This window comes from Stegodyphus dumicola, chromosome 1, assembly GCF_044657685.1.
Source record: "Stegodyphus dumicola isolate Sdum_Otavi_A_Nest chromosome 1, ASM4465768v1".
NCBI lineage: Eukaryota > Metazoa > Arthropoda > Arachnida > Araneae > Eresidae > Stegodyphus > Stegodyphus dumicola.
In genome coordinates, this window is record NC_140768.1 from 94,553,183 (window position 1) to 94,793,204 (window position 240,022).

At 33.0% G+C, this 240,022-nt stretch overlaps 1 protein-coding gene and 1 non-coding gene across 3 annotated transcripts; both read left to right on the forward strand.

Moving 5' to 3' along the window:
- Window positions 1–29,485: 29,485 nt before the first annotated feature.
- On the forward strand, window positions 29,486–233,957 carry LOC118193548 (kinesin heavy chain-like). Of its 2 annotated transcripts, XM_085817867.1 has the most exons (27): window positions 29,486–30,010; window positions 126,376–126,463; window positions 139,286–139,359; window positions 146,288–146,392; window positions 152,745–152,793; window positions 152,888–152,943; window positions 160,041–160,128; window positions 160,664–160,788; window positions 163,762–163,866; window positions 165,450–165,598; window positions 168,116–168,264; window positions 174,285–174,547; window positions 178,830–179,036; window positions 181,949–182,098; window positions 184,128–184,223; window positions 184,572–184,667; window positions 184,871–184,988; window positions 193,737–193,911; window positions 201,556–201,657; window positions 201,766–201,826; window positions 201,944–202,123; window positions 206,260–206,396; window positions 209,343–209,422; window positions 212,031–212,118; window positions 218,729–218,771; window positions 228,252–228,311; window positions 231,325–233,957. In XM_085817867.1, the coding sequence occupies exons 1-25, from the start codon at window positions 29,867–29,869 to the stop codon at window positions 218,745–218,747; spliced, it is 2,904 nt and encodes a 967-aa protein (XP_085673993.1). In that variant the 5' UTR covers window positions 29,486–29,866; the 3' UTR covers window positions 218,748–218,771; window positions 228,252–228,311; window positions 231,325–233,957. The 2 variants fall into 2 exon arrangements, with proteins under 2 accessions (XP_085673993.1, XP_085673996.1); XM_085817870.1 differs by lacking the exon at window positions 218,729–218,771.
- Window positions 73,836–73,908, forward strand: TRNAT-CGU (transfer RNA threonine (anticodon CGU)). The gene has a single exon. It is a non-coding gene; the product is annotated as a tRNA-Thr (tRNA).
- Window positions 233,958–240,022: the final 6,065 nt, after the last annotated feature.

The window sequence follows — 240,022 nt, forward strand, 5'->3', positions numbered from 1 at the left end:
GTCCACTATTACATAAAACACACAACAGCGAATCAGCTAGTCCAATGCAAAATAAATGATTCTATAGACAGTTATGTCCCGTCAATAGTCTAAAAGATGCAATCGCAACTGTTCGCGGGTGGTCAGAAACAAAAGCTGGGTTTGATGAGAGAACACTCCAAGGCTTGCCCTCATTAGCCCGAGTGGCAAAATCTCTAAAAGTCTTTTTAATATGTTAACGATATCAGAAGCTTAATATAATGGAGGCTTGCACTCGTTTTTGGCTTTTGGAGAACCGTAGCCCCCTTTTTCGCAAGCATATCAGCCATCTCATTCCCATAAATACCGCAGTGTGAAGGTACCCATTGAAAAGATATCTTGTGGGAAAGTTCTTTTATAACTTCCTCACACTGATGAACGCATGTGTTCTTACATATTTTTGCTACAATGATTTCATTATCTACTACGTAATGCTATGAATAAAGAAGAAGTCATGTTTCTTTTCTAGTAATGGTACCTATATTGGTACTAATATTTTATAGCAGCTTGGATTAGTGTTGTTTTCACTCAGAGCCGAATTAAGAGCTTTAAAGGCCCTAAGCCTCTTTACACAAATCATGACGAGACAGAGCATTCGCAAGAGATATGAGACACAAAGCACAACAACAGCACAATGTAGAAAATGAGGAAAAGCGCTTTATTAGGCAAAACCAGTACAACAACTGCTAGGCAAAGAATACGATTTCTGAAGAGGTGTTCAGCGTTGTCTATTCATAGTAATACATGTCGAACACCTACGCCACAAACATTGTCGGAAATTTAAAAAAAAACTTGAAGTTTCATTGATAATAGCACCATCAATGGCGATTCATACCATTAGGCCCATGTAAGGAGCAACAAATGGCTTTGAAGGAGAAGCAACCACCTTATACAGTCTCTTTAAAGGTTCCCTACACAAAGAAAGCGGTGATTCATAAATCAGAAAGCCCTATATGCTGACCCGGAATACTGGCGTATAGCGCCAATTAACCATTTCCGGTTCTGCTTTCTTAATATGGATCATAACGATGTTCCCTACATCGCCTCAAAGTTTGCATGCGGAATTTTGAGACACCCTGAGTAAATATGCATATTTACGTTAGTACATATTTTGTTATTACGTACAGAATGAGCAAAAAGGTATTGTTGAGGATTTCTTCTTGAATAATATACAGCTTATGGCCCTTTCAGTAATCGTGCTCATTAAAGATGATGAATGAAGCAATCTAATCAATCAAATGGGTATAATTACTTTTCATCAATCACAAGTGCACGTTTTACGTACTTTGGGTGTTTGCTTACAATAGGCGACGAAGAGGCACATTACATATTGGCTGAACAAAGGCAAGAGTAAGCAAAGCGAATATAGTAATATTGATGTAAGATTAAGAATGATGGATGTACTTAATAAAGGTAATATTCTTAATAAAGGTACATATTATCGCTGTATTGCTATGGGTTAATAAAAAATTTCAATTTAATTATAATATAATGCAAAATGTTCTGTTTCGCTTTAAGTAAGTGCACCTGTTGATTTTTCGATGATAATCCTATGTGCTGTATCTGACTTCGAATCTAAAATTTTCTGAAGAACACAAAAACCTTGTCTAAAACTTAAAGGTTTATTTAACTGGAACTTCAACACTGATGAAAACTTAACATCACAAACAAAAACTTAACATCTTGGGTGGAAAAACTTCAAAGTGCTTTAAAGTAACAGCTATGCCGGCACGGTGAAGAACACTTTCCTTTAAAAGACAGAATCCATCTAGCCCTTTCGGCGTATATCTCCATTTCGCTGAGTTCAGACATCCGCTCCTACGTGTTTTGGACTTAAACAGCCAGGCTGGAACTGGAATAGTACTGGATCAGGACCGGAACTGGACTGGAAAAAGACGGGAACCGGAACAGGACTGGATCCGCAAAAAGACGGGAACCGGAACAGGGCGGAAACCGGAATCTCTCATCCCCTGGCTTCTCCCCGGGCAGGTCTCTTCTGGCTCGAACTAAAAGGAACTGCGGTGCCACTAAGGAAAGCACCTCCTTTTATTGCCGGCGGTTGCCGTTACTACAGGCGACTTATGCAAATATTTAACATCCTTCCACCTAAGGGGAAAAAAAAAAAAAGAAAAAAAAGTGAACTTTCACATCAAAGTAAAACAATGCCAAAGAGCCTTAATATGCCAGTCTATCCGGCGGAGTTACAGTTCTACCGGATCGTGTTACAGGCCTGACAGATTTATCATCTATGTTGAGTTTAAGTTCAGACAAAGAATCTTGTTTTTCATTCTGCAGCTTCACGGGTACATCATTTTGCGCTACCTCTAAAGGATACAGAGTTCGAACTGCTCTAAGCAAAATTCCATTTCGGGTCTTTACTCTTGCAAGTCGATTTATTCCATCAGGTCCTGGAAGTAGTTCTATGACACGACCAAGTTGCCAAAAAAGTCTTTTGTCACTACTACCGATCAAAACAATATCATCTAATTTAATAGTAACTTTCCTTTCAGCTCTTTTATGTGAAACCTTGAGAATTCCCAAATATTCTTTACGAAATCTATTTTTAAATACTTCTCGTACAGTTTGAATATACTGAAATCTTCTCTGTAAATTACTTGATTTAATACCGTATTTTATATCCCGCAAACTACTAGTTCTAATTTCTTTTAAAAAGTCGGCAGGAGTTAAAGCTTTAAATTCAGGATCGGAAGGAATTACTGTCAACGGTCGGTCATTAAGAATCGCTTCACAGTCACACAGTATCGTGTACATTTCTTCATAATTTAGACAAGCATGTTTAAGAACTTTTTTAAGGACTTGCTTCATCATTCCGATCAGACGTTCCCACCAACCACCCCACCATGGAGCACCAGGGGGAATAAATTTCCATGTTATCCGCTCATTGGCTGCCTGCCGATTAATTTGTTCAAAATCTATTAATTTAAATGCATTTGAAGCTCCTACAAAATTAGTTCCATTATCACTGTACACAGTTGTGGGTTTACCTCTTCGTGACACGAACCGATGAAAAGCCTGAAGAAACACTTCTGTAGATAGAGAAGTCAGCAACTCCAAATGGACCGCTCTATAAACGGCGCATGTAAAAACACAAATCCATGCCTTTTCTTTGTTTCTCAACAATAAAGGACCACAAAGGTCTATACCCGTTACTTGAAATACTGCTGAATCATTTACTCGCTCTATTGGCGGTGGGGCTGATATGTGGTCAACAGGTGCAGCAGAATATCTCTTGCAAGTAATGCATTTACTCAAAACAGAACGCACCGTTCTTCTGCCAGATAACAACCAAAACCTTTCCCTTAAGGTATTCAGTATATATTGTACACCTGCATGTCCTTTCTTTTTATGTTCTTCCATAATTAAATTCCTAACTAATGGATGTTCTCCTGGTAATATTATAGGTGTTCTAAACTCTAACGTGTCATCTCTTCGAAACGCACCAGTTTTAATTCTTAGAATTCCCGCATCATAAAATGGACTAAGAGTTCGTAAGCGTGCGTCTTCTATATCCTGAAACGATTCCGATTGAATCAAGCGAATAACAACCTTTTCTGAAAAATCAATTTCATCAACAGTGAGTTCACCTTTCCTTTTTTTCTTACTTCTGCAATTAAAGAAAAATCGTTGAATCCAACCAACAACTCTAACTGTTTTTCGATAGCTAGAAAATCGCTCACTCAAACTAAACCTTTCAGTAGACACTAGAGATGAAACCACTGCCTTTTTTTTCTCGCTGGCTATTTCCGCTTCATCAGTTATAAATTCGACACTCGGCCAATTTTCTTGCGATTTTAAAAGCCAGCTCGGACCCTCCCACCATTTTGACCGGGAGAGTTGGCGAACTGAACACCCTCTACTTGGAAGATCTGCAGGGTTAAGGTGACCAGGTATATGCCTCCAATCCTCCACACGTGTCAAAAGTCTTATTTCCTGTGCTCTATTTTCTACAAATGTCCCCCATTGTTCTTCCCTTTTTATCCATGCAAGGACAGTAGTTGAATCTGTCCAGAAAAATATACTTCTGGCCTCAAAGTCTTTTAGAACGTCTGCAGCAAGACGAGATGCAATAGTTGCTGCTAACAATTCTAATCTTACAATAGTAGTTTCCTTTTTACCACAAGGGGAAACTCTAGACCTAGCCTGAAGCAAGTGGACTTTAACTGATTCAGGTTCTTCTACACGAATAAAAACTACTGCCGCATACGCTGCTTGACTGGCGTCACAAAAAACATGGATTGAACACTGTTTTGGCTGATATCGTATCCACCTTGGAATTTTAATGCTTTTCAAAAGAGAAATGTCTTTTACCCATTTCAAAAATTTACTTTTAATTTCGGTGTTAACTTCTTCGTCCCATTTTACTTTTGTTTCCCATGTACGCTGTAATAACATCTTAGGTAATACAAGGACTGGACATGTTATACCGATGGGATCAAATACTTTATGGGCTATTGCCAAAATACTTCTTTTCGTAACTTTCTCGAAACAAAGATTTTGTAAATTAGCAACATTTATTTGAAGAGTATCGCCTTGTCTTTCCCATAACAAACCTAATACATTCGCAATAGATTCTGTTTCTAAACTACAGTCGGTATATTCCCAACCCCGTAATTCAAATTTTCGTTCTGCCATAATATCTGAAGATACTTTCATGAAGCGCTGTAATTCATCTTCACTTCCAACACTTGTTACACAGTTATCAACATAGAAACTATTCATTAATTTAACAATAATGTTGGAAGAATATTTTACATCTGCATCATTTTTCTCCAAAATTGAATTTAGGTGATATTGAATAACAGCTCCAAGTAAAAATGGACTACTGGTTACACCAAATACGACTCGACAATGACGAAAATGCTTCAAGCCATCTTCACCCTTTATCCAAAGAAATCGGAGGAAGTTTCTGTCACTAAAATTCATGCCAATTTGTAGAAAGGCCTTACGAATATCAGAAATCACCCCTATTTTTTCTTGGCGAAATCTATTTAAGATTGTAGGAATAAATGAAATAAGGTTTAATCCCTTTTCAAGACAATCGTTGAGACTCGGAGAACCCTTTACTTTAGACGAAGCGTCAAATACTGGCCGTAACTTCGTAGTACTATGTTCCTTAACAACATGTCTATGTGGCAAATAATGATGGGGTAAATCTAATTCATTTACGGGTACTTCCTCTATTATGCCCTCTTTGAGCCATTCTTGGAATATATTTTCATACTCTTGGCGAAGTTTATCTATTTCAAGTTGCCTAATCGTACCGTTCAACCTTTTAAGCGATAACTCAAAGTTATCCGACAGGGGAGGGTGCCCTTCCAACCAAGGCAAAGACACTAAAAAGCGGTCATCTTCTATTTTGACAGTATCAAGAAAATGTTGCCTGGTAGCCTCATACAATTCCAATTTAGTCTTTTGTTCGGATGGGTCCGTAATACCAAGCGAGTCGAGGGCCCATAAATCAGAAATACAAGCCTCTTTATTCAACATTGAAGTAACTAAGAATGTTGAACCTTCACTATTCAACTCCCCGGTTTTTCCCATAACCGTCCATCCTAACTTTGTTTCAATAGCTACAAGACCGTTTGAAATTTGTTTACGATTCCCCGTTAATAATCGTCCTGCAACATCGGCTCCTATTAAAATTTCTATAGGTCCTTCTAAACGATCTGTTAAACTTATTCCACAGTCGGCAAGCTCTTTAAGCCATATTCCTCGTCCAATAGAAGGTATACTATTACAAATAACAGGCTGACTCAACGCATCAAAATTACAACTGTACGAGCCAGACATATTAGATAAATGAATTTTGTAAACTTTATGTTCACACAAACTGGTCGTTGTACCGCCAAATAATGCGTGGCTAAGGTATTCCTTTACCGTATACCTGTAACCCATATCTTGAGCTGCGCTTTGCAGAATATATGACCTTTGAGAACCAGTATCAATTATAGCTCGAGCCGAACGAGATTTTTTATCCCCTTTAATTATTACTCTTATTGTTTGCAGCAAAACTTTAGGAGACGTTGAAGAAATGTTGGCGAGTGTTTCAGCCTGATTTGGAGGCTGTTCCGTTGCCCTTGTCTCACTCATTTGTGAATGGCCCTTACATAGAAAAATATGATGCCTTTTGCCGCATGTAAAACAAACTGTTTTTAATCTACACCTCCTGACAGAATGTCCAGATTTCAGACACAGATAACAAGAGCGTGTCCTTTGGACCAAAACTTCTCTTTCTGACAACGATAAGTTACGCGCCTGAAAACATTCCGCAGAACCATGATTTATACCGGAACAAAATATGCAGCCTTTTCTAGCTTCATTTGAAGAAGTAAACAGTTCAGCTGCCGTAGGTTTTAAGCGAGGTTCTCTTATCTTTAAACCCGAATTCCCTTTCTTATTACCGTGAGCCAATCGATCGAAAACATTGAAAGATTTAGCTGCTAAAGAAATTCTTTCCTCACTTTCAACTTCACCGTGCAAGAAACATAAAAGGCGCTCAAGGTCAGATTCCCTTTCTCTTAACTGGGCGTTTTCGCCGGTTAAACTTTCTGATCCTTTACGCGAAAACCTAAGTCTCTCCCACGTTTTTAAGACTTCATTCGGCAATGTTGATTCTACCAATGGATATAATATCGCGCAATATTTGCCTCTATTTATTCCCAATATCTCCAAGGCTCTTAGATTAGATTCGAGTTCATCGTATAGTTTCCGCAAAGAGTGTGTACCTTGTTTTTGAATAACAAGGGTTAGCAAATCACGAATATAAATCTCCGTTAGTAATTCTTTGTTACCAAAACGCGTCTGCAATGCTTTGATTGCGCTCATGTAACTATCGCCAGTTGGCGGAATGCTTTTAACTATTTCCTCTGCAGGAGAATTCTTCTCCATAGCCTGTGCTAAATAAGCAAATTTATCATTATTATCTAATGTAGAATCTTTATCAATCTTTTGGAATTGCCCCTAAAATCCTAGCCATTTCTTCACGTTGCCGTCAAAGATAGGCAATTTAATCTTCGGATAATGTAACATTTTATTCTGAACAAAGGACGGATCAATTACAGTTACATTCGGGGTTCCAGAAGTAAGATCTTTTACTTTACTTTCCAGAAGTCTCCACCTATCAAAATATAATTCAGATTCATCCATTTCCTTAATAAGTAAAGTCTCATCTGTAATTTCTTTAAACATTAATTCTCGTATTTTCATTTCAGTATCAAACAAAACTTTAGCTTTCTCGGAAATAACTTTCATTTTAATTAATTTTTCTTCCTGATTAAATTTAGTTTCTTCATTGTCAAATTCATTACAAGCTTTACTGAATAGTCTTCTATATTGAGTTCTTGCTAATTTTAAAGCTTCCATGATTCAAAAATAAAAAAGTCGCTTACCTTGCAGACAATATCCTGTCGCTTGATGCCAAATGTTGATTTTTCGATGATAATCCTATGTGCTGTATCTGACTTCGAATCTAAAATTTTCTGAAGAACACAAAAACCTTGTCTAAAACTTAAAGGTTTATTTAACTGGAACTTCAACACTGATGAAAACTTAACATCACAAACAAAAACTTAACATCTTGGGTGGAAAAACTTCAAAGTGCTTTAAAGTAACAGCTATGCCGGCACGGTGAAGAACACTTTCCTTTAAAAGACAGAATCCATCTAGCCCTTTCGGCGTATATCTCCATTTCGCTGAGTTCAGACATCCGCTCCTACGTGTTTTGGACTTAAACAGCCAGGCTGGAACTGGAATAGTACTGGATCAGGACCGGAACTGGACTGGAACAAGACGGGAACCGGAACAGGACTGGATCCGCAACAAGACGGGAACCGGAACAGGGCGGAAACCGGAATCTCTCATCCCCTGGCTTCTCCCCGGGCAGGTCTCTTCTGGCTCAAACTAAAAGGAACTGCGGTGCCACTAAGGAAAGCACCTCCTTTTATTGCCGGCGGTTGCCGTTACTACAGGCGACTTATGCAAATATTTAACAGCACCACTTCGTCTATCCTTTTGTAATACAGCGTACTTGTGTCATACAACAATTATAGATAGCTATTAAATTTCAAGCCTTCCCCTTTAGAAAGATTCAGTATATAAGTACTTTAATTTGATGATAATGATGATTTTTAAAATAGAAGAGGAAATGACAAAATTGACAATATTTTAGAGACTATTTCAAATTAAAGATAGAATTTCACCTTACTATTCATTTTCGTGGAAAACGACTGTGCAGTGCCTGGAATCTTCTGCACTTACTTTTAAAATTAGAAAAGAAAACAAATTATTGAAGACTCCTCAATTATTAGTTGTCTCCCCAATTATTAAATATCATGCTTTCCAATCAGAACAGTACACTTCGATCTTTTAGTGAAATGATTTTTTTTAACCAAATTTATGAGAATCTAGAACTGGGCGGTGGCGTTATGTTCTGATTGATACAGTTATATATATAACACATTTTCTGATCTGAAGGGTGTTTTCCTTCTTCAGCAATTACCTGTTCCTTAAATAAGAAGCATTTCTCATCATACTCAGCTAAACGACTACTTTAAAAAGTCTGATTTAAAGTTCATTCTTTGGGTGACTGTTTTAAATAATTAATATGTTGTCTATCCTTTTGTAATACAGCGTATGTAATTTAGGACCAAATATGAGACACCTAATTATCTTGAATTAGCCTTCATAACCATTAACGAAGTGTATATACTGAATAATAATTTACAGAGAGAGATTATGCAGGTTCCTTTCGAACAGAAGTTTTAACTTTATGCGTAATGTTGTAGGGTTTATATTTATTTTAACTAACATTTATTTCAAGTTTAAACTATCTTTCCTGTCAAGCCTTACTTTCTCTTGGAACTGCCAATGCCAGAGTATGTAAATTTTAGTAGAACGCGCAAGGAATCAAATTATCAGCGGAAGTATTCTGAGTTAAATAGAAAGGAAACGAGTTCGAAGGTGTGCTTTCTTGCTTCACGAGGTGGCTAGTTAGAAATTGAAGAACCACGCGTTTCGGCCTGTGTGCTTGCCTCGGCAAATTGTTAATCTTTCAACGTAATATTCAGAGTTTGCTGAATTATCAGCGGTATTGTAAAACGCGGTGAGGTTAGTTACGTTTAGAGAGCCTCGTAGGTAGTCACTTGTTATTATTCATTTTTAGTTTCTTATTTTTATTTTACCGTCGGCGTAGTTTGTGAGCGTCAACAGCACGCATCTGTAATTTCTAAAGTTGAATAAAAAGGGATTTAAACCCTTCGCAAGACTTTGTGTACTTTCCAGTAATTAGCAGTCACCACTATTGTTGCGTGCAGGTTGGAAGCGCGCAACATTACATTGGCGCCCGAACACTTGTCGAACTGAAATGGCCGAAAACTGGATGGAAGCTGCTGGACAACAACAAGAAATGGCAAGACAATTGGAAGGATTTGGATACCTGGTCCAGACGATGAGAGCGTCAATCAAGCCAAACATCAATTTCGATGGAAAAAATTGGGTGGCGATATTTCTAGAAAGCCTCGACAATCACTTTCAGCTCTAACCTGTGCCTGAAAGACAAAAAGTTGCCATCGCCACATCTGCACTAAGAGGACAGGCCGCGCTGTGGCGGAAGAATATAGGCAAATTTTTATTAGGGGAAATCGGAGGCCACACATATACATTTGAAAATTTCAAAAAATCGTTATTGAAGACCTTCCCCATAGTGAAAGACCGAGCAAGGCTAGAAGTCGAACTATATAGTTTTTATCAAAGGAATATAGAAGAGTTGACGGACTTTATTTTGCGAAAAATTAAGCTGACGGATATGCTGTATGGGAAGAAACCCGACGCGGAGATTATTGAAATAATCTTACCAAGATTGTTACCTGCTGTTCAAGACTACTTCGAAATTAGAAACCCAAGCACATTGCAGGAGCTCTTCGAATTGGCGGTCAAGTTTCAAAACCGCAGAATAGCGGAAAAAGCTAGAGGGGCATCCTATTCTCCAAGTATCCGAAGGCAATCTTCAAATGAGCAGACCAGAAATGCAAACCGCTCTTATGGGGGAAAGAGCTATCAAGCTAACTCATCGAACCTCGAAGGTCAAGGCCCAAAAAGGAAATTTGAAAACAAACGTCCGCGTACCCAGAAGGCAGAAGTTGAAAGGAAAGCTTTAGACGAGTAGAGGGGCCTGTGAAAGCGAGGGTCCAGACCCCGGAAGTTTTAAAAAAAAACCTCAAAAAGACATTTAAATACGGTCATCGTAAAGAACTCACATCTACTAATTATACAAGTCCTGGTTGGCGATGTACCAGTAGACGCCCTCATCGATACAGGAGCAGAAGGTAATTTTATAAGTGAGACATTTTTCAAGAAGAATTTTTATAGGTTACGATTATTTAAAAACAAAAACACAGAAATTATAGCGTCGCAAGGAAAAACCTGTCAATGCATCGGGAAGTTATCATTAAACATACAGGTAAAAGCTGAAAGCCTCAAAGTATTAATTTTTGTAGTAAAACATTTGCAAAATCCACTTATTTTAGGTATGGAGTTTTTAAGGGCAGCGAGGGCCAAATTGAATTTTCAGGACAGTTCTATTGTGCTGGAGATGGACCAGAGGGTGGTGGAACCAGTGGAACAACCGCAAGTTGACCTTAGCCATTTGAATGACCATGAAAGTCAATCCATCCAGCAAGTGGTGAGTACTTTTTCAAACTTGCTTTCAGAAAGGCCTGGTAGCTGTCAAATAGTTAAGCATCAGATACAGTTAACTGCCGACAAACCTTGTAGGACTAAACCTTATCGCTATGATAAACAGAAAGACCTAATAATAGAAGAACATATTCAGGAAATGTTAAAGAACAAAATAATAACGCCCATAAATAGTGAGTACGCGAGTCCAGTCGTACTATGTAGGAAAAAGAACGAGTTTCCTCCTTCGGATAAAAGGGCTTGGAGGTTTGCTATCGAATACAGAAAACTGAATAGTATTACTAAATTCCCAGTTTATCCTTTGCCGGTTATAGAGGAAATTATTAGAAAGATTAAATCTACTAGATACATGACTACGTTGGACTTAACGTCTGGCTAGTATGAAATAGCTATGAGACCCGAAGACATACATAAAACCGCGTTTATAACAAAATCGGGCACATATTCATTTTTACGCATGCCCTTTGGGTTGTGTGGGGCCCCATCAACATTCCAGAGAGATATGGACATTGTTCTAAAGCCTGTCCTAGGAAAATCGACTTTAATTTATCTAGATGATATAATTATAACGAGTAGTACGTTGGAACCCCATATTAAAGACTTAGAAGAAGATTTTAAATTATTAAAAGAGGCCGGTCTTACAATTAACGCCTCAAAATGCAAGTTCGCAACTAAAGAACTTAAATATCTGGGTTATAAAATTTCGCAAAAGGGTATAGAAACTCAAGATTCAAAAATAAAAGCAATCAAGAATTTCCCACCTCCCAACACCGCCAAGAAACTTTTTTCTTTCCTTGGGTTATGTTCTTATTATCGGTCATTCATAAAAGATTTCGCTAATATTGTTGAACCGCTGTTAGTAATTAAAAGAAAGAAAAGTAAATTCACGTGGACAGCGGAAGCAAATACCGCATTTTAAAGATTAAAAGAAGCGCTCATCAGTGCCCCTGTTTTGAAATTCCCGGAGGGGGACGAAAACCTGGAAATTGCAGCAGATGCGTCGGACTATGCTGTGGGTGCGGTTCTTATGCAAAATAGCCATCCTTTGGCATTTTTTAGTAAAACGTTGAACCCTACACAAAGGAATTATACAGCTACAGAGAGAGAAACATTAGCCGTATTAATGGCTGTACACAAATTTCGAGTTTATTTCGGCAAAGCGCCAGTAACAGTCTTTTCGGTTCATGCGGCTGTTGGTAGACTTTACTCGGGGAAAAACCTAACGTCCAGGTTAATACGATGGGCTTTAAAACTCCAAGAATATAATATCACAATAAAATATAAACCGGGTAAGGAAAACAATGTAGCTGACGCACTTTATTGTATAAAACTGGACGATGAAGGAAATGAACTTAAATGCGCTGTGTTGACTTCAAAAATTTTAGATTCTAGAGAAACAATTACTGCTGAATTGAAAGCTGATCCTGAATTTGGAAGTAGCTATGCATATTTGAAAGACCCCGAAAGCTTTGAACCCACAGATATCGATGCGATAAGAAATAGCAGAAAACTATGAAATCATAGATAATTTATTATTTTATATGAGACAACAAACGAAAATCTCGAGTACAAACCAGTCATCCCAGCCTCGCTTCGATTAAGCATTTTGAAGGAATTACACGACGCGAAAACTGCGGGTCATTTAGGGGTCAGAAAGACTTTAAAAAGGGTACGCGAGGCGGTATATTTCCCGCAACTATACAAAATAGTAACTGCGTATGTCAGGTCCTGCAATCAATGTCAGTTAATAAATGATATTAATTACAGCCCGGACGGGTACTTAAATAGCATTCGCGCTACATTTCCGAATGAAATTTTAGGCATAGATCTTCTTGGTCCTTTCCCCCAGAGTGAGGTAAATAAAAATCGTTTTCTTTTAGTAATTGTAGATCATTTTTCAAAATGGACAGAAATTGTTCCAGTTAAACGCGCGTCAGCCAAAACAGTCGCAGATGCATTCTTACACAGATACATTTTAAAATACGGTGCACCGATAAAAGTCATTAGCGATAACGGTAAACAATTCATTAGTCAAATATTTGAAAACATATGCACTGGACTTGGCATACGCCATATCAAGCACACATCACACATCACAAGCGCTGGGATGGCTACATAAATGAATTAGCTTATGCTTTAAGAACGGCACATCATGATACTACGGGAAAAACTCCAGCAGAATTATTTTTAGGCAGAAAGTTAATTACGCCTTTAGATAAATTATTCTTTGTGCAACAAAGAGAGCAGGAGTTTAAACAAAAAGATGTGCAAAAACTTATTGACCAGACGATTAAAAGCTCGGATACGGCAAGAAATAGGCAAAAAGTACATTATGATAAAAAACGCCGTGAAGCAGATTTTAAAGTTGGGGATAAAGTGTTGAAGCGGAAATTTTCTTTATCAAGTGCCCCAGACAATTTTACTGCAAAGTTAGCTCCAAAATTTGAAGGCCCCTATGTAATTCAGGAAATCAAAGGAGTCGTATTGTACCTTAAGAACGAGAGAGGCGAAATCTGTAAAGCAAGTCCCGACCAGGTGAAAAATATTATAATCAAAATGATTTTGAAATCCTTAAAAGTTTCTTGCAGGACTCAAGCGTAAAAGAAGTAAAAGGTCCAGAAATGACGTCACCCGATCCACCACCCAAGAATCAGAGAACTGAAGAGAAACCTAGCCCTTCTACAACCATGCGACGGTACCGAAAAGAAGAATCGAAAACTTTCAGACACCAGCATTTAAGAAAAACGAGAAAGCAAAGCCGCCGCATAAAGAAACCTTGGTAAAGAGGAAAACACCACTTAAAACGTATCGCAGTAGAAATTATACATCACGGAGAACGCTCCCAGGGCCAGAGAGTCAGGTGCAAACAAGGCCGACGGTTCCGAAAATAAAAAGACAGCAGGACGAACGAAAAGACCAACACCAACAGAAAAAATTCAAGCATGACTCCAGACCGAAGGACGCCAAGACCAGCCGTCCAGGGGAAAAACGAAAAAGACAGCAACCCGACGACTACTACTCCAAGAGGCCAGCATGCAGAGGACGAAAAAGAAAAATTAACGTGTACGACACTCGGTGGTCATTGAGGAGAAGACTGACGTCCATGAAACCTATAACGTGGGAGCAGTTCTGCCAGAAAAGAATGACGGAGTTCCAATCATCGAAAACTCAAAGATAAGTTAAAATCTTCTATAATTTTTTTTTCTTTTGTTCCGAAATGTTATGCGTAAATACGAAGTTCTATGTTTTGACGGAAATCTATGTGTCTCGGTTGAGACTTAGTTTTGTTTTACTTTATTTAGCTAAGGCAAAAATATTATTTTCTTTAAGTATAAAATCTAAGAACAAGCAGTTTCTGTTGGTCGAAAGACTAATTCTGTTATGTTAAAGCCAAAATTTGGCCGAAGCTAAAAATAACTTCGTATTCTTGTATTAATAAGAACTTTATTTTCAGTGCCGCCAGCTTGGCGAAGAATGAGTAAAGTAAAAATTTATTTTTCTCTTATTCATTTTATGGTAAATTGTAAAAATCATATGTGTTAGAATTTTGTAAATATACGTAAATACTTTAAAGTTATGTAAAAGTAGAATTTAGTCTAGAAGCATAAAATTTTAGATGCTAAAAGTAAATGCTCAAAAGCAATGAATTCAAATTTAAGTATTAAACTGTAGATAAAATCATGCTTTAGAGCGAAAGCCTGCATGTCTAAAGATGAATGAGGGGGAAGTTAGAATGAATGTGCTTTGTAGGGTTCTCCACCTACGCTTGAATTTTAAGAATGTTAAAGTAGCTCATCGAGTTGTAGAATGTCGAGTAAGGTGTGTCTATTTGGTCGTGGAATTCTAACAAATCATTGTGGTTAGGGGAAGTGTTGCAATACTAAAACACGAATATTCCCGTTTGACACCACACATGGTGGAGAGCCAGGCTAAAGTTAAATTAATGTTTGAATACTTGAATGATTGTGAATTAAGCAGTAACTAAGGAAAATAAATCGTTTAAAAACAAAAATTTATTCAGTGTCAAGAAAGTGTAAATTATAATGTACTTAGAAAGGTACTGATACTTATTCCTTCCAGATGCTGGAAGGAAAAGAACAAGATTGATTACTGAAGTCCAGGAAAAGTTGCTGTAAGAAGAGAGATTGAAATAAGTATACACAGAAATTTATTATACCTTTTGTGAGATAAGATTTTTTTATGTAAACGAGGTTCTTAAAATTTAGTTCAGAATTGTAGAAACTTTTCAACAGGTCGTTTGTAGGACCTGCTTCCAAGTTTTCCAAATTCTGGCAGCGGCAAATGTAAGTTTTATATTTATTTTAACTAACATTTATTTTAAGTTTAAACTATCTTTCCTGTCAAGCCTTACTTTCCCCTGGAACTGCCAATGCCAGAGTATGTAAATTTTAGTAGAACGTGCAAGGATTCAAATTATCAGCGGAAGTATTCTGAGTTAAATAGAAAGGAAACGAGTTCGAAGGTGTGCTTTCTTGCTTCACGAGTGTGGAGGTGGCTAGTTAGAAATTGAAGAACCACGCGTTTCGGCCTGTGTGCTTGCCTCGGCAAATTGTTAATCTTTCAACGTAATATTCAGAGTTTGCTGAATTATCAGCGGTATTGTAAAACGCGGTGAGGTTAGTTACGTTTAGAGAGCCTCGTAGTTAGTTACTTGTTAGTATCTCTTTTTAGTTTCTTATTTTTATTTTACCGCCGGGTCGGCGTAGTTTGTGAGCGTCAAGAGCACGCATTTGTAACTTCTAAAGTTGAATAAAAAGGGACTTAAACCCTTCTCAAGACTCTGTCTAATTTCCAATTTCCAATTTCACCACTTTGTTGCGTGCAGGTTGGAAGCGCGCAACTTTACAATGTGACCAACGATAGCATTTTAACTCTGAAAATATATTAATACAAAAATAACAATTAGAACAGAAACATAGCTTATTTAATATGGATTTTTGTCTTCTGATGTTCCATAAGATCTCTAATTTTAACTTCTGATCCTTTCAGTGCCGCCTAGGCGGTGTGATGGTTAGGGGAACCTACTGCGATACCAAAGAGCGAGCCTTCAAATCCCGAAGAAGGCATGGATGTTTGTAAATGTATAGCGTCTTTTCGGCCTGGTTTGCACGGTTGTTGCCGAAATATCGCGCCTATGCTCGATTTGCCCGGCTCAAGAAAATAAAGCCCAGAGGGCACATGACATTAATCTTCATGACAATTAGATAAGGTCAGAGGTGGTAATAGGGGGCGACCATGAGTCGCAAAGCCTTTCAGAGGCAAGAGCAACGAGAAACGCACGATTCAGGAGCTGTGAGGATACTGTGCTGTATGTTTGTGTTGTTGCATAAATTAAATTACAGAAGAAACACATCAGACAAATAATTCAAAAGATATTAAATGTAATACAATGGTGAAAATAAAAGTATAAATGATACATCTATTTACAATAATGATACATAAGATACTGAAATTATGAAATTAATCAAATACAAAATTACAATAAGAATACAATAGAAAAAATAAAATATAATTGCATATGTACACTGCAAAAAAAAAAAAAAAATGGAACATTTCTATATCTCCCGTTCTACTGGGCCGATTGACAAAATTCAAATTGCGTTCATCATGTCTCGAAAGCGAGACCTAGGATATATATTAGATTTATATATAGCACTATTCTAACATAGGTATTTTGACACAAAATCGGACTTTTTCTAAAATAATATACCAATTTTTTTACATATTTCGATTCTACGACTCAAATTACGCCTAAATATGAAATTTTGTAAAATTTGGAGCGAAGTTTACAGAGAAATGCACAAATTTATGTTTGCACTTTTTTCCCAGTTTGCGCCAAGAATAGTTCACTTGGCAAACTTCTTAATATATGGCAACCTAGTTTCCTTTCCCGTGAGAGGAAAAAAAGTCGCAATCGTGCCTTTTTTTCCAAATAATATTCTTTATATTATATTTTTAATTATAACTGTTATTATTTTAACTAATTTTCCTTTTTCGAATTTCATTTTAATTGTTTAAGTTGCATGGTTTTTTTCGAATAACTGTTTTAAAAATTTCTATTTACCTATTCGAACTGCGTAAATAAAGGTGCAGAGTGTATTTTTTTTTTTTTTTTTTTTTTTTTTTCAAATAGTATTCTTTATATATTTTTTGTCATAGTTATTATTTTAAGTAATTTTTAAATTTTTATACTTTTATTTTAATTGTTTGTGTTGCATAGTCTCTTCAGATAATTGTTTTAAAATTTTCTATCTATTCATTCGAACTGAGCATTTTAAATATATTTATTAATATAAATTTTCCAGGATTTTATTTTATTTAATTGAATTGCGTTTCTTTCGGAAGAACACTTTGTGTCCCAGACTACCATGCATCTGAAAACTGAATATATTAAAAGAGAAAACACAGTAAAGCACAGTTAACACGCCTTTCAATGTTCCGTTCAGAAAAGATATATAAATGAGAAAGATGTATAACCGACAATTTAACTTAGGATGACTTGCATATATTGCTTTAAATAGCTGTAGAGACATTAGGTATTTTTTAGAAGCAAAGGAGATGAAAACTTAGCAACGCCTTCGCCGGAAATCGAACCGCGGACCTTTTAATTACGCGCTGAGTGTGCTGACCACTACACCACGAAAGGTCGCTAAGAAGGCGGGAGAAATATTTTATATACCTTTAACATTCTCTCATTGCTTTACACAATTTTATCATTCTACATTAAGTTTCTTAAAATATTATTCATATTTTAGTTAAATATTTTATTTTTAAAATCGCAAGAATCAAATATTATAAGATTAAGAAGTTTTAAATTTTAAAAAAACACTAAATTATATGCAAAAATTTATTTTTTTCTTCTTAATGGCTTGCTCTGTTTCTTCAGGCATTCTGCAAGTATATTAAAAAGCATCCAACTTTTCGAAACATCTCCGTATTTCTGACATTCATTTTAAATAAAGTTATCGCCTTCCATTTCATAAAGACCCACAAACGACCGAGCGGCAAAGTTGCTGAACACTGGTAGTTCGCTCCGGGGTTCGAATCCCGGCGACCGAGCTGGCTCCATGGGCGTTTTCGTGGTTTTTCTCATTGTAACGTGTATGCCAGCTGGTTTCCCTTAGAATGTTCTTCACGAAGGCATCTTTCCTTTTAGGCAGATAGCCCTGCTTTGCCATAATTTAATAATCCAATTCAATCCATTTCATCAGTAGTGGGTCAGAGCCTTTATCAGTCTTTAATGGCTAAGCATTTTGAAGGCATGAGATGAAAGGAAAGACTAGTTTCATCAAGAAGGAAAGCGTCTTTAGATGATACCCATATACGTTTTAGAGATATTAGGATTTTTGGAAGCAGGAGACATAAAAAAATGAGCAATGCCCTCGCCGGGAATTGAACTACGACTTCTCGAATACGCGCCGAGCGTGCAGACCCCTACACTACGAAGGCACACTAGAAGGCGGGAGAAATACCTTATATACTCCCCTCCTAAAGGGCGATTGGGGATTAGGAGACCCAGTCGCCAAATTCCGATGGTGAAGAATCATCATTCACCACCTTTTAATTCGGGCACCACTGTAGAGACATTAGGTTTTGGGGGGGGGAAGTAGAGGAAATGAAAAATGAGCCATGCCCTTGCTGGAAATGGAACCGCGGACCTCTCGAATACGCACCAAGCATGCAGACCACTACACCACGAATGCAAGCTAAGAAGGCGGGGGCGGGAATTATCCAGTCACGTTATAATACTTTATAACGTCATATCCTGAATCTTCAAATAATTCGACTGAGAAATTAAGGATGTTCCGTTTACGATACGATATGATGTTCTATGATGTAATTTAAATTTGTACAACCATATAGTCGCAAACCAGTCGCTCTTCAATTTAATCTGCAATGATGTGGTTTTTGCTTTTCTGTTAGCACTAACTCAGTTGCTGCTATTTGCTGGTATGCACGTCCAAGTGTTTTCTCTTTGAACACCCAACTTCTTTGATGTAGATACCCCTTTAAAGTTTTGCTTCGCCCCCCCCCCAATTTCTTTCATTACTTCTACATTTTATTTTCAGTGCTGACACAAGAAAATTAAGATTTTTCGATTGTTACACGTCCAAAAATTTTGTATTCCTATCAATTTTTTTAAAATATCAGTTGCATTAAATGCAAATTTAAAGCAAAGTCCAAACAGCTTTTCATATAGTATTAATAAATATTTATTACGCATCATTGAAGGAAAAAAATTCATATAATTAATCCTTTTTAAAAATTTATTTGAAATTTAAGGTTAAAAATTGCTGTGGCAATTCAATGTAACAAAATCCATAAACCACATTTGGCGTTATTATCGCTCAAAAAAAAAAAAAAAAAAAAAAAGATGCCAAATGTCAAAACGCGAAAATATGTAAATTCCTGTATATCTTAGAAAATTTTGAATAAAAAAGTCTAATTTTTTGCAGATATGTTTAAAACTACACCTACTTTAAGATGATGGTAAAAATTTTATAGGTTATAATTCAAAAATGTTTTCGAAAAATTTATAAAAATTATTTAGAAATAGAAATTTTAAAAACAAAACACAAAAAATGAGTGAATTTGTTTTTGAATGAACCTAAATTTCGAAATGTGAAAAGAAAAATCAAAACGTTTAATAAAAAAAGAGATATTAATAAATATATGCCAAATTCAATTAACATTGAGGAGCTAAAATTTTGAGAGCTAATTTTTTAAAAAGTACTTGTACGATTTTTACAAAACTTGGCACTCTAGCATAATTTGAGTCGTAGAATCGAAATATGTAAAAAAGGAAAAAAAAAAAAAAAAAAAAAAAAAAAAAAAATGGGTAATTTATTTCAGAAAAAGTCCGATTTTGTGTCAAAATACCTATGTTAGAATGGTGCTATATATAAATTTAATATATATCCTACGTCGCGCTTTCGAGACATGAAGAACGCAATTTGAATTTTGTCAATCGGCCCAGTAGAACAGTAGATATAGAACTGTCCCCCTTTTTTTTTTAGTCCAAAGGGATTTGAATCCCGAAGGACTATTAGTTTCGTTTTGGCATTTTGCTTCGGACTCATAAATGTCGGTTCACTTTTCAAACTGTTGCCACAAAATGTTAGAGTCCTGCATTATATTTGAAGAAATTAAATAATGAAAAATCTGCATAAATGTATGTATATTTCTCGTATTGTGATAAAACAACGGTACATAGAGTCATCGAATTGTGAATAACGTAATCCTCCAACGAATATGAGCATGTGGAAGACCAAATTTGAAATTTGAAATTTGTTTTATGATCGATTTCCTATTTTTTAAAACTTTGACGAATTTTTGATTAACAAACTCAAGGATTTCAAAGCGAGCAATGGCAACGTTGTGCAGAAAAAACATTTTTATCTCCAGCGCGTGAGTCTCTGTATCGGAAATTCTAAAGATAGCTCGTTTTAAAACTATTTTGCGATATTGCTGTTGCACTGGATCTTAACAACACAGCCATGCACAGACAACATTATCTCAGCCATGCCATCGGAGGTCTGTCTCTATATCATGCGAATTGCGAAAAGGAAGAGCCCTGGAGTAGACGGGGTCACAAATGAGATGATCAAACACTTCCCTGTCAAGATAATACTCTACTTCACTAAGTTAGTGAATATCATACTACGATGGCAGTACTTCCCAACTTGTTGGAAAACTGCCAAGATTGTCCCTCTGCTTAAGCCCAACAAGCCTGCGACTGCTCCTGAGAGTTACCGACCAATCAGTTTGCTAAGCTCAATTAGGAAAATCGTGGAAGCAGTTATCCTACATAGACTAAACATCTTCCTGGATGAGATCCTCATACCCTATCAGTTTGGGTTCAGGCGTAAGCACTCGACAACGCATCAACTCTACAGAGTTGTTGAGTTAATAAGCAGTGGGATGCAACAACATCGTGTCACTGGTGGACTTTTCTTAGATGTCGCCAAAGCCTTCGATAAAGTATGGCTGGATGCCCTCATATACAAATTACACAACCTGGGACTCCCAGGCTACATCACAAACATAATTAAATCCTACCTAACCGGTAGACACTTTGTCGTTCATGTTTCTGGTTTATTATCCACAAACCGGCCTATACGGGCTGGTGTTCCACAGGGATCCCTTCTGGGCCCTACCCTATTCAATATTTACGTGAACGACATCCCCACTACACACAACACAACACTAGGCCATGTATGCAGACGACACAGCGATCCTAACGCAAAGTGCATTTGTTAGTTCAGCAATACAACAGCTACAACACCACATCCATTCGCTAGAGACTTGGCTGACCAAATGGAATATCAAAGTGAATGTCGACAAGACACATGCCATACTGTTTACTACTAAGAAGAATTTCCCGACTCATCTGCAAATGTATGGTGTGGACATTCCCTGGGTCAAGCAGGTCCCTTATCTTGGGGTGATCCTCAGTAAATCTCTTACATGGAACCCACACGTTACACATATTCTCAGGAAGTTTCGAGCTAGTAAAGCTTCACTCTTCCCCTTAATTGCTCGAAACAGTGTTCTATCTATTGATAATAAGTTGCTCATTTACAAAACCATGTTGAGTCCAATTCTTAGTTATGCATGCCCCGTCTGGGCATACTCGTGCAAAAGTTTGAGAAGGCAGTTACAAGCTGCCCAAAACGGGGTATTGCGTATGATATGTAATGCCCCCTGGTACATTCGAAATAGCCAAATTCGTAAAGAGTTAAGAATAGAGGATCTTTTTGATTTTTATTGCCGCCTATCTAGGGCATTTTATGATAAACAGGAACTTCTGGACAATCCTGTGGTTGTTAACTATTGCTATGATACTAGGGACCCCAATTTCAGTAAACGCCCAAGGGCGATCCTAAATGTTAGTAATGTGTAATTTTGTATATGTGTTATGCAAATTGTTGCTCAGATTCTTTATTGTATATTGTTATTTTTTCTTGCTTTTTGTTTTTACTAGTGGCACTAAGGCGTCGCACTTAGTATTTTGTTTCTCTTGTGTGTACATGTATTCTTCTGTGAAATAGTTGTTAAAAAATAGTTAATTATGTATGGATTAGTAATTAGGTACTTAAGGAAAAAAATTTGTATTTAACTATTAGCAATTATGAATTTAAACTCTTGCTCATTTAATTATTTAGCACATTCAGTTATATTTCTCATAATTCGAAACTTTTATCATGTTATTCGATGAGAGGTAGGGCTATGGCGCCCAGGCACCCTGGTGGTTAAGCACCGCAGTTCAACATCTGTATGGTTGAAGTGCGAGGAACATGATATTTAATAAAGAAAGGTAACACACAAAATGTTAAAAAACGCCCCTTTGGACGTAATTTAAAATCTGAAACATTTCAGATTTTTTATTTTATTTTATTTTATTTATTTATTTATTTTTTTTTTTTTTTGAGAAGTGTACACGAACTACATACAATCAGCGAGGCAGGTTATGTTGGAAAATTCAAGTCCCGAGTGAGGTGGTCGCAAGCGGTCTAATCATAGAAACTTCCTCGAGAATAAAGTAATTTAATACATTTAGGTCAACCATATGACTACAATCCTGTGCTTTCTTGAAGAAGTTTACATTAGCTTTATGCAGATACTTTTCTACAGTGCCTAATTTTAAGTCTCTATGCAGCGTCTGATTTAAAACGTAGTAGTGGGCACTTGTGATCATTCTCAGTAGTTTGTTCTGTGTTACCTGAAGTTTGTTTAAATCTTTCTTTTGAACTGAGGCCCAAGCGGGAGACGCATAGGCAAAGCTGGGTCGTATCATGGAGATGAAAATGTCCAATGGAAATTAGAGCTGTATTTATGCCCTAAGTAAGTGGCGCTTCTGACGACTGGCACTACTGTATCGAAAAGTTTCAGTTGAGTAGTCAGAGGAGCGTTCATTTTATTCCTCTTGAAAATTATAAGTTTAGACTTGTCGCATTTATTGCTATCTTCCACTTGGAGAATCAGAGCTAGAGCTTCGGTACAAGTCTTTGCAGTTTGGCAATGGCAAAATTTGGCGATTCAGACTTGACAGCGAAGGCTGTGTCCTCTGCATAGCACCCCATAAAACAGTTCTGATCTAAGTGTTCTGCTGGTAGATCAGCCACATAAAACAAATACAACACGGATCCAAGTATAGATCCCTGTAGGACGCCGGCCACCACGTGCTTATTATCAGAAATATCTTTGCCTATTTGAATACAGAAAGTCCTGTTGGAGAGAAAGAAATGAATGATCTGAATTAGTTCACTACTGAACTTTAAGTTAATCAGTTTGTAGATAAGTCCTTCATGCCAGACGCGGTCGAATGCTTTCGCCACGTCCAGCATGAGTATGGCAACATATGTCTTGTACAAGGCACTGCCTATGAATTCATTTAAACGTACCAGCTGTTTTGTGGTAGAAAGAGCTGTACGAAATCCGAACTGCTCTAGTGGAAGCTTGTCAAGATGTGGCTGTATCCGGGTAAGGATGATTCGTTCTAATATCTTGCCCATACTGGGAAGCAGGCTGATTGACCTGTACCCTTCTGGCTTTGTCAGATCTTTTCCCGGCTTGAGGAGTACAATCATTTTGGCAGTCTTCCAGATCCGCGGAAAGTAACTGTTGTAGAGGCATGCATTTAAAATGCCCGTATACCGATTGATAATGTTAATAGGCAGCCATTTCAGTGCAACATTATTCGCATTGTCAAGCCCAGGGGCTTTTTTATTTCTGAGTTTCTTGATTATATTTAAGACTTCTTGAGGCGAAGTGAGATCAAGACGGTTATGCATGGTGTTTTTATTAAACCAGTCGGAGACTGTGGAGCTGACTTCAGTCCAAAACTCATGATTGCATGGTGAAGTGTTCGGGAAGAATTGCTTTTCAAAGTGCTCGGCAAGAATGTTACTCTTGTCAATATCAGTAAGAGCAATGCTGATTTTCATAAATAGGAAATAGGCTTATTAATTGTGGACTTATTCTTTAGGCGTTTTACAAAAGACCAAAAGAAGTTACCAGTCTCGTTAAAACTCTCTATCCTTTCATCCCACAGCTCTTTGCGGTGCTTAGTAATCTGTTTTTAATATCTATATTTAGTCTGTACATACTTTTCTTGGTGTTAGGGTCACAGGTAAGGTAAAATATTTTTCTGAGCTTATTTCTGTCTTTTATAAGATTTTTGATCTTGCTTGGTAACTTACCAGTGATTTGATGTCAAGGGAGTTTTCTGGTGGCGTTGTTGTAGGCATATTGAATATCTGTGGTAAGTTGATTAACTTTCTGAAGCCGGCTGGTACAGCAGTTGTACTGTACCAGGAGAATGACTTTCCCAGACGCCGGCATTGGTACAACTACTGCCGTACCATCCATGCCCTCCCCATTTTAAAGAATCGCCTATCTGTAGATCTCGGGGTGGTCCATTGTCGTTACTCAGAGTAGCCGCTGGCTACGCATTATTTCCCTCTTCTTATCAGTTTGGCTACATTTTGGCAAAAACCGCAGGTTTCGTCTCGCGCCAATATACTTCAAAATCAAATAGAGGCCATCTCTTTCTCAATCTGTCTCATAATTATAATGCTAATTTTTTTAGTACTGACTTTTGCTATGATTAAAACGTCAGCGATTTTGCACGCTCTTTAAGCTTACCATATTTAATGTTTTTTAATCATAACAAATAAGAAGAGATTAATATTTTACATTTAATGCCCTTCTAGAAAATATTTAAAACCGCTTTTATCGTTTACTTCCTTTTCATAATTATGAATAATAAGATTTTATTTTGACATTTTTTTGTGGAGTGCATAAAACCCTTAAGAACTGTTAACTCTTTCAAAGTGCTTCTATTATGTAGGCAATTTTGTCTGATTTATCAAGAGATAAATAAGAGACAATTGTATGCATAATAGTTTTTGTGATTTTCGTTCATTCAGTGATTGCTTTCAATGGTTTTCCTTGATTGTAAATTAAATAAAATCAATTTATCTTTAGACCCTCTTTTAGGATGAGATCTGCCAAAAAGTATTTAAATATCAGTAAAGCTCACGTTACTTCTAAATTGAATCAAAACATCAGTTACATTGTATAAAATTTCGGCCACTTTTATTTACTGAAATTCTTATACTCCTCAAGAGATAAAGGGAATTCAGACAAGTTAATAAAAAAATATCTTTAAAAAAGGTTGTTATTTTGTCTGTAATAAGGTGTATGTCAACTTACTATTAAATGTATGAAATTAGGATTGGATTACGGAAAGGCACGCGAACGCTATCTGCTTAAGGGGATGGGTGCTTTCGTGTAAACCTTTTTAAGAGAAAATTGCTCGCATTTACGTTCCTAGTGGAAAACTCCACATGTAATCAATCCGTTCTTCGGGTTTGATAGTATTAATTTTGTTCGCTTACTGAATTACATCAAAGAACACAACAATTACCTGTATAAGAGGAGTTATGCCTCCGCGGAGGACTTTCTAAGAGAAGCTGGCTTGCATTTACGTTACACAAAAACCGTGAATCTAACTATTTAGCCGGGATTCAAACCCGAGCGAGCTACAAGTGTTCAGCCACCTTTACCGCTCTACTGAAAAGCCTGTAAAAATATTGATAAAGGAAAAGTATTGAAATAACCGGTTTAATTTACTAACCTATATTTCTCAATCGACAGTCATAAATTACGCATACGAGGGGGATTATTTGTGAATAAATAAACTGTATTGCACTTTTCTCCACTATTTCATATTACAATGGAATTATTGCATTTCAAAGTTATTTCTCATGAATTAATTTTGCTCCGTTCATGATTTTTGATATTTTCAAAGAGAAAATTCCGCACTTTAAATTAAAAAAAAAAATACACGAGAAGATACTTTATGCAAAATTTTGCGTAAACGGTTTTCTTAATTTTGCTTTGAAAATATTCCAGGGTAATCGTTTTCATTACTGGAAGATATATGAAAAAAAGATTTACTACATTGTGCCAACATCCAGTATGTCGTTATTCTTTTGAAAACGTGAAAGATTACTCTTTCTAAAATAAATTAGAAAATGTATTATGTGCAAATAGAATATTCGTTGAAAATGAAATAGACTTCAACCTTTGGATATAACGATGGTTTTAGACGAAATTTCTACCTATGAAAAGAAATTGACGTATAATTAATTCTTCATGAACATTTAAAACTGTTCTCAAAATTCTTTTGATGATTGCATGTATAGGTCACGGATTTTTTTTCTCTGCTAACATAAACAAACAATTTTACAAAGAAAAATTCTCGTTAAAGATATACCTTCTTTGCCTGATAGTCCAATGTAATATTTGTTAAAGTTAAATGATTAAACGTAACCAATGTATCTCGGATTTTGATTTTTATATTATAATAACAAAATTATCGAAAAAAGCAGATTTAAATCTCTGTTATTGTTATGTAAAGCTTTATTATTGCTGTAAGTTCATCTCAAAATCTAATTGTATTGAATCTCATTCTAATCATTTAATGTTAATAAATATTATTTATTAATATTTAAATTAGCCATTACCATTATTTTATTAATCAAAATATGTTATTAAAAATCGCATTCCAGCCTGCAAACTTACAAATCTAGCCCGCATTTACTATATTTTGTTAAATTTTGTTCTCGCTTTCTAATTTCTAATACGAAAATACGCGAATATAAATGAAGAGTGAAAACAAAGTTAAGAAATTCACAAATTATTTACGAGATTGATTAGAAACAGTGAGTAAAATATAAACATTACATACATTTTGTTCTAAATAAATTGTGCACTGGATATGCATCCAGTACTGCATATTTATTTACGCACTATTTATTTAGAACTTCATTTAAATGAAAGCAAAATAATCATCGAAAAAATTGCAAATCTAGCAACCCTTCTACTATGGGACGTAAGCGTCCGACAAACATGTAAATTTTACTTCATCCATGGAGGGGGACTAACGAGTTTTCTCATTAGTAAAATGTCAAAGAGGGGGCAAAACTGTTTCGGATCGCGCCAGGCTGAAGGCTATATTATGAGAATTTCGGCCTGGTTTTAGAAGGTTAACTGCAGAGTCAATATCGTCCGGATTTCGTAAGCTTTGATTATTGCTGTGACAAAGAATTTCGTGGAAAAGTTTCCAACTTGTTGTGTTGATCATATCTTCCAGAACATCTTTATGCATGCCTAAGGTCGCGGGGCAGTGATCAGAGTTAAGGTCTTGATGTACTTCGAAATTGAAGGAGAAGGAAGTAGTTGATAAGAAGACATCAAGAATGTCGCCTATTCGTGGGTTCTGAGGCAGATAGGTATATTCACTTGGCACGTGAAAATAGACCGGATGATTTTTGATAAATTCAGCTAATTTCATGCCGTTTTTATTTGTTCTTCTACAGCACCATTCCTGACTTTTGGCGTTCAAGTCTCCGGCGAGTATAACTTGTTTATTAGTATCCAGAATCTTGGCAAGGTAATTGATAGCTAACATATTACTCGGCGGATTATACATGGCATTGAAATAGACATTTCCGTAGTGCGGAAGGAGAATAGATGCAGTGAGAAGTTCATGTCTATTATAACGCTCATCAGCTATCATGCAACATTGTAGAGAATTTCGAACATAAATGGCGACCTCCTCCCACCTCGGTGACTTAGACGATCGCATCTGTAAGATTTAAAGTTCGGAATCGTCATCCTTATACTTGGAGTGGCAAAAGTTTCAGCTATCATCTCCACGTCAATGTCATGATTCATAAGGAAGTCTGCAAGTTCCGGAATCTTGTAATGAATGCCTCGTGCATTCCATGTCATAATGGTAATGGGAGCGCTGGTTGGTCTAAATTGTCCCATTATCAGTAGTGGATGAAGATTTCAATTCTTGATTTGTCTGTTTAATTTCTTTGACCGGCCGAGATATCTGAAAACCAGCATTTTTGATAACAAAAACAAGTTCCGCTAAGATCTTTTCGGCATGGACGCACTCTAAATATATGGCGAGTTGAAAATTCTCTTGTGTGGTTTGGTGGTAGGGGAGAGGGATGGGAGGCCCTCGGACCACCCCGGGGTGGTCCGAGGGCCCTCTTAAAATTGGGGTGGAAGTAGAAGTCCCACCTTCTTGAGGCTCTGGCAACTGTTCGTCCATGAAATACATGGACAAGACAATAACAAATGCTTTCAGTAACTGAATAACCTATTTGTCACCGGTGAGGGGTTTATGGAGGGGAGACTTACCTCACTTGATATTTTGGACAACACTAACCTAAGATACACTACATGCCTATAATTTTTTAATTAATTACTGCCTTCTTAGAATGTGTATTCCTTGCAATGACAACTTTGTTTTAATGTAGATTTAGTGCTATAACTCGATCTCAGTCATGAAGAATGATAATTCCGATCATATGAAGAACCATCAGTTTTGTTAGTATTAAAAAAGAATGTATTTTAATAATTTCATTGGTGCATATTTTGTACTTCCGAATTTATATATTTTGTATAGTACTTGCGAACGATTATAAAAGAATGAGAAATTTGTATAAGGAGATATTATACTCTATTCTCTTTTGTTTCTAGTTTTCAGGTTAGTTTATACAGGTATGGAAAGTCACGCAAAGGCTATCTGCCTAGTGGGAGAGATGCTTTTGTGGAGGACTTTCTAAGGGAAGGTGGCTCGTATTCACCTAACATAAGAGAAAAACCGTAAAGAACATCCATGCAGCTAACCCATTCACCTGCGATCGAACTCCCAATATCCAGCGGTCTCGGCTACTCATGGGACTGTTAGTTTTCAGACTATTTTCTGAGTACAGTATTTGCAATACACACACAGAATAAAATAGCTTTTTCTAAAACATTTTTGTTGCAGAAGCAAGAGTTGAAGTTGCAAAATACTTTCTCTATATTTGTAGCATCTGATATGCAACATAGTATCTATTTCGCGAAGCAATATCCACACTTGGTTTAGCTGCAGGAATAACAAGCGGTATACTATGGGTAAATGATGCCCCCTTCCCGAAGATATGCTCGTTAGAAGCATCTGTCTGTTGGCTGATAATTAACACTTAGTCTTGATTTTATTGTAATATTGCTCTTTGTTCCACCCAATCTACTACAGCAATATTAATCCTCCCACATACTAAGCCTTGAATAACATTTTTTGTGGATGCCATGCTCAGTGAATACATGAGAAAATTTAATTATTTAATGATAATTTCAGAATGGATTAAGCATATTTTAATTCACAATAATAAAAGAAGACATTAGGGTTACAACATCAAAGGGTTACATAATCATTTATTTACAAAATTTTCGTTTCAATTATGAATCAGAGAAATTACCTCCGAGACTCAAAGTGAATGCTATATAGCAAGTGTTCCGAAAAGGAAAAGTGAATAAAAGACTGTCACTTGAACAAAATCAAATCTATTTATTTGCGGTACTGGTGAAGAGCAGATTTGGCTCAGACGCTGCGTACGATTCGCAATTTTTTACATATTTGAAAATAAAGGTAACAAGAACATTAGTTGCACTTTATTTAGAACTTAAAACATGATGCTTCTTCAGTGCTTCAGTACATGATGCTTCTTCATAAAACATGATGCTTAAAACATGATGCTTATTGATTTGAAAATATATAATACCTCTATAACATTTGTTTCATTATTAAAAGTGACACATGATAAAGAAAGAATGAATGCTATTTAAAGTTTATCTCAGAAACTGCATTATCTCGTGTTCATGACCGTAATACTCTTCTCCGAAAAATGGCTGACTTTCGTGATTAGGCTTTGTTGATGAGTAATTTAAATCTCCCTAATTTCCAAGTTTTTTGTTGTAGTACTTGCACATAAACCATCATTTGTCATTTGTAGTGTTATCACATCAAATCGGAAGTATTCAGAGTGTTCACTGTACATATCCATTGCTGAACTAGCAAAACAGAAAACATAGGTGTCTCGTATGTCTAGTTTATGATAAAAAATCTCGGTTCCAAATTACTCAAGTAACAAGTTTAAATGCATTTGACAGCTAGTTTCGTGGATCGTGAATCCAGCCGATAATTTATAAATTATAATTTAGAGAGATCTTTTTTTTATTGGATTTGTGAAATAAAATATTCGAAATGAATTTGCCACACGAACCTCCGGCTGAAGACAGTATTAAAGTCGTATGTCGATTTCGGCCTTTAAATGACGCCGAAGAAAAAGCTGGAAGTAAATTTATCGCAAAATTTCCTCCAGGTACAGAAGAATGTCTTTCTTTAACGGTAAGTTTTTATTTATTTATGTAATAATTTTGTAAAATCAGAATAATTAAAAATCTTAAATACAGATCTGTTGACTGAAAGTTTAATAAATATATAATTGTTGTATTTTGGTGACTTATTTTTACGTTACCTGTTTTGATGCAGCTTAAAAAGTACGAATATTTTTCAATTTATTCGTAAACATTTTGTTAAATTTTTTCTGTATAGTTTATGTAATTTTACTCGATAATTACTGTGTCCTATATTAAAGAATATTTATCAGTGTAGTATTTTACTCCGTTTCTTGTTGATATTTTAGCGCTAATTATAATAGCAAAAGTGGGAGCATTATAAATATTATATAAATGAAACTTCCTCATGAAACTGATAATACAAATTCCCTTTATTTGTGTCTTAACATACACATGAAGGTTTAATGTATTTTAATAAACTGTTTCAAATTAATTGTATGCATACATTTGAATTATAAATTCTAAAGCAGCAATTTGTGCCCTAATTTTCTGCAAGATGATATGACACTTGTAAACTGTTTATAACATCAATATTTAGTAAGTGTTTTTTAATCTGTAGAATTTTTTGAGATTGTACAAGAATTTGAAGCAATAAAATATAATTCTAACTTACTAATTATATATACCTAAGCCACCAATTGATAAGCTTGCCTATTTACCATATATTGAACACAAATTGAATGTTTTTTTTTTTTTTTTTTTCAATTTACAAATATGATTTTTGGTAGTCTTCTGTTATCGGGACTGGATTCAGAAATGTATGCAAATATGGATGTATGTCTACATGCGTGCATATATATGTGTATATATGTTACTGTGAAAGAACGAAATTGGAGAATGTCGACTTTCACCGGAGAATGTCAACATTCACCAGATATGTAGGTGAAAGATCGAATATTGCATTACATTCTTGTACATTCAGACCCTCACTGGTGTATGTCGACAATCAGAGATATGCTCTGGTGTAGGTCGAAAAGAGAGGAGTATATGTATGTACATGCTGTCATTGAAAAAGGAAGTGTTCCGCAAATAAATTCAGTTGGCCTCTTGTGCAATTCAAAGTGTCATAATAGTTTAAGTTGTTGCAATAAATAAGATTTAAATCACATAATTTAGTAACTTTTTAACTTCTATTATTTTCCTTTCTCATTTTGAATGTACTGTGTATTTCAAGTTCTTATATTCTTATTTTAAGGCTGAAGTGTGTTTTTTCGCGACTAAATTACGGAGAAGAAAATATAATATTATTAGACCATTAGTACATGGTGAATGTCAACATTTACCGGTGTAAGTCAGAAATAAGAGTATTTAGAAACTATTTCGGACATACACCAAACGACTATGTGAATGTTGACATTCCCTGGTGAAAGTCGACATTCTCCAGATTTCGGTGTTTCACTGTAACATATACACACATACATATGACATACATACATTTCTGAATCCAGTCCCGATAACAGAAGAGTACCTTTAAATTTAGGTATTTAACATACAAGTCCTTTCTTTCTTAATGCGTGTTAGAAATCCATGACAGTGATTGTGTATTTTTTTTATTGAAATGTATGATGTATAAAGATTTATTTCAGCAGTTATCTGTTAAAATTGGTACATCAAAATATTGTCTTGAGTTTTAATTAGATTGAATCTTAACAAGAGTCTGGTGGTGTTTTTATTTAATACAGTCAAAAGTCGTTAATTCGGACACCCATAATCCGGACATCAAAGCTACAAACTTTAGAGGGAAACGACGCGGCGCACAATGAATTGGAAGTTGATCTGTCGGCACTATCCTTATCTTCGGGGCATTTAGGCAGGGCATGTTTTTATTTTATTTGGCTTATAATTCCTTACTAAATGTAGTATTTCATCTCGATGTACTCCATCTTTGATATGATTTAAATCAAGTTCCTCGTCATTATAATTTGCTTCTGATACTGAAGAAAGTGACGCAGAGGTTATTGAAAACGAAAAAATTTTGATTCACAAATTAGTCGGTATTCTCGACTCAGCAATTATAGGACTTGAACAGCGGAACTTTGTAGCTAAACAAGAAAGAAATTATTTCTGTTTAATAGAATTAAAGAGAAAGTATTATCACATGAAACGAAGCAACTTAAACAACTTACATTGAAAGAAATATTTAATAAAGTAAACAAATAAATATTAAGCTTTTTCTTTTTGTAAATTTTGATACCCTTTAGATCATAATTGTTCTTTATTTCGTAAATTACGGTTTCATATTTTTAATTTTGTAATTTCTGCAGGCCATCTTACCAGATTTAAATTGACGATCTATAATCCCGAAAAATCGATAATCCAAAATCGCCACAGGGTTCGTACAGTCCTTAAGAGTCCTTAGATTTTTTGGAATCGATTTTTGGTCTTTAAAAGTCTTTAATTTTGCCCAAACTCAGCAAAAGGTCCTTAATTTTAATCATCTGAAATTTCTGTCTGTTTTTATGACTGCCATTTTGAGTGTGAATTAGCATGTTGGGGGATTATTTTTGGCGATTCACTGACATATATGGTTATCATTTGAATGGGTTATAATTTGTTTCTATTTTTAATATAAATGATGGAATACTCGAGTTTCTAAGCAAGAGGTGAAACATAAGCATTTTGAAATTCATTTTTTTTTTTTTAATAAAGAGCTTTTAAACAACATTTTGCTTTTGGGGATGTGAATTCTTTTATTAAATGATTCTAAATTTGGCAACTTGTCAATATTTTGGCGATTTCAAGATCAGTTTCTATAGAAAATTTTTAATTCCGAGATCTGAGACATTTTCGACGATTTTTTTTAAAACATCATAACACTGATAAATTTTATTAAAATAATGGTAATATATTGTATATTACCATTATATATAAGTATATTTAAAAAGTAACATTAAAATAAAACATTTTTAATTTTCTCTGTCATATTATAAAGTTTCATTTTGGCAACTTATTATACAATATTTTGAATCTGAAAAATAAACAAAGTATAATGCTTTAAAGCACAATTTACGAAACAGCTCTTAGCAAAAGCAAAATCAGCTATGTAATTAATTAAAAATATCTTTTCAATTTTTTCATAGTAAGAGTTTTGGCTAAAGTGCAGAATCGCCCACTTATTTATTTTTTGCTTTCTACAAGGGTAAGAAGAATTAGATTTTTGTTAATATTCTTTGACCTTTTTAAGTGAAAATATTCCGATGTGTACATGGATTAAGTCAAGGAAGTGCACAATGCCATTTTTGTGCAGCTCTGGGATATTTTTTTAAGTGAAAATAGGTCGATGTTTACATGGGTAATTCTTAATGTGCAATTCTTAAAAACGCGCCAAGCAGTGGGCGATTCTGCACTTTCCCCGGAGTTCTTCCCATGTAATTGTCTCAGAATATTCAAAATTCTCAGAATATGCATCAGTTTTCTCTATAAAATAGTTACTGAGCCAGATTAAATTAAAATTAAATTGTATAATCTTTGACCACTACTCAACATTTTTAGTTTGAATTTGACTGTTCTTGTTTAATTACGTCACCGTGAGCTGTAATTGATTTTGTTATCATCAGAACATGCGTTTATGTTTTTAGTTCTTTTTAAATAAAAAGATTATTTAACCCTTTGTCTGATATTGTAGTTACTTTCAGACATAGCGATAATATGCTTCTATGCTTCACGTCTGTCAGGGATTTTGGACTATTTAACTTTTACCAGATCAAGTAAACTCTCATAGGTACATTGTGGAGAGGTTGACAAGTTAGGGGAGATAAACTATGCAGAAACTAGCGAGAGCATTGGTTTGCACATTGAGACAAATCTCTAATTCTTAGAAAAAATGCTTAAAGAGAAGGAAATCGATATAAACTAGCCAAAATGATTGGGAAGGCTTCAAATTAAAATGGCGAAAACCTTCAAATTAAAATGACGAAATTAAAATATTTTGTTGAGTGTTGTTGTTACAACAACACTCAACAACTCTACAAAACATAAATGTTTTGTAGCTTTTAATGTGTAATTATCCTATCATTTAAGAATCAATGTCATAAATTACACATATTTTAAACTGTGAAATTTTATTAGATTTTGATTTTAATAGGGCTTTTTTTAACAAATATTGTTAAAAAATAAAATTTAATAGTGGCCATGTAAATCCATAATGACTAAGGTTGTCAAACTACCTAATTTAATTGTTTATAACTAACTGCTTACCTTTAAAAATTATCTCTACATATCAAAGCGAGTTATTGCCTTTCATTAATCCTTACCGTGGTCACAAGATAAAACACAAAATTGTAAAAATTCATGTAAAACTTATTCTTTGCATCTAGTGAGACCTGAAATAATACAAAACAACTTATCACCTATGGTGTTTTAGTGGAACCTTAAAGTATATTAACTGGGTTACAATCCTTGAACTCTACAAGAAGCTATGGCACAAACTGCGTCAGACAGAGCCCAACTAACTTTCAAAACTTGCCAACCATGCCTACATCAGGCTTTTCAGGTTTTTTCTAATCAGCAGGTCTCTCTCTAGACAAGCAGCAGCGGTAACAACATTCAGTCTTTTGTTATTAATCATGCTGGTTATGATCTTACTTCTCATTTGAACCTATGGCATTTGACATAAAATCTACCTGCTATTTACTAAACCTCAAAACTGACTAAGTATGTGAGAAAATGAGACATAAGAGAAATCAACATAAAGCTGACTGTTAGTAAAACGTAAATGTCACTTATCTTCTTTCAAATATGTCCAACTATTGTAAGTGCAAAATATTTAATACTACTTGATAAATTGCTTAACGTTTATTTTATTCTCAAACTTATTAGTAATTATGTTAATTAATTCATGTTTAGTAATAATGAATACTACTTAGGATTTTATTTTTGGGAAGGTATTACAAAAGTGAAATTCAGGCATAGATAATATTTTTAATTGAAATTTATTCAGTTCCCATTTGCTCATAGGTCCTTAATTTTTTCATTAATGGTCCTTAAAAGTCCTTAAAAGTACTTAATTTCTGTGTGCAGAAATGTGTACGAACCCTGGCCCAAGTTCCGACGAGTCCGGATTAACGACTTTTGACTGTATATTGTTTACCAGCTACATGCATAACATTGTTTACTAATTGTTACTAAAAATTATAAAAATATTGTGTATAACATTAAGTAACAAACTTAGCAGTAGTTTTTTACAAAATTGAAAAATACGTTTTGATTATCCACACATATAGTAAAACGTTGCAAACTCCTTTCCGACTTTGGAGAGCATCTGCAAACTTGTTTACTTTGGAGAGAAATGTTTCTTTGGGTATTTGTCTCAGCAGCACATCCAATGCCACCTATTTTTTTTTAACATTCATTTTCCATGCGACTTATTTACACTTTTACATTTGGTTTTTTGTACTTTTTTCTTCCCATGTACATAGTGATCTGTTTTTGTTGAAAAAAAGAAAAAAATCAGAAAATTACATTAATTCAATATCCTGTACATTCTTGGAACCAAAATCACGAAATGAGAAGGAAGTGGCACGGTTTTTAAGTGAGCCACATTATAACCACATTATGCATACTGAAAGCTAAGTACAGTATTTTGCCAAAGATGTCATCTGCAGAATGTTCTAAGATAAAATGCTGAAATGTTCGTAGAAATGATCATTGCACTGGCAAAAATATCTAGAGAAGTCAGCTGGAGAGGATAGTACACACTTAAATACTTTTTGATGACATTTTAGGTTGTGACATCAATATTTTTGGTACTATTCGGTTTTGAGGGCCGTAAAAAATCGCCAAACTATTATTGATGCCAGTGCTGCCAAAAATAATTGCGGCAACCCTAGCGCAAGAAAGGGAGTATAATAGTAACTAACTATCTAAGATTGATGTTTTAATTTAGATGAAAGGTTAGTTTCATATAATACATTTTTATTATTATAATTTATATAAAAAAGGCTAAACAGGACTGAATAGAAGCATATGAGTAAATAACTATTTCACATCATTATTATAATTTATATAAAAATTGCTAAACATAACTGAATGGATGCCTGCATCGCTATTTCGCTACCGAGTTATCGCTAAAGCATAATTTCGTCTCGTTGGTTGTTCAAACATAATTTTCTATAATGAATGATGCCTTTTCTTTGAAAAAAAATTAGGTAAAGTGCAGAATCGCCCACTTATTTGTTTGCCATCTTTTACAAGGATTAAAAACAATTAGATTTTTGTCAATTTTCTTTTGCTTTTTAAGTGAAAATAGGTCGATGTGTACATAGATAATGTCAAGGTTGTGCGCAGTGCCCTTTTTGTGCAATTCTGGGATTTTTTTTTTCAAGTGAAAATGGGTCAATATGTGCATGGATACCGAGTATGTGCAATTCTTAAAAACGCGTCAAGCAGTGGGTGATTCTGCACTTTACCCAAAATTCTATCGCAGACTTTTCGTCATTGGCAATTCCTAAATTTTTAAATCCATAGGATATCAAAAAAGGATTTAAAATCTAAGAAGGATTTAAAAATTAAACTAGTATTTCAATGGCGTCTTAAGAAGTAAACTATATACAGTCAAAAGTCGTTAATCCGGACCTCAAAGCTAAAATCTTTCTGCGCATGCGCCGCATTGACGCATGCGCATAGGCATTTTACTCGTGCGCGCAAGACATTTACGACTGCGCATATGCGTCTGCGCAAGTGCAGAATACATTTTCGCGTGCGCGTTTAATATATAACGGACGGTATAAGCTAAAATTATCTAATTATCTATTTCAGTTAATGTTGATGATTGCGTTGTTCTTTAATCTTTGAATTGGATCCGGCTTATTATTTTTTGCAGACTGTAAGAGCAATTTTCTAAAAGTAAGCTTGAACTTTCGATTATGTCAAATAGAATTTCCGATGCTGGAGCTCCCAAAGGATCTAGAAAACCGTGGGCCCGCAATGAACTGGAAGTTGATTTGTCAACACTATCGTTATCTTCAGGGCAGATGTTTTTAGTTTATTCGGCTTATAATTCCTTACTAAATGTAGTATTTAATTTCGATGTATTCCGTCTTTGATATGATTTAAATCAAATTCCTCGTCATTATAAATATCAGGAATAAAATCAAATAGTTTTCTGGTTGCAATTTTCTAATTTCGGCTATGCGTAAGGTATGCTTTACGCATCCGCGCGTTGAAAGAAATGTTTAATAAAGTAAACAAATAAATATTAGGCTTCTTTTTTGGTAAATTTTGATACCCTTTAGATCATAATTGCTCATTATTTTATAAATTACGGTTTCATATTTTTAATTTTATAATTTCTGCATGCCATCTTACCAGATTTAAACTGATGATCTATAATCTGGAAAAATCGATAATCCGAAATCGCCGAAGTCCCGACGAGTCCGGATTAAAGACTTTTGACTGTACTAAACTTACGCAATCTGAAATGAGCGAGTACGCTAGATTTGGTGTGCTGTTACATGGGCGCGTTTGCTAAATTCGGCGCTTTTGCGCATACATTTTTACTGCAATTTTTTTACAGTCCTCAAAACGGAATAGTACCATATTTTTTTTTTTTTTTTTTTTTCTTTTTTTGTAATATAGTGTGCTACCATCAGTAATTTTTTTTGGCTGTTCAGTGGGGTTGCAAATAATGAGAAAGCACTGAAAATTTCTTTTTATTAGATAAAATCATGTTAAAGAGAGAATACATTTGATAGCTATATATATATGTAAATGACAAAGTATCACTCGATAGTAGTTGGTGGCATTTTGTAATAAGATTTAGGGAAAAAATATATTTCAGGATACCTTTTGGCGAAAATTGCCAATTTTTTGGGTGCCATTCTTGTTTACGTGCAACACCCTTCCAATTAAAAGAGCAGCCAAAACATAACAAAATTATAATCTCAATAAACTGCACTTTAAATCAAAATAAAACAAGGAAATAACATAAAAATGGAAATACATGTTATCTAATCTGCACAGTATAAAAAGGAAAGGTCAAAGTATATTTATGATACCCCTTAACATAAACTTGGCGATTTTTGACGATACATCTATACAGAGTTTGTGCAATTCTTTGGCTTGAGTAGCGGCGTTTTTTGCGCAAAAAATCACTGCTACACAAAGCCAAAATAACTAGACAACAAATTGCACAAACTCGTTATCCATGAACACATCAACCTATTTTCACTTAAAAAAACATCAGAAAATTGCACAAACTAGGTTTTGCGCACTCCCTTTACTTTGTCCATGTACACATCAAACTATATTCACTTAAAAAGTCAAAGGAGCAGCTGACAAAAAAATATATAATCTCAATAAACTACATTTTAAATCAAACAATGAAATAACATAAAAAAGGAAATTCATCTTTGCATTACACAAAGGAAATATTTACTTACCTTGTTTATGAATTAACACATCTTCAGTCAAACAAAATTCCTTAACAGCATCCAAAAACTTCCTAAAATTATCTGAACTAGAATCTGTATACTGGCATGGCCACAAAAATTCACAAAGTAAGAGTCAAATATCCTCCTTAGCTCTGTATCGTCTGACCATATGAATTTCCTTCCTACAAGTAGGACTCTTAATAATGGCTACTAAGTAAACCTTCATTTACACATCAGTCAAGTAATGCTCTTTTCCCCTTTCTGTTCAAATCATACAGAAACTTCAAATTAATCTTACCACATACAGGCATTTTACCATGTAAACCATAAAACAAGCTACATACTTCCTAACCCACACACACACGCCACAAGCCCTTACAAATTTATCCCAATCATGCAACCGATTACGTCATAATAGAGTTTCCCTACCATTCAACTACTCAGGCTACCATAAATGAAACAACTTCGCAATAATACAAGGGGTGCCCTTCTCTCTACTCTAACCACAAATTTAAAAAAAAAAAAAAAAAGAGAGAGAGCTTATGTACAAGTTGTGATCAAAATTCTGATTGCAAATACTCGAAGATTTATGAAGATACTGTGAAAATAAGTTTTCAGTAATAGTTAAAACTAATGTGATTAAGTGAACCTCTTTACAGATTACTTTTTATGTACATGACTGAATAATAATGGGGTTCAATGATAGAAACACTTAAGTTTTTAAAAATTAATTAGAGATGGAGTGAAAGAAGGGAGGAAAGAACTTGTCTTGACCTTGGGCTTAATTTCTAAGATTAGAAATGCCAGAAACTTACAAAAGGCCATCAATAGAAAAGAAGCTACATAAATATATATAATTAATAAAGAAAATTTAAATTAATAAAAAGTATAAAAAGTGTCTGTGAGAGTTTTGATTTTAGTGATCACCTAAAAGTGCTTTTTTAATATTTAATATGATTTATCAGTAGATGGTCGAGTTGGAAAAGCAAAATATTTTATAGGCTCTTATGTGAATATTTATTTAGACTAACATGAGAACATTTTATACTTCTGTATTTAAAAAGTGAAAAATAGTAATATAATTATATAAAAATATTTGTTTTCAATTAAATGTATTATGAATTAAATGCATTTTTATTGAAGTCAATCAGATTAGTAAAAAAGTAATTTTCTTAAGAATTGCATCTATAGATTTTAAATAGTTTAGTTTGTTAATTAATAACAGACAGATAAATGTGAAAGAATAATATCCTATGTTTTTCCAAATGGCAGCAGACTTGAATGAAAAGTGAAACAATGCAAAATCATATTTCCAGATTAAGCCTGTGTTCAGACAAAGGTGTTGTCATGATAAGATTTTGTGGTTTATGGCGGTGGTCTCAGACTCAAATTGCATGTGGACCACATACTTGACCTGAAAATAGTTGGGAGGAAAATTTTTTTTAACAAAATTTGAAATAACTGATTAAATTTTAACTTACTTTCAAATTTTACTTACTGAACATATACAGTCAAAAGTTTTTAATCCGGACGTCCATAATCCGGAATGATCTATAATCCGGACCTCAAAGCTACAAACATTCTGCCATGCGTCAACGCATAATGCGTTAATGCATGCGCATATGTTAATGCATGCATAAATATCTTTATTATATGCAGCTTAAGTGTCTGTTTGTCACCGAAAGTTTGTTTCCTTGCGTAACTGTACTAGCCAATGAGGTGAAGTTGCCACGGCACAGGTTGCCGTTTCAATTGAGACGCAGACAATTTCCTGTAAAACTTGCCTTTGCTATGATCATCAATAAGTCTCAGGGCCAAACGCTTAAGTGTGTTGGCATTTTTTTACCTGAGCCTGCATTTGGACACAGTCAACTTTATGTTGCCTGTTCAAGAGTTTGTGAAAGAACGGACGTAAAATTAAAAATGATAGATTTATAATATAAAAATAAAAAATATAGATCTTTGACATGTCAATTAACGTTTCATTATTTAAATCACCTCTATTGATTGAGCTAGGAGTGGCTCTTAAGAAATGTACCGCCAGTGGTTTTCTTCATTGCGCTCTACTCTAAGCAATTAAGCAAGTAGAAGGGGAAAACCCCGTGGGGCAGTAAGCAAAGGGGCGTCCTCACCGCCTGCCCTGGGTAATTCAGTTTAAATTTACAGACACCTTTGCACAAATCATTTTAATTACAATTTATAATATCTAGAACAGCAGTCATTTCGTATGACCGCTGGGCTTTCTAGTATACATATAAAATGATAAATCCAACTGATGTTTGCACCATTTAATGGACGACTGCTCATATGCCCAAAAGTAAATAAATCTTAAAGCTTTTAAAAATTCAATATGGCTATTCAAACACCAAATTTTTGTTGACAGTTTTTGACATTGCATTTTCTTCATTTGAAAGAAGTTGGAAAATGTTGATATCCATTGGGAAACCCTGTGAAGTTACCACCTGATAAATCAAGTTTGAATCATTGCAAATAAAAATTTGAATTCTTTTAGCATTAAAATGAGATTTAAGTAAATTTAAAAATAATTTTCTCTCACAAAATTTTAAAAATGTTGCTGATCCTGAGAAATTATTAAAAAAGAAATTTTGAGAATGAGTTGGTTAACTGTCATGTGCATTATTATTAGCAGGCTAGTTAAAAATTTTTTATGTTAAAATTGAGAAACTCTTTCATTATTGAAATGCTTGACATATCTCTTTACATGTCCAAATAGTTTTTTGAAGATTACCCTCTTATAGCAATTTCTTGGTTACAAGTGAATGCATTTCCAGTTATAAACAGGTTTTTGTATCTCATTTGCTAATATAAATAACTAGCGGGCAAGCCCGCCAGCTGAGCGGGCTGAAGCCCGCTATGTATTGCTCGTGTGTAAAAGAGTTCCCGTGTTAAATTTCCCCGGTATACGAAAGTTGGACCGAAATACCAGTGTTCACCGGTTTTACCCGGGCTGCACCAATTAATTCACGTATGTATAGAGAAGATACTGCATATACGTTACACATGCGTAAAATTACGAAAACAACTTGCACACAGCCCGCTTGCCGAAAGTTTGAACGAACTACCAGTGTCTAGCGGTTTTGGGTGGGCTGCACCCGCTTTATTAAATTATTCATCCAGAATATACTGCATACACGACACACATGCGGAAACTCACGAAAACTCCCATAGAGCCAGCCCGTTGGCCTTTATTTGAAAATGTCCAGTGTTCAGCGATTTTACCCGGGCTGCGCCCGCTTTATTCGCGTATGCATCCAAAAGATGCTGCATACACGTTACACATGCGGAAAATCATGAAACATACATGGAGGCAGCCCGTTCGCCGAAATTCGAAAGTTGGATCGAACTACCAGTGATCAGCAGATTTGCGCGGGCTTCGCCCGCTCTATTCTCGTATGCATCCAGAAGATACTGCATACACGATACACGTGCGTGAAATCACGAAAATACCCATACAGACAGCTCTTTAACGGCTATTCGAAAGTTGAACCGAACTACCAGTGTTCAGCGGTTTTGAGCGGGCTGCGCCCGCTTAATTCACATATGTGTCCAGAAGATACACATGCGTTAAATCACGAAAGTACGCATGTAGCCAGCCCGCTCGCTGGAATTCGAAGGATGAACCTAACTACCAGTGTTCAGCGCGGACTGCGCCCGCTTTATTCGCATATAAGTCCAGAAAATACTGCATACACGATAAACATACCTAAAATCACGAAAATACTAATGCAGTCAGCCAGATCGCCTTTATTCGAAAGCTGGACCGAACTACCAGTGTTCAGCGGTTTGCGCGGGCTGCGCCCGCTTTATTTACTTATGCATTCACAATATACTGCATACACATTACACATACTCAAAATTACGAAAACACTTATGGAGCCAACCCGTTTGCCGGGATTCGAAATTTGGACTGGACTACCAGTGTTCAGCGATTTTACTGCTCAGGCTTTTTGCCAAGTGTAACCGCAAAAATTTTCGGGTTTAATATTCAAACAGTAGATTCGTTATTAAAACTCCTTTTAATAAACTTCAACATAATCACATACAAAAGTGCATCAATATATATATAAATGTAATTAATCAACCATAATTATTTATATTAAGAAAACTTTCCATATACCATGTTCAAGCAACAGAAATTCAATTTAAATCCCTAAACGAAAAATAAAAATTAGTCAGAATTTAAATAAATAGTTTATTCATATTTTATTTATTTTTTTGCAATTAAAATTTCTTAATTAAAAATAAATTTAATATTAGCTTTAAGCGAACAGAAACATTTGTTACCAAAAATACGACAGTATATATATTAATGAATTTATATATAATAACAAAAGCAGTGAATGATTACGTAGCTCAGTAACACAAATGAGGACGCTGATTTAAGCTATTAGAAATATTAATTTGTATTATTCAAAGTTGCTTTTCTTATTCAGATCCAAAAATCACAAATTGTTCGAAAAATGCACAAAAAATAGTATCTCAACAACTAACAGTCCGATCGGCTCGAAATTTACAATCTTATAATTGCCAGATTTTGAAAAGAGGTTTGGTCTCTGTTCCAGAGAGATTGGCAAATTAGAAGATTAATTGTGAAATATTGACTGTAAGTGAAGTCTAACAATTATCTCTGATTTCTTGGTGTGATATTTTAAATGATTTATATTTATCTGTACTTTTAAAAAAATGAAGAACCTACACGTTCGTGCATACATTAATACATACTTGTTTGCATGCATGCTTTGTTTGTCGCATTGCAAAAAAGCAGCACTTAGAGCCACCACACGTGTCGTCCTCAACCCGAACATGTGCTTCGCAAAGCCCGGATTTTTAGTTTCGAATTTCTTTATTTTGTGTGAATTTAAGGAACTTTTGATTAAAAAAATGGTTTAAATGCTTTGTGTTGCCACTTTACAAAGCATAAGGTATTTATGTATTAAATTTAATCAGAAAACTCAGGTTATCTAAAAGAAATATGTTGCCACTTTACAAAATGCAATGCCAAAGGGGCAATTTGTCCAGAAGGACTATTAATTTCGTTTTGGCATTTTGCATGGATTCACAATGAACATTGATTCACTTTTCAAATTGTTGCTGCCAAATATGAAAGGCCTGTATTACCTTTAAAGAAATTAAATAATGCAGAATCTCTATTGTGATGAAACAATGCTACCTAGGGCCATCAAAATTTGAATAACATACATTTCCTCTCGAATATGGGCAACTGGAAGTCTGAATTTGGAATTTGTTTTATTATCTAGTATTTCATGTTTTGTAAAACTTTAACGAAATTTTGATTAACAAACTCAACGATTTCAAAGCGAACAGTGGCCACACTGAACAGGGGGTGGAAATGATCTCCAGCGCGCAAGATTTTGTATCAGAAAGTCTAAAGATATGCTCATTTTAAAATTATTTTGCGATATTGTTGTTTTGAATTTTATGGTTTAAGTGCGAAGAACATGATATTTATAAATAAAAGTAACACGCTAAACGTTAAAAAAAAGTCCCTTTGGGTGTAATGTAAAATCTGAAAGCTTTCATATTTTTGAATGTAATGTAGTGCATTGTGGGAAAACTGTGGCACATGGAGCCACCAAATTTTCAACACGCATATTGTTCCACCTGAAAATGTGCACTTCAAAGTCCGAATTTCGAATTTATTTCTTCATTTGTTTCATATTTTCTGCAAATTTAAGAAACTTTTGTTTAAAAACAAAACGATATAAAATCTTTGTTACCATTGCGAAAAGCATAAAATATTTATGTTTCAAATTTAATGAGGAAAAGTCAGCGATATAAAAGATGTGTGTTGCCACTTGGCAAAATGCAAAATATTTGTCTTTCGAATTTGATAAATAAACTCGACCAATAAACTCAGCGATCTGAAAGAAATGTGCCACCGCCGGAACTAAAATATGTTTATCTTCCACTCGGTACTGTGTTGTCGCTTAGCAAAGCTTAGAGTAGTATTTAATTTTTCTTTCAAATTTATTTTGTTATAATTAAACTAAGCGATTTAAAAGCAATAAAGGCATATTCATTTCAGTTATTATTAATTATTAGCTGGTTCCATGAAATTACATTAACTGTATATTCATTAAAAAAAGTATTTAGGCGGCTGGTCGAGCAAGAGGCTAGTGTAAAAATTTAAAACACTAGTTTGTTTTCTGTAAAAAAAAATGTGTGCTTCTTTTAGATGTCAGAATTACGCTTATTTTTAATCCAAATGACCTCCGGCTTTGATATCATTTCTTCTTCCTTTCCCCTCGTCCACTTCCTCCCCTGCCACCTGCAAAATTCGACACGCGCCTCATGAAATACCGTGCTTCAGTTGATTTTGGCATCGCAATTCGTTCTGTAGACCTTGCTTGCCTTCAGAGTCTTTCAGAAACGGGAGAACGTCTGGATTTACACCTGTCTTTACGAAAGCAGTCACGGTTCGCTAAGCATCAAATTGTTTTTGTTTGACTTTTTATTATTATTATTATTATTAATGGTAAAGAAAAAATATGACTGGTGTGATGCTGCATCCACTTTTTTGGAATAGCTGAGTTGAACTGGGCAGTTTTTTTTTTTTTTTTTTGAAAGATTTGCATGGGTGTTCATGCAGTCTTTCCTTTTTTTTATACAGCTTGTTGATTGTTGTATACTTTTATTCAAACAGTATTTATTTCTTGAAGTTATTCAGGAAGATTCTTCTGAGGCATTTTGCAGAAACAATAATTATAAGCGAGAAATTGTCAACATACTACATTATCGCCACCTGTTATCATGAGATTTTTTTAAATCAGATTGTGTTCATGTAATATCGTTGATTAATTTCTCTTTAAGAAAGTAAGGATTTTTTCCCTTGTAATTTTTTTATACGCAGCTTGTTATTGTATTTTTATTCTAAATATCATCTGTGTAATGTTTAGAATAACAGCGATTTTAACGAGTTTAAATAATGTGGTATCGATCTCCCCCCCTTTTTTTGCTGTTTGTTTTTTACATACATTATTAAAGGCAGAGCTAAAATCCGAATATCTACGTCATTAATTGTGTGCTTAAGAAGCAACCCAACTAAAGTTGTCTATTTAAACTAGCAGATCATTAGTCACAGTTACATAATATACGCATCTTACAATATTTAACAATCCCTTCCGTATGTGTGTGTTTATTTTGTGTATATCTTTTCCACTTTCGTACAATGGTTGTACCTGTTGGACAGGGGCTATTAATAATTTCGTTAATTAACAAAACTATCAAGTGCCATTTTTCGAAAATACCTTTTATTTTCTTCAAAAAAGCAGTTTTTTTAAAGAAAACTTAAGAAATTTTTCTAAGAAAAGGGGGGATAAGGTTACTTTTTAATTTTTTTAGTTCAGAGCTGTTCTACCTCTTCATGAGCTTCCTCTCTTGGGAGACTTTTTTTAGGGGGGCATCTAAATTATCTCCCCCCAAAGTATATTTTGGTCTGAATACAAAAGAACCCTAAATTGCTTTATTTATGTTGGATGTAATGATTGTTTTGTAAATATAGATGTACTGGGTGGCCATTATTAAACTGACAGTGCTCACAGTGTTCTGTAGTGCGATCTATTTGTGAGAATGATGCCACATTTTGTAGGAAGATTAAACAAGACGAACGATTCCGCGAAAAAACAAATTAGTTCAAAAGTCACCGCTTGGGGAATATTTGGCGCTGTGTAATAGAAAATAGAGTGTTAACAAATGCAAATCAATATGGAAATTACCTTTTATTTTGCATTCAAATGAGGTTCAATGTGGCTGCCATTGTTGTGGACCACATATTGCATTCTGTGCACAGTATGCACAACAGCAGAAAGTAACATGTCTGCAGGAATCGCCTGTACAGTCAGTGATATGTTATCCTTCAACGTAGCCAGGTCCTGGACCACTCCTTGATAGACCTTGGACTTAAGGTAACCCCATAGGCAGAAGTCACATGGGGTAAGATCAGGCGACCGAGGTGGCCATGCAGTTGGAAAGTAGCGGTTAATGACTCTTTCTGTTGTGAATTTCTGTCGTAGCATCTATTGCACCCATACAGCAACATGTGGAGGGGCTCCATCTTGCATGAAAATGATTTCTCCCAGGCATTGTCTTTACTGAAATGCCGGAATGACAAAGCTGTTCAACATGTGGCGATATATCTCTCCGATAACAGAACAGGTTTCCGGTCCTCTCGGGGTAATGTTCTCATCGAAGAATGGAGCTACGATAAATTCCGCTGTGAACCCAACCGATACCAAAGAGTTACCTTTGGTGAATGTAAGGGAATTGCTGTGACTGCATGTGGTGATTTGTCATCCCAAATTCGGCAGTTCTGGGTATTCACAGTTCCATTCAGGTAAAAGTGGGTCTCATCTCCCCATAAGATTTTCCACGGCCAAGCATCATCCACCTCTATTCTGGCAAGAAAGGTGAGAGCAAAAGTCAGTCGCTTATCATGGTCGGGGTACAGTAATTCCTGTACATGGCTGATCTTGTACGAATAGAAGTTGATAATCTTTCGTAAGATTTTCCATACCGCACTGTAAGGCATATCCATATTCCGGGCTACTCTACGAGCGCTAGAGGTGGCAGCAATATTGTCTTGTCCTCTGTCGACAATCGCCGTGGCCACTGTTTCGATTGTATCCTGTGGTACAGGTTTTCGTTCTCTGCCTGACTGAACCTTCAGAGAACCTGTTTTCTCAAATGTTGCAACCATTGCTTTTAGCCCATTAACTGACACGGGACCGTTACCTTTATGCATTTTTTTGTGCGTTCTAAAAGCACGAAGAGTGACTGATGCGTTGCACTGGTTGAGGTAAAAGAATCTGACCAGTAACGCACACTTGACTAACGAAGGAGACATTGCACTTAAACTTTCAATCCGATTGATTCGAAACATAACACATTGCCTTTTAAAACCCAAGCAGCTGGCACTGTGCAAATGAATGTAACATGAAATTTGAATAAAGAACTTCTTCTTCTGCTCAGTGTACGTGATATTGCAGATCACGAGACTTTATCGGTGTTTATGTAGATTTTACGCTTTTTTAAAAGTGTTGCCATATTGCACTTGAACTAAATCAGAAAATGTGCATAATTAAAGGTAATTATATTCCATATTAATTTGCATTTGTTAACACTCTATTTTCTATTACACAGTGCCAAATATTCCCCTAGCGGTGACTTTTGGAACTAATTTGTTTCTTCGCGGAATCCTTCGTCCCCCATCTTGTTTAATCTTCCTACAAAATGTGGCGTCGTTCTCGCAAATAGATCGCGTTACAGAACACTGTGAGCACTGTCAGTTTAATTATGGCCACCTGGTATCTAACGCCTTGTGTGATTTTTTGTTGTTTGTATCATACCCTTGTGTGGTGTTTGATTGTGATTTTAAAAGTAGTATGTGTTTCAGTTCCAATGGCAATCTTGCTCATCATTGGCCAGCTAAATCTTTTAAAAACTGTTAGTTCCATCCTGGTGAAAAGGTTTAGGACATTCCCACTCAAACCGAAATCAGGAATACTTCTGCGCAAAAAATTTATTAATGGATGGGTAATTGTAGTTTAGTCTGTAACGTGCATACGCATGCACCAGTTTACCTTATAAATTCCTCCACGGAGGCATCCCTCCCCTTAGGCAGATAGCCCTCAGTCACTTTGTCATAATTAAATAAACCAAACACAACTATTCATAGTTTGTGTAATTTAGTGGCACTTAATCACAAAATCATGTGTCTTTATTATTTATCATTCTGAAAAACTGGAATAGTAACTTTAGCAAAATATTAGAGTGCTTGAATGTATAAACATAAATTTTAATAACATATGTTATGTATGCACTGATGTTTATGTATGTAAATAATAATATATGCCTAAAATTTGTCTGGTATGTATTGATAATTTCTTTTGATGCTTTATCCTGGCTTCAGACTGGCAGCAAAATGCAGGCATGCCTAAAAACTTTTTGTATCTGTTATTTACTTAAACTGATTTTCCTTTTCGTCATGAAACTAAAATTTGTTTTATTTATTTATTTATATTTTTATTATGAGTCAGTTAATCTCTTGTATTCAAAACACAAATCATCAATTATAATCTTCAATTTTTGGTTGTATGTTCTCATTTATATTCAAGTTTTGAGATGAATAAAAATGGAGTTTTTAATTACTTTTGACTCTTTTGTGCATCTTTCCTTTTTTCCGATTCTTACAGGATTCGGTTTGGTAGTCATTATAGTCCAAATGTGCTTTGAGTGTTTTGTTGAGCTTCTTGAACTTTATATGAGCTCTTTGTATTCATTGAATTTGTGGTTCCACTCTTGTGCAGGACAGCTTACTGTACACTTTTCCTAATAGTGTTTCACATTTTTCCTGAAACATTTATGTTATGCAGCAACTTATATAAAAAGGATGAATGCATTGTCTGAATCTGGCTTCTGGGCAGTTGTCTTCAGATTTTCATCGATGAGTTTTCATCTGCTTTTATTGATGAATTGACCCACCAGTGCCTGAGTGGTAAAGTTGCTGAATATTGGTAGTTTGACCCGGGTTCGAATCCGGGCTGGGTGCGTGGGAACTTTTGTAATTTCCTCCATGTGTAATGTGAATATCAGTGAGTTTTCCTTAAAAAGTTCTCCATGAAGACATCTCTTCCAATTAGGTAAATAGCCCTTGAATTGCCTTGTTGTTGTCTTGTACATATTACATGGAATAATGGTTGTCAGAGCCTACTTGAAAGAGAGGTTGGACTCCTATTTTTCAACCCCAATTTTGAGGGAGAGCATCTGGGGGGGGATTCGAGGGTCTTCCACACCTCTCCCCTTCCACCAATCCACATGAGAGGACTTTTGGCTCGCCACACATTTGGAGTGCCACCATGCTGTACCAACACTATACATTTACAAATATCCATGTCTTCTTTGGGATTCGAACCCAGGCCCTTCGGTACTGTAGTAGGCTTCCCTAACCACTATATCATCTGGGCAGCCTTGAATTGCCTTCTCTTAACCTTTTCACGCCGGCGCACCTTCATTTAAGACACTCGTGCGGGACGGAAGGAAATCGAAGGCAGTCACCATACAGGATGTAGGTTTTGCATCACTAAGCCTAATTTAAAAAAAAAAAAAAAAAATCAGAAAAAAAAGTTTCGCTTCTAGCATCGTACTTTTTGGTATCATTTTAGATTATTACTTGAGCTCTTATACATGTTAAAATTAGCACTTAATAACGTTTTTTTTTTTTTTTTATTTTTTTTTTATTTTTTTATTTTACTTAAAGTGTACTTAAAAAATTGCTTATCTTGTAAAATAATTTTCGGAAGCTCTATTCAAATTATTCCAAAGTTTTAATTGATAAAATCCATCAATAAAGTTTAAAATTAATAAAGCAACACAATAAAGACTATTTACTGTAAGAAATAACAAAATTTAAAATGAAGACGAGTGTGGTAAATCTCGAAGCACAGAGAAGTATCACTTTCTAACTCTTAGAAAAAGTATCACTTTTTAACTCTTTAGAAAAGGAATCAGTACGCTCATTTGCATTAGTAAATGGTTGACTAACCATACGTGGGTATTCTTCCTCTGATAAATAGCGCCTTTCCGCCATAATAGGCTGGAGGTGAGGCTTTCCTAAATAAAAAGAGAAGAAACGGAAATATATCTGAAGGCAATGCAAAACGTAAAAGAACTCCGCGCAGTAACCCTAAAAGACCGTAAAAAAAAGAAATTGGATATAAATCAGACACGAGAATGTTGTTTTCATTAGCACTCAGCGATTTAAAGAGCCCACCTCTGTTTACGCTTTCCCTCCCCCTGCCCTCCCAACAGCTGATGAGTAAAATACCAAAGTCAAACAGAATATATCAAACTCAAGGTCAGGAACCTAAAACTGTGTTCATTTCAAAAGTAATGGACATAGGATGCCATCTAGTGACCTTCAGAAAAACGTTCCACCATAAAATGAGTATACGCATCGCATCACCCGTCCTCTGAATGTAATCTCTAGTGATGCATGGATGGGACGCCCGGCTGTAAGAGACATTCTTAGGGAATGTGTATATGGGACGCCCGTCCTGAAAGAGTTAATCAATTAGTTTTCATCTTTCCTGTCAGCCTTCCATAGGGCCCCTCACTTAAAATTCTAAAATTAATCCTAGACAAGATTGTGCTTGTTTCAGATATTAATCTTGAAGCTTTTTCAAGTGCATTTGCGGTTATGAACTGTAAATTTTTTAAGCTGCTATTTATGTTTATGTGAATAAAACAGATATGTAGATAGACAGATAAAGAGATGAGATTTAAAAACAACTTTTCTTATTTTTCAAGGTTTGAAAAATAGTTGATATTTATAAGCTTTATAGCTCTATTTTGTACCCCCTCCCCCCAAAAGGCTAATCATTATGTGCTGTCAACGGAATTCAACAGCCGACTGATTCTGATATTTTTGTCGAATGCCATTTAATTGATGATTCATTATTGCCTGAAAGATACCAAACTATTTAGTGATTTTCTTTATCACATAACTTTCAAAAAATGTATTTGTGAACAGTTAAAATATTTAAATATTTTATTATCTGTTTAAGATTTAATAAGTACAAACAATATTTTATTATTCACACAAGATTAATATTTTAACACAATAAATATATTGTTATTAAAACTTTTTGTGCAAAATATTAAAAATTTGGGTATTCCCCTGTTAAAGCGGCAACCAACAAACTTAATTGCCTAATTTTTATTCTAAAAATTTTAAATGTCTCCAAAGGCTTATGCTTTGTTACTTTAACAAGGAAATACTGAATTTTGTATTATTTAAGTGTATTTTTCTTCATTACCTAGAGCGCAATTCTCTCTGATTAAAAGTTTGTATAAAATGCTTGGTAAAGTTTGATGCTTTTCTCAGCATTTTTGCAGTCACAATAATTTTGGAATTCTGTTTTCTTAGTCTTTTAATACAGTCCTGCTGCTTGCTAATACAAACTGAAGTATTAGAAAAAGGGTACTTGTCAGTTTCACCGGTGATGTAAGCACAATACAACCATGGACTGTATAAGAAATAGACTAACCCAAATGGGTTTTCTCTCTCGTCTGAGGCGTTCCCGGCTGCCACCTTGATCACATCCGGAGGAGTAGGGACGACTTGCAGAAATTTAACAGCGGTTGCCTATTGCAGCGTGTATAATTGTCAAGAGAAAGCTGGTTGTAGTGCCTCATATTGCAAATTAGAATTTCTACATATTTTTATTTTTGAAATTGAGATTGATTTAAAAAAATTTAGCATATTTATCAAGCATAATTAACGTTCCAAATAATTATAAAGCTATTGCATGCTTTCAGGCTGGATTTTTTTTTAGTTTTTCCTATGCTGTAAGAAAATTCGTAACTACTTCTTTTAGAAAATAATATTTTAAATCTGAACTAATAGAAAATTTCATACAAGCAATTTTCTTTTGCAGTTTTTATGCTTTTTATTGGTGTAAACAAGTAAAAAAAATACTAAAATATTTAAAAACGAATTTTTGAAAGTTTTGTTTAAAATTCTAAATTGTGCTGCTTTTTTAAAATTATAGATGAGTATTATAGCACAATTTCTATAAAGGAATTTTTTTTCAATTATATTTCATAATAAATCACAGTGATAAACACTTTTGACTCCTTAAAAATTTTTATACATTTAATTCTAATATTAAAATTGTATTTAACCGTAATAATTAATTTTGCTTGTATTTTATATTGATTATTTTTTAAAATTTATTTTTAGTTCTGCATCAGATTTTTTTTATTTACTGTTAATTTAATGGCGGTAGCCTAGAAAGGCTGTTAGTTTTGAAGCGGCATTTTGCACTGTTTTACTATAAATGTCCGTGTCCCCTTGCAAATTGTTGTTACCAAATATTATTGCCCTGTATTATATTTAAAGAAATTAAATAATGAAGAATCTGCATGAATACATATATGTTTCTCGCACTGTGACTAAAACAACAGTATCTAGAGCCACCAAATTTTGAATAATGTAATCCTCCACTCGAACATGGGCATCTGGACGGCCTAATTTCAAATTCGTTTCAATCTATTTCATATTTTGTAAAACTTTAACGAATTTTTGATTAACAAACTCTTCGAGTTCAGAGCAAGCACAGTACGGAAAATAACAGTTTTATCTCCAGTGCAGAAATTCTATATATATGCTGTTTTCAAATGTATGTGGTTTACAGGTGACGAACATGATATGGCGACGAACGTGAGTACAGGTAACACACAAAACGTTAAAAAAAGGTTCCTTTTGGGCATAATATAAAATGAGTGCTTCTAGATTTTATTTTACCTTTTTTTCCCCCCTTCATTACACTCAGAAAATTTTACGCTCCGAATTTTATAAATTTCTAAAATATTCCCTTTTAATGTTAATAAGTTAATGATGATACAATCAAATAAATGATTGTTTTGTAATGTTATTATAGTTTTGAAAATCACTACCTGAAAATGGTCATTAAATTTAAAAAATAAATTATCAGATCTTGTTGAATTTTACCTTATTTATTTCAAAGCATCACATACTATCAATCTTATTTAATTTTACGTTATTTGTATGCAAAATTAAGTTCATAAATTTTGTGCCTAGAGTTTTTACCGTTTTACCAAAGTAAAGATGTTTGTACAAGAATTACGCGTGAAAAATATGCGCGAAATGCAGTAAAAAGTGCTCTAATGAGATATATTAAATCCTATTTGGAAAAAACTGTGGCTTTCATAATCTCATCACTATACAACATATTACATTTAATAATTAAAAACAGTTTTGTGATACTAACGCCATAGGTTTTAGTGTTAAAGTAAACCAGATCGTCCCTACTCTTTCTTGCCGACGCGCACCCCGCCCACTGGGTTAGTCTATCTCTTATAAGGTCCATGAATACAACACTCCCCCTCCCCCCAAAAGCATTTCAACGGTGGATAGTAGGATCCCATAACTTTGAAAATAATCTGCTGCTTGCTGTTCTGTAGGAGGCAGGTCCCAAATGCAGTCATTTCCTTACAACTGTGAGAAAAGATACAGTAATAACAGTTAATTTATATCCTTGATCATAAAAAAGTGGCTTATCAAGAATACACCGGGTTACAACAAACGATAGTGCAGATGTTATCAGTTTACGCTTATCCATAATTGGCTGTAGAAAAATCGTGCTTGGTGATGGTTTCACTGTCGTCGGGATAATACGTTAGTACCGAACTGACCTTATTTTAAAAAGTAAAAATTCCTATTAAAAAAAGCTGTAATTTATTTTTTAGGTGGCATCAGTAATAACATCTAATATAGTATCAAATACGGGTACAGATGCACCAGATCCACCGTCAGTCAAATTCGGCGATATTTGTCATGCATGGTAACCATGCGTTTTTTTGGGAGATTTTTGTTTCATATATGGCAACCTATTTAATCAGTGTAGGTGTTTCTGTATCTGACCTTTTTTATTCAGTTGCGTGTCTCACGTGGAATTTATTTGCTGAATCGGCTGTTTGTGTTATTTGGATGTATTTGCACCATTTTGATTGTTTATTTATTGCTTTATTCTATTATGGCTGGAATATCAGTGAAAGATGTTGTTGAGAGATATCAATCCCGTATTTTGAATGACATTATATCCCGAAAGTCTTTTTCATTTCCCCTTCCCCATTTTTGAAATAGGGTTTAAGATGTGAGAAGTGTGAATCTGAAATGAAACAAAAGAAGAAAAATAATGTTTTAAAGGGATTATGTATGGGTGGGTAGAAAAATTTTGAATGAGAAAGTGGTAGTCAAATGTATCTGAGGTTTGGGTTTTGGTTTACTTCCAGCAAACAAATAGAGATTTTTATTTTGACTTCTGAAATTTTAAATTACAGAAAGATGACCGTAATAGCGAAGGAATCGCACAAGGTTTAGTTCACATACTTTGTGCGATTGACGTTAATTTATTAATAAAACCATTTTGGATGATATTTGTAATACTGCTGAGATAATACGGGGTAAGGATAAGGAATTGAAATTGACAAATCTAATTCGGAAAAAGAGAGTATCACTGAGGGCATCCTGTTGAGGAGGAATGGATATTTGGAGTTGTTGGGAAAGGGGTTTTGGTAGATTGATTTTAGCGGCTAGAAATAAGGAAATGCTTATGGACTGTATAAAGGTGTATGTTGAGTTAGGAAATGACAAATAGAATGATAGCTGGAAATCATTCCATCATTTCATAAGAGCTTATGGATTTAAAATATTTGTATGCTAATCCTAGTATTCATTTTATTGGTCCTGATTTTGGATAATACAACAAAACAAAAAAAAAAGTACTCAGAGGCATGTCAAAAGTTCTTTGTCTAATTATAATCGTCAATTTCAGTTTCTTATATATAGCACATGTTTTACCATCACTTTGTGGAAATAGGACATGATCCACTTAATAAATTCGTGAAATAGTTAGAGAAATTAACTGGAAGGAGCTTAAAATTTGTGCTAAGAACGCAGAATAAAGTTTTATAATTTTGTATGGTTATTTTTATTTCTGCTGTGCTTTTTGTCAAAAATAATTATTTTACATTTTTACTAACTTTTTAACACCTGCTTTCCCTTTTTCGAACGGTAAGTACACTTGCTTTTACATTGTTTTAATTATATAAATTTTTTGTTTACATTTCACATTCTAACATGTTTGTGGAAGCGCAGTTTTCCACCAAAAGTGTTTGGGGATTTTGTACAGCCGGTGCGTCTGTCACATCTGTTTCCAAGTACGTTATTACAGCCTGTATATTGTCGTTATGTGAACTCAGCTGGTTACGAATTAGAATGTTGTACTACCTTGTTTTTTATTTCAGTACTTTGCCTATGAGCCCGAATCAACAAAGTTCTAAATGCCTTTCACACTGCATCTCCGTATGGCTTTCACATGATGCATAGCTTCATTTCATCCCCATTTCAGGTTGAGAGTAAAATTCCTCTTTAGAAAAATGTAACAGCTTCATTTTCACTTGACCGTACATTCAAAATGTCACCATTTTGAATATATGATTTTTGGGTTGTGCGTATTTGTGTTTCACAACCTTGAAAGACAGGTTAATCTTAGGAAAAATCTTAATTCAGATGTAAAGTTCGTGATAAGTTATTATTATGATGAAATGAACTTCCGGGGGGGGGGAGTTGGTTTTGGGTTACTGCATGGTTTGGCGGTAAATGCCGTGAAACCTGGTGATTAATCTTTGATGCCAACAAGTGCCATATTTTTTTTTTTTAATACATCTGTCGTTGACTTTTGAATGTATCAGGAATACTCTAGGGTTCAGAAAGTTCGCGGAAGGTATTTGTAGAGCACATCTACTTCAAATGTTTCGTGTAGTCGTTAGTTATTGTCTGCGGTATTGCTGGCGAAAGGTTTGAATCCTGGAAAAGACTTGGTTATTTTTAACTGTCCAGCTACTTTATTGTATATGGGGCACCTTGAAACATGGCGAGCCCAATGTTCGTTTGAGAGGGTTTTTTTTTTTTTTTTTTTTTTTTTGGTTGTAGAAGAGAAGTAATAGACCATCGGACTCGTGTCCCGTGGAATTCTTCTTGAAAATTGTATTGGGCAAAATCGTACTTCGCCTATAAGGTGCCCATGCCAATGACGATGCACTGCTATGCTTCAGTCATTATAAAATTCTTGGATTTATTCTGATTTTACTGTCAGACAAGTAAGAAAAGCCACAAGCAGTGTTTAAAAAAAAAAAAAAAAAAAAATCGTTTAGTCACTATGGAAATAACATGTATTTTAGAAGCATATTAAAACTTTTTGACTTCAAAATCCATCGCCGCCGCAATAAGAGAAAAATCGAGCAGTTTTAGAAAAATTGCTAAAATATGGTAAAATGTTGGAAATTCAGAAAATTTCCACTTGGACATTTTTCTTTTTTTTGGGGGGGGGGAACTATACGACAGTGTAATAAAATCTTGGGATGTTTAGTTTTATATTGAAGCAAGGGTATATGAGAAAAGTTCGAAACTAAAAAAATTCTTTACTGTGAATCAAAAATACATTCATCTGAAAGATTTCTAGTTAACCAGATCGGTATAATATTAATTTCAAGATATGGCTCAGAGAAACCAAGGTACAAACAGTGTAAAGTACTGTAACTTAATTTTGAGATGTAGAAATTAAAGTTATGAAATTCGTTGTTGTATGGTGTATAAAACAAAGGAGCACTTATCTCTTTGGCTCATTTTGACCTCTGTTCGCAATACTTCCACTGTTGGCATCTTCTTTCCTTCTGTTCTTTGTTCGAATACATAGTTTCTCTTTGTACCTTTTCAGACTTCCCCTCATTTTCCTCTTTGTTCAGAAAAGTAGCAGAGTAACAGTTTGTATTCATGCTTACCAGGGTGGTGACTATGAAATACATTGCCCATCTTACTGTCGGTGTTATGAGTATAATGGTGAAATACACAGTCCAGTCACATTAATGTGACCACCACGTACTTTCCATGTCAGAGTTAAATAACCAATCACAGAAGGCAGGTGGCAGCACAGTGCAGTTGAGCGTATATAAAGGGTGTGTGAGGGCTTCGGAAAACATTTCAATCGTTGGCGTAATGCAGAAACGAAGCGATTTATCCGACTTCCAAAAGGGCATGATCATTGGCTTTCGGGCCAAGGGTGGAAGCATTTCCGAAACGGCTGAGTTTGTGAACTGTTCGCATGCCGCCATGGTAAAAGTGTACCGTGCATGGCAAAATGGGACTGTCCAAAATCAGCGACGTGGCAAATGTGGTGCACCACGGGCCATAGATGACAGAGGCGAACGACGGTTGCGGAGATGCGTTCGGGCAGATAGACGGGCTACCGTTGAGCAACTGACCACCAAAATGAACCAAGGGGCTACCAAGTGTCTCCCAAAGTACTATTCAGCGAACATTGCTGCGTCTGGGCCTCCGAAGCAGACGCCTGGTTCGTGCACCTATGCTGACTGCTGTTCATCGACGGCGAAGGCTAGAATTTGCACGCCAGTACAGCAGCTGGACGTCCACTGAGTGGCGACAGGTTGCGTTTTCGGTTTATGCTCCATCGGACAGATGTACGTTGGCGTATAAGGCGTGAAACCTCTGAAAGGAACCACCCTGCAACCATTGCCGGAACGGTCCAAGCTGGAGGCGGGAGCATTATGGTCTGGGGAATGTTTTCCTGGCATTCTCTAGGTTCACTGATCATCGTGGAAGGCACAATGGATCAATACAAGTACGCATCTGTCCTTGCGGACCATGTTCACCCCTACATGCGCATTGTTTTTCCTCAGGATGATGGCATCTTCCAGCAGGACAATGCGAGGTGCCATACAGCTGCCAGTGTACGTGCGTGGTTCGAAGAGCACCAGGATGAGTTTACCGTCCTCCCCTGGCCAGCAAACTCACCTGACTTAAACCCAATCGAGCATCTGTGGGACCATCTCGATCGAGTTGTTCGTGCCATGGATCCTCAACCGCGTAATCTAGCGCAGCTGGCCACGGCATTAGAGTCGGCATGGCTCAACATCCCAGAGAACACCTTCAGGGACCTATGTGACTCTCTTCCTGCACGTCTCGCAGCAGTCCGCTCTGCGAAAGGTGGTTATTCTGGCTTTTGACAGATGGTCACATTAATGTGACTGGACTGTGTATATAGTATTGTACATCTGTCTGTAGAGATGCCATTGGATTGATTACTCTGCATGACCCTAACAGAATAATAAGATCTATCAGCTGCTGTACTATACAAAGGAATGAAGTCACCAACATTTCAAGCTTTCAATATATATAATTAGACCTTAATTAAAGATTCGCATCATTTTTTTAAAACAGTCACTTGCACAAAATCTATAGTATAGTGATTATTCACAGAATAAATCCAGCTTTAACAAAAATAAACTTTGTTATCACAGAAAACAACATCGCTTCTACATCGTTCGTGAATTGAATGTACACTGCTAAAAAAAAAAAAAAAGGGACAGTGCTATATCTCCCGTTCTACTGGGCTGATTGACAAAATTCAAACTGCGTTTTTCATCTCTCGAAAGCGCGACTAGGATATATATTGGATTTATATATAGCACTATTCTAACATAGGTATTTTGACACAAAATCAGACTTTTTCTGAAATAACATATCAATATTTTTCCATATTTCAATTCTACGACTGAAATTATGCCAGAATACCAAGTTTTGTAAAAATTGTACGGGTAGTTTTTAAAATATTAGCTCTCAAAATTTTAGCTCCTCAATGTTAATTGAATTTGGTAAATATTTATTAATATCTCTTTTTTTATTAAACTTTTATTATTTTTCCTTTCACATTTCGAAATTTAGGGTCATTCCAAATAAAATTTACCCTTTTTTTGTGTTTTATTTTGTAAATTTCTATTTTTAAATAATTTTTATAAATTTTTCGAAAAAAATTTTGAATTATAATCTATAAAATTTTTACCATCATCTTAAAGTAGGTGTAGTTTTAAACATATCTGCAAAAAATTATACTTTTTTATTCAAAATTTTGTAAGATATACACGAATTTACATATTTTCGTGTTTTGAAATTTGGCGTCTTTTTCTTTGAGCGATAATAACGCCAAATGTGGTCTATCAATTTTTGTTACAGTGAATTGCCACAGCTATTTTTAACCTTAAATTTCAAGTAAAATTTTACGGAGAATTAATTCTATGACATTTTTTCCCTCAATGATGCTTAATAAATATTTATTAATACTATATGAAAAGCTATTTTTTTAAATTTCTATCTTTTTTTTTAAAAAAAAAAATGAGAGTAAATTTTTACCCTCGGCGTTTTATCGTCTGCTACTTTACTTCGTTTAAATCGAATTGTCTAAAACTGAGAATTTTCGTTTGATATTTATTTGAATTTTATGACATTAACTGCATAATTTATTTCTAAACAAACTGTTGCTTTTGAAGTAGCTGAAAGAGCGGCTGATACTATCATCCATATTTTTAAAGCACTTTTTTTTTTATAGAAACATAAGGTTTAGATAATAATTTTTATAAAAGTCAAATTATGATATAAACATACAACCCTCTAGAGAATTAATGGAAGTTCAATGGCTATGTAGAAATGATCTGCAGCTACTTAATGGCTGGATAAGTCAGCAGATTCCGTGGACAAGTAAGAATAATTATATAAACGACACCAACATTCTGGATTCAATTAATAACGAGGATACGATGTTTATTAAATGAATTTAAGAAGTTTTAAAACATAAAAAGTCAACTCATTTTTTATCCTAAAATGTATTTTTGTGCGTAGCGTATTTTCATTATATCCTTAAAATTCTAATTTAGAATGTAATTGTCAAGAACTGAATCCTAATCATCAGTAATATAATAAGTAATTATTACGGTTATTAATAAATCCTTCTTATAAAGTAATTGCAAATATTTCAAAAATCTTTCTGTCTGAATGAAAATATTTTTCTATGCAAATATTTTTAATTTTATATTAATCAAGATTGCACACGATATTATTAATTTACACTTCAATTCTTACCGTCAGCTCTAGTAGAAGTTATAAATCAATTATATTTAATAATGGATTGGATTGGAGTAGATTATTTAATTATCACAAAGCACACGAGAGCTATCTGCCTAAAGAGAGAGATGCCTTCGTGGAGGACTTTTTAAGGGAAAGTGGCTCGTATATACGTTACACATGGGAAAAACCACGAAAACGCCCATGCAGCCAGCCCGTTCGCGGGATTCGAAACTCGGAACGAACTACCAGTGTTCAGCGTCTTTATCGCTCTGCCGCTGGTGGGCTATTTAATTAAGGAATGACCATCTAAGTTTAGAAACAGCGATTCAATTATTAGCGCCGTATCTTTCATGTTACTCCCGATTGGCAAACTACATGATTTTTAATGAGTATTCGGGTTTTGCTTGTAACTTGACTTGGAAAAAGCACTTAATCTACGTTAGTTTGTTATTTGAACAAAAAAAGAACATGGGAGCTATTTGATTAAGATGCTTTCATAGAAAACCTTTCGAAAGAGAACCTATAAAACTACGAGAACCAACCATGCAGCCTGGGTTAGACTTCGCAACAAATAATTAGTATTTAACAATCTTCAAATGTTAGGCAACTGGTAACGCTCCAATTAAATCTCTAGTTTAATATTTTATTTGTAAATATTTAAAATATTGTTGTATTCTTAGACACGAAAAGCAGAATTTAAGTTTTTTTTCACTCGTTAGTAAACTACCAAGCCGTAGTGCAAATGAATATTCAATTTCTTTTGCAATGATTGTATTCACTTAATATTCTTGGAATTTTAGCTAAAGAAGGAATGTTCTCGAAAGATTAAAGAAGTGTTTAAATCCAGTGATATTAGGTTTGTCTTACAAGCTCAGGATAAAAAAGGATTCTGCAATTGCCCGAGTAGTTGACTTGTAAATGGCTGTGAATTAAGCAGATGACTTTTAATCTTACGTTTTCAGTCAGAAAACGTATTCCAAATGTTTTGTATTGCATAACAATGCATCTTTTCATTATTCAATAACCAGTCGGAGAACCGCCTGTGTTCCGAAAATAAGTATGTGTACTGAATCGTCCTGCATGTTCTTCAAATTTGTCTTCTTGTGATTTTTTTTCTTTCCCAAAAACTAAAGTTGCCTCTCAAAGAAATGTTTTTTGACATTGAAGAGACAAAATGAGTATGACATCTACTTTTAGAGGCATGTCAAAAACAGATCTCTACAAGCCTTCTCTTCCATTACATGTTGTGCAGTTGCATCAGTGTAAATTCTATAATCTATTTTTATTACACTCTGATTACTTTATTAACATACAGTGAATATATACTAAACCTTTTACTTCAGCTTCAGTAATTCGCAATTTTTGACGGAATTGTTGTCGGAACTAGGACTTAGAAGATAAGTCAAATTAAATATCTCGATAACCCAATAAATTCAAGGTCGAAGTTTCAATATTTGGTTATTGGAGGGAGGGGAAATGTTTTCAGTTTTGGTCCATTATCCTAAGTATATTTGCTTCGATTCTTTATTTTTCCATAAAAGCGAAAAATTTACGCATGGTATACATATAACGCATAGCTTCAAATTAAAATTTAATAATATACATGGTGGTTATAATTAAAGTTCCACATTGAAACAGTCATAAAAGGAAAACTGCTGGATCAAATGTTATCAAACTTGGTAATCGTGTAAAGGAGGTCATGGGAATTTATTTTCCGCGGAAAAAAGGAAGTTCGAAACCTCACCACCAGGGGGGACATGGCGCTGTATGCAATATTTTTAAACGAAATATGAGTCGGAATCTAACTTAACCTTTTGTTACATGGGTTTAATATGTTGCATACCCTTAAGAAATTTTGAAGTAAGAAAATTACTATTTAAAGGCGTTAAATTCGATAAACGTCGAGTGCGCCATCCGTGTAAGTGAGAAATTCGCCCGTGAAAACCACGAATTAGCGATTAGAAAATGTGAGATCGCAAATCACTCGTGCAAGTGCGTACAATCTGGAAATCGTTTTCTTACAGATCGTAATTTGTAATTTTTGAAGCCTGATTCGGCCCTAAAACATAAAGATACTGATTCAAAACGCTTTTAATCGATTTGTGCCAAAGAAATCCTTCATGTTGTCTATCTAGTTCCATTGCATTCTCCTACTGCATTCGATTGCATAGCAGTTGTTCCACACCGTTTAGTTCTGAATGACAGCTAGATTTATAACTCAACCATTTTTCTCTGAAGAGCAGGCGATAGCTGGACCCCTGTGATTGCAGCTCACTTAAAGTCAATGTTAAAATGTTTCTTGATACATGAACTGCAGTAACATGGCATTTTTGATACTACAATTTTTATGCAGGGCTGGGCCCCACCTCACGTGTCGCACAGTTACTTAGGCAACATTTCACAAATGAACGTCTTATAGGCCGACACTTCCCCTCTTCCCACCAGATCTCTGTGACTTTTGACTATGGGGTTATCTCTAAAGCACTGTTTATGGTGATAATCTAAATAATTTGGCAGAAATGAAAAATGTCCGTAACATTCCTCCTGATATGCTAAGAACTGCTGTTGAGAATGCAGTAACAGGATTTAACTTGCTCTCTGAAAATGCTGGATGCTACATTGAACATGCTTTGTAACACGTTTCGGAAACTATTAAACACATTTTAAACAGATGTTTTCATGTCTTATTTCATTTACCAATATTGTATACAGCGCCATTTTTCCACTGGTTGTGAGTTTTTGAACTCTTTTTTCCGCGGAAAATAAATTCCCATAACCTCCTTTACACGATTCCCAAGTTTGATAACATTTGGTCCAGTAGTTTTCCTTTTATGACCATTTCAAATTGGAACTTTAGTTATAACCACCATGTAAATTAAACTTTAAAAGTCTTATAATTTGGTTCAAGTCCCAGCTTTAAAAATATGTATATTTAAATATAATATTTTATATTAATCCTCTTAGAAAGAATGTTTTAAGAAGCTAATTTTTCTCTCGCGTTATAGATTGTATAATAAAAACATGATCTTTAATATGATTTAGATTGTTTCAGCGGATATAAGAATCGGGTCACTCGGTGGTACAGAATAAACCCTGCTGGACTGTTTTATTTCTTTGTCATTTAGCAAAAATCTTTTAATTAAAATATTTATCCTGTGGGCTTCGCTTTAGATACTACGATTTTTATGCTGGGCTGAGCCCCACCTCGTGCGTCGCACAGTGAGGTGGGGCACATTGATACTACGATTTTTATGCGACACCTCACGTGTGTCGCATAAAAATCGTAGTATTATTTATAGTTAAAATGACTAGAAAATGAAAAGCTGTCTTCAGCTGAAACGCAATTCATGTAATTGATATTTTAAAAAATTGACAAGAATGCAAAATTTATGGAAGTCTAGCAATCGAAAAATCTTAATTTTCTTGTGTGAGCACTTAAAATAACTGTAGAAGCAAAGAAGAAAATTAGTGAGAAAAGTAAGCAAAAATTTGCAGGGATATTTGGCTGTCGGACATACCAAGATGTTTAAAAAAGTTAGACGCTTTTGAATATACCTTCAGGATACTTCAAAGAATTTAGGTGTTCAAAGAGAAAACACTTGGACGTGTACAACACCACCACCAAATACTATCAATTGAGCTTGTGTTAACAGAAAAGACAAAAACGATATCATTACAGATTAGTGAAGAGCGACTGGTTGTAGACTATATGGTTGTATAAATTTAAATTACGTTATAGAACATCATATCGTATCATAAATGGAGAATCCCATTATTTTCTCAGTCGAATTATTTGAAGATTCATGAGTTTATCCAGTGATGTATGTGGATGTCACCTAAAGACGTTTTTTTTTTCCTCCTGATGAAACAGCGGTCGAGCGGTAAATCGCTGAACACTGGTAGCTCAGTCCGAGGTTCGAATCCCGCGAACGGGCTGCCTGCATGGGCGTTTTCGTGGTTTTTCCCATGTGTAACATGTATGCGGACCAGTTTACCTTAGAACATCCTCCATGAAGGCATCCCTCCCCTTAGGCAGATAGCCCTAGTGTGCTTTGTCATAATTAAATAAACCAAAACCTCTTGATGAAACCAGACTTTCCTTTCATCTCACACCTTCAAAATGTTTAGCCTCTAAAGACTGATAAAGGCTCTGACAAATACTTCGTGAAGAACTTTCTAAGAGAAACCAGCTGGCATACACGGTACACATGAGAAAATCCATGAAAACGCCCATGCAACCAGCCCGTTTACCGGGTTTCGAACCGCAGAGTGAACTACCAATGTTCGATGATGCTCTACTACTGGGCCGTCTGTGGGCCTTAATGAAATGGAAGGGAATAACTTTATTTAAAATGATTGTCAGAAATACCAAGATATTTCGAAAAGTTGGATGCTTTTTAATATACTTGCAGAATGCCTAAAGAAAAAGAGCAAGAATAAAATAGAATGAAAAAGAGAAGAAAAATAAATTTTTGCTTAAAATTTAGTATTTGTATATTTTTTAAATTTAAAAAATAAAATATTTGACTAAAATATCAATAACATTTTAAGAAACCCATTGTAGGATAAAATTGGGTAAAGCAATGGGCACAATGATAAAACTGTTTAAAGCAGTGTATGCAAGTCATCCTAAGTTAAAATGTCGGTTATACATATCTCTTATTTATATATATCTTTTCTGAACGGAACATTGAAAGACGTGTTAATTGTGCTTTACTGTATATTTCTCTTTTAATATATGCAGTTTTCAAACGCATCATAGTCTATCATCATAGTCATCATCATAGTCTGGGTTACAAAGTATTATTCCAAAAGAAACGCTATTCAAATAAATAAAATCAAATTCTGAAAAATTTATAATAATAAATATATTTTAAATGCTCAGTTCGAAGGAATAAATAGAAAATTTTAAAACAATCTGAAGAGACAATGCAACACAAACACTTAAAATAAAAGTATAAAAATTTAAAAATTACCTAAAATAATAACTATGACAAAAATGTATATATAAAGAAAACTATTTGAAAAAAAATAAACGCTGCACCTTTATTTACGCAGTTCGAATAGGTAAATAGAAAATTTTAAAACTGTTATTCAAAAAAAAAAAAAAAAAAACATGCAACTTAAGCATTTAAAATGAAATTTGGAAAAGAAAAAATTACTTAAAATAATAACAGTTATAATAAAAAATATAATATAAAGAATATTATTTGGAAAAAAGGAATGATGGTGACTTTTTTTCCTCTCACGGGAAAGGAAACTAGGTTGCCATATATTAAGAAGTTCGCCAAGTGAACTATTCTTGGCACAAACTGAACAAAATGTGCCAACATAAATTTGTGAATTTCTCTGTAAATTTCACTTCAAATTTTACAAAATTTCATATTTAAGCGTAATTTGAGCTGTAGAATCGAAATATGTAAAAAAATTGGTATGTTATTTCAGAAAAAGTCCGATTTTATGTCACATTACCTATGTTAGAATAGTGCTATATATAAATCTAATATATATCTTAAGTCGCGCTTTCGAGACATGAAGAACGCAATTTGAATTTTGTCAATCAGCCTAGTAGAACGGGAGATAGAGAACTGTCCCATTTTTTTTTTAGCAGTGTACATCACTGTTTCCATGCAATTACTAAACTCTGCTAACAAAATTAAGTGAAGCTTCCGCATGAACAAAAAAATATAAAATTTAAAAAATTAATTATAAAATATAATGTATTTCTTAACTCCTTCCACTTTTTGACTGTAAATTATAATCAAAACATAAAATGACCACTTTGAGGCATTTTAAGTTATCACTAGTTTTAAAAGAAATATTTTTACGTATATGCAATTCACCAGTCAAATAAACCATACAAATACTTTCAATTATAAGAAACTAGAACAACAAAAAAAAAAAAAAAAATCGTTTTTCGCTATAACTCATATTTAAATTATATATCCAGTTTTTCTGGAATCTTAATTTTTCTACCCTCCTACTAAATTTCAGTTTATCGTCAGATGCACTATCATCCTGTTTGACTGTCTGAACTGAGAACTTGGGCAAATTATTGGATTCTACGAGCAACCAAAGATAGTCAACATACTCGTACTATCTGTCTCAAGAGATATTCTCTGAATATTAAGAAGAAGTCTTTGGTGTAGAGTCTGCATCTTAATGAGCCATACATTACCTTCCTTTCCTGAAACTAGCTCTCTCATTAATACTACCAAGCCAGTTGATTCTCTTTTTATTATCAGCTGCCACCAAAACAATATCACCCACATCAACTGTATATCTTAGTTTTTTTACTGTTCTCTCATTAAGATCAAAAACGGTTCCTTAATTCTTTAAATGTACGATTTGACTATAATTGAGTCTCTTATGTAAAGAATTTTGTTCCACATCATCAGCATCTGGAACACTGTATTCATGAATATTTTGAAGAAACATCGATGGAAAAATGGGCTTTATGACATTTCCTTCAGAGATATAAGATTTCTGGATAGCAAGAGTACAATTACAAGATACAGTCAAAGGTCATTGATTCGGACACCCATAACCCGGACCTCAAAGCTAAAAACTTTCTGTGCATGCGGCGCGTTGACACATGCGCATAGGCGTTTACGTGTGCGCGTAAGACCTTTTACGACTGCGCATATGCGTGTGAGCAAGCACAGAATACGTTTTCGCGTGTGCGTTTTACGTATAACGTAAGCTAAAATTATCTAATTCAGTTAATGTTGATGATTGCGTTTTCCTTAATCTTCGAATTGGATCCGGCTTATTATTTTTTGCAGACTGTAAGAGCAATTTTTATAAAAGTAAACTTGAACTTTCGATTATGTCAAATAAAATTTCCAATTCTGGAGCTCACAAAGGATCATACAAAACAAAAGTATGTTTCGATGTCCATCAAACAAAAAGTGGAATTGCTGCAAAAAAATGGATAAAGACATGAAGAATGTGACAGAGTTACTGAAAACGACAAAATTTCCATTGACAAGTTAGTCAGTATTCTCGGCACAGCAATTACGGGAATCGAACAGCGGAACTTCGTAACTGAACAAGAAATTATGTCTGTTTATAGAATTCAAGAGAAAGTATTATCACATAAAATGAAACAACTTGAACAACTTACATTGAAAGAAATGTTTAATAAAGTAAACAAATAAATATTAAGCTTTTTTTTTTTTTGTAAGTTTTGATACCCTTTAGATCATTATTGTTCTTTATTTCATAAATAATTCATATTTTTAATTTTAGAATTTCTGCATGCCATCTTACGAGATTTAAACTAATGATCTATAATCTGGAAAAATCAATAATCCGGAATCGCCGAAGTCCCGACGAGTCTGGATTAACGACTTTAGACTGTATCTATTCATTAAAATGTTAAATGCGTTTGCTCCTGTATTTTAATTTTTCCAGCATAGCTTTCTCTTCAAATACATCTTGTGCTGCATTACACAGGAATATAATGCAATTTTAATTACAAATTCTACTAAAAATAGCTAAATACAAAATAGCCAAATACAAAAACTGTAATAATATTATCACAGATTGTAGTTTGATCCAGAACTTCGAAATTACAGGTAAACTTTTCATTTAAACTTCTTACCTTTATTTTATAGCAGTTATGCTTCCAAGTCTTCTGCTAAAACACCTACGAAAAGACAATGAACCATATTCTCTTGACGAACAATCAAATAATTCATTTTTTCGTCTACATTCTGTAATATGTAAGATTTATGTGAAGTTGAATCTAAAAGTAATCTTACAATCTTTTGTTTACCATCAGATATAAGCTCAGATCTTAGAATTTAAAAAATCTGATGTGTACACCACATGACTTCCTTGCACGGAATATTAAATTATGCGCATTTTTCTTGCATTTCATTTAAACCTATTGGATTGAATTAAATCTACTTCGTCGACAGCGCATAAACCACAATAGAATAAGTGCACTCTTTAAAATTCACTATATTTGTTTACCATAGCGACACTCTGACGCTAGGTTTACTTAAAATTTCGTTCATATAACTCAGAATGCACAAAATTTATATCATTTGAAGAATTCTCTTATCATAACCACATGTTCTATTCAAATACTATAATAAATCTAGAATGATGTATAAAAGAAATTAAGCAAACAAAACAAAAATGAAACAGTTTTTCAACGACGATTGAGTATTTCTCATTCAAATAATTCAGTTTTCACTTCACGACAAGGCAAAAATACATAAAAACTCAAAATATCTGTATTAAAAATTACGAAGTAAATCTTAAACGCTTATTTCCTCGAAAAAATTCCAGAAAGGATTAAGCATGATTCAAATAATAAATGAAGGCATTATCTTTGTTGTTGCAAAGCTTAGTCTCCCTAGATAGGCAACAAATCTACTATTCTGCTGTTTCAAATGTAAACAAATATTTCCACCAAGTTATTTAAAACTTGACTGCACTTAAACAGCTTTTAAATTGTTGACAATTGTATAAATATTGCTTCCAGATTTACGAAAGGCATAAAAACCTTAACCGGAAGATAAGAACAACATAATTCAATCATCTTTAAAGCAAAAAACGTACAATTTACAAACGTATAAGAGTAAAGAAACTAAGATCACTATGCCAAGTAACAGAGTGGATATATATTATATATAAATATATTTATATATGTTTGGTGCGGCCGATTGCAACAAAAATACGAGGTGCACATCTACATGTTATAGCAGTCCTATATACAAAATTTCACGTTCGGAGGCTACTCGTTTTTGAGTTATGCGAGATACGTATGTATATACGTTCTTACAGACGCCACGAAAATTTCTCTTCTGAATTCATTTTAAAGCAGTTTTGTAATTTTTTTTGGAAGAAAACAGTCTTTTATTCTGTCCTTACATACAGATGTCACGCAAAAACATCATTAAATTGCATTCAATAGAGGTCAAAATGGATATTTTCGTTGAAATATGCTGCCTGAAACTTTTCGCGATTACAATACTTTCTTTTTACTTTGTACAAGGAAGTAAAAAGCACTCTAGGGCTATGTCTCCTGAAATTAGACAAACTGACATCGCTCTCGATCGGCTTTTCTTCATTTTTCTGCTGCACAACTTTGATTTGTGTATCAAGAACATTACACATTAAACCCAGAATAAGCACTTGAGGAAAACGTGGCATTTCTTAATTGTCTGACAAAGAGATAAACAAGCATAGCAGCAAAGCTTTTCTTTTAAAATCTTTTGCTTCTCTAGTAAATTTAAATGTTTATCTTGACAAAAAATGCATAATTTTGTAACTTTCGAAACAGAAACAGTTGTCAATAATACTGCAGTGTCGGCACCTTATTACATGAATATTCTGCCCTAGAATGCTTCTTTTTTAAATGTTTCTTATTTTAGCACTTACCCTGACCGAAACCAGCTAAGCATATTCTTTCTTCTCCCATAATACCTTCTCTCGAAATTGTTTAATTTGTCTTTCACACTTATTTTAGAGTCAGAAGAATTACTACGTTTCCATGCTTTTGAAAAATCAGCTGCAAAGTAAAACTCAGCCAACTGATATAATATAGAGAGGGACATTTATCCGTTGTCACACCTAAAGTTTCTAAATAAGATTCAAATTTATCATTATGTATACTTAGATTAAAATATCGAGGAAAGTGCTGAATCGCCCACTGCTTGGCGCGTTTTTAAGAATTGCACATACTCGCTATCCATGTACACATCGACCTATTTTCACTTAAGAAAAATACAACCCAGAATTGCACAAAAATGGCATTGCACACTCCTTTGACTTATGTTATAGCATAAATCCATGTACACATTGACCTATTTTCACTTAAAAAGTCAAAGAAAATTGACAAAAATCCAATTCTTCTTACTCTTGTAAAAAGTGCCAAACAAACACCAATTAAATAAGTGGGCGATTCTGCACTTCCAATTCTGCACTTCTGCCAAAATATCTTCCCTACCAAAAAACCTACTTGCCAAAACCGTCGTCAGGTTGGCGATATCTTGATAATTACCTCAATACAGAATTCAGTTCAACAGCAAAATCACAAAATATTTAAAAACAGCCTATCTTTAGAATTTGCGATGAAGTTTTAAGTATTGTTGTACATTTTGGTGTTACTTTGGTAGACGGTTGCACGGATTTTTGGCGATTATAAAAAGTAAAAGAAAAATATGTACTTACATTTTTTGAGTATTTAACCTGTCGTATATTGATAAGTACAAAACAAATAAATAAATAAATAAATAAAAATAAAAAATAAAAAACCCCAAACACTAAGAAATTTAAGGAATTCAAAGAGATGAATAATAAAATTTTAAAATGGCGTGGTAATGCACAAATATTCTGTAACCAATCAGGAAGCTGATTGATTACATTACGCATAGAATTAAAATTATTTTAATAATCATACACAATAAAATCATTTTCTAAAAAATGCAAAATTAAATTGTATTTTAATATTTAACAGCCATAAATAATGGATCTCAATAAATTAAGGATTATTTCTCCATCTAATTTTGTTAACATGTTTATTCCAGAATTTTTTTTTCACACTGTAGTGCTTAACTTTATGAGTTTTCTATAATCATTCACTTTCTCTAGCTATGGCAATTTTGCATATCATCTGACAAGTAGTTATATTTTTAACCACTGTATTTTAATTCCTGTTGACTATCAGTGCATTATTCACTTGTTTCGCAAGTGCAAATATTTATTTTATACGCAAATCTACGTAAAATAGAAGTAAAATTTCAGTTATGCGGAACTCCTGACTGATTGCTTGTTTTAGATTGAATGAAATTAAGCTTAATGTTACTGTTAATTAGCTTGTTATTAATTTAATTATACGTTTCTAATTAATTATATGTTCAGATATTTCCAAGTATATTGCACAAACTTTTACATCCCAATTTTCAATTTTTGATTAAAAAAATAAGCTTTTATGTATTGAGAGGTCTTATTGATTATATTAATTTCCAGTACTGTTTATCTAATTCTTTTCTTTCAGATAAATTTTAGAAAAAACTTCATAGCATAATAATTTAAATTTACTTACAATTTATACGTAAGTGTTCAAAACGCATAATAATGTTGTTATAATAGATTTCATGCTAAGCTTTTTTAAAATTTAACTATTAATTTCTGCAAACATTTACTTGATTACTACTTTAATTAACAAGAAATATTTTTAGCACAGTTTAACACACTTTGATATGGAATAATCTTTTGCACGCCAGTGAACTCTATTAAATTTTCCAGTCTAGTTCAGACATCTTAACTATTATTGATGTAATTTATAAAACTATAATTGGTATGCTTTATAATTATTTAATTTACAATATTACAAGTGAAAGATGTTTGTAATGCTAATATGTATGTTTACCAATACCTTTTATTTTAAGATACAATAACACGCTGAACAAATATTAATTTAGAAGTCAAACAACAGAAATCAGCGTTATATTTTCAAATCTCGCAGCAAATTTGAAAATATAACGCTGATTTTTGTTGTTTGACTTCTAAATTAATACCTTTTATTTTCTTTGTTAGCTCTCGCATTTATTACTATTATTCAAGTAATTAGCCTGTTTGATAGATATTTTTTACTTGTTCTTGTGATATGTAATTCTATTTTTTTATTTTTATTTTCCTCTTAACTACAATTGGCTTCAAAAAGTTAAATTTTAACCCTGTAGGCAACAGGGAGAAGAAATTTTGATTCGCGCGTTTGTACTATAGCAGGACCCGGGGAGGGTATTTTCATTCGCGCAGTTGGAGTACACCCTTGATAAGTACCAAAAAAAAAAAAAAAAAAAAAATCGGAATCATAATTTAGATATCAGTGGAAAAAAATTGAAAAATATGATATAATTAAAAAATGTAATCTAAGGAATTCGAAGAGATGAATAATAAAATTTTAAAATGGCGCAGTAATGCACAAATATTCAGTAACCAATCAGGGAGCTGATTTTAGCTCGTTAATGAACAAATATTCTGTAACCAATGAGGGAGCTGATTACATCACGAGTAGAATTAAAAAATTTAAATAATAATACGTAATAAATCATTTTTAAAAATGCAAAGTTAAATTGTATTTTAATATTTAATAGCCATAAACAATGTTTAAAACATTAGATTAAATTTATAGATATTAAAACCAATTACTTTTAAAGTAATGTGACGTCATTGATTACATCATCCACAACATAAAATATCATAAACAATAAAATTTTTATTTCAAATAAAAATGCAAAATTAAATTGATTTTTAATATTTAGAAACCATAAATAATATTTAAAACACGGAATTTATGCATAATAAAACGCATTATTTTTTAAATAAAATGACAACAAAGAATAGGTTACCATAAATACAATACATGGCGATAGCATTTGGTGGCAACATTCTTTTATTTGAAAAGTAATATTATCCACAAAAAAAAAAAAAAGTCAAGACTAAGCAACCATTGTGGGGGGAAGAAAAAAGTTTCTAGGTAAAGCTAATTTTTTATTATTATCTGTGAAACATTATCTCACAAGATAGGGAATAAATTACGTAGGCGAATCAGTAAAACTCCTCCATGAATAAAAATCTTGGTTTAGTTAAGAGTACGTCGAACCCCAAGCAGTACTTTTGTTAGAAATATAACACGTTAGTCATCTTTGTAAACACTACACCTACATACCCGCCTACGCATATAAATTTCACGTTTAGTTTCAATTTTCGTTTATTTCGCTTTACTTTAAAAAAGTTTAGACGTGCTTGATGATGAGATGGAGAAACCTGATTAAGCGACTTATTCTATAACGCGAGTATACTGGGCAGATCTTTTCACATATGCTGAAAAATCCTATGAATTTCATTTAATGTTCATATTTTACGGAAAAAGTGGAAGTTATGAATTCAAATCCTCATTTTTTCTAGGATATAAAATTATTTAAGTAATTTAAAAGTCTACTATGTACTAAGTATTCAAAAGCTACAGCACAGAAAAGCTTAACTTTGCATTCTGTTTAGAGTTATTTATTACAAATGATGTTTTATTTTTGCCAGCATGACGTTGTAATAATAATTTCCTATTTAAGGAAACGGTTGGTTTATTTTTAGGCTTTAAGTTAATCCTTATTTTCTCAATCAGTACTCTGCATCACTACTCAAGAAAAGTGTAAATATGATAAAAAATTTAAAATTTAGTAGAATTTAACTCAAAGTTTCACGTCCATGGCTTAACTGTCGTTATTGAACCGTTAAATGGACGATCTTGATTTCGAAGTTATGGAAAAGATTTTTGAAGACTAAAAATGTAAGATAAAAATTAAAACAAGGTCGTAGTGCTGCAGCATGAAGAAATGATATTTTTTTTTTTTTTTTTCACTGATGTAATGAAAAACTTGAGTGTTAACATAGTCTTCTGCGAGAAAAACTGCTAACACAAATATTCAACTTTCTACTGACATGAATATTCGCACTACATAATTGTTTGAAATCATTTCCCTACTGCTAGTGTGTATGCGAGCTGATCTATGGTATAAGTTTTTTTTTAAGCAGTGCACTATCCAGGCGGCCACAGACTGTAGACATAAAGAGCTTATCGACAGCAGAAGAAATGAATGAAGTTTCTTTTCTGATAAGTCACATTTTAATCTGTATCTTGAAAACAGAAGATTCATCATTTAGAGGAAAAAAATACTTTCAGTAACATTTTATGTATGCAAAAAAGTGTTCGATTGTTCAAGACGGGACAAAGGGAGGAGCCGATAGCATAATTCATTGAGTTCACATCTGTATCGCAACCTAGAGATGGCCTTCTACAGCAAGTGAACTTAGTCTCTTTTGTTGAGTCACGTAACCTTTGCCACGCTTAAAGGTATAAGGTATTTTCTCCCTCCCTTCCGCATGCCTTCGTGGTGTAATTGGAAGCATACTCGACCCGTATTCGAGAGGCCCAAGGTTCGAGTCCTGGCGAGGGCATTGCCTATTTTTCACGCCTCCTGCTTAAAAAATAATAATAAAAATATCTAATGAGTGTACAAGTGTTGCCTGAACTAAAAGGTGGTGGATGATAATTCGTTACCTCCAAGTTTTGGCGGTAACAAATTATCATCCCTAATCCCTAGTCACACTTTAAAAGGGACACAACACCAGAGGCAGAGGCTGTCAGACCCAACCGCTCGAGGCAGCCATCCGAGGAAGCGTAATGCCCCGGTCAATCCAGAGGGATTTAAATGTTTTATAAGCACAAAATAAGAACTCAAGCACAGTGGTGGACGGCATCGCATCCACCGAAAAGAACAAAGTTCTCTTTAAAAGGGGGAGCATATCAGGTATTTAACCTTCCTTTCTGTATGCCTTTCTGATGTAACGGTAGCACATTCGGCGCGTATTCGAGAGGTTCAGGCTCGAGTCCCAGCAAGGGCGTTGCACATTTTTCACATCTCCTGCTTCAAAATAACCTAATGACTTTCTACAAAATAGGAAAAATTTTTTGCCCTCTCCAAAATAATTTAAATATCGTGGATTCTTTTGTGAAGTTTCGCAGTGCGTAACTAGATGAAAAAAAAGTAGCTATGAAGTTTTCGCCATCTGGTTAAAAGAATTTGAAAGAAATATAAATGCATGCTGGACATAGCGAAATAAAATGTAAACAACAGTTTCCAAAGACTCATCATCATGAGAACAATAGAAACCCACCCCTTGGTTGCGATATCGATGTGCACTTGAGAATTACTCGATGTGCACATGAGAATTACGCCAATCGGTATCTTTATTTACCAATCTATGTATCTCCAGAATGGAATATTGACTGCTCGGTGATATAGGGATGAGATTATCAAATCCTTTTTTATACCTTACGCTGCAGTAACCGGAGCTGAATTCTTGTCGCGGTGGTAATTTTAGGCTGCATAGTGCGTATTTGACGAGGAATCATCCGAAATAATTTTGCTGGGATATTCCGAAGAGATGATCTCCACTGAGCATGGCTAACGAGGAAAGCTATCGGAAATTCTTCGCATTGTGCTCCCTTCCAAAATATTTGATGACGATTGTCGTCTAGATGTCTGATGTTTTTTTGCAAGATGTTCACGGGAGAAGGGTTATTGGTTGATTATCATGCCCACAAAGTCCAGCAAGTAAAAATTACTGTCTTGATCATGTAAGACAGAATATTCAAGTCCTATTTTAACACTAAATGACACCATATTTTATATGAGGAACCATATTTAAAATTATTTTCTCAAATCTGAACTAAACTGAAAAGTGATGCTGCTACGATCTTATGTAGTTTTCTCGTGACCGCCGAGAAATTTCCAGTACCTTTGATTTCTCGAAATTGCTGGAAAGCATATGCAATTGATTACATAGGACCGGATACAGTTACATAAGGATTGGACCAAGTGTTAGGATCGGATACAGTCACATAAGGATTAGACCAAATGGTCGGCACGTTTGGCGGGTTCTTACCAAACTTGGCGACAAAAATTAGTCACCAAAACCACTGCCAGTTTGATTTGACGAGATGGACATTTACCTCAGTGTTAAACGGACCTTCCCCTGCAACCTTATTTTTCTGGGGAGCTTCAATTCTTGAGGCCTTTCATGTTACATTAGGCAAGAGATACTACAATTAACATATAATTTCATTAAATATATATATACATCTGTACAAACTTCATAACACTGTGTTTTCTGTAGCTCTGTACGTCCCTGGCAGTATAGTCCCTGGACAGGAAGCTATACTTACAACTAAGGAAAATCATTGCAATACTAAAACAATAATTTCAATAAATAATATACAACAAATCAACTATAAAATCAAAAAATAAATGCACGAATTTACAAATTTATATATACATAGGGCTGTGGTCTTAGTATATTATTTCCATAACATACACTATGGGGGCTACGTACTGTGGCCATAGTAAAGGGCTAACCTGTCGTAGTGAACGACTTTAGGCTTAGAATATGATTATGTACTGTTCCGAACGAAGACGTCTGTTTAGGACTATGTAAAGATCGTCCCAGGGTGACTGTAGTTTACGAAAAAGTCGTTTCCGTCTAATCGGATTCCATCACACCTTTTCATCTTCTTTGAATGGATCTCTTGTAGCGCTTGTGTCGTATCGGTTCTTCTCTCTCGACAACGATTCGCTGTCCTTCAAAATTGTTCTCTTAAAACCGTGCCAGGAGGTCGTGAATGTGCTTATCAGGCAATGAAGGATCATGTGGAAGGCGACCAAAGAACAGATCACAAGGCAGATGAAGGTCACGGCTGAAGATCATCTGGAATGAAGGATAGCTGGTAGTCTTGTAGACCCTTCTGTGATAGGCCAGTAAGAGGAGAGCTAATTTTTGGTCCTAGTCGTATTGGTTTCTGGAAATCATCAGCGAGAGGTTGTTAAGGATGGTTCGATTAAACCTCTGTACCATGCCGTCTGACTGCGGATCTAAAAAGTCATGTGGGTTTTGTCTATGCGGAGTACTCTATAGAGTTTCTTAATTGCAGCCGAGATGAAATTCCTATCTTTATTACAATGTAACTGAAGAGGCGCTCAGAACCTGGAAATCTTAATGTTGTGTCATTACATGTTAGCCTCTTGATTAGAGAAGGTATGCTTCAGGTCACTTCATGAAGTAATCAATCATAATCAGGGTGTATTTGTTGCCATGAGCAGTTCATGGCAAACGTCACAGCAGGTTAAAGGCGATGCATTCAAAAGGCGGTCTTTTATTGTAACGGTGCAGCTTCCCTCAGGAGCGTTTCTTCAGCCCTTTTCGACTCGCACAGGCATCGCACGATTGGTACTACTTTTGTATGTCATCGCCTGTTTTACTTCAGTAGAAGCGCTCTCGAACTTTATGCAAAGTATTCATTATTCCGTGGTGGCCTTCTGTCGGACTGCTACTTATTTCCTGAAGGACGTCCAGGAACATGAAAGTATAGGCTGCCATCGGAAAGCCTTTCCATCATCCGATTCGAACTTCCGGTACAAGACACCGTTTCGAATATGGAGTGAGTCTTAAAAATCCAAGATTGATTTGTCAGATCGAAATGTCCTGCTAGGTAAGTTTCTTATTTGAAGACTCGATTAAGTCTATGGGTTTAATGTCGGCGTCTTCCAATTAGTCGTTTCTGACTTTTTCTTCATTTTATGGGTCTGGGTCACATGATGTTGAAGTTGTAACTTGACGTGCGACCGGATTAACCAGCTCATATTTCGCTTCGACCCTTGAACAATATTGACAGCTTTCTGATCAGGGTGTAGACAGTGCTTCGTCGCTTTCGTGTAACTGTTCTTTCCGATGACGAACAATGAAATCATATTCCTGTAATATCTGTATCCTTTTGGCTATTTTATCTGTGCGGGGCAGGAATTTCCTACCATAGAAGTAATGGTAGAAATGTTCTACAGCTTTTACTGTTGTTAGCAACTTTTTTCTTGTGGCACAGTAATTCACCTCTTTTTTAGATAAAGAGCTGTTTCAGTATGCTGTGACACGTTCTTGAGCATTTATTTATTGGAACAAAACAGCACCACACTCTCCTTTCTCGCATTCAGTCAAGAATAAATGGCTTGTCAAGCTGAGGATACGTCAGGATTGTCGCAGATTTTAAAACCTTCTTCAGTGTGTTAAATGCATTCTCACATTCTTTTGTTCACAGCAACTTTTGTTTGCTCTCTGTCAGTTTGCGAAGGGATTTTGTGATGGAAGAAGAGTCCTTCACAAATATCCTATAATTGCTGCAATTCCCCAGGAAACTTTTTCGCTGATAGGCGTTTAATGGGCGTCTCCAGTCTTTAACTGCCGATGCTTTTTCTGGATGCGTATACACACTTTCTGGAGGGATGACATGTCCGAGGTAAGTCATTTCCTATCTGAATAATTTACATTTGGCCGGACTTAACTTTAGATTGGCTTTATTCAATTTCTTCCTAATATTTTCCTAATAATTCCTAATATTTCAAGCACCTTCCTAATATTTTGTAAATACTACTCTTCCCAACGACGATGATATCATCCAGTACAGTAAAAAGTCCGCAATCCGGACTCGTCGGGACTTCGGCTATTCCGGATAGGGCTTTTTCCGGTTTATAGATCATTAATTTAAATCTGGTAAGATGTCATGCAGAAATTATACAATTAAAAATATGAAACCGTAATTTATGAAATAAAGAACAATTATGATCTAAAGGGTATCAAAATTTACAAAAAATAAGCTTAATATTTATTTGTTTCCTTTATTAAACATTTCTTTCAATGTAAGTTGTTTCATTTTTTGTGCTAATAATTTCTCTTTAATTCTATAAACAGACATAATTTCTTGTTCAGTTACAAAGTTCCACTGTTCATCCTGTAATTGCTGTGTCGAGAATACCGACTAACTTGTCAATAGAAATTTTTTCGTTTTCAATAATAACCTCTCTGTCACTTTCTTCACTATCGGAAGTGGTATTTTCTGGATCTAGAACCGATTGATGATTGGGGCATTGTCGTCGCAATGAAAAACTTCTGTTGTATCATCTTCATTTGTTACCGCTTCTCCACATTTCTTTACAAAATCCGATAACTGGAAAATTTCACTTTTAATTTGCGATGTCCGAAAACATTCAAATTCGCGGCTATCATCTTCATCGTCCTCACCATAAAATATGGTAGCTGGCCATAAATTATGCCAAGCATTTTTTAACGTATCTGGAGACACATCCTCCCACGATCTTGTGATGCTCCATACAGCAGATTTTATGCTAAAAATTTCAAAATGTCTTGAATAGTCTTGCCATTTGTTCAAGAAATTTAACATAGATTTTAAAAATGCTACTTTATATTTGCATTTCAGCACGTGCACTATTCCCATATCCATAGGCTGAATGATAGACATACAATTTGGAGGGAAGAGTAATACGGATACATTATTTTTCACTAAAACTTTGAAGTATGCGCCGAACACTTGTCAACAATCAGGACTATTTTTGAGTCATCAGGTAAAACAACCGAATTCAAATGTCGCCGAGCCTCGGGTATAAAATGATTCTCAAACCAATCATTCATCAACGCTTGTGTCATCCATGCTCTTTTATTTGCGCAATATTTAACGGGGAAAATCGTTACTCCTTTAAATGCTCGAGGTCGTGCATGTTTTCCGATTAAGAAAGGTTTGCACTTGTGCGTTCCTGCAGCATTTGCGCACGCTAAAATTTTTAATTTCGCTTTGGAATCTTTGACACTAGTTGGAGCCTTTTCTGTAGAGGTTGCCAAGGTATTTCGTGGTACATATTGCCAGAAAAGACCAGTTTCATCAGCTTTGTAAATTTTTTCTGGCGATAATTGTTCACTAGTAATGAGTTCAATGAATTCATCTGCAAATTGTTCAGCAGCTTTAGTATTAGCTGAAGCTTTTTCACCTGAAATTTTTGATTGTCTTATACCATGGCGATTTTTAAATTTGGTTAACCAACCTGTTGAATATGTTCACTCAGTGTTTAAGTTCATTTCTTCATGAAATATTTTGGCTTGAGCCATTAGCATTGGACCCGTCAATGGCACGCCCTCGCTGCGACGCTGTCTGACCCATTCAATCATCACTTTGTCATGATCGTCACTTTTAGCATAACGAAGCCTTTTTATGTTATTCATTGCAAGTGGGGTGTCGGAATCCACCAAAAATTCAAAAAGTTCCTTTTTCTTTTTGCTTATGTCATATACAGTTGACTTTCCATTGTCATACTCCTTGCATAATTTTGAGACGGATATGCCTTTATCCATTTTTTGCAGCAATTCCACTTTTTGTTTGATGGACATCGAAACATTCTTTCGTTTTGTAGATCCTTTGGCAGCTCCAGAATTGGAAACTCTTTTTGACATAATGATAATCGAAAGTTCAAGCTTAATTTTTATAAAATTCCTCTAACAGTCTGCAAAAGATAATAAGCCGGACCCAATTAGAAGATTAAGGAACAGCGCAATTTGCAACATTAACTGAAATGCCTTAAAATCAGTAAGATAATTTAAGCCTAGCTTACACCGTCAGTTATACATTAAACGCGCATGCGTAAAGTATAAAATACAAGCTTGTGGCTTTGAGGTCCGGATTATAGATCATTCCGGATAATGGACGTCCGGATTACGGACTTTGTACTGTATATCAGACAGGTGTAGTAGAAAAATTCACTCAGCACGGTCTCCATCAGGCGTTCGAATGTTCTCGGGCGCATTTCATATTCTAAACGGCATCACCTCAACTGCCAAAGATCCTGTCCGGTAGTACTAATTGCCATCCATTCTCCGTCATCATTACGTATCTCTACCTGCCAATATCCACTCTTTAAATCAAGCATTGGAAACCACCTGCTTCCAGAAAGAGTGTCCAGATTGCCCTCAATTTTAGGAAAAGCGCAGTTGCTTTTCTTCGGATGTCATTCAACCTATGATAATCAACGCAAAATCTAATTGGACAATGGGAGAGACCAAGGATTTGCTGAAGGCTTGATAACGTCACTCCGATGCATCTCCTTTAGATGTTTTCCAACTTTTTCCTGTTTGCCAATTTGCAAACATCTCGGATATTTCTTGATCGATGAATGGTTCTCCATATTAATTTCACACAGTGCCTAACTGGTTCGACCTACGTGAGAAGATGTATGGAACAAAACATCTTGAAATTCTTGAATGACACTCTTACCTGGATGACGGTTCTTGATAGGTCGACGAGTGCTGAGACTACTTGTACTTCTTTCGAGCGGTAACAATTCTTGGGATATTTCATCATGCCATACCGGAAATTTCTTTTTTCAGCTGTGGATCCTGGCAGCAAAAAAATATATTTTTGTTGATACTGTGATTTCGTCTTGAGCTATTATTTGGTGGACAGGTTTAACTCCTGTATCTTTAATTCGGAACGGGCTTGTGAACTCGAAGGTAGAATACATTTCGTTATTTTTAAAGTTCAAAGAAAAATTTTATTTCTGTAGAAAATGTATTCCAAGTATTTGCCATGTATGCCATGTGATCGTAAGCGGCATTTTGGTACGCCGCATTAAAGTTCAACCTTCCATCGATGTCGATTTTATCCCGAGCACAGTCTGGGGGGATAACTTACAGCAGCGTCCAGATGGATTTATCTTCTAATCGTTGAGCCAGATCTTTTCGGATGATAGTAACATTGGCTGCTGTATTAATTGTCATATTACAAGAAATTCGTCTTATATATTCAATGATGAAGAGTCCATTACTGCCGCCACACATTCCAGAAATCTAAAGTGCTTTTAAATCAGACTCTTCTAAATATCTGGAAACCTCCGCCCCACAAGATGGCCACTAATTTACGTGGTTAAATCTTTTAAATGAGCAGTCAGTTGATCCACTAGCTTTTTGACGTGAGCATCTCTGATTGGATGGCGGTCTCTACGGGTTGCTTGTTGGGCTGCCCTCGAATTTCATTGTGCACCCTAAGCACTGTTTAGATCCTTGGCATCTGCCATTCGCAGTACTTTCTGTGTCTCATCATCCCGGATGCGATCTACAAACTAGTGCAGGAACTGGATTTTGCAGTTTCTGTCGGCACTCCGTAAAGGTGAGATGAGACGGCCGTTCTTCATCCGTGACAAGCTCCTGTAGTGTTATCGTGGGCATCTGTTGGCGTGAGCACTGTGAGCTAAACTGAACTCAAAACGGTTACACTCCCCCATATTTTTCCGGCAGCCGAAAAATTTCCAGCATCTTCGATTTCTCGATATTGCTAAATGGCAATTGCAGTTACATAGGGCCGGATCCAGTTATTATGTGATCGGACTAGTTTTGTACAGAAAATAGACCAAAAGTCGCCAAGTGGTCGCCAAGGTTGGTGATTTCTCGCCAATTTTGGCAATAAATTTAGTTGCCAAAATCATCGCCAGTTGATTAATCAGTTTGGCTTGGCGGGATAATCATTTATCTGAATGTTAAATGCACCTGTTCCTGTATCCTCATTTTCCACCGGAGCTTTGCGTTCTTTGGGCCTTTCACGTTGCATCATACAAGAGATACTACAATTTACATATAAAACTAAATTTAGTTCAAGCCGTTATTTACAAAATATAATTTTTTTTTCCCTCCTATGCACACGTAACTCATGCGTTATTTGTGTTGTAGTCGTCTACTTCTGTATCTTTACAAGTAATCTTATCTATACGCATGCTAGAAAATTTACTGCCAACAAGTTGCAATCATTAAAAAAAAAAAAAAAATTACGAACCATTTTAGTTTAGACTTCTGTTCTGTGTTGAATGTGCTGGGCAGTCATCCAATTTGATCTTTTGTGTTAATAAATTGAAATCGTGAAGAATTGTAGTTGGACGAGGCTAGACCGCAGATTGTTGTTTTATGAATGAAATTCTCCCCGTCACTTTGAATGTAATGACTTTTGGCGCTTTCGTATAAATTACTGTACTGGAATTTCCATCGCTATAAAATGGGTTTTCGGTACTGGAGCACTTACTGGATTCTCAGATTGCTTCATGTTATTTCCTTAACGATGGATACTTATTTTAATGTGATACTTCTTTACATATAAGCTTTAATGTGATACTTCTTTACATATAAGCTTTCGGCCCAAGTTATACTGTGAAATAAATGCACAGCACCGTCTTAAATTTTTAAGTCATTTCTTCATTAAGTAAGTGCACAAATCTTCACGTGGCGGTAATATGCGATGCAATAGGATTTCTCTCGCCCATTACTTGGATTTGCCATCTTGGACAGCAGCATTTTAAAAGTCATATTTTATCTTCTGTATCTTTAGATTTCTGGAGCACTAACTTTTTAATCAGTACGCCTATCTGTCATAACTGCTGAACTTGAAAATGTTTCAGGTGTTGAACTGAAATCTGCATACCAAAGATCAAATTGGAATCTGTGTTTAACGTTATGATTTTAAGTTAAAATTTTCTTTTAACATTTTAAAATTTAAAGCGCAAAGTTTAATATATTCAACTTTTCGTAATTGGAAATTTTCAGATTGCTGTTTTTAATGGTATTATTTCAAGCGAATAACTGTTTATGTAAATTAATTTTAAAGCTTCTTGAAATAAAAGTTTGATTAGAAAATTCCAGGACTGAATGTTTTTTCCCTTGCGACATTTGAAATTCAAATTACTATTTATATCAACGACATGTTTAAACGTTTCTAAACATATGTAAAGAATTACCTACCGATATATGGCTACACTATACATTTGTAGCCCTTTTTTACATAAAAGAAATTTGTGATACCAGAGAAAATGTGTGATATGAATATGAAAGAACAACGTATTTCCCTTAAATTCTGTGTAAACCTGAACAAAACTGGCAAAGACACTCGTGACCTGATTATTCAAGCATTTTGGGATGAATCTGTATCGCGGTCGAAAACGTTTGAGTGGCATCAACATTTCAAAAGATCTGAATTTCAAGGCATGATGCCCGAGAGAAAGTCGTTGCTGTTGTGAAAGAAAATCGAAGAAAACTTTGAAAAATGTATCAGATGAAAAGTGGGTCTGAAATGTAAGGCATCTGAAAGCTTTCAGATTTTAATCATCACCAAAAAGGGTTTGCTAATGTTTTTTACACTGTCGCTAAGATCGCAGTCTACCAGTCTACTCTTGCACTCACTTTTGGAAACCATTTCTAGCCAAAAGGAGCGTTAGCTCAGAAGAGTTATTAATTTCGCTTTGGCATTTTGCTTCGATTCACTGTATAAGGTATTTCTCTGCCTTCTTCGCATGGCTTCGTGGTGTGGTGGTCTGCACACTGGGCGCGTATTCCAGAGGTCTGCGGTTCGATTCCCGGCGAAGGCGTTGCACATTTTTCATTTCTCCTGCTTCCAAAAAAATACTTAATGGCTCTACAACTGTAAATGTCCATAGCACTTTTCAAACTGTTGCCACCAAATATTATTCGCCCTGTGCTATATTTAAAGAAATTAAATAATGAAAAATCTGCATAAATGTTTGTTTGTTCTTGCATTGTGCTAAAACAAAGGTACCTAGAGCCATCAAATTTTGAATAATGTAATCCTCCTCTGAATATGGGCATTTGGAAGCTCAAATTTGGAATTTGTTTTATGATCGATTTCATATTTTGTAACACTTTAGCGGATTTTTGATTGAGAAACTCGATGATTTCAAAGCGAGCAATGACAACACAGTACGAGCGGGGGAAATCATCTCTATCTCGCGAGACTGTGTATCGGAAATTCTAAAGATATGCTCATTTTAAAATTATTTTGCGATATTGCTGTTGAATTGAATTTTATGGTTCAAGTGCGAAGAACATGATATTTAATAAATAAATGTAACAGAGAACGTTAAAGAACGCCCCTTTGGGCGTAATGTAAAATATGAAATTTCACCCCCCCTTTTATCTGTATTAGTAAGCATTATTTTCTTTGCATCTACGCCATAAAGAGTTCAACAACAAAATCGCAGAAATTTTAACAGCAGCATAGCAGCATATGTTTAGAATTCTCGATGCAGTGTTAAGTGTCGCCATAACATTAAAAAAAATATTGTCTTTTCTCACTTCATCATATCAAAGTTTAGTTTTCTTAGTAAAATGGCTTACAAAACTTTTTTTGTATTTCTTTTATTAATGTTTTGTGTATTAACATTTTCACGTTCTTCGCACTTAGCTACAGAATATTTAGTTCAGCAGCAAAATCACCAAACATTTGAAAACATCATATGCTTAGAATTTCCGATAGACAGTCTCGTGCGCTGAAGATAAAAATTATTCCGTATAGTGTTGTCACTACTCGCTTTCAAATCATTAAGTTTGTTAATCAAAAATTCATTAAAGTTTTGAAAAATATGAAATAAATAATAATAATAATAAAAAAAAAAAAAAAAACAGATTCGGAATTTAAAATCCGGTCTTTCAGATGCGTACGTTAGGGTGAAGAGCTACATGATTCAAAATCGTGTAGCTCTTCACCGTAACGCCGCTGTTTTTTCACAGTGCAAGGAATATACATATTTACATGCAGATTCTTCATTATGTAATTTCTTCAATACAGGGCGATAATATCTAGTGGCAACAATAGAAAAGTGATCTGCCGTTTTTAGTGAATTGATGCAAAATCTCATTTCGAGACTAATAGCCCCTTATGAAGTAACAATGGATTTCTTCATCATAATAATGCGCGGCCTACTATTATTATGGAAATTTTGGGGTGTTAGTGAACTGGCAACTGTTCCACAGCTTCTGGATTCGCCGTACTTGAGTTTAGCAGTTTTCTCTTTTCCTTTTTCCACAGTTGAAGAACAAACTTTAAAAGGACAAATATTTTCAATTAAGACAAATTGTAGTGAAACCTTTGTTCACGAACATAATTAATTTTTAAAGATGGTTTGACATCCGAAATACTCGTTAGGAGAAAGAATTTTTCCCATATTAATTAAGGCAAAGTGAATTAATCCGTTCCCGGGTCCAAGTTATTGCTTAGAAAATAGTGTTTTTTATATAAATTCATAATGCAAAACCAATGGAATTTATTTAGTATATACACAAGGTTTATAACAATTTTAGACATACAAAAAATAGAAAAACGGATTAAATTTTGCGTTATCTCTAGGAAGGAAAGTTGACGGCTTAAGTAGAAAGCAATGAAATAGCCAAAGGTGCAAAATATTATTGCTTGAGAGGGAAATCCTTTTCCGTAAAAATATCAGTTAGCTATTGCCTTTCTGGTTTTCTCTTTCGCTTAACATCGCTCTGCTCTCGGAATCACTGAGCTTTTGTCTCATTAAAAATATATCCACTTTGATTTGTTTTTCTCCATGATTTAAAATGTTTTTTAAAGCAAGACATTGGAAATATTTATGCTACAGATTACTGTTGCTGTATCAAGGTGGTAATATTCTACGAACCTTTGCATCTTACCACATTTTGCACAAATTTCGTGGACTAAATTTGTTAGGAACTTCTTCCCTTCCGTTATTCCGTCCGTACTTTCGTCCACCATCCATCCTTGTAAATTCCTCCCCAAAGACATCCAGGGCTAAAGGGCTAGTTCAGTGTTTCTTAACCTTTTTGGCACAATGAACAACTTTAAAAATTTTAAATATGTCACGGACCCCTCTGTGAAAAAAAAAATTGCTTAAACATCATTTATTAAAAATATATTCTGTTTTATTATTTAATTATTTTAATATTTTTATTTTATTTAATATTTATGTGAAGGCTGTTGCTGCTTTTCCTTGATTAACAGATCGAATGGACGGATGGTTTTCGACAAAGCAACGCACATATCATGTTCGACATTCAGTCTATTTCGATGTTTTGTTTTTATTGTGACAAGTGTGGAAAATCCCGCTTCGCAAAGATATACTGTAGCAAACGGAATAATGGCTGCCATAGCTCGTTTTACAAGCAATGGGTAAGCTTCTCTTAAAGAAGACAACTCTCTAAGAGTTTTTGAATCGAAATCTATTTTTAACAAGGACTTTGTTTTCAAATCAATTAGCTCATCTTTGGCAAGGTTAATGTCATCGATACAGTCAATATCACAAAGAAAAGGATTACGAATCCACAACTCATTTTTTATATTTATTCCATCCGAATTGAAATATTTTTCAAATGAAACTTGAAGTACTTCCTGGTGTTCACAGATTTCATTTTTCAAGTTATTCAATAACAAACTATCTTTCCGAGATCCATTTTCAAAACGCACTTCGTCCAACATTTGAAAGTTTGCATATATCCCATTTTGAATTCTAATTTTCCAAAGTGACATTTTCAATAAAAATGCCTGTAGTTTCTCAGTGGCATCCATAATTGTTGTATCAGGCCCTTGAATTGAAAGACATATATCGTTCATGTGGTTAAAAATGTCTGCCAGGTAAGCCAATTTACATATAAAATCTTTTTTCTTGAAATATTCGAAGAGTGAGTTATCGTTTTCTTTTAAAAAAAGTGATACTTCTGTCTTCAACATGAAAATTCGTTTCAAAACCTGCCCTTGTGACAGCCAGCGCACTTCCGTGTGGTACAGAAGTACCTCATGTTCTGCGTTCATTTCTTGACACAGTGTTTTAAAAAGACGATGATTAAGAGCTCTACTTCTAATAAAATTCACAGTTTTAATAACTATTGACAATACTTCTTTTAAACTGGTTGGAAGAGTTTTTTTAGCCAGAGCATGTCTATGTAAAAAACAATGTGTAACAATAACATTAGGAGCCTCTTTTTTTACCAAATGGGCAAAACCAGATTTATTGCCAAGCATCGCAGGTGCTTGATGGTGTACAAAGTGAATGAAGTTTTTGTTTCCAGTCAAAGTCGTGTTTGGAAAAGAAAACATTTAAAATCGCTAAAACATCAACTGCCTTTATAGTTTTCAAAAGAGGCTCACAAAATAAGAATTCTGCTTTGATAGTATCAGCAGACACGTAACGAACAAAAACAAGAAGTTGACTACAATTCGAGATGTCTGTAGTTTCATCCAGTTGCATACTAAAGAGAAATGGCGATGCTTTCAATTCATCGATGATCTGTTTCAAGATATTGCAAGAAATTTCAACTATTCTTGAATGTATCACATCATTGGACAATGAAATAGCCTCAAGTTTTTTTCTCTGTTACAGTCCACAAACTAATTCAACAATTTCCAGCGCACATGGCTTAATTAATGTCTCTCCAATAGTATGCGGTTTCTTACTTTTGGCAATACGATATGCAACTCTGAAAGATGCCTCAACAAAAGGTTTTTGTGAAATACCAAATCCAAGTTTGGTTAATGTTCCAGATTTCGAAAGCTGGGCTTTCTTCTTTGTAAAAAATTCTAGATCTTTAGATGCATTTTCAAGATGAAGAGATTTGAGATGCTCTATCAATTTTGCCGGTTTCATACTGGCGTTTTCCAAAACTTTTCCACACAGAAAGCATTGTGGCTTTTCAACACCGTCCGATTCCTTCATGCAGCAGAATCCATATTTTACATAATTTTCATCATACTTCCTTTTTTTGGACATTTTGGGCTACAAAAAAAAATCAAATAATCAAACGAAACATTAAGAACAAACATTAAGACACAAAAAAAAACACTTGAAAAAAAAACTTTAATTACAACTTATGAAAAAGGAAAACAAATATTTTGTTTTAAAAATTTGCAAGAACTTTGCGGAACTGATTTTAACGTCACTTTATTTCCAAGTGAAATAAAATTCAAAGGCTAATTTGTGTTTCTAAAAATGTCAAATTTTATATGGTTTGCGAATGTTCTTTTCCTCGTATTTTGGAGGTCTCTATTATTGGAAAATGGCAGACAGACGGCTTACAGAGGTTGCCCATGACAAAAAAACGTTTTTTTCTTAAATATTGATGCAAACATTTTAAAAATTAGGAGCAGTCGGCTGACCCCCAAAATATGACCCATGGACCCCCAAGGGGTCCATGAGCCACAGGTTAAGAAACACTGGTCTAGTTCATCAGCTTCTTACGGCTAAAACCGAAAGAAGAGACTGATGACGTAGTTGGGTTCGCTTGCTCAGTTCTGCTGTGCTGTTTCTTAAGCATTTGCTTGAGAATCAAAGTGCTTTGAAGAATAGTTTAATAACCAATATGAGCCGATATTTTAGCTCATGAAATTGCAATATACATGCATATATATATATGAACTAGTAATGTAGTTATGTCATACTAAATGAAACTCTAATATGCGTAAAACGTAAGTAAGACAGGCTTAAACATAACAAATTTTTTAGGTTGAGTGTACCCTAAATCTTTTTCATAATCATCTTTTTAAATATATGTAAATAGTAACCCATCGACAACATAGGTAAATTTTTACATTTATGAAGAATTCTTTTTGCATTAAAATATCAGTTAGTCGCAAAGTAATTTGCATTATAGAAATATTAAATAAAAATATGCAAATACATTTTGAGAATACGTACTAAAGACCTTACACATCTATCTGATTAAAAATTAGTTAATGGTAATGCTGGATTTCATAACACATTAGAACGAAACAAATTTCACGTCTTTCATTTTTGCTTTTCAATTAGCGTTGATAATGAGTAGTAGAATTTTGTAAGCTGTTGCAATGACTATTTTGAAAGCATTACCAAATTCCTTTAAAGGTATCATCATAACTTTCACGTAAAAGAAAAACTCTTTATCTGAAACTAACAGGGCTAAAGAAAGAGAATCTAAGAACTAAAGGTTCAATCTTTTGCACTTGATGCTCTGGTCATTTGACGACGGGACGAACCCAGTGACGTCACATAATATCCGGTATGCTCCCCCGCGGTAGCGTAATGGCAGACCGCACATTGAGTTGATAGTGTTAAGCGAATTTCGCTTACTGCGCATGCTTGATGGTGTACATTTGGCGCGGGGAGAAATATTGGCGAGTAAGCAACCCTACATTAGCTTATTCGTGATGTCCAGTCTGGTTCAGTGATGTTTACAATTGCAATATTATGGAACTTTGTTTACTCGTTATTTTAACGTCCTTCCTGATTGAATTTGCTTTTTTTATTAATATATGTTTCATTTTAATTAAGGCTTATTTGCTGAATTTGCATTTAATATTTGTTAACATATGTTCGTAATAATTCATTATTTAGATTTAATTTGTTTACATGTTATAATTCAGTAATGTAAACTGGATTTTCTCTCCTAGTTTGGTAATGTATGTAGGCTTTTTTTTTTTTTTTTTTCAAAGAATTAAGTAAACAGCATTAAGTAACTGTAAAATTCTTCAGTCTTATTTACAAACACTTGCTATATTCCTCTGAAGGAAACAAATCATTCCTTAAAACTTTTTTCTTAATGTTACAATATATAGAAATTTAGGAAATGTTTAAAAAAAAAAAAAAAAAAAAAAAAAAACTAATGAACTGTATGTGTATTAAGAAAGATGATACTGTGACATAGTACATAAACATACTTGCATTTATAACATATCAAATTTACTGAAATGGGAAAATACATACCTGAAAGCAATCTTGCAATAGCATTTGGTTTGCAGTTCTTGCGCTGGGCATTTGTATTTACGCTGATTTCCTTTACCCATTTTTTGCACTCTTCAATCGAATTCATACTTGATCGTATCATTCAGCTTTCCAGTTGTTCCAGCAGTACAGGAAAAAATCGTATTTTGACACAGTAATTACTTTACATTTACATTATACTCTATGAAGATTTAAACGCTAGATTTGTTTACAATCAGATGGCGGTACATTTACCATATACCGTATTTATCTTCTTTTCAAATCGCGCCAACATAATAATTACGCCAACTTTTGTTCTGGGCGTGCGCAGTATGCGACATTCGTTTAACACTGTTCAACTCAATGTGCGGTCTGCCATTACGCCCCCCGGTATACTCCGCGTCGGCATCGTTCTTCTCAAAAGGATGACCCAGCCCTTTTCTTTCTTTAGCCCTAGAAGACATCCATCTTTAGAGGCAGATAGCCCTTGCGTGCTTTGCCATAATATCGCATTTTATCAAATAAACCAACCAATCCACTATCCATCATCATTAACTGTACTTTGGAATATCATTTATTGCCGGCTTACTTGTTCGTATCTTGAGACATCGTCTATTTTCCAAAATATTTTTCGTTTGGAAAATTTGTTCTTGAACGGTTTTGTTCATGATCCAGAATGTTCGTGAACCAAGATTCCACTATATTGAAGTATACTTCTAAGTGCACCAAAAATATGCTTAACAAGCAGCTGTATGTTGTTGGGAAAAAATGGCATTGCTGAATCAATACAGAAGGATCATATTTTGTAGGTGATAAGGATTGAAAGTCTTGTATGTGTATAAAGTACCTCACATGTATGTATGCTATATAAAGAGTAACTACATTATACAAAATATTATATATTTGGATATCAACTATATCTGTATTCTAGTAATTATTTGTTACATTATTGTTGTTATTCTAGTAATTATTTTACGAAAGACATAAAAACGGATATAAAGAACACCAAGCTGAATTTTATAAATGGTCTCGAAAGAAGAACGCGATCCAGATCGGAGTTCTGCAGTTCTAGATGTTAATGGGATAATAAGAATAATCGAAATTCTATGTGTAACTAAATTCGACGGCTTAAATTAGGGTTTGAACAAGGTGAACTCCAGATGAGTTCTGCAGTTCTAGATGTTAATGGGATAATAACAATAATCGAAATATTCTATGTGTAACTAAATTCGACGGCATAAATTAGGGTTTGAACAAGGTGACTTCTTTGGAGAAGACAAGAACTAATTTGTAGTAATTGCTAAGGAGAGAAAAATAAGGGAGATCCGTGCTTAAAGCGTCAGATCTGCCAATCCACTGTCAGAAAGCTTTCTTCTGTAACATGTCCTATCTTCTTTAGAAATCTGGCACGCAATCCCATTGATTAACACGTCGAATAATAAATTATGCTAATTGCTCACGGTAATTTCCTTTCCTTGCTCTTTGCGAATTAAGAGGAAGTAAACGTTTCGCAATGTGACTTTTTCTTGAACTGAAGTACGATTCTGTTTGTGTTGTGACCGAAGTTGAATGTGTCACCTCTGTTGACCTTCTCTTTTTGTTCTTAGAATAAAAATTTTAATGTAGCTCTTTTCCTTCTTGCTACCGATATATTCCTTTTCTCCTTTGTTCTTTCTAATATTTGTCTAGATTTGTGATCTAATATGTGTGTTTCGATTTAGGAGCATTTGCGTTACTATATATATTACTCTTTTAATTTAAGTGTATACCGAACGGAATGAAAATTTTCTTGAAATGTAATTGTTATTTATTGTTCTTATTGGAAATATTTTTCGTATATTTATATTGTTGTTCTCAAATAGATGGCATTTTATGAGTCAGCCACGTTGATGAACTTTTGAAATTATCAGAAATTTGGAGATTTAGTGTTGAACTTCACAAAATTCTATCGGTGCTCGGAGATAATACATTAGTGGTATTAAAAGATAATAAGGCAGCAAAGTAATTAGCAACTTCCGAACGTTCAGTTTAATCTACGGAATTGTAGTCCTATATGTTGCGGTGATTCTTGTTTCTATAATGTCTTTGATGTTTGCTGTTTGGGGGGTTCTTTTTGTTATAAAATAGAATAATATTCGTTTAAAGAAAATAAGACAAAACAAACAAACGGGTTTAAAAAAAAGGGGGGAGAATCAAATGACTGTCCAAGAACAGCATATTTGTATTCGCATATTACAGCAAGAAGCATTTTTGTAAGAGTTCTAACCACAGTAATTAGTGTTCAGTACAACAGTGACATTCTGCAACCAGTCACATTTTCATAGCCCTACAGTCTCCTTAGAGTAATTTTGAAACAGGACAATCCACTCTTTGTATTGCATGAGCCTTCGTTAGAGTTACCGATGTCTAACTTCATCTTTCGCCTCGAAAGATCACGTAATTTACCCTCCCTCCTTTAGAAAATGTACTGATCTCAAACTCACGGGTCGCAGGAGGGCTACGAATGTATTTTAATTAGTTGCAAATAGTTTTAGAGACATACAGATCTAGATTGAGCTTATGTGCGTGACTGCATCTGAAGGCAGTGGCGTTAGCCAAAGAAATCGGCCCTGGCAGGAAAAAATATGCTGGTCCTTAGGCCCCATATGAAATGTCGTTATATACATAAGTTATCATCATCATCATAAAAATAATTTTATAAAATAAAAATATACCTTTGCGAAAAAGCAACACTGTAATTACAAAACAATTTTTTAAAAAACAAATATATATATATATTATATATATGAATTAAAATACATACAATAAATAACAATGACTAAATAATTATATAAACAAAACAGCTGTTCATTTATAATTAGCCATTTAAATGTTTTTTAATTCCAAAAGCGACTGGTAAAATATTTTCTCCATTATACCTTCAATTTTAGTTTTAGCCAATATTCCTTTCTCTATGTTCATCAATGCAATGACTCCAAATTAACTTGCTTCATAGTACTCCTTAATCTACCTTTTACAATTTTAATTTTGAAAAAGCTCTTTCGCATTCAACTTGTGTTATAGACAGAGTAAGTACAAACTTATAACCAAAAAAGACATTGGCGTACGCGTTAGTATATAAGTTATATTTCAGAGTAATTTATATACACACAAGATGCAATTTAGCTTTGGATGAATGCTCATTAATAGATAGAGCACTCTCTTCTGATTCAGTTTCGTGTTCAAAATAATGATTTTCAAATGAATTTTTTAGTGTTTCGCATTTATTTACGAGGTCCTGATACTCATCCTTAAGATTATCAGTTGTTATACCAGCATAGTGCCCTAATAACAGATAAATAATCGAAAGAGTTTGGCGACAATGGCTTCGAAAAATTTTTCGAATCGAGAAGAGATATGTCTTCATACAGGTACAACTTCATATGTCCTTTAAATCTAGATTCTATCGATGAAATGGTGCTATCCATTATAAAATTAAAGACAGGGCAATTGAAATTATAGTCGGGTGATTCTTCGTCGTCCATTGGCTTTCACTTTTCGGCATCTTCTTAGCAGGTAGCTCTTGTATAATTATATTACAACTCAGCCTTTCTAGTTTATCATTGCAATCCTTTGCAAACGATTTTGATGCGTTAAATATTAAATAAAAGTTTATAGAAATGACATTTAAACAGCTTGTAACCTCCATAATCACATTATATGCTAGGATGTAATCTAATCATTTTGTCTGCAAATATTTCTGTATAAAGATATCTAATAACAACTGAACATTGGTCCATTTGATTTGTGTCGGTAGTAGTATCAATTTGAAATGAGTAAAAATTCACTTTTCGAATCTCAGCGAATACTAATCGTCTCGTATCATTCTTGATGCTAGTTATGATAATAACCTATCGTCATTTTAGAAAATGTTACGCTACTCGCTCTTTATACGCCCAAAGGGGCTTTTTTTTTTTTTTTTTTAACGTTTCGTATGCTATTTTTATTTATTTGCTTTTAAATTGTTGAGTTTGTTAATTAAAAATTTGTTAAAGTTTTACAAAATATGAAATAGGTAATAAAACAAATTCCAAATTCGGGCTTCCTGTTGCCCATATTCGGAGGAGGATTACGTTATTCAAAATTTGATGGCTCTAGGTACCATTGTTTCATCACAATGCGAGAAACAAACATACATTTATGCAGATTTTTCATTATTTAATTTCTTTAAATATAGCACAGGGCGATAATATTTGGTGGCAACAGTTTGAAAAGTGATACGGACGTTTACAGTGTATCAACGCAAAATGCCGAAACGAAATTAATAGTCCTTCTGGGCTAATCTCCCCTTTGGGCTAAAAATTTAGCTGCCGATAAGTCGAGGAATATGGTGGGTGATTTATCATTGCAGTTAAATGCTTAGATATACTGCTGTATAGACAACGCTGTATGGGCCCTTATTTTGTATAAAAAACCGTTGTCCAAAATCAAGAATATTTTTTCTTATTCGCCTCGTTCTGCATCTTAATCGAAAAAGGTGCCTCCGTGTCTTAAAAACTGATTGATAGGGACACATTCATGAAGAATAAATCATTAGTAATCAAAAGTGCAATCAGCATCACCTTAATCTTTGATTTCGGCCCCCAGCTGTGCCTTTTTTACCCCCTTTTCCACGACGTGGGAGAAAACGTCCATTTCCACTATGCACTGGGCCCACCAGTGGCCGAGCGGTGAAGTCGCTGAACACTACTAGTTCGGCCACAGGTTTCGAAACCTGGCGAATGGGCTGGCTGCATGAGCGTTTTTGTAGTTTTCGGCATGTGTAACATGTATACGAGCCAGTTCCCCAAATCCTCCGCGAAAGCATTCCTCCCATTAGGCAGATATCCCTCGAGTGATTTGGCGTAATCAAATAAACCAAGTCATTCACTGTGTCCGTTGTCTATTTGTTTTGTGTCGTATTGTAGACACCAGGTCTCATCTCCGTATGTGATACACTGTACGAAAATTTTTATCCTGTCTCGCAGTAGTCAACAAATCAAAGCTTTTCTGTCTTCTTTTTGCTCATTTGTCAAAATCCGAAGCGCAATTCGAACGCAAAATTTCCTCATTTTCAGATTTTCGATTAAAATTATCCTATAGCTTTTTTTTTTTTTTTTTTTTTTTGCTTATCTCAAGCATGTTTTAAAGTTGCTGAGTTATTACATGTCTATCAGCTTTTAGCAAAGAACGAATTTTCTCGACATTTTCCTCTTTCTTTGAAGTTGGAGGGTACACTCACTATCTTTGGTTCATCTTCAATGCTTTCACGCCCACATTTAAGCGGTTGTAAAGCTAATACACTTGTGTTCTTGCTAACGATGCATCACCATATATACTGTTCGAATCAATACACTTGTGTTCTTGCTAAGGATGCATCACCGTATATACTGTTCGAATCATCTCTGACGTTTCAGTAAATGTCTTCTCAATAAGTAAAAATGACTCCATCGTTTTGATTTTCAAACGACAAAATTACCAGTTTAAACTGGATTTAACAGGAATTCAGATGTCACTCTTTCTAAACAGACATTTATTCTTTCACTTTTTTATTTTATGATTTGGTCTTTTAATTTGTATTATGGGCACACCTTGTTTATTGGATGCATTTTTTTCTCTTTACATTCATCTATGAATAAAGTATGAAGAAATATTGTGATATTTATTCTTCTGATGAAAAATCTGGCTGATGATACCCTGTGTAACGTGTATACGTGCTAGCTCCTCTTAGAAAGTCCTCCACGAAGGCATCCCTTCCCTTAGGCAGATAGCCCTCAAGACTTTGCCGTTATTTAATAAACCAAACCAACTGGCTGATCATACAATACGTATGCGCACTGAAAAGTTTTCGAAAAACTATTTTCTGTATAAAAGGCTTCAGTAACTTCCAGAAGGAGTTAATTCCACATTCCAACTTCTTGGTGGTGAAACTGAAATGGAAAACCTTCATGTATTTTAAAAAGTTATTCAAGAATTAGCTTGAACGTATATTGCACAGTCTGTCACGGTAATAAATTGCATAATATATATCCATTTATGACAGTTAATAGAATATACTACTTCAGCTGTCATAGCAAAGCAAAAATTATGTCTGTACGATAGCCTTTAACAAGGCGTAATTGACCATAAATTTTGCTCCGAGCTTTCGCAAATGGTAATGTGTTATGGCTATTAATTAGCGTTGGGATGTAGATTTTCCTCAAGTTGGTTCGACTACGTATTGCCCAGTCTTGGCATACTGCCATTAGTTGTTTCTAAACTCTGCCAGAAAGTGTAATATTTTATAGTTGTAAAAATGCCCTAAATTTATGAATATTGCGTATAAATCGGTAAAGTCATATCCCTGCTAAAGATTTCAAAATTGTTGGAACAGTGATCGAACGAGAATCGTTACTTTCAGCATAGTATAGCCGTTGACAATTGTTGGGATAGTATTCAGTACATTTGATTTACGTTACTGATACGTTAAAGACAGGATATTTTTTCCGAACTTGCCCAAAAGCAATATATTTCTTCGGCAGCAGTCCCCTCCACCAAGTCAACTATAAATAAGTTTACATCTCATCAAGATATTATATTATTTATTTGTGTAATGGAGACCGCTTGAATGTTTAAAGGTCAGTAGTTCCAAACGGGCCTAGGGTCACAATCTGAAAGCGGCTGACGGATCAGAATTTTTTTGAATGAAAAGATTTTTTCCCCCCTTAACAAAATAAAATTTTGCAACTCAATTAAAAGGTATTTTAATACATATTTTTCAAAAGATTCATAAAAATAATAATAATAAAACAAAAAAATTAATTTATCGTATGTAAAGGTTAGTATTTGAAAGAAATTTCTGTTGTCTATTTTTGTAATTCAAACGTATTGACAGGTTAATTTAAATTTTCGGGCTGACATTATTCAAATAATTCTAATATATTGAATTAAACACTAAATAACATACTTTTAAATAATTATGAGAACTTCCCCAGAGGGACAAAATATGAGAAAAAAATAATGGCAATGTAATGTTTTTCTTTTATATTACATTTTTTAACGCATGCAGAAAAATGCTTATTCGTATGTAAATAATTATAAACTTATTAATTTTTTATTACAATTTTCAGCTATAATATCTCATGATGTTTCAATTTCGATAAAGTTTGAAATCTTTATCACGAATTTTAGTAATCTGGTTCTGTTCTTAGAATTACTAATTTTCAACTACGCCAGGAGGGGGGGAGGGGATCTGTTCATGTGTAAAAGTATTTACGAACAAAGCGATTATTCTTATTGCAAAAATTCGTAACTGAAAGTATTCATCTTTTGACAAGCACGAAGAAAAGTTAATTAAATTCGTATATTCAAATCTTTGAATTAAGTTTGTATCATAGTGAAAATTAGTTAGCTTCATTGGGAGATTTTCTGAGGCGTTACTCACGTTCGTTTTTGGTTACGAAAGTAATGTAAAATTGGACTTATAATCCTTAAAATCATATACCTTTTTATTCAAATTATCGTCATTTAATACTAATTATTTTACAGGTAATGAATTCGATGACCTCCTGTTTGAAACACTGATAATTGATGACTTCCGATAATTAACGTTTCATTGCGGTTTGATCGTGTTAATTACAGAACTCCTTGCGAAACATTTGAAAGAAGTCATCATCAAATATAAGACTCACATTAAGTTACAAAGCGACACTGCTATTGAAATGTAGACTCCATTATAACTTTCAAACGTTTGTAAGTGCAGTTTGATACCAATAATTGTCATCACTATAACAAGTCTTTCACTGGAATAGAATAGCTCTATTGTTCGTATTGGTATCACTTGAAAGCATTAGTGGTCTAATAATATTATTGTCAGCAGAATCGTCTTTACGCAGTTATCCTTATCTTGATTCTCACTAGGATAAGTTATCATCAAAAACTTCCGACAGAATATCAGTTTCGTTCATTTCTTTCAGTTTTCTAACAGAAGCTATTTCTAAAAGCGCGAGGAGCTTGAAGATAGCTGCATGAATTACAGAAACGCATAACCTCCTCCCCCCCCCAAAAAAAAAACTATGAAGGCAGTCGAGTTTAATACATTGACTACTGATGTAAACCCCTAAATAGACAAAGTAAGTACTGGTGAGCAAAACTTAAGCAACAAATTCATGTTTCTACAAAGTCATAACTTTGTTGAAAAGGATGTTTTGCAAATAGTACAATGAAAAACCAACTCAACAGAAAGGTGACGCATGTGAAAATATCAACACCTTGACATCAGAGGGTACGTTAGGGCACGCAAAACACGAGGAGTCAACATGGGCAATACAAGTCATTTTAAAGAGAAGAAAGGAAGGCGCATTTCCAGGCATTTTTCTGCAAGAGAAACTGAGATTGTACATACAGTATGGCTACAGGAAAATATTATTAGGCCTTTATACGAGGTAGAATGATTAGGAAGCTTGAGGAAGCGCGTATTATGACGACTGTCGCCTAAGAATTTGGAATTGATAAAAATTATTTTTGTAAGCTTGCAAAGCCTTCTAGACGACAAGTACAACTTGTAAGTGGTGGTCGGCTAAGAAAAACAACTGTGACTGTTGACTGATCCATCACCTTGCAGGCTAAAAGTACGAAATAAAAATAGGGGGCAACATTGCCCCAGCTGTACACGGCCAACTGGGCCAAAGAATATGTACTGTTGCTGTTGGACTGAATTTTATGGTTTAAGTGCAAAGAACGTGATATTTAATAAGTAAAGGTAACTCACAAAACGTTAAAAAAACGCCCTGGGCTTAATGTAAAATTTGAAAGCTTTCGGATTTGTATTAGTCCAAAGGGGCAATTTTCCCAGAAAGACTATTAATTTCGTTTTGGCATTTTGCGTTGGTTCACAGTAAATGTCAGTTCACTTTTTCAATTTTTTTTTTTTTCCTTTCCAAAAACAGTTGTGCTTTCAAATGGCCTAAGAGATTCTTTCTCAAAGGGATTCTTTGAAACTAACATACATTTATGTTTTTGATGAAGAAACAGTTCAGTCAAGTGAAGCTTGAAGGCTCAGGTCCTGGGCACTTCAGCAGGCTCCTAGGCTGGGACAGCCACATCTTGTGTAGAACACATGCAAGTGAAGCTTGAAATGATCTCAGGAAAGTCGGTTAAAAATCAGTGTGATGTTTGCAAGTTTGCCAAACTGTTAATAAAGAGTTCGACCGTCTGAAGCGCAACCCTGGTTGGCATTCTGCCAAAACACATAGACTCGTCCGAAAGGGACGGTATTACTTGCTACGACGTGAAAGATCTTCTCTTCTCCGGAAAGAGCTATGCTGGACGGAAAGAAAGTCCTCATCCTTCCACCCTATTTTGAGAATAATTCGGTCCGAATGGCGCATGCGTGTTTGCGCTGATGGTCGTGGATGAGGCGGTCGAACTATATCTGAGTGTTTTGTAGTTTTGCGTGAAGCAGTTTAACCCACCGAAAAGGCTTGAATAGTGGCAAGGTCACCGGAAAGGCTTGCATAGTGACAACACTCATATTTCTATAGTTAAAATCGCCGCCTCGTGTTCACCATTTTAAGCCTATTTATGCAATAAAAGAAAATTCGCTGCCGATCGTGGACACGTTTCACGAAAACGATTTTGAAATTTATTTTGAGAATAGTGTGTTGGAGGGAGGGTGATATTTGCGTGCAGTCGCAGGGGGTTTAGTTATAGGTTATGTAATGAATACTGACTAACAACTTCTGTCGTATGAAGTCATTTCCGATTTTTTTTAATCACAGTACAAAATTAAAAATGAATGCACGTGTTAGTCACTTGTAGTATTTTCTCGTCAGGATTATCGTTTGATATAAATAAAAAGCGAAATTTTTTAAATCGAAAGCTTCTAGAATTATTAGCATTAATTTATCACTTTGTAATTATCTGTGTATTTATTAGATAAAACATGAACGAGATAACAAGATTGTATCGTTTTTTTACCCCTCCTTCAAGTGTGTTCTGAATTTTTATCGCACAAGGCAAGCGCACGTCCTTGGACTCATCAAAACCGCCCAAGTTCTGCATACTTACAGCAAACTTTAAATTGAAGCTAAGAGAAATCACAAATCTTGTAGAAATGAGCAGAAAGAAACAAAAAACAGAAGTTTGAATTTTAAGTGTGACACACAGGTTCTTCCTTTGTAGTGAGACGTTGCTACAGACGAGAAATTCTGAATTCGAAATCAGCTACCGTCTGAAGCAGTTATCACCAAGTGCAGTAGCAAACCAATTGTTTGATTTTGAACCGAATTCAGTCTTCACTGCGGCCTTCTACTTTTTTCTGAAGAACATTTCTGGAATCTTTCAGAAAATTGGAAAATTGCGTTGACTGAAAACTTCCAAAAGATGGCCAAGTTGGCGAGAAGTCGCCGAGCAAGTTTTTCTACCTGTATATCCAGTTGTCCTTAAGCTAATTTTACGAATCCAATAATTGTCGATTCAAAATTAAAAGCTGTACCAAATGATATAAAATGAATACGAACACAATAAACGAATATAAAATTGCTATGCAATTTGCTCCAAATAAATAAATGAAAAGAAATATGTAGCAATACAAGAATCGTAAAAACTACATTACATTCAAATAAACCCAAATATATACATAAATGTACAATAAATATATAATATACCCTCATGTCATCTTAAACTAACCCCCCCCCACGCTAAAACAGTGAAAGAATACAATTATGTACACCGTGTCTGCAAAAGTCCTTATCTGTCCTTTATTTTTGCAACAACATGCGCTTCGACTTACAAAAGTGTTTTAAATGATACAAATCCTGGGATATTTTAAAAGAATCAGCTTTGTAAAAGTTGCGAAATCTTAACTTTTTATACTTTTTTTCGTACCACGTACTTATATTTAGGAAAATTTTGTACTCGTTATAAAAATTAAAACACAAGCCATTTAACATGCGTACGAGAAAAATCAGCCAAGATGTTTAAAGTTTATCGTATAGAGGTACCGTACTCAAGTTGAAGAGCGAAATGTTTGTGTGTATAAATTATTAGCCCAAATTGGCGTTAGACCCAAAGGGCTGTAGTTTCAAAACGGCATTTTGCGTCGTTTCACTTTTCCAAATATTATCGCCATGTATTATATTGGGTTGAAATATAAATAATTTTTTTAATATAAAATTTTTTATTTTAACAAAACAATAAATAAATAACTTAGTCAATAATATCCGTGTTTTTGGACTTTTCCCATAGACCCAAGATGGCGGAAATTGGTCATTCGTTCGGCTAATTCTCGAGTGGTTTGAAGCGCGTCTTCGTGCAGAATTAGATTCAAACGCTCTTCATCAAATTCATTTGGTCGTCCGAAACGAGCAGCGTCTTCGAGGTCGAAATTTCCATTTTTGAATTTGGCAAACCAATTTCTTGCAGTTCGTTCAGGCATTGCACCTCCTCACACTTCATAAATCTCTCAGGCAGCTTCTGCAGCATTGGCGCCTTGATTGAACACAAAAAGAAAGGTGTCGAAAATGCTTATTTTTGTCGACTTGACGCTCCATTTTAATGATCTGAAAAATAACAAAAGGTTAGCTCAGACAAAAAAAAAAAAAAAAGCCATCTTGTAGAGGAAAAGATTCTCTTTCGAATAACACAAAACATTTTGCCAATACATTTCATTTTTACCGCGTAATTTTAAACACAACATGAACGGCCATTATTTTTGTTTCAACCAAATATTTAAAGAAACTAAATTATGAAGGATTTGCATGAATATATGAATGTTTCTCACATTGTGAAAAAACAACAGTACCTAGAGCCATCAAATTCTGAATAACGTTGTCCTTCAGCCAAACAGGGACACTTGGAGGCCCAAATTTTTAATTTCGAATTTGTTTTATTATCTATTTCAAATGTAAAACTTTAACGAATTTTTGAGTAATAAACTCAACGATTTCAAAGCGAGCAATGGCAACACTGTACGGTAAAAAGCATTCTTATTTTCAGTGCGCTAGTCCTTTTGTCGGAAATTCTTAAGATATGTATGCTGTTTTACAGTTTTTAAATATTTTTTATATTGCTGTTGAATTGAATTTTATGTGGTTTAAGTGCGAAGAAAGGTAACACACAATACTTTAAAAAAAAAAAAAGCTTTTTGGGCGTACTGAAAGCTTTCAGATTCCCCTCCCCCCTTTTTACTTCCTTGTACGAAGTAAAAACAAAGTATTGTAATCGCGAAAAGCTTCCAGCAGCATATTTCAATGAAAATATCCACTTTGACCGCTTTCGAATGCAATTTAACGATGTTTTTGCGTGATATCTGTACTTAAGGACAGAATGAAAGACTCTTTTCCTCCAAAAAAACTAAAAAACTGCTTTAAAATGAATTCTGAAGAGAATTTTTCGTGGCGTCTGTACGAACGTATGTACGTACGTGCGTACGAACATACGAAAGTAGGTACGTATCTCCCATAACTCAAAAACGACTAGCCTCATAACGTTGAAATTTTTTATATAAGACTACTATAACATGTAGATGTGCACCTCGTATTTTGGTTTCAATCGGCCGCGCCAAACGTATATAAATATATCCACTCTGTTACCCATCTCAGTGATCTCAGTTTCTATATATGTTCTTATATGTTTGTAAATTGTACATTTTTTTGCTTTAAAGATGATTGAATTATGTTGTTTTTATCTTCCGGTTAAGGGTTTTATGCCTTTAGTAAATCTGTATGCAATATTTTTAGAATTATCAACAATTTTAAAATTGTTTAAGTGTCGCTAAGCCTAATTTGATGGCGGCCATTGCTCTTGTTTACATGTGAAACAGCTGAGTAGCGGATTTGTTGCCAATCTAGAGAAACTTAGCTTCGCAACAACAAAGATAACGCCCTCATTTATTATTTAAATCATGCTTAATCCTTTCTGGAATTTTTTCGAGGAAATAAGCGTTTAAAATTTACTTTGTAATTTTTAATACAGATATTTTGAGTTTTTATGTATTTTTGCCTTGTTGCGAAGTGAAAACTGAATTAATTGAATGAGAAATACTCAATCGTCTGTGAAAAACTGTTTCTTTTTTGTTTTGTTTGCTTATTTTTTTATACATAGTTCTAGCTTTATTATAGTATTTGAATAGAACATGTGGCAACGATTAGATAATTCTTTAAATGATATAAATTTTGTACATTCTGAGTTGTAATATGAACGAAATATAATACTGTTAAGTAAACCTAGCGCCAGAGTGTCGCTATGGTAAACAAAGTGAATTTTAAAGAATGCATTTATTCTATTGTGGTTTATGCGCTGTCTGCGAAGTAGGTTTAATTCAATCTAATAAGTTTAAATGAAATGCAAGAAAGAATGTGTATAATTTAGTATTCCGTACAAGGAAGTCATGTGGTGTACACATCAGATTTTTTTTAATAAGATAATGCACCTAAAATAATAAAACTTCATATATTAGTAACGTATTTTAGAATTTGAAAACTTATAAATGGCATTTTTCTATCGGCGTGCCAAATGTAACAAAATTATAAATTAAAGACACTAGTAAATCACAAAAGAATATCATTGAATGTCATTTCAATCTTGAATTATTCTAATTTGTGTGTTAATCGACTGCTCAGTGCAAACTCAAATGATGGCAAATATCGCGATTGCTGAAATTTAATAGTATCTCCTTCAGTTTTTTCTTATGCGGTTTAAACTTTTTGTATTGTGTTTCTTATAATAAGTACAAAATTTCCCCAAATATAACTATGGGGACTGGAGAAACGTGTAAAAATTTAAATTACCTGTGATTAAAAAAATTAAAATTCATTCGGCATACCAAACTAACAAAATTATAAAGTAGGAAAACTTGTAAAATTACCAAAGAATATCATAAATATAAAGAATATCATTGAATGATTTTTCAAAGTATTTTTTAATATCAACGTTAAATTATTCTAATTTGTTTATTAAACAACCCTCAATGCAAATTGAAAGTGATCTTAGAAACTACAAAGTGTGAAATTAAGTATTTAGGCCTTTTTTTTTTTTTTTTTTTTTTTTTTCTGTAATGAGTAAAAATTTTTTCTAACTGTAAGTGTAGAAACCGGAGGAATGTATGAAAATTTTAAATTCATACTTGTTACAAAATTGATTTCTTTAAATATAAAAATCCTAAGACATGAAACGTCATTTAAAACTTTTTATTATTATTATTGAAAGTATATGTCTACGACTAGCGGATGAGAAAATAAAGACCCGGTAAGAACTTTTGACATGGTATGTGTTTTATAATATCATAGGAAATTTCAAATTATAAAAGAAGAGAAAAAATAAATCAAAGTAAGGAAGCGTTATTCAGATTGCATTAAATTTTAGATTATGACAAAACCTACTAATCTGTCTGCATGAGGGAAGTTGCCTCGCATTCACATTATATACAGGGAAAAACCATAGAAACCTTTATGCAACAACCCTTTCGCTGGGGTTTGAGCCCGAGTCGAACTACCAGAATTCAGCTGTTTTATTGACTGAGGACAAAATGCGCGTGCATCTTGGTTCTCCTAAATTGGAGAAGATCGTGGCCGCTTTTGTATTGCTGTATTTCGCCATGTTACCTCGTCTTGGCGCTTTCGTGCATTTTAAAACTTTACGAAGTGGCTTCTTAATTTTTAAAATTTATTTTGAGCTGTGGTAAACCGCGGATGCTGAATCAGCAGATGCGGGAGCGCGGTTGTATCGGCATTTCATTTAGAAAACGATACAACTTTCAAATAAATATAACGTTCTTTAAATTTTAACAAACGTTCTTTATATATATATAAATTCTGATATACTGAGTGCTGTCTTTTCTGCATATTTATTCATTTTTTTTATTATTTTTTATGTGCATTAGAAGCAGAAAATGTATTATACGCAAATCGGCATTCGAGTAGTTTTTTTTCTTTGTTGTTGTGGTAGTTCTGATGTATGGTCTTATGCTGATATGGAAAAATTGTAATTTGATTGATATATGAGTCATGATATTTCACTGCAGATATTAATTTCAAAATATTATTAGATTACAAAACAAAAGAAGGAAACTTTGGTGTGAATAAATATGTGTCTGTCTTTTGCCTGGAGTTCGACTTAAAAGGATGAGCAGTCTAGGTCCGGTGATACTTTTCATAGCGAAAGAAAACCAAAGAATGAAGGAAGTTATGCTACAAAAAGTCTTTCTGCATCGCTTGCGAATTTGATGGTGTGTGTCTGGTTTTCGGAGCATTGCACTTGCCAGTCACAGTTGTGGGCAATAAGTGCGGTTAAACAGCTGCTGGGGCCGACACGTCACTGATTTCGAAAATATATTGTGGGAGAAAGCACTAGTTGCTTTCATGAAGAAACGCCTTGTCAAAGTAAAGAATAATAAAATAATAATAAAGCAAATGTTCCGCTTTACGTAAATAGCGTATAAGAACTTTCAATTACCATTTTTTATCATGCTCTAATTGGTAAGGATAAATTATTTTCACACTTTTGTGCTTCAGCAACAAATTAGTCTTTGCTTTCAACCCGAAAAGAATTTGAATAGTATTATTCCTCACCTTCTTCCTCCTTCTGATTCTGTCATAAACTTAGTTAGATGACTATTAATTTGCATGGAAAAAAATTAATTCTTTATATGTAATGAAGATTTTCAGATTTTCGTAAATGTTGATGATAAAAACTGGGTGTTTTATAAAGGAAACAGTTATGACCCGGTAAACATGCTTTTAGATTTATCATTAACGTTCAGTAAATATATGCAACTAAATTCTTGCCACTAGCTATTAGCTGCCAATTATTAGTTGATTTTTCACGTATTAGTAGAATTGGAAATGTACTAAGGCCCCGAACAGCTTTCAACAACACAGAAAAGAGTCAAAGATTGCGATATTGCTTTTAGATGAAGACTAGCCAAATTAGGGTTTCGCTTAGTTTCTGTTAGTTGGCTAAAAGTTTTGATTTTGGAATTTTTCATTACTATGGGATGAAATATTTCAGTTTCATTTTGCGCCTATTAACGCCATTAGCGTTATATCACATGGCGAGAATTAATATTGAAATAACGCATTTGAGACTATGAGAATAATGCCTATTAATATTGAAACTAGCGGGCTGAGCCATTCATATATATATATCTGTTTTTACTTGACCGCATATATGTATTTTTACCTGACAGCTAGCGGGCTGGGCCCGCTATTTTCACGTATGCATCCACAAGATACTGCATACACGTTACGCATGCGGAAAATCACGAAACATACCCATGCAGCCAACCCGTCCGCCGGGATTCGAAAGTTGGACCGAACTACCAGTGTTCAGCGATTTTACCGCTCAACCTGTAATGCGTCTTTGTATCAAGTGCAATAGCGAAAATTTTCGGGTGTGCTATTCCAACAGTGAGACTCGTTATTAAAATTCCTTTTGGTAAACTCAGTCTTTATGAATAAAATGGATTTACGAAAATATATCATAGGGCTTGGTTGTGTATTCGAGTAAGAAAAATATGGGATATATATGGTATCCCTTGTCATAGGCACACCATTGGCAGAGTGTTTAAGACCACTAAATACTGGTAATTCGACCTGGTTTGGGTCGAACTCAGGCACACTGACTGATTGTTTCGTTTTTGTGGTTTTTCCCGTGTGTAACGTGAATAAGAGTCAATTTTCCTCAAAAAGTCCTCCACTTATACAGCTAGCCCGACATGGCTTGGGCATTTTCAGGTAGAGATGCCCTTGGTCGTAGAGATTAATCGCTTAATTAAACACTTAATAGGCCGCCAGTGAGGGTCTTCATGAAATTCAAGCCTCATACCGCTTGGCTTTGAACTGTGAGTTAAAAAGTCTCGTTTTTTTCCCGGAGGTGGGGAAATAGTCCCCCAGTTAGCCGGAAGATAACATATGTTACGCTTGTCGTCAGATCGAATGTATCGTAAGTGAAAGGCATGCTATTGGAGCGGCAGCGAGCATTGGATTTTTAATCCCATAATTAAATTAATCAAAATAATTCCAAAAATTTATCCCATAGAATCATAACCATGATGTTTCCTGCAGACTTTCGACTCATGAATTTCTTTCCCTATGAAGACAGAGTACCGTCACTCCTTAGACTGCCGTTTAGTGTCCAGTTGTGTAACCATGCTATATCAACAGTGTGAAGTTGCTCCAAAATATTTTCAGTAGGTCTTTCAATATTCAGAAGTTTCGGTAGCCGCTTGATTCACAGTTTATCTTTGGCAGCTTCTCTTGATTTATAAAAATAATGCATTCTATGATTATCTGTGTTATTGCTGGTATTCGACGATCTGGCAAAATCAGGTCACGAACATGTCCGCAATTTCAAGAGTTGACACGGTTGAGGGCTCGTGTCAAATTTTACCGAGTCTTCCGTCTCGAAGCAATCACACTGGCATTCGTCACACCATCTCCTTATAGATGAGTGTGTAGACCCTTGTGACTTAGTGTTTAAATTTAGAGATTTCCTGCGGAATATTTTTCGGCAGGATTACAAATTTTGTGATGGCCTACAATTCAAAATTTATAAATTTAATACTTTGTGTTAGCTTATTTTCGTCCAAGATTTGGGGGCGTGGGTAAACGAATATGAAAAAATTACTGCAGCGATCTTGCAAATTGCTATTAACTATCAAAGAAAACACTCTCTCTCTCGTTGCGGTAATAGTATTTTATTCGGGATATGAATCGGGCGTAGAACGTTTCTGCATCATTTCATACAAGATCTGAATCCAAGAGTTGGAAGTTAGGCATTTATTTATATAAGGCGAAAATTTTTACATAATCAGTAATCAGATAAATGATTTTTCGGATCTGAGTTTCACTCCCTCGGCTTGTGCAAGTTACGTTGCTTCATCTGCGACCAAAAAACAAGCAAACGTCGCTTTTAAGCCAGTACATTACTTTTTGATGTCTCTTTCCCAGACCTCCTCAAAGTCTAATAATAAAAATATATTCAATTCTCTGTCTGTGTGATTTATTTTAGCCCCAAATCGTATTTCATTCACATTTAAAACTGCTGTTTAATTCATAATATTAGTTTGTCTTGCGTAATTACGTAGATTTATATTATAGTTAATCAACTATTATTGATATTGCAGATTGCTGTGATTATATTTCGTGCCCCCTCCAAGAGAAAGCATTTATGTTTTTGTAGAATAATTTGAATGGTTTTCTTAATACAACTTCTAAACGTATTTGCTTCAAAAATATCAGTAGTTGATTTGTCCAACTATATTGTATTTTATCCGATGTCAATATAGAACATTTTTCGACAGACTTAACTCTCGTTTCTCAAACAAAAGCGTCCATCAGCCTTTTCTTCTGAGTAGGCTCTTAATACCGACAGTCAAGATAAAAGAATATTTTTACTTCATGCTCCTGTGTGTGTATACTCAAGGATATGTTATCAGAACTTGTAACGAGATGAGTGCATGACTATTTTTATAGTTGACTCGAGCGAGGCAATTTTAACCTTTTGCGGGGCAAAAACTGTGTCGTTAACAGAAAAGTACCAATAATGGAATTATCATAACAGAAATCTTAAAAATAAAATAACAGGAAAGACGATGGCCTAAAATCGCGGATTTAATCGACATTTGCAGGAAAATCTAATAATCTTGAAATGGTAGAAAATTCTCTTAAATGAGTGTGTGTGGCGCGCGGGGGGGGGACGTAGTGCGATCAAGTGACTGCCCTGCTCATGAATTTCATTATGTATTTATCAAATAAATTATTTTCAGTTTCTGTTTTTCATGACTTTTAATATCTGTTCTTTAGTCAGGAAATTTAAAAGAAACCATAAATGCATGTATATCTCTATAAATAGTAATATTTTTCCAATGCATTTATTTCAGAGTCTAGTTCTATTAATAGAGTAATTGAAATTATTGACTTATTATGTAAAATAATAAAAGAAATTAATGCATATAATTTTTATGAATGTCGCCAGCTGAGAACATGATTAGTTAAGGAGGTTAAAGGAATGTTTTGATTTAAATGTGGTTTTTGTAAGACATAATTGTGAAAGAAAATTTATATTTTCAAGAAATTGCTAATTTGCAAATTATTAGTATCTCAACTCAAAAAATATTATTTTGTGTTGCCTGTATTCATTAATAATTGTAAATATGTTGAAAATGCATAAACTGGAATATGGAGTACATATTAATGCTTTTTTTTTTTTTTTTTTTTTTTTTTTTTTTTTTTTTTCTGACACCAGTTGCTACGTTATTTTCTTCACGTTCGTACGGGGCTCGTAGATTTGGAGTGAATAACGACGACACTTGATGAAGTATCGAAACACACTTTATTTAGCCAATATTAATCAGGACAGCTCCAATAACACTTTTTACAGTCGTCGAAGATCTACTATAAACTCGCAGGAACAATCAGCGACACAGCCTTCACACTGTCAGGCAATAACGGTGGAGACAGCTTCCTGCAGAGCACCAGAGTATAGCTCCCGAGTCTGCTTGGTCGTTCTCGGAACTCCACGTACTCTCGAGACTCCCCACGCTACAACTCGCGATGCACTCGACGTCACACGAGCACAGCTCCCGACTCTTCGGTTCAGTCGTTGCCGGAGCTCAACACGCTCTGTCGACGATGCACTAACCGCGATACACTAATGGCCCTATCACTTCTAGGGACGCGCGTGCTTACCCGGGGCAATTCCGAGAAACGAGATTCTAGTAGCACTGCTTTAAGCGGGAGGCTTCCGAGAAATGTTTCGTCTAGCTAAGAGGAACATGTCCCGGCTACGAGCAACATTTTAAAACTTGTCCGAAAATGTTCCGGCTGGAGACGTGTTCCTCGAACGTTCAACCAATCAGACGAAAGTTCTTCTGAAGGATCATGGGTAACTTTCAATATGGCGATGGCTGTCACTGGCATATTCACAAAGCCTACAGACAATTTCGCTACGGGCTGCTCTCATTGGAGGAAACATCTGCTTGGCGGTCATATTTGGAATGGCGAGTTATCGCCCTGTAGGCGTGGTAATTAACGCCAAACAAACGGAAACAGCGTTTATTTCATTCAATATTTTTTTAGTTTATAAATGAAAGCTTAGAGGAATTGTGTGGAATATATCATAAATAACCTAGTGATCTTATTAATAGTTCATTTGTATTTGAATTTAAACTTTTAAAAGTACGTAATTGTTTTACAAGAAAAGGTGTTTATATCGAGACAGCATATGCACTTTTTCGTTATTTCACTTAGGAAGAGTCTGTTGTGTAAATTTTCATAGCGCATTAATTTATACAATTAAAGGAATATTAAAAAATTAACCAAATGAAAACATTCAGTAAACATTTAAGGGTGTCGGATACCTATTCTTTTTACGAGTAAATATAAATAAAATTATATTTTATTCCGTTATGCGCTATATCTATTAAAACGCTTTTCGAGATCTTGGATCGTAATCTTACTTACTGGTACCTACTACAAAGAGTACAAACCAGTAAATAAAAAAAAGAAAAATTAACATTAACAAAAATAGAGAAAATAAAGGCGTTTAATTTTTAACACCTTACCCGAAGGCGAAAAGACAAATAATGACAAAGACATTCAATAAAGTTAAAATAAAAATAAATCCGTATAGAGCAGAGTTTATGAAAGCTACGAGCGGGGATAGAACCGGCGACCTAGAAGTCTGAGAATTTTTCTCGCGCTCGTTACCACTGGTCTGCGGTTTCTCCGGTGGGTTATGCTCACTTTTTGGTACACGACGCTCAGATACAATTCGTAAAGGCGATGAATCAAAAGTCGCCAAGCACTAGATTCTGTAACCCTACCTCTTTTAACCAATCGGAGCAAACAGCAGAAGAAACGGTCTGTAGGCTTTGTGAATAAGCCTGTCACTGTGAAGTAATCGACGGTGGAAATAGAGGCCGATTTAATCATTGCTCTTTTGTTGTAATACAACTGCCTGAGTCATTTTTTAAATGTGTATATATTCATTAAATATATAATCGTGGAAATTTCAGAGTTCACAGTATTTTACGACGTTCTTGCAGTTCGGATTTGTTTACAAATTGTTCGTCGCCAAATTTGTCGTATTTCGTGCTGATCGTGTATTATCACTATTATATAATAGAATTTTATTTCTTAAATTTAAGTTGAATAATTTTTTTAAAATCCGTTTGTATATGCGCGGCTTTTCTCCTAATTACTTATCTTTTAAATTGTTAATTGCATAATCAGTGACACATTTTAAACAGCATAAAAGATGCACAAAAAAAGAAAAGCATAGCTTATGTAATAATGAGAATACTCCTTAAATTTGTCTATTATTTTCATGTTATTAATGAAATACTTTTTGGATTATAAATACATTAGAAACTATACTTTTATTGTAAAATCTACATATTGAAACATTGGAAATTTATGGATTTATTATTATGCATGATGAAAAACATTTGTATATACATTCATTACTATAAATCTTAGGTTATTCATTACATTAATACTAATAAATATATATATTAACAACTTTTAAACCATCACATCTCTCTATCTGTATGTAAATATATGACTTATTAGATGTGTATATATATGTATGTATGAATACAAAAATTAATATTGCCAAGAAGTTTATTTGAAGTTACTTTTAATTCAGATAATGATTATGTAATTGGCAGCAACTATAGTTATCAGTTCTTTGCAAATTATTATGGGTATGTAATAATCAGTTGAAAAATAATTGATGAGTATTTGAGTATTAAAGAGTGTACACATTTTGTTATTGGGTTAATTCATAATTATATCATATGTATGATCTGTGTAATAAAAACATGACTAATAAATAATAAGAACTGTAACAGCTGTGCATTTATAACATTTGATTGCTTAAAACAGTGCACAACTGATTATCACCTTCATGTCTGTTTACATAATGAATTGCACTTTCCAATTAAGTGCACGGGCCTACTAGTGGCCGAAGTGTCGTTGAACACTGGTAGTTCTGTCACAGGTTAGAATGCCGTGAACGGGCTGGCTATATGACGTTTCCTTGGTTTGGCCCATTTGTAACTGGTATACGAGCCAGTTTTAAAAAAATCTTCTACAAAGGGATCCCTCCTGTTAGGCGGATATCCCTCGAAGCTTTGCCAAAACAAACTCATGATGTGCACCACCTAATTTCTAGAGTTGGTATAATTAATGTGTTTTAGGTGTATTACCGAGTGTTCTATGGGACAGTAAACAACTCGCACATGTTTGATTGCTCATGTATTCATATGCTTTATTTGATCTTCATTTTGCTGAATAATATCTGCTTCCTGTGAGGATGTAAATATCAGCCATATAGACTTTTGTCATAAAAGGTCTTTTTCTTCATCTTCTTCTTCTTTTTTTTTTTTTTTTTTTTTTTTTTTTTTTTTTTTTTTTGTCTGTTTGAATGGACAGAACAGTAATTATGAGCCATAAAGTTAGTCAAGGTCAGAAGGTGGCCACCAGGTCACAAATTTTCCAGTGAGCCATTAAATTTTCATTGCAATGCAGACGACAGAAAAAACACATAAATAATGTCTGATAAATAGACTTATCCAGCACATGTTTAAAACTATTTTTAGTGTATACAGAATTTGGCTATTACTGATATAATTGATTACTATAACCGGAACTGTTACTTGAAGTGCCAGAGGTCAAAGTGATTAACTTGATAGCAATCACCTTTCTATTAGCTTCCATTACTAACAATAAAGTTTAAAACAAAAAGAGTGTGAGCGATACAAAACAACACGAAGAAGCGAATGTCACTTGAAAGGAAATGTCACTTTCGCCAATCTGAGCAATAACTGATTCTTGTTTGGCTTTCAGCCTGTTTACCAAGTGAAGATGGTAACCCTATTTCGCCAAAGGGCGTTTCTCTGAACTGTTGCTGCAAACGTTTTGTTCCGGCAACAAATATCATATGTGATAAGGGTTTAACAGACTCCTTCGGTGCACTCGGCGACCCACTCGGCACTCGCTGCCTGGCTGTCAACTTGACCGACTCCGCACGGACTGACTCACTAGACGAGACACACTTGATACTAACTATCTCGCACTCTATGCGAGGTGCACTCACTCGTCCTCTCGACGAGGCACTCTCGATACTAACTGACTGCAGACCAGCAGGGTTTATATAGCTTTCGGCTTGTGTTCGAGAACATGCTGGGCTAAACCGGTAAGAATTCATTCCAGAAGGTTCTCCATCAGGACATAGCATATCGCCAATTTTGTCGCCAAATGGATGATTTCTTGCCAAATGTGGCAACTGTCTTCCATTGTCATTTTATTGTAACCCTAAAACTGCTTTGCAGGGAATCCATATCACCGTGCCTTGACATTTCGTAACAATATGAAAGATTATGTAACCGAGATATACAATTATACGTAAAATTCAAATTAGGCATAATGATGTGTTCAGTCGCTTTTTCTTTTGAACATGAAGCTTCAAACATTAAGAAACTGCATTAATGATATATTGTCGTTTTATGTAAAACTTCTTTCAAAGTAGAGTATATAGAATGTTTGCAACCAGCACAAAATATATTTAAAAGTGCATAAGTCTTAACCGTTTGAGTGCCTAAGAGCGATTTTGTGCTTCTTCTGTGTCCCTCGAAAGGTGCCAATGCTCTAGGCTGCGAAGTCGATAACCGCGAAACGCTCGGTTTCCGTCGATGCGCAACTTTACGGTTACCGTTCCATTTTAGGTAAAAGTAAAATATTGAGACAGCTGGTAAAGGAACGAATTTTAATTGCACTCTAACATTTGGATGCAATTATCATTAAAATGTACAGAAATGCTTGTCAAAGCACAATGCATGCAAACCTTTTTTTGCATGCTACATAAATTAATTAAAACTTTCTAATAGCACTGTTTTTGGTACTGTAGACCACGCAGAGCCTGAGATTGCATCCTGGTAGTTTTCCTAATCCGTACGCCTTTCCCCTCCTTATGTTGAATTCATCTTCTCTTGTTTGTAATCATTCATGTTCTATTTCAGAAATTATATTCGATGTATATTGGAGTCGTGACATTGCTTCTTTTCCCATAGTTTCCTTATACAACAAATACGAATTTAATACCATTCTTGAAAATATGTTGAAGGTCACATTTTTCGAGTATTTAAGCGTACAACGTTCGTCCAGATAACTTATATAACATTTTGCTCGACTCGTCTACACCACCCACAAGATTATTATATGAATTAAAAATATGTGGTTTTGTTTTTTTGTCTTTCTCTTCCATAGCGTTTTTGAGTTACTGTTACATTTGCTGTCAATGCCTCTGTAGAAATTAACAAAACGGGGTTCTTCGAACTCTTTTTTTTTTTTTTTTCACATGATTTGCACATAGAAACACCTCGGCGTTGCGAAAATATTTCGTTTTCCCAACTTTTAATTCTTTAGCTTCCATGGGAATATCTTTCCTGTTTCTCCTGATTGTTTCCGTTATATAGGTATTTCTTGAATGTAAAAATTTAGCTAACGCAGTGCATGTAAAAAAAAAAAAAAAAAAAATGTCAACATATACATAATATCCTCTGTCTAGACAATCAGCAACTTGCAGTAATTTTCTTACAATGGCATAACCAAGTCCATTTTGCGAATTCTTTGTCCTTGGCACTTTGATAACAGTAAAACGATACACAGTATTTTGATATTGCATCATCAAGCATCCAGAACTTGATGCCCCATTTATGATGTTTCTTGTTTGGAAAATATTTTGTGATACTTGAGTGACTCAGTGTTCCCATTAAAGATTCATCGACAGACAACATTTTGCGTGTAGTGTAATATGTTTGAAACATCCGATTAGCGTGCTCAACAATCGAATTGAATTTAGCACATGCGTCATACTTTTTATGTCCCGATGGTAAACACTTTTTATTATCAACTATATGAAAACGTCTTAAAATATTTTGAAAACTGTTCCTTGGGAACATCTTTTTAAACTAAGGTGTAGCTCTAGAACTCTCAGTCCAATATAAATATATTGTTGGCTTATTTGTTATCCCAATTTCCAATAGAGCTATGAGTGCCTTCAGTTCCAGGTGACTGGATACCAATTTACCATTCTAGACTTATCAGTTTTTGTGGATTTTGATAACAGTTCTTCTGCATATATGTTTGTTTCCTCAGCCATCATTTCCCAAAGAGAATTAGTGAAAAAAAGATTAAAATATTCAATCGGCTTGGCTCTATTAGATAAACGGTATTGCGGTCTCGACATTTCAGTGAATTAGAATGAATTGCCATGGCCAATATTCATTTTCCATAATCATAATATATTTCGAAATGTCACCAGTATTCTGGATATTAATATCAGAATCATCGATGAGATTAATCCTTCTTTAAAAATAACAACATCACTATCATCGCTGCCGTAATTCAAATCTTCTGTTATACTACTCGTTTTACGTTTAGAAGCCATTGAATTACTAAAGGGCATTAAATAAAAATAAATAAAATAAAATAAAAAAAAACCTTAAAGGTTTCAGATTTTAAATTACGTCCAAAGGGCCTTTTTTTAACATTTTGTAGGTTACCTTTATGTATTAAATATCAAGTTCTTCGCACTTAAACCATAAAATTCAGTTCCAGAGCAAGATCACAAAATAGTTTTAAATTGAGCGTATCTTTATAATTTCCGATACAGAGTCTCGTGCGCTGGAGATAAAAAATGGTTTTTCTGTATAACATTGCCATTGCTTGCTTTGAAATCCTTGAGTTTGTTAATCAAAAATTTGTTAAAGATTTGCAAAATAGGAAATCGGTAATAAAACAAATTCCATATTTCAAATTTGGGCTTCACATGCCCATGTTCGCAGTAGGATTACGTCATTCAAAATTCGATAGCTCTACCGTTGTTGTATGACAATGCGAGAAACATACATACATTTGTGCAGATTCTTCATTCTTTAATTTCTTCAAATATAATACAGGGCTATAATATTTAGTGACAACAGTTTGAAAAGTGAAATGGACATTTATAGTGAACCAACGCAAAATCGCAAAACGAAAACAATAGTCCTTCAGGAGCAAAGCCCCTTTGGACTTAATTATACTGTAGATTACATAAAAAATTAATGAAAATTTTACTGTACATACCTTTTATACATGCAATAAAATATTTAAATAATAAATTTTTATATTATTTAAAGACGCTTATATCCGTACTTTTGCTTAGAAGGATGTCGAATTGAAAGAATTACAACTTACCGTTTAAGAGCAGAAAACACCACAGCAGCAGTCCTTCGCATTTTTACTGGAAGAATAAGACATTGCGCCGCTTGGCACTATTGAAGAGGGAATAAGACAAGCGAAAAAGCGCGTTCCTTGGTACTTTTGGAGCGGGAATAAAACAAGCGAAAAAGTGCTCCTTGGCACTTTTGGAAAGAGAATATTTGGATGGGAAAACAACAAAGACACGTGGCACTCAAACAGTTAATAGTTTTATGAATGAACTACAATACGAAGTCTAAGATCCGGAATCGTCCAGATTTATCACCAATATAAATCTGGTAGGGTTACATGTAGACAGGGTAACATTTGGACCTGTTTAAGTCAGGACATAAGGACCTGTTTAACTCCTGTTTAAGTCAGATGAGAAAATGCTAATCTTCCACAACTACTTAAGAACCAACATCTATATAAGGCCAATTAATGTGTTGTCATTAGCCGCAGTCCTGTTTCTTAGCAAATGTCAGAAAGTGACATGTAGGAATCTTAGTTGGAAGAAAAGTCACAATTACGGAACACCTTCTTTTTTGTTGAATATTATACCCTTTATTCTTAAGTCTGTATAAGGAAGAGGCGATTTTTTAAAATTTATTTTTTGTTGTTAATCTCCCCATTGGTCCAGCTGTCCAGAAATTAGATCGTTCTGAATATTGGACATCTATGTTTGGGATTTTGTTCTATGTTGTTGGCTTAAACTTCTCTCGTTATTTTAATCAAAAAAAATTATTTAATATAATTTTTAATCCTTATGCTAACAGTATACATATTTATTTCTATACACTTTATAAAATATTTACAAATCCTACCAGTGGCTAAGCGATAAAATAACTGAACACTGGTAATTTGACTTGTTCAAATCTTGGCAAATGGGTCTGTCTGTATAAAGTATAGACGTTTTTGTAGTTTTCCTCATGTGTAATATGAGTTTGTTTCCTGCAAAAAGTTTTCCATAAAGACATTTTACTTTTCACTCTGATAACCATCACATGCTTTTCCATTGTCTAAACAATGGATTTTAGATTAACTGCTTGTGTTTTATGGGACACAAGGCTGTATTAATCTAAATTTATTCTAAATCAGTAAATTAATATGTATTCCGATTGAGTTAACAGAGTATATTTATGTTAAAGCAGTTTTGGCTCTACAATGCAAAGGTTAGTTTCTTTCCTGCAGACTTTGATTTCACCATGGTCATTGTGATGACTTCGTGGTTTAATAAGGCACCATTTAGCAAGACGAAACAAACATTTATTAAATATATAATTCAAAGCATAATATAATAGTTACTCAGAGCAGTACGTCGCTCCTACCGCATAGTACAATCTACTACCTTCCTCTTCCGAGGCTAACATGCAACTCCTAATAAATACATTAACCCTTCTCGAAGAAGAGCTACCTGCGCCAAGCATGCTCTGTTGATCGCCAAACAGTCGCCAGATATCACACCCCCGTCGTAAGATTGTTGTTGATATTATTTACAAATCAATCAGCAATCTGGAAACTAAAATCTAGCAACTGTTTGCGATCAACGTGAAAAAGAAAAAAAAAAACTACATATACTTTTATACATTCTATCCTAATTTTCAAATCTCAATTACTATAGACATACCTCAATTTACTACATAAACATAGATAACACATTTTTATATAAACATAGATAAATCATTTTTTAACTTCACTTGTTCCGAACCTTATTATTATTGTAACAATTTATCAATTCTTAATTCAAAGAAACCAAGTTGATATTTTCTTTTATAAACATGTTAAAATATACCCTAGTATTATTCCAATGATGACAGTAAAATTATTAAGTTTCTTATATATATATAATTATATTCTTAACATTCCTTTTAATTAATGATGCTGCAGCCATGATTTAAATCCTTGGGAGACAAATATCTAAATTTACCACTTACCTCGAATATTTGTTATCCAATAATTTCTCTATCTATTTCAAATTACATAAACATCTTATTTGCACAAAATTGTAAAATGATTATGAAAAGCAAAGAAAACTATCTAATTATTAACTATACAAAATGTTCGTGAAGATGAACAGTAAATTAATGTTCAAAGTTCACAAGTGGGAAGTCTGGATAATGCATCCGCGTTTGACAGTTTTTTTTCAGGGCAATGTTCTATTTCGAGATTATATTTCTGCAAAGCTATGGCCCATCGTTGTAATTTGGACGATTGCGGAGCATTTCTCACTATAAAGGCTAGAGGATTATGATCAGTCACAATTTTCACCGATGAACCGAATATCCAAGGTTCAAACTTCTTCAATGCCCATACTATAGCATAAGCTTCACGCTCTATAGTCGGCCAGCTCTGTTGAGGTTTCGATAATTTCTTGCTCGCGTAGCAGATGGGAAATTGCTTCTCTCCCCTTTGCTGTGACAAACATGCACCTATTCCGATTTGGGATGCATCAGAATGAATGACAAACGGATCCTGCAGTGTTGAGGTGATCAGCTCCGTTGACATCGCTATAATCGTTCCTTCAGTCGTTGAAATGTTGACTCATGAATTTCTTTCCATTCGAGTATTTCCGGTTGTTTATTTTTCGTGAGTTCTGTGAGTGGGTAGGCGATCTCTGCATACCCTGGGATATAATCGCGATAATAATTACATAGTCCTAACAGACTTTTAAGATCTCTTTTCGTTTTCGGCGTTTCCAGCTTCTTGATTGCCTCTATTTTCTCGGGATCTGGTTGATGTTTTCCTGATCCAATGATGTGTCCTAAATATTTAATTTGAGGTTTTGCAAACGAACATTTCTTCGAATTGATAGTAAATCCAAGTGACTCTAGTTTGGTAAAAACTTTATCCAGATGTCAGAGATGAGTGTCGAAATCCGTGGAAAATATAGCTATGTCATCAATATAGGCTCTTGAAAATTGTTGAAATTCTTTCAGCGCGTTATTCATTACTCTCTGAAAAGTTGCTGCTGCGTTCCTTAATCCAAAGGGTAGCACTTTAAACTGATATTGACCTCGATGAGTTTTGAACGATGTGTACTCTTTACTTTGTTCCTCCATGGGAATTGCCCAATATCCTTTCAGCAAATCTAAAGTTGTTATGACGTTGGCTCTTCCTATACTGTACATTAAATCAATGGCATTTTGCATAGGAAAGTCATCTGGCTTCATCACTGCATTCAAAGCTCGATAATCTAAGCACAATCTGATATCTCCATTTTTTTTGCTTACACAAACTACTGGATGAGCTATTTCTGCATTACTTTCTTCTATTAGTCCCGATTTCAATAATTCTTCTACTTCTTCATCGACCTTGGGTTTCAATGCTTCAGGAATCCTATAAATGTAAGGTTTCTTCCTCTCCATATTGGGTATTAATCTAATTTTATGAGCTTCAACTTTAGCTATTTTCAGCTTTCCGGGGAATAGTGCTCGGTGTTTGTTGATAAGAGCTATCAATTTTCTTATCTGCTGCGGATTCAAATTTTCTAAATTCAGATTTGCATCTATTTTAAAATCTTCCAGGGGGGTCGAGAGATCTTTTCCTGGTAAAGTTATAATTTCTCCAAATTCTTCTTCATTTTCAAATATCACTCCAACTGCATTGACACTAGCTTGGAATTTTCTAATTTTATTTGCATGAACATGTTTGATCTTTCCATCAGGTAGTTTTACTTTATAGGAATGAGGTGGGCAATGATTCACGATTTCTCCTGGACCAGTCCATCGTGCATAGAGTTTGTTATTTGAATCTGGTATGAGTAAATAAACTTGTTCTCCGATTTTGAAATTTTTTGGTATTGATCTCCGATTAAAGTACTCAGCATATTTTTGTTGTTTATCACTTGCAATTAAATTGGCTTGTTCGGCTGCTTGTTCTAACCTTATTTTTAAAAGTTGTAAGTAATCCACTGCCGATTCACTTAGATTAGGTGGTATAGGTATTTCTCCTGACCATGAAGACTTCAGTACTGCTAAAGGACCTCTTGGTTGTCTTCCATACATCAGCTGAAATGGTGAGACACCCGTGGTGCAGTTTGGTACTTCTCTGTATGCAAAGAGCAGGTATGGGATGTGCTTATCCCAATTCGAAGGATCAGTCCTGATGACATGATGTAACATTTGCTTGAAGGACTTGTTCCATCTTTCTACTAATCCATTTGAAGCACTGTAAGCAGGTGTAGAGAACCTAGGGTGAGAACCTAGTCTTTTCTGGAATTCTTTAGTTAATTTTGAAACGAAGTTACTTCCGTTGTCACTAGCTATTGTATTAGGGATTCCTGTTCTCATGAAAATCTCCAAAAGCGCGTCACAAGTGGCTTTTGCTGTCAAGCTTCTCAGTGGAATGGCTTCTAGCCATCGGGAATGTTGATCTACCAGACATAACACATATTTATGTTTCCTAGCAGAGGAAGGTTCAATAGGTCCAATAACGTCGATGTTAACTGTTTCGAAAGGTAATCCTGGCCTTCTGACCGGTGTGATGGGAATCTTGTCAGATCGCTTTTCTGGACTTTTCAACTGACAATCTTTGCACGTTTTACAAAAGGTTTCAACATCTTGTGCTAATCCAGGCCAATAAAATGAATATCGTATTCGCTCCTTTGTTTTTCTTATCCCAAGATGTGCTCTGAAAATGGAACTATGTGCTAATTCCAACACTTGTGCTCTTCTACTAAGTGGAAGCACTAACTGAAAAACATTCTGTCCTAATATTTTTTCTTGGTGATGTAAAAGATGATCAATAAATAAATAATTTCCTTTTTTTTTTATTGCTAGCTTCCATGCTTCTCGCAGCGAGGGACAGTTAACTTGCTCTTCGCGTAGGCGTTCAGCAGACGATAAGTCTGTGTCTACATAAACACTCGCCTTCTTCCCTTCCTCCTCTTCGTTTTTCTCCTCCATAAGCATTAGCGGGGGGGGGGGGGAATCGACGCTGTCGTTTGACTGTGCATTGGCGAATAAAGTTTGTAAGTTTTCGCTTCCGTAATTATTTCTTTCTGCGTTTGGTTCTTCTGCCGCAGGATTAATCAACAGTTCGTATATTTCTGGAGTTATTAGGCAAGGCACATTTAGCTTATCAGTCACTGCAATTAATGTATCCACAAAATTAAATATATTGCTTCCATGATCTTTATGGTAAATAGGTACACGGCAAACTTTTGCTTCAATTGGTTGTCCGAAAGCAGGTGTTAGCAATATTTTACCTCCTTCTCTCTCCTCTAAATTTGGAATGAGCGATGAATGTACGATCGTTATCTGCGTTCCAGAGTCTACGATAGCTTCGATTTTCTCAGTTAATAAGAATATCTACTTTTTGCAGTGGTTGAACGATGCGTTCTGCGAATTCAGATCGTAGATGGGATGAGTCTACTTTAGCTACGATGGCTTCTTCTTTTGATGTTCTGTTTGAATTTTTTTGAGTTTTGGAATCATCCTTTCCCTTCTTATTTACTGCAGTTTCGTTCTTTCTTCTTTTGTCTGGGCAATCTCTCGCGATGTGTTGATAATTTCCACAAATATAACATTCTTTTCTTCTCGCGTGAAATCTTTCGTGTTTTGGATATTCTTTTCTCATGGGTGGTGGAATATATTTGTCGTGTGCACATGTTGTATCCAGGAATCTCGGTGATCGCTTAATTCCATTTCGAACTTCGTCGAAAGATTTTCCTTTGGCCGTGAAATAAATATCACATTCTGTAGCTAATTCTTGAGGCTTCAGCCATTTATTTCCTTGGCGTATTGCGACGTGTGCAGCTGTTTCTTCATCTAATGCTTGGAATAATTTATCGGAAATAATTAACTCCTTGAGTGTTTCGAAATCCTTTACTTCTCTTGACTTGCAGTAATAGTCCCATGTAGCTGTTAGTCTTGAAGCGAACTGGATATGCGTTTCGCCGGAATAACGTTTAGTTTTTCTGAAGTTTTCTAAACAGGTTTGAGGAGTAGGTTGATATTCCTTCAGAACAAGAGTTTTCACTTTTTCGTAATTTTGCAGATCTTCCTCCTTTATATAAACAAGAACATTTGAAGCTTTTTCTCCAATTAATTTCAATAATATTTCTGATTTGTATTCTTCAGGAACCTTCTTGTGCTTAAATGCTCTTTCAATAGAATCGAAAAATATATTCCATTCTTCTGCTCTCTTCGGTACTGGTACAGTCAGTGTTTCTACTCCTTTGATCAGCTTGTCCAGGGAAATTTCGGTTTCTCGTTCTGTGTTTTGGATTAAAGGTGTTGGACTTCTACTTCCTTCATTTTGAGTTGCTCGAATCTTCGCTAGTTCTATTTCGTGTTCTCTTTCTGTTCTTATTCTTTCTTCTTCCATTTGCATTCTTTCCATTTCTTCTTTTCTTTTTCTATTCTCCACTGTAGTAATCAGAATTTCCAATAGAACTGTTACTAAATCCTCTTTCTTTGCGTTTTTGAACATTTTCTTCTATTTTCCTTTAGAATCAAGCCTTTCAAACTCTCGATTAAATAATTCTCACGTTTTTACTCTCTTTTGCAAATGAACACTTCTTTCGTTAGTTAGGCTTAACTTTACGCCTCTTCCGTTTTCAACGCTCTAAGCTTCTAACCTCTCTGGTTTTCTCGTAAGAGAGCGTGTTGTGATGACTTCGTGGTTTAATAAGGCACCATTTAGCAAGACGAAACAAATATTTATTAAATATATAATTCAAAGCATAATATAATAGTTACTCAGAGCAGTACGTCGCTCCTACCGCATAGTACAATCTACTACCTTCCTCTTCCGAGGCTAACATGCAACTCCTAATAAATACATTAACCCTTCTCGAAGAAGAGCTACCTGCACCAAGCATGCTCTGTTGATCGCCAAACAGTCGCCAGATATCACAGTCATGTTCATTTACCATCTTTAAAGAGACCAAGGTAGAAATGGCATAGCAATTATCAGCCTTATTAAGATATGGTGCTGCAAGACAATAGCAGCAAAGTGAGCTAAGGCAGGGTCTGCCACAGTGTTATATATAAATATTTATTTGCTGGATTTAGCATTGTGGCTAAAAATTTAATAATTTTCATTTCTTTATAATTACTATTATCATGATTAAATGCTGTGTTTCTACTTGTTCATTATTTCAAATTAGCGTAAGTTAAAGAAGTAGAACTAAAAAGAACATATATTTATTCGCATATTGTTCCTCTCTCCCAGTATTTTTAGTAGTGATTTATTAATTTCAAATTTATTATAGCAATATGCTAGCTGTGAATCTGTAACAAAGTATGTTGTGCTTATAAAAAAGAATAATGACCAGTTTCTTTGAAATATATTAGTGCACCTATCAGTGTATCTTTCCCGCTTTTCTTTTAACTAATTTAGCTTCTTGAAATTTGAGAAAATTCCACAAGTTATTCTAAGTGGAGGAGCTAAATGATACCCTTTCTAAGTAAAGGAGCTAACTGATGCAGAGCGTGAGAACTATTAGAACTACAATTAGCAGGGCTGTTATTTATTATTATTATTATTATTATTTTAGTTTCTAGGTGAGTCATAGGGTTCATCAGAGTGCAGTGTGTCATTATTTTTCCTAGAACTAACAGAGCAAATTATTCGATTTAAAAAAAAAAAAAAAAATTTCTTGAAAATCTGTTATAGTAAGACGAAATGAGAAGCCTATATGTTTTAAACTCACTATTTTGGGTATTGAAAATTCTGCATTAATATCAATAATTATTTCATAATCACTTCATATTGAGACAGTTTTTATGGGGAGGTAGAGTGTTTAAAGCTGATTTTGCATAACTAAGATTATTCTGTTTTACTTATTGAGTACTATATAGCAGTTTATTAATATTATACAGTACAAAGTCCGTAATCCAGACTCGTCGGGACTTCGGTGATTCCGGATTATAGATCATCAGTTTAAATCTGGTAAGATGGCATGCAGAAATTATACAATAAAAAATATGAAACCGTAATTTATGAAATAAAGAGAAAAAAAAGCTTAATATTTATTTGTTTACTTTATTAAACATCATTTTCAATGTAAATTGTTTAAGTTGCTTCATTTTTTGTGCTAAACGCGCATGCGTAAATTTGTGGCTTTGAGGTCCGTATTATAGATCATTCCGGATAATGGACGTCTGGATTACAGACTTTGTATTGTACACCTTTTATTTCAGTATCTGATTTTTTGTGTAGCCTATATTTTAGAAGAACTGTGAATAGCTTTGCTATCTGTAATTACCATTTTAGTGATGGATATAGGAAGATAAAAGGTTATTCAATATTTTAAGCTTTAATTGTTATAACAATGTATTGGCATATAAATTTAGAATTTGCTGAGATACAAGGTTGGAAAAAATATGGAAACGCTAAAATAAAAACATATTGCTCTGACTAATAGTGTAAGGAAACCAGTAGCATTTAAAAGAGCTTGAAGTCTTCGCAGAATGGATAAATAGAAGTCTTGTATGCTTTACAATGGAATCTCGCAGTATTCTTCCTGTAAAACACTGGCAAGTTCATTTAATGATGATGGCGGTGAATAGTGCTCTCAGATTTCTCTCCAGTATAGCCTATCTGGTGACTGTGGTGGCCTTGGTAGATGTGAAAGTTCACCCTCATGCTCAGGAAACTAGTCCTGGACGATGATGTGAGCTGAGTGAACAGGAGCTGTGCTGTATTGGAATACAACATCACCATTGAGGAATAAAATTTGTGTCAGCGAAAATGGTCACATAATGCTTGGCAGTAATGTCACCTTGGAGAGTAGTGGTGGGTCTGATGGAATACCACAATATGGTTGCCCAAACCATGACTGAACTCGACCATGTTTCATTCTCGGCGGCAAACAGCCTCTATCATATGCTTGGGATGGTGTTGGCCAAACATAAACTCACCCCCAAAGTTGGAAAAGGTGTAAAGCAAAACTCCTCTAACCAAATAACAATCTTCTGTTGCTCTATAGTCCAGGTTTTATGGCTTTGGCTCCACTTTCTCCTCTTATAGGCATTTTGATTACTGATGATTGACTTTTGAATTGCAGCTCGCCAAAATATATCCTGCTTGTGGAGCTCCCTTTGTACTGCTTTAGTGTTGACAGGGGTTGTGAGTGTTATATTCAGCTCAGCAGTTACTTTTGGAGCTGTAATCCTCTTATTTTTCATCACAGTCCTCTTCAATGATCGGCCGCCATGATCACTCAATATGCATTTTTGTTCGTGCTGTAATTTAGCGGATTCGGTTTTTCTGGTTTTCCTGTACGAGTTAAAATTCTTAGATAGTGTGCCCCTTGAAACACTTCAGCTACCTTGGCTACAGAAGCATCCACCATATGAGCTCTGATATGATACACTCCCAATTGCACAGAACACTGTCTTGATAACAAATGACACTTGCAATGGATTAAGGATGTTGTACAGGTGGCACTAATAAGCAAATACATCAGTGCCATCAACAGCTTTCATAAGAATAAACATTTCAGTTCAAACAGTAATTTTACAAGGTGTTTCCATATTTTTGTCTAACCCCTGTATCTTATTATATATAGTGGTTGCTGTGGCTGTATACAAAACCATTTTACGAGCTTTTAATTCTAATTCAAAGTAAAAGTCTGAATTTATTATTATTCTTTCATGAAAATTAAGAAATATTGATAAAATTTAGTTACAGTATTATAATTACTAACAAAATTCTACTTTTTCTATGCCATAAGACTTTTCAAAATATCTATTTTTAAAGAGTTAAACATACTTATATGTGAAAACAGAATTTGTGTATCGAATCTACGGAATTAATCACTGTAGAAGTCAAGGTAATAATTAGTGAAAATAAAGTGAACTGAAATATTCTGTTGAATTGCAGTTGCATAACATGTATATAAGCAGTCTAACTCTAATTTAACAATAACTTAATTGTCTGTTTACATTGGTTAGTCCAAAATTGTGTAAAAACTATAGAAAATCATGAATTATCTTACATTTAAGGCAAAGCAACCTTTTTTTGAATAGGTCTTTTGTATTTGAAGCAATCCTAGAAGGTTGGGAGGTTGCTTTAAATACAAAAGTTTGAATAATTCTTAAGTACAAAAAAGAAATTTTAGTATTTTATAATATAGAGCTTGTTCAAAATTGAATTAAGGCATTTTAATTTACTTATAATTGCAGTTTATTAGTCACCATTTGTAGTGCCTCTCTCCCCTTACTGTTGCAGACATATTACTTTGACGTATAAAAATATTTATATTCTTTAAAATTTTAAAATACTCTCTTTTTTTAATGTAGGGAAAGCTTTATGTGTTTGATAAAATATTTAAACCTAATGCAACTCAAGAAAAAGTATACAATGAGGCAGCTAAAGCAATTGTTAAAGGTAAGCATTTTTTTCCACCCTAAAATGAATTTAAACTGTAATATAAAAATTTCAGTGTTTTTTGTGTACTCTGTGTTTGAATATTGAAAAATGAAATGCAAGTTATGTTATTGTACCTCTTACTACAGTTTTATGTTTATTATGTGCAGTTAATTACAGTTTAATATGTGCTGAAGTTTTTGAAAGTGAGGAAAATATTTATTACAATGTGTTAAGTACAGGTATATATTTTTGAAAATCCTTAGTAAACATGACTTATATTTTAGTTTAGCATAAAATTAGAATCTGTTTAGTCCTGTAAAAAATCCTGTGCACAATAGTACATCGATAATAAGTTCTATAGTAATTTATTCCTAGACCAATAACAGGTTTTGAGATAAATATTTGTATGGTCCCTGTATTAAAAGGGGTTATACCAGATAGTTCAATATCAGAGACTTACAAGAGAATGAAAAGTTTATATTGGACCATTAATTAAAGGAAAATTCGGTTTCAGAATTTTCTTTTCTAATCTTTGCATCTCTTTTTCCAAATTGTTATTATAGTGGCACTTTTTTTATTAATACCGTAGCACTCATAAATTAGTAGTTCATAGGCATTGGCAGCTATACAGGTATGCTCAAGTCTGAGTTGTCTCGGATGACTAAGTTTTATTTTTCTAAAATATGCATCAATGTTTACTACTTGGATTCATGTTAAACTGTTCTATCAGTAAATTTATCAAGACTACTTCACTTTTTCTTCAAAAAAATCAAGCACACGCATTTTCAAAGGGAAAAAAGTATTCAAATTTTAATTATTTTTGATAAAAAATTATTGTTATTGTTTTTCTCAGCATAAGTATATAAAATGAAATGACCAAAAATTAAAACCATTTTATTTGCAAAAATTCTAGACGTTTAGGAAAAAGAGACAGGGCATGATGACCAACATACAACCAAAAATCATGTGTATAAGAATGAATTAAATATGAAAAATATAAATTGAAGAAGTTATAAAATTTAAAATACAAATAAATCTTTAAAACACTCGAATTTATCCTTAATATGGTACATTTTTAGAGTTTCCTGCTAACTTTATTAAAATATTATAAATATGTCAAAAAAATTTGAAATCTTTCATTCACAGAAGAAATCTAAAAAATTCAATGGAATTTCTCACTATGACCACCTGGGAGCATGCATAATATATGTAAGAATGGGTTTAAATAAAGTATTGCTAATCATATTCTGTAAAGAAGAAATTTCGCCAAAGACCAGAATGCAGTATGAGACAGGTAGATCTAAACCTAGATGATTATGTACCCAATACCGAGTATATGTCATTAGAAAAATTCTTATTAATTAAAATAATGCTTGATTGATATATTATAATTTATATATATTTAAAATTGTATAATTAAGGCACATTATTAAAATAAAACTAAACTTAAGATAACTGTCTAGGGCATTGATCTCCAGTTATCTATGGGGCTAATGGTTACTTGTGGAATATACAGGGTAAGTCAGAACGAATGCCCCAATTTCATAGGTACACAAAATGTTATTAATGTATTCATTAAAAATATACATACATGCAGAGGTAATATAATTTATTGTTGCATGCACTCTTCACAAATGTTTAATACGTACTTCTTTCTTATACGGCGTACATCAAGTCTGAAATGTAATCCTAACCCAAATTCTCATGTTATGTTTATTTGCTAGTACAGATGTGTGAAAAGTTGATTCATCAGTGAATGCTAACTTTTTCAAAAATTCGTCATCCTCCATGTGCATCAGAAATATTTCACAGAAAGATAATTGACATGGCAGATCTTTGGGTTTCAAATGTTGCACCATTTGCAAACGATATGCAGTCAAAAGTCTTTAATCCGGACTCGTCGGGACTTCGGCGATTCCGGATTATAGATCATCAGTTTAAATCTGGTAAGATGGCATGCAGAAATTATAAAATTAGAAATATGAAACCATAATTTATGAAATAAAGAGTATACATAATTATGATCTAAAGGGTATCAAAATTTACAAAAAAAAAAAAAAAAAAAAAAAAAAAGATTATTATTTATTTGTTCACTTTATTAAACATTTCTTTCAACGCACGTGTGCGTAAAGCATACCTTACGCATAGTCAAAATTAGAAAATAGCAACCAGAAAACTATTTGATGTGTATTCATCATATTTATAATGACGAGAAATTTGTTTTAAATCATGTCAAAGATGGAGTACATCGAGATGAAATACTGCATTTAGTAAGGAATTATTAGCCGAATAAAATAAAAACATCTGCCCTGAAGATGAGGATAGTGCTGACAGATCAACTTCCAGTTCATTGCGCGCCGCGATGTCCTCCCCGCAAAGCAGCGTGAAGTTGATGAACGGATTTCGGAATGGTTAGAGAAACAAAGAATATGCCTTTATCCATTTTTTGCAGCAATTCCACTCTTTGTTTGATGGACATCAAAACATACTTTGACTTTGTAGGTCCTTTGGCAGCTCCAGAATCGGAAATTCTTTTTGACATAATCGAAAGTTCAAGCTTACTTTTATAAAATTGCTGTAACAGTCTGCAAAAAATAATAAGATCCAATTAGAAGATTAAGGAACAGCGCAATCTGCAACATTAAATGAAATAGATCATTTTAGCTTACCTTATACTGTCCGTTATACATCAAACATGCATGAGTAAAGCATAAAATACAAGTTTGTGGCTTTGAGGTCCGGATAATGGACGTCCGGATTACGGAGTTTGTACTGTATATCAGACAGGTGTAGTAAGAAAGTTCACTCAACACGGTCTCCATGAAGTATGTGTTCAAATGTTCTCGAGCGCATTTCATGTTCTAAACGGCATCACTCAACTGCCAAAGATCTTGTCCAGTAGTAAATGCCATCCATTCTCTGTCATCAGGACGTATCTCTACCTGCCAATATCCACTCTCTCAATATCCACTTCCTCTCTAGAGAATATGCGTTTACGCATGCTTAGAAAGTTTGTACCTTTGAGGTCCGGATTATGGACATCCAGACTAAAGACTTTTGACTGTAGATTCATTTACAAACATCTATTAAGAATTCTCCACACAGTTTTCTGGGCTACTCCCAGTTCTTGTCCAACTTGATGCGTCAGTTTTTGAGGGCATTTCACATAACTTGCTTCAACATGTTTAGCTACGTTTTCTTTTACTGAAGGACAACCTGTTGATTTTTCTTTATAAATGCAGCTTGTCCCTTGAAATTTTGCATATGAATATTAGATTGCTTTATGATCCGGCATTGTCTGTATTATTTTAGTTAAATTAAGTATTTTAAAAAATTATATAAAATATGCAGTAAAACAACATAATTTATATTAAAATAATGCACTAAATAACTAGAAACCAGTTTACAAAACTAGGTTCTTCTATAAACATAATCCTCTGTTAAAAGCAGATGATGAAGCAAAAACTAAGAGAATGATCTTGAAAAAGAACTATCTGCATGGAATCTGAATAGATATCATTTTATTTAATTGGAAAATTGCATTGTTATAGTGAATGTATCAAATCACTTAACGGCAATAGTTCTGAGTGATTTGTTTAATTTTGAGCTAGGTACACTGCTCAAAAAAAAAAAAATGGGACAGTCCTATATCTCCCGATCTACTGGGCCGATTGACAAAATTCAAATTGCGTTCTTCATGTCTCGAAAGCGCGACTTAGGATATATATTAGATTTATATATAGCACTATTCTAACATAGGTATTTTGACACAAAATCGGACTTTTTCTGAAATAACATACCAATTTTTTTACATATTTCGATTCTACGACTCAAATTACGCCTAAATATGAAATTTTGTAAATTTTGGAGCGAAATTTATGGAGAAATTCACAAATTTATGTTGGCACTTTTTTGTCAGTTTGCGCCAAGAATAGTTCACTTAGCGAACTTCTTAATATATGGCAACCTAGTTTCCTTTCCTGTGAGTGGAAAAAAAGTCACCATCGTCCCTTTTTTCTAAATAATATTCTTTATATTATATTTTTAATTATAACTTATTATTTTAAGTAATTTTTTCTTTTTCGAATTTCATTTTAATTGTTTAAGTTGCATGTTTTTTTTTTTTTTTTCGAATAACTATTTTAAAAATTTCTACTTACCTATTCGAACTGCGTAAATAAAGGTGCAGCATTTATTTTTTTTCAAATAGTTTTCTTTATATATATTTTTTGTCATGGTTATTATTTTAGGTAATTTTTAAATTCTTAACTTTTATTTTAATTGTTTGTGTTGCATTGTCTCTTCAGATAATTGTTTTAAAACTTTCTATTTATTCCTTTGAATTGAGCATTTTAAATATATTTATTAATATAAATTTTCCAGAATTTGATTTTATTTATTTGAATTGCGTTTCTTTCGGAGGAATACTTTGTAACCCAGACTACGATGCGTTTGAAAACTGCATATATTAAAAGAGAAAATACAGTAAAGCACAGTTAACACGCCTTTCAATGTTCCGTTCAGAAAAGATACATATAAATAAGAGAGACATTTAACTTAGGATTGCGACATTTTAACTTAGGATGACTTGCATACACTGCTTTAAACAGTTTTATCATTGTGCCCATTGCTTTACACAATTTTATCCTACATTTGGCTTCTTAAATGTTATTCATATTTTAGTCAAATATTTTATTTTTGAAATCGTAAAAATCAAATATCATAAGATTAAAAAGTTTTAAATTTAAAAAAAAAATACAAATACTAAATTTTACCGTAAAATGTATTTTTTCTTCTCTTTTTCTTCAGGCATTCTACTTTATTCTTGTTCTTTTTCTTCATTCTACTTTATTCTTGCTCTTTTTCTTTAGGCATTCCGCAAGTATATTAAGAAGTATCCAAATTTTCGAAATATCTTGATAATTCTGACAATCATTTTAAATAAAGTTATCGCCTTCCATTTCATAAAGGCCCACAAACGGCCGAGCGGTAAAGTCGCTGAACACTGATAGTTCACTCCGGGGTTCGAATCCCGGTAAACAGGCTGGTTGCATGGGCGTTTTCGTGGATTTTCTCATGTGTACCGTGTATGCCAGCTGATTTCCCTTAGAAAGTTCTTCACAAAGGCATCCTTCCTTTTAGGCAGATAGCCCTGCTTTGACGTAACTTAATAATTCAATTCAATCCATTTCATCAATATTTGGTCAGAGCCTTTATCAGTCTTTAGAGGCTAAACATTTTGAAGGTATGAGATGAAAGGAAAGACTGCTTTCATCAAGAGGTTTTGGTTTATTTAATCATGACAAAGCACACTAGGGCTATCTGCCTAAGGGGAGGGATGCCTTCGTGGAGGACTTTCTAAGGGGAACTGGCTGGCATACACGTTGCACATGGGGAAAACCACGAAAATGCCCAAGCAGCCAGCCCGTTCGCGGGATTCGGACCTCGGACAGAACTACCAGCGTTCAGTGACTTTATCGCTCAGCCGCTGTTTCATCAGGAGGAAAAAAAACATCTTTAGGTGACATCCACATACATCACTGGATAAACTCCTGAATCTTCAAATAATTCGAATGAAAAATCATGGAATTCTCCATTTATGATACAATATGATGTTCTATAACGTAATTTAAATTTATACAACCATATAGTCTAAACCATATTGTCTTTTCTGTTAACCACAAGCTCAATTAATGGTATTTGCTGGTGTACACGTCCAAGTGTTTTTTCTTTGAACACCTAAATTCATTGAAGTATCCTGAAAGTATCTTCAAAAGCGTCCAACTTTTTGAAACATCTTGGTATGTCTGACAGCCAAATTTCCCTGCAAATTTTTGCTTACTTTTCTCCCTAATTTTCTTCTTTCCTTCTACAATTATTTTCATTGCACACACAAGAAAATTAAGATTTTTCGATTGCTAGACTTCCATAAATTTTGCTTTCTTGTCAATTTTTTAAAATATCAATTACATGAATTGCGTTTCAGCTAAAGACAGCTTTTCATTTTCTAGTCATTTTAACTATAAATAAAAAAAGCAAAGCACACGAGTAAGTAAGTCCAAAGGATAAATATTTTAATTAAAAGATTTTTGCTAAATGACAAAGAAATAAAACAGTCCAGCAGGGTTAATTCTGTACCACCGAGTAACCCGGTTCTTATATCGGCTGAAACAATCTAAATCATATTAAAGATCATGTTTTTTTATACAATCTATAACGCGAGAGCAAAATTAGCTTCTTAAAACATTCTTTCTAAGAGGATTAATATAAAAGATTATATTTATATATATATTTTTAAAGCTGGGACTTGAACCAAACTATAAGACTTTTAAAGTTTAATTTACATGGTGGTTATAATTAAAGTTCCAATTTGAAATGGTCACAAAAGGAAAACTACCGTATCAAATGTTATCAAACTTGGGAATCGTGTAAAGGAGGTTATGAGAATTTATTTTCAGTGAGGAAAAAATAGATAAAAAAACTCATCACCAGGGGGAAAATGACGCTATATACAAGATTCTTAAATGAAATAAGACACGAAAACATCTGCTTAAAATGTGTTTAATAGTTTCCGAAACGTGTTACAAAGCATGTTCAATGTAGCGTCCAGCCTTTTCCGAAAGCAAGTTAAATCCTGTTACTGCATTCTCAACAGCAGCTCTTAGCATATCGGGAGGAATGTTACGGACATGTCAGTGTTTAACATTTTTCATTTCTGCCAAATTGTTTAGATTATCACCATAAATAGTGCTTTTGAGAAAACCCCATAGCTAAAATCACAGAGGTTGAGGTCTGGTGGGAAGAGGGGAAGTGTTGGCGTATAAGACGTTCATTCGTGAAATTTTGCCTAAGTAACTGTGCGACACACGTGAGGTGGGGCCCAGCCACGCATAAAAATCGTAGTATCTAAAATGCCACGTTACTGCAGTTCATGTATCACGAAACATTTTAACATTGACTCTAAATGAGCTGCAATCACAGTAGTCCAGCTGTCGACTGTTCTTCAGAGAAAAATGGTTCAGTTATAAAACTAGCTGTCATTCCACACCAAACGGTGTGGAATGACTGCTATGCAATTGAATGCAGTAGGAGAATGCAATGGAACTAGATAGATAACATGAGGGATTTTTTTGGCCCAAATCGATTAAAAGCGTTTTGAATCAGTATCTTCATGTTTTAGAGCCGAATTCAGGCTTCAAAAATTACAAATTAGCGATCTGTAAGAAAACGATTTCCAGATTGTACGCACTTGTGCGAGTGATTTGCGATCTCACATTTTCTAATCGCTAATTCGTGGTTTTCACGGGCGAATTTCTCACTTACACGGATGGCGCACTCGACGTTTATCGAATTTAATGCCTTTAAATAGTAATTTTCTTACTTCAAAATTTCTTAAGGGTATGCAACATATTAAACCCATGTAACAAAAGGTTAAGTTAGATTCCGACTCATATTTCGTTTAAAAATATTGCATACAGCGCCATGTCCCCCCTGGTGGTGAGGTTTCGAACTTCCTTTTTTCCGCGGAAAATAAATTCCCATGACCTCCTTTACACGATTACCAAGTTTGATAACATTTGATCCAGTAGTTTTTGTTTTATGACCGTTTCAATGTGGAACTTTAATTATAAACACCCTGTATATTATTAAATTTTAATTGAAGCTATGTATACCATGCATAAGATTTCCGCTTTTATAGAAAAAATAAAGAATCGAAGCAAATATACTTAGGATAATGGAACAAAACTGAAAAAAATTCCCCTCCCTCCGAAAATAAAATATTGAAACTTCGACCTTGAATTTATTGGATTATCGAAATATTCAATATGACCTATCTTCTAAGTCCTAGTTCCGACAACAATTCCGTCAAAAATTCCGAATTACTGAAGCTGATGTAAAAGATTTAGTATATATTCACTGTATGTTAGTAAAGTAATCAGAGTGTAATAAAAATAGATTATAGAATTTACGCTGATGCAACTTTTTTCTCTGACTGCACAACATGTAATGGAAGAGAAGGCTTGTAGAGATCTGTTTTTGACATGCCTCTAAAAGTAGATGTCATACTCCTTTTGTCTCTTCAATATCAAAAAACTTTCCTTTGAGAGGCAAATTTAGTTTTTGGGAAAGAAAAAAAATCGCAAGAAGACAAATTTGAAAAACATGCAGGACAATTGAGTACACATAGTTATTTTCGGAACACAAGCGGTTCTCCGACTGGTTATTGAATAATGAAAAGATGCATTATCATGGAATACGTTGTCTGACTGAAAACGTAAGATTAAAAGTCATCTGCTTAATTCACAACCATTTACAAGTCAACTAATGGGGCAATTGCAGAATCGTTTTGATCCTGAGCTTCTAAGACAAACCTTATATCACTGGATTTAAACACTTGTTTAATCTTCCGAGAACGTACCATCTTTAGCTCATATTCCAAGAATATTAAGTGAATATAATTATTGCAAAAGAAAATGAATATTCATTTGCACTACGGCTTGGTAGTTCTGCTTTTTGTGTCTAAGTATACAACAATATTTTAAATATTTACAAATAAATATTAAATTGGAGATTTAATTGGAGCCTCACCAGTTGCCTAGCATTTGAAGATTGTTAAATACTAACTGTTTGTTGCGAAGTCTAACCCAGGGTTTTGCATGGTTGGTTTTCGTAGTTTTCTAGGTTCTCTTTATAAAGGTTCTCTATGAAAGCATCTTAACCAAATAGCTCCCATATTCTTTCTATGTTAAAATAACCAACTAACCTAGTTTAAGCGCGATTTCCATGAAGTTACTAGCAAAACCCGAGTACTCATTAAAAATCATGTAGCTTGCCAATCAGGAGTAACATGAAAGATACGGCGCCAATAATTGAATTGCTGTTACGGTACGCTGTTTTTAAATTTAGATGGTCATTCCTTAATTAAATAGCCCACTAGCGGTCGAGCGGTAAAGACGCTGAGCACTGGTAGTTCGGTCGGAAGTTAGAATCCCGCGAACGGGCTGGCTGCATGGGCGTTTTAGTGGTTTTTCCCATGTGTAACGTGTATACGAGCCAGTTTACCTTAGAAAGTCCTCCACGAAGGCATCCCTCCCTTTAGGCAGATAGCCCTCGTGTGCTTTGCCATAATTAAATAATCCAATCCAATCCTTAATTAAATATAATTGATTTGTAACTTTTGCTAGAGCTGACGGTAAAAATTGAAGTGCAAATAAATCATGTGCAATCTTGATTAATATAAATTAAAAATTTTGCATAGAAAAATATTTTCATTCAGACAGAAAGTTTTTTGAAATATTAGCAATTACTTTATAAGAAGGATTTATTAATAACCGTAATAATTACTTATTATATTACTGATGATTAGGATTCAGTTCTTGACAATTACATTCTAAATTAGAATTTTAAGGATATAGTGAAAATAAGCTACGCACAAAAATACATTTTTACAGATTTTAAAAATAGAAATTTAAAAAATAAAACACAAAAAATGGTTAATTTTTATTTGGAATGAACCTAAATTTCTAAATGTGAGAGAAAAAATAAAAAAAGTTTAGTAAAAAAAGAGATATTAATAAATATTTGCCAAATTCAATTAACATTGAGGAGCTAAAATTTTGAGAGCTAATATTTTAAAAACTGCTCGTACGATTTTCACAAAACTTGGTATTCTGGCATAATTTGAGCCGTAGAATCGAAATATGGAAAAAAATGGGTATGTTATTTCAGAAAAAGTCCGATTTTGTGTCAAAATACCTATGTTAGAGTAGTGCTATATATAAATCTAATATATATCCTAAGTCGCGCTATCGAGACATGAAAAACACAGTTTGAATTTTGTCAATCGGCCCAGTAGAACGGGAAATATAGTACTGTCCCATTTTTTTTTTTTTTTTTTTTTTTTTTTTTGAGCAGTGTACATATAGATTTCATGCACTAATCAGTCTAAAACTTTTTAAGATCTAAATACTTCTTTATCATCAGGCTCAAATTTCTGTATTTGGAGATTTTCATTTAGTCAATAAATTGGCATTTATTAAAATTCAGCAAAATGTTTAAATGTTTGAAGAATGTGTTCTATTTTAATTGGCAATTTTATCTCTCCCCCTTTTTCCTTCCCCCTTTCTCTCTTTTTTCGAGGGGGATGGAGGTAAAGGTTACTCACATGGTTCCTGCAATTTTTCCTTAAACTTTGTAATGAAACATCAAATGCTTTATTTTATCCTTAGCTAGTAGTTAGGCTCAACAAGTTTAAATCTTTGGTAGATCAGATTGATGCTTGTAAAGATATGTTGGGTAAACTTGATCTAACTTGACTAGAGTGACTAAGCTAGTCCCCTAACATTTTAGACAATAACACTTTCAAATAGGTTTCCATTTAAGCCAAAGGCATTAAAAAGAACCTCTTAAGAGAATATGTGCTGTTTGAGTGTAGTTGGATTTTCCATGGAATCTGTTGTCCTTGGACTGCATCAGCACTTCTTAAAAGAGGAACTAACTGGCTTTCACCTATTTTAATAGCCACCTTAGACATGCTGTTAATTGCTGGTGGTAGGTTGTAAAAAATTTAAACTTTCTTCTAGTTTTTAAAAAATGATACTACTTTTAGTGCTATACAGAACAAAATCCGCAATTGTCGGGATTTCAGCAATTCCAGATTTCAAAATTTAGTAAGGGACATCTAGACATGCAACATTAGGACTTTGCTTATTCTTTTGGTTAGACAGAAAAGTACTACCCCCTTCCCAATGGAGCTGATGTGTTTATCCTTGGCAGCAGCAGGTACTGGACATCAAAGTTTAAGACCGCGGAGATTGCAATGAGCAGCAAAATGTGTAGTGCGCCTTCTATAACCACTCAAGAGCAGAAAGTGTGATTGTGGCTAGTATCAATACAAAGTCATTTAGTGCATTGTTATTAGTTATGTGACTTGCTGGGCAGCAGGTGGTTGAGTGACATACAGAACCTCAGTTAGTTGAGAGAAAAGCTGTGTTTACTGCATACCTGCTCCCATTTGTTGAGTATTATATTCATCATTGCTAGATTTTGTAGTGGGATTTTTTTTTAAATTTATTTTTTGCCTAGTGGTCTGGATCTTATATCATTTCAAATTCATCATTATTTCAATCTTTGTATTTTAATTTGTGTTCATGAAAGTATTGTTGTGTAATGTGAGATTTAAAATTTGGAGAGAAAGGCAATAAAATCAACTCCCCACACAAGAGATTACAGAGCACATGAAGCCTTATTATGGAATGCAGTGATCATCTGTGACTATCACCATCATATGCTCTGTTATATCCTTTGGAGAAAATATTATTAAAAGAAATTGGAAGTAATAAAGAAGATAAAGTGTGTTCTCATTTGTAAAAGCATGAAACGACATACCTGCTATTGCAAAGCAAAATACTTAACAGTTTCAAAATTATTAATTATGTGAACACTGAGTAGTAGTTTGTTTTGCTGGCCATGTGCTTATTTTGAGAAAATTGTTTTAATTAATTAAATATTTTTTTAATACATCCATCAGATTAAAAAAATTAATTATTTATTATTGCATCATCACTTTTGTTTTCTCTCCTCATTATTTTTATTAGTCTTCATATTCAAAATAAATAAACCTCTATTGGAGACCACCTCTGAAAATTGGACCAATATCTTCCAGTATGTAAAGAAATATTGATACTGAACTTCAATTTTAAGACATCCACCTCCACCAAAGATTAAAATCACCTAGAACCATGATTGGTCATTGTCAGGATCTGGTGAACACCATGTATGTGCACTTCAGCCTTTCTCCCACGAGACACCAAATCAGAACAGACATCAGAAAGGAGGTGTCATAAATAAGGTTTATGCGTGTTATGGTGCAATCCAAAAGAAACATTATGTTTTTAAATTTATGTAATATATATGTATGCTTACTTGTTAGTACTGTAGATAGTAAATAAGTGATGTCCTGTATAATGAATAAAGACTTCATATACATGTTAATATGCCTTGTTAGTACTGTAGATTGTAAATAATTGCAGTCATGTACTGTGCATATGAATAAAAAGCCCATATTCGTATACATGTTAATATGCCAAGAACGCACATTATGATGAAGTCTCAAAATCCTCTTAAAAAGGATTACAATTTTTCTTTCTACTTAGTTTTTGTGTGTGTTTGTGTGTGTGGAAACCACTGCATACAATTACTGATCGATAAACACAGCTTTTCTCTCAACTAACTGAGGTTCTGTATGTCACTCAACCACCTGCTGCCCAGCAAGTCACATAACTAATAACAATGCACTAAATGACTTTGTATTGATACTAGCCACAATCACACTTTCTGCTCTTGAGTGGTTATAGAAGGCGCACTACACATTTTGCTGCTCATTGCAATCTCCGCGGTCTTAAACTTTGATGTCCAGTACCTGCTGCTGCCAAGGATAACTCTTGCAACCAAAATGTATGTATATTTCAAAATGTTTATTGTTTAACAATTCAAGATTCACTTTTATATCAACATACAGACAATTGAAAATAAATTTTCTTGTGTAGTTAATTGAAAACAGGATGAGCATTACGGCTGTTCAATTATTAAATTTTAATCAGTGCATCTGGAAGTGGCAAAGTTTGATTTGCAGTTCTTAAATTTTGAAGAAATTGTTAATTATAAATTTTAATGACTTAATTATAAAGGCATTATAATGACTTTATTGTAGATGCATTTATTATTATTAGAAGCTCATGTTTTTCAAATGAAGTGGCAACCTGTGTTCTCATTAATATTGTTTTAGTAATAGTTGCTTCCAAACTTTTTTAATTGATACATAGATATATGTATTTTTAGATGTTCTTATGGGTTACAATGGAACCATATTTGCATATGGACAAACTTCTAGTGGCAAAACACATACAATGGAGGTAACTATTTTCAAGTTTTTTTTTTTTTTTTTTGTGAATCATTTGTGCATTTGATGCTGGGTTGCTCATTGTAAGCTTGTTAGTATTCTTGTGATTACCTGTGCATGTAAATTTAAGAGAATGAAAGAATGTAAAAGTATGTACTGCCTGTGTTACTCAGTTCCACTCAGCAAATATTATGTTGCATGTCAGCTTCAGATAAGCTGATATAACAGTTATTGCCTTAGCTTTACTTGATAATGTCAAGCAAATATAAATTACCTTCTAACTGTGAATTAGAGGTGGGCAGAACAGCTACTTTAAGGCTGCTATCACATGGCAGTTTGTTTCGGAAGGACAATGGTTTGGAACAATTTTTCTGCTTTGTCACGTGATATACAACAGCCAATCACCGTAGATCACTTTGGGGTTAACATGTAAAGGGAAAACTGGTTCTCTACTGCAAACACGAAGGTTACCAAAATTAGTTATTTTTAGTGTAGTTGGCGACACATTAATTAAATCGTCTGCTTGTGATTCTGTGACAATACACAGATAGAAGCAATTCTAAATTTATTTCATTGCAGCAAAGTGCACGCAATGGTTCGCAGGAGGCAAAAGATATCAGAGATAGATTTTGCAATTATTTTAATGGTATTGGATCCATTCCCTGGCAAGAAGCCATGTATGACTTACACTAAGGCACGTTTGAAATTATTCTGCATGTTCCAATAAAAACTCATATATATCTCAAGTAGTTCCTAATTATTAATAATTTATTAAAGCCTCTAGTATATTTTTAATCATATATACAAACACACATAAAAACAGTGAATCACTTTATTATAGTTCATCTATTAATGACTTCCATGAAATTACTGCAAATTTATAATTAAAAAGAGAAAATATTATAAATAAATAAACAAGTATATTCATGTTAACAGAATTTTATTGTGGATATTTGAATTAATAAATCAAATTTTGAATTTTCATCCATAACAGTTCCTGATCAGCAGGACACTTTACTGTCTTCAGCTGACCAGCAACATATGCTCCAAACAAGTTGTTCACATCTTTCTCTTCTGTTATGTTTTTTAGACATTTTGTCATTGTAGTAAAAAATTCATCTTCAGGTTTTTTCTTTTTTTCCTTGTGACTGGAGCAACCAATTGACTTTCAGACATTTTGGGGGTTTCTAATAGATTGCATGTTTCTTTTGTGCTTGTAGAAGAACATTTTCTTCTTGAAATGTTTCAGTTTCTTGAACAAAATTCTGAAAGAAAAAGAATATTTAAAAAATGAATATTATCAACTCTATTAACACATTGATGGCCATGGCACTTTTCGTATTCCGGTCCAAGAAGCCAAATCAATTTAATCATATGTTATTAATTTTTATAATTATATTTTTTGTTCATTTTTTAATAAATTTTCTGTTTATGCAGGCTAGCATTGATTTTTTTGTTCTTTTCCCAGAAGCAATCTGTCAATATTAGCGCTGAAATATTCCGAGTTTAATCGTAGCTGCACAAAAATGGCAAGTAAACACAGTGCGAGATAATTCGTAGTTGCCGTTCTAGAAAAGAACGCAATCTACGAGTTACTCGTAGTTGGCAGTCAACGTGTTAATTAATGAACAATAAATCTGATTCAACTAACATTACGAATAGTTATTTAATAAAAGGAATAAAGTGCTTAGACTTAAAATTATGGGAATAGTAAAATAGTTAAATTAAAATAGATGACTATGTAAATTCGAGGTAGGTTAATAGGTTCTTATGGCAAAGGATCTGAAGGATACCAGAGTAAAATAAATTCAAACCATGTTTATCAATCCAAAATCAATTTGCCCAGAATGACTACTATTTTCATTTTCACATTTTGCGTTGATTCAATATAAGCTTTGTTTCACTTTTCAAATTCTTGCCACCAAATATTATCGCCCTGTATAATATTTAAAGAAATTAAATAATGAAGAATCTGCATAAATATATGTTTCTCACAGTGTGATAAAACAATGGTACCTAAGGCCATCAAATTTTGAATAACGTAATCCTCCTATGAATATGGGCATCTGGAAGCCTAAATTTGAAATTTGTTCTATTATCAATTTAATTTTGTAAAACTTTTATCAGATTTATGATTAACAAACTCAGGAATTTCAAAGCAAGCAATGGCAACATTGTACAGAAAAAAACATTTTAATCTCCAGCGTGTGAGACTGTGTATCAGAAATTCTAAAAATACCATCATTTTAAAATTATTTTGCGATATTGCTCTAGAACTGAAATTTATGGTTTAAGTGTGAAGAACATGATATTTAATAAATAAAGGTAACAAACAAAATGGTAAAAAACATGCCTTTGGGCGTAATTAAAACACTGAAACCTTTCAAATTTCATTTCATTACTTTTATATGTTTTTTTTTTTTTAATTTGTTTTATTGAATATGGTAGATTCTGCAAGGACTATACATCTCAGAGGTGGCTTCATGGTAGATTTCCGAAAGAGAAACTGGAACACTTGGGCAAAACAAACATGCAACCACCCTGATTGCCAAGATATGAATCCAGAGTGGCAAATCATACAAAATTTTAAATTTCACATGAGCCGTAAACACAGAGAAAGAAACATTGTATGATTTTTATATTACAGCACACATATAAATTTGCTAATTTCATGGATAGTTTTTTTAATATAAAAAATGTATAGATTTAAAAATTACCATTAAAATAGACTCAGATAAATTATCCATATTGCTACAACTGGCCATAGCAGCAAAAGAGTCGTCTAAAAATTCAAGCCGTACATAATGTTCCCACTTTGGAACAAATCCAGTGGATCCTGTTCCACTTTTAAACACCTTCGCCTTTTTTCTTTCCTTCCTAAAATATGTCCTGAGGTTCTGAAATTTTGTCATCACAGTCTCTGTAAAATGGAACAATTTTATTATATGTAGTATTATTCATTCTAACAGATTTTGTAGAAAGGGATTTATAATCTGTGGCAATATAAGGAGTGGATCTGAAGATCAATCTATGTTAACACTTCGGAAATTTAAAGGTTTTTATTCTTTGCTACATCTTTTTGGGTGATCCATTGCTTAGTAAAACATGCTCCTTTGCAATATAGATTATACTCATATGCATAAATAAATCATTTTCATACGAGTGTAGAAGTACCAAAACAGATATTAAGTGTATGGAATTAATTGCGTCACGCGCTATTCCAATAAGTAAATTTTTAAATTCACCTGGTAAGTTAACGCGGTGAATACCATCAATCACGATAATGTTTACAAATATAATTCAGCGAAAATTTGGCATTCGTTTTGGCGACAAAGCCGCCTGTATTTTACAAATGTTTGCCCAGATATCGCGAATGTAAAATACATACTTTTCTTTACATAATTATGCTTATAACATGAAAAACATCAAATGATATATTTATATATACATAGTAAATGTTTATATTTAATTAACAGCACAAAGTGCAATAATAAACTTACCGGGCGTAAACGTGTGTCCATATTCAGGCCATTTTTCTGCGAGATGCTGGGATATTGTGATATATGCATTCCGCTTCAGAAGTTTTTTCGTGTAACAGAGATCTGTAATATCCCATAAACACCACCTTTGCCTCACTTCTTCAATAAGTTCAGCTTCGATTTCTGTACACCACTTGCTACCATTGCAGTCCGCCATCTTGAATGTTGTTTTGGTTGATGATGATGATGAGGGATTCGAAGCTAATGGCTGATTGGTTAAAAACGAACAACCTGCACCTTTTTCCGAATGGAAGCAAAAAAATCGCGCGTCTTTTGCTCAGTAGTAAACCAGGCAGAAAAGTTGTCCTTCCGAAACAAACCGCCGTGTGATATGGGCTTAAGGGATCAGATCAGAACCATTCACTCATAGAAGTGAATCAGTTCTTTTTAACAATTCACCACTCACTAACAATGACCTTGATGAATGTGCTGGGAACAGGCGTGGATCAAGAGCAGCAGTGTGCAGAGATGGGGGGAAAAGCAGAAAGAATTGAACAAGGAGTAGGATCGCTGGAATCAACTCAACTAAACCGCTCACTTCCTGGAGTGATTTCTTTCAACTGTACTTTTGAGATTCCCTTTATTACATTGTTTTATTACTATAATTGATATTTTGTTGCTACTACAAAGCACAGAGTAAAAATAAATTTTTAGATTGGAGGCAGAGCCAGAACAGGATATTGTCTGCTGACAATACCAGCATTTTCCTCTTTTTTTTTTAAATCTAATTTGACGAAATCACTCGAGGTTCTTCTATTTGATAGGGTCCATATTTTGTTCTGCAACTTTGAAAAAGTACATTAGATAGAAAAATTTATTTTTATGAATACATGTTAATTCTAAAGAAGATTAAAGAGAAATTCTGAGCTCTTGATTACTAGATGTTAGTAGAAAACGTATATGATTAAAAATATAATTTATTATTTTACATAAATATTACAGTAATATTGTATAAAAAAAGTAATACGTAAACATAGCTATACTATGACACACTATTGAAAGAATCAAAATGAAACTAACAGGAACAGCTCCGAGGAAGCAAAAAGAGCAAATAATCAAAAATCTGCTGAAGCCAGATTTGCAGCAAGAGCAATGAAAACAGCGAATAATGAAGACTCCATCAAAATCAGATCCACAACTAGAGCCGGAGCAATAAAAAGAGCTGATAATCACTACTCCAAAGGACCTGGAAGTGCATCTAGTGCCGAAGCACTGATAGCTGGGAATTCAAAAAACTAGTTCCTATAATCTACATACTTTAAAAAGATCTTCGCACTGCCAGATGGGGGAAAAAACTTCATCCATTTACAAACAGGATTGGTCAGTTTTGCTGAGATGTGTCGTCTTATTTAATTTTTTGCCTTTTAAATACTAGATGAAACACAAGCAAACCAAAAGCTCACATACATACATGCATAACACACATAGACACATTAAAAAATAGGTCGGAGATATTTCTGGTAAATAATAAAGGAAAGAATGTTTTTACGTTAAGAGGAATCAAATTTTTTGGCAAGCTTTCCAACAACAGCTCTCTGTGAACTGTTAAATAACTGAGGTTCTGTTTTCACCAGAGCCCTGATCATTCATTCAGTAAAGTGATTCGATTCTTTGACTTGGTTCCGAAGCAGATCATCCATCTCTACTGTGAATAACTTGATTCTAATCAAGCCAATGAGAAAAGTGCTTATCCGAAGAGTAACTTAGGAAGGTAAAATTCTAAAACAATTGTTTTACTCCAGCACCAGGTAGTATTTATACATTGATTGCTGTCTGATGTGTGGTTTTCTTAAATGATATTAGACAAAAAGAACCCAAGTCCATCTGACACATATAACATCCATCTATCCTATTTTATAAATAAGTCAATCCAAATCGAGTGTACATGTCTGTAGTTGAAATCCATATTCAACTGAAGTAAAACAACATTTCTGAAATTAATTATATTTATTTTCCCTGGACTCTAATGTGGGCTCTGTATCAAGTTTATGGACCTCTGTAACAGCATAATTATAACAGATTTGCAGATACTTCTAAAATGATTTCACAATGCTGATTATAACAGCTTTTTGAAATGCATACTTCTGCATTGGCTGTCAATTACAACTTTAACCATTCAACATTCCTATCACTGCTGCATTCAGGAGTCATAGGAAGTTATAGTTTGCTGCTGAGCTGAGCGTTGGTAATGTCATGCATCATAATATTCAACTTGCGCTCAAATCGTGATGAATGAGCTGATCACAAAAGAGTTTTTTTTTAAATTTTTTTCTGTGTGTATATGAATACGAATCAGTTTCTGTTTAGACATACTGTGCTTTACCATAATCCGATTAATTGAGCCAATAGACTAGACACATCAGCATCTTAATCTTTGAATATTCTGTGTTTACATCTGTGACATCATGTTGTGCAATTTCATTAACTTGCAACTTATGATCCTTGTATTGAGTTGTGTGGTAGAAGATACCATAAAGCATGAAATAAATGTAAATTTTGCTCATACTACTAGAAATTCGTAACCATTTTCACTAACAGTGATTGTTCAATTTTTTTATTTCTTTCAGGAATAATTCTGAAATTCAAAATACTTTAATGACCTTCTTGGCCACCCACTACCTTGTACAAGTATATTATTTCATTGAAATTTAAAGAACAACCATATCTGCAACGTATCAAAAAAATTTTTAAGAACTTCATATATACTTAATTTGTTAATATTTTATTAGGCATTCATGATGTAAAATATTTTAAATGTTTAAATAAGTACATACTGCAAAATATCTAAAAGTAAAAAATATCTGTATGTAAATCTAATTTGAAAACTAACAAGAAGCAAATTAGTGTTCAATATTATATCACAAAAGATAAAAGACATAAACCTCGACTTCCAGAAAAGTCATGAAGGAATAAATTTATGAGGTAGTACAGGTATTTTATTAATGACAACTCCAATAAGTATCCTGGTTTTAAATTTTAAATGACTATAAGTCTTTATTGCATATTAGATTGTTCATCATACTCCCTTTAAATAATCATTTTTATCATATAAAATAGTAATCAGTAGAAATGCCAACACTTAAAAAGGAATCTGTAAGCAAATAGCAATACTGAAAATAAAGCAAGTGTTATAAAGGTGACTGATAGATAAAATTTAATAGAACTTTAGTTAATTTAAATTTGCAGCAATTAGTGAAATAACATTTATATCAGCATGCAATCTTTCATATTTTATGCCATAATTTAAATTGCTCAAAAATTTTTCCAACGTATATGTAGATTAAAAATTATTAAAAATCTGTATCTTTAGTTAATGCAAGTTGTTTTAAGTAATTTTAGATTTCTATTTTATTATTTTATGTCTCATAAATCACAAAGTCACTGTATATTTGTTTTTTGCAGGGTGTTCTTGGTGACCCTGTACATCAAGGTATTATTCCTAGAATTGTCAATGACATATTTAATCACATATATTCAATGGATGAAAACATTGAGTTCCATATTAAAGTAAGTGGAATATATATTTTCTTTATATGTATACAAACTCACAGCATATTAAACTGCCAGCAATATGACACTTTTTCTGTTTTTAAGAAGGGAATAAAGAGGAAAGATGCACTATTCTACATTGAAATTCCTTAACTTGGACACAGTGTAAGCAGGTGAAATTTTGCATATGTTTGGACTGTGACTATCTACATAAGTGTTAGCTAAATGTAATTTAGAGAGATGATGATTAATAAAATAGAAATGCCTAAATACTATTAATTTTTGGAATGACAGACACAGAGACATTATTGTCGCAAATCATTGTATCTGTAAATAATCATCCAAGGATTTAGGGATGTAGTGATGACTATACCAAACAAGTGCTTTGACATGACTGATATATTTAAGAATATATAATCTCCTGTGTTCATACCTGGTAGTTGCTTGTGCAAGACAGAACTGACTATTTCAGCAGATGTTAAATATTATGGAGATATTCCTGTTTGTTTCTTTAAATGCCACTACTCTCTGAACTTTATGAAATAAAGCTTATATGCTTTTTATCACTTGACTAATCTTCCAGTGACCTCTTTTCAACCTTGAGAGTGCCCACAGAGGTAGAGAGAGTGAAATGAGTGGCATTGTGTCATCTTCAATGATGTCACATTTATGCTTAGGCATCAGTGATGATCATGTCTAAGCAAGTTGATGCTAGTAAAAAACTAACCTGCTCCTTGCTGCGCAATGAAACAAAATTAAAGTTAATTGTCTAGTCTCCCAGTTCACATGTATGCAGCCTAGAAATATATTTTGTAATATCTTTAAATGAGTATATATGAGGCATGTGTTAAAAGTAAGTACCATTTAGAAATAAAAAAATTTTCTTGCTAATTTTATTTACATAATTTCCACCAATTTTAAGGCTCTTATACCGTACAACCAGGTTTGAATCCCGTCTTCATGGGGGGTCTCCCGCCAGATTTGATATCCAGTGCGACATGATCATTTTGACATTGTCATCGTCACTGTGGTGAAGAGTACCCAGATGCTTCTTCAAATGCAGGAAGGAATAGGTGGTAGTCACTGGGTGCTTATCGGAACTGTAGGAAGGGTAATCATATTGTTCTCGGTGAAATGATACATTGAGATCTTGAGTTTGTTTAGCCACATATGGGCAGGCTTAGTCATGGATCAGAACAATCCTCCTACTTAGCATGCCACAGCTTTTGTTTTGGATTGCATGGCACAATTTGTTTAATGTCTCACAGTACATCATAGAGTTTATTGTGTCGCTACAATGGGAAGAATACACAAGTAACACCCCCCTCCTGTCCCAGAACACAATACACATGATTTTTCTGATTGAAACTGTTTGCTGGAACTTTAATCTCTTGGGTTATGATGAATGCCACCATTCCATTGATTGCTGCTTCAATTCTGGTGTAGCATTTTATCGCCTGTGGCAGTTTGGCATAATCATCACCTTCCTCTCTGTACCTCCGAAAGAACGTAAAAGTACAGCCTAAACGTTTGGTAAGTGTTTGTTCTGTTTTATTAATTCATCAACTTTCTGCACCAAAACTTCAGTAATGACAGATGGTTGCTTACTTCATTTGTCATCATGAACATATTCATGCAACCATTTTTAAAAGCTCTAATCCATTACCTTACCTTTCCATACCTTGCAATGCTCTACTTCACTAATCTGACGATGAATTTCAGCTGCTATTATATCTTTAGCACTAAGAAAATGAATCACCCACCATATTTAACAGTCAGTGGGATTCTCAATCGGCAGAGCCATTGTGAATACTAAAAAACAAACGTTAACGTGGCCAAAAGTTCTCGTAATGATGCCTGTGGCTTGCCAACAGGTGTAGGTAAACAGCGTACAGGCACGCAATGATCACCGGAATTTCAAAGTGGTACATACTGTAAAAACATTCCTCATATATGTGTGCACCTTGAAGTATGTCCAAGAAATTAAAGAAGTATAGTGAAAGAAAAGGATTCTGGTACAAAGTATCTGGAGCACTTTGGTGTATTAATCAAGAAAATACCTCATTCATATGGCAGTTTAGGATTTTGAAGCCAAACCCTTATCCAATTAGAAGGTTAAAAGAATATCAGAAGCACTTAATTATTACCCTTGTCATTTTCTCTCTGATTGGAATTTCAATTCACTACGACAGCATAAACATGTTCCCAAATATAGCATTTAAAGTGCATTGTGTACAATTGTTTTATACAGGGTTCATACTGTCTGTAATTTTGGCCAAAATTGGCAAAATGTCCTTAATTTTTCTAATCTCACATTTCTGTCTGTTTCTTTATGACTGGCATTTTGAGTCCGAATTAACATTTTCGAGGAATTTTTTTGCGATGCATTGACAAATATGTATTTGATATGTTAACGTTTGAATTCTTTCCTACTTAATATTAATGGTGAATACTTGAGTTTTTAGGCACTAGGGTTCTGTCTCAATTGAATTCTTTATTATTCAGTGCTAAATTTGGCAACTTATCAACATTTTGGCAATTTCAAGATCAATTTGTGAGCAGAATTCTTTATTTGGAGATTTGCAAATTTTTGACTTTTTTTTTCAAACATAAACATTGATAAATATGATAAAAATAATGATTGCTTCAAAAGAATAAAGTAAAGTTAAATTTAATTTTAAATAATTCTCTTGAGCTATTGATGCAAGGAATGAAATTTGAATTTAACAAACATTAATTATTCAGAATCAAAATATTTCCAAGTCACCAAAATGGAAAGTAATGTCACTTTAAAATATGGCAAAAGAAAATTAAAATGTTTTATTTTAATGTTATTTCTTAAATATAATTTTAATACATTATCATTATTTTTATTTAACCCTCTGGATTCTTATCCCGCGATTTCCACGGGCAACTCAAATGTAGCAAAATCTGCTCATCCCGCGAGCATGTGTTTTTCTTCCTTTATTGATGAGCGCATCCCGTTTTTTCCCCATTTGACCACTGAAATAAATTATATACAGTATTAGACGCTTAGTTTACGTTTTGGACAACAAATATTGTTAGTTGTCCGCTAAATTGGGGCGTTTGAAGGCACGTGGTATTACCGCTCAAACACGACATTTTGCCGCTTTTTTCTTACAGAAATGGCCGCTCGAAAACATTCAGCGATTATCTTGATTATTTAATTAAATTATTCAATTATTAATTAGATTTTTGATTAGATTAATAAGTAAATTGATTATTAATTAGATTTACTGAATCTCGTGCAAAAACTGTGAAGTTGGACTTTGCCTTGAACCCCGTTTTGAACTCTATCATACTAAACTGCATTTTTAATGTATTTTTTCCTCAGTGCTTTATATTTTCTTGAATTTTATAACTCTACCTTTTATATTATGCAATAAATAGAAATTAACTGTAATTCGACTGAAATTTATTTTAAAAAAATGTTTTTTGATGATAACATTTAAAAATTGGTATTTCTGGCAACTTAGTTTCTCATGATAAAAATCTATATAAAAAATATTTTCTAGAAAGAAAAAATGCATTTTTCAATTCTTCAATATATAGAGATTTAAAATTTGCAAAAAAAAAAAGAAAAGAAAAAAAAATACACAATTTTTGAAGCGATTTCGGTCCACAAATTGAGCAGTCAGACGATTAATAAACATTCTCTATTCGTAAAAAGAAAATATGAAAATAATGATAATATATTAAAATTATATTTAAGAAATAACATTAAAATAAAACATTTTAATTATGTCTTGCCATAGTTTAAAGTGACATTACTTTCCATTTTGGTGACTTGGAAATATTTTGATTCTGAATAATAAACAAGCTAATAAATGGCTATAAGGTGCAATTACCAAATTGCTTCTTATAGGGGGAGGAAAGGAATGCTACTGTAATTATTTAAAAATTAATTTGTCTTCTTTTATATTTTTCTCATATCATTTTTTCAGAATGTTTAAAGATGTATCAGTTTTCTCCTAAGAATTCCATTTCTCTTTTCTGAAATCCCCTCCCCCCAATCTGACTTTTTGCTATTACAGAGTTAGTAGGGATAATTCTTCTTTCGATAGACTTGCATCTCAGAAGGATTTATAGACCTACAGTTTCCAGAAAAATGTGACAAAATAAAAAGCATCGTAATGGTATTAACTTGTAATGTACATTTTGTGGGAAATTTATAATGAATTTCTTATCTGTTGTAGAATTTTTGGAAGAAAAGTGAAAATTATTTGAATTTTCTCCTTGTGATCCCAGAAGTTTTTCTCTTAACATGTTTATCTTCTCTGTCTCAGTGCACCATACTTACTTCAGTGTCTGCTCCAAATTATAAAAATTTGTTGCTTGGTGCTTTATAAAATTCTAAAAATTCTGCCATACTGGCTCTGATGTCCGTCCTGACCTTTTATTAGTTCATATTTATTCTCATTAATCATATTAAAGAAATAAAATAAGCAGTTTTTTGTATACATTGTAAATATAAGCAGTTCTTCAGAATAACAAAAATCTATAATTAAATCTGAAAATTCTAAAATGAAGAGGAAATTCATTGAAAAAGAAATTGATGCTATAAAGAGAGAAAATCATTCTTCAGAGGTACATCTTATTCACTATCATCTATTGAACCTATATCGTTTCCAAGGCAACAATCAATGAATTTATATAAAAAACAATCAATGAATTTGTAAGCAACCTGTCTGAATCATGTTCTAAACAAAAGTCATAAACTCAGTCTCAGGATAAGATTCTCTTAATATTAGTATTTTAATTGAATTTTTCCTTAACTTTTTTCCATGTTTATTAATTGTTGAAACATTAATGGATTAGATGAAACGTAGACTGTTTGGTGTATTCATTGATTTGTTTGTTGAAGAAAATAAAAGAACACTAATATCATTTTAGAATCATTATCATAACTGCTCTAAAATGTTCTTAATATTTTTTACTGGATGTTTTACTGGATGATTTTAATTGTAACCATGTAAATGTGTTTTGACTAAGGGTATCTAAATATATAATTTAATTATTTGTTACTAACTACTCACCCTGAGATGTTTTCTCTACATGTTTAAGGTGAGTTACCTCCTTACCTTAATCCTTATTGTGGGTTCAAAGTAGAACACAAAAATGTAAAAATTAACATAATCTGTCACCTCTGGTGCTTCAGAAGTTTATTGGAACTTTATATTAAGTACTGTATAATAACAGGATTACAACTGTAGCAAATGTGCACAAAGCTACAACGCTAACTGGGCCGGACAAAGTGTAGCTAACTTTCAACACTTATCAACCATACCAACGTCAGGCATTCACATTTGTTCTGATCAGCTGTCGCTAAGCAACCAGCTGCAGTGGCAACAGCCAAACTTCTGTGAGAAATCATGCTGAATTTTATTTTACTTCATAATTTAACTTATGCCACTTGGCATAAAATTTGCATATGCCTCTGGAATGCGATGAGTTTAAGTATGAAAGAAATAATCGGTATAAGGCTAACGATTAGTAAATTTAAATAAAAAGCCTGTAATATTTTTTAACATATATGCGACTATTTTAAGTTTAAAAGGTAAAGGTTTTCAGAAATTTTATAATTTAATGCTAATTACTTGAAAAAAACTTATAAAGTTAATTTTATGAAGTTCTGGTAAATGCTTTAGTTTAATCAGTTCCTATTTGTTTGATAGGTCCTTAATTTTTTTTCATTGATGGTCCGTAAAAGTACTTAATTTCCACGTGAAGTCTATATAAACACTGTTATATGTTAGATGATTATTTGGTAATGCTTTCATTTAATATTTGGTATGCTATGCTTTCATACTATTTTAAACCATTATTATTAGGTCTGCATTACCATCTCTTATATTTTTTAAATCTAGAATGTTTCCTTTATTATTAAGGGGTTAAAATTTTTATTCCCAACAAAGAAAGTATTGTGATTTACCTTGGGGGCAATCATTCATTTTATATGTAAGAACCCCCCTTTTTTTACAAGTGTCTGTACTCCCTAATTAACTGTCAAAAGTTACTCATTTCTCCAATTTTGTTCTTTTTCCACCCTGTATGTATATTATTTTTCAGCATAATTACTTCAAAATCTTCCACAGAAAGTATTGCAATTTAAATTCAATGTGATAAATAATTGAAATGTAAATTTAGATGTTTTGAAAATGTTTAAATCAAAATTGAGTTACAGTGAGTGTTTCTTGAATATGTTTATTATGTGTGATGTTTAATTTAAGTGCTCCTTTCTGGTGTGCTATCATTAAATTGTTGTGAACACATATTTTTTCTTTGTTTTTTTATTAACCATTGAAAGTTAGTAATTAATAAGTGAAAATATATACTTTTATTTTTTTAGGTATCCTATTTTGAAATTTATTTGGATAAAATCAGGGATCTACTAGATGGTATTGTATAAGATAAATGATTAAGAATTTTTAGAATTATATTATCTATTTCATGGTGTTCTTTGCTGACTATTAAATACATTTTCTTTAATAGTTTCCAAAACAAATTTGTCTGTGCATGAAGACAAAAACAGAGTACCTTATGTTAAGGTAAAATGCATATATTTTTCTTATATTAATAGTTATTAAGTGTATTATTTATGTTACTGAAATGTAAATGTCTGTTAAGATGTTTATAAATTCACATCAGTTGGCTATACTGTATAGAGCTGTGTTTAAAAAGTTATGTAATTTATTGAGACACTCGGATAATTTTAATGTTTCATGCCTGTTTGTTCTTAATGAAATTATTTTATTCTTTAATAACAAATTATCATTTAGTTATTTAATAATGTATTTTTTCATGCTAAGCATTTTAATTTCTGTTTTACAATTGCTAAGTTGATCTTTTATGCACATAATGTAGAATTCAAATAAGAAGTCTATATAAAATAAGTAGATTTCCTTTGTAAGAAATCAGGGATTTTTAAAATTTGTTAAATAAAATTACTAAATCTGGGATTTTTTAAAAAAGTAAAGCTCATAGGGTATACACTAAGTTTATTCTAGATATAAAATTCCCCTAAATTTTTGAACCCAGATTCCTAAATCTAATTACCAAAAGTGCATTTTTAAAACTTTATCTAATTTAATTAGTTTTATTCTCCTTGAAGATTAAAATAAAATTTTCTAAATGACCAATGTCTTTGGTATAAATTACTTTTGTGCCTCCTCTCATGTAGAAGGCAGAAATTTACACTTGGTTTTCTAGTTGATATAGCTGATAAAGTCTGGTGCTAGTTATGTTAATTGATTAGCTGGTAAAATCAGCCAGTTTTGTTGTGTACATACAAATTCACAATAAGCTGAATGTACACAGAACCATTGATAGCTTGGTAAATTTCCCCCCCCCCCTAAAAAAAGCACTTTTATAGTTCTTGAACTTTCCACAAAAGTATTCATACAGCTCTTCTGAGTATAGCAGAGCACAATCAGTAGTTACCCCTTCAAACTACTAATAACATCAGGCACAAAGCAATGCAAAACTCATCCAAAAAGTGTAGCTTGCACAATTTCTCAATACTCTGACGTCAGCTCTGAACTAAACATTGAGAACAGATGCTCTTCCAACTTATGTAATTTTCACTCGACATGGTTTAAGAAATGGAAGATGCTAAAAATCTCTAGTACTTTCCATTTCTTGAAATTACTGGAAGGCATCTAAGGGTCCAATAAATACAGTTAGTTTCCTTTAGGCAGGGTTTGTACAGTCCTTAAAAGTCCTTAATTTTTTCAAAAATGATTTTTGGTCCTTAAAAGTCCTTAATTTTGGCCAAAATGAATAAACGGTCCTTAATTTTGCTCATTTGACATTTCTTATCATTTCTAATGATTGCCATTCTAAGTGTGAATTACGATTTCTCATGAATATGGTATTAAAATTACACGGCTCTTAACCAATCTGTTGGCGGATTTGCGTTGTAAACGATAAAAAAAAAAAAAAAAAAAATTAGCTACCCGAACGAAAGTATCGGTGTCTGATTGCCTATTCACCCAATCTTTCGAAGCGTGTTATTCATAAATTTAGGCAGATTGTGACGAAAGCGTGAAGCCGGAAGTTCTTTAAGAGGCGAAAGTGATGATGAAGGTGCTCGAGAAGAAAAGGGGGGGATTCTGAAAATATTTGCCAAAATTAGAGCAATCCAAACCTGGAAGGCCACAACCCTTCCGACGCCAATAGGAACGAGATGCCTGGAAAGAACATTTTCAATAAACTGTGGCTTCATCAAGCTGACTACAAAGACTGAATATTGATGGATGGCAATCCTTAAATGTGGTCTTTGTCTGAAACAAATTGAAATTTCTAGAATGGGAGAGTCAGCAGTGAAAATTCACATGTAAATTAAGTTTCGTTTTATCATTTCAATTTGTTTTTACACGGTTTTGCTTAGCTTAATTTCTGTGTTTGTTTCAATTAAGCCATAAATTAATTTTTTATCACCTTCTACAGAGTTTATTCTCTTTTGCACATACTATGTGTATGGGATATCAGGATTATGAGTTTATTTCTGCAGAGGGTCTGTTATCGATTTGGTCTGTTGGCTCCATTTCGATTTTAGGTCGCCAAGAGCAAATTCGGTAACTCTAGCCGAGAAAAAGTGAAGTTCGGAAATACGTTTTGAAGCTTCAATAGACAATTAAGTATTTGGTTTAAACCTATGTTGTTGATAGTAATGCATAATTTTTGCTAATGGCGATACAATTATTAGTTGAAAATAACTAATTAAAAATTTTTAAATATTTTTAAAGCTGAAAACAACTAATTGAAACTAATTTTCCTGAATTAACTAGATGCAAAATTAACTTTCATGAATTACTAAAGTTATTGGGTAGAAGTTTAACTGAAAATATACATTCCGTATTATAGTATATATATATATATTTATACAGTACAAAGTCCAAGGTCTGGACTCGTCGGGACTTCGGCGATCCCAGATTTGAGATTTTTCCGGATATTAGATCATTTTAAATCTACTAAGATGGCACGTAGAAATTATAAAATTGAAAATATGAAATTGTGATTTATGAAATAATGAAGCATTTATGATTTAAAGGGTATCAAAGTTTACAAAAGAAAAGAGCTTAATATTTATATGTTTACTTTATTAAACATTTCTTTCAATGTGAGTTGTTTGATTTGTTTTCTCTGCTAATACTTTAGACTAATACTATAGACATATAATTTCTTGTTCAGTTATTAAGTTCCATTGTTCAAGTCCTGAAATTGCTGTGTTGAGAATTCCGAATAACTTGTCAATCAAAATTTTTTCTCGTTCAGTAACTCTCTGTTACTTCACTATCGGTAGCTGTATTTTCTGGATTTAGAACCATACTACAGATTTCGCCCTCCATTAATTCATTGATGATTGGGCATTGTCATCGCAATGAAAAACTTCTGTTTAACTTCGCTAAATTCTGCCACCTGGTGCGGCCATGAGAGCTCTGGCGCTGGTTCTGGCTTTATGTGAATAACAAATCAGTTATTCTTAATTCAAATAGCATTAAATATAATCGTTTGTCCTATGAGTATCAATAACAAAATCCATTTTTAGCATAAGGAAAGAAATTTCTGCTAAATCTCCCCTTGTCAACATTTTAGCGCATTAAACTTAAATCTGTAATCGGATAATACTCTGTTATTTGGCGTCACTGCATGATTCATCACTCAAGTTGTCATCCGTTGATAAACATGCGGTGATGAAAGCAAAATACAATAAATAATGATTCGCGATTTCGGCATCAAGGATATAAAATATTAGTTGGTGTAAAATTAACAAATGTTTCGGTTTGAGATTATGCCAAGCAGATACGCAGCTATGGAGTCAAGTTACTAATCACACAAATTTATGCTAAAATAATTATTTCTTCAATAATGAGATATTTTATTTAGCGCCAAACTGAGATTAAGAATCAGGATTTCCGGCATGTTTTTTTATGAGGAGGAAAAAAATCTAATGCGCGTGCGTAAAGCATACCCCTTCCCTTCAAAAAAGCCGTAAAAAATTGGTTGGTGGTGGCTTTGAGGTCCGGATTTTAGATTATTCCAGATATTGGATGTCCGGATCTCGGACTTTGTACTGTATATATATATATATATATATATATATATATACATCTTTCAAAATATAACTTACCAGTATGGATTCACTCTTATAAAATAATTCTACTTTAATTAAACTTAGGAGATAATATAATCAATTAATCAATATTGTTGAGGAAATAAATTATATATATATATAGTAAAAAATGTATATTTTCGCTATTAAAGTATTCTTATCTTGTTACATGAACAGGCCTCTGTGGAAAGGGGCTTCTCTGTAAATAAAGCAATTGAAATTGAAAATTTAAGTGACTCATCATACATTTTTCAATGCACAGTATTTGATTGCATAAAATTTTCTGGATGTGTTCTTAATATTGAAATTAATAAAGAAATGAGATCAGCAGCAGCTTCTGCAAGAAGTGGAGTTCGTTATTTAGAAGTTCAGTATTTAGAAGAACAAAAAAATCTTTAACTAAATCTGAAAATTCAAAAAGAAAAGAAATATTATTGAGGAAGAAATTGATTATATATGAAGCAGAAGAAAAAAATTCTTCAAAGGGACATTAAAGATATTAATGAAGAAGTAGATGCTTTAGCAGATGAAGCTGAGACCAGCAGGAACATTGATTTGTTTATCAAAGCAAATGAACTTAGAAGAATAGTTAAAGAAAAGGAAATAGACATAAATAAATTAGATGTTAAAATAGCTGAAAAGATTTCAGATTTAAAAAATGCACAAATGTTTTGTATCTTTTATTGTACATTTTATTATTCTAGTATCTCTGAAAAAACCAAGGAAATAAATTGTATGTTTACAAATCAGTCATTTTAATCTGCAAAATATTCTTACATTGTGATTATAATAGTAGTTGACTGTGTTTAAATAAATATCAAATAAGTTAAATAATAATCATGTATATGTCTAAAATAGTGACTGTTATTAGTGTAAAATACACTTATACATGTTTTTCAAGAAATTATGTTCCTAATTTAATGTTATCTACTTCATAACTTGTAGGGAGTTAGATGGTAAGTATTAAATTGAATTTAATAATAGTGCATAATACACACTTCTGTTAGTTTCTTAAAGTGAAATTACAAGCATGAAGTTGGTTGTATGGATAATTGCTTTATTCTATTCATTTTTTATTTGTTTGCTGATAGGTCCTTAATTTTTTCTTTGATGGTCCTTAAAAGTCCTTAATTTTCATGTAAGGAAATGTGTACGAACCCTGTTTAGGGATAAAATACAATTATTCTATTACAGTACCAGTTTCAGTTGTACAAGGACAAGACCAAAATTTTACCAGATAGTCATCAGATATGGCGACTTTTGTTTATTTCATGCCAAATTTGGTGGAAAAAATTAGTTGCCAAAGCCATCAACATCTTCGCGATATCTCCTCAATTTAACAAGATAGCCATTTACCTCATTATTAAATAGACCTTCTCCCTGCAATCTTATTTTTTTGGCAGAGTTTGTCCTCTTCAGATTTTTCATGTTGCATTATGCAGAAGATACTACAACTTCACATATAATTTCACTAAAAGTATTTACAAATGTACAAAATTTAAAAAATATATATTTGTTATAATCAGTAGTATGGTCTTCATTAAGCTGCTGATTACTAAATCCCACAACCAAAGAAGTTGCTTCAGTTAAGATTATATTTACTGGATCAAGGAAGCTTTGTGTATCTTTGATATAAATTACTAAACTTTTTCATTGAGAGTTAAACTATATATATATATAATGCTGTAGTCCCCACGTATAAATGCTGTAGTCCCCACGTAATTTGATAAAGTTAAATATCATTTAACTTCTATCAAGTTGCAGTGCTTTTCAATTTATTATTTGACCTTTATTTTATTATTTCAGTTTTTATTTGCCTTCATTTTGTTATTTCAATTTAAAATTTATTATGTGTTAGTATTATTTTCTGTTGTGCAGATAAAAGTTCATCAGTCAACTAAATATATAATATTTCATTACTAATGCTGAAATAATTCAAATTTGTTTTCACAGTGAAAATTTAGTTTGTGGAATATTCTTTTTTGGTGGTAAATATGTAAGTGAAGTTTCATTATACCAGGTGACTGTAAATTAATTTTTTAATGGATACTTTCACTGAAACACGTATTTAAAAATCAGTATATAAATATGTAATATTATATTAATTGTACAAAAAAAATTAAGTAACTTTCAACATAAGCATGCCTTATAAGATACAAAATAATCTGATAATACTTACTTTCAAGCCTGACAGTGGTTCCTTCATTTGCTTACATGTGTTGTCTCAGTATCTTGAACTGCTGTTTTGTAAATTAAATTTTGATGCACTAAGGGGGAAGGAGAGAGACTAAGAACAGTAATTTTAGGGGCTATAAGGCTCATTCTGCATCAGTATAGGAGTTTTGATTTTTATTGCAGTCATGAAGAGCAAATTGGAAAAGTTAACTTCATGCTAGAATGCAACATTTGGTGGACATCCAGGTAGACTTTTGGACTATCTTGAACATGCTAGCTTATGAAATAAAAGCTCAGACTCTGACATTGTGTTGACTTTTGGAGTATGCTTGAATGTACTTACTTATGACATAAAGGTTTTGTGTTTCTCAGATTTGTGTTTCTGATATTATATATGTTGAATGCTCTTCTCACATGAAATAAGTGTCTTTGAAAAAACAAAGATGCTGAAAAAAAAAATATCATTGTTCTCATCACTTTATTGGAAAACTTCACAAGCAAACTGTTCAGATTTTTGATGATCTGACTTCAGTTCTTGAATAATTTTGAATTTATAAATATACAGTTTGAAGCATTTTCCTGTCACCTTGTAAGTTGCCCCCCCCTTTTTTGACCTAATGAAAGAAGATATTTGATGTGCCTCAGCAGACTGCTGAGAAACAAAGATAATTTGTCTTTCTACTCTAATGAACTAATCCTTTGCCAAAAACATTTGTCTTCAGTGGTTTAATTATCTTCACATCAGATAGAGTTCTTTCAATTATGCATTCTAAATGTCTGCTGCACATTAACCATAAATTTTGTTTTCACAAGCTGTACAATACAATTATCATTTTTCTTAACTGAAACCATTTTGATAGACATTTGAACAAAAATTTTGATAATGATGAAAGCATCCTAAGAACATATCTGCACAGAAATTTTAAGTTCCCAAATTTACCTGTTTTAAAAATTCTTCTACAGTTCCATCAGCATCAGTAAAATATTATAATTTTCTGAAATCAGGGGAGTCATATAAGAATAACTTATATTTTATCTACTGTGTTATCCTAATCAATACATAAACTTTGCAAATTGTATAAAAAGGCATGCCTGCTCTGAAAAAGCCATATAAATGAGATCTTATATGAATCTGTAGTAAAGCAAAAAGCAAACTTGAGGCTTAAAATCTGTTTCAATTTTCAATTAGTATCTTTATTTTTATAAATGTTTTTGCTGCTCTCATATGAGAAAAATAGGAAAGAAGGAAGTTCATTGGTGTGACTAATACAGTGAATGCTCTGTTTTGTTTTTCAAAATGGTTTGTAGTCCATTTATGTTTTTCTATCGTTTGTATTAATGTGCTGTTTTTTGCAGGGAGCAACAGAAAGATTTGTTACTAGCCCAGAAGAAGTAATGGAAGTTATAGATGAAGGCAAAGCAAATAGGCATATAGCTGTTACAAGTATGTTGTAGTTTAGAAGTTTAGAACTTAAGTCTTTTTCCTTTCCTCCTATGAAATAAAATTTAATAAGTAGGTAAATTAAAAATTATTTTTTAGGAATAGCAGTGCAATTTGTAATTATTTTTAAATTTATAATTCTTACATTCAGTAAAAAGCTTCCTCTCTACCCCCTTTTTTAATAAACTAATAATAAATTATTGCATAAGAATTTTTTAAAATTTAAACATCTTTTCAAACACAAATTATCTGATGAAAAATTTATGTTTTATGTGATTGTGTTACATTAAAATTGGAGCTGCCCTACCTCATATTATTTCTTTTTCCTTTCTTCACTTTATCTTTTTGAAAGGTAGTACTGGCTTGTATTTAAGTTTTGCAGATTTACATCAAGTTCAATTATTGTAATCAGTCATTCTAATGTTGTGATATTTCATGGTATCTATCATTTATTATGTTTCTCCATATAGTATATCAAAATGTAATTTTTTACAAGAATGGTTCAATAGTATGTAATAATTTACTTCTTCCTGTACAGATATGAATGAACACAGTTCTCGAAGCCACAGTGTCTTTCTCATAAATGTGAAGCAAGAAAATTTAGAAAACCAAAAGAAACTTAGTGGAAAATTGTACTTAGTAGATTTAGCTGGTAGTGAAAAGGTATATATTTAAATTCTTGTAATTATTCCATTGTACTTAGTTTAAAACTTTATGTTGTATTAATAGTTTGAAAATTTTTTAAATATTGATGCAGAAACATATTTATGTAACATTGAAATCAAATTTATATTAGATATATCAAAGTAGATATGCAGAATATCCATTTATTTTAACTGATTTGTATTAAATAGTGAGTGGTTTGCAAAAACTGACATGTATCTAAGTGCAGGTAGCTCTCCTACAGCATGACATCCCGTAACACAGTTTTGCTATAACATGATTCATAAATTGCGAGCACCCTCCTACAACACGGTTTTGCTCTGATACAATAAAAAAATTCTCTTCAGGGTGTCATTGTTCGACAAACTTCCCTTTCACTCGATGACCTTCCCTCCTTCGCCCTAGTCTGTTATCTGAAAATTAACAAAGATCACACCCTAAGGTAAAGATTTCAAGAAAGTAGTAGTTTCACATTGAAATGGCATTTGAAGGGGGTGGAAATAACTTTCCTATTTCGTGCCAGATTCCTGTTTCATAAGTCCTGCAAGTTGTCTTCCAAGATCTGGTTCCCGTAAGAACATCAATTCCCAGAAAGACGAGCCACATGGTGGTGACCGACCATTAAATTTTCAACCATAACAAGGGAAAATAGTTTCCTTTCATGACCATCAAAGTATAGCATAATAGAAACAATACCAGTCACAAAAGACCATAGTCACTTGATAACAATGAAGGAACCTCACTATCGCAGATGAACGACATGAGGTCACAATAAGAGCTTCAAAATGCACAGCCTGAATGTTCGGCTTCCTCATCTACGTGACCTGACAACAAGTGTTTCATGCCGCTGGTCGTCGGTCTGCATGAAGCGACGGGGTGTTAAAAGAATAACTTTTTTGCATTTAAGACATTAAGTGTCAGTTCAAAAACATGTCCGATAAAGATAAAAAAAAACATTGCTTAAGAGGAAATTTATTTCTTTAGAAGTAAGGATACAAATCTTGTATCGTCTTTTAAAAGGAGAAAAGGCATCTCACATTGGAAAAAGTCTTAATTTGAATGAAGCAACGGTCCTGACTATTAAGAAAAATGAAAAAGACATAAGAAGTGCAGTTGCTGCAGGATTTTCAACATCCGCAAAACGTGCAGCTCGCCCCTGGGCGCCAATAATTGAGAAGATGGAAAAGGCACTTGGCATTTGGATTGATGAAAGTTGTCAAAAAGAATTCTGTTGGATGGTAATATCATTAAACAAAAAGCACTAAAAATTTACATGCACCATAAAGAACATGGAGAACCCTCTGTCAACCAGAGCAATGACCAACCAGAGATTTGTCAATCAGAGCAATGACATATATAAAACATTCTCGGTTGATTATACTGAGCAATGACGACAAAGAAATTAATTAAATTTGCATTAAATTAAAATGATATTTTTTGTTTTGTATTGTAGGTTGGTTCGAAAATTTCAAAAAGCATTTTGCCATTCATAGCATAAGAATTCAAGGAGAATCTGCACCGGCTGATTATGAAGCTGCTAGGATGTTTCCTGAAAAAATTCAAAATATTATAGAAGAGCAAGGATACACAGCAGATCAAGTTTTCTATGAAGATGAAACTGGGCTATGAAGGAAAAAAATGCACAATGGAACCTTTATATCGGAAAAAGAAAAAAGTGCACTTGAATTTAAAGTGTCTAAAGATTGTGTAACAATACTTTTGTGCAGTAACGTGTCAGGGGACTTTAAATTGTTTTGTGCCAGACATTGAACGTTATTTAAGGCAGGAAAATTTGAGCCTCAAAGCTCTATTACTATTAGATAATGTTCCATGTCACCCACAAGATTTGAGTCATTCCAACGTCAAAATACTGTTCCTACCTCCTAACACTACTTCATTACTCCAACTATTTGTTTAGGGTATTATTTATACCTTTAAAATGTATTACATAAGGAGAGCATTACAGTGGATTTTAGACGTAACTGATTCAAAATCAATTAATGTAATAGAAGCGTGGAAGAAATTTTCAATCAAGCACTGTATCAACTTCATATCGTTGTCACTGAAAGAACTGAAAACATCAAGGTTACATGCATGTTGGAAGAAGATATAGCCCTCTTCAGTTGAAATAGAAAACATGCGTAAATTGTCAAAAAATGAAATTGTGGCATATTAGAACTTTCTGGATATGATATGGTTATTGAGGACATCAAGATTTATTAGTGGAAGAAGAATTTGACGAAGCAGATTTGATGGACATATAATCTGAAGCTGTAATTCAAATCAGTTCTGAAAATGCTAGCATTGATGAAGATTGTGCAGTTAATAATTTAACAATTAAAAAATTTTAAAAAAAGGCCTAAGCTTAGCTGAAAATCTCGAGTCATTTTTCTTGAATGTAGACCCTTCCGCCGAATGAAGCTGAAAATTCAAAAGGGAGCTGCAAAACTGTCTAGCTCCGTATCAAGAAATTTACAACGATCTGGTAAGAACTAGTAAGCAAAGGAAAATTACAGATTTTTTAAAGAAGGAAGAAGGTGCCAGAACTTTAAATGAAGAAAAAAATTCTGAAAATGACAGCAATCTCATTCCACCGAAAAAACATTCTCGCTTGATTATACTGAGCCATGACTACAAAGAAATTAATTAAATTAAAGTTGCATTAAATTAAAATTATATTTTTGTTTTGTATTGTCCATACATTTATATTTTTAATAAAAATTAAAGTTATTTATGTAGCATAAAAAAATGCTTTTTTTAATGAGTATTTGGAACGTAACCCCTCTTTTTGTATTGGCTCTGGGTCTTGTACAATATGGTTTTACACAACACGGCATTTTCTAGGAACTTATTTACTGTGTTATACGAGGGTTACCTGTATATCTAGTTTTTCTCAGAAGTTTCTTTTTTTCCTCCTTTATATATATCATCTTTTTTAAAAGCTCTTGTGTAGTAATACTTTATCTCTTTAAGGTTAGCAAAACTGGAGCAGAAGGTATGGTCCTAGATGAAGCAAAAAATATTAATAAATCTTTATCTGCACTAGGAAATGTGATATCAGCCCTTGCTGATGGCAATGTAAGTAAAAGATTTACAATTAAAATATTCTTTGTGTACTTAATTTTGATACTGTGTACAATTCGTAGCCTTTTTGAGACAGCATGACTTTAAGATGTTCCCTTGGGACACAGGGGAGTTGAAAGGAATCATCCACAGGACAGGGGTTTTGTGTCACCAAGCCCAGCTTTAGGAAAAAAGTCGCAAAAAAAAAAAAAAAAAAGTTTGAGTCCTAATGTCATAATTTTTGATACTTTTTTAGATTATTACTACCATGTAAATGAAAATTAACATTTAGTAATCTTTTTGCTTTATTGTACATGAAAATATATGAAAAAACGGTTACTTTGAAAAATAGTTTTCTAAAGCAATATTCAAAATATTCCAAAGTTTTAGTTGACAAAATAAAATAAACTCTATAGTTAATAAAAAAAGTACAAGAAAGACTATTTCCAAGAAGTAACGAAATCTTTTACCGAAAGTGGAAGGCTCAGTCTCTGGTAAAATGACCGTATCAGGATCACTACAAATATTGCTCTCTTAACTCTTTAGAAAATGAATCATCACTCTCATTTATGTTGCCAGTTGACTCATTTATCATACTAATATATCCTTCCTCTGATAAATAATGTTTAGTCAACATAATAAATTGAAGTCAAGTCTTTTGAAAATAAAAAAGGAAGTACGCGAAATATAAGCAATAAAAGTAATGCAAGGCATAACAGAACCCCACATAGTAATCCTAAAAAGACTACCTAGTAACAAAAAAAAAAAAAATGAATGAAAAAAAGGATTCAATGGGATGTCAGAAATGCAATTGTTTATATCACATGGTGAGTTAAAGAACCAAATTGTGTTCATTTACATTATGCTTCTCATCCTTCCTCGCAACAGCTGATATCAAAGTTAGGCAGAACATGATCAGATTGGTCAAAGGATCCTAAAACTATGTTCATTTCAAAAGTAATGGACACATAATACCATCTAATGGTCTTGAAATAATGGTTCACCTTAATATGCATATACGCAAGCACATTCTCCACTGATGCATGAGTGGGGCACCTGGCTGTGAGAGATGTTCAGAGGCAATGCGTATGTGGGATGCCTGGAATGTATATATGGGAATGCATATCTGAAAAGGATTAAGAAATTGAATAATTTCCTAACTGGAGTATTTATAAAGCATATGCCTTTCTCTTCTGCAATCAAGTATATATTTGTGAAACTATTTTTACCCAATTTGTAACACTGTGAAACATTATTCACAGATGATGCAGATTTGTTTGAAAACAGATCTGTGGGTTAAATATTTTACATTGTATGGTATTGAATTATTTGTGTATATTTTTTGTTCCATTTTTATGTCTCCACTTAGTATGCTATCTGTTGATTTTAATGATGTTAAAGTGTATAAATGCATGTTTATACATACATATTTTCAATAGTAAAGTTGGTAATATATGACAGGTTAACTTTTTTGTATGGTATGGTTTTTTGTTCCTGAATAAGCACTGTATGATAGCATATCAATTTTGTTGTCTTTTATCTAAGCTACAATTTATAATATTTGTTTTTAATAATTTATTTTTTATTATTTTCTTTAGAAAAGTCATATACCTTATCGAGATAGCAAACTGACACGTATATTGCAAGAAAGTTTAGGTGGTAATTCTCGCACAACAATTATCATTTGTTGTTCTCCTGCTTCCTATAACGAATCAGAAACAAAATCTACTTTGGAATTTGGAAGAAGGTATGTGTTGAAGTCATTTTTGAATGAAAAGCATAAATACTTATAAGAAGCATTAACCTGTCTTGCTAAAATTTTTTAAATTATATGCAGTGATTTTCAAATGAAATATTTGTATGCAAAGAGAAGCAGCTCATGTATTTTTTTTTTCCCTCAGGGAAGGGGGGTACTTAGTTACACACTGCTTTTTTTTTTTTTTTTTTTACATTTATATTTTGCTTTTTTAAAATGCCTGTCTTCTCAGTTTGCTTCTCCCCCTCTTTTTATGAAATCATTATGAAGGTTACATTCTATTGAAAGTATTGGAGTTTTATTTAAAGTTGAATTATATAAGATAAAGATAGGAAATGAAAACGAAAATTAGTATGAAGTCTGAATATAGCTAGTAATGTTTTGTAAACCAATTGGATAAGCATACATTCCACTGATGTGTTGCTGTGGGCTTAGATAAATGTAATCATAATGTATTTTCTGTTGACTGCCTAAAACCAGATGAATTCTATCTGCTTATATATTTTTCAGCCTTCTTTAAGGAGAAGCATAAAGAGTTGTGAATTTTCTTATTTTAGAAATTTCTTAAAATAATTCATAATATTCTAGTGAATATTCATATAAAGTTTAACTTTATCCAGTTTCCAGTTTAAACCTTACTAATTTCTTTTTAAAGAGCCATTTTATTTTAAGAGTGCTACTTATGAATAGAAACAGACTTTGATAGCCTTTTCAAATGAAGTGAGCGTTTTTCTTTAAAATCTGTACAGCTGCCCATAATATTTGTTAAATTCTTTTTGCAAACTTCAAATTGTTTAATTGCTGGTTGTTAAACTTAAGAATATGGTGCATGCACATGGGAGCATTTAAAATCCAGTCAGACAGAAATGTCCTGGAGAGGCTGTTGGTAAGGGAAGAGAAGTATGAGATCCTTGACTTCCATGCCTTGGTGTTTTAGATCAAAATTGGAATATAGCTGGACAAAAGTAGTATTAATTAGCTATATGTTGCTGAAAGATTTAGCGAATGACAAGTGATGCTTTCTCCTTGTTGACTACAAATGAATATCATTGACCTGATCTGCTTATAAGGGAAAGTACCATATATTTAAGAATGTGATCTACATTATTGTTTATAAAGCATATTTTTGTTTTTAGAATGAACATGAAATAAATAAAAGAATGAAGGATGAAAGAATTCTTCTTAAAATGATTTCTTAAATTTTATGTAGTTTTCTTCTTAATTACATTTTAGATTTCTTTGCATCATAGTATTTGCTTTTCAATTATTTAAGAATGTGAAGTTTACAGTATGGTTTATAAAGCATATTTTTGTTTCTAAAATGAATTAATGTCAAATAAATAAAAGGATAAATGATGGGGGGGGACTCTTTAAAATGATTTCTTAAATTTTAGGTAGTTTTTTTGCAAATTATATTTTATATTTCTTTGCATTTTAATAGTTTGTTTTTAATTATTTTGGAGCAACAGGATGTCGGTTAGAAGAAGTTTTGATAATAATTACGTAGTTATAGCAATTTTAATAAGTATATGTCAGCAAAATGAGGTATAAATTCTGTAGGAAAAATAGTGTAGCATCAGGTTTGCATTTTCCTCATATTTAAAAAAGCAATGAGAAATCTATTTGCAAAGTAAAAAGATAAATTTAAGGTATCGTATACGGTTAATAGCATAAAAGAGGCAGAAAGAAAGAGAATAAACAGTATCATGAAACTAAAATACATTTTCTAAAAAAAACTTTTGTATAAGGTGACAAAGGCTTTTCATTTTAAAGTTGTATCTGAATAAGCTATAATAAGCCTTCAGAGCATTTTTAACCATCTTGTGGCTTCTTCTTCTATTAGAATCACCGTTTGGGGTGAGCCATGACTGTCCTTAAGGTCCTCTTCTGCTTCGCTGTTCTATTAGCTAAAGCTTTCCATTTGATAATTTTAATAGTGTTAAAATCACTATTTATGCAGTCCTATCTTTGATGACTAGAGCTTCTTGTAATTTGTTTTCCCACTGGTTTGTAGTTACAAAATTTAAATGTTAAGAATTCATTTGCAACCATCACCAACAAATTGCATACAGCATTTTCATTAATTTTAATATTTTTGATAAGTATGGCTTATTAAGAGCTCACTAATCACATAATGCTTAAAATTTCCTCAAATACTACAGTTTGGGTTATATAAATATTTTTTTAAAAAGAAGAAGCTCCCTTTAAACTAAAACTATAATCTGTGAAATTAAGAGGATTCCAAATTTATTAATTTCCTTGAATTTTTATATTTTCACATCTTAGCTGGCATTTGTGAAAGTGGTATTAAGATGTGCAGTAATAGACAAAATATCTTTATCCATTGCAGTTTAATGAGATTTTGAATTTGTAAGACATTCATATTTTTAAAATATGTTTTGATATAGTTGTTGCTTATAAAATGAAGAATTGTATCTTACCACATATTACAGTAACTGGATTATTAATGAGAAATGAATTTACATCATACAATGATGATTTCTTTAGAGCAAAGACAATCAAGAACACTGTGATTGTGAATGAAGAGCTTACCGCAGAAGAATGGAAACGAAGGTGGGAGAAAGAGAAAGAGAAGGTTTCAAAACTTAAAAGTCAGTTGTCAAGAGCAGAAGCTGAACTTAACCGGTGGCGAAATGGTTAGTATAATTTCTTTTTATTTTATATGTATATATATATTAAAAATGTACATGAGACATGTAGATTAAAATTTTTCAGAATTTCAGGCTTCAAAGGTATGTATTCTTTTATGTATGGATAAAAATTAGTTATTTTGATGGAATTTTTTATGTGTGGAATTTAGAATTTCATGCATTTGAAGTCATAAAAATAGATTAAAAAAAGAGTAAATTAAGTAAAGCATTTAAAGTGATTTTCTTTTTTGATATTTTTACAGCAAAATAAGGCATGTAAAAAAGAAATGAAAGAAAGAAATTGATCTTCTCACATACAAAAATATTTAAAAGAAAAAATTTTTTAACATTTTTCAACCATACATTGTGTAGAAGTTTTGTTTTAAAACTTAAATACAGTTAATTACTTATTGATCAGTTATACAGTTTTATTGTTCCACAAATTTCAAATGTTTTCCTCCATCATTAAACAGTATTTTTTAAGTCGTTGTCACCATTAGAATTATTTTGCATTCGATTTAAAACACTCTCAATGATTTTGTCTATAGACAGTGAGTGAGCATTGTATTTATAAATATTTTCTAGCTTTTTCTCAAGATGAATATTTTTTAGGTGTGTGTATCAGAAACTTCATAACTTAAAAAATGAAATCTACTATGCCTTTTAATTTTGCAGGTATAATATAAATAATTATTAATAGATTGCATCATAATGATGTGTTTATTTATGCATGTTTGTTTCAGGTGTTATTTGGTAATTTTTTTGGAATATATTTAATGATCTTTAATTTTATTTGCGTGAGCTTATGTTGGATTTGTTCAAAATTCTTAAAATTCAACACAAAGAAATCTGCATGTTATCAAGCTGTGATGGTACACTATAGAGTGTTGAACACTAAACTGATAATATACTTTTTGATAGTCCCTTTCCAATACTGTATACCTTTCGATGGTCCCATTCGGATACTGAATGAGAAGGCATTAGGTAATAAAATCCAATGGTCTTGTATCCTTTTTCCTGTTTTTACGAACTTCTTGGGGGCTTTTAGGTTATGGGTTACGGGTGTTGAGTTATGGCAAAGCACATGAGGGCTATCTGCCTAAGAGGAGGGATGCCTTCGTGGAGGACTTTCTAAGGGAAACTGGCTCGTGTACATGTTACACATGGGGAAAATCACGAAAATGCCCATGCAGCCAGCCCGTTCGCGGGATTCGAACCTCGGACCAAACTACCAGTGTTCAGCGACTTTACCGCTCGGCCGCTGGTGGGCCCTGGGGGCTTTTAGAATTATGTCTGTTGTAAAAGGGTACGACAGCCAAAAATATTACATGGTAATTTTCTGCTATGCTTTCCCTATGAACGTCTCTCACAGTCAGGCATCCCACCCATGCATCACTGGAAAGTGAGCCAAGGGATGGGTGAACCATTTTTTAAAGACCACCAGATGGCATCATGTATCCATTACTTTTGAATCCAACGGTAGTTTTAGGATCTTGACCTGTAGTTTGATTACATTCTGTGCAACTTTGGAGTCAGCTTTTGTGGGGGAGTAGGGAAAGCATAATATAAACAAACAGATCTGAACTCTTAACTTGCCACGTGATAGTAGAAGCATTTGTGTTTCTGATAGCCCTTTGAATCTTTTTTTCATTCTTTTTTGCTATTCTGTAGGGTCTTTTAGGGTTACTATATATGGAGTTCTATTACACTTTGCATTGCCTTTATCGCTTACATTTCATGTACTTCCCTTTTTATTTCGGAAAGCCTTGACTTCCATTTATTATGGTTAGCAAGCAGTGTCTATCAGAGGAAGGATGTACCCACATGGTAAATGAGCCGACATGGATGAGAGTGGTGATTCATTCTCTAAAGAGTTAGGCTATTTCTAGTGATTCTGATACGGATATTTTATCAGAGACTGAACTCACCAAGTGTCTGCCTTCCACTTCCTGTGAAAGCTTCTATTACTTCTTGTAAATAGTCTTTCTCATATTTTTTTTATTAAAGTGTATTAATGTATTTTGTCCATTAAAACTTTGGAATAATTTGAATATTTTTTCAGAAAATAATTTCTCAAGCATTATTTTTGTATATTTTCATGTAAAATAAAGGAAAAAGATTATTAAATGCTAATTACAAGATAGCTTAAGTAATAATCTAAAATGAAGCCAAAATTTATGATGAACTTAAAATTTCTTTTTTTTTTTTTTTTTTTTTTTTTTTTTTTTTGTGTGTGTGTGTGTGTGTGTGTGTGTGTGATTTTGTTTCCTGAAATTAAGCTTAGAGGCGCAAAAACTCCGTCCTATGGAATGATTCCTTTCCATTCCCATCCATCCTGAAGGAACATCTTAAACAGAAGTATAGAATCTTGAAAGGGGATACAGCTGTACTTTGTATTTTCGGCATCATATTAGCATATTTTGACTTCCTCCTTGCTTTTGGCTTGATAATAAACAATCCCTTCCCTCCAGGTTCTCCCCTTTTCAGGTGGTCATCCCTCTCCATTGATTTCTGTTAGTTTTATTCCTGAATAACCCTCTTCAGAAAAGGAGGGGGGGGCGAGAATTCAGAAGAAAGGTTGGTATATTTATTGCTTTGTAAATTGCTATCTGAAATATAAAAATTGAAAAAGAAAGAAAGAAAATCTAAAAGGATTCAGTTTTAAATGTCACGTGAGAGGTATTATTAAGGTTCCTGCTGTAATGGTAAGTAATGTGCTCGCTGAGCTTTGATACCGGTTTCTTGCAAAAACCATATATTTCCTGAAAGCTCATGTCACAAGTAGAAAAATTGTTAAATCTTAGGGGCAGAGGGACAAGCATTTAGGAGTTATAGGACCCACAAAGTATCAGAAAGTGTTCTAAACATGACATCAAAAGTCTCTAAAATGCTCGTTTCACATATTTATATGAACTAATAATAATAATATGGTAAGAAGGTTGGGGTCTCAATTTAAAGGGGAAAACAACTCGTTGAAAAGAAACATTATACGTTGGGATGTTAAAAATGTGACTTGTTATTGACTTCAAGCAAAATCTATTACAAGAGACAATCAGTGTGCAATTCATCAAATAAACAGTGAGACAGGCAGAGACAGTTCACATTGGGCACATTTTACAAAAGCTAAAGCCTCACACTTTGCATATTCGTTATTTGTTAACGAATCGAAGCAGTAATCCATTGGTGCAGTCCGCATTCCAGGTTTGTTGTCCAAGTATCTACCCTTATAAAAATCATACTTAATCAAGTTCTTAAAACAAGAAGCACTGAATTAATATAGTTAAAAGGACAGCAGGGCCAGAAAACTATTGCAATGCCAAATGTGCTCCTGTGTCTCGATAATGATTGTGCCCATTATGTAACAAACAAAAGATTTGTAGTATCTGAAAAATGAATATCCAGAGGCTGGATCTTTCATGTAAATCCTTCAGGTACCAGTTCTTTTTGTAGGACTTTACCATCAGGTCCTTTGGAAGCAGACAATCCATGAACGTACAAGAAATAGAAACGCCATTACGGAAATATGCCCATTTATACACACTTCAGTGATACTTTTGTGGGTTCTATAGCTCCTAAATGCTTGTCCCTCTGCCCCTAAGACTTTATAGGTTTTTTTCTTGTGATATAAACTTTCAGAAAATATATGGATTTCCGGAAAATGGTATCAAAGGAGAGAAGGTTTACTTGTCAGTTAATCAATCTGCTCTTGGATTCACTCCTGCTAATGCAACATTTTTGTATTTTTAACTTTATTATTAAATATATTTTTGTTGCACTTATGCCACATAACATTCAACAGTAAAATCGCAAAATTTTTAGAATTCCTAATAAAGTGTTGCCATAGTTTTTTTCCAGTCTTTTCTCAGTTCATCAAAATATGTTCTGTTCAGTTTTCTTAACAAGATGATCTGCACCACTTTTTTTTTTTTTTTTTTTTTTTTTTTGTGTGTGTGTGTGTGTGTGTGTGTGTGTGTGTCTATTTAACTTTATTACTAAACATCACTTTCATTCATATGCCACAGAAAACTCAGTAGCAAAACAGCGTATGATTAGGATTCCTAAAGCTATGCTAAGTGCTGCCATTAAATTTTTTTCAGCCTTTTCTCAGTTTATCCTATCAATGTTCAGTTTTGTTATTAAGAGTTATGCAACTTTTTTTTACCTTTCTGTTATTACCTTTTCGTCTTTTTAACTCAGTTTATTAAACATCATTTTCTTCACACATAAAATTCAACAGTTAAATCACGAATATTTCAAAATACCTTATCTTTAAAATTCTTGATAGAGTGTTAAAGGTTGCCATAACTTTTTTTATGTTCACTGCACTAATTCTTTAAAATACTACATAGCATTAACAATTGGTGGCAACATCCTTTTATCTGTATTGCGATTTTTTTTTTTTTTTCTTTTTTTTTTTTTTTTTTTTTTTTTTTTTTTTGGCTGTGTTATTTCTTTAAAATAATACATTTGATGACAACATCGTTTTATTTGAAAACTGGTGTAAACAAAAAAGTAAGGATTAAGATTACTAGCACCTGTAGTGCTAAAATTAAAAATTAATTAAATTAACATTGCACTAAAAAACAGATATAAAATTTAAAGTGGCTCTTAGCATAACATTTTCCCTTTGGAATGCAAGTGACAGATTGAATTAAATCAGAATCTAAATGTTAGTAGGTTGTGCTTTGGTATTTATAGCCTATTTCTCACTATTCCAAAAAGACTTAACAGATTATGTATGACATGTAATATATTGATGAACAAAATTAAATGAATGATTTATTATGAAATCCATTGCACGGAGTGGGGAGTATGATTAGGTGAAAAAAATAGCTGTATGAATGGTATTATAAAAGAATATTGGCAAGAAAAAAGCCAAACCAAACTGCAAGACTTGTTGGCAAGGAAATATGCAATAACAAAAAAGTGCCAGGTAGAATAGCATTAATGGAAGAAAGCAAAATTTTCTATAAAACTGGTTACTTCTGCTGAAAATGTGTTTTCTTGGATAGATAAGCCTGTATCACAAAATGCTATTTTTTGGTTCTGAAATGTTATAAGGTTATTTCCCCCACCTTCTTGGTATGCCTTCATGGTATAGTGGTTCTGCACACTGGGCCGGTATTCCAGAGGTCCGTGGTTCGAATCGTTTTTCGAATCGAATCGAAAAATTTCGTGGTTCGAATCGAAGGCGTTTGCTAGTTTTTCATCTTGTCTGCTTCCAAAAATACTTAATTTCTCTGCAGTGACGCCCAAAGTAAAAGGGTTGTGGATGATGACTCTCCACACACAGGATTTGGTGATTGGGTCCCCTAAAAAAAAACCCCAGTCGCCTTTTCAAAGGGGGAGTATATAAGGTATTTCTCCCACCTTCTTGGCGTGCGTTTGTGATGTGGTTCTGCACACTGGGCCTGTATTCCAGAAGTTTCAATTCCCGGCAAAGGCATCTGCTAATTTTTTATCTTGCCTGCTTCCAAAAATACCTAATTTCTCTACAGTGTATGCTGATTTATTTTTGGACCAGTATGTGCCAACACTATACTGATGCAGGAAATGGTATGTGGATACAGGAAGAGTAAATGTTGTCTATAAAAGTTTACATTTTAATATTTTTATTCCTGCTTTAAACTAAACATGTTTATAGGGCTGAATGCAAATTTTTAGCCATATTTATATTTCTGTTGGTATTAAAAGTATAAAAATAGGTTTGTTTAACTTTTATCTTTTATGGGACAACCTTTTTCATCATATTCAGTAAGCTGAATATGCAAATTTTAGACACTGATAATTTTTCTTCATATCTCATTTGATTTTCTTTAAATATTTGAATAGTCAGATTTGGATATTTGATATGCATTTCCAAAATCTATGTTTATTATTTAACTTCCCGGGCAGTATTTTTTTTTTCCTGTACTTGTTTTTTTTTTTTTTTTTTTTTTTTTTTTTTTTTTTTTTTTTAAGTTTAATTTTTGACTATTATCCTTGATTGGTATTAGTTTTACTATAATGAAAATGTATATTTTTAGGTGAGTCTGTTCCACAAGATGAACAGCTACTTACTAAAGATCTCGAAGCCAGCACCTTATCTCTTAGCGATACTTCATCTGTCACAAATATTCCTGCCGCAATACCACAGGTATCCTCTGAACCTGTGGGTAATGATGAGAGGGTTAAATTCGAGGAAGAACGTATGAGATTGTATGCCCAGTTAGATGAGAAAGATGATGAAATTGATAGGCAAAGTCAGTTGATTGAGAAACTGAAAGAACAAATGCTTGAACAGGAGGAGGTAAAAATGATTTTCCTACCTTTAAAGTTTTTCTGTCTATGTGAATTAGATAATTGTTTGGGTTTGCATTTTGTAATTATATTAAGTTAGTAGAATTAGGAGAAATCAAATGATTAATCGTTGGAGGAGTGGGCATTGTGATTGTTAGTGAAATACTTCAGATTGCTAGATGTTATGGGTCTCTATCTAAATTTCATTCATTCAGTCTCTTTTTGTTAAAAAACATAAAAAAGGAATAAGTAATCAAAATAAAGTAGGCAGTCCACCTAAGTAATCATAAAACGGCAGTCCACCTCAGTATGAAAAACATGCCACATTTCCGCCAGTCCTTGTAATATTCTAAACATAAACTAAATAGTGTTGCCAAAGCATAAAATTACTTCAAGGAAAAAGTATGTTTACAAACCATTGATTTGCTCGTGATATCTCCTCCCACCTTTTGAATTTATGGTGGGTGGAACATATATCAAAATACAATATACTAAACAACTAGACTAACAATATGCAATACTTAGTATTTACTAAGTATATCTTTTAGTCTCCTGGTTAAATATATTGTAATACTTAACAAGACAGTTATACAAAACTAAACAATACAGTTATGTCCAAAAAAAGCCATAACTTCATGATTTTACGGTTGTTCTACCTACCACATTTAATTTTAACTGTCTTATAAGGAACCTTAAAGTTAATGTCTTTACTATCATGAATATTAAATTGTTTTTAATATCCATGCTAGTAAGTGTAGAAAAAACGAGCTCTCATCCTCCGCCCCTTTTAGACGATACAGTCATTGCACAGGATGGAGCCATTCACACGCAACTGTTTTCACCTTTGCGACGTTAACACAATAATCGTGACTCTTAAACAGTTCAATAACCTGGACTGAATGGACAGTCCAAGCTAAATATTAAAATAATATAGGCAGCCCACTTAAGTAATCAGAATAAAACTGACAGCAGGCAATGCACCTAAGTAATGAAATAAAGCTGGCAATCCACCTAAGCAATCAAATAAAGCAGGTAGTCTACCTAACCAATCAAATAAAGCAGGCAATTCACCTAAGTAATCAAATAAAACAGGCAGCAGGTAATACACCTAAGTGTTAAAATAGTTTTTCACAACTTGATGATCAGAAGGTAAGATAGTTTCTTGTTGAAATATTCTTTCTGAGCAAGAAACAAAAGCCTTTTTCTCAGCTGTTCCTACTTCCTGAACAAATAATTCTTTCAGTTTATGGTCTGATCTTCCAGAATTCTAAAAAGTTGCAGTATCCAAGCTGTCAGTTGAATAATTCACAAATATTTAGAAAACGATGCAAGTACTATTTCTTTAGGAGTAACTGAGGTAACGAAGGACCTTATTCACCGTTTTCTTTCTTTAGAAACTTCTACATTTAATTGAAACTCAGAAACAGGCCAATTTTCTTCAGACTTTTTAAGCCATGTTGAGACTTTCCACCATCTAGATCTGAGGAAAACTTCATCGGAACAGTCTCTAGAATGGAGGTTAGCTGGATTTTAACAGATATGCTAGCATTGCTTCTTTGATGTTAAACTTCTTATTTCTTTCACTTGGTTATTTAAGAATGTTCTCCAATGATCTTCATTCTTGATTAAAAATAAAACAGTTGAAGTGTCAATCCTACTTAATCGATGCTTAGAATTCTTTTTAAGTCCATAGCTTCTTTAACTTAATCTTAATAGTCATGTGAAACAATCCAATAATAATTACCAGAATTTTCACTTTATTACTCTCAATTTCATATGTGCGTACATTTCTCAAAAGAATTCTTTAAATTTAGAAGTATCCAACAAAATTCCATTATAGTTTTGAATAAATTTTAATTCTCTAAGATAACATTATCAAAACATTATTAAGTGGCTACTATCTGTGTTTTGCAAAATTCAATGCAAATAATCCGTTGCCAACAGTTCAAGTTTCATCACAGTCTTTTAGAATGCTTTAAATGAATAGAAAGTTTTCATGGTGGCGAAAATTTCAACATCAACTAACTTGACGAAAAGAAGAAGAAATTCGAAGCTTGAAATTCATGTAAAGTTATTCATAATTAACAACAAACTTATGCTTGAGAGCTTTGTCGAAAGTCAAAATCAAACTTATTCACTATAGTTAAAATCAACATTCAGACTTTAAGCAAATGCTTTTTACAGTAAATAGAGGGTGGCGGTAATAATCATCTTCATGTATTTTTTTTTTTTTAATTGGGTCCAAAAAGCAAGCCAGTCTTTTTTTCCCAATCAAAATTAAAAAGTTCAATCTTTGGTTTAACTTTTGTTTTTGAACGGATGAAGAATTAACAGGACTTTTTTACTTTAAAAATTCTGATAAAATACATTTCTATGTTTACTCTTGCTTTTATGAAATGTGTGTTACATTCTTCCATTATCGCATACTCATTTTAATATTTTTTATCATCTTCATCTTCTAGTAATAAAGAGATTCTTTTTTGAGCTGAGAATAAATTCTACATAAATAAGTAATATTATCTTCTTTAACATTATCTCATTTTAATAAACCATGAAAATAGTTCATAAAATTAGCTCTTATTTTGGAGGAGGGGTAACAAACAGTTCCATTTTCAAAATAGTATGTAATTCTAGTTAGTAATAAACATCCCATTAAAATAATTATGTCGTTTTGATCACCATGTTTTGAGACTTATCTGAATATCATTCATTCAGTTGATTCTCCTGTAAAAAATTTTAAAAAGGAATAAGTAATTACAGTAAAGCAGGCTGTCCCCCTCAGTAAAAAAAAGTGGCACATTGCTACCATTCTATTTAATATTCTAAGCATAAAATACAATTCTGTCAAAAACATGAAAAATAATTTTAAGGAAAAAGTGCATTTATACAACCATTGAATTGCTCACAACTCTAGAAAATGCAAAAGATTGACATTTTTACCCAAGATATTGTACCAAACTAAAAAAGCTTGTGGTAATTTATCATTCATAAATCACAACATTGTAGGACTTTTCATCTTGCTTGACCACTGAAATCAAAGTCTCAGCTTCAGGCCTTAATAGTAATAACGGTATTTTTTTATCCAGCAGTTTTCATTCCTCCTCATACCTAAATTTGATTATGTATTTCAGTATCTGTAATATTTATCTGTTTCTATTGTAGACAGAAAAAGTGTAGGAATCATTCTCTTCTTTTCTCTTCTAAAACAAAATAGTCGTCTGTTTTGATAATAACTGTTTGTAGATTAGTTGAAATACATGACTTTCTTATCTTAGTTTGCATAGAAATTGCAGTGTAAGCAATGATCAGTGTTTTTGGTTAAACCTCATTAATCATCTGTACTCACAGAAAGTATTTGTTGACATTAAGGTACTTGCCCCATTTAAGAGCCTAATTAAAGATTCTTTTCTACAAAATATCTGTGAATTGTACATAGAGAAGTCCAATGAAATATCTTCACAGTATCATCCAACTACAAATCCTTTCAGAGACTTCATAAAAAGTGGAAGAAAAATGCACCTCACAATAATAATGAGAGTTCATAGGTGACCTTACAATCATAGGTGATTAAGTTAACTAAGATAAAACATACAAGGGCTATCTGTGTAAGAGCAGAGATGCCTTTATAGAAGAAACTGGTTTGTATTCACATTGCATATGGGGAAACTATCATCCACTTCGCCATTAAGTTTTGGATGTAAGAGTTAGGGTTTGTTCTATAAGGGCATCCATTTTCTTCAAGTCAAATGCACAATAGGGAACTTTCTCATGCTGTTTGATAATTTCTTTGCAGAACTTCCTAATACTTTTTTCTTGACTGCAGATTGCAAGTGAAAAACTAAAACAGAATAAACATCCACCAATTTTACATGTTTAATAACCAGAGTAAAATATTTATGCAGTATTCTTCCTTGGCTGTAATAAAACCACCATTATCTATACCATATGTTCATTGAACATTTGAATACAGTTACTGCTTTAGAATAGAATGTTTTACCCTTCATATGGCTCAGTCATGGTATTTAAAACTAATTGACTGTAAGTCCGGTTCACACCATATGTACAATTTCAGTGTTAAAAAGTAAAGACTTTTTAATTACCATTTTATAATATAAAATATGACTTATACTTTAAACTGTCTAGCTAATATATTTAAAAGTTGATGTTGTATTCTTGATTTTTCGGTATATGTAATAAAATTTGTAATCTTCTTTATACTTCCAAGGAAAAAAGTATGTACTGAAATGTCACTTACATTCACAATTATTAATGTTTTCACATTTTGCTTAAAGCTAATTACATCAACTCGAAGGGATTATGAATTGGTTCAGCAAGAGATGTCTCGTCTCCAGCAAGAAAATGAATCTGCCAAAGAGGAAGTAAAAGAAGTTTTGCAAGCTCTTGAAGAATTAGCTGTGAATTATGACCAGAAATCTCAGGAAGTTGATAACAAGAACAGAGAATATGAGCAGCTAAGTGAAGAACACAGTCAAAAATTAGTAAGCAACTTATGGGATGAATTTTGATTTGTAATTTAATAAAGTATTTTTTACTTACACTTCTTTAACCCTGTGAGTGGCACAACTTCTTTTATCCAGTCATGAGATTTTTTGCTACTCTGTATGCATTTACATATTATTAATTTTTTTTTAAAATTTTTGTTTTTCTTGTTGTATACATCAGATATTTATCTAGTAGGTAATCTTCTATGCAGTCCCCCATTGTGAAGAATGACATGCTGTAAATCAAGAGATGTGAATATCATTTTGAGATGTTTATGGCCATTTGCTTTTCTTTCCTGCAGCTTTCCACTCGAGTGCTTTGTCATTATCCAAATCTCGCAGCTTGTGGCACAAATTTATTATATGTTTTTTTTTCCCTTGCAACATATGTTCTGAATCATCTAAATACAGCAATAGTGGTGTAGGATATTATCCTTAAACTAAGGGAATTTAGCATGTAATTTGTGCTTAATTTAATTTTTAAACAGTAATTATTTGTTTTCTTCTGACAAAATCTGTTATCTAATCTGTTTGAAAACATTAAATTAAATCATCTAGCCCATAAAAGGCATCCAACTCATTAAGAAATAAAATATAATTGAGACAAATTTGGCATGACCTTTGATAGTAATCTTACATTTAATTGCAACTCTTAAGTTTACCAGGTTCATTTCCATTTTGGTAGAAATCCCTTACATTAGAGTCAGTTTAAAGTAACACTCATAAAAGGCAAAATAAAAGTTCTCATTGATATTCTAAATTCAACCTGATTCCTTTCCTCTAGTTAAAAGGAGATGCAAGGATATTTGATCCTGTTTGGAAATACACTGGTTGTAAAATTAAAGGAACATTTTTTAAAAAGGTTATTTATATTAATTCTGTTAAACTGGATGAAAAATAGTTGTAAGCTCAGTGTCAGTATTATATCTCAGTGTTACGAGATTCACTTTTACTGTATAGAAATATGCAGATTTTTGCACCCATTCCTTTGGTGTGTGTGAAAAGGAGTGCAAGCCGTATTCATGGTCTCATTTCAAGGTTGCATGAAAATTTGGATGAAATTTTCATATGTATAGGGTGGAACAGATCCTTGAGAAAGCATTTGATGGATTGTGAGAAGTGAGGTGTGATTGAAAGAACTAAGGCAGGGCAGGCATTAACACAAATTTGTAATTATGTTTTTAAGTAGCCATATTTTGTCAAGCATCTGGAAGCGGTTTAAAGGTACTAAAGGATGTATGCAGCTAACCAGGTCAAGTTAAAAACGACCTGATTCTTGTTATCTTTAAAGGGTCCTATGCTTCCAAATGGGTAGCACACAGCCAGCTGTCTTTTGATGTCAATTTCTTCACCTCTGAATTGTGTGTAGTTTGTAGAGACAGTGCCTCCCCAGAATTGGGTAAAAGACAGGCAAAGAAAGTTTCAGTCACTGGGTGATCCCCATAGTTGCATTCATTTGCAGAAAATTGTACATATTCATTTCACTGACTTGAGCTGCAAAATGCACCTAGTTGCAGTCATTAAAGTACCAAGGTCTGAAGCTGAGTTCTCTTGACTTATTAGTCTTTTTTTTTTTAGGCATCAGTTCAATGGTAGCTGATTCATGATATGAGAGAGCATCATTTTGAATGGATGCACTGACCTACACATTTTTACCACTGCAATTGTAAATGCTGAAATATGTAAAGAGTGGTTTCTTTAACCATACATCAAGTTGTTTGGCAGCAGTCGTCAGTAATTCCTCTTAATGAATGGCTCATCTCCCTTGCACTGCACTAATGACCAATTATCTTGAGGGCAAAGAAATCCAGTAGAGTGACCCAGTATATTCTCTGGATTTAAATTTGATAGAATGTATGTGGTACACACTGGGGTGCTGCAAACCCCACTGTGCCACACACAATGAATAGCACCTTGTGCCGCCCAGAAGCTGCAAGGTGCTATTCATTGGATCAGTTTCTGTAGAAAATTTTTAATTTTGAAAAGCTGGAAATTTTTCGATTTTTTTTTTTTTTTTTTTTAACATTATAACATTGATAAATTTAACTAAAATAATGGTAATATATTGAAATTATATTTAAGGCATAACATTAAAATAAAATATTTATATTTTTTGTGGTCATATTATAAAGTGACATTATTTTCCGTTTTGGCGATTTATACAGTATTTTGAATCTAAAAAATAAACAAGGTAATAAATGCTATAAAACACACTTTACAAAACAATTCATAGCAAAAGCATTATATAGCTATGTAATTAATTTAAAATTTCTTCCTTTTAATTCTTTTCATGGTAAGAATTTTCCCCATGTAATTGTTTCAGAATTGTCAGAATATGCATCAGTTTTCTCTATAAAATTAATTTTATGCCTCCCAATATTGTGTTTTCCTTTTAAATTTATTACTTGCAGAGGTTATTTTTTGTAAAATTTTGTTTTTTGAAGGTATGCCATGCAATGCAAAATAAAGGATCTTGTGTTGAAAAATCATTTAATTTACAGAATTTTTTGAATAGTTTCTTCAACTTTTCACACCAATATGTATTCAGACTAAGAAGTGGGTAAGTTTTATCAAGATGCCAGTTGTGACATTTTGTTTGCCCTGAAAAGAAAATATTTTATGTACATGAAAGTATTTTCTAGGATTATAAATACTGATAAATATAATTAAACTCATAAGTCATATTTTATTAATTCACTACAGTCTTGCTGCTTTTGATCTGAAAAAGTGAAACTGTTTTTAGTTTGCCATTTTTTCTCTCTCTCTTCGTAGAATGGGACTTGCTTAGAAGGGTAGTAAGTAATGTTTAATGTAATTTGAGATGCTGAACAAAATCATTAATGCTTAAAATTTTATTATTTACATTTTAAGTAATTGTTTGCTTTTCTATGTCTCTTTCCTGTTTCTAGTCAAACCTGAATAATGCTATGAATGAGTTGCAGCAACTAAAAGATAGTACCATTCACCAGAAGAAAAGGATGACAGAAATGCTAACTAATCTTCTGAAAGACCTTGGAGAAATTGGTCTGGTTTTAGGTGGCAATGTTTCTGACATTAGGGTGAGAAACAACTGTTTGTGTATATGATTCCAGAGTTATTTATAATTTGAATTAAATTGTGTAGAATGTGTTTAAATCAACAGATTGTGTTTATCATTTAAGCAGTAATATCAAGCTGCATGCATCATTTAAGCAAAAAAGTTTGGTTTCTGTGCCTAAATGGATATATTTTAAATATTCATGTTTTATTATTATTTATTTATTATGAGGCAAATGAGGAAGATACTTTCCAGCATTATGTACATGTTTTATTAATACAAATGTATATACCACATAGAGATATACATGTATGCATTTCAGCTTGGTTAGAATGAGAGTCAAAGAACAAGGTGTATTCTTTCACCATAATGCTTATTCATTATGTCTGAATTCAGATGTTTTGAAAAATCATAAATATTCAGATTTTCAAAATGTTACAAAAGGGAAATTATGCTCCTTCAAAATACTGCAACACAGTTTTGGAGATAAGTTACTGCATTCCCCCTTAATTTGTTCTTTTATAATTTGTCTTAAACCTGTGTTTGCAATTGTATATTGAGATATTATTATCAACAAGAACATTCTCACGATTTTCGATTTTCTATATTTAACAGAAAATAACAAGCATCTTCCTATAATTAGTGATCATTTTAATTCAGATAAAATACCTTCTATCATTTTCCAGAAATAAAAAAAGCATTTTTATAAGTTGTGAAGGAATAATCAGACAAAAATGACTGATGAAATAATTATTTTAAGCTGTCATTTTTATTGCTTTGTAAAACATTAATATACCTTGCATGCAATTATTAACTTTTGTATTCATTTATTTTTTACATCGACTGAAATCTGTGTGTTCCTAATAACATTTTGATTAGGATATGGAGGGTGACAATCATTTTTGTAACGTTTCAGTGGATAATATGAGCTGATTGTCTTTTCGTTTCATTCATTTGATCTAACTGGTATCAAATCTTTCTGCAGCATACTTTGTAAAGGATGTGAAACTTTGAAAAATTAAAAGAGGTATTGCAAATAATTTAACTGGAGAAAAGGGATTTCTGAAAACCACCATTCTGATCATGTTTTATATAATGTTCTAACTTAGAGAGGAATCTTTGTTTTTCATTTTAGTTTCTTGAATGAATATTTAGTGATTTTATAATTGGTTAAAAACCAAAACTGTACAATACTTTAGTGTGAACTAATATGGCATACTTAGCTCTTTTTGCATATACGTTACTGGCAATTGTCATGCTGAATGTTCAAATCTCAGATAAGGCATAAATATAGGTGGTTATAGTTAATCCAAATTTTAAAAGTTTTGCTTTGAAATTTCAGAATGTTGCAAATAAGTGGTATTTTCTTGATTATAATTCAAAAATGAACGTCTTCCTTTGTAGTTTCACACCATTTCTTCCAAAATGCATACAGTATGAAATCAGATACACCAAGAACTGGCAGAAAGTTTCGTAACAAATGGGAAAGCTATCTTTCTGTGCAAAATTTTATGTCCAGAACTCTTGGAAGATTAAAATCGATCAGTGAGAAAGTCTTTAATAGAAGTTATGATTGGCAAAGTGTGTACAAAAACCTTGAACCCATGGGAGATGTTTTGAATCCAAAATGGGATATAGCTGGTAGGATAATGCTGTTATTACTAGAACTTAAGTAATCAGTATTGAGCAAATTTAAGTGCCGATGATTATTGTCTATGCGATTTATTCTTCAACTCAGGGTTGGAAAAAAAATAAATAAAGGAATCTGGTGCAAATGTAAACAAACTGTATTGCAGACATTTCAGATTAAGTATAATAATAATAATAATAAATTAAGTAATATTGGAATCCTGTGTATTAATCAGAAAATTTATAATTATTTTTCTTATTCTATCCCTCTTTTTATTGTTAATAATTCATTTTATTGCTACAAGATTGAAGTAGAGTATAAATAATAATAAAAGCTAAAAGAAATAATGTGTATATGCATAAATATAGGTATAACAACAAATTTTTCTTTTGAAAATTATTTTAAAGTGTTTTTTTAATAGGCTGCTGGTGACTTATCTGGTAAAGTTGATGAAGAATTTACAGTTGTTAGACTATACATTAGTAAAATGAAGTCTGAAGTAAAGGCACTTTCTCAGGTATAACTATTATTTTATAGTGTATTATAACATTTTTAAAGGCAAATTAATGATTAGTGTTTTAGTACAGTATTATGTTTTTCATCTTATGTTTCTCAGTTTTAATATATATTTTTATGTTCATTTCTGACTAGAAACTGAATTTTTGAGATTGTTATGCATGGAAATTTAATGAAATTACGAAACAATAAAATTAATTTTAGAAAATTGTTAAATGAATGTGAATAAATATGAATAAAAATGTATCTAAAATTATCTGAAGCCTGATTATAAATATACTCTCATTTTTATTTATCTTTTTTTTTTTTTTTTTTTTTTTTTTTAATTTTAATTTTATTTTCTGCACAGCGCTGCAGTCAGTTGGAAAGCTTTCAAGTTGACAGCAATAAGAAAGTTGAGAGCTATGAAAAAGAACTTGCTGAATGTCGATTACTTATCAGCCAGGTATTTTTAATAACTGTGTAAAATACTGAATTTTTTTTAATAAAAAAGTTAATAAATTTTGAGCTAGTTCATTCATGGAGATTAATTTTTGTTGTATTTATATGCCTATATTTTAGCCTGAATTTTAAATTTGTACCTTGCATATATTTTTTGCCTCATTAAAAATTTAAAGTTTTAAATAATAATGTATAGTTTATCTCTAGTATGAAGCAAAGATGAAATCTCTACAAGAAACTATTAGAGACAATGAAAACAAAAAGCGAAGTTTGGAAGAAGAGGTTGATGCTTTAACTGAAGAATGTGCTAAACTAAAATCAGCAAGTAAGTTTCATTTCCCTCACCTTTTTCCTTTTGTATTAGAGATTTTTAGTTGTATATAATAGTCTGATAGGTTTGACAATTGATTAAAATATTTTTGACAGCCTTTAATTTTAAATGTCTATTTGTTTATGCAAAATTGTCAGACAAAATAATGCTCTGGAGTAAGAATTTTTTAAAACTTGTTTGCAAATTTTATTTTCATTTTCTAAAAGGTCTTCTAGTGGAAAAGAAATTTTTGGGAAAAAATATTAATAATCTCTTTAAAATTAATTTCAATATATTTTCATAAACAAATGTTAATATAGTGATAAATATTTTAACTTTTAAATAATTGTCAGATGTTTAAGTAGTAAAGATTATAGTTATTAACTGAGGAAGAGAGCTGAAATTTTTGTTTGCCGATTTAGAAAAGACAAATAAATCAAGACATGTACTTGTTTACTTCTGAAAGAAATTAACAGTGTGAGAAACAAAGGATTCAGTAGTATTGTATCACTTCATAAATTAAAATAAAGTGTAGGTTTCCATATAAAAAGTAATGAAAGGAAGTTTAATCTTTCTTAAAGCAGCTAAATAATCCTAATTCAGACTAAATGAAGGTGAAATGCATCTAATACAAAAGTATTTTTTCAAAAATCAATTAAATTTATCCCATAGATATACCTAGGAGAATTAATATGATAAATTTTGGACTGACAACGAAGAATTTAATGCTATGAAAAAGACCTAAGGATTGTAAACTGGAAACAACTGAAAGATGCATTCATAACTGCCAAATGTTCTGGTATTTCAGTACATCTACAGGCCTCCCAGTATTAAATTTTTCACTTTTGCTACGGAAAATATTCCCAGAAATGAAGAAATTCATTGAATTAATGAAACTTAAATCACATAAATTCCATTCTCTTAATATTAATGATTTTAGCATAATATTTCATACTAAATTTTATTTGATCTGAATTATCATTAACCATATATAGAAGTATTTACTGATTCAAGCAGTGTTTAATCAATTAATATCTGTATTTAATTGTTTATACATAAATATATTGATACATTGCTAAGTTTATCCGCATAATACTTTGTACATTTATTATTAATTTTATTTTTATCATATTGTTGTGATTTTATACAGATATAAATAATTTTAGTGAAACAATATTATTTTTTGTAAAATGTAACATGAAATGTCTGAAAGAGACGAAGCTCTGCTGACAAAATACGAATATAGGGGCAAGGCTATTTAATGTTGAGTAAATAGTTATCTCACTAAATTGGAGCGATATTGGGCAACTAATTTTTATTGCTAAATTAGGCAGGAAATTGCAAAAAATTGCCGCACTAAGCATTTGGCAACATTTTGATATAACTGTAGTTAATATTGTAATTGATCTGTCTATGTAACTGTAACCATATCTGGCCATCATATGCATTCCTGTAATTTCAAGGAGTAGAAGGTACTAGAAATTTCTCAACAGCTGGGAGAAAATTTTTAAGGTCTCTGTTTTTTTTTTTTTTTTTTCCAGTTATTTAGTTTAGCGTGAGTTTGGATTATTGAGAGATTTCCATATGCATTTTACCTTTTTAGTTGTGCTGTGTTTAACATTCTTAGTAGTTTGAAGTGTAACTACTGATTGTAGTCTGTGATACTGAGAAGAGTTATGCTAGTACTTTTCTGGAAAGGTCAGAACTATGAAGTGTGTCTCTTGGTAAAATTAATTTTATTAAACTGCCATCAGTTCTGTGTGCCCATTAGTCCATTATGAACCCATGTGCATGCAACAATATTTAAAATTACTTGGATTAGGCTTTCTTTACAGGATTTTCTCAGAATAAAAGTGTAAGAAGCCTCTAGAATGAAATTAGCCGAAGAACATGAAATTTAAAATATCTAATATTATCATAAATATTTCAGTAACCTAAATCATACATAATAAAGTGTATTTATGGTTTGAGTTTAGAGTTATTTTGAAATACCATTGAAAAAAAAAAAAAAAAACTCGGAAACTCCTGGTTTTTCATCTCTTAAAATTAGCAGCTATGATGTGTTGCATGCAGTTAAATCAACTTCTGCAATGAATGCGATTTTTTTTAATTGTTAATGGTTTAACTGTTCCAAAATCAACTCATATAGTCAATGTTATTTGTATCAAATGTTTTCAGGAATTATTTTGATAAGTTAAACTCTGCGTTTTTCCATAGGGACTGGCACACCAAGCAATGATAGACTTGGTATTTAACATGTTATATAAATAGGTAGTGCTATAAGTTTTATGTATTTCCATTTAGTATTATAAATGTCTAAGTTCTGTTTATTATATAAAACATAAAACCAAATGAAAATATAGATGTATTCTGTACTGTCTTTTAATAATCAGTTTTTATTTCTTTGATAAGCACCTCACATTAAATTTATTACTTGTATGGTTATTGTTCTTTTTATTTAAATAAGTATTGTTGCGTGCATATGGGTTCATAATGAATTAAATACGTGCAGAACCTATGATAGCTTGATAAAATTTACTTTTCCAAAAGAAACACTTTACAGTTCTGGAGCTTTCCACAAAAGTACTTGTACAGCCCTTCTCAGTATGGCAGAGCACAACCAGTAGTTACTACTTCAAATTACCAAGAATGTTAAACTCAATGCAGTACAAAGCGTAAACAGCAAAGCTTGCACAGAGAGTACTCAATACTCTGATCTAAAATCTGAGAACTGATGATCTCTCAGGTGTTATATAATTTTCTCCTAGCCACTGAGAACTATCCAGTACCTTTCATTTCTCGAAATTACTGGAAGACATATACAGTTGTAGTTACGTATAGGGATTGGATCAAAATGTCACTAAATGGTTGCCAAGTTTGGTGACTTTTCGCGAGCGACAAAAGTTAGTTCCCAAAACCAACTTGCCACTATCTTGACAATTTCACAAGATAGTTATTTACCTCAATGTTAAATGGACATGCTGCTATAATTTTTTCCAATGGAGTTTCACATTTTTTAGGCGTTTCATGTTACATTATACAGTTTTACATATAATTTCGCTAAAATTATGTATAGACAAAACTCGTAATATTGCCTCTTTCCAAGAACTGCATCTCCTGGGGAGTACAGTCTCTTTACAGGAAGGATATACTTAGAACTGAGGAAAATAAATAGAATATTAAAATAATAACTTCAGTAAATAATATAGAAAACATTAAATGCTCAATCAATAAATGCATAAATGTACAAATTAATATACACATAAGACCAAGATCATAGTATACTTTTACACTATATACAATATGGGAACTATGTGCTATGGCTAAAGTAAGGGGCTAGCCTCTCAAAATGAGCTACTTTAGGCTTAGAATTCGATGACTAACAGATCCAAACTACGACATTGTTCAGCCTGTCTAGGGCTGTCTGAAGACTGTTCCAGGATGACTGTAGTTTAGTAGAAAGTCTTTTTCATTGAATCACTTGCATTCCTCCAGTATAAGCACTCTCGTACTCTTTACAAAGTCATTGTTCTGAGGTAGCCTCCTGTTTGATTGCTGTGTAATTCTTTAAAGACGTCCAGGATCTTGGAAGTATCAGCTGCCATCAGAATGCCTTTCCATCATTTAATTCGAAATTCTGGTGCACGACGCTGTTTGTAATATGGAGTTAATCCCAGAGAGCCCAGTATCGTTTTGTCATAGGAGTGTAAATCAAAATATCCTCCGAGGTATGTGTCCTGTTTGAAGACTCAATAAGTCAAATATGTGTTTAATGTTGGCATCTTTCCAACTGGTCTTTCCCGACTTCTTCGTGACTCCTTGGGTCAAGGCAGACAGTTTTGAAATTGTAACTTGATGTAACAGAATAGCAGCTTGTATTTCTTTTCAACCCTTGAGTAATATTGGCAACTTTCTAGAAGGGACTTCTAGACATCTGAGATAAGTCACTTTCTATCTGAACATTTTACATTTAACAGGGCTTAACTTGAGATTGGCTTCCATTAATTTCCGAAGCGAATTTCTAATATTTTGCAAATGTTCTTCAAAACTTTTAACGATGATAATGATATCAGACAGGCTTTGTATGAAAGACCTCTCAATAGGGTCTGCGTAAAGCGTTCAAATGCTGCTGGTACATTACATAATCCATACGGCATCACCTTGAACTATCAAGTCCTTGTCCTGTAATAAATGCTATCTTTTCACAGTCATCAATGTGTATTTCTACTTGCCAATATCCATTCTTTAAATCAAGCATTGAAAACTACCTGCTGTCAGAAGTTGCAATTTCATGTTCAGAATGCTGTCAATTGTAGGAAGATGTTAGTTGTCTTTTTATCATATATTGTTCAGAGAGCTGTAGTCAATGCAAAATCTGCTTGAACCTTCCTTCTTTCTGGCTAGGATGATGGGAGAGTCTCAAGGACTTGCTGAAGGCTTGATAACATCACTTTCTTCTATGTCCTTTAGAAGTGTTCCTAACTCTTCCTGTTTAGCAATTGGTAGATGTCTTAGATGTTGTTTGATTGATATGATCCATTGTATCAGTTCTAAGCTGTGCCAGACTGGTTTGACCTATGTCAGAAGATAAGTGGGAGAAAACATCTTGAAATTTAAATTTGTAAATGGCTTGCTCTGCAGCATTCCTCTCTTCAACGCTTTGTTGTACATTCTGCAAAAACTCCAATATTAGGATCTGAAGAAACAGAGATTGGCGGATTACATGCTCATTTAATGCAAGTAGCTGGAATATGTATTCCAATCACTATAATGTCTTTCACTTTATCACTTAGATTGGCAACTCAACAAGATGATGGTTCTAGATAGGTTGATGAGTTCTGAGGCTACCAGTACTCCTTTCAGGCTGTTACAGGTATATTCCAGTATGCCATACAAGAAATTTCTGTTTTCAGCTATGGATTCAGGCAGTAAAAATTATGTTCTTGCTGGTACTCTAATATCGTTTTCAGCTATTATTTGGTGGATGGATTGAACTCCTTCAACTTTAATTCAAAGTAAGGTTATGTCCTCAGAGGCAAAGTCCAAGGAAAGTTGTGTGTCCTTAGAAAGTAAATAAAGTATGTACAGATCTATAATATTTGCCACATATGCTATGGGGTGGTAGGGGGCACTTCCAAATGTCATGTTAGCATTTAATTATCCATTGATGTTGGCTTTATCCCTGTACACAGTCTGAAGTGTTACACAGTGCAGTGTCCAGATAAATTTACCTTCCAGTTATTGAGTCAGATCTTTTCCAGATGATGGTAACATTGACTCCTGTATCAATAGTCCATTTGTCATTGACTCCTGTATCAATAATCCATTTGTCACATAAAGAAAAATCCATTACTGCTAACACACATAACAGAAATCTGAAGTGCTTTAAATGAGGCAAGTCAATATCTGGCAACCTCCACTCCAAAAAATGGCCATTAATTTGTTTCCTGCCCGCTTGCTGGGCCGCAATCTTACCTTCCAAGCCTTGGAGTGTTCTGCAGTTCCTTTGTACATGGCCTTCACCATTGCAGTTCCAGCACATTGGAATCGGCTTGTTGCCAGTCATGTTCTGCCTGAAGCCATTTATTTGCTTTGTTAAAAGTTCTATATGAGCAATCAGTTGATCAACTGGCTCTTTGATATGAGCAGCTCTCATTGGATTGCGGTCTCTACAAGCTGCTTGCTTAGCTGCCTCAACTTTCATTGCATATACTAAAGTATTTTTTAAATCAGCTATTCACAGGGCTTTTCGTATCTCGGGATCTCAGATACCATTGATGAAATACTGCAGTGACAGGATTTCCCTTATTTTTTATGGGCGGTCCAATAGGATGGGCTTTCAACATCTGTAGTGAGCTTCTGAATTGTGTTAGCAAGATTTGCAAGTTGCAACATGCTGGAAAGAACTCTTTGAAATCTATTGTTTATTTTTGGAGTAGAATTTGAAGGATATTTGCTGTATCTGCTCTCAAAGAAGCAGTGAGGTGGTAGACCTTAGTTTCGGAATCCTCTCCATTTGCATTTCCCACTATAGAGATCTGAGTCTTGTACAGTTGTCAGAAGGTCTTTCTATCATACATTAATAGGTTTAGAGAGGATTGGGAACACATAAATACAAATTTAAAGGCATCAGAAAGGTGTCCAGCTATCATTATAGATTTCTTCAAGCTGTCAACTCCCTTGGCGACAGCAGCAAAAACTTGTCACGGATTTGTTGTTCGACAGCGGGAACTGTTTTTTGAATTTTATCAACTCTATTTTCAACCATGTCTGTTCTGCCTTCCATAGCATAAAACTTGTTTCCTATTATTGCAGTAATTTCTTTTTTAATTTCCTCTTGACCTGCTTCAATCTTTTCATTAAATGCAGCAAAGGCTGTCAACAGTTGTCTAAGTTGCTGCTTCGTTGCTCTTGTTACCAGCATTTAATTTCACTTCTGACACCAAAAATTGTTACATGTGTACGTATTCATAATGGATTGAATCTGCACGGAATTGATGATAGTGTGATAGAAAAATGTTTCCCCGAAAGACACAGTTTGCAATTCTGGAAATTTCCCAAAAGTACTCATTCATCTGTTCTCCGTATGATAGAGCATAATCATTAATTATCACTTCAAACTACTAAGAACGTTTAGCTCATGTTACATTAAGAGAGTTAAACTCAGTGTGATGCAAAACTTATATAAAGAATGAAGCTTGCATAGAAATCTGTTGATACTCTGAAGTCAACTGTCAACACTGATCTTATATAGTTTTCACCCCAGCTGCCGAGAAATTTTCAGCACCTTCCATTTCTACAAATCGTGGTGGAATGCCAGAGTTTTAATTATTTTCGCCAAAAACATTTTAATAGTTCAGAACTGGACTTAAAAAATTTAATTGGAAAAGCACATCATCGTAATTTGTTTCTGTTTTTAAAAGATATTGGCTTTTATAATAGATTTTAACCTGTTTTTTTTTAAAAAGATATCAGCTCTTATCATAGACTGTAATCTGTCTCTTACCTAAGCTGGAAGTTTTTACAAATGACTAATTGCATTGTTACCATTTGTCTGGTGCAGATAACCTTGACAGGTTTTGTGCCAAATTACAATAATCCAATCCAATCCAATCCATTTCTAGAAATTACTTGAAACCATATATGGTTACAATTACATATAGAGATAAGACCAGTTACTGTTATGTAAAGATTGGACCCAAATGATCACCAAGTTTGGCAACTTCTTTTGCTTTCTCTCCAAATTTGGCTACAAAAATTATTTGTGAAAACCATCGCTAGTTTTCACAACCACCATTAGTTTGATGCTATCTTGCCAATTTCACGAGATAGACATTTACCTGTATGTTAAAGGGACCTACACCTATGATTTGCCTCGGTGGCTAAAACTGCAAAACATTGATATTTCACCATGCTGTTAAATAAACTAGCTATATAAGAGTTTTATGATTTTCTGATTGTGTAACTGCAAATATTAGTTAACTGAGGTATGACATAATTTTCTAGTGAATGTGCATGAGAGTTAAGTAGTAGAGCATTAGATCTTAAAGGTTTATAGAGTTTGGTCTTCTTAGGTAGCATAAACTAGATGAACTCTTGTTAAGACTAGTGGTGAATTATCACTATGTCTTTTAAGTACCACAAAGATAGAGAAAGGGTGTAAAGGAAACTTTTGTTTGAATCAAATAAAAGTTTAACAGGCGATGCCATCTCATGCTTATGGAAGCCAACACTTATGGCTTAAATGAAAGATAATAGATTAACTAAAACTAGGAAAGTGATTTAACCTAACAACTTTACAACTGGAATAAAGTGCAAGCTGGTTTGTGAACTAAGGTTGGCGTAACAAGGCTCATGGCAAGAATAACTCAATATTGCAGAATACTATTTTCAAGAGAATCAAATTAGTAACGTGGCCTTCAAGCAGGCAGAACACACACTCTGAATTTAACCTCTAATAAATCATCTCTCCTTTCTACCTCATTTGAATGTCACACAAGCTAGAAATTTACATTCTGGCAGGAAAATGGAAATGAGGGTAATAGGCCAGTGAATTAACATAAAGTAGATATTTAGAAACTTAATCATAAACTTTCTAGGCTTAATGGCTAAAGCTGCAAAATATTGGTTAAGCAGGCTGGCTGTATGAGGGTTTTGCAATATTCCTGTTGTACAACGGGATTATGGATCAGTTTTTGTAGAATTTCTTTAAAGGTATCTCTTTTCATTGGTGAATATCCTTTGGTGCTTTAGCATTATAAAGTAAACCAACCCGTTACTGGGTTCAGTATTTTGCTGTATTGATGAATTGATATTTTAAAATGCATGTCTGATTTATGCTTAAACATCCATGACGACTTTTTTAGCATACCTATGACATTGCAGGTAGGTTTGCTATAATGTGCACTCAAATTTTTATTACACTATATCAATTTTATTTGGCATACCATTGTATTGCTACCTTCTGTTATGTGCGTGCTAATTTTATATTCATTTTAAATTTAAAATTTGTATGGAGTAAAAATGGTAGCATGTTTATAAAATTTTAAACCACTTTATATTATAAAACTGAGACTTCTGTGCACTAATTTTCAGATATAATAAGTTAAAAAAAATGGCTGTTGTATAAGTACTTTTAAAAATGTCATGTGTGAAAACTGATTTTCATTTTACTTTTTATTATGCAAATGACTTAAAAATGCTTTCAGGTTTAGAATATTTTTTAATTGGAATTATTTATAAATATCATATTTCTTTTTTTAGAGGAAATGCATATTATGGCTTCAAAAGAAAAAGAGAAAGAAAAGGATAGTGCTGAAAAGATGAAAGAAGCTCTTGAGCAACAGATCGAAAAACACAGAGAAGCTCACCAAAAACAGTTGGCACAGTTAAGGGATGAAATCTCGGAGAAACAATCGCAAATTGACCAGCTTAAAGAGTAAGATTGCTTTCTGTCAACTTTTATTTCCATATATCTTAATATTCTGTCATCTTGTTTTTGGTAATATACTGTAAATAGTACATTGGATATATTGTTTGTTGCAGTTTTATTAATTTTACCTTTGTTATAATATTTTTATCATTGATTGCTGTGCTTAGTGCATTCACTATTTATGATGAATAATTTTTATGAATTTAAGAATAATTGAACAAAATTTGAGTTTAAACTATTAAAAAAGTTATAAGCAATTTTTTAAAATTAAGAATTTTTTCCCTCTTTGCTAAAATTGTTTAAAAATTTAATGCTTTATATAAAGTTTTAACCTTTAACTTCTCTATTTATATATATATAGAGAGAGAAAGACAGAGATCTTTTACTCACTAGGTGCTTGCAATTTTATTTTTAGGAAATCTGTCATTTTTTATCTTTTGAATTCATTAGAGTAACAACAAATTTAGGTTGGAGAACTTAAAATTGCTAGAAAATTTGTAACCATCATGGATTGCTATTAATTCCCATTACATTTAATGCTCTAATTATTTTAACAATTTAGTTTCCTTACAGAATTCAGCTCCTTTCTGTGTAATATCTAACTATACATTCATAATTTATATTTTTGTTTATATTTGTGTTATGAATTTTTAATTTATTATATATTTGGAGCTCATTTAAATATTCCAGAATTCCAGATGACTATCATACAGTAAAAAGTCAAAAATTTGGACTTCGGCAAATCCAGATTTGGGCATTTTCCAAATTTTAGGTCATCAGTTTAAATCTAGTAAGATGTCATGCAGAAATTGCAAGGCCCTGCTGAAGAAGGGCCCAGCACCACATTTTGCAATTTTTGGGAAATTGTAAATTTTATTTGTGTTATAAGTATTTCTACTCATTAAAAGTTCTAGTAAAAAAGATTTTTTACAACTATTACTAGTAGAATGGGAATACAGTCAGACTACATTATTATTTAAATTTATGAGCCCTTATTGTCCCAGTAGTTAAATTGCCTATTTTTGTGTGATAAAAATTATGCCTGTGAGAGAGGGCTTATTAACAAATGAAAAAGTAAAACAATATAATATGGAAAAAAGGGGTTTACAAGTTTGTAGTTCGGAAAAGTTCATTTCAGCACATATTCTCATCAATATTATGTAAAATCAATTAACTCAATGAAGATTATATAGGTACTCTTCATTATTCATTGTAGAATTCACCTTCATTTTCTCCATCATCACTGCTTGTGAAGTTGTCTGCTGTCAGGTTGTTAAAAACATATTTTCTGACAAAATGCATCTTTATGCTTACTTGCCTGCTGGCAAAATGATGACCCATAAACTGGCTAAAGACTTAATGGCAAATTTGTCTTTTTTATTACCACCTGAAATAACATGGGTTCTTTAAGTAGAACTCTTTCAAAATATTTAAAGCTGAGAATTGTGCGATTGTCAACATGTATTCCTGAAAACTTTCTGCTTCTTCAGCGTGATGTACTTCGTAGAGAGGAAGACTTGATCAGCTTTTCTGATTTTTTTTTCCACCTGTACATCCAAATACTTGATGACAGAGCATGAAGCTGTGTCCATGTTCAGGATACCTATGGATGATTTTATTAAACCATCCTCTTTTGATGAATTAGTAAAGGAATTGAGTCAAAGCATGATTCTTGTTCTGTGACACACAGCTGTCTGAAAACAAGTACACCATTTTTATGCTTCATTCTAAAAGGTTATTCACATAATGATGTAAAAAAACTTATAGGCTAATTTAAAGTTGATGTTTTCCAGTCTTTGCTGAAGATATGGCAAAGTTATGTACCCAGACATGTCTTTTGTAAAAAGCGTCTCCCGATGGAACTTTTGGGACTAGTGTATTTTGTTTATAGTCAAAGAACAGAGCTTCAGTGCCAGCAGCATCATTAACTAGTTGGGACTTTTCAGTGATGTCTTCATAGAACGTATTGGCATTAATTTGGTGAATGTTTCGAGCTCACTCCAACTCTTTATGTTTATTTGAAAGAGCAGATTTTTAGTTGATTTGCAAAATTATCATATGTCTGGCACATATCTGAATGAGCAGGGCTGAACTGAAAATTTAAATTATCCTTGAAGTATCTTAAATAATAAACGATGGTAAATGGTATGAAGTAACAATCATGCGAAACAGATTCATGTTCAGGATGTTTTGCCAAGAAGATTCAGTGCATTTCTGTAATCCTCAGTTCAGCAGGCAAATATTTATGTTGTCCTTTCTGCTATAATGAGATTCGCGAGTTAGAAAACTACTCAATATGTTAATGAATTATGTTTAGGGATTTTGTTTGGCCTATTACTGTGTAGTGTTCCGTAATTTTAACTTTGGCTCCACTATCAAACGTATCCTTTTCACACCTATACCATTAAGAGCAGTGAATGCGTTTCAACAAACTTAACTTTTCAGATTTTTCCAATCAAATTGTATATACCATCAAAAATGTTCATTGAGTTTGGATACCAGTTTTTGACCTTTTCCTTTCAACATATCCAACAGTAATAAGGCCTGCTAAATGCACATCTTGCATGTACTTTGTAAAAGTTTGTTGAACTTCTGCAGTAATTTTTTTTTTCCTCGGCATTACAAATCTTAGAAAAGCATTTGAACTTGTATTTACAAGTGGAACCAGTTTTTCTAGAAGGAATAACATTTAATTGAGTTGAAATATAACTCTCACCTTCATTGCATCTCATTTTTCTTTTGTCTTCTTTTTTCCACAAATCCCAATTCATTGCTTTTCGTCTCTTCCTTGATCATTCATTGTTGCTGTCCTTGCATTCATTTGTATAATGTTCATCAGATGAGCCTGACCTGATAGGTTCAGGATCTTTTGAAATTTTGTCACATATGTGAAAGAACAGGAAATCACAATAACATTAACAGTCCTTCTTACACTTAAAATGATTAAGAACAGTGCAACATGAAATATAACACCAAGTAAACAAAACTGTACCCTGTAGTAGTTAAACTCAGCTGTACAACTCGCTCCATCTCTTGAGATTTTTTGGAAACTATTACTTGGAACTAAGCCCTTACAAGCTTACAAAAATATCAGCTTCATCTCTTGGAGATTTTCAGAAACTTCTGCTCGGAGATGAGCCCTTTTTACTGTAATGCAGGAACCATTTTTTTTAGCAGAAAAGGCCTATGATCACAAAATCTACTAAAAGTGGAGCTGAATCCTTCTTACTGCAAGCCCTTCAATTATAAAATTAAAAATTCAAAACAGTTGCCTATGAAACAGCGAAGCATTAATGGTCTTAAAGGAATCAAAATTTAGAATAGCTCAATATTTATTTTTATTTATTTATTTATCTTTAATTGTTATTATTATTTTTTAATTACATGTATGTTTTTCAATTTAAGCTATCTGTGTTGATTTTGGTTATAAATTCCCATTGTTCACATGCTGTAGTTTCCGATTTGAGAATTCCCACTAAATTATCGATAACAAATTTTTTGTACTCCGTAACATCTTTGCCAATTTTTTTCGCTGTCAGTAGTAATACAGTACAAAGTCCGAAGTCGGGACTTCGGAGATTCCGGATTTGGGATTTTTCCAGATAATCGATCATCAATTTAAATCTGGTAAAATGGCATGCAGAAATTATACAATTAAAAATATGAAATCGTAATTTATGAAATAAAGAACAATTATGATCTAAAGGGTATCAAAATGTACAAAAAAAAACTTAATATTTATTTTTTTTTTACTTTATTAAGCATTTCTTTCAATGTAAGAAGTTTAAGATGCTTCCACAAAAAATTCAGAAGTTCCTTTTTCTTTCTTTTCTTCTTCTTCTTTTTTTTTTTTTTTTTGTCATATACAGTGGACTTTCCAATGCCATACTCCTCGCATAATTTTGAGATGAATATGCCTTTATCCATTGTTTGCAGCAATTCCACTTTTTGTCTAATGGACATTGAAACATGGTTTTGCTTTGTAAATCCTTTGGCAACTCCAGAATTGGAAACTCTTTTCAACATAATTGAAAGTTCAAGCGTAGTTTTATAAAATTGCCGTAATAATAACAGTCTGCAAAAAATAATAAGCTAGATCAAATTAGAAGATCAGGGAGCAGCGCAGTCTGCTACATTAATTGAAATGCCTTATAATCTGTAAAGATAATTTTAGCCTAGCTTAATAGCGTCCGTTATACATTATTGGCTGTGTATCACAAGATTGGCCATGGAAGCCAAGTTGTTTTGCTAAAATTTGTCTTGCCCCTATTGCGTATTGAATTAAGCCTGAATTGTATTTGTTATTTACTATACCTATGTTTATTTCTTGCTCATGCTTAAAACTAATCCAAGTCCTGAATAAATAAACTCCCACATATACTTAAGGCTTTATCGAGGACCGCCTCTCGATACCGCCTGGTGCAGTCTCTACGGGTCCTAAATTCTGTTACAAAATGCTTTCCTAAATTATAAATTTTCACCATGCCTAAACTTTGGATCCCAGTGCTTTCCCTAAATCGAAAAAACTTCTCATCCCTTAATTTTGCCGCTCGGTGCTTCTCCAAATTCCAAAAGTTCTGTCTTCCCTAAATTCTGCTGTCCGATGCCAATATATTCTGCCCCCACTTTTGGGTTTATGGTGAATAACATATCAGTTATTCTTAATTAAAATAGCAGTAAATGTAATTTTTTGGAGTTTCATTAACAAAATCTAATTTTAGCATATGAAAAGAAATTTTTGTTGAATTTTTCCTCGTTAAGATTTCTTAGAGCATCTAAAACTCTATAATCATCGCCAAGCGTAATGTTAGCATAAAAGGTTGCTGTACTCTTGCTATTCAATTACTAATATAAAAAAGTTTAGACATCACAGCATGAGCTATTACTGAAGCTGTCATGTATTGATAAACATGCGGTGATGAAAGCAAAATATAATAAATAATGACTCGCCAGGTCAGCGTCAGGGATATAAAAAAAGGTGAATGTTTCGGTTTGAGATGCATGCCAAGTAGATATCAGCTACGGTGGCAAATTATTAATCTCACAAATTTATGCTTACATAATTGTTTTTCCATAACGAGGTATTTTATTTAGTGCCTAAGTGAAATTAAGAATCGGAATTTTAATTGAAAATCTCCATATGTTTTATTATGGAAGGAAAAATCAAATGTGCATGCATAAAGCATTAATAATAATTTTAAAAAAAAAATTGTGGCTTTGTGGTCTGGATTTTAGATCATTCTGTATAATGGACGTCCGGATTTTGGACTTTGTACTGTATTTTCTACATTTAAAACCATTCAACAAATTTCACGTGTCTCATTTTAGCATAGCTTAATGCTTAACTAGCATCCACTATATACTATTTGCAATGTATTGGAATATTGCCAATTAAAACCTTGTTGCTCCACTAAATTTTATCATGCTTCTCACAAGCTTTGCGAAAATTAAGCCTGAATCATGTTAGTTCAGTTATTTATTATAATTATTGCTCATTTCACCGTTTTTAACATATTGAAAAGTTTTGAGTGATTTTTTTAGGAAACAAAGTTCTTAACCTCCTTTATACCATTTGAGTTCTTAAGATTTTGCAAAGGGAAGTTGGTTAATTTATTTATTAGGATAATTATTATTTGTATTAAGGGGTATTGCTTATTTCATTGTAATTTTGTTATACATAATAACTTTTTTTTATGAAGTTGTTCTGCAGAGTAAAATTCGACGCAGTTTTTAAATTTAACATTTGGTGTTTCCTTTAGCCTTTTTTCCGGTACATTTAAAAGCCAGCTGCTAGTTTATTATAATTACATCTATCTCTCAAATATGCATAAGACTTATCTGAGTCACTAATAAATGAATTCTGCACATACTTAAGCCTTATATAAATAACAAATGAGTTAGTTCAAACAGCTCGAAATGTAATCATTTACATAATCTATTTTTTACATATGGAAAGAAATTTCTGTTAAATTTCACTCTGTCAACATGGCTGAAGTTTGCAATTGTCGGCAAGCGTAATGTCAGTATAAAAGGTTACCATGCTGTTTAATATTCAGTTACTTATATTTAGAAAAAGAAATGTTTTAGACTCCAGTGCGTGAATCACTTATCAAGCTGCCATGAATTGATAATCGTGCAGTGATGAAAGCAAAAAATAACAAACAAACAAAACAAAACGGGAAGAAAGAAAAAAAAAAAAAAAAAGTGCTAAGTTAGCTTCACAAATAAAAGTTATTCAGTAGATGTAAAATCAGTGATGAATAGTAGAATATTCAGATTTAAGATGTATTCCGAGTGAAAAAGTGGGTACAGACCCTACAAATTATTGATCATATAGATTTCATCAACATGGAAGGGTTTTATTTATTGAAATTAAGAATAGCTATATTTTGTTTGAATATTCAAATACTTAACTCTAAGTAGCTAAAACATTTCATTTAATGTTTACATGAATTTTTGTTATGTTTAAATAATGCATTGGATCATCTGGAAAATTCTACATTTTTTTTAAATGATAAATACAAACAAAGCAGCAAAAAAAGCAAAACATTAAAATATTTTCATTGAATCATTTAAGCTGAGTTTTATTCTGTGACATTATTTCCAATTCTGGTCCAGCTGGAATAAGCATTACTGTTTTAGGATGCAGCCGCAGTCTTGATGTTACTTAAAAAGAGATTCTTTTGGCAAACTTCATGACCTGTTTCTTGTGACACTATTGTATAGTGTCCACTTCTCATTTGCAGTAATGAGCTGTTTCAAAAGAGTAGCATTCAGGAAAAAAAAAAACACATTCCGAAACTCAAGCAAGCATATTCTGCCCAGTTAAAATATGGGGTACTCATGCACCACAGCAGCATACATGCACAGTCTTCTTCAAATGATCATGTATTGTACTTTTTGAAATATTTATTCTGTCTGATGGTATAACATGCATGTACTGATTAATAACATGGATTATATAACATGGATATTCAGTGATAGCTTCTTTCAGTGGGTCTTTATTTACAGAGGATGGTGGTCCCCAGTGGGTAACATCTTCAAGGCTGAAATTTGCACACATAAATGTTTCAAACTGTAGCATCAGAAACTGAAATTTAATCATGTACACTTTATCCATGTACAGCACAAATTTTATGAGCAGTCTGACTAGCATTTTTTCCTTTTTTAAAGTAAAAGAGCATAATACAACAGAAATGAACTTTGGGTTCTTTATTCTTAGCATTGTGCTGAAATAAAAATTATGCCACTACATAGAATTATGCAAATGTAAGCTGAAAAGACCATTTTTTTAAAGATCACTATGATCAAAATCATTCTTTATCAACAGAAACAAACTAATTTGAAGATAATTTTTTTCTGTTTAGAATTTTCCAAATGACTCGATACATCCAAACTGAGTATTTCTTGTACTTTTCTTTATGTTCTTGATGTGGTTTTTAATTTATTATATATATTTTAATTTATTACATATTTGGAGCTTATCTAAATATTCAAACATTTTATTCGACTTTCATATTTTGTTTGAGTGTTTAAATAACTGAAGCATTAAATTTAATGTTTACAGAAATATGTGTTATTTTTCAAACTTTAAGTCATATATTTGAGTTATTAATAAAATATTAACTAATTGCATCTGTCAAATTTTAGTGTCAATCAAAAATTGTCACTGGCACAAGAAAGACTGCAGTTAGATTATGATAAGCTGAAACAAGAAGAACAGGAGAAAACTCAGAAATTGCAAGAATTAACGTAAGTCTGGACAATATCTATTTCCTTCCTCTGTTTTTAGTTGATAAAGATGATCTCTAGCTTTGAATTTTATTTTTATTGTTATTACATTTCTTATTATTATTTTAGGCTGATGAGTGATCGTAGAGAACAAGCTCGACAAGATCTGAAAGGATTAGAAGAAACTGTTGTATGTATTTACTAACATGATAATTTTAGTATTTAATTTATACTGGCATCTCTATTTAAAAAATTGATTATTCTTTAAATATAATGGCTATAATTTAATTAATATTCCTATTTAAAGGCAAAAGAACTTCAGACATTACATAACCTCAGAAAGCTCTTTGTTCAAGATCTTCAAAGCCGTGTCAAAAAGTCAGCCGTTGGAGACGATAGTGAAGATAATGGCGGAAGTCTAGCTCAGAAACAAAAGATCTCTTTTCTAGAAAACAACTTAGATCAACTTACAAAAGTTCACAAACAGGTATATATTGCTTGTTTAATTTTTGATAATAATATACAGAAATTGTTGCAAGGTAACTCTTTTCCAAATTATGAAAATATGGTTGCAACATTTCTAACATTTTTAGTACCTGAGGTTCTGTTAGTCTTGATCCTCAATTTTGTATCTCTCTTTTCAAATAAAAGAATTTTATTATGTTATTGTGATGCATTATTTAAAAAATAATAATAAGGCATATATTAAAAAATTATGGCAACACCTAACACTATCAAGAATTCTTAATGTATTCTATTTTTTAATTGTATGGGATTATACTGTTGAGTTTTATTTAGATTAAGTATGAAGAAAGTGATATTTAATAAATAAAGTTTAGAGGATTAAAAAAAGGGGAGATGTTACAACATCTTACTAAGAAAACTTTCTGGTTAAACATGAAAATCTCAACAGTATAATCCCATACAATCTGAATTATTTCAGATTTTCTTCTTCTCTCCCCTTTTTAAATATATTTGCACCATATATGTCTAATAAAAGTAAAAACTATGTAAAGTAAAACTAAAGTTGTATTGACCAACTATTTAAAATTTTGTGCTGATTGTGGTTTACTGAGAGACTTTAAATTATTAACATTTTCTTCAGTCACAATGCATGTACTTTTAAAAAAACCTGAGTCTTATCAGTTTAGATATTACAAAACGAATACCTGAAAGTACATTTCCGTGAATCTATTTATTATTTAAATTATTGTCTAACTAATAATTGGATATTAAGTCCTTTTCTCCTTTTTACTTCCTTGTACGAAGTAAAGGAAGTATTGTAATCACGAAAGATTCAAAGTATCATATTTTGACAAAAATATCCGTTTTGACGGTTTTTGAATGCAATATAATGATGTTTTCACGTGGCATCTGTACATAAGGACAGAATAAAGGACTCTTTTTCCTCAAACTAATTGCCCACCAGCGGCCGAGCGGTAAAGACGCTGAATACTGGTAGTTCGGTCTGAGGTTCGAATCCCGCGAACGGGCTGGCTGCATGGGTGTTTTCGTGGTTTTTCCCATGTGTATACGAGCCAGTTTCCCTTAGAAAGTCCTCCACGAAAGACATCCCTCCCTTTAGGCAGATAGCCCTCGTGTGCTTTGCCATAACTGAATAATCCAATAATCCAAATTCTAAAACTGATTTCACATGGATTCACACGGCCTCTGTATGTATGAATGTATGTATCTATCTTGCATAACTCAAAAATGAATAGCCTCAGAACATTGAAATTTTGTACGTGGGACTGCTATAACATGTAGATGTGCACTTCCCATTTTCGTTGCAATCAGCCACACCAAAGATATATATATGTATATATATACACTCTGTTACTCGGCTCTGCAAGCTTATTTTTTTTATTCTTTAAAGTGTGAATCTTTTTATTTAAAAAATGATTAAATTATGTTGTTCTTATCTTCTGGTTAAGGTTTTTATGCCTTTAGTTAATTTGCACGCAATGGTTGTAGATATATCAACAATTTAAAAGTTGTTTAAGTGCAACTAAGCTCAGTTTTTCTTACCATAGCAGCCATATTTCTCTACATTTGAAAATTTAAAGAACGGTGAATTAAATCTCGCTGCAACTTCAGTGTCTTTTTGCTGAGTGGAACCAAAAGGGAACTTTTCTGTGCATCTAAAAATCTGTCCTTTTTCCTGCTGTCTGAATTGCTTGTTTTTACGCAGAAGCTCTAATTTTAATTGTTTTTTTTTTTTTTTTTTTTTTTTTTTTTAAGCTGTATGTAGTATGTTATTTTTTATATCTTTCAATTTTTTATTTTCAATTTATTGAGAACTGAATTGACTGAGAAATATATCTCTAATGAAATTCGAGGAAATAAGTGTTTCGTATTAGCTACAAATGTTGTCGCCAGTCTGTTTGGGACAGAGGAAAATGTTGATGAGCAGTGCATATGCATTAGGTAATCGACACTAAATCATTTGTGAAAAACTGTTTCTTTTTTAGCCTGAAGGGCTGTTAATTTTGTTTTGGCATTTAACTTTAAATGTTCATTTCACTTTTCAAATTGTTGCCACCAAATATTATCCCCCTGTGTTATATTTAAAGAAATTAAATAATGAAGAATCTGCATAAATGTATACAGTCAAAAGTCTTTAATCTGGACTCATCGGGACTTCGGCGATTCCGGATTATAGATCATCAGTTTGAATCTGGTAAGATGGCATGTAGAAATTATAAAATTAAAGATATGAAACCGTAATTTATGAAATAAAGAGCAATTATGATCTAAAGGGTATCAAAATTTACAAAAAAAAAAAAAAAAAAGCTTAATATTTATTTGTTTACTTTATTAAATATTTCTTTCAACGCGTGCATGCGTAAAGCATACATTATGCGTAGTCGAAATTAGAAAATTGCAACCAGAAAACTATTTGATGTGTATTCCTGATATTTATAATGACGAGAAATTGATTTAAATCATATCGGAGTACATCGAGAGGAAACACCACATTTAGTAAGGAATTATAAGCCGCATAAAATAAAGACATCTGCCCTGAAGATGAGGATAGTGCTGACAGATCAACTTCCAGTTCATTGCGCGCCACGATGTTTCCCTCCCCCCGGCAGAGCAGCGTGAAATTGATAAACAAATTTCGGAATGGTTAGAAAAACAAAGGATGTGCCTTTATCCATTTTTTGCAGCAATTCCAGTTTTTGTTTGATGGACATCGAAAGATGCTTTCACATTGTAGATAGATCTTTTGGCAGCTCCAGAATCGGAAATTCTATTTGACATAATCAAAAGTTCAAGCTTACTTTTATAAAATTGCTCTAACAGTCTGCAAAAAATAATAAGCCGGATCCAATTCGAAGATTAAGGAACAACGCAATCTGCAACATTAACTGAAATAGATAATTAGATAATTTTAACTTAGCTTATACCGTCGTTTATACATTCAACACGGATGCGTAAACGTATAATGCACACACGCCTATGCGCATACGTTGACGCATCCGCAGAAAGTTTGTAGCTTTGAGGTCCAGATTATAGATCATTCTGGATTATGGGTGTCCGGATTAACAACTTTTGACTGTATATGTTTCTCGCATTGTGATAAAACAACGATACCTATAGCCATCAAATTTTGAATAACGTCATCTTGCACTGAATATGGGCATCTGGAAGCTGCAATTTAGAATTTGAAATATGTTTTATTATCAATTTCATATTTTATAAGCCTTTAACTAATTTGTGATTAACAAACTCAATGATTTCAAAGTGAGCAATGGCAACACTGTACAGGGTGGGGACATTTTTATCTCCAGTGCATGGAACTGTGTATGGGAAATTCTAAAGATATGCTCATTTTAAAGTTATTTTGCGATATTGCTGTTGAACTGAATTTTATGGTTTAAGTACGAAGAACATGATATTTGATAAATAAAGGTAATAACAAAACTTTAAGAAAAAGCCCCTTTGGGTGTAATGCAAAATTTGAAGACGTACAGATTTTTTTGTCTTCTTACTTTCAGATTTAAGTATTGTTTTTAATTTGTTTAATTTCTTTTATATATCATTTTAGATTTGTTTATTATAGTATTTGAATAGAACATGTGGCAACGATTAAATAATTCTTCAAATGATATAATTTTTGCGAATTCTGTGTTATAAAATGAATGAGATGCAACACTTAAATGAACCTAGCAGCAGAGTGTTGCTATGGTAAATAAATATAGTGAATTTTATAGAGTGCATTTATTTTATTGTGGTTTATGCATTATCGACAAAGTAGATTGAAAAGGAAGTCGTGTGGTGTTCACATCAGACTTTTTATGTTAAATTTTCAAGTAGACTTATAAAGCAAATTAATGAAATATTGCTAACATTTGCTCTCATTTTAACTTCTTCAAAACAAAAAATAATTTTTTTTTTTTTTTTGGATGTTATTATATTTTCTGAATGCCGTGAAATATTTGTTTATCTGCATTTGTAATTTTAAACCCTACGTTCAATGAAATGAAACTCATTTATTAATTGGATGTAGAAATATGATTCATTTCAATTTTATTTGCCATATAAATTTTAGAATTGTTACAATATATGCTTCGTATTTCTGAAGTAATTATAGTTAATAAATTATATTTTGCTTTTCAGTTGGTGAGAGATAATGCTGATTTGCGATGTGAATTACCTAAATTAGAAAAAAGACTCAGGGCTACAATGGAAAGAGTAAAAGCTTTGGAACAAGCTTTGAAAGAAGCCAAAGAAAGTGCAATGCGAGACAGAAAACGGTATATCATATTTCACTGTAATTTCCATTTAAAACAGATTTTTCGAGAAGAAAATTAAAATATAAATTGAATTTTTTTGTTTTGTTTTGTTTGTTTGTTCAGAAGTCAGTTAATTTATTCCCAAAAATATTTTAGGTGCTAATTTATATTCAAATACAGTTGATTGCAGTTAATTTACATATCTAGACCCAAGAATCATGTGGTTTAAAAAATTTCAAAGTTTATTATTAAGTTATATCTTTCTGAGTTTTATTTATATTTCAGCTATTTTAATGTTATATTAAATTTTGATTATTTTCACATAATTAATTACCAATATGTACCATACTTTCAGAATTACTTACTCCAGATTTATAGAATGCAAAAACTATTAGATTTTCTAAATACAGAATATATATATTTACATACACTTATTTATATACCCATAAAACAATTTCAGTAAAGGGGGGAAATGTAATGGAGAGAGAAGGGATAAATAAGAAGAAAAGTTTTTTATGAAGAAGGTTGCAGGAATCAGTCAACCAAAATATAAATTTTTGAAATTCTACTGCATGTAATTTAAAGATATCATTTAGTTAAAAAATTTTTTGACAGTTATAGGTTTAATATAATGCATTAGTATTATTATGTAATTAATTTTATAAATTAAGGCATCCATTCATAGTTCTTAAAATATGATTTATGCATAATGCACTGATACTCCGCTTAATCTGTTTTTTTGGGGGGGAGGATAATTACAGTGGTACTTTGGTGCACATTCAATTTGGTACACATTTTGTTTGGATGTGAAAATTTAGTTTGGTGTATGACATTTATTTAGAATGAAACTCGAGTTCAATGAATTGCAACTGTCTATACTACACTTGTTCACTTCTTTTGAGACAATGTTATGGCTCCCTCTGAGCATCGGTTCGCCTATTGCTACTATTCAGTAAACAACCTGCACTATAATTTTCAATGTTCAAGTGATTTGGGGGGGTAAATTTTTGTAAATTCATTAACAGTTACTTTTAGGATGGAAGTTGAAAAGTATGAAGATGGCATGCATATGTGGGACTTAGCTGTTGCATACAGTACGCTGAGTACGTTAGTGTCTGTGATTGTGGAAGCCAAATATGCTATTAACTTAGCTAACGTTGCAAAGGGGGTGAAAACAATTACCAGACAAAGATCACAGATGTTGAGCATGTTGAAAAATTGCTTTTGATTTGGATTACAGGAAAAAAGTTACGAGTAATGTCATGTAGTACTTCATTTATGTGCAGTTTATATTTCACCCATTACATCTTTTTTTTTTTTTTTTTTTTTTTTTTTTTTTTTTTTTTTTTTTTTCAGATTAAACAGTGTTGCAATATTTATAAGAACATATTAATTATTTTCCCTTTATTTCTTAATGGAAAAGTTCGTTTGATATACATCCAAGTTTCCAAGTGTAAGTGTGAACAGATTAATGACATACACCGAGGTACCACTGTACATAGTTACATAAAAAAATAATGAATTGATTTTGTTATGATTTCATAGTTCATAAAATTTTAATCATGCATTATGAATTAGAAAAGGAACAATTAGTTATTTACTAAAGAAAATATATTGTCCTTTATTTTGAAAATTAATTCTTTTTTTTTTTTCTAAAAATTAAACTCGCCTCTTCTTTTAAAACAACCTTTCGAAGGTAGTACAGTCAAAAGTCGTTAATCCGGACTTCGGCGATTCCGGATTATAGGTCATCAGTTTAAATCTCGTAAAATGGCGTGCAGAAATTCTAAAATTAAAAATATGAAAGCATAATTTATGAAATAAAGAACAATTATGATCTAAAGGGTATCAAAATTTACAAAAAAAAAAAGCTTAATACTTATTTGTTTACTTTATTAAACACTTCTTTCAATGTAAGTTGTTTAAGTTGCTTCGTTTTATGTGATAATACTTTCTCTTTAATTCTATAAACAGACATAATTTCTTGTTCAGTTACAAAGTTCCGCTGTTCAAGTCCCGTAATTTCTGTGCCAAGAATACCGACTAACTTGTCAATCAAAGTTTTTTCGTTTTCACTAACCTCTCTGTCACCTTCTTCATGTCTTTATCCATTTTTTGCAGCAATTCCAATTTTTGTTTGATAGACATCGAAACATACTTTCGTACTGTAGATCCTTTGGGAGCTCCAGCATCGGAAGTTCTATTTGACATAATCGAAAGTTCAAGTTTACTTTTATAAAATTGCTCTTACAGTCTGAAAAAAGTAATAAGCCGGATCCAGTTCGAATATTAAGGAACAATGCAATTATCAACATTAACTGAAATAGATAATTAGATAATTTTAGCTTATACCATCCGTTATACATTAAACGCGCATGTGAAAACGTATTCTGCACTTGTGCACATGCATATGCGCAGTCGTAAAGGTCTTATGCTCACGCGTAAACGCCTAAGCGCATGTGTGAACACGGCGCATGCGCAGAAAATTTTTAGCTTTGAGGTCCGGATTATGGGTGTCTGAATTAACGACTTTTGACTGTATATGTTTTGTATATGAAGTCTGACAATCAAAAAATGATGCTTAAAATAATTGTCACTTATTCTCTAGCTTAAGGAATAGCATTTTTATTTAATTTATCACAAATTATGGTATTTAAATTTTGAATTATTTTTCTTTGCAAGCACCTTCAACAAATCTAGTAGCTGATGTATGCAAGCAGTCTTACATGTAAGTCACCATCATGACCTCCCCCCTTTCCACTTTTGTGAAAGATCTTAGAGGGAAAAACAGGACAACATTATTCAGGCTAATACTAATTATTCAGGCCATTTTTCTTTTGGGTGTCCTTTCTTTAAGCTAATGAAGTTTCTTAATTGCTAGATTAATTTAGAAAGTTAGCATTTAAATTATTTCATTAATTTAAAAAAAAACATGACTGTGACTTTTGTTTTAAAACTCCTGTACAGATACCAACATGAAGTTGATCGAATTAAAGAAGCAGTAAGGCAGAAGAATTTAGCAAGAAGAGGAAATATGGCTCACATTGGTATAACTTATTTCTTTTCATTACTTAAAAAGGCACATAATGTTTATAAAATAAGATGAAAGTTTTATAATTTTTTTAGCTAAAGGTATGATATTAATTTTATGTATTCATCTTGGAGTTTATCTATGTGTTAGCACTATTCTTGTTTGTTAACCCTTCAGCAGTTGCGATTTTAGGCAAGTCTTTTGTACCAAATTTGCATGATGTCTTTCAGCTGTAAATTTGTAAAACTAAGCTGTTTGTGCCCACTATAGTGCATAACTGAAATGCAAGGGCTGTAAAAAAGTTTAGCAATTTAAATTAGAAATTTTTGAAAGGGAGGAAGAGGCCTACTTATTAAGGGGAATGCGTAGAATGTCTAACTAACTGTACATAACCCTTTCGCGACGGCGCACCTTTGTTTAAGATGCCCGTGCGGGACAGAAGGGAATCGAAGGCAGTCACCATACAAAGCAGGGGTTTTAGATTATTACTTGAGCTCTTATATATGTTAAAATTAGCATTTAATAATCCTTGTTTCTTTATTTTACATGAAAATATATTTAAAAAATTGCTTATTTTGTAAAATAATTTTCGGAAGCGGTATTCAAATTATTCCAAAGTTTTAATTGATAAAATCCATCAATAAAGTTTAAAATTAATAAAATAATACAATAAAGACTATTTACAGTAAGAAGCAAAAGAATTTAAAATGAAGACTCTTGAAGCACAGAGAAGTATCACTTTTTAACTCTTTAGAAAATGAATCATCACTCTCATCTGTGTTAGTAAATGGTTTATTAACCATACAAGTGTATTCTTCCTCTGAAAAATAGCACCTTCACGCCATAATAGACTTTCCGAAATAAAAAGAGAAGAACCCAAAATATGTCTGAGGGCAATGCAAAATGTAATGGAGCTCCACATAGTAACCCTAAAAGACCATACATAGTAGAGGAAAAAATTGAATAAAAAAAGGAATTGGATATAAATGAGACATGCAAATGTTTATATTAGCATGCCGTGATTTAAAGATAAAGAGCCCACCTCTGTTTACGCATCCCCTCCAACCTTCGCAACAGTTGATGAGTAAAATCCCAAAGTCAGGCACAATATATCAAACTCAAGGTCAGGAACCTAAAACAGTGTTCATTTAAAAAATAATGGACATAAGATGCCATCTAGTGGTCTTCAGAAAAACGTTCCAGCTTAAAATGTGTAAACGCATCACTCGTCTACCGAATGCAATCTCTAGTGATGTGTAAAGCATGCTAGAATATTTTGTGAGACATTTTCGCATTAATTACAGTAGAAAGTAGAAATGGAGCAATGTAGAATATTGTACATTCTGCTATTCATTATTCTTAGTTCTAAAACGTGCTTAACCATTTGCTGAAAATCAGTTATAGTTGTAATTTTACCAATTCTCTATCTATAGTTATTTGATTTCATTACCATTTAGTTTGAGGGAAAAAAAAAAAAAATTGTTAAGAGAGAGTTAAGTTTCTGCAGTCCTTGTTTGGGAACTTGATGTGAAATCAGGGTTCTTCGTCATTGGCTTGAAATATGAACTGCTCCTCAGTCTGCATAAGTGACTGAACCCAGAAAAATAAGTCTAAAATTGGATTATAATTATTATTATATTAACTTTAATCGTAGATTATTACTTTATGGAGCCAGCAAAAATTATTCATTGCTGAACAATACAGTTTTATATAGGAATGTTGTTGTCACAGTGCCACTTGGTGGATTTGGAAAAATAAATATTGTTATTCATATTTAACATACTTATTCACTAATAATATCTTTTTCGTATATTCATTTTTTTCTATGCATTCTTTAATTTAATTAGTGGAAGGTCATTAAAAATTTACTGAGGTGTTATTTTGATTTTAGTGAATGTAATGCTAACTAGTAGTTTTAGTATTTGATGTTTATATTTAGTATTTAGTATTTGATGTTAAGTATTTGATGTTTGATATTTCCTGTGGTTTTCACAGTAAGAAATTTAAAAGAAATCAGCAATGCAAAATGCATGACTTTTTTCTCTGAAAATAAATAATTTTCAAAATTAATTCTAATCGAGAAATAACTTACTTCCTAAAATCTGAGCTGTAATAAATGTAAATAATTATTTTGTTTTAGAAATATTCAAAATTAGAAAATATAATTACTAATATAGTTTCTTATGCTTTACATAATTATAATTATTTGATGCAATGTTTTGAATTTTTTCTTTTACTTATTATAATAAGAAACGGCAGCACGGTTTGGCCGTATGTTAGTACTTGGAGTGAAATGTAACATGCATTTAATTTTTTCCCTCAAATTAAAAACATTTTTTTGAGAATTTGATTTTTCTGTTGATCGATAGAGAAAATTTATATAATGTTAATGATATTAACTCTTAAGTTAGTACGAACACTGGCTACTAAATAAGGTATATTTACCTTGTATTAAAAATCTCTAGTTATTATTACACATTTTCTCTCACTATTCAGAAATATTCATAATTATTATTAACCATCATTCAAATTTTTAATAAGTTTACATGATTATGTATGCTTTTGAGTTACCCTTGTAAAAAGTATTCTACATAGTACCTGTTAATGTGCTTTTTCTCTTACAGCTAAGCCCATTCGAGCTGGTCAACCTCATGGTGGTAGTGGCAACCCAGGGATCAGGCCTTCACAGTTCCAGAATGCTGGATCAAATGTGTAAGTTTCATATGCCCCACAATCTTTGATATGTAATGATTTAAAATTCATATTTCTTTTTTAGGTTCACATTAACAGGACATTGGCAAACCTACCGGCTATGACCTTAATGCTACTTCATGTCTTTCCTTATATACTAAACTTTCCCTTGCTTTGCTAATTCACCAATGCTTTTCTGCCACCCTGCTCTCCTGACCTTTCTTTTGAGGGGGAGCGGAATTTGTAAGATATAACAAAATACGATGGCTGCTTTAAGAAATAATTGATGACCCCAAAATTAACTATTCTATATTTGGTATTCTCTCCCCGAAATTCATCTGTTCTCCCAAATTCAAGATCTTTCCATGTTACATAACAGCCTAAAGCTAACCAATCACAACTTAAAGCACTTTCTGCATCTGCTAGGTATAAATACCGCTCGCAAGCATTATTTTTTTTTTAAATTGAATAAATGTTTGCTCGGTTTCCTGCCTAAATAATAATTGTACATATATACAGATGGAGGTCAAAATAATACGAACACCTGTGAAATAATGGAAAATCTTTATTGATAGGGAGTTGGACCACCCTTTGACTGAAGTACTGATTGAATGCGACGTGCGATAGATGCACAAAGGTCATGGACAATATTTAAAGAAATATTAAGCCATTCCTCCTACAGAGCGGTCTCTAATTCCGAAAGTCTGGATGGTGGTGGAAATCCGGAACGAAGTTTAGAGTCCAAATATGCCCATAAATGTTCAATATTCAAATTCGGAGACTGAGGGGGTCAAGCGAGATGTTCAACTGCATTGTCGTGCTCTTTGAACCATTCTTGAATACACCTAGCAATGTGGATAGAGGCGTTGTCATCTTGAAAAAGCGGTTGCTCCCCAGGGAATACACTCTAGACAAAAGGATAGACATGATCCCCTAGAATGCTTAGATAGTGATTGTATGTGATCCTCCCATGCAGAATAACAAGTGGCCCGAGACCGTGCCAAGATATCGCACCGCATACCATAATGGCGCCATCCCCATGCTTCACAGTCGGCAAGAGGTAGTCAGAATGAAACTCTTCTTTGGGCGTTCTCCAGACATAAACGTATCCGGTCGTCTGAAATAGAGTGAATGACAATTCATCTGACTATATTACTTGTTGCCACTGCTGTGGAGGCCAGCATTTGTGATCTCTGCACCATTGGCATCACTTGAAAGCATTAGTTGCTGTCACCAAGGGCTTACGAATTGCCACTCTGACATAAATGCTCGCAGCATGAAGTTTCCTTTTGACAGTTTTTGTTGAAAAAGGGTCTTGGAGATGACCGTTCATTTCGCATGTTATCTCGGATAACGATTGCTTGTGCTTTCGGGCTACTATGCACTTCAAGACCCGTCTATCCCTATCAGCCAACTTTGACTTTCGGCCACTGTTGTGCTCTGAAGACGCCGTCTTATCCTTTTTCATGTATGTTATCATAAGGGCTGCTACCCTACTCCTTGCACACCATCACAAGGTTTGCTGTTTCCGTAACTGATTCTCCACTTAAACGCGCTCCAACTATCATTCCTCTTTGGAATTCTGACTGGTCTGGCATTTCAACTTCTCACAGACAGTTCAATCAAAGCATGCAAGGCAGGTGACTGCTATTGAGAGACTGATACCTTCCTATTCACGCTCACTAGGTGGCAGATTTCTGATGTAGGTTGCACTGCAGGTGTGAAATACGTCATACTTTTTCACAGGTGTTGCATAATTTTGTCCTGTATGTATTTAACAGGGTTCGTAGCAGTCCCTGTTATTTAAGTCCTTATATTTGTTTCTAGTGTTTATTTTTCTCTTTTGGTGCTTTTTTACTTCCTTGTATGACGTAAAAAGGAAGTATTGTAATTGCGAAAAGTTTCCGGCAGCATATTTCAACGAAAATATCCATTTTGACCATTATTGAATGCAATTTAACGATGTTTTTGCTTGATATCTGTACGTAAGGACAGAATAAAAGACTTGTTTCCTCAAAAAAAAAAAATTATAGAACTGCTTTAAAATTAATTCTGAAGAGAATTTTCCGTGGCGTCTGTACGAACGCATGTACGTACGTACGTACGTATCTCACATAACTCAAAAACGAGTAGCCTCAGAACGTTGAAATTTTGTATTATTTTGTATTATATAGGACTGCTATAACATGTAGATGTGCACCTCATATTTTGGTTGCAATCGGCTCAGTGATCTCAGTTTCTTTACTCTTATATGTTAGTAAATTGTACATTTTTTGCTTTAAAAATGATTGTATTATGTTGTTTTTATCTTCCCGTTAAGGTTTTTATGCCTTTAGTAAATCTGTATGCAATATTTTTAGGATTATCAACAATTTTAAAGTTGTATAAGTGCCGCTAAGCCTTTTTTTAATGGCGGCCATTGATGTTTACATTTGAAACAGGAGACTAGTGGATCTGTTGCCAATCTAGAGAAATTTAGCTTCGCAACAACAAAGATAACGCATTCATTTATTATTGCAAATTAAATCATGTTTAATCCTTTCTGGAATTTTTTCGGGGAAATAAGTGTTTAAGATTTACTTCGTAATTTTTAATATAGATATTTTGAGTTTTTATGTATTTTTGCCTTCTTGCCAAGTGAGAACTGAATTAATTGAATGAGAAATACTCAATCGTCTGTGAAAAAGTGTTTCTTTTTTGTTTTGTTTGCTTAATTTCTTTTATACATCATTCTAGCTTTATTATAGTATTTGAATAGAACATGTGGCAACGATTAGATAATTCTATTCTTTAAATGATATAAATTTTGTGCATTCTGAGTTATAATATGAATGAAATATAATACTGTTAAGTGAATCTAGCGCCAAAGTGTCGCTATGGTAACCAAATACTAGAATGAATTTTAAAGAATGCATTTATTCTATTGTGGTTTATGCACTGTCGACGAAGTAGATTTAATTCAATCCAATAAGTTTAAATGAAATGCAAGAAAAATACATATAATTTAATATTCCGTACAAGGAAGTTGTGTGGTGTACACATCAGTTTTTTTTTTTTTTTTAACGAATGCACATTTTTTTCCCCCGCACATTTTTTTCCCCGTACCAAAGCCAAAACTAAATAAACAACTTTTCTTCCTTATATGGAATGTCAGATGGTGAATCATACTCCTAGTAATAGATTTTCGCCCCTTTCTCTGCATTAACATAACCTTTGGCGTGTGCGAGTACAGACAGGTGCACGTCGTTCTATTGGTCAAAGAATTGCAAAAGCAGTAGAAAATTCCTTATTCAGCAGTTACTGCAAATATATTGTTATAAACATTCCATATTCTTTTGGTCCCACCCAATACTACATGCGTTTGAATTTCTATCAAGATTTTAATAACGTACATTCTCGTTCCGCATGGTCAGTTCATATTCGCGTTTATTATGATCGGTATGCTTATGTTATGAGCATATGTATGAATATTTATAATAATATATTTGCAGTAACTGCTGAAGTTTAGATAGACTTCAAAAATGGGTGTGTTTTAACACATTTTATTTTTCTAAGCAATCTATCTTTTCTAAGGAATATTTGGAATGACATAAATAAAGTGAAAGTAATCAAATAGTTAAAATATATTTTTTCTCCCAATGCATTATACAGTACGGAAGTTGGAGGGGGGTTCTCCCTTTTCTCCCCAAAATCTTGAATATTGAAACCGTTACAGTTCGCAGCAAAGCAACGAACTTTTTTTTGGTCACTTACCAACCAGGATTGAATAGGACTAAAAGTTTTGTGGTCTTCCGACCCAAGCGAACAATGATTCTGTTCCGGAAATTTAATGCAGTCTGTTCAAAATTAGAATGAAAAACACCCCAGATTGGTAAATCTCTTTATTGTTCCAAGTTCTGATTATCTCTAAGCGAGAATTCATAGTTCAAGATGACGTCACTCAGCTATCGGATCTCAGCAAGAGTTGAGTTGCAACAAAACTAAACTAAACCTAAAACTGTCATATGTTTTACCGCTTTTTTAAAGGAAGTTTCACATTCAACATCCCTTACAGTAATGAAATAATTTTACTTGTTCGCCATATTGACATATTTTGCAGGCATATCGCGCGGAGCACGACGTGTCCTGCTCAATGATAAATATGCCACATGGGGCATGAGAGTGAAAACCGGACGAAGCAAAAGGGCATTTTCCTTTATTGAGTTACTTATTCTCCGAATACCGGCAGCTGTTGATTCTGATTGCGTAATATCACGTCCGGAAGAATTTAAGCTACATATTGCGCAATAACATTTGCGATATTTCGCAGTGATAAAAGAGTTTTATTGTGCCTGCTAGGCAGATTATTTTTCAGTTCCATCGGGCTGTTTTTTATATGATGCTCATATCGTAATGTCTAAAGCATTATTTAGCTGAAAAATCTAAAGAACGGCTACAATCTAACCCCTCCTTCCTCTTTTACCAGTTACACTCGACTATCCAGAATTTTCAGATATTCGGCAATTTCTGAGTATGCCGGCTAGTTAAGCTTTTACTGTTAAAGGATGACTGCATGAAGCAATTTCCTGTCTTCTGATTTCAGAAAAGTTCCTTTTTTTACTTATTTTTGCTTAAATTATGTTGCGTGCAATATCTGTTAAGGGATAACTGTTATTCAATGTAAATTTAGAGAATGTTGAGAATTTAAGTTAAAATTATTTAAATATTAATATGAGTGGAAAAATAAATTGTATTTATTTTATGTTCCATGTGAATATAATAAATGTGGCTTATTATTATTTATTTTCTCTATTTTGAACTGAAATTTCATCATTAAATCTTGTAATAGAATTTAGTTCTGCATAGTTTTCCCCCCTCTCATTGTAAACTAGTTCTGTAAATTGAACTGTTATTTAAAATTTAAAAAAAAGAATGTAATTGTTTTCAATGGTTGAGTAATGCTTATTCTCTCTTAATAAATACTGAATTGCTCATGTTTTAAATTACAAGTCCAATTTTTCTTTTACATTTATGCGGTTGTACATAATGTAATTAAACAGGTGCTTATTTTTTTCCTTAAAATGTGCTTGAAAAGTGCTTATAGGTGCTTATTTTTTTAACTAAAATGTGGCTACGAGCCCTGTCTAAGAAACAGCAATATGTGATAGCTATTTTAAAAATAATTACTGATCTCAAAATTAACATTCTAGATTTGGTGCTCTTCCCCTAAATTCATTTGTTCTCCCAAATTTGAGACTTTTCTATGTAACGCTACTGGGAAAGGGCAACTAAAACTAATCTTAACCATCCATAGCTTCTTTCTAGAATCGCACCTAAATTGGTATAAATACCTCTGGTGAACTAATTACATTGTTTATTCTGCTAGCTTCTACCCTGCTAATATCTCCTTGCTTTGCTTCTGTAAAATGCCTGCATCTTAATTTTAAGAAACCAATGTACATAGCAATCTATCATATTTCTTTATGATTGAATCATAGAAATGTATCGAATTTCATTATGATTGGAGAAATATCTACATCTACGGAGATGGTTTTATATGCATGGAAATAAGGACTGGAATTTCTTCAAGTTGTTGTTATCTGTAAGCCTTCACCATAAGCCTCAATGAGTGCAAGCTAATTCCTCATTTGTGCTTCAAAATATTATATGTATATAGTATGCATACATGTAGTATTAATTATAATGATATAAATTAAGGAAGAAAAATCTAATGGAAAGTTATATAAAATTTTTGTAAATATTTTGTATGTGAGTAATGAGCACTCAATGTCAGCTGTAATATAAATGTGCAGTAAAAATGGAAAGTGCTGATGAGAATTAGTGACTTATCTTTCTTGCTAATAGCATATTGATATTAAAAAATATGAGTAGTATAGTGCTCTCGAAAATTTAAGTTTATTAGTTCGAAACACTTTTGCATTGCATGGATGATAGTAAATATCGAAACAGTCAAATGTGATATTAGAGTACACTTTTCTGAACAAAATTATTTCTTCATGAGGAAATAAAAAGTAATTTTATATTATACCATTGGATGTAATGAATTATGCAAAAATTTTATTCTTTTATATAATTTAATTAGACATCTTTTTTTAAAATTTTGTCATTGATAAAACCTTGACTTTCTGTCACAGAAAAAAAGCTATTAAATGGAGGTGCTCTGATATCATAATAAATGATTTATGACTCCTCCCCTGGTACTTAAATGATATATGTTGCTGTCAATTTTCAGTAAAGTTACAGTAATTATGTATTATTTGAATGAATGAATTATTTGATTTAGCTGTGTCAGTGAAAGCTATAGTCATATTTTCTGTGACAATTATTGAAATTTGTGTTTTTATCAGATGTAGGTAGGATGTGTGGATATATAGATAGAAATTTACAATGGATTTGCTTTTTTATCAGTTTCCACATTACAAACCATTGGTTTTGAAAAGTTTTTGGTCTTTTTCATAACATTCCGATTTATAAACTTCTTTAATATCTGTACAAGATTTTTAAAATAATTGTTTGTTCTATTCTATAGTATTATTTTACAGATATGGCTTAAGATATTCAGAAATATAATGAGAACATGACATACTAAGGGCTTTTTTTTTTTTTTTTTTTTTTCTTTCTTTCTTTTCAGAAACAGTGGAGGTGAGTGAATTATTTGCAGCAACAAGATTCCTGTATGTAGAATATTACTAATAATTTTAATATTACAACTTTTGAGAGGCATATCAGTGTCACATCATGTTTGATTGAATATTTTATTTATTATTTAATTAAAGGTACAATTTAGTATGATTTTTATATATATGTGGGATGATTCCAATGTTCTAGGAATGTAGGTATAATTTTTTATTTCATCAATATTGCAGTGCAGTTTTTCAACATAATTCTCATTTGCTTGAATTCACTTCTCTCAACAAAAACTAAGTTGTCCTCAATGAAATTTTCCGGTGTCTCTTCAATTCACCTTGATAATAACTCCCAAACTGAACACCTTGCAAACCTGAAAACACAGCAATATTTCATAGATAGCTGCATAAACATGTCAAGACTTGTATCTGCCTGATAGAATTGCTTGTAAACTCTAGGAATTGAATTAAAGCTCAGTTCCTAGAACTTGGGAAACACCCTATGAACATGATTTATATCCCTAAAATATCTACGTTTTTTGTACTTATGTGTTATTTTCGATAATTTTAATCTAAATTTCTCTTCAGTCTAAACCCAGCACCAGAATTTTTCTATTCTATAATTTATTTAGTGTTTTTCTTGTACCTTCTGTGTATATTTTATGCCATTCTGTTGTTTGCAACCAGGAGGAAAATTTGCGGCATTGTTATTATGACATTTTAAAAAGGAACAAAGGAAAAAAAGAATTTTTGGTTTCCTGCATATTATCTAAAAGTTGTAAAGAAGTGTTATTCTTGTGGCTTGAAACTTGCAAGTTCATGGGAAGGGTTCCCCCCCCCTTTAAATAATAGAGAACAGGGTTTGTAGCGGTCCTTATAAGTGCTTATAAATCCTTATATTTGAAAATAAAATATAAAGGTCCTTGTAGGTGCTTCCTTTTTCTTTAAAGCCCTTATTTTTTATTTATTTATTTATTTATTTATTTATTTATTTATTTATTATTATTATTATTTATTTTTTTTTTTTTTTTTTTTTTTTTTGTAATGAACGCGCATTTTTTCCCCGTACCAAAGCCAAAACTAAATAAACAACTTTTCTTCCTTATATGCAACGTCAGATGGTGAATCATACTCCCGGAAATTGCTTTCCCCCCCCTCTCTGCATTAACGTAACCTATAGTGCGTGCGAGAGTACAGACAGGTGCACATCGTTCTATTGGTCAAAGAATTGTGAAAGTGGTAGAAAATTCTGGTACGTTCGGTATTCTTTTCCTCCCACCCAAATACCACACACGTTTGAATTTCTATCAAGATTTTAATAATTTGCATTCTCGTTCCGCGTGGTCAGTTCATATTCGTGTTTATTATGAGCATATGCGTGAATACTTATAATAATATAGTTGCAGTAACTGTTCAAGTATAGATAAACTTCCAAAAATGGGTGTGTTTTACACAGATTAGCTTTCTAAGGAATAATATTCGGAATGGCTTAAATAAAAGGAAAGTAATGGAATAGTCAAAATAATTTCTTTTTTTCCCAATACGTTATACAGTACGGAGGGTGGGAGGTTCTCCTCTTTCTCTGCAAAATCTCTAATATTGAAGCAGCAGACTTTTTTTTTTGTCACTGTCCAAACTGGATTGAATAAGACTAAAAATTTTTGTGGTCTACCAAACCCAAGCGAAGATTGACTGTATTCCGGAAATTTAACGCAGTCTGTTGAAAATTAGAATCAGAAACACCCCAGATTAGTAAGTCTTCCTTTTCCTTTATTTAGTTCTTTATTCTCCGAATACCGGTAGCTGTTGATTCCAATTGTATAATATCACATGTGGAAGAATTACGCCGCATGTAATGCGCAATAACGTTTGCGGTATTTTGCAGAGATAATTAATTTTGATGTTCAGTCTGAGATTTGTTTATGAACACTTTAAAGAGTCTTACTGTGCTATCTAAGCAGAATATTTCTCAGTTCCAAAGGTCTATTTTTATATGATGCGCATATTGAAATGTCAAAATCATTTATTTAGCCGAGAAATCTAAAGAACAGCTACAATCTCCCTCACTTCTCTTTTTCCAGTTACTATCCGGAATATTCGGCAATTTCCGAGTATGCGGGTTAGTTAAGCTTTTACTGTTAAAAGATGACTGCATGAAGCAATTTCCCGTCTTATGATTTCAGAAATGTGCCTCTTTTTTATTTAAATTACTTTGCTTTAAATATATGTTAAGGGAAAACTGTTATGCAATAAAAATTTAGAAAATGTTCAGAATTTTGATTTAAGTTAAATTATTTAAATATTAATATGAGTGGAAAAATAAATTGTATTTATTATTTGGTGCCAAACAAATACAATTAATATGGCTTATTATTATTTATTTTCTATATTTTGAACTGAAATTTCATCATTAAATCTTGTAATATAGTTTAATTCTGCATAGTTTTTTTTTTTTTCCCTCTCATTGTAAACTAATTCTGTAAATTGAACTGTCATTTAAAATTTTAAAAAAAAATAATTGTTTTGCATGGTTGAGGTAATGCTCATTCTCTTAATAAATATTGCATTGCTCATATTTTAAATTACAAGTCTAATTTTTCTTTTAAGGTTATGCAGTTGTGTATAATGTAATTAGACAGGTGCTTATTTTTTCCTTAAAATGTGCTTGTTTTTTTAACTAAAATGTGGCTACGAACCCTGGAGAAGTATTTTTTCTCATGTATTAGTGTACGTAAGGAAATATATACTCCATAAAAGTTATTTTATAGCCTTTAATTTTGCTGCTGTTGATCATAGACATATACTCCCAAGATATAAATATTCATGTATTTTGCATTTTAAAATTTATTTAGTAAATCAATTTTATTAAAATTGGCAAATCTAACTTTTTTATACCAGTCCCCTTGTTCTGTTCAGTTGTAATTTGTAAAAATTTATTAAAAGACAAAAAAAAAAAAAAAAAAGTTTAATTCCTATGTTGCAAAAATTTACTACTGTATTTAATTTCAAATTTTAGGATGTTTGCCATACTTTTTCAGTTTGCTTGAGGAGTGGGTTAAAAAAATAAAGGAGGATATTCAAATTTGATTTTTCATTCAATGATATTTTTTTCTGATATACTAATACATAACATTCTTTAATTTATAATTTTGGTATGCAAAAAGGCATGCAATAATTTATAAGTTGTAGAGTCGCACTCTTTTTGGGAACATAAAATGTAGACCCTACTGAAGAGGAAATAAAAAATTCTTGCTGAACAACCGTTTTGTTTTAACTAAACTGAACAGAACATGCACATTACAACTAATCCACACTTGTGGCTATGTAACATAAGACAAAAATAGTATGTACAATCAGAATGAGTTAACTTCTAACTACACAACTGGCACCTACTTAAATCTAAATCAGCTTTATCGGCTGCACACAGCAAAGCCGAGTCTAAATTATCAATACAATTTAAAGTAAGCGGCTAAAACAAATATTCAACAACTACAGAACTGCTTGCAAACACTCAGTATAACTCGTTCTCGCCATAACCCGCTGTACTTGTAACTAACTCTTCTTTTGTGAACTCTTAAATTCTGCTACTTTAATACTATTTCTGAACTCATTGAGATTTGTCTATGGGTTATTTAAATTTGCATTCTGGAAATTTAAATCAGTAGAGAAAGGAAAGTTTCTTAAATTAAAAAATAATCAATTACTACAAAATAAGGTCTTTATAAAGTTTTCAAATTCAAAAAAATACATTATTAACTTTCTGAAGCCAGCTGGTACAGCAGTTGTACCAGAAAAATGACTTCCTCTAACGCTGGCTATGGTACAACTGTAGTACCAGCATTCCCTCCCTATTTTAGAGAATCGCCTATCTGTAGATCTCGCGGTGGTCCATTGTCGCTGTCCCTCTTCTTATCAGTTTGGCTACATTTTGGCAAAAACCGCTGGTTTCGTCTCGCGCCAATATACTTGAAAATCAAATAGAGGCCATCTCTAATTTTTTTAGTACTGACTTTTGCTATGATTAAAACGTCAGTGATTTTGCACGCTGTTTAAGCTTACCAGATTTAATGCTTTTTAATCATAGCAAATAAGAATAGATTCATTTTTTTGATTTAATGCCCTTCTAGAAAATAGCTAAAACCGCTTTTATTGTTTACTTCCTTTTTATACTTATGAATAATAAGATTTTATTTTAACATTTTTTTGGGGGGGGAGTGCATAAAACCCTTAAGAATTATTCTTTCAAAGTGCTTCTATTATGTAGGAAATTTTGTCTGATTTATCAGGAGATAAATAAGAAACAATTGTATGCATAATAGTTTTTGTGATTTTCATTCATTCAATGACTGCTTTCAATGATTTTCATTGATTGTAAATTAAATAAAATCAATTTATCCGTAGACCCTCTTTTAGGATGAGATCTGCCAAAAAGTATTTAAATAACAGTAAAGCTCACGTTACTTCTGAATTGAATCTAAACATCAGTTACATTGTAGTAAATTTCGGCCAGTTTTATTTGCTGAAATTCTTATACTCCTCAAGAGATAAAGGGAATTCAAACAAGTTAATAAAATTGGTTAAAAAAGGTTGTTATTTTGTCTGTAATAAGGTGTGTGTCAACTTACTATTAAATGTATGAGAATTGGGATTGGATTACGGAAAAGCACGCAAACGCTATCTGCTTAAGGGGATGGATGTTTTCGTGAAAACCTTTTAAAGGGAAAATTGCTTGCATTTACGTTCCTGGTGGAAAACTCCACCTGTAATCAACCTGTTCTTCGGGTTGGTTGGATTAATTTTGTACGCTTACTGAATTACATCAAAGCACACAACAATTACCTGTATAAGGAGAGGGATGTCTTCACAGAGGACTTTCTAAAGGAAGCTGGCTTGCATTTACGTTACACAAAAACCATGAATTCAACCCTTTAGCCGGGATTCAAACCCGAGCGAGCTACAAATGTTCAGCCACCTTTACCGTTCTACTGAAGAGCCTGGAAAAAAATTGATAAAGGAAAAGTATTGAAATAACCGGTTTAATTTACTAATCTATATTTCTCAATCGACAGTACATAAATTACACATATGAGGGGATTATTTGTGAATAAATAAACTCTATTGCACTTTTCTCCACTATTTCATATTACGATTGAATTATTGCATTTCAAAGTTATTTCTCATGAATTAATTTTGCTCCATTCATGATTTTTATATTTTCAAAGAGAAAATTTCACACTTTAAATAAAAAAATGCACAAGATGATACTTTATGCAAAATTTATCGTAAACAGTTTTCTTAATTTTGCTTTGAAAATATTCCAGGGTAATTGTTTTCATTACTGGAAGAAATATGAAAAACAGATTTACTACATTGTGTCAACACCCAGTATGTCCTTATTCTTTTGAAAACTTGAAAGATACTCTTTCTAAAATAAATTAGAAAATATATTATGTGCAAATAGAATATTCGTTGAAAATGAAATAGACTTCAACCTTTGGATATAATGATGGTTTTAGACGAAATTTCTACCTATGAAAAGAAATTGACGTATAATTAATTCTTCATAAACATTTAAAACTGTTCTGAAAAATACTTTTGAAGATTGCATGTATAGGTCACGGATTTTTTTTCTCTGCTAACATAAACAAAAGCCAATTTTACAAAGAAAAATTCTCGTTAATGATATACTTCGTTTGCCTGATAGTCCAATGTAATATTTGTTAAAGTTAAATGATGAAACGCAACCAATGTATCTCGGATTTTCTTTTTTATATTATAATAACAAAATTATCGAAAAAAGCAGATTTAAAGCTCTGTTATTGTTATGTAAAGCTTTATTATTGCTGTAAGTTCATCTCAAAATCTAATTGTATTGAATCTCATTCTAATCATCTAATGGTAATAAATATTATTATTATTATTTCATTAAATTAGTCATTACCATTATTTTGTTAATGAAAATATGTTATTAAAATCGCATTCCAGCCTGCAGACTTACAAAGCTAGTTCGTATTTATTACATTTTGTCAAATTTTGTTCTCGTTTTCTAATTTCTAATACGAAAATACGTGAATATAAATGAAGAGGGAAAACAAAGTTAAAAAATTCACAAATTATTTACGAGATTGATCAGAAATAGTGAGTGAAATATAAGCATTGCATACATTTTGTTCTAAATAAATACTGCACTGTATATGCATATTTATTTATGCACTATTTATTTAGAACTTCATTTAAATGAAAGCAAAATAATCATCGAAAAAATCGCAAGTCTAGCAACCCCTCTACTATGGTACGTAAGCGCCCGACAAACATGTAAATTTTACTGCATCCATGGAGGGGGACTAATGACTTTTCTCATTAGGAAAATGTCAAAGAGGGGGCAAAACTGTTTCGGATTGCGCCGGTCTGAAGGCTATATTATGAGAATTTTGGCCCGGTTTTAGAATGTTAATATTCTCTTACAGTTTTATTACTCCACAGTTGTAATCTGATAACCATACAAAAAAATTCATTACACTAGAAATATTTTTTGTTTTTAATTTATGCAAATAATATTAAAAGATGGCTGCAGGCCAATACTCAAATCTGCCATTGTGTTTACTACAGCTGACATTCTTTTCCTCAAGATTTTGAAAATAACATCTTTTAGAAAAAAATTAAATTGATCAGTAGTCTGTATCGTTTAATCTATTAACATCAGAGCTTTTTCTGGACAGATATTTCATTTTTAGCTACATACAAGTGCAGCTATACTACTCTTCAATTTGTGTAACCTGTGAGCATAATCTTGCACCTTAAATATCTCAAAGAAGTTTTGTCATACTAGAGTAAGATGTTTTAGAAATAGGAATTTGAGTAAGAAAGCATACACTTTAAATTCCTGGAGTAGAACTAAATAAAATAGCTGAAATGAAAATCAGGAAATTATACAAATGTTTTGTTTTTCATTTAAACAAAGATTATATTGACTTTTTGGCAGTAAATGGCATATTTTTACTGTTTAATTGAAAATAAGAAAGAGAAGAATTTGCAGCTAGTCTTAGCATATATTAGCCCTTATTACAGACTATATATTCTTAATTAAACTTTATTTTTATTGTTAATTATTATATATAAGTCAGAGAATCTGATGGAAATTTTGCAGCTGAGGTATGTAATATATTATGTAAGAAACATTTTGCTTAATTTCACTAGACATAAGTGTTTATAATGTAACTAATGTTTTTAAATTATCATTTGGGTATGGGTAAAAGTAAACACACCTGAAGTTGTTTTTTTGATGGCAACAAAATTAATATTGATGTCAAAATTACCATTCAGTTTAATTAAATATTAGTTTTGTTGCCATAAAAATAATAAAGTATTTTTAAAGATAAGATTTTTAAACGGCTGAATTTGTTATTCTGACATGCCATGTGGATTGCATTTTGCTCAGAAGTATATTTTGTTTTAAACATAATTTCTAGTATTAAAAGTTAATAATGTTCTCATTTTAGTAGACATTTATAGTTAAAAAAAAATGGATTATAACAAAGTAGTGTACAAGTGCAGAATTTTTCTTCTCTAGAGAGCGTGCGTGTATGTGTGTTTACGGCAAAGCCTTGAGAGCTATCTGCCTAATAGGAGGAATGCCTTTGTGGAAGATTTTCTAAGGGAAATTAGCTCGTATACACGTTACATATGGGGAAAACCACGAAAACACCCATGCAGCCAGCCCGAACCTCGGACCAAACTACCAGTGTTTAGCAACTTTACCGCTCGGCCGCTGGTGGGCCCTTCTCTAAAGAGAACTGAGCTATTATTACATGTATATTCATTGTTGTTTGCCTAAGCTATGATATCATCATGCTTACATGGTGACAATGATATCATCAGTTGTTATTATAGTTACTTATACAGCGTGTTTCAAAAAGAATATATGTATTTCGAATGCATATATTTATTAAACAGTATGACATACGAATATGAAACATTACACACATATGTACAAACCTCTCAAGTTCAGATTACTGCTGTTACAGATGTTCAATATGTCTTCCATCAGTGACATGAACAATATCACATCGATACTCAAATTCCTCCCATACTCAGGCAAGCATGTCTGTCGTCAGTAATGTTATGACAGTACAGATCTGGTTCTTCACCTCTTTCAGGTTCTGTGGGAGTGGTGGTATATAAACGTTGTCTTTAATAAAACACCACAGGAAGAAGTCACAGGGTGTCAAATCCAGTGACCGTCTATGCCAGCTGAGACTTGCTAAGTCACCAGCTCCTTAACGATCAATCCAACAGTTTGGTAAAGTTTCATTCAGATAATCATGCACTTGGCGACACCAGTGAGGGGGGTGCCCCGTCTTGTTGAAAAATGAAGTTGTCTTCGTGCAGCCTCGGAAACAACCAGTTTTGTAACATAGTAGTGAGATACTGCTGACTGTTAACCATGTTTCCATCAAAGAAGAACAGGCCGTGAACAGATGATCAGGATATCTCATAAAGCACATTGATTTTGGGCGAATCTCATACATGTTCAAAGGCTGCATGTGGGTTCTGTAGGCCCCAAGTTTGAACATTGTGTTTGTTTACATGACCACTAACATGAAACGTCACTTCATCACTGCACATGATGCGTTGTGCGAAAGTGTTATCATTGTCAATAGCATCAATAATTTTGTTACAAAATGTGTTTGCGTTTGTCATCAGGATGCAGAGCCTGTCACAAATGTAACTTGTATGGCTTCTTAACCAACCGACATCTCAAAACACACCAAATTGTTGTTGTAGGCCAGTTGTAACACCCGACTGGTATGACGAGCTGATTTTGAAGGACTACGTTGGAAAACAGTTTGAATTTGTGCAACATTTTCGTCGGAAATATGAGGGCGGCCAGGACTCTTTCCTTTACATACACATCCTGTATTTACAAACTGTCGATACCATCTGCGAATATTCCACCCATTCGGAGGATCACTTTGCTACCTCAACTTGAAACATCTTTGCACTGTAATCGCGGAATTGCGCTTCGCAATCTCGAGAACAGAAAATGATTTCTGCTGCGGAGTAGCCGTATTAAACATGTGACGGTTACCAAGCAAAGCAGAGGACAACTGACATCTAGCAGCTATTAATATAAACTAGACTATGTATTTGTTTCACCAATAGCCAAGCTGAGGCGCAGTGATCGATAGTTTGGACTAAATAACACTTTGTAATACGTATATTCTTTTTGTAACATAGTGTATTATGCATTAAATATTACCCACTTTAAATACTTCATTTTTTAAAATCAATTTAGTATTTATTTCAAAAATTCCATTCAGTTCTTCCATTATAAAAATTTTGCAGCAATAGGAACATATTATACATTAAGATAAAAGATTTAGAATTCTATATGTGAAAAGTAGTGTTTACTTAACAATTGATAACATCCAAAAAGACAGTGTTTGATAAATTTCTTCTATAAAAATAATAACTAATATATACTATGAAGCTTAATAGTATATTTGAAAATTTTGACCTATTTTCTAGATCCTACAGCAATTAAAGGTGGCCGAAAAATTACAACTAACACTCATAAGAATGTCAAAGGTATGTATTCTAACAGAATTCAAAATATTTAAAATTAAATTATTATGAAGTTGATTCTTATGGAGAAGAAATAATTTCATATTTGTTACTAAAAACATGAAATTTAATTTATAAAATTCTTAATTACTGGAACTGTTGTGTGATTTCAAAGTAATGCTGTTATGCTTAGAATGTAAATGGCAGTTTAAATTGTAAATGCTGTGAACTTATAGTCAAAAAGAAATTGTTAAGTGTTTTAGGTGCTTTCATTGTATCTTGCTTATGTTCAGACATTGCTATTAGATATCCCAGATGAAATACATACTTACTTACATATTTCTTCTCTTCCCTAGCTTTTTTAGCCTAAGATTCTGAAAACATTTTAAGTATTCACATAATTTTTGCATTTCCCCAAGACGTTCATAGAACAACCTTCCCTAAGTTTTAAAATAAATTCATCCACATAGTGATCATTTACATCTTATTAAATGATTTACTCATGGATTTGGAGGTTCATGGGCAGGATTGATGAAACTATAATAGTGTAGTGCTTCAAGAAAATGAAGATATGTAATATGCTTGATGATTCTGAAGGTCATTGCACATGGGAAGACAGACTGACTTGTGATGAAGACAATGGTAACAATAACAATTGCAATAACTTGCAAGCTGTTGCAGATGATAAAAACAGAAGTTTCAGCAGTATAAATGATTTGAGGCCTAGGGAGCAGCAACGAACAATAGTAAGAGTGGATGAGATTTAAGATACAGAAATGAAGTTATCTCATTAGATATTACAATGTATTCTTATTGGAAAGCAGATTTCTTTTCAATAAAATAATCTTGTAACTAGTGGTAATTTATCCATGAATACTTTTTCTTAGTTATGTTCGTACTGTAACCGTGTCTTCTATGAATATGATCTATCATGGAATGAATTATTTCCATAATTTTCTCCTTTCAATTTTTATACAATAAGATTAGTAAAAGAAAGGGGGAATATATGAGTTAATACAGTATGTTGTTTATTTTATGTAAGTTTATGAAGGATGTTTCTAAGAATTATTTTTATTTAAAGGTTTAAAAATAGCATAGAAATACAGGTATAATAGCAGGTAAAGGGAAAATGATGCATAATAAATTCAAGTGATCAGTGAAAAAAAACTGTAGTAAGGATAATGGTCATGCTAATGATGAAATTTTTGAAAATATATTAAAATTATCATATTTTGATAAACAAAATGAAAAATATGAATTTAAGTGATGGACATGAAATTTTTTTAGCATCATTTGGCATTTATCTTCTGATTATGATGACATATGGCTATAAGAAGTAAACTACAGAAGAGTTTGCCCCACTATAGAAAACAGGGGAGTTTCAGTGTTGTAAATTTGGGGACAAATAATCACAAATGCTCCTTTTTTAAGTGCATTTTCATCCATGTACATATGACAATGAGTTAAAGCAACTTCAGATTTAAAACTACCGTATAGTACTAGAAAAGTTAGTATATTTAATGTTATTTATTAAATATTATTAAAACAAATTTTTGTGATGAAATTTTAAAATATTCTGCAGTCATTTACTCAAGAATCAAGTTCTGAAATTTTAATTAGTAAAAGATTTTTTTAAATTGCTGAAGACATTTTCATAAAAGACCACTCAAAAGAGGATTGTTTCTACCACTTTTAGCTGTCATAGTTTGTCCTCATTTTTAAAATTACAAATATAGCAAATGTCAAAATAAGTGAATAATTGACTGAAAATCAGTAATTTATTATATATGTTATTTTTCATGCAGCATTTAATTAATTAAGCTATTTAAAGTATGTAATTTAATTAAGTTTTCCTGGGCTAAATGTTTAAACAAGCAACTTACTGAAAAATGATTATTTACTCAAACAATATAGATTTTTGAAAACGAGATCATAAAGTATAAAATAAATGAAACAATTCTTGTAATATGAAGGGGGAAATGGTCTTCAAATCTCAGTAAAACATTGAATCAAAGTAAGAAAAGACAAAGTATTTGTGAAATAATTGAAAAGATAAATATATATAATTGATTTTGTTGCACTTATTAAGGAGAATGATCATAAATCCATTAATGTGCTGTATTTGTAAAAATGATCATAGTTTTACTCCATTTTCCATCCAAAATTTTGTACTGCACATGAAAAAGTTGGGAGGTTGCAGCACCCAAATTATGCATTTGAAATAGTGACTGATTTTGTGCTGATAGCAGTCACATATACTCTGTCTCAGATACAGTTTAATTTATAACAAAGTAGTGAACAATACTTTAAATCAATGAAAAATATTTTCCTGGTATCATCTTCTGCTGATTATTTAATCTCACATTTATGAGGTACAACCTATAAAATTTTCTAAATTTCATTTTAAATTTAACATTTAATACACACACTCAAACAGATGGTTGAAAACCATTTGAAACTTCTTAAATTAGCATTTTAAGTACCATAATCATTGTACTCATGCATCATAAAATATAGTGAATTTTATCATGTGATATACTATATATATTAGGATTAGTATATTGTCTGACCATGGATAGTTTGTCTGCAGTCACCAAACAAGCATGTGAATTTTGTATCAATTTATTTATTAAATATAACAGATAGGTGTGATTCCAACCATTACATTTCATCTATTTTGAACGTGCTGAGTGTGGGAGAAATCAATCAGACTAAATTCAAAGAAATCAGATAATTAGCCTGTGGTCAGAGAGTATGTTTAATTAAAAACACATTCTAATATCTTTTATAGTCCCAGACTGCCAACCCATTCTAGTCTTAATATCAACCTGTTCTAGTCAATATTGGACAAATCTTAAGTATTTTGACAAAATGCTAGTCAGGATAGCCACTATCCATGGTCGCACATATCTTATCTTAAAATTATAATGTCGTTTTTACCACATGTATTGCTTGTTATTCCATTTGCTTTCCTTATATGGATATGTGTTCATATACTTCCCATGAATGTTTTACAGCTGTTTTATATTTTTTTTAGAGGAAAGTTAATGCTGTAACGCTGTTAAACAAAAGAGCTATGCTGAAGTTTTGTGGCGACGTACTAGGACCACCATCCAGTCTGCAAACTTATAAAATGCAAACTTCTGTGGAGATAAACTGCAATAAGGCTGTTAATTATGTTTTTTGCAATTTTTTTCTTTTCCTCTGCTTATATATGTTCAATCTTTCCTGATATTCAGGGCTTCTCGTCTTTCAATTTTTGCTTAATATTTGAGGGATAGAAGTACACCAACCAGTGGCTTATAGTATTTTGGTACTTTTTTAATTTCAAAAAGTATTATTGAAATATCAAACATAATTTAAATAAAATAACTATTAAACTCATCATACTGTGTAAAAGCATGCAAGTTCTGAAGCTTGAATTTAATATAGGCAATGGGTTTCAGGTTGTCCATGTGCAATGTATATATCACATGTTGTTTGACATAAATGTTAATAATCACATTTAAAAATATTTTATGATTGTGCAAGGGAAAAGATATTGTAAATTTGGCAGTACAAAAATTATTCTCCTGAAGTGTTTTTCATTACAACATAATTTAAAATACTACAAACAATCCATAAAAAAATAAAATGGAGAATAGCTATGGATAGTAATTTTTTTCTTTTATTTCAACTATATTTGTGTTAAAGTAAATTAAAATATGATAATCATCAGAGGCACAGGAAATCTATAATTATAGCAATTTCAAAAATTGTGTCTTTTTTAAATAATATTACTTTGATTTGAAATAGATTTTTCATATTTTTATGTACAGCTTCTGTGTTCTTAGTGTTTTGTCTGTATTATTTTGTTGTATAATGAATGTGTGTAGGTTATTTTATAATTTGGTTGGTGATGTTATTAAAAAGATATAGTGGGATCTCACTATTATGGTATGTGTTGCCTGTCTGCTTTGACCAGATGGGTCATAATAGATGAGACAGAATAATCTCTTAGCTTTCAGATTAACTTATTTTCTTTATTATTTGTAATTAGTGTAATTCTGTTCAATGCTTTGATTCCTAATCTGTGGCTGATAGTGATTTAGTAATTGTAAATATCTTCTGTATTATCTGAAAGAAGTAATTCATGTTTGAGTGACTCTGACCAAATGTGGCTTATTTTAATAACACAGTTTCCCCTTCCAAATTTTATATTACCAGTATATATTTGGTATGACTTACTGGTGCTATATAGATTGTGCTAATTTCTCCCAACAAGTAGTTAATTTTAAATCAATTACCACTTTGTATTCAATAATCTAATGAAGTTACTGTTAAAAAAAATGGGAAAAATATCACAATCCTTAAACCTCTGAAGAGTTTTTAGATTTTCAAAATCTTTGTTGAAAAATGTATGTTCCGAAGTAAGGTATTTTTATATAATAGAAGGATTTTTCTACTAAAGTCTTCATAGCAGAAATTTTCCTTTTTTTAATGAATCCTAACTGTGCTTGGCATTTGGCAGCTTCAACTGACATCTATCTTAAATTGTGTGTGTGTGTCTTTGTTATATGAAAAGACATTTTAATACAATATTTTGCCCAATGTGTTTTGTTAATTTAAAAGTGCTACTTTAAAATATTGTTTTTATATTATAGTTTAATTTACACTTTGGATATTACAAAACAATTTTGAATTGCAGTTTAACTGAATGTCAAAATGATATATGTGATACTCTTTAAAGAAATGGGGAGGGAAGCAAGATTAGTTTGATTGCAAGAAAAAATGGGGAAAATAAGAAACTAAAAAATGTATATATATTATTTTTTATTTCTACTGAAAAAACTGGCTAATATGCTGTATTAAATTATACTGAAATATTTTATGCTTTTCTTAGTAGTATTCATCATAACAAAACAAAAAAAAAGGCTACTCATAAAACTTTTACCCAATTTTAAGAAAAATTTTAGAGGAAAAATTACAAAGCTATAACTATTTCCAGACTGTTAAGAATGTTTATAAAACATTGTTCATCATTAATTTGTATAAAAGTGTTAAAGGAATCTCTAAGCTTGTATGAAATTTTATGTCACAATGTTTTATGTATGAAACTTATTTTGTGTTATAATTATGCTGGTAATAAATCAAGACATTTTGCCAGTTAATTATAGATATAACTTTTAGAGCAAATAACAAGTTTTAACTGTGCCATTCAGCTAAGAGTTAAAAGGTAAACAAATTTAGTTTTAACTTTCAGTTGCAGTTTATGGCTTATTATCATATTCATTATAAAGATATTTTAAGGGAATTCATTTTTAAAATCAACTAAAAATTTTAATGTGCTGGTATATTTCAAAAGGATACACTATAAAGGGAATCATTTAGAAAAAATATTAAAAGAAATTTGTGTAAAATAGTTAATCCTGCAAAATGAATGTTACATAAAATTTGACCAAAGAATTTATTTAAACTATCTTCTGTGATTTTTAAGTTATTTCTACCATTATGTTATTTTACATGTAAACATAGATTACTGCTTTGTTTCTTAAATAGTGTGACCAAATCATTTTTCATTGCTAATTTCTCGTTTTATTTTATTGTATAGATTAATTTTTTAGATCAGGTATACTGATCAATGAATTTTTTGTACTCTCTGCTGTTAACATTAAATTATTTCTGCCTGAAGAGCTGTTTCAGTTGTTTTTATACATTAAATTTTTTTCTAATGAATAAAGGAGGAAAATGGATGCATTCAAAAGATTAAATTAAAATCAGAAGGTGGACTTCAGATGGTTCTTTTCTTTTAAAATTATAAACAAAACTTAATACATAAGGTATAGTGCGCACACTTTTATGAAATGTGTATTTCTTAGAACTATCTCTTCCATGTTTATCAGATTTACTTATTGAAATAATATATGTACTTACTTAGGTAAATAAGCCAATATATGCAATAATTCTGTTCACTAGAAACATTGATGCCTTTGATGTTCAAAAGTAGCAAATGAAAAATTTCCATCTTTGAAAGCTATAGAAAGATTGCAGCAGTCTTAATGTTTGGTCATTGGTGAGCAGTTTTCAGATTATTGTGTGCATAACTTATTTATTAGATCAAGTATTCCTGCTTTTAGCAGATTTGATAAAATAACATTATGCATCAGAAGCAAAACAGGACCAGAGATATAAGCTGTTGAAATCTATTTAGCTGTAATTTTTTTTTTTTTTTTTAGTTTCGAAGACCAGCGAGTTTTGTACTTAGACTGAAAAAATACCATTGTTTGAAATTAATCATAAAATGCACCATTATCATAAAACAAGAGACAGTTACTCTTTCACACAGTGTAACTTTAAATAAATAAATGGCTAGCATATCTGGCTTATTGATTTTCTTATCAGAGAGGTGTGAAAGGAATGTTAGCAGTTGTTACACTCACTTAAGCAAATGAAAATTTGAGAATTGTTAACTTAAGTTGCGGGTCAAGACAAGTAGTTGATCACAAGCCATAGCAGTTAAAGACTTTCAAATGCCAAACTTTGTAACATTTTTGGTTCAGATTACATATGTGATAATGAAATTCTTCAGTTGGGCAATGGTTTTGAGTAACTGGCCTTTTAATTTTTGCAAAAAATTCAGTAAGTTTACTGTTTGGTATAAGTATTGTAAGGTATTTTCTCCCTCCTTTCTACATGCCTCGTGGTGTAATGGTAGCACCCTCTGCTCGCATTCGAGAGGTCCAGATTTGAGTCCCGCAAGGGCATTGCTCATTTTTCATGTCTCATGCTTCAAAATTACCTACTGCCTCTACAGTATAATATATATTTTGATATAAATTGCTGCAGTTAGTGATAAAATAAAATTCTAATATTTTTGTTTTCAATACTTCTTGGAACGTCCTTTTTTTAAAATAGTGATTAATAAGCATTTTGGATGGTACTGAATTAATCTGTTGCACATAACATTAAGTTCTATCTATGATAATAAAAAAATAAGATTATTTTACAATTAGTTGCATTTTAGTAATTACCATTTCTTCCAGCAGAAATTATTCACCTACATTTCTTTCTGTCCAGGTGCGAGCTTTATAATAGAGACAATGCTTAATATAACAATGCTTGAGTTAAAAAAAGCTTTGTTACAGACACAGAAGTTTAGTCCAAGTCTAGGTGGCATGAGTAATGAAATACTGAAGCATCTGTCCTATAAGTCATTGATTGTCCTTCTCACTCTTTACAGTCGAGTGTGGAAGAAGCATATCTTTCCCAAAGCATGGAAGAAAACTTTTGTTATTCTAACAGCTAAGCTGGGGAAAGACTCAAAGAATCCCTCTAACTATCATCATGCTACACCTATGAGTTGTGTCTGTTTGAAAAAATGGTAAACTGCCACTTTGTCTATTACCTGAGAAAAAACAACCTGATTTCACCATATGAAAGTGGTTCCCGCAAAGGAAGAACAACAATCAATAATTTGCTCCTTTTGCAAACTTCCACTTGTAAAGCCTTTGTAAAAAAAAAAAAAAAAAAACCCACCATGTCTGTATTCTCTTTGACATTACAAAAGCTCAGACATGGAAGTAAGGCACATTGCATCATCACACTAGTGGTTTATGTTACAACCTACCAGTTATCATTCGGACTAAAACCTTTCAAGTTAGAATTGGCTCTGTTTTTCTGACAAATCTGAACAAGGCAAAATGCCTCAAGGTTGCATTAAGTATTACTTTATTCAGCCTAAAAATAAACTATCTTAAAGAAACTTCCTCCTACCATTTCAGGGTCATTGTACATTGATGACCTCCAAATTAGTTGACAAGTTGCAGATATATGGTATGTGAAAGAGGCAATTACAGGCGTCTCTTAATTGGATCCAGGCATGGTCAAAGAAAAATGGATTTGTATTTTCATAACAGAAGATTGTTTGCATGTACTTTTACTGAAAGCGAAATCTCCATCTTGAGCCCGAGCTTTACCTTGAAGATTCATTAATTCTATTTGCACCTGAAGTGAATTTCTTTCCACATATCATGTATCCAAGGAAGAAATGTTTCAGAACTTTTGATCAAGTCCTTGCAAACACCTCCTGGGTTGCAGAACTTCTGGGCATCGCTGCTGTGCTTTTATAGGGGACTCTAAACTTCTAAACTGGAATATGGCTCAATAGTTTATAGACAGCTCAGTCTTCTGCATTATTGAAACTTAATCCAATTCATCATCAAGCTCTGCAAGTTTGCACTGGAACCTTTACCTTTAGAACATCTTCTGTACCTCCTATATGTCTATTGTGTAGAATCAATGCAATTGTTCCTTCATCATTATTTTCATATAATGTCCCAACCTAACCATTCATGCATCTGCATTCTGATGATTGCTGTAGCTGTTTATTTGCAGCATAAACTCTCTCCATTCCTTTGTTCTTCGTAAGAGCTTGGCCTTTGATAAAAAAAAAAAATATTCAGTATCTGATGTGAAGACCCATGCAATAAGGCACTTTCATATCCCACCTGGGATAATGCAGAAATTTAGCTTCTAGCTGTCTTCACCTTGATAAGGAAGCACAAATATACACAGCTTTTTCATGAGCACCGAAATGAATGCAGCAGTTACATTCTGATATACACAGATTGCTCAAAAACAGCTGGACATATGTGAACATCATTTGTGACTGGAGATCACGTGCAGGATAGGCAGTTGCATTCCATATTTAATACTGAAGTAACTGTGGTGTATTAGGCTCTTAAATTTTTATCTAAGTTTAGCCAGTAAAAGTATATAATTAACGCAGACACACTTATTGCACTAAAAGTTTTTCTGACATCCAAAGAATCCTGTGGTGACAGAAGTCTTACATCTAAACTTATTAAACTTACTGAGCTGCAAGTACCAGATCCTTTACTGCTGGGTTCCCGGACACATATGGATAAAAAGTAACAAGCTGGCAGATAACACAGCAAATCCACTTTGAATAGTCTAGTCAGCTTGTTCCCTTGTGTAACATTGAAATGGTCATCAAATGTGAAGTTTTGAACTAGTGGCAATTGCTCTGGAATAGGCAAATAAACTGAGAACTGTAAAACCTTGTGTGGAATATTGGAAATCAAATGGAAATCAGAAAGTCTTATTAACTTGCCTAAGAAATGGCCACTCTCAAGTAGTGCACAATTACTTAAAGCTGAGAGTGAAACAATTGTGCTCCAACTGTAATATTCTGCTGTTGATATAACACATTTTGGTTGAATGTCCATACTTTAGCAGTCTTTGTTTTAAATATTTTAATGGTCCTGATTAAGACTTTTTAATTGGAAAAGATGTGAATAATATATTGATTTGTTTGACTATTAGCATTGGATTGGTTTTTGTTGTTTAAATATATATATTTTTTAACAAATTTTATATTTTCATCTTGAGAATTTTTGCACCTTCTCATGCCAGCAGAAAGTAATATCAATCAGTTTGTTTCAGATAGTTTTAATTATATTCTGTTTCATGTTCTTATAGCAAATAATCATTATATCCATATACATATTGTGAAATTTTATACCAAACTCAAATAAGAAATGTTATTGATCATACATTTGGCACATAAAACCTAATAATTCACCACCATCATCCTCTCCATAGGATACCCATTGAGTTGCTTTGCCTTAATCAGTTAGCATAACCAAAACATATACATCAGTAGCTAGTTTTTTGCTCTCCTATCAAAACTCTGCTGCCGAGTCTTTTAGTTTCAAATTGCATCTTGCGGGAAACATTACAGTGTGGTATGAGCACATGCATTGGTTGTCAGCACAAGGCACAACGAATTTACTGATGTCCATGCACAATATAATGTGCACTTCAACTACATTACTATTGCACAAAAATCCAAGTCACAAAAACACTTGCAACTTTGCATAATTTCTGCCACTTTCAGATCTAAATAGACATTTCATGAATGTTTCTTAAAATTCTTATTGCAAAGCAAAGACTTTTACTAACAGAGCATAACTGTTGAGTAATAGCACATTTTCACAATTTCATTGTTGTCAACATATGTTGACTTTTTTGGGAAGGGAAGCTGGATTGCTTTTAACTTTTTGCAGACACAAATGAAGTTTTGCTTATATAACAAAAATGAATGGCCTAATGCATGTTTACAATGAGTTAAGCTTGTTATTGAAACAGTCCATGAATAGTTCTCGTTCTTTTCAGGAAGTCTTACGATTTTAAAGCCTTATTTTTTTTAGAAATTAGTGTACCAAAATTTTTTGCTGGGCCTCATGACTGGTTAAGGGAATAAAATTGCTCTAATCCCAGTTGAATGAGTTGGCCAGCTTACTCCCTGGGATTTGAATGTGGGCTCTTTACATGTTTTTCTCCATGTTTTGTGACATAAATACAATATACCTTCCCTTAGGTAAAGAATGCTAATGTGCCTAACCATAATTAAACAATTGAATCCAATCACCAGAAATAGTATATATCATGTTCAACTATGCTAATCTCTGGCATAAAGCAAAAATCCCACCCCCAAAAAAGGAAAAGTGAACTGATCTAAGATTTGAAATCATTAGCACAAAATACAAGGAAAATGACATAGGTTGCACGAAATACACTGCTTGACATTGAAAATGCAACACCAAAAAGGAGTGGTCAGGAATTTATGCAGATTTTAGAGTAGATATACATCATTTAGTTATGCAAATGATGTGAAATTTGCAGCTCTCTGACGCACATGAAGTAAGATATAAGGGAAGGAATGTGCAGAATGGGCAATATTCGTGTCTCAGTACTTTTTTAAAATAAATTGACATAAAAATACTGAGGTATTTATTTAAGAACAAACATGCTCAACCTTTTGAAAAGAAATAAGAAACATATTTCAAATAGATATATTTTTACCAAATTTAATTATAGTGATTAGATATTACTTTTTATTCAGATGATAACGCGCATAAAAACGAGGGAATGCCAGGCCACCATCAACGAAGGCACTTCCAGCTGATAGACGATTTTACGAGGGGTATGGTGATCGGACTGGGAAGGACGGGTTTGTCCTTACGTCAAATAGCTGATACCCACATGGATGCGAGGCACAGTGCATCGGCTAGGGCGAACATGGTTGGAACAAAGAAATGTGAGAAGAAGGAGGGGTGCAGGTGCAGCACTCATCCCGCAAGTCACTTGTACCACGATTCTGGAGCATGTGCAAGACACCCTGGATGTTCCCGTGCCGACCAGAACCATTTCCTGTCGATTGGTTCACTCACGGTGTCCGTTAAGAAGATTGCCATTGACCCCACAGCATAGACGCCAATGTTTAGAATGGTGCCGGACTGGAGCGATGTGGAAGACAGAATGGTAAAACGTTGTGTTCTCAGATGAGTCATGCTTCTGTTTATCCAGTGATAGTCACAGCATACGTGTGTGGCATCGACGTGGAGACAGATCTAATCTGCCAGTAACTGTGGAATGCCCCACCACACTACAACGTGGCATAATGGTTTGGGGTGCTATTTCTACAATTCCAGATCACCTCTAGTTCGTATTCAGGGCACTATGATGGCCCAACAATACTCGGATAATGTACTGCGGCCGGTGGCAATCCTCTACCTTCAGGGGCTGCCTAATGCAATTTTTCAGCAGGATAATGCCCGACCACACAGTGCTCGCATCTGCCAACATGCTCTGCAAGGTATACAGATGCTTTCCTGGCCACCGTACTCTCCTGACCTGTCACCAATCGAACATGTGTGGCATGTGATTGGACG

Coding starts and splice junctions, on each gene's coding strand:
- LOC118193548 (XM_085817867.1), top strand. CDS start 29,867: ATGAATTTGCCACACGAACCTCCGGCTGAAGACAGTATTAAAGTCGTA. Junction 168,265..174,284: donor ACTTAACCGGTGGCGAAATG/GTTAGTATAATT, acceptor GTATATTTTTAG/GTGAGTCTGTTCCACAAGAT. Junction 184,989..193,736: donor TGCTAAACTAAAATCAGCAA/GTAAGTTTCATT, acceptor TTCTTTTTTTAG/AGGAAATGCATATTATGGCT.